Source organism: Phyllosticta citriasiana (assembly GCF_038021145.1).
Source record: "Phyllosticta citriasiana strain CBS 120426 chromosome Unknown IWZ02scaffold_1, whole genome shotgun sequence".
NCBI lineage: Eukaryota > Fungi > Ascomycota > Dothideomycetes > Botryosphaeriales > Phyllostictaceae > Phyllosticta > Phyllosticta citriasiana.
Genome location: NW_027117278.1, coordinates 406785 through 654281, shown reverse-complemented (window position 1 = coordinate 654281; position 247497 = coordinate 406785). Strand labels below are relative to the sequence as shown.

The 247497-nt window shown below is 54.9% G+C and overlaps 89 protein-coding genes and 2 non-coding genes across 91 annotated transcripts in view; 47 read left to right on the top strand and 44 right to left on the bottom strand.

The window, feature by feature from the left end:
- Window positions 1-2209, bottom strand: part of IWZ02DRAFT_7899 (uncharacterized protein) — a 3002-nt gene extending 793 nt beyond the window's left edge. The window contains exons 1-4 of the mRNA XM_066771221.1: window positions 1836-2209; window positions 1592-1724; window positions 400-1535; window positions 1-348 (exon numbers count right to left, since the gene is read on the bottom strand). The exon at window positions 1-348 is cut by the window's left edge and continues 793 nt beyond it. Of these exons, the coding sequence (XP_066626876.1) occupies window positions 1-348; window positions 400-1535; window positions 1592-1724; window positions 1836-1986 (1768 nt within the window). The 5' untranslated portion in view covers window positions 1987-2209. The remainder of the gene's footprint in view (window positions 349-399; window positions 1536-1591; window positions 1725-1835) is intronic.
- A 332-nt stretch (window positions 2210-2541) lies between these two features.
- Window positions 2542-3715, top strand: IWZ02DRAFT_7883 (uncharacterized protein). Its single transcript, XM_066771218.1, has 2 exons — window positions 2542-2893; window positions 2946-3715. Exon 2 carries the CDS (start codon window positions 2950-2952, stop codon window positions 3595-3597), a length of 648 nt encoding a protein of 215 aa, XP_066626875.1. The 5' UTR covers window positions 2542-2893; window positions 2946-2949; the 3' UTR covers window positions 3598-3715.
- A 5699-nt stretch (window positions 3716-9414) lies between these two features.
- On the bottom strand, window positions 9415-11169 carry IWZ02DRAFT_359470 (uncharacterized protein; the record flags this gene model as incomplete). The annotated part of the gene is made up of 2 exons (XM_066764327.1): window positions 9415-9632; window positions 10425-11169. Coding segments are annotated over 2 exons (963 nt in total), but the record flags the coding sequence as incomplete, so codon positions are not given.
- Window positions 11170-12660: 1491 nt separating this feature from the next.
- On the bottom strand, window positions 12661-14561 carry IWZ02DRAFT_466897 (intramembrane protease 2; the record flags this gene model as incomplete). The annotated part of the gene is made up of 2 exons (XM_066768527.1): window positions 12661-13624; window positions 13672-14561. 2 exons carry the CDS (start codon window positions 14559-14561, stop codon window positions 12661-12663), a joined length of 1854 nt encoding a protein of 617 aa, XP_066626873.1.
- Window positions 14562-14915: 354 nt separating this feature from the next.
- IWZ02DRAFT_369408 (uncharacterized protein) lies at window positions 14916-15215 on the top strand (the record flags this gene model as incomplete). Its single annotated transcript, XM_066764429.1, has 1 exon — window positions 14916-15215. One exon carries the CDS (start codon window positions 14916-14918, stop codon window positions 15213-15215), a length of 300 nt encoding a protein of 99 aa, XP_066626872.1.
- Window positions 15216-16100: 885 nt separating this feature from the next.
- On the bottom strand, window positions 16101-16574 carry IWZ02DRAFT_368634 (NADH-ubiquinone oxidoreductase 105 kDa subunit; the record flags this gene model as incomplete). The annotated part of the gene is made up of 4 exons (XM_066764387.1): window positions 16101-16156; window positions 16208-16240; window positions 16298-16404; window positions 16489-16574. The coding sequence occupies 4 exons, from the start codon at window positions 16572-16574 to the stop codon at window positions 16101-16103; spliced, it is 282 nt and encodes a 93-aa protein (XP_066626871.1).
- A 145-nt stretch (window positions 16575-16719) lies between these two features.
- On the top strand, window positions 16720-17767 carry IWZ02DRAFT_438657 (uncharacterized protein). Its single transcript, XM_066766739.1, has 4 exons — window positions 16720-16999; window positions 17093-17108; window positions 17229-17365; window positions 17448-17767. The coding sequence occupies exons 1-4, from the start codon at window positions 16830-16832 to the stop codon at window positions 17614-17616; spliced, it is 492 nt and encodes a 163-aa protein (XP_066626870.1). The 5' UTR covers window positions 16720-16829; the 3' UTR covers window positions 17617-17767.
- A 408-nt stretch (window positions 17768-18175) lies between these two features.
- IWZ02DRAFT_486417 (uncharacterized protein) lies at window positions 18176-18625 on the top strand (the record flags this gene model as incomplete). The annotated part of the gene is made up of 1 exon (XM_066769260.1): window positions 18176-18625. The coding sequence occupies one exon, from the start codon at window positions 18176-18178 to the stop codon at window positions 18623-18625; it is 450 nt and encodes a 149-aa protein (XP_066626869.1).
- Window positions 18626-20074: 1449 nt separating this feature from the next.
- On the top strand, window positions 20075-23734 carry IWZ02DRAFT_438647 (fungal-specific transcription factor domain-containing protein). The gene is made up of 4 exons (XM_066766738.1): window positions 20075-21047; window positions 21110-23132; window positions 23400-23512; window positions 23565-23734. Exons 1-3 carry the CDS (start codon window positions 20432-20434, stop codon window positions 23404-23406), a joined length of 2646 nt encoding a protein of 881 aa, XP_066626868.1. The 5' UTR covers window positions 20075-20431; the 3' UTR covers window positions 23407-23512; window positions 23565-23734.
- On the top strand, window positions 23735-24876 carry IWZ02DRAFT_438643 (40S ribosomal protein eS19). Its single transcript, XM_066766737.1, has 5 exons — window positions 23735-23909; window positions 23976-23983; window positions 24098-24120; window positions 24200-24313; window positions 24382-24876. Exons 1-5 carry the CDS (start codon window positions 23824-23826, stop codon window positions 24598-24600), a joined length of 450 nt encoding a protein of 149 aa, XP_066626867.1. The 5' UTR covers window positions 23735-23823; the 3' UTR covers window positions 24601-24876.
- Window positions 24877-26417: 1541 nt separating this feature from the next.
- On the bottom strand, window positions 26418-29092 carry IWZ02DRAFT_438633 (dihydroxy-acid dehydratase-like protein). The gene is made up of 4 exons (XM_066766736.1): window positions 28483-29092; window positions 28425-28432; window positions 28228-28335; window positions 26418-28173 (listed from the first exon to the last, which is right to left on the bottom strand). Exons 1-4 carry the CDS (start codon window positions 28902-28904, stop codon window positions 26729-26731), a joined length of 1983 nt encoding a protein of 660 aa, XP_066626866.1. The 5' UTR covers window positions 28905-29092; the 3' UTR covers window positions 26418-26728.
- Window positions 29093-29792: 700 nt separating this feature from the next.
- Window positions 29793-32738, top strand: IWZ02DRAFT_486413 (40S ribosomal eS21 domain-containing protein; the record flags this gene model as incomplete). Its single annotated transcript, XM_066769259.1, has 4 exons — window positions 29793-30096; window positions 30151-31966; window positions 32310-32405; window positions 32510-32738. 4 exons carry the CDS (start codon window positions 29793-29795, stop codon window positions 32736-32738), a joined length of 2445 nt encoding a protein of 814 aa, XP_066626865.1.
- Window positions 32739-33979: 1241 nt separating this feature from the next.
- On the bottom strand, window positions 33980-35866 carry IWZ02DRAFT_504089 (polygalacturonase precursor; the record flags this gene model as incomplete). Its single annotated transcript, XM_066770348.1, has 3 exons — window positions 33980-34506; window positions 34588-35144; window positions 35536-35866. The coding sequence occupies 3 exons, from the start codon at window positions 35864-35866 to the stop codon at window positions 34069-34071; spliced, it is 1326 nt and encodes a 441-aa protein (XP_066626864.1). The 3' UTR covers window positions 33980-34068.
- A 4388-nt stretch (window positions 35867-40254) lies between these two features.
- On the bottom strand, window positions 40255-42389 carry IWZ02DRAFT_7391 (uncharacterized protein). Its single transcript, XM_066771151.1, has 2 exons — window positions 41290-42389; window positions 40255-41236 (listed from the first exon to the last, which is right to left on the bottom strand). Exons 1-2 carry the CDS (start codon window positions 42109-42111, stop codon window positions 40508-40510), a joined length of 1551 nt encoding a protein of 516 aa, XP_066626863.1. The 5' UTR covers window positions 42112-42389; the 3' UTR covers window positions 40255-40507.
- An 836-nt stretch (window positions 42390-43225) lies between these two features.
- On the bottom strand, window positions 43226-45140 carry IWZ02DRAFT_7389 (mid region of cactin-domain-containing protein). Its single transcript, XM_066771148.1, has 5 exons — window positions 44668-45140; window positions 44152-44619; window positions 43490-44104; window positions 43394-43426; window positions 43226-43339 (listed from the first exon to the last, which is right to left on the bottom strand). Exons 1-5 carry the CDS (start codon window positions 45061-45063, stop codon window positions 43322-43324), a joined length of 1530 nt encoding a protein of 509 aa, XP_066626862.1. The 5' UTR covers window positions 45064-45140; the 3' UTR covers window positions 43226-43321.
- Window positions 45141-45318: 178 nt separating this feature from the next.
- IWZ02DRAFT_486409 (XRCC4-like factor-domain-containing protein) lies at window positions 45319-47053 on the top strand (the record flags this gene model as incomplete). The annotated part of the gene is made up of 2 exons (XM_066769258.1): window positions 45319-46191; window positions 46247-47053. The coding sequence occupies 2 exons, from the start codon at window positions 45319-45321 to the stop codon at window positions 47051-47053; spliced, it is 1680 nt and encodes a 559-aa protein (XP_066626861.1).
- A 296-nt stretch (window positions 47054-47349) lies between these two features.
- Window positions 47350-51666, top strand: IWZ02DRAFT_7295 (uncharacterized protein). The gene is made up of 4 exons (XM_066771129.1): window positions 47350-47518; window positions 47589-48038; window positions 48180-48563; window positions 48620-51666. Exons 2-4 carry the CDS (start codon window positions 47716-47718, stop codon window positions 51474-51476), a joined length of 3564 nt encoding a protein of 1187 aa, XP_066626860.1. The 5' UTR covers window positions 47350-47518; window positions 47589-47715; the 3' UTR covers window positions 51477-51666.
- Window positions 51667-54423: 2757 nt separating this feature from the next.
- Window positions 54424-56006, top strand: IWZ02DRAFT_466888 (cell wall glucanase; the record flags this gene model as incomplete). Its single annotated transcript, XM_066768526.1, has 3 exons — window positions 54424-54559; window positions 54695-55132; window positions 55210-56006. 3 exons carry the CDS (start codon window positions 54424-54426, stop codon window positions 56004-56006), a joined length of 1371 nt encoding a protein of 456 aa, XP_066626859.1.
- A 1155-nt stretch (window positions 56007-57161) lies between these two features.
- On the bottom strand, window positions 57162-62431 carry IWZ02DRAFT_7239 (uncharacterized protein). Its single transcript, XM_066771121.1, has 3 exons — window positions 62003-62431; window positions 59456-61877; window positions 57162-59346 (listed from the first exon to the last, which is right to left on the bottom strand). The coding sequence occupies exons 1-3, from the start codon at window positions 62251-62253 to the stop codon at window positions 57259-57261; spliced, it is 4761 nt and encodes a 1586-aa protein (XP_066626858.1). The 5' UTR covers window positions 62254-62431; the 3' UTR covers window positions 57162-57258.
- A 1079-nt stretch (window positions 62432-63510) lies between these two features.
- On the top strand, window positions 63511-66512 carry IWZ02DRAFT_369620 (heavy metal tolerance protein precursor; the record flags this gene model as incomplete). The annotated part of the gene is made up of 3 exons (XM_066764446.1): window positions 63511-63936; window positions 64001-65130; window positions 65180-66512. The coding sequence occupies 3 exons, from the start codon at window positions 63511-63513 to the stop codon at window positions 66510-66512; spliced, it is 2889 nt and encodes a 962-aa protein (XP_066626857.1).
- A 622-nt stretch (window positions 66513-67134) lies between these two features.
- On the top strand, window positions 67135-68043 carry IWZ02DRAFT_7170 (uncharacterized protein). Its single transcript, XM_066771118.1, has 2 exons — window positions 67135-67467; window positions 67535-68043. Exons 1-2 carry the CDS (start codon window positions 67252-67254, stop codon window positions 67802-67804), a joined length of 486 nt encoding a protein of 161 aa, XP_066626856.1. The 5' UTR covers window positions 67135-67251; the 3' UTR covers window positions 67805-68043.
- Window positions 68044-68058: 15 nt separating this feature from the next.
- Window positions 68059-68948, bottom strand: IWZ02DRAFT_438591 (uncharacterized protein). Its single transcript, XM_066766735.1, has one exon. The coding sequence runs from the start codon at window positions 68711-68713 to the stop codon at window positions 68099-68101; it is 615 nt and encodes a 204-aa protein (XP_066626855.1). The 5' UTR covers window positions 68714-68948; the 3' UTR covers window positions 68059-68098.
- A 245-nt stretch (window positions 68949-69193) lies between these two features.
- On the top strand, window positions 69194-70711 carry IWZ02DRAFT_7105 (uncharacterized protein). Its single transcript, XM_066771115.1, has 3 exons — window positions 69194-69827; window positions 69887-70125; window positions 70352-70711. The coding sequence occupies exons 1-3, from the start codon at window positions 69470-69472 to the stop codon at window positions 70403-70405; spliced, it is 651 nt and encodes a 216-aa protein (XP_066626854.1). The 5' UTR covers window positions 69194-69469; the 3' UTR covers window positions 70406-70711.
- A 374-nt stretch (window positions 70712-71085) lies between these two features.
- On the top strand, window positions 71086-72877 carry IWZ02DRAFT_466885 (S-adenosyl-L-methionine-dependent methyltransferase; the record flags this gene model as incomplete). Its single annotated transcript, XM_066768525.1, has 6 exons — window positions 71086-71170; window positions 71465-71525; window positions 71863-72005; window positions 72116-72636; window positions 72709-72791; window positions 72847-72877. The coding sequence occupies 6 exons, from the start codon at window positions 71086-71088 to the stop codon at window positions 72875-72877; spliced, it is 924 nt and encodes a 307-aa protein (XP_066626853.1).
- Window positions 72878-74004: 1127 nt separating this feature from the next.
- On the top strand, window positions 74005-75636 carry IWZ02DRAFT_428950 (uncharacterized protein; the record flags this gene model as incomplete). The annotated part of the gene is made up of 1 exon (XM_066765951.1): window positions 74005-75636. The coding sequence occupies one exon, from the start codon at window positions 74005-74007 to the stop codon at window positions 75634-75636; it is 1632 nt and encodes a 543-aa protein (XP_066626852.1).
- Window positions 75637-77532: 1896 nt separating this feature from the next.
- Window positions 77533-79011, bottom strand: IWZ02DRAFT_438572 (translation factor pelota). The gene has a single exon (XM_066766734.1). The coding sequence runs from the start codon at window positions 78918-78920 to the stop codon at window positions 77706-77708; it is 1215 nt and encodes a 404-aa protein (XP_066626851.1). The 5' UTR covers window positions 78921-79011; the 3' UTR covers window positions 77533-77705.
- Window positions 79012-79486: 475 nt separating this feature from the next.
- Window positions 79487-80735, top strand: IWZ02DRAFT_486401 (aspartic peptidase domain-containing protein; the record flags this gene model as incomplete). The annotated part of the gene is made up of 2 exons (XM_066769257.1): window positions 79487-80666; window positions 80713-80735. 2 exons carry the CDS (start codon window positions 79487-79489, stop codon window positions 80733-80735), a joined length of 1203 nt encoding a protein of 400 aa, XP_066626850.1.
- A 433-nt stretch (window positions 80736-81168) lies between these two features.
- On the top strand, window positions 81169-83041 carry IWZ02DRAFT_6910 (permease for cytosine/purines, uracil, thiamine, allantoin-domain-containing protein). Its single transcript, XM_066771082.1, has 2 exons — window positions 81169-81219; window positions 81438-83041. The coding sequence occupies exon 2, from the start codon at window positions 81444-81446 to the stop codon at window positions 83007-83009; it is 1566 nt and encodes a 521-aa protein (XP_066626849.1). The 5' UTR covers window positions 81169-81219; window positions 81438-81443; the 3' UTR covers window positions 83010-83041.
- Window positions 83042-83284: 243 nt separating this feature from the next.
- IWZ02DRAFT_368707 (concanavalin A-like lectin/glucanase domain-containing protein) lies at window positions 83285-84176 on the bottom strand (the record flags this gene model as incomplete). Its single annotated transcript, XM_066764394.1, has 2 exons — window positions 83285-83763; window positions 83804-84176. The coding sequence occupies 2 exons, from the start codon at window positions 84174-84176 to the stop codon at window positions 83285-83287; spliced, it is 852 nt and encodes a 283-aa protein (XP_066626848.1).
- A 792-nt stretch (window positions 84177-84968) lies between these two features.
- Window positions 84969-86131, top strand: IWZ02DRAFT_369080 (ER lumen protein retaining receptor-domain-containing protein; the record flags this gene model as incomplete). The annotated part of the gene is made up of 3 exons (XM_066764409.1): window positions 84969-85071; window positions 85127-85419; window positions 85475-86131. 3 exons carry the CDS (start codon window positions 84969-84971, stop codon window positions 86129-86131), a joined length of 1053 nt encoding a protein of 350 aa, XP_066626847.1.
- A 794-nt stretch (window positions 86132-86925) lies between these two features.
- IWZ02DRAFT_368452 (NADP-dependent oxidoreductase domain-containing protein) lies at window positions 86926-88058 on the top strand (the record flags this gene model as incomplete). The annotated part of the gene is made up of 5 exons (XM_066764379.1): window positions 86926-87017; window positions 87095-87551; window positions 87602-87673; window positions 87739-87852; window positions 87906-88058. 5 exons carry the CDS (start codon window positions 86926-86928, stop codon window positions 88056-88058), a joined length of 888 nt encoding a protein of 295 aa, XP_066626846.1.
- Window positions 88059-88236: 178 nt separating this feature from the next.
- On the top strand, window positions 88237-89188 carry IWZ02DRAFT_6833 (uncharacterized protein). The gene has a single exon (XM_066771066.1). It carries the CDS (start codon window positions 88480-88482, stop codon window positions 89077-89079), a length of 600 nt encoding a protein of 199 aa, XP_066626845.1. The 5' UTR covers window positions 88237-88479; the 3' UTR covers window positions 89080-89188.
- A 270-nt stretch (window positions 89189-89458) lies between these two features.
- Window positions 89459-90466, top strand: IWZ02DRAFT_486396 (LicD family-domain-containing protein; the record flags this gene model as incomplete). Its single annotated transcript, XM_066769256.1, has 3 exons — window positions 89459-89647; window positions 89703-90352; window positions 90403-90466. 3 exons carry the CDS (start codon window positions 89459-89461, stop codon window positions 90464-90466), a joined length of 903 nt encoding a protein of 300 aa, XP_066626844.1.
- Window positions 90467-91742: 1276 nt separating this feature from the next.
- IWZ02DRAFT_486395 (kinase-like domain-containing protein) lies at window positions 91743-92705 on the top strand (the record flags this gene model as incomplete). Its single annotated transcript, XM_066769255.1, has 2 exons — window positions 91743-91821; window positions 91921-92705. 2 exons carry the CDS (start codon window positions 91743-91745, stop codon window positions 92703-92705), a joined length of 864 nt encoding a protein of 287 aa, XP_066626843.1.
- A 30-nt stretch (window positions 92706-92735) lies between these two features.
- On the bottom strand, window positions 92736-93276 carry IWZ02DRAFT_6743 (uncharacterized protein). The gene has a single exon (XM_066771052.1). It carries the CDS (start codon window positions 93202-93204, stop codon window positions 92767-92769), a length of 438 nt encoding a protein of 145 aa, XP_066626842.1. The 5' UTR covers window positions 93205-93276; the 3' UTR covers window positions 92736-92766.
- A 966-nt stretch (window positions 93277-94242) lies between these two features.
- Window positions 94243-95109, bottom strand: IWZ02DRAFT_368435 (Isochorismatase-like protein; the record flags this gene model as incomplete). The annotated part of the gene is made up of 2 exons (XM_066764376.1): window positions 94243-94920; window positions 95032-95109. 2 exons carry the CDS (start codon window positions 95107-95109, stop codon window positions 94243-94245), a joined length of 756 nt encoding a protein of 251 aa, XP_066626841.1.
- Window positions 95110-97997: 2888 nt separating this feature from the next.
- Window positions 97998-99442, top strand: IWZ02DRAFT_6711 (uncharacterized protein). The gene is made up of 2 exons (XM_066771041.1): window positions 97998-98310; window positions 98438-99442. Exons 1-2 carry the CDS (start codon window positions 98134-98136, stop codon window positions 99221-99223), a joined length of 963 nt encoding a protein of 320 aa, XP_066626840.1. The 5' UTR covers window positions 97998-98133; the 3' UTR covers window positions 99224-99442.
- A 1729-nt stretch (window positions 99443-101171) lies between these two features.
- Window positions 101172-102422, bottom strand: IWZ02DRAFT_438533 (HAD-like domain-containing protein). Its single transcript, XM_066766733.1, has 4 exons — window positions 102354-102422; window positions 102261-102289; window positions 102042-102201; window positions 101172-101986 (listed from the first exon to the last, which is right to left on the bottom strand). Exons 2-4 carry the CDS (start codon window positions 102275-102277, stop codon window positions 101294-101296), a joined length of 870 nt encoding a protein of 289 aa, XP_066626839.1. The 5' UTR covers window positions 102278-102289; window positions 102354-102422; the 3' UTR covers window positions 101172-101293.
- Window positions 102423-102851: 429 nt separating this feature from the next.
- On the top strand, window positions 102852-103896 carry IWZ02DRAFT_438532 (tetratricopeptide repeat protein-like protein 1). The gene is made up of 2 exons (XM_066766732.1): window positions 102852-103084; window positions 103151-103896. Exons 1-2 carry the CDS (start codon window positions 102983-102985, stop codon window positions 103883-103885), a joined length of 837 nt encoding a protein of 278 aa, XP_066626838.1. The 5' UTR covers window positions 102852-102982; the 3' UTR covers window positions 103886-103896.
- Window position 103897: 1 nt separating this feature from the next.
- Window positions 103898-105418, bottom strand: IWZ02DRAFT_495641 (XAP5, circadian clock regulator-domain-containing protein). The gene is made up of 3 exons (XM_066770150.1): window positions 105100-105418; window positions 104502-105042; window positions 103898-104450 (listed from the first exon to the last, which is right to left on the bottom strand). Exons 1-3 carry the CDS (start codon window positions 105354-105356, stop codon window positions 104088-104090), a joined length of 1161 nt encoding a protein of 386 aa, XP_066626837.1. The 5' UTR covers window positions 105357-105418; the 3' UTR covers window positions 103898-104087.
- A 66-nt stretch (window positions 105419-105484) lies between these two features.
- Window positions 105485-107303, top strand: IWZ02DRAFT_438528 (cyclin). Its single transcript, XM_066766731.1, has 5 exons — window positions 105485-105866; window positions 105918-106154; window positions 106209-106330; window positions 106378-106758; window positions 106807-107303. The coding sequence occupies exons 1-5, from the start codon at window positions 105790-105792 to the stop codon at window positions 107097-107099; spliced, it is 1110 nt and encodes a 369-aa protein (XP_066626836.1). The 5' UTR covers window positions 105485-105789; the 3' UTR covers window positions 107100-107303.
- Window positions 107304-107543: 240 nt separating this feature from the next.
- IWZ02DRAFT_438524 (uncharacterized protein) lies at window positions 107544-110924 on the bottom strand. The gene is made up of 4 exons (XM_066766730.1): window positions 110115-110924; window positions 109822-110065; window positions 109013-109767; window positions 107544-108934 (listed from the first exon to the last, which is right to left on the bottom strand). Exons 1-4 carry the CDS (start codon window positions 110747-110749, stop codon window positions 107713-107715), a joined length of 2856 nt encoding a protein of 951 aa, XP_066626835.1. The 5' UTR covers window positions 110750-110924; the 3' UTR covers window positions 107544-107712.
- Window positions 110925-111927: 1003 nt separating this feature from the next.
- IWZ02DRAFT_6600 (P-loop containing nucleoside triphosphate hydrolase protein) lies at window positions 111928-113944 on the bottom strand. Its single transcript, XM_066771023.1, has 3 exons — window positions 113825-113944; window positions 112287-113775; window positions 111928-112234 (listed from the first exon to the last, which is right to left on the bottom strand). The coding sequence occupies exons 2-3, from the start codon at window positions 113721-113723 to the stop codon at window positions 112118-112120; spliced, it is 1554 nt and encodes a 517-aa protein (XP_066626834.1). The 5' UTR covers window positions 113724-113775; window positions 113825-113944; the 3' UTR covers window positions 111928-112117.
- An 863-nt stretch (window positions 113945-114807) lies between these two features.
- On the top strand, window positions 114808-117494 carry IWZ02DRAFT_368786 (arginine N-methyltransferase-like protein; the record flags this gene model as incomplete). The annotated part of the gene is made up of 4 exons (XM_066764398.1): window positions 114808-114894; window positions 114948-115554; window positions 115728-117265; window positions 117318-117494. The coding sequence occupies 4 exons, from the start codon at window positions 114808-114810 to the stop codon at window positions 117492-117494; spliced, it is 2409 nt and encodes an 802-aa protein (XP_066626833.1).
- Window positions 117495-117723: 229 nt separating this feature from the next.
- IWZ02DRAFT_6544 (uncharacterized protein) lies at window positions 117724-119467 on the bottom strand. Its single transcript, XM_066771018.1, has 2 exons — window positions 118646-119467; window positions 117724-118585 (listed from the first exon to the last, which is right to left on the bottom strand). The coding sequence occupies exons 1-2, from the start codon at window positions 119356-119358 to the stop codon at window positions 117787-117789; spliced, it is 1512 nt and encodes a 503-aa protein (XP_066626832.1). The 5' UTR covers window positions 119359-119467; the 3' UTR covers window positions 117724-117786.
- Window positions 119468-120595: 1128 nt separating this feature from the next.
- IWZ02DRAFT_6529 (aspartic peptidase domain-containing protein) lies at window positions 120596-123423 on the bottom strand. Its single transcript, XM_066771015.1, has 2 exons — window positions 122635-123423; window positions 120596-122586 (listed from the first exon to the last, which is right to left on the bottom strand). The coding sequence occupies exons 1-2, from the start codon at window positions 123224-123226 to the stop codon at window positions 120926-120928; spliced, it is 2253 nt and encodes a 750-aa protein (XP_066626831.1). The 5' UTR covers window positions 123227-123423; the 3' UTR covers window positions 120596-120925.
- Window positions 123424-125893: 2470 nt separating this feature from the next.
- Window positions 125894-127708, top strand: IWZ02DRAFT_486383 (Alpha/Beta hydrolase protein; the record flags this gene model as incomplete). The annotated part of the gene is made up of 4 exons (XM_066769254.1): window positions 125894-126232; window positions 126324-126461; window positions 126507-126641; window positions 126689-127708. The coding sequence occupies 4 exons, from the start codon at window positions 125894-125896 to the stop codon at window positions 127706-127708; spliced, it is 1632 nt and encodes a 543-aa protein (XP_066626830.1).
- A 1541-nt stretch (window positions 127709-129249) lies between these two features.
- On the top strand, window positions 129250-130048 carry IWZ02DRAFT_6405 (uncharacterized protein). Its single transcript, XM_066771002.1, has 3 exons — window positions 129250-129583; window positions 129651-129700; window positions 129762-130048. Exons 1-3 carry the CDS (start codon window positions 129424-129426, stop codon window positions 129963-129965), a joined length of 414 nt encoding a protein of 137 aa, XP_066626829.1. The 5' UTR covers window positions 129250-129423; the 3' UTR covers window positions 129966-130048.
- Window positions 130049-132172: 2124 nt separating this feature from the next.
- Window positions 132173-134166, top strand: IWZ02DRAFT_6386 (histidine phosphatase superfamily). Its single transcript, XM_066771001.1, has 3 exons — window positions 132173-133059; window positions 133116-133378; window positions 133439-134166. Exons 1-3 carry the CDS (start codon window positions 132527-132529, stop codon window positions 133903-133905), a joined length of 1263 nt encoding a protein of 420 aa, XP_066626828.1. The 5' UTR covers window positions 132173-132526; the 3' UTR covers window positions 133906-134166.
- A 1346-nt stretch (window positions 134167-135512) lies between these two features.
- On the bottom strand, window positions 135513-137315 carry IWZ02DRAFT_6335 (uncharacterized protein). The gene is made up of 5 exons (XM_066770990.1): window positions 137195-137315; window positions 137141-137146; window positions 137029-137091; window positions 136203-136973; window positions 135513-136145 (listed from the first exon to the last, which is right to left on the bottom strand). Exons 1-5 carry the CDS (start codon window positions 137195-137197, stop codon window positions 135621-135623), a joined length of 1368 nt encoding a protein of 455 aa, XP_066626827.1. The 5' UTR covers window positions 137198-137315; the 3' UTR covers window positions 135513-135620.
- A 233-nt stretch (window positions 137316-137548) lies between these two features.
- On the bottom strand, window positions 137549-139585 carry IWZ02DRAFT_6319 (TFIIF-interacting CTD phosphatase). Its single transcript, XM_066770987.1, has 2 exons — window positions 138513-139585; window positions 137549-138466 (listed from the first exon to the last, which is right to left on the bottom strand). The coding sequence occupies exons 1-2, from the start codon at window positions 139512-139514 to the stop codon at window positions 137867-137869; spliced, it is 1602 nt and encodes a 533-aa protein (XP_066626826.1). The 5' UTR covers window positions 139515-139585; the 3' UTR covers window positions 137549-137866.
- A 100-nt stretch (window positions 139586-139685) lies between these two features.
- On the top strand, window positions 139686-143497 carry IWZ02DRAFT_5968 (glycosyl hydrolase family 47-domain-containing protein). The gene is made up of 2 exons (XM_066770941.1): window positions 139686-139989; window positions 140040-143497. The coding sequence occupies exons 1-2, from the start codon at window positions 139826-139828 to the stop codon at window positions 143071-143073; spliced, it is 3198 nt and encodes a 1065-aa protein (XP_066626825.1). The 5' UTR covers window positions 139686-139825; the 3' UTR covers window positions 143074-143497.
- On the top strand, window positions 143498-145537 carry IWZ02DRAFT_5969 (Aldehyde/histidinol dehydrogenase). The gene is made up of 3 exons (XM_066770942.1): window positions 143498-144381; window positions 144471-145328; window positions 145384-145537. The coding sequence occupies exons 1-3, from the start codon at window positions 143921-143923 to the stop codon at window positions 145526-145528; spliced, it is 1464 nt and encodes a 487-aa protein (XP_066626824.1). The 5' UTR covers window positions 143498-143920; the 3' UTR covers window positions 145529-145537.
- A 1024-nt stretch (window positions 145538-146561) lies between these two features.
- On the top strand, window positions 146562-149489 carry IWZ02DRAFT_503965 (uncharacterized protein; the record flags this gene model as incomplete). Its single annotated transcript, XM_066770347.1, has 5 exons — window positions 146562-146678; window positions 146729-147086; window positions 147133-148638; window positions 148699-148955; window positions 149020-149489. 5 exons carry the CDS (start codon window positions 146562-146564, stop codon window positions 149293-149295), a joined length of 2514 nt encoding a protein of 837 aa, XP_066626823.1. The 3' UTR covers window positions 149296-149489.
- A 193-nt stretch (window positions 149490-149682) lies between these two features.
- On the bottom strand, window positions 149683-151300 carry IWZ02DRAFT_370049 (MFS monosaccharide transporter-like protein; the record flags this gene model as incomplete). Its single annotated transcript, XM_066764480.1, has 2 exons — window positions 149683-151143; window positions 151199-151300. The coding sequence occupies 2 exons, from the start codon at window positions 151298-151300 to the stop codon at window positions 149683-149685; spliced, it is 1563 nt and encodes a 520-aa protein (XP_066626822.1).
- Window positions 151301-152315: 1015 nt separating this feature from the next.
- IWZ02DRAFT_486375 (ER to Golgi transport protein Yif1) lies at window positions 152316-153529 on the bottom strand (the record flags this gene model as incomplete). The annotated part of the gene is made up of 5 exons (XM_066769253.1): window positions 152316-152507; window positions 152564-152889; window positions 152943-153126; window positions 153181-153437; window positions 153493-153529. The coding sequence occupies 5 exons, from the start codon at window positions 153527-153529 to the stop codon at window positions 152316-152318; spliced, it is 996 nt and encodes a 331-aa protein (XP_066626821.1).
- Window positions 153530-153609: 80 nt separating this feature from the next.
- On the top strand, window positions 153610-156002 carry IWZ02DRAFT_438483 (signal recognition particle, alpha subunit, N-terminal-domain-containing protein; the record flags this gene model as incomplete). The annotated part of the gene is made up of 4 exons (XM_066766729.1): window positions 153610-153635; window positions 153689-154021; window positions 154071-155031; window positions 155079-156002. Coding segments are annotated over exons 2-4 (1948 nt in total), but the record flags the coding sequence as incomplete, so codon positions are not given.
- On the bottom strand, window positions 156003-156981 carry IWZ02DRAFT_438481 (uncharacterized protein). Its single transcript, XM_066766728.1, has 2 exons — window positions 156276-156981; window positions 156003-156223 (listed from the first exon to the last, which is right to left on the bottom strand). Exons 1-2 carry the CDS (start codon window positions 156926-156928, stop codon window positions 156094-156096), a joined length of 783 nt encoding a protein of 260 aa, XP_066626819.1. The 5' UTR covers window positions 156929-156981; the 3' UTR covers window positions 156003-156093.
- A 506-nt stretch (window positions 156982-157487) lies between these two features.
- IWZ02DRAFT_6096 (uncharacterized protein) lies at window positions 157488-158406 on the bottom strand. Its single transcript, XM_066770959.1, has 2 exons — window positions 158106-158406; window positions 157488-158023 (listed from the first exon to the last, which is right to left on the bottom strand). The coding sequence occupies exons 1-2, from the start codon at window positions 158175-158177 to the stop codon at window positions 157580-157582; spliced, it is 516 nt and encodes a 171-aa protein (XP_066626818.1). The 5' UTR covers window positions 158178-158406; the 3' UTR covers window positions 157488-157579.
- A 565-nt stretch (window positions 158407-158971) lies between these two features.
- Window positions 158972-161544, bottom strand: IWZ02DRAFT_6021 (uncharacterized protein). The gene is made up of 2 exons (XM_066770944.1): window positions 161014-161544; window positions 158972-160962 (listed from the first exon to the last, which is right to left on the bottom strand). The coding sequence occupies exons 1-2, from the start codon at window positions 161447-161449 to the stop codon at window positions 159269-159271; spliced, it is 2130 nt and encodes a 709-aa protein (XP_066626817.1). The 5' UTR covers window positions 161450-161544; the 3' UTR covers window positions 158972-159268.
- A 1235-nt stretch (window positions 161545-162779) lies between these two features.
- IWZ02DRAFT_438476 (uncharacterized protein) lies at window positions 162780-163252 on the top strand. The gene has a single exon (XM_066766727.1). It carries the CDS (start codon window positions 162785-162787, stop codon window positions 163220-163222), a length of 438 nt encoding a protein of 145 aa, XP_066626816.1. The 5' UTR covers window positions 162780-162784; the 3' UTR covers window positions 163223-163252.
- Window positions 163253-164268: 1016 nt separating this feature from the next.
- Window positions 164269-165390, top strand: IWZ02DRAFT_428917 (uncharacterized protein; the record flags this gene model as incomplete). Its single annotated transcript, XM_066765950.1, has 1 exon — window positions 164269-165390. The coding sequence occupies one exon, from the start codon at window positions 164269-164271 to the stop codon at window positions 165388-165390; it is 1122 nt and encodes a 373-aa protein (XP_066626815.1).
- A 702-nt stretch (window positions 165391-166092) lies between these two features.
- IWZ02DRAFT_t2 lies at window positions 166093-166189 on the bottom strand. Its single transcript has one exon. It is a non-coding gene; the product is annotated as a tRNA-Lys (tRNA).
- Window positions 166190-170066: 3877 nt separating this feature from the next.
- Window positions 170067-171961, bottom strand: IWZ02DRAFT_438473 (uncharacterized protein). The gene has a single exon (XM_066766726.1). The coding sequence runs from the start codon at window positions 171163-171165 to the stop codon at window positions 170650-170652; it is 516 nt and encodes a 171-aa protein (XP_066626814.1). The 5' UTR covers window positions 171166-171961; the 3' UTR covers window positions 170067-170649.
- A 988-nt stretch (window positions 171962-172949) lies between these two features.
- On the top strand, window positions 172950-174618 carry IWZ02DRAFT_5935 (putative pathogen-related protein). Its single transcript, XM_066770938.1, has 2 exons — window positions 172950-173583; window positions 173631-174618. The coding sequence occupies exons 1-2, from the start codon at window positions 173210-173212 to the stop codon at window positions 174541-174543; spliced, it is 1287 nt and encodes a 428-aa protein (XP_066626813.1). The 5' UTR covers window positions 172950-173209; the 3' UTR covers window positions 174544-174618.
- Window positions 174619-175986: 1368 nt separating this feature from the next.
- Window positions 175987-176058, bottom strand: IWZ02DRAFT_t1. The gene has a single exon. It is a non-coding gene; the product is annotated as a tRNA-Met (tRNA).
- Window positions 176059-176518: 460 nt separating this feature from the next.
- On the bottom strand, window positions 176519-178889 carry IWZ02DRAFT_5915 (DNA photolyase, FAD-binding/Cryptochrome). Its single transcript, XM_066770934.1, has 2 exons — window positions 178187-178889; window positions 176519-178140 (listed from the first exon to the last, which is right to left on the bottom strand). The coding sequence occupies exons 1-2, from the start codon at window positions 178720-178722 to the stop codon at window positions 176709-176711; spliced, it is 1968 nt and encodes a 655-aa protein (XP_066626812.1). The 5' UTR covers window positions 178723-178889; the 3' UTR covers window positions 176519-176708.
- A 3671-nt stretch (window positions 178890-182560) lies between these two features.
- On the top strand, window positions 182561-186082 carry IWZ02DRAFT_438459 (putative DNA excision repair protein). The gene is made up of 4 exons (XM_066766724.1): window positions 182561-182773; window positions 182824-183513; window positions 183562-184248; window positions 184295-186082. The coding sequence occupies exons 1-4, from the start codon at window positions 182614-182616 to the stop codon at window positions 185866-185868; spliced, it is 3111 nt and encodes a 1036-aa protein (XP_066626811.1). The 5' UTR covers window positions 182561-182613; the 3' UTR covers window positions 185869-186082.
- A 350-nt stretch (window positions 186083-186432) lies between these two features.
- IWZ02DRAFT_5525 (putative oxysterol binding protein) lies at window positions 186433-188910 on the top strand. The gene is made up of 7 exons (XM_066770879.1): window positions 186433-186734; window positions 186787-186892; window positions 186963-187073; window positions 187168-187428; window positions 187481-187730; window positions 187795-188108; window positions 188247-188910. Exons 1-7 carry the CDS (start codon window positions 186611-186613, stop codon window positions 188551-188553), a joined length of 1473 nt encoding a protein of 490 aa, XP_066626810.1. The 5' UTR covers window positions 186433-186610; the 3' UTR covers window positions 188554-188910.
- Window positions 188911-189327: 417 nt separating this feature from the next.
- IWZ02DRAFT_486367 (putative phosphoglycerate mutase) lies at window positions 189328-190249 on the bottom strand (the record flags this gene model as incomplete). The annotated part of the gene is made up of 2 exons (XM_066769252.1): window positions 189328-190028; window positions 190201-190249. 2 exons carry the CDS (start codon window positions 190247-190249, stop codon window positions 189328-189330), a joined length of 750 nt encoding a protein of 249 aa, XP_066626809.1.
- A 519-nt stretch (window positions 190250-190768) lies between these two features.
- IWZ02DRAFT_370111 (beta-lactamase-like protein) lies at window positions 190769-191875 on the bottom strand (the record flags this gene model as incomplete). The annotated part of the gene is made up of 2 exons (XM_066764485.1): window positions 190769-191449; window positions 191501-191875. 2 exons carry the CDS (start codon window positions 191873-191875, stop codon window positions 190769-190771), a joined length of 1056 nt encoding a protein of 351 aa, XP_066626808.1.
- A 2047-nt stretch (window positions 191876-193922) lies between these two features.
- Window positions 193923-196688, top strand: IWZ02DRAFT_428910 (multicopper oxidase-domain-containing protein; the record flags this gene model as incomplete). The annotated part of the gene is made up of 13 exons (XM_066765949.1): window positions 193923-194196; window positions 194247-194281; window positions 194333-194359; window positions 194427-194560; window positions 194610-194630; window positions 194680-194811; window positions 194866-194961; window positions 195014-195357; window positions 195405-195851; window positions 195902-196023; window positions 196074-196234; window positions 196292-196317; window positions 196549-196688. 13 exons carry the CDS (start codon window positions 193923-193925, stop codon window positions 196686-196688), a joined length of 1959 nt encoding a protein of 652 aa, XP_066626807.1.
- A 1530-nt stretch (window positions 196689-198218) lies between these two features.
- Window positions 198219-199990, top strand: IWZ02DRAFT_466858 (putative flavin-containing polyamine oxidase; the record flags this gene model as incomplete). Its single annotated transcript, XM_066768524.1, has 3 exons — window positions 198219-198262; window positions 198329-198941; window positions 199028-199990. The coding sequence occupies 3 exons, from the start codon at window positions 198219-198221 to the stop codon at window positions 199988-199990; spliced, it is 1620 nt and encodes a 539-aa protein (XP_066626806.1).
- A 732-nt stretch (window positions 199991-200722) lies between these two features.
- Window positions 200723-202977, bottom strand: IWZ02DRAFT_438433 (uncharacterized protein). The gene is made up of 2 exons (XM_066766723.1): window positions 202621-202977; window positions 200723-202570 (listed from the first exon to the last, which is right to left on the bottom strand). The coding sequence occupies exons 1-2, from the start codon at window positions 202684-202686 to the stop codon at window positions 200906-200908; spliced, it is 1731 nt and encodes a 576-aa protein (XP_066626805.1). The 5' UTR covers window positions 202687-202977; the 3' UTR covers window positions 200723-200905.
- A 1547-nt stretch (window positions 202978-204524) lies between these two features.
- IWZ02DRAFT_5193 (uncharacterized protein) lies at window positions 204525-205798 on the bottom strand. Its single transcript, XM_066770735.1, has 3 exons — window positions 205431-205798; window positions 205085-205188; window positions 204525-204724 (listed from the first exon to the last, which is right to left on the bottom strand). Exons 1-3 carry the CDS (start codon window positions 205588-205590, stop codon window positions 204605-204607), a joined length of 384 nt encoding a protein of 127 aa, XP_066626804.1. The 5' UTR covers window positions 205591-205798; the 3' UTR covers window positions 204525-204604.
- A 1520-nt stretch (window positions 205799-207318) lies between these two features.
- Window positions 207319-208086, top strand: IWZ02DRAFT_5081 (uncharacterized protein). The gene has a single exon (XM_066770436.1). The coding sequence runs from the start codon at window positions 207448-207450 to the stop codon at window positions 207871-207873; it is 426 nt and encodes a 141-aa protein (XP_066626803.1). The 5' UTR covers window positions 207319-207447; the 3' UTR covers window positions 207874-208086.
- IWZ02DRAFT_5080 (protein arg-6, mitochondrial precursor) lies at window positions 208087-211469 on the bottom strand. The gene is made up of 3 exons (XM_066770433.1): window positions 211251-211469; window positions 208752-211192; window positions 208087-208596 (listed from the first exon to the last, which is right to left on the bottom strand). Exons 2-3 carry the CDS (start codon window positions 211119-211121, stop codon window positions 208300-208302), a joined length of 2667 nt encoding a protein of 888 aa, XP_066626802.1. The 5' UTR covers window positions 211122-211192; window positions 211251-211469; the 3' UTR covers window positions 208087-208299.
- Window positions 211470-212066: 597 nt separating this feature from the next.
- Window positions 212067-212816, bottom strand: IWZ02DRAFT_466856 (snare protein-like protein Snc2; the record flags this gene model as incomplete). The annotated part of the gene is made up of 3 exons (XM_066768523.1): window positions 212067-212089; window positions 212139-212370; window positions 212694-212816. 3 exons carry the CDS (start codon window positions 212814-212816, stop codon window positions 212067-212069), a joined length of 378 nt encoding a protein of 125 aa, XP_066626801.1.
- Window positions 212817-213754: 938 nt separating this feature from the next.
- IWZ02DRAFT_5091 (mannan endo-1,6-alpha-mannosidase DCW1 precursor) lies at window positions 213755-215836 on the top strand. Its single transcript, XM_066770463.1, has 3 exons — window positions 213755-214155; window positions 214205-214908; window positions 214965-215836. The coding sequence occupies exons 1-3, from the start codon at window positions 214071-214073 to the stop codon at window positions 215535-215537; spliced, it is 1362 nt and encodes a 453-aa protein (XP_066626800.1). The 5' UTR covers window positions 213755-214070; the 3' UTR covers window positions 215538-215836.
- Window positions 215837-216521: 685 nt separating this feature from the next.
- Window positions 216522-217859, bottom strand: IWZ02DRAFT_503901 (histidine phosphatase superfamily). Its single transcript, XM_066770346.1, has 3 exons — window positions 217481-217859; window positions 216806-217366; window positions 216522-216698 (listed from the first exon to the last, which is right to left on the bottom strand). The coding sequence occupies exons 1-3, from the start codon at window positions 217663-217665 to the stop codon at window positions 216620-216622; spliced, it is 825 nt and encodes a 274-aa protein (XP_066626799.1). The 5' UTR covers window positions 217666-217859; the 3' UTR covers window positions 216522-216619.
- Window positions 217782-218699, bottom strand: IWZ02DRAFT_5033 (uncharacterized protein). Its single transcript, XM_066770330.1, has one exon. It carries the CDS (start codon window positions 218537-218539, stop codon window positions 217898-217900), a length of 642 nt encoding a protein of 213 aa, XP_066626798.1. The 5' UTR covers window positions 218540-218699; the 3' UTR covers window positions 217782-217897.
- IWZ02DRAFT_503891 (uncharacterized protein) lies at window positions 218700-221440 on the bottom strand (the record flags this gene model as incomplete). The annotated part of the gene is given in 6 exon segments (XM_066770345.1): window positions 218700-220325; window positions 220479-220640; window positions 220689-220941; window positions 220989-221049; window positions 221069-221369; window positions 221433-221440. 6 exon segments carry the CDS (start codon window positions 221438-221440, stop codon window positions 218861-218863), a joined length of 2250 nt encoding a protein of 749 aa, XP_066626797.1. The 3' UTR covers window positions 218700-218860.
- Window positions 221441-223297: 1857 nt separating this feature from the next.
- IWZ02DRAFT_4393 (uncharacterized protein) lies at window positions 223298-224365 on the bottom strand. Its single transcript, XM_066766770.1, has one exon. The coding sequence runs from the start codon at window positions 224158-224160 to the stop codon at window positions 223516-223518; it is 645 nt and encodes a 214-aa protein (XP_066626796.1). The 5' UTR covers window positions 224161-224365; the 3' UTR covers window positions 223298-223515.
- IWZ02DRAFT_4536 (uncharacterized protein) lies at window positions 224366-228772 on the top strand. The gene is made up of 4 exons (XM_066767661.1): window positions 224366-227642; window positions 227690-227887; window positions 227940-228386; window positions 228438-228772. Exons 1-4 carry the CDS (start codon window positions 224570-224572, stop codon window positions 228512-228514), a joined length of 3795 nt encoding a protein of 1264 aa, XP_066626795.1. The 5' UTR covers window positions 224366-224569; the 3' UTR covers window positions 228515-228772.
- Window positions 228408-229534, top strand: IWZ02DRAFT_4613 (uncharacterized protein). The gene has a single exon (XM_066768206.1). The coding sequence runs from the start codon at window positions 228542-228544 to the stop codon at window positions 229118-229120; it is 579 nt and encodes a 192-aa protein (XP_066626794.1). The 5' UTR covers window positions 228408-228541; the 3' UTR covers window positions 229121-229534.
- Window positions 229535-230445: 911 nt separating this feature from the next.
- IWZ02DRAFT_486355 (uncharacterized protein) lies at window positions 230446-232300 on the bottom strand (the record flags this gene model as incomplete). The annotated part of the gene is made up of 5 exons (XM_066769251.1): window positions 230446-231822; window positions 231852-231954; window positions 232004-232054; window positions 232104-232164; window positions 232219-232300. 5 exons carry the CDS (start codon window positions 232298-232300, stop codon window positions 230446-230448), a joined length of 1674 nt encoding a protein of 557 aa, XP_066626793.1.
- A 991-nt stretch (window positions 232301-233291) lies between these two features.
- On the top strand, window positions 233292-234065 carry IWZ02DRAFT_428898 (peptidyl-prolyl cis-trans isomerase H; the record flags this gene model as incomplete). The annotated part of the gene is made up of 5 exons (XM_066765948.1): window positions 233292-233309; window positions 233362-233405; window positions 233433-233661; window positions 233713-233819; window positions 233873-234065. 5 exons carry the CDS (start codon window positions 233292-233294, stop codon window positions 234063-234065), a joined length of 591 nt encoding a protein of 196 aa, XP_066626792.1.
- Window positions 234066-234622: 557 nt separating this feature from the next.
- IWZ02DRAFT_428897 (pyridoxal phosphate-dependent transferase) lies at window positions 234623-235894 on the top strand (the record flags this gene model as incomplete). Its single annotated transcript, XM_066765947.1, has 1 exon — window positions 234623-235894. The coding sequence occupies one exon, from the start codon at window positions 234623-234625 to the stop codon at window positions 235892-235894; it is 1272 nt and encodes a 423-aa protein (XP_066626791.1).
- Window positions 235895-237078: 1184 nt separating this feature from the next.
- IWZ02DRAFT_369698 (acyl transferase/acyl hydrolase/lysophospholipase) lies at window positions 237079-238524 on the bottom strand (the record flags this gene model as incomplete). Its single annotated transcript, XM_066764453.1, has 2 exons — window positions 237079-238185; window positions 238336-238524. Coding segments are annotated over 2 exons (1296 nt in total), but the record flags the coding sequence as incomplete, so codon positions are not given.
- A 930-nt stretch (window positions 238525-239454) lies between these two features.
- On the top strand, window positions 239455-240548 carry IWZ02DRAFT_4579 (uncharacterized protein). Its single transcript, XM_066767966.1, has 3 exons — window positions 239455-239874; window positions 239943-240137; window positions 240188-240548. Exons 1-3 carry the CDS (start codon window positions 239647-239649, stop codon window positions 240260-240262), a joined length of 498 nt encoding a protein of 165 aa, XP_066626789.1. The 5' UTR covers window positions 239455-239646; the 3' UTR covers window positions 240263-240548.
- A 4666-nt stretch (window positions 240549-245214) lies between these two features.
- On the bottom strand, window positions 245215-246971 carry IWZ02DRAFT_4306 (C2H2 finger domain-containing protein). The gene is made up of 3 exons (XM_066766085.1): window positions 246663-246971; window positions 246209-246610; window positions 245215-246097 (listed from the first exon to the last, which is right to left on the bottom strand). The coding sequence occupies exons 1-3, from the start codon at window positions 246826-246828 to the stop codon at window positions 245322-245324; spliced, it is 1344 nt and encodes a 447-aa protein (XP_066626788.1). The 5' UTR covers window positions 246829-246971; the 3' UTR covers window positions 245215-245321.
- Between the last annotated feature and the right edge of the window lie 526 nt (window positions 246972-247497).

The following is a 247497-nucleotide window of genomic DNA, read 5'->3' as shown; positions in this document are numbered from 1 at the left end:
GCTTGATGATGCGCTCGACAAGCTCGACGATGACGCTGAAGTTGGTGTTGAGGTTGGCCGACCTCCAGTTGGAGTGCACCTTCATCAAGAAGACTGTCGAAAAGGTGATGGTGGTGGAAAGGTAGAGGGGCACGCCAACAATGGAGTTGCGAATGTCGGGTTCGTCAAGGACGAGCCTCAGGCAAGTGGTCGCATTGTCAATGGCCATGTTGATGAACTCGCGGCGCGGGTCATCAGCTGGCAGTCTCGTAAGGCCACGGAGGGCCAGTGAGTTGAGCTGCAGCTTTGCAAAAGATGCGTGCAGGGCGCAACCTTTGGCTGGGTAGGACTGAACATAGTGGTTTGGGTCTAAATATGTTAGTAGACAGCGCTGGTAGGCAGATGGGAACGAGTACGTACCAAGTTTGGGCTCCCACTTGTTGAGCCACATGTCCAAGTCGGCGCCAAACTGCCGAAGGACAGGCACGTCAGTCTCGGCGAGAGGTCGGTCACAGTCGTGACCAAACTTGGCAAATACACGACTCAGGATCGCAAACACATCGACCTGCGAGTGCAGACGAAGGTCCGCCATGGTAGTGCCCGGCAGAGACAAGAACTTGTCATTGTTCACGACGGACTCGTCTTCGTGAATGACCGGGGGCCGGTTGTAAGCCAAAGAAAAGTGGTGATCACACACGTAGAGTAGGTACCAGAGGCGTGTGCGCTCAATGGCTTCTGGCGAGCCCGAGAGTGCTTTGGAATAAGCAGTGTGGAGGTGCATCTCGGTAGCCATGCGCACGGCATGACCAGAAAGCTTCCAGCTGACCTCGGAAAGATAGAAAGCACCAATGCAAAGTCCGCGAATGTCGTCGAGGGACTGATCCCGGCCAAACATGGAATATGCCACGAGAGACAGGAACTCGTTGTAGCATACCTCCAGCACAGCTTCGGCTCCGGGGAGGTGCAGGGCGGCGACGGACAAGATGGCCGTCAGCAACAGTGAGGATGACTCGCGCACGGACTGCAGACTGTCATGGTTGAGAGACACTCCGCCCCAGAGGAAGTGGTTCAGCGAGTTGTTGAACTTGCGAAAAAGGGAATCTGCCTGGGTCTCGCTTATCTTGCCCTGTGCGATGAGATCGGAGAACATGGGGTTCTTCCGGGATGCATCTGGGCGATCAGCAACGTTGCTGCGGATGTTCCTGAGCCTGGTGACCTCAAATAGGGAAGCCATTGGCCCGGCACAGGGCGTCGACTCATCCTCGGCTTCATCCTTGGCCGCAGGTACGGGTGAGTTCTCACGGGTGCATTCGAGGCCAGTGCCCTTGCTACCCCGCGGGGACAGGTACTCAGATTGAGGAGGGGTGGGTCCGGAGACGGGTTGGGTGTTTGGATTTGACTGTTGCGGGAGGACCTTGGACATGGAGGGAGAGGCCGAATGGCTGCGTGTGCCGTGGCTGGACCAAGCTTCCAGGGCGGGCAAATTTGCCTGGTTGAGAAGCTCAGATACGGCACTGTGAAGCTGCTCGTACTTGAGATCCATGGACCTCTTCCATCTGGGCGGGGGGAGGTCAGTTGGATTCCAAGGCGTGCCGGGCAGCAAGCGACTTACTCGTTCTCATCGTCGAGCAGCGTTTGGAGGCTCTTGTTGATGACACACTTGAGGCCGAGACGACGGCAGCGGGCACATGTGTTGTTGCCCTCGGCGAGGTCACACTTGACCTTGCGGCTTTGACATTCCTTGCCTGGCAGGGCACACAGTCAGCAGACGAAGGGGGCAGATATGGGCGTGCTGGATCCACTGGGACGCGGGTCGATGGCCGAGCGGAGGGGACGCCAAGACATGGTGAACTTACAGGCGCGGATTTTCCTCGATATCTTTGGCGTGTAGTCATTGCTGGCGGAGGCCGAGGGGGTGGCGGAGTGGAACGCGTGCGGCGCGCCGGGATTTGGCCTCTCACCACCGGCAGCGGACACGTCGTCCATCTGGGAAAAGGAGCGCTTCATGATGGTGCGGGATGGTGTTTTGACAGCAGTGGAGTGGAGGTGGTGGGAGCGCGCTATGGTAGTGGGCGCGGAGCCTTGCTCCTCTCTCTCAGTGCGAGGCAGGCGGAGGGCGGACAGCAACAATTATCAACTGGGGGAAGTGGACGGGATCGGAGGGTAGCGGTAGAAGAGATGGAAGTGGAGAAGAGTGGAGACTGAGAAGGGGATTGAGAGCGACCATGACGCCCACGGCGTCTTCTTTAATAGGATGGGGGCCGAGCAGAGTGATGGGCCGACGGGCGGCCGAAGAGACGACGACGAGAACGACAACAAGCTCTTAACCGCCGTTCTCCTGTCAACTCCAGCTGGGTACCTGTTCGACCACCACCACCACCACCACCTTTTTGCGCCTCGTCACGACCTGTCCGCCCGACATAGCTCCGTCCACCCGACCCTTCACCTACTTTACTCCCAGCGGCCCGCACCAGACCAGGTTCCGCCACCAAGAGCGCCACGCCAACGCCTTGTCCCTTGAGCCTCCTCGCCTCGAGGCTCTTCCCGGGACTAGCCTCCAAGCACAAGTCGTCGGCCCTACCAATGTTTGTTTGACCAGAGGGTGCTCCCTCACCGCTTGCAATGGAGAGACTGTGGTGGTGGTGGTGGTCGTCGTCGTGCTGCTTCTTCCACCACCACCACCACCACCACCGTCACTTGACCACGACCAGACGACGACTACTACAAAATAAAACCACCGCGTCCCTGAAACATTTCCATCTCCATTGGGAAACCTGACCGACATCCTCCTCCCTGCCAGCCGTCTGCTGCAGCGGCAAGTGGAGCGACGACCCGACCATTTCGTCCTTCGTGTCGTGTTTGTCAGAAGTACGCAATCAAGAAGAAAAGGACTACTTCAGCCGGGCGTGCCAGCGTGGATAACATTATCCCTCCAGCAATTGTGAGCTGATTTTAGCTTCTTCCAGAAACATGTCACACCCGTCGCCCTCTTCCGCACGTGGCAGTCGTCGAGATGCTAGGCCAGAATCGGCTTCACGCTTGTGGCCGAGAAACGGCCGCCGCTGCTTCGACTTCTTCACGGCCTCCTGCGTTCCGCGCCCATGGTTAGGCTGTTTTGCCCCCATCGAATGTCCCGGCTCGCGTTCCAGACATGGTCGACACGTGGAGACGACGCAAAGTGACGCCAATCAAAGGCTTGGGCTGTTTTCCTCCATGCCCGCCTCTATTTTCCGCCCCAAGGTGGCAGGGCTGCCCCCGACCTCTCTTCCCCATCCGGCCTCGACTCCTCCCTCGTGGGAGTCAACACCATTCCCCGGAGGCGCTTCCGCTGGCTCGGGTGCCTCTGAACCTATTTCGCCCGCTTATACGTCGGCCTCGGACCAACAGCTCTGTGTGACGTTATGCCGCCCTTCAAACAGCGGTCACGGATACCGATTATTTTCGAATCCACCCCGTGACGAAGCGGGCAGATCTTTGTCCTCTTCCTCCCACGTCGCTTTCGCTTTTGAAACGGATTGGAGACAATCTTCTCCTATGACGTCGCCGCGCTCCTCTGCACGACTCGTCTATTTGAAGCCTCGCCCAGCACGACTCAGTCGCCAGACCCCCCAGACCTAGCACCTGCTCCTCGTGTCAGTTTTCTGCTGCGAACTGTCCCGCTGTCATGCCATTCCGACGGGAGCCTACGTCATCCCAAGAGCGACCTCCCAAGAGTTCATTCCGGCTGACCAGGGAGACTGCATCGTCATCCGCCCGACTTCCATTTCCTCACGACTTTCAGCTAGGGGATCTGCAATCGCGACAAAAATGTCCCCATCAAACAAAAATGACCTCCCGCCCAGGGCACCGCTTCCTAGACCCCTGGCCCGCTTGAAGCTTTTTGAGCCACTGGATTCCATATTCCGCCAGCTTCAAAACTGCAATCCATGATTGGCGCTCTGCACACGTCTCGGCGATCTCCTATCCAAGCCGATGCTGCTTGATTGAATTTTGCAAGAGTACCTACGAGACTCCCATTCAGTGTTCGGGGCATTGATGCGACGAAGTGACTTCACCGAAAGCTAAACATCCCACGTCTCTTCACAAGTTGCTCAATTGTTTGCAATACCCCACTACCAACTTGGACCCCACTCACGACTCGCTCACGGAGCTTCCCGGACCATGCCATTGGACCATAACAAATAGCACCAGACAACCACGCGCGGATGCAGATGAGGCCTGCGACGCCTCCTCCTTCCGTAACTCGGCGCTCCTTCCTTCCGAAAACTTGCACATATTGGGCCCTCAGGCAGTCTTTACCCTCGTCTTACCGCGGCCCGTACAACTTGATACTTGAGTGGGATGTCCTGGGGTTGAAATAGGGTTATACCCCGGAGAAGATTTGCTGTGCTCCCGGCTTGTGCGCAACGTGATTTTGCCGAAGATCACTTATTGATGCATGACATCATAGCATCTCTGATCAACCCTCACAGCAGAGCCGTTGCTGAAGGGTATTGCGTATGTGGCTCGGCACTCAGCCTGCAGTGAATGATGCGACTGAAAGTTTCACGATTGTCGTCATCGGGATAAGATCATTGAAGGTGGCGGTGTGACAGTTTGTCGCTTTTTTGCATTTCGCATCAGATGAACAATCGAGATGCCACACATGGAGCCTCGACACGGCTAACAAAACACCCCAGCTTTTGGCGTTATCCTAATTCATAGCCGTCATTGCCAGCTGTCTCCAGCAACGATCAGCACCAGCAAAAGAGGTTGCGCCGAATGCACGATCACACGATCGGCATGTTTGCCCGTCTCCGGGAGGGCACGGAACCATCGTTCCTCGCGCTTGTTGTCGTTTGGACCTTCTGCCAGTCTCTAGCCCTATGTTAATCACTTGTTGCAGGCATTTTGTCAATGTCGCAACGGCGTGTCTGACCGATTCTTTGCCACAAAACTCTGTACCGATTTGGATCCCAAAGACGCTGCGCATGGTGTTGAGCAAAGCAGCCGCAATTATTAGCCAGGCCCGCCGTCCCGCACCAAGTCAGCATTGTTCATTTCGCCTACAAACACCTGGCGCAGCCAAAAGCACGAGGTGATAAGCGTCCATGCTCACCTATTTCCGTCGTCGCCACAACCTTATATCCCGCAACATTTTTTGATCCCATCTTTTGTTCATGATTGCTTCAGCCAAGTCGCAGTTGATCTCTATTTTGGTTTTCCATGCGCCGTCATTCAGAAATGACTTGCACTTGCGCACCCGTGTCGAGCGTTCATGACATCCATCCCCCCAGCTGCCGTCTCTTGAGCACATGTGCAGGTCGAGCATTGCCATAAAGCGGCAGTTGCCCATTCCAAAACAACCTCAACCAGTCCGCAGCTGACGTCATGTGCGGGATGACGATATGGCATAAGCCAGACGTCGACAAACATCCGCAACCCTTATTCCACACGACCCACCTCCACCGCATCGCCCCCCACAATCCTCGGAGAGGATCGCCCACGGCGCCGACTCTTTCCCTGACAGTCGCGAACCAGGCAGCCAAGGGGCAACACCAACGCTCAACGGCTCTCGCCTGGTCCAGTCTCCCAAGCTTCTCCCAAGACTAACTCTTTAAACGGCGCGACTTCAGGCCGGCAGAGTGCGTGATCAGCACGCCGCATATCCACTTTGAGAAAGGCTCGCAAACTCTCACGCTGCGCGCGCCAGCCCTTCTCTTGCGATGACTGCCTCCTATACGTCGTCGCGTTGGCGGTGCCGTCATCCATCTGGCCCAGTCCAGCTCGCCTTGTCCTGGCACGGTGCTCGTGCCCACCTGCTGATCCTGTGGAGTCTCTCGGCTTGCCCTATCGGATTCTTCGTGTTGGCTGGGCTCCATCGTCGGTAGAAGTGTCTGTCTGTTTGGCTTTCTGGCCCAGTGGCGATCTCGACTCGAATCAACCCGACTCGTTGCGTTTTTTTTTTTTTTTTTTTGGCTCTGCTGCCCTGCTCTTCCCATCTCTTGTGTTTCTTGGATTCCGTCTGGCCGGGCAGGAGAGGGCGTGCGCGGTCTGTTAGGCGTCCCCCTCCCCTCCCCCCTTTTTCATGGATCCTCACTCTTGCTTGGGTGCTGATAGGGTTGATACCGAGGGAGGGGGAGATCGGGGATGGACATGTTCATCGTTCTGCTGGTGGTGCACTGTGACGTCGGCGGGGCGATACTTTGCGTCTAAGATGGGTGGCTCTGCTACGGCACGGCACAGTACGGCGACGAGGTGGTGATCACTTTGGGCGTGGTGAAGTTACGGACGAACGATGAGGCCAAGGGCCGCGGGGAGGCACGTTGATCGTTGAGATGGTGGACCTGAAAACGGCCTTTGGCTGCTCCCTCGCCGGCTGCCGCGTTGACCTCCATCTGCCCACGTTTCCCGATGGTGGTGGGTCAAGGTAGGAGACAGACGGACAAGAGGGGAGGAGACACGGTAGGTCTGGCGAAAGTCGTTTGGCGGATTGTAACCGTGACGTCGACGTGCATATGTCTCCGTCTTGTTCCTGAGTCGCCAGACTGCTGGTTTGATCTTGCTCCCAAGCTCCTTTCGCTTCGGAAGGTGGAGGTGCTGGCGCTCGAGCTTGATATTTCTGACGCTGCACGCCGTATCCGCCATTATCTCTGCGTTGGCTGGGCTTGACTAATCTTTTATTCCATCTGATTATCCGAGCGTCTTGGGAGTCGGAGGGTTCTGGATCGAGGTACGTCATAGGGGTCTCTCTGGTTTGCCCCCCATCGACTGCTCGTGACTAGTTAGGTAAATTCCCCCTCCTTTCAGATTGTCGATCGGCCCTTTTGCTGGCTTCGCTGCGCTTGGCTTCTTTGCTGAAGTCCACGAGCCCGTGCCTGAGGCCGTCGTGTTCGTCCAGGGCGCGTCCAGACGTCGTCCTTGTGCGTGTCGAGAGGTGTACGTCTGCGTCACTGCGTCCAAACACTTCAGTTTAGACGGAGACGAGATCCCTGTGCTCCACTATCAAATCCATCACGTTCCGTCGCCGTGTTCCTTTGCTGTCGTGGCATCGATCTCGGGTCTGGAGCTTTCCCGGTTGTTGCTCACATTGCATCTTGTCCGCCCTCACGTGCCGTGGAACAATGCATGTTTTTGCCTGTGCGAAGAAATGTCTGTTGCAGTAGGGCCGTCCATATGCTGAAACGGGGGAGGACAAAGAGGTGAAGGAGTCCAGCGAGGCCGCGAAGACTCTATCCACAAGTCGTCAGCCATCGATGCAAGAGAACGTCGTCGAATCGACCACACAGCACAAATCCAGCAGCCTCCCAAAAGAACATCCGACGATGGAGTGGACGGAGCGTATCCTCAGAGTTTGCGAGGGTTGGGGGGTGTAGCGAGCATATATGCTGTGGCGTTCATGCCGTCATCAGTTGAAGCGACGTTTAGATAAACTTTGGTCCCCCACGGACGGGCAGGTGGGCTTATACTCCTATTTCCCTTCCCCTAGCACACACCATCGCATTCAAATAGATGCGTGTCGCTGATAGCAGCCACTCAGAATGCGAATTGCTTGCCTGTTCGACCTGTCTTGGGCACCGCTTCTCTCGGATCGATCAGTTTGCCCTTCTTTCCTCTCCATCTTCTCTTCTCCATTTGTGCAGGCAGGATGGCTTGTTTACTTGTTGTCTTCGCTGTTCGTCGACTGCTGAGCTATATAAGCCTGCTTGATGGGCACCGGCTCGTCCACATCATCTGATACTACGCTACCTCCTTGCTCTCACTGATCTCGCTCCTCCCCATTTCGCCGCTTAACCACACCACACCATACCACCAACTGAACAAATGCCAGCCAGCCCCGCACCAACGCTAGACATGATGACGATCAGCACCAGCCAAGCAGCTCTAACACCGCATGCACTTACCCGCCCACCACACGGACGGGTAAACAAAGGAACTCAGTTGCTGGCGCTCAAGCTAAACCAGCCCGGGGGGCAGCGAGCGCTGATCAACACATGCCCCCCCGTCGTCCATCCCCCGCGCTGCTCCGCTCCGCTCCAACCAACCCGCACGTCCATCCGCTCTCCCTCTCCCTGGCTCTTTCGAGACCGACCGTCCGTCCGTCCGTCCGCGTGGCGCACTAGCAGCACGGACGGACGGTCGGTCGGTCGTCTGCGCGCTCGTATCGGAAGGAAGGGGTAGGTCCCCCCAACGGGTGAGGTGCAAAATGGGGCGGCGGCGGCGTGGCGTGGCATGCCATGGCGTGCCGGGATGGAGTTAGTTCTCCCGCTCGTTGCTCGTCGTCGCTCATTCAGGGGGCTCGTTAGGTGGTGGCTTCGGGACGCGCTGATCTGATGTGATCTGATCTGCGCGCACTGCGTGGTGCGGGAGTGCGGGAGGAGGGATTTCTGAAAGGCCCCTGCTGTGGGTGAGCCCCGAGGCTGGGGACGTATGTATGAAATATGGGGACTGTGGGGGGTGGGGCCGCGCTGCACTGCACTGCGCTGCGCTGTGCTGTGCTTGTGCCGGGGCTCTGGGTGGTGCGTTGAGTGAGTAGGCCGGTATTTCAAGGTGATTAGGGGCTGTCGTTGACCGTATTTTTGTAAGGAGTGAGTGAATGAGTGAGTGAGTGGCAAATAGAGCGCAGTTGTGCATAGGACTATGTTAATCGGCCGTCAGGCACACGATTTGGAGAGACGGAAAGCAGCACAATCGACTCGAATCCAGTCTGTTCCAGCGCAAACCAGGCACTCAGTCCACGGCTCGGTCCATTAATCGGTCGTTCGAGACAGCGGCGGGTGGGCAGGCGGATAATCAAACATTCGTTTTCTCTGTGCATCGTGGAACCATTACCGCTCAGCCGTCTGCGAAAGCGAAGACACAACCATCCGCTGAACCGATCCACTTCCTTCCTAACAAAAACAGACATGTCCCGCATACGACACCATTCCCGCTTCGCCTGCCCCCAAAACGCCTGAAATCTTCCAAAAACCGCTGACAAGCAAGTGCGGAAAACTTCTATCGCGGCAAAATATCCTCCAAAAAGCGCAATACTCAGTCCATCAAACACCAAACGCCTGCACGCAAGCAATCAAGTAAGCCGCAAACTGCGCGAAAAGACGTATTCTGAAATGAGAAAGGAGCTTCCACTCACCATCGACGTCTGTCAATCAGCAGTCTTCCCACCCGCGCGACCCTCTCCTGCCGCCCCTACATTCCCGTGGAAGAAGCAACCGCAGTAGAACCCTTCCCGCTACCCTGCTCATCTTTCCTCGCAGCAGCGGCCGCCGCTGCTTCTGCCGCCGCCGCTCGATTACGATTGTTAGGACCGTCGGGACCCTTGGACCAGCGCACTGCGGCACGCCGATCAGCTCCCCCTACACCACGCACATGAAAAACCGTGGCGAGAGCAACAAGGGAAAGGAGTGAGAGGGAGGGTAACACAAGAGAAGATGGCGACGATAAAATAGACTCACATCCACACGCATTGCACAGCGTCTTCGGACCCATGGGCCCACGGCGCCACTCAGGCGCCTGCGTCGTCCCGCACTCGACACACACGTAGCCCTTCCCTTGCGCCGAAGCGCCAGTCGCATTCTTCGGTCCCCTGGACACAGCGGCGGCGGCGGCGCCGCCTTTTGTTCCCGCTGCCGCCGCTCCTGGTGGTAGACCATTACCACCACCGGGCTGTGCGGCTTCCGGCCCCATGCCCACGCCGAGGTGATGTTGCTGCTGGTGTGGCGGCAGCATGACGAGGTCGAGCGGGATGCCGCCTGGTCCCGGGACGAAGCTGCTCGGTCCAGGGCCCGGCACGCCGCCCATGACGCTGCCGCCAGGGGTAACAAAGGGGGGTTGATGGGGTCCGGGTTGTATGGGCACGCCACTCTGCATTGGCACCGGTGGGAAGGGTGGAACTTGAAAGCCTGGAGGTGCGGCACTGGCCGTGGCAGTAGGAAAGGGTGGCGGGAACGGTGGTTGCTGTTGTGCCTGCGGTCCAGGAGGTCCGGCAGCCGTGAAAGGAAGTGGCCCCGGACGATCGAGTAGAGTGGTAGGAGGCATTTCAGTGGCGGTGGCGGCCGTAGCAGCGTCGGGTGAAAAGTAGCTACCGCCTGGGACAGAGACGCCGCCGGGCTGGGCAGGGGGCGCAGACGGGGCCGGAGGACCAAGGCCGAGCGGTGTGGCAGGCATCATGATCGGTGCGGCGTCTGGGCTAGTTTTGACGGATTTGAGCGTGTACATGATTCCCAGGTCCCCACTGACTACGGTTGGAGTGCGCGATGTGGGAGCAACATGGCACACTGGAGTAGCGGCAACGGCGAGAGGCGTAGGTGTCGACGGGAACGACGCCGAAGGGGTCGCAGTATCGGTGCTGGAGCCATGACGGAGAAGTGGCGGTGGCATGCCCGGCAGCAAAGGGTATGGCGAGGGCTGCGGAGGAAATCCTGAAGGGGGGCTGACCAGCGGTGACAGGGGTTGCGGTTGTTGACTGTTCAGAGGAGGTGAAATGAATGGTGACTCTAGTGTTGAGTGGTGCTCAGGACCGCTGAATTTTGAGTCCGGGGCATGGTCGAGTGGTGACCGAGATGCCCCCTGTTGCGATTGCGGGTTGATGAGGGCGTTCATTCCAGGAACAAGAAAGGGGGGGTTCTCCATAAATTGTACGTCAGGGGAGAGGTGAGACGGAGACAATGCCGTAGCCTCTTCCAAAATGACCTCCTCAGCTCTCAGCTGGGTAATGTGAGAGTTGAGCACCAGTTCCTCGAGTTTGAGGGCGAGGAAGCGGTCGATTTCGGCAGACTGTGACAGGGGATAGGGCCGCGCCATTACGCTGAAGAAACCTCCAGTGCCTCCGTCCGACTGGAAAATCGCATTCACAGCATTTTCTGCTGATGGCTCTGTTGCTTCAAAGTGTCCTTGGATTTCAAAGATTGCGTAATCCGGCATAGCAGCCACAACTCCTGGCGAAGGTGTTCCATCGTCGGACGCAGTCTGTGCTCGTCGGACACGACAATGGAATCGAAATGTCTTGCCCGTGGTTTGGCTCTCGAAAAGCTCGGATGCGAATGTTGGCAAGTCGTCTTCGTGGATATAGTCGGTAATCTTTTGTCGTATCAGCCGTTCTGGATCGTAACCCAACAAGCCCTTGCAGCTTGTCGAAAGATAAGTAATGGTCCCTCCCGATGAGAGAATTATTTGCATGTCTCTGATGGTACTTCTTATGGCGGCAAGCCATCCATCATTGAGATCCGAGACTTCATCATTCGGAGGAATGTCTTTGGTGGGGGTAACGTTACTCGAGCTGGCCTCGCCATCAATTCTTTGGGACGCCATTTGATGGGCAAGAATTCTGCGATGTACATTAGTGTTGAGTAAGATGCCAATGTGAACAATGTAAACAAGTGTTGGCAAGCCGTTGGGCACAAAGACGTGAAGAACAGAAGCCGAGCGATGAAACAAAAGTGTGACTTGGGTCAACAAGAGATGAAACAAGAAGACGCGATAAGACAGGAGAGTGAACTCGTCTGTAGCTACCTTCTTTTTTTGAACATCGCAATGTCAATCCGACCTAGGAAGTCCCTGAGGCGTTCGAGAAAGACCAGTTATCGCTGTGTGCGAGCCTTCAACATGCTATGTTTTCTCGGGTCTGGCTTCCGGCACTGTCGAGGTAACAATCGCGCCGTCGTCAGAGAACAACGCGTTACTTGCGCAGCTCCGGCTGGTGCCTCGCTTCTTATTTCTTTGTCCATGATACGCTTCTCGTGAAAAGGGAGATTCAAATTCTCTGATCTTGAGTAACGTGGTAAATGGCCTCACCATCGTGACCACGACAATCCTGGTCTGCAGGGTGGCGAGAGCGGCCTCGTCGAGAGATTCCTCGAATCAGAAGTTTTGCAAAGGCATAGATAATAGCGAGATAGTCCTGATCCAGACCTCTGGGGACCGCGGAAGAAGGCGTCGCGGAGCCGTGCACGAAGCAAGGTATGGCAGCAGGGAGCTAGCCGACTCGTCGGTGGCGAGGTGGCACAAGACGAGCTTTCCTGTCACAGGGCAGAGAAGCGACCCCGTAGACGTGGACACTGCAGAAAAACAGCATTTCAGAGGTCTAGATCCCCTTGTCTTGCGGCTGCGACGGGCGCTAACGAGCTGCGGAGCAAGGCTGACCAGGCGCGTGGTTGGCGCGACACCGCTCCGTTAGGTTGATAGGCCTGGCTAGGGCAAGCGAGCGCGTGGTAGCCCTTGGATCTGCATCTCTCCGCCCCGATGGATCCTGCTGCCGTTGAGGATCGTCAGCGCGTTTCCATTGTGAAGATATGTTGGTCCTTGGGGCTGGAATTTTACCAGATATCTTGTCATGGCCGACATGCTCCGACAGCACTTTGCCACGTGTTGGCCTCTTTCTCGCTTCGCTTCCGGCTGCGTTTCTGGACTAGAGTTTCAATACCGTGACCAGAGACATTGGTGGCGAATATACAAGGCTCCCGAAACTGGGCTGCAAGTGCCCAAATCGTCTTTGGTGATCCATGCTGTCAAGAAAGACGATGACTGGAAAATTGAATTGATTCCTAGCAAACCCTGCTCAACGCCTTTCCCAATGCTGTGGTCCGTACTGTCATGCTGTCACCGTCGTTGCAAGTCGTCGTTGTCGCAGAGAGCCGGATTCGAGAAAAAGTCCGACGCTTTGTAAACTCTCTCCACCAGGAAAAGTTCCGTCACCGGGAACTTCTAGCTCACCCTCCTCCGCTTCGCCGGAGAGCCGTCAATCGTGTCCAATCCAATCCCCGTGCTCCAATTCTTCTTCTCCTGGCCGACTTCGTCGCTGTCTGTGGAGACAGCTCCGCTTTGGTTTTCACCCTTTGACTTCTTGAGCGAATGAGGAGCAACGACAGAGAAGTGAAAAAGCTCGCGATCCCGCACCTTCTTCTTGCTTTTGGTAATGCGCTTCCGCCGATCGCCGTCGTTGTCGTCTGCTGTCAAATCGGCCTCGACGTACTTGCCCACAGCCTTCTCCAGGCGCTTCTCAAAACGTTCGGCCCTCTCCTTGGAGAGAATACTCTGATTGCCAATCTTCTTGGCCGTGTCGTTGTGCGTCTCATCTTCTTCCTCGTCTACCGCTTCGCTAAACTCCCACATTTCTTTCAGCTCTCCCCTGAATAATGCGGTTGCCCAGGCACTGATCAAGACACCTGGGACAAGGTAGAGCAAAGCAGGCTGAGGGTGATTGGCTATCTGCATGGCCGCCAGCGTGAACAGCATCCCCACGACATAGCCAGCCATGGTCGCTTTGAAGTAGGGTGTTGGAAAACCGAAGTCATGATATGCTTTGGCCGACCAGAGGTACTCTCCCCATCGGCCCGAGACTGAAGTGTAGGAGACTTTGCGGAGTTGGGCTTGCTGCGTCTCTGTAGCCTTATCTGAGCCTTTAGCAGCATCATCTGCAGTGGTCGACGTGGGCGTGGCGGAGGAAGGAGCAACGCCCGTGCGGTATTGTCGTCGCAAGTAAAACATGTACAGGTCGAAGCGAAGCGCTAGACCAATCATGATCCCTGGTAGAACAACATCACCGAGGCCTAGCATGGCATGTTGTTTAACCGGTGGCTTGTTCGGGTCCTCTGAGGGAACATCTGGACGTGGAAAGAGAAGCTTTATGGGTATGTCAAGGGACTTGGCTACTGTCACCATCATCGGACTTTGATTCATTAGCAGTTTCCAAACAGTGCGAGGGAATTTTCATACGTGAAGAACACCATGTAGATGTCATAGAAGAAGAGCGCCGAGAGGAGCAGAGTCCCGGTGCCAAACGTCGTAGGACTCATGATCTGGAGAGCACCGTAGGAGAATGCAAAGCCCATGAGATTTGTGAGGAACCAAGGCTTGTCAACGAAATTGAAATATAAGACAGCCACAAGGCCAAGGACAAAACCCGCGACGCCGAAAATGCCGATGCGCGCCTTTCCAGAGATGATGTTGCGGACAAACAGCTTTGCCGTGAGCTTCACCTTTGGAGTGTTGCGAATCCTCCAGAGCGCCGCTTCCACGGACGAGGGTAAAGGGATTCGCCCAAGGAGTCCTGGCAATGGAGAAGAAACAGTCTTTTCTCTCGACGACCCAAGAGGCGTTGCTACCTTTGCGCGAGTGTGGACATCGTAGACGGTTCTGCCAACGGAATAGCGGCGAGGGAAGACGATAACGTGAATGAGGTCCATGCCGTCAGTGAGGAAACGGCTCACGCTGAGCAATCCAAAGAGGGCAAAGTATCCGTTCAGAACTTTGTTCAGGATAGCTGGATCCTTGAGCCACTTGATGAGGAAGTACAGGCCTGCCAGCGTGACGCCGGCCATGAGCGGGAAAAGGAGGGCATCGCTTGGCGAAAGGCCTTCCATTTTCTGGACTTCATCTTCATCTTCTGGCTCCGAATCTTCCTCCTCAAGTTCAACTGTGACCTTCTTGGGCTTGTGCGGCTTGGCTGCGGACGTCGGACGAGAGAGTGAGGCGTGCGCGCCAGCGTAGATGGGAAACAATGCCGAGAGTATGAGATGTATGTAAGTGGGAATGAGCGGCTGGATCTCGGTGAAGGCATAGGCAATCTTGCCTAGCAGCTCGTAAAAGGGACCTGGGTCGTCCATGGTGTTGCCGTTGACGTATGCTGAATGAAAGACCTGTGGGTTGAAGATGAGATAAGGGCCAGAGAGGCCTTTGAGTCGCGTGGAGGTCCGGCCTAATGTGCGCGAGACATTGGAAGCTAGCAAGCGTTTGTGTTGGGGCGAGGGTGGATATGTCGCGACAGAGGCACCATGGATGGAAACCGCGTCCAAGCAGTTTGAGTTGACCGTCCCGTTGTGGCTGACGTGGCGGTGCGTCAGTCCGACAGCGGAACCAACCCAGCGGACCATTTCCGCGTATCATGACCAGCAGCACAGTATCTAAAAATGCCAAACCCTATTCTCCTTTCGCTTCTTAGAGACTCTTGTTTCTGCTGCATGATTGCATATGCTATATATGTTATCCCCGTTGCTCGGTGGTTTGCCTTTTTGGTCGCAGGGCTCGCCATTGATATTGGGCTCTCCATACCATCCATCAGTCTTTTGTACTCATCGCTAGACTCTTCCACATTGTCGAAGAACCAGAAAGTTGCGTACCGGAGCTTGCAGGGCATTGGAAGAGAAATCACTGCCCAAGTCAAGCCTCGGGCTGTGGTCACATTTTCGGCTCACTGGCAGGGACGTCATGATGGCGTCCTTGTCAACACCGCAGAAATTACTGATCTGATCTACGAGTAAGATGTTGAGGTCGCTGTGTTAGAGTGGAACTAATCGAAGTACAGCTTTTGCGGCTTTCAGGATTGGTACTACTAGCTCAAGTTTCCGCACATGGGAAGCCGTGACCTGGCCCAAAATGTCATGTCAAAGCTGGAACAGGCGGGTATTGGCTACACGCCAGTAGACAGGGGGCTGGACCACGGTGCTTGGGTGCCTCTCCGAATTGGTAAATCCCTGCAAGCTCAACCGCGGCATTGCTGATAGCTCCAAGCATTCGATTCTGAGAAGAGCCTGCTGCGGGTCCCCGTGGTGCAGGTCTCCATCTTTAAGAACGAGGGTCCCAATGAGCATTTCCGTTTGGGCCAAGCGGTAGCAAAGCTTCGGGAAGAGGGCGTCCTAATTCTCTGTAGTGGAATGGCAGTCCACAATTTGCGAGACATGTGGTTTGCTGCAGGTGAATCTCGGCCGCTGCCGTGAGTGTCCCCTTTGATGCTGAATTCATACTTAGCTAATGCCAGACAGCTAAGTCGGGAGCTTCGACAATGCGCTGAAGCAGGCTGCAACGGCGGAGCCGGGCAAGAGACCGCGTGAAATGTCTGCTCTGCTGAAGCGCGGGGACGCCCGTCAAGCTCATCCGAGCTTCGACCATCTCTTACCTTGTCATGTAGCCGCGTGTGCTGCTGAGAACGACGAGGGTTCCCAGCTTTTCACGATGTTGGATACGAGCATGAGCTGGGCCCAGTCTCGCTTTGGGGACTTGGGAGGCAATTTGACGACCATCTCCGCCAATCTGTAATGTATATGTAGCTTGATATGTGGTAATGGCTGCGGGCCGACCCCAATGAGACGTTGCATAGAGTCTATATGTTTGCGCCCCTCCGTGTATGATTTGTGCGGTCGCGCCGATTACGATGATTTAACGAGGTCCGTCACCTTGCTCTCAATGGTTGAATCGTCCAAGTCTGTAGGACAATCAGCATTCCCATTGCGAGTCCTCGAGGAGGCAGCCCCACCCTTCAATGACACCATCTTCTCCCGCCCGAACTCTGTTGTCCGCGTGTTAGCTCATCTGTCGTTCGATTCCCAAGCTCGCGCGAGCGCACCGTATCTGGCGTAGACCTTGGGGTCGACGTTCAATGCCTCTCTGATCATGATTGGGGTTTCCGGGTTGTGCTTCTTCATGGTGGGATAAGCACGGAGCAGGAATTTGCTAGAGTATCCACCCAATCAGCGCCGTGTCGATGCAATTTCCAAGCATTGTGGGGGAGCTCGGGGAAATAGGGCATCGCCATACCGTGTGGCAGCGCTGGCATCAGAGGACTGGCACAACGCAAAGCGCAACTCCTTGACGGCGCTGCTGAAGGCGTACTTGGTGGCCATGGCGGCGACGGGGTGAGGTTCGAGAGGTGGTGTGATGGCCCTGGGGATGACGGCGAGCGGAAGCTGGGGTCGGAACGGAGGGCGGCGGCCGCTGTGGACCAGGGGCGGAGAAATCGGGACTCCACCTTTTGATCAGCGCTCAACACCAACAGATACCGAAACCTGTCAGCGGCGCCGCGGTCCTGTCTTCACTCTCCACTCTCTCGACCAGCGCTTTTCTTGCCGTCGCCCTCATTCACCAGACAACCCGTCAAAATGTCGTTCCGTCCTACCACTCGCATTCTCAACTTCTCGCGCAACTTGCTTCGGCAAGCGCCGCGCCGCAGCGTCCAAACCGCCGCCGACACCAATGCGGGCGCCGCAAAGCAGAGCGGCTTCTCCAAGTTTTTGAACAGTCCGGTCGGTCCCAAGACTGTCCACTTCTGGTATGAAGACCTTGAAAATATCACTGCAAAATCCGTCTAGCCTAAACTAGCGGGCCGTTGACTCAACCAGTGCTGACAACAATGCGACGAAAGGGCCCCCGTAATGAAGGTATGACTTTTCCCTTCTTCGGCTTGTACCATCAACGATATCCTCGCGACCACCAATGTTCAAACATCTTTGCAACTAAAAGAGCCACAATGGAGCATGTCAAGCTGATGGACAAAACAGTGGGGCATCGTCCTCGCAGGTGTCGCCGACTTCTTCCGCCCCGCTGACAGTCTTTCCCTTTCGCAAAATATGGCCCTGACCGCTACTGGTATCATTTGGACTCGCTGGTGCCTCATTATTAGGCCCAAGAACATCTTGTACGTGGCCACAACATTCCGTGCCCAGGACCACGCTTGGGAGGGAGGAAAGATGGGATGAAAATATGCTGACAAATGTTAGCCTCGCTACGGTCAACTTTTTCCTTGGATGCGTCGGTCTCATCCAGACTTCCCGTATCCTGATCTACCAAAACTCCGTCAAGGGTGCTCTCAAGGGGGAGGGCGAGACGGCCAAGAAGGTCGTCGAGCACCCCGTAGAATCCGCCAAGGACGCCGGACTCAAGAACTGAACTCGCATCGGTTGATCTGAGGGAGAGGGGACCTGCCCGCGGCGCGACCTTGATAGAAACGCTGCCTGTCGCTGTAATCGACTTTAATAGAACGTTGATGGAGCTGGGTCAAAGCAAAATCCCAACTGCGTTGAAGCAGTTTTGGGCGCCTGTAAGATACCATCAAGTCGGGTTACTGAGGTGTCTGAGTTTTAGAGATATACTTAAAGCTAGTTCATAGTGCGTTTTCAAGGCATCGAATCTTCCAACAGACACCACGATATGACTTCATTGCACTAACAGCGGTCCAGATCAACGCAACACTTTTACCTGTTCTTTATCCCCCAAATGTTTGCACATGGCTGCTCCACATGATGCCTTGCCCCAATGGACAAAGACATCTCTTTCAGTCCTATTTTCTTCTTTATCCCATCTCCTTGTTCCCATTTATAGCACTCTGACCTGAACAGCGATTGTTCAAGCATAAATACCATCTGAACGCTCTCCCCAGCAAGCCTTTCTTGGCCAAGTCATTGGCTTATCCATCACACTCTTTCAGAGAAACCACACTGGTTCAAAAATGCACTTCACAACCTTCATTTTCGGCATTGTCTTCGCCATGATCGGCCTGGTCGCCGCAGCCCCGCTGGACAACAATCCACTGGCGGGCCCAGTCGACGACGTCCTCCCCGCCGACTTCAAATCGACATACCCCGACTACGTGGCGCAGCCCACGCTCGAGAAGCGCGGCTCGCGCCAAGTGGTCTTCTGCAAGGCGCCGAACCGCAGGAACTGCGTGTCGGCTCCCGTTCCGTCGAACAAGTGCTACGTCCTGACCCCGGCATGGAACAACAAGCTCAAGAGCATCTACCCCGGCGCAAATCACTGGTGCAAGCTGTTTTCGAACAATAGGTGCGGCGGGTTGTCGACTAGCGTCTATGGTGGCGTCAATATCAATTTGCCTGGCTTTCTGGGGCTGGCGAGCAGCTTGCAGTGCGTTGAGGTTGTTGGGTTGAACATGGGTAACTAGCGTCGGTGTGGGTGCAGTTCACTTGCAGGGAGCATTCTGTAAATCACTGTAGCCTAGAAAATTGTAGCTGCTCTTTTGGCTATCTTGAACTTACACCGTCTTGTGTCCCCTAACATGGACTCTCGTTTTCAATGTCTACATGATTTGTCAAGTCGGTCTTTGTTCAAGGACCGCTGGGCATATGTAGAGAAATAGTGCCACGAATCTACCACTTATCCCCGCTAAGTCCGACTTTTGGTGGCAAATATGGTGCTAGCGAACACATGAATGTTCCTGTCCCGCTCGCAAAGAGAGCTCTGGAGGTGGCTTGAATAGTCCCCAGTCATTTTTCTGTTGTCTTGTGGGTGCCCTTGCTTTGGTCACCAAGCCTTGAACGGTCATGACAGCAACAACCACATGAATACTCCCATCTTGCTTTAGCTCCTTTAAAATAGGATGCAAATTCTCCACTTGGCGCTAGATTTTTCTCTATTTGTACAGTACAAATTAGGTTCGGGTTCAAGCTTCCAAACCCAGATAGAGACCTATACTTTGTTGATGAATATCAAATGTAGATCATTCATCCCAGTCCCGCAGCCCCTGTCAAACAAGCCCTCTATGCCGCCACACCCACGCCTCAACTCTGCGACTGAGAACAAGGTCAAAAGGTCCTCAGGCTGCACAGGGGACGCGCCGTGTAGGAAACATCGTGGGAAGTTGACGACCAAGCTGTCTCCCTATAGTAGAATCTCGGAAAGTGGTGACACAGAAACTGCCAAACGCTTTCTTGCTCATCTGCATTTGAACTTTTGGCTTTTTCGCGCCAACACATGAGGTTAGAGGTGTCAGCATGTTACCAAGTTGTCCCCCGCAAGCAGCGAGGGTGAAATTTCTCATGACCCGTTTGCATGATTTGGGCGCGTAACAACGGCAGAGGCAGGCGAGCGAAAAGAAAATTCCACATCGCTGAAAGAGACCTCTGAGCGTGGGATTATCATGAGCACGTGGAGTGAGGTAATTAATCTCCTCAGCATCCGCAGAAGCTAGCTCTTTGCGGCCATCTGCACGGTCAAGAAGATGCCCAGGCGGGCCCACCCGAGAGGCCACGCTGGGTGTCCTTACGGGGCTGATCAAACGACGAGGTGAAACGAAAAGTTGGAACCAAACAGCGCGTTGAGAGAAAGATGTTACTGTAGGGCTGCGGGAGGCGACATAATCTATCGGGGGCTTGGGCCGGCAAAGTGAAGGCGTCGATGGGTTCTGAGTGCTCGGAACGAACCAATGCGAGACGGCTCGGCCGACGGTTGTCGCGGCGGGAGACACGGACGGGGACAGGGGCTATACCGCCCGTGTCCGACGAGCCCACCGCCTTGCTCGGCCCCGCCGCCGTGTCGTGATTGGCCGCATCTGGCATTGTGAGTAGCTTTGCGACAAGCCCAGGCTGCTTATGGCAGCACTCCGCTGCTGACCACTGTCCAGTCGTGTTCGCATTGGCGTCATGTCCTGTCCCCTAGCCCGTCTGGAAAGTTCCTATGTGCGGAGAACGTACCTGTGCTCTGCGCGGCCTACCTCGACTGGGTCTTCCTTTCAGCTTGCACCTGACTCTGCTAGTCTTCTCCGTCATCTTTCGACGCCTATCAACCTTCTTCTACCTGCCTCTGACTCCAAAATTGATCTCCTTTCAGCCGTCTTCCTGCTCTTGTCTTCACACATATCCATTTGCTTCTAGTTCCTATTGTACCACGCCCGCGTAGACTACCCGCCCGCTCTTGGACACGGCCTTCGAGTCAATTACCGGCGCTTGCGTGCCCTCGAGTCCCGTCCATCATGTCCGACTCGTCCTCGATTGACCAAATTCTCCGCACACATAGCAACAGTATCAGCGACCGAGTCTCGAAACCTTCGTCCCACTCTCCACCGTCACACACCCACAATGGAAGCATCGGTGGCGCCAGCGGCAGCTCCGGCCTGAATCCTCGCTCTTGCGTCACTTGTCGCCGGCGCAAAGTCAAGTGCGACAAGAAGCATCCGTGTACAAACTGCACAAAGGCCAGGATCGACTGTACATTCCCAGCTCCGGGACGCGCCCCGCGAAAGCCGCGCAAGCCCGCAGATGCAGAGCTGCTCGAGAGATTGAAGAAGCTCGAAGGCGTCGTCAAAACCTTGGGTGGTGTGCCGGCGATAAGCGAAGGCGAAGGACCGACTCAGGGGGCCGAGAAGGATGAATCGCAGCAAATGCAGGATCAAGAATCGCAGCCGGAGAATCAGGGAGTTGAAGATATATGCCAAAAGCTCAGTCAGAGAGAGCCCATCGCACCCGGGAGATATCCTCCACCGGAGAATGCGGCCGCAGCTGGGTTGGAGACGAGATTTGGCAGGCTGGTGGTTGACGAGGGAAAGAGCAGGTACATCAACAGTAGCTTTTGGGCAAATTTGGACAACGAGGTATGCGACCTTGGCTGCAGTGCAGTTTCGTCGGCTGAATGTTTAATCTCGGCATCAAACAGGTGGAAGACATCAAAGCCCTTCTGTCGCACTCTTCCGAAGACGAAGAGGATTTCCCTTCCCCAGACTCGTCCCCGTCAAATGACAACCAAAGCTACATTTTTGGTTACAGGTCGACAAATGTGGACCTGTCACCGATGCATCCACCCCCAGAAATCTTCGAGTTGATGTGGAGTTACTACAAAGAGAACGTGGATCCATTGCTGAAAATCTTCCACATTCCCACCACCGAGTCCAAGCTACTTGCCGCAAACAGGAATCGGGATCGCATTCCCAAAGGAATGGATTCCCTTCTCTTTGCCGTCTACTACGCCACTGTTACTGCAACTTCGTCCTCGGATGTCCTGGATAAGTTTGGCGAGGACAAGTCGACTTTACTCACGCGTTACCGCTTCGGCATCGAACAGGCCCTCGCTCGCGCCAACTTCCTCTTGTCTGATGAGATGGTTGTATTGCAAGCCTTTGTGATATTTCTCATGTGTTTGCGCCGGAACGAGGATGCGCGGATAATCTGGACCCTGACAGGGCTTGCAGTTCGCATGGCCCAGACGCTTGGCATCCACCGTGATGGCACCCACTTCCGTTTGTCGCCCTTTGACGTGGAAATGCGTCGGCGACTCTGGTGGCAAATCTGCGTACTAGACTCGAGAGCAAGCGAAGATCACGGCTGCGACCCAACCATCGTGGAGGCTTCGTTTGACACCAAGATCCCCCTCAACGTCAATGACAAAGACCTGTACCCAGGAATGACCGACTTTCCGGAGGAGCGCCAGGGATGCACCGAAATAACCTTTTGCTTGATCCGGTTCGAGGTTGCCAACGTTTACCGCCGCATCCAATACGTGCCTCCTGGACCTGAAAGATGCAACATGCGCCTTGCAAATGTTACACTGGAGCAAAAGGAGCAGTGGATCACTGACGTACACTCCAAGGTGGAGGAAAAGTATTTGAAGCACTGCGACATGACAGTTCCTCTATATTGGGTCGTTGCTACCGTCTCCCGTCTGATTGTGTCCAAGATGTGGCTCATGATCTACCATCCCTACCAGCGCCTGGACGGTGGCGCTTCGCTCCCACAGGAAACCAGAGACAAGCTCTTTGTCACGTCGCTCGAGAACGTTGAATGTGCCCTGCTTCTGCAATCCGAGGCCCGCACAGAAAAGTGGGGATGGCTGTTCAGGACCTACGTTCAGTGGCATGCCATAGCTTTTCTTCTCTCGGAACTCTGCATCCGGACCAAGGGCGACGTCGTAGATCGGGCATGGCGTGCTATCGAGGCAACAGCTGCCAGGCGCTGGCCAGATCTTACCCTTGATCAGAAGAAGGGTTGCATCTGGCGACCATTGAGAAAACTGGTCTCCAGAGCTCGCGCAGCCAGGGAGGCCGAGCTTCAGCGCGAGCGTGAGGAAATACTGCGTGCGCAGCTAAACAGCTACCCAAGCCTTGCATCTCAAGGCCCACTTGGGTTGGATCTTTTTGCTCAATATGCGCGGTCAAGAAGCAATGGCGTGCCCATGGCAAACGCGAACACGACTGGTCTTCAGAACGGCACTCCTACGCTGGATCAAATAGATCGTGGCAGAAAGATACCGGACTTGGTCAAACAGCACGCTCTACGGCAACCGGAAGAGCAGGAACAACAGGAACAAGGAGGACTTGATATGCTTTCGACCATGCCTCAAACAGGTCCAAACCTGCACCTCCAGGCTCAAGGCACGGACGTCAACATGGACCAGGCCGACTGGCTTTTCAAGGACCTTTTTGCCAACCCGCCCCCTTTTGATCCTCTGGGCAACTTCATCAGCGACAATACCTCCCCTGCCATCCCACCCTCGCACAACCCTTCTTTGGCCCGCACCGACTCCTCGAACCAAAACAACACAACGAGCTCTGCCACGTCTCCTACCCTAGGCGACGACCCCATGAATTGGGCCAGCTGGGACGATTTGGTCAACCAGTACGGCATGGACATTGACCCGGGACAGATGTCGCAAACGTTCAACCCGTCGAATACGCCGGGCGTCTTTCATTCATGGTATTAGCTTATGTCCATGTTCAAAGATCTGGGAAATGAGGGATTGGAAAAATAGAACGATGGTTATGGCCATTAGATTGAGGGAATGATTGTGGATTTGCTTTTCGGTTCACATTCTGGGCGTTCTTGGGGCATGTATACCCACTCGGTCACAGATACGGCTGCTATGATGTTAATGTGAAAGTGATGTGCTTTTGCATCCGACATGGGTGAGTCACCGTAGCCTTTGAATGAATGAGATGACTTGGAACATACTGCTTGAGTTTTTGGAGTCCATTCACACACAGTTGCCTGTGTCGAATGGTGTATGCCGTCTTTTTCGAATGCTTCAACATCCTTAGGCGATCGGAATCGAGAGTTGTTTGGTTCTGATAGCAATTAAAACACCGAATTCATCAGAACTGACCATGGCATTCTCACAAAATCCAAATGACTGGAGTTTCATCACTTCTCGACCATTTTTCGCCCTGGCCGGTAGAGGAAGGAGGTCTTGGCGGCGGGACCTCGGAGCGGAATTACCAAAGCTCCATTCGCTTGCGCTCGGACCAGGTCCACTGCGAAAACTCCAACCGAACGACACTCGACGGCCTGGATCTTCAGCCAGCGACGACAGCCATCTGCTCCCAACGACCTCCGCCGACCCTTCCGTCTTCTTGACTCCCCCAAAAAAATCGCAAAAATGCCTGGTGTTTCCGTTCGCGATGTCGAGGCCGGCAAGTTCATTGAGGCCTACGCTGCCTTTTTGAAGCGTCAGGGTCGTCTTCCGTAAGTCGCCTACCGCGTCGCGCATCTCTCCATGTCCAAGACTTTTGCATACTGACAGCGTCGCAGCATCCCAGGTTCGTGAAAAAACGCAAATCTTGCGCCCACCTGAATCCCGTGCGAACGGGGGATACAGAGGGGCGCCATTGGCTGAAGCTTGTGCTGACCATGGTGTTTTCTGTCATCTACAGCGTGGGTTGACACTGTCAAGACCGTAATGACCCCCGAGAATCCCCTCGACATCCCGCAATTGGGATGTCTGTGAAGAGATTTTGTGCTGATTGCATGTACAGTCCCACGCCAAGGAGCTCCCTCCCCAGAACATTGACTGGTACTACGTCCGCGCCGCTGCTGTCGCCCGTCACATCTACCTCCGCAAGACCGTCGGTGTCGGCCGTCTCCGCAAGGTACGACACGAATCGAAACCAGCACCACGATTGCAGAAGAATGTGGGATAGTCTAACACGCAAGACAGGTTCACGGTGGCCAGAAGAACCGCGGCTCGCGCCCCAGCCACCACGTCGATGCCTCCGGCTCCGTCGACCGCAAGGTCATGCAGTCGCTCGAGAAGATTGGCGTCCTCGAGCAGGACGAGGACAAGGGAGGCCGCCGCATCACCCAGTCCGGCCAGCGTGACTTGGACCGCATTGCCATGACCACCCTTGAGGCCGAGGAGGAGGAGGAGGAGGAGTAAACGCTTTTACTTCGTCTCAATCAAAAAAAAGAGTTTACGGGTCCCCCGCCATCGGTGGCTTTCGGTACGGCGTCTTTGATAATACCCTGAATGGCATTCACTGTGCGCGCGGGGTCTGGGTCGGCTGGATAGGTCTGTTCTGCGGAATCAAAATCAATGAGCGAGCAAGCGTAGATGCGCTCTGCTTGCTGCTGTCAACTTCATCAACCGCCCGAGAAAAGACTCAATTAGCCTCAATGCGACTTTCGGGCGTCTAAGCGCCGTGCCACTTCCAAACTGTGCCATTATCCTGGATCGACTCGGTCTGTTGGAACGCAAGCTTTGCAAGTGCAGAATCGATCGACGACGTGATTCGCAGCAATTCTGACTAACTGAAATTTGCCAACTCAACACCTAACACCTTGATGTCCCAGCCAGCCGTCCTCGAAACGCCACACACGGCGGAGCAGACCACCCGTCAAATTACACCAGCCGCCGCACATACGAGGGCCGTTGTTGAAATTTTGCCTAATCAGTTTCAAATCTCCACAGTGCGTGCGGACTTCCACCTTCTAACGTAGTGGCTGCATATAGCAGGCTGCCGCTAAGCACGGAATGTGAGCCCTGGGAGCTTCTTTTCATTTCATCCCGTAGCGAGAATAGTGCATGATTCATTGTTTTCTTCCTTTCTTCACCACTTCTACTTCCGCGTGCAAACGAATGAACTGAGTTCTCTCTCCCCTCCCTCTCCCTTGCCCCCCCTTCAATTCTTCCACTCCATTACATATCCGTCACCTATCTCCACTCTCCCCTCATCTCGCCTCGCCTCTCCATCCATTTTCCGAATCCCTACCACACCCTAGGAGCGTTGAGCAGCCGTGTTACAGCTTATCCGTTTACCCACTTACCCGCTTGTCTATGGCTAGCACATAGACTCTACTTCAATTGGCTCTTTAAACCCCACCAATTTTCCGACCATTGAGTTTGAGATGTCTTTCTTTAGCGACGAGATAGGGAAGCAGTAATCAGGGTAGTAATACACACACGTCACTCACACGGGTGTACGTATAGTAGTATAGCACCTACAGCACGGCATCCGCCCAGACGAAACACCTCCCATCGCCACCTAAAGACTCGTCCGACGCCCGACCAGCTCCATCACGCCATTGCCATACTCTTACTTACTCTCAGCGCTACCTGTCACCACAGAATCAAATCCCTCCCGTTTCCTGCCCCGCCCTACCCTTCCCTACCCCACAGCCACCTCCAGTCGCTTCTCCACTTCTACATCGCACATCGACCCATCTGCATCGGTCAAGTGGGCGCCGAGACCGAGGGTGTCTCGTTCCCTGGTTGCTTGGCAGCCGGCGTATAAGTGAGGGGGAGGAGATTTTCTCTCGATGAGCACACACGCACGCACGCACGCACGCACGCACGCATGCATGCATATCTGCGTGTGTGTTTAGAGTGTGCAAGGGGAATGAGTGGGATGCGTTATTTTTTAATTTAATATTTTTTTTTTTTTTCCCCTGGCTGGCTAAGTGATTTGGGGATGTGGGATGCGCATGTAGGTATGCTGCTCCGAACCGTTTGAGTGGTGGTGAGACGACGGGACGGGGAGCTTGGGTGGGTGTTTTATGCATATAATGCATGCATGCATGCATACAAACAAACATACATACATACATGGATTTCGACGTTTCTCGGACGTGCTTGGCCGAGAAATGGAAATCGGGAAGGATTTTCTGCGGCATGCGACGAGCAACACGCGACACAATCAATGGCAAGAAACAGGACGATGGTAGAAAGATGGTGGCATGTAGACAGCGAGCAATTGCGTCATTCTAATAGCTACATACATAGGTACTCAGTACCGTTAAACAACAGACTATCCGAGCCAGACAGTAGCAGCAGCAGCAGCAGTAGTAGTAGTAGTAGCGGTTCAAAAAGTGGTATATAGCAGCGGAGAATGAGCATCTCAGCAGATACATAGATGGGCAAATTAGTAGTAGCGCGCAGGCAGCAACGGACGGGAGACGCGGCAAAAACGGCAACGCCTCTACTTGAATCAGAGCTGGAGAGTTTTGAGCGAAAAGGCAGCAAGTGACGATCTGTATGGTCGACGCTCCACCAAACTTGCTCTCCAGAATCAGAAGAGATCGGTCATAGCGCCATGACTTGCGTCGCCGACCAAACGGGCGTACTTGGCCAGGACACCGCGCGTGACAGGGCGGCGCGGGGGACTCCACTCCTTGAGACGCGCCTGGATCTCGTCGTCGCTCAGGGCCACATCGAGGCGGTTGTTTTCGGCGTCGATGGTGATGACGTCGCCGGCGCGGACAATGGCAATGGGTCCGCCAACGGCCGCCTCTGGCACAATGTGGCCGACGATGAAGCCGTGCGAGGCGCCGCTGTAGCGGCCGTCTGTGATCAGGGCCACGTTGGTTAGTTTGGCGCCCATGAGCGCGGCCGAGGCTTTGAGTTGCTCGGGCATGCCAGGACCGCCCTTGGGGCCTTCGTAGCGCACGACGATGACGATGTTTTCGCCGTGCGGCACGCGCCCATTTGAGAGGGCGTCGTCGAGCTCGTGTTCCTTGTCAAACACCATGGCTTTGCCCGTGAACTTGGTGCCCTCCTTGCCGGTGATTTTTGCCACTGCGCCGCCGGGTGCAAGGTTGCCGCGGAGAACCTCCAGGTGACCACTTGCCTTGTACGGATTGCTGATTTCGCGAATGATTTCGTTTCCTTGGGGCAGAGATGGCCATGACTCGACGTTTTCGGCCAGCGTCTTGCCGGTGACGGTCATGGTGGAGCCGTCGAGGAGGCCGGACGCGATGAGCAGCTTTTGCACCGATGGGATTCCACCAATCTCGAACAGGTCGGCCATGTTGTACTTGCCGCTCGGCGCCAGATTGGCAATGTACGGAATCTTATCGCTGATGCGTTGGAAATCGTCCAGAGTTAGGGGCACGCCGGCTGTACCGGCCACCGCCAGCAGATGCAAAACACCATTGGTCGATCCTCCGAGCGCCATGATCATGACGATTGCATTCTCAAAAGCTTTTCTCGTCAATAAATACCGCGGACGAATGTTCCTCTCCATGCAAATCTTGATGCAGTCTGCAGCTTTGGCGCATTCTCGCATTTTTGTCGGAGCATCGGCTGGAGTCGAGGAGGAGCCCGTCACCGTCAGACCCAGAGTCTCGATGGCTGTTGCCATGGTGTTGGCAGTGTACATGCCTCCGCATGCTCCGGGACCGGGGCAGGCACTCTTTTCTAAATCGTCCATGATGTCTTCTGGCTTCAATGAAGGGTCATGCTCAGCCCGCAGGCTGTTGTAAATCATGGCTCCGTGGGCCTCGTAGCAACTGGAAATGTTGATGGGCTTGCGGAGGAGCTTGGAGTACCCAGGCTTGATGGTGCCGCCGTAGACGACCAAAGAAGGGCGGTTGTGTCGCGCCATGGCCATGACGCAACCAGGCATGTTCTTGTCGCAACCGGGGATGCAAATGTTGGCATCGTGCGACTGCGCGCAAGTGACGGTCTCGATGCTGTCGGCTATTATCTCGCGAGTTTGTAGGGAGAAGCGCATTCCTGTCGCAATCAGCCATTGGCTCAAGCAAAGATAGTGGGGTGCTAAAGATATACCCTCTGAGCCCTGCGTAATGCCATCGGAGACGCCGACGGTGTTAAATTGCCAGGCTAGCATGCCATGCTTTTGCAGCGCGCTCTTGACGGCCTTTCCCAAATCAAGCACTGCGTTGAACCTTGGGTCAGTGCTGGAGTTCTGTGCGCTTGATGCGCTCACGTCGCCGCGGATCAATTGGACGACGTATTTGGCTTACAGTGCATGCTGTAGCAGACTTAGCAAAGCATCCAGATGAGGCCAATTTCCACACTCACTTGCATGGATTTCCTTCCCACCACACCGACGCAATGCCAACCTGGGGGGCATTTTCCATGGTCTGCTTGTCTGGCACGCCAGCGGCGTAGAGCATGGCCTGGGCACCGGGAAAGTCATGGCCTCGGGTCATAAAGGTCGAGTACCTGTTCAAGACGGGTTTGCCATCTTTGGTGGTTCCGGCAGGCAATTCGGGGAACGAGAGGAAACGCGGCTCCTCAGGCTCGCGCTGCTTCTGGAGATTGGCAGGATCCATGATGTCGCAATTGGCATGGGGGGAAGGGGGAAGGAGGTGACGGCTGGGGTGAGGGGGAGGAAGGCGAGAGAAAAACAACATCCAATGGCAGAGGAAGCAAGTGTAGGACCGGGAGATAAGCAGGCCGGGTAGGGCGGAGGGGGAGCCCCGGCAACTAGTACCCCTCATCTATCGGTAATCCTATTGGGGATATTAGTCGCATGATGGTGGGCTGTGGGTGGGTAAACAAGATCCGGGGAAATCAACATGGCAGTAGAGCAGGGCAGGGCAGGGCAGAGCAGAGCAGAGCAGAGCAGAGCAGAGACGGAAAAGCGGCTGCTGGCGGGGATTTCGGAGCCACAGCAGGCCAGCAAACCACGAGGGGATGCAGCCCAGTCAACTTCCGTTCAGTCGGGCCGTGATTGGGCAATGACATTGTTGTTCAGGCACAAGAGGACGAGGACGAGGACGAGGACGACGACGACGAGGACGACGGCGGGAGACAAGGAACATTGATGTTCTTGGTGGTTCGGGGTGGCTCAGCTCAGCTTTTAATCGACACGGTCGAGCTGGCGCCGAGAACCCCGCGGCCCGTCGGTCGGTACGTCATTGCATTTTCCCGTCAACACCACTTGTTATCTACCAAACCCGCCGAGTCGAACCCATCCAGACCCATCACCGATACACCTCGCGCCCACGTGTTCTGCTCCTTACAACACTCAACAATCCCATCCGCCCTCGGTCGTCCGTCGCGTCCGTCGCGCCCGTCGCGCCCGTCGCTGCTCCCACAGAGGCCCTGGCCGTGACGGGCTGTCGGCTGGCCTCCGCACAGGTCCAACGTTGCGACTTGCGACGTACATGTCCTCGAGTCTCTATCTGCTGAGTGATTTTGTCTGCTACAGTACCTACCTACCTACCTACCCACCTACCTACCTACCTACCTATCTAACCCCCGCCGCGTGCCTTGTCCGCCCGGCCGTGCCAGTCATTCCCATCCAGACGTGCTGGCACGCGACGCCTTCATTGGCCCATGCCCTGGTCTGCTGCAACACCTAGGGCTTCCACCCATTATCCGTCATGGCAGGTCCCCAACGCGACCATGGCGTTTCCCAAGCCATCATCTCATTCTTGCTGTCCATCCCCTCTGCCTCCGCATCCATGCTGACCAACTCCTCAACCTCTCTTACGTCTTCTTCTGCTCCCGAAGACGCTTTTTCTCTCGTCTCCAAACTCTTCAATTTCCTCAGACTCGACTTTTCTCAATCCCTGACTTGGTCGGACATGGTCAAGCTAGCCGTCGCATGCGGACTTGTTCCCGGTTCCATTTACATAGGAAAGCGACTGGTCGATCCGCCCAGGCACGACGGCGACGCCGGTCAAGGTACGTCTGCGAGATTCATGTCATGATGGGGTCATGCGCTGATTGGCCTGCTAGATGCCGTCGCGACTGATCCGGGCCTGCTGAAGAAGCACTCGACCTTCAAGTCTTATACTGTCCCCGCTACGGGATTCACATATCCCTCGGTTAGGACCTTTTACCGCCCGCATCCTCAAGGTGACAAGCTGCCCAGCAAACCGGCCCCGCTGCCCCTTTTGGTCTTCGTCCACGGACTCGCTGGCTCCGCTGCTCAATTCCAGACTGTCCTCACCAGCCTGGTCAACATTGGACCATGTCTGGCCATTGACTTTCCAGGATGCGGACTGTCCAGACTTGCGCCCAAGGACTGGGCTGCTTATTCCACTGAGGCTCTCGTCCAATTGCTTGCTGTCATCGTCGACGAACACCGTGACAAGAAGTCCGGACAGGGCCTGATCTTCATTGCCCACAGCATAGGCTGCTCCCTTGCATGCGCGCTTGCGTCGTCCACATCCCCACACTCGGGAATACTCTCTGAACATGTCAAGGGACTCGTGGTCATTTGCCCAATGGCAGAGACCACTTGGAATGACCGGGAACTGAAAGGACTAGAGAGGGTCATCAGCATCCCGAACCCCATCTTCAATCTCTGGCGTCGTTGGGATCGACGGGGCGGCCTCAACAGCAACAGCGTCCTCCGATACACTGGTCCAGGAGCCGAGCAGGAGACTAAGAAGCTCCAGATCCGCTTCAATGAGCAAACCAAGACCTCTGTCTGGAAAAGATACGCATACGGTATGTTGCCGCGTGGGCCGACACATGCTTTCGACTCCCAAAAGCTCAATGGTCTGCCCGGACTTGACTTGTGGGCCGGTCTCGAGGTTCCCGTCTTTCTAGTGGCTGGAGAAGCCGACGTCCTGACTCCCGTGACCGAAGTCAAGAAGATTGCCGCTTCATTGGGCAAAGATGTTGCTATTTCCGGTGGCGACGGTTCCAAAGCGGGCCCCAGCAAGGGATTGGCATCGCCGGCCGACTCAAACGCCATTGCAGGCTCCCCGCAAACCTTTGCCACCGGATCGGACACTCTCGTCGACAGAGCCGATAACGACTCTCTCAGCGCTCTCGACGGCTCCATCACAACCGAAGGCGACGCATCGGTGGCCACCAAAAAGCAAAAGTGCCTCAAGACCATCATCCTTCCCGCCCCAGCCTCACACGCCTTGCTCTATGCGCCGTCGACGGCGAGGACCCTCTCGGGCTTGGTGCAGACGTTTCTGGCCGAGCGTGTTGACAAGCGACTCTCTCTCGGCTGGCAGTTGCAATACCTGACAACGGAGGGCAAATGGGACGTCAAGAATCTCAAAAAGTGGCAGGCCGTGAAGCCCGTGTCGGAGCCCGTCGCTGGCCTGTTTCGCGCCATGAAGACGTTGAGAGAAGTCGACCCAAGGCACTGCCCCAATGTCTTTGTCAAGGACTGGCAAAGCAAGATTCGAGCCGTCGTCGACATTAGCCACGAGTCTCCAGTCTACGATCCGCGAGGTCTCGAAAATGGCGGCATTGCCTACTACAAGTTTCCTACCGTCTCCAAGCTCCCACCCACTGTCGACGAGGTGAGGCAGTTCATCGCCCTCATTGACGACCTGCGTGGGGAGAATGCTAGTGTTCCCAGCGAGGAAAACTCACACAAGACGCCGCTCATTGGTGTCCACTGTCACTACGGCTTCAACCGCACTGGCTTTTTCATCGTTTCCTATTTGGTGGAGCGGTTAGGCTGGACCTTGCCAAACGCATTGCAGGAGTTTGCGGCCAAGAGGCCGCCGGGCATAAGGCATAATCACTTCGTTGACGCATTGTACGTCAGATATCATCCGGGCCTGAAGAGGACTCCCACATTGTAAGAGCGAGCGAGTGATTGGGACGGGCGAATTGGAATTGGAATTGGTTCTGGGCTGGGTTGGGTTTGGTTCCTTGTGGGGGTTAGAGAAGGATTGTCTGGCGCTTGCTTTTGCGGATACCATAACCATAACGGCTTTTGCATAACTCTCGATACCTATAGTATCACCAAGTCTCTATCATCACAAGCAATACAAGATTCTCAAGAAACATGTGTCCCGGTCAAGTGCGGTGCCGGGCGGTGGTCGAGAGGAGGTCACGTGAGACGCTAAGGAAGGCGCTCCTTAGCGAGCGCACCACCGCCGAAACCCAGATTTCGCAGACCCGACGACCCCGCCCGCCAGCGACGACAACCGCCAGACCGACAACCTCAGCCAACACTTCCCGACCCTCAGCTCAAACGCAAAAATGGAGAACGAACGTGGCGAGCTCGTGGACCTGTACGCCAAAAACTCCCGGGGCAGACGAGTTGCCTGACCAAAGCAACGCGAATCTGGCCCGCACTCCCAAACGAACGACACAAACTAACAACGGTGGTTCACAGCTACGTCCCCCGCAAGTGCTCTGCGACCAACCGCATCATCAAGGCCAAGGACCACGCCTCGGTCCAGCTCTCCATCGGCAAGGTCGACGAGAACGGCAGGTACACGGGCGAGAACCAGACCTACGCCCTCTGCGGCTTCGTCCGCGCCATGGGCGAGAGCGACGACTCCCTCAACCGCCTGGCGCAGCGCGACGGTTTCCTCAAGAACGTGTGGAGCGCCAGCCGGTAAATTTTGCCATCGGGAAAAAAAGATTCATAGAAAGGGTCACATTGTTGGGGAATGGTACGTTTTGAGCGCCGCCGAGCTTCGGGATGCGACGACGATGAGAATTGAGATGGGCGGTCTTGGCTGACTTGGAGCATCCAGGCAATGCTCTTCTTTTTTCGGTGCAAAACGGTACTCGGGACGGACTCAAAAGGAGCGCGCGGCTGTATGGGGCTGGAAAGCTTTAGTTCAGGACGGCGGCGGTCGACGCCGTGACGATTGACGAGCTCAGAAATCCAGCGGCGACTTCTTCCACACACAAACCCATGACCACTCGCTCCATCGATTTCAAAACGTGCTTTGAGCCGCAACAGTGACATGCTCTATGCGTCCCGAAAGCGTCCAAGTTCAATCGATTGCCAACATGAGCTATCGGGTGGAGATGGGAAGGGGCTTTGCTCGACCGACTTGGTGTGCAGTCCGACTACACATTCAGACCTCCCGCACAGCGGCTGTTGAGAAGAACAACCCTCCTTGTGTCTGGTCGCGGGAGTGAACAACAGCTTCCGAGGCGCCATTGTGACGGCAAAGGGTAATTTCATCTCCCTCCGCAGCAGTGAATGTCCCCTTGTCGCAGCCGCAGTGCTAGGACTCATGATTTCCCTCACCACCCGGCATCGTGATTAAGTCAACAGCCCAGGAACCTTCACAAATGACGGGGTCAGCGCACTCAACGCCGCATAACGATCATTTGACCTTTCTCGCAGAGCTGCAATTGGACGCTGATTTTCTCCCGCAAAGCACAAAGTCAGTTGGTATTTACTTTTCCGCAACTACAACATCACAACACCCCCATGCCCGCCTTCTCATCTACAGCAGCAGCCCGTGCAGCCGGCAAAGGCGTCTGCCCATTCCGCATCATCATCCCAATCGCTAGAATTCGGCTGTGCTTTTCTTCTGACGGCATCGTTCGCGTGTGAGCTTGGCGGCTGACAACAGGGCCACCATTTACCGATCAAGATGGCATAGTGCTTGTCTTGGAATTGGGTGTGCTGAGGGACTGAGGCTTGATGGTTAAAGTCGTGGCATCCACAGACGGCTTCTGTTGGGAGTGAGAAGCTTGTGGATGCTTCTCGTCCGGAAACCTTGCGGAATACATGAATGCTTCCCCCTGCGCTTCTTCTGGTCACCTACCTTTTTGTTGGGTGTGCCACGACTTTTGGCGCCGGACCGAGCCTTAAACTGAGCTAGATGCCAACTCGTGAAGAACAACCCAAGGTGTCTCAAAACTTCTTTTCAACCTCCATCGACAGCTAGTTCTACATGGCTATAGACCCCACCCACACCCATCCATCTATCCCCTCGTACAATTAACCGCCAAACTCGCCTCATCAACGTTCGTACACTCAAACTCATTCGTGCCACTCGGACTCCTCACATCCACCCCCTCCACCGTAATCCCACTACAAACCGTCTCGCTCGAACAGACCAACGTGCCCACAAGCGGATCATGCTTGTCACTCGTCGTGCCGGTAAAATTCTTAATCATGATGTTGGAGATGGTCAGGTTGGCCGGGAACTCGTGGCACAGGGTCAGATTCTTTTGCCCGTAGCACTGCGTGATTTCGATGGCGTAGTCGACGTTTGAGATGTGCATCGTATCGTAGGTGACGTTGTTGACGGCGCCGCTGCCGCCGCCGCCCTGGAGGTCGCCGGAGAGCGCGGACGGGCTGCCCGGCCACACTTTGATGCGTGCGCCGTCCGAAGCGTTGCTCATGGAGATGTTGTAGACCTACGGGTGTGGGGTTCTCAGAGTTAGCTGGGATGGTGTCGAAAACACCACCACCACCACCACCACGTTGGGTCTACTCACATAAACGTCCTCGACCAAATCCACCTCGCCGACATACTGTCCCAAACTCCCCACACTGATACCGTGGCTACCATTGCACACCAAACCCTGCACAACGACGCCCGTCGAGTTGGGCTTGAACGCAACGCAATCGTCGCCATTGTCAATCACACTATCCATAATGACAATGTTAGAGCTGCGATACGTATCCCAGCCATCCGTATTCTTCGCCTCATTCTCGCTCTGACTCGCACCCTCAATGCTAATCCCAGTGAAAACAACGTCGGTGGAGTTGGCCACGATGTTGTACCACTGCGGGCTGTTGCGCAGGTTAAGGTCGGCGATGGAGCCGCCGTGCAGACCGATGGTGCCGAAGAGGATGGGTCGGAGGATGTAGATGTCCGAGGCGTAGAGGTCCCACCATGCTTGGCCTTGCCCGTCTAGCGTGCCGCCGCCGTACACGTTGACGTCGCTTCCGCCGAGCTGGAAGAAGGTGGTTGCGTTTTGGAAGGTTTGGTTGAAGCCTGCTTTTTGCCAGTAGTCGGTGTCGTTGGTGAAGAGGACGGTGCCGCCGATCACTGGGGGTCAAGGTTAGTTGGGGGTGCTATAGTGAGGGAGAGAGAACGGCTGGAAATCTATTTTTCGTGGGGATGAGATGGAGTAGGGCGGAAGCAAGCTGAGTCCACGGCTTGTGTTTTCGGTCTTACGCGTAGTGCGTGGAAAATAAAAATGACTCAAGGTCGATCACTGACAGCTGATAGATGTCGATAGAGAAGAATGAAAATAGATTTGACTGAAGATGTTGTCTTTGAATAGACTTGTGATATTCGTCGGTGGTGGTAATTTCGCTCGCGGCTAAAGACGCGCATCCTCGTTTGCAGGAAAGACAAGGCAAAATGGCATGAGAAAAACGGCAACGATCCATGCACCCAAGGAACCAGCAGACAGGAAACGCAAATATAAGCTTACCCCAATCGACGTGTTCGAGAAACGTCAAATCCAGGGCGGTTCCAATGGTGTAAGTCGTGTTTTCAGAGAGGACCACGGCGCCACCATTGTTGCAGCTCTTGAAGGCATCAAGAATGGCCGGTGCGTCGTCAGTCCCGTTGCCAGTTGCTGAAACGACGCAGGTTCTGTTTCTCGGCGGCGACGTTGGCAGCGGCCTGTACGGAGGAATGGGACCAACAGAGATGGAGGGGCGTTCAGGAATAAGCTCAGCGGGGGGAGCAACAAGAGACGTGGCGGTGGCGGCCAAGGAAGCGCCGCAAACCCACGCAGCGAAAACAGCAGCGCCGTACATGCTTGGCTGCCAGTCTCGACGACGACACTAACGAACGCGACGAGGAGCAAAAGATGGAAGATTCAACAACGGACGAACGACGCCGTCGTCATGGACGAGATCTATTATAGGTGCATGTCGTCTGTCAGGCGGCCCATGATTCTCCTACAATTATCCGCATCCGCACCCGCATCCGAGTCCGACGACTACCTGCATGCTGTGGAGTCGTCCCGGGGCGTGAACATGTACATCTACGCCCAGCTAGCCTGCTCGCGGCTAGTCGTGGAAGGGTTCGCCCGTGGGAAACCTGGGGTAGCCCAACTTCTCCGCATCTTGGTATCGAGACCGATCTTCAACTCCATGGCGCCATTGGTGGACAATTGTGTGCTCCGCGCTCGTCAACGCCGTCAGCCGTCGTTGATGGCCTTGGGGAGCTGCTGCCCAAATTGTCCGCGTTGCTGGCTGCTTTTCCACGCCTGTCGGTTGGTTGCAAAGGCGCCCTGATTTTCTTCTGTTCGCATCCTGGGACGCATGGGTCGAGGGCTCGTTAACCGAGATGGCACGTTTCGCCTTACAGCTACCCTTGTTGCTTAGCTCAGCGTTCAACTCTGTCGTTGGTGCTTTTCAGGCCAACCTGCGTCCAGGAAAGAAGCGCCTGTTGGCATCCGCGCCTCTTCTCCGACATTGGGTTCAATTTGGGCGGCGTGTCCGTGGAGCGGGAAGATTAGAGTGAGTTGGTTGGCCGGTAAGTGGAACTGTCTTCTGCTGCAAGAGCTAACGACTCGAAGACGCGATTCATTGTTATTTTGCCCTAGAAAGGTGCTCTCCAGTTCAGGACCGTCGATTGAATTTCCTTTTACGAGTGGAGAGCCGTATTGTTGAGCGACTCGTTGCGGCTATCGGCTGTACTCCAGGGCTCCTTCCTTTTCGGGAAGTCGTCGTTGATTCATGACATTCCTCTGATGTCAACTCCATGGAAGAAGATCAAATCGACAAAGATATGTGTGCTTCGAAGTGGGAGCCATGCCAAGGTACAAGAGATGGATTACGGAATGTTTCTTTCGAATCGCACCTCTTCGAAGGCTGACGAGCCGAGGCCTACGTGCCTTCGCTCCTTGGCTTTTCGACGCTGTCATCAAGACTTTTGCAACATGTTCGAGTGTGCTGGAGAAATCGTGATGCTCGCGAGCGAGATGGAGACTTTCGGGGGAGGTGAGGTCAATGTCTTGTCCAGTCTTCCGTATGTGTGAAAATTGACTTCGCCAGTAAACTCGGTACAAGTCGGATTCTCTCCTTCTCCTCGGCTCAAGGAGTTTGCAGAGGAAGTTCAGTGTCAATGCGAGACCATGTGAAGTGCGCGTGGTGGGTGATGCATGAGTTAAGATGTTGAGTGTTGGAGGCACGAGACCTGCCAAATCTTTGTCTGATTGCGAGGTAAGCAGTGCATGTGGCTCAAGCACCTAGCGGAGGCGGCTCTGCCCAGGGCCAACTGGCGAACACTTCTCGTTGCTGGCGTCATGATCATCTCTCAACTGTGCACTGACTCAGAAGCTCATTGTGACGTCCTTTCACCACCAACATCGCTGAATATTATAGCTCGCGCGACTGGTCAGAAGAGACTCAGAGTTGAGCATACTTTATCCTCTCCTCGGCCAAACCGTTGCGCCTATTCGGTGGTGCACTCGCGACGCTTCAAGGGTGGACGACCGGGTTGGTCGGGATCAAAACTCTCTCGTCGGAAATGGCTCCTTACAAGACCATTTTCAATGACCACAACGCGGCAGTCGCGTCTCGAAACTGCAGCTCTCCATCACATTGCATGGAGACAGGCATTCCGCCAAATTCCATGGTGACGACTTTGTGCTTCTGCGCGCACAAAAATTGCTAGGTCACAATGACCGGGGTCAGATCCACACAAAGTCTATATGATGCACATGTGCGATGTATGGATTTAGGAGGAACGACCCTTAAAATCCGCACCAAAGCAATTCAAAGCCACGAGAGAACGTCACAAGCGCCGCACTGCGAAGTAAGTCTCGAACGGCCGCCGGGGAGGTGAAAGATCTACACTGCTATTGGCCACCCACAGGCCACCTGCTTTTTCAATTGTCTCTCGCTAGGCGCTTGGGAAACTTGCCACGCTCTTCCTCGAGTCGAAGATCAGAGGATCTTCTTGTCCCCCTGAATCGTTCGCAGAGGACGAATGATCTCTCGGAAGACGACACATAAGCATGACTTGTCATTAAAAAGCCTCGATGAGACATGGGATAGGGGTTGAAAGGTTGGTGCATGGAGGATGCAGGACTTCTCCTTGCGTCGGACCGCTGAATCCAAGCCGCCTGTTTGGAGTGAAGGCGTTCGCTCGTTGTCAAAGGCCATCAACCCGTGTCAGCCCTGGCGCTCACGCAATCTCTTCAGTTTGGGGTTCTTGGCTTCTTTTCACAGCACATGACGCCAACCAGGGTATTCGCCAACCTTCAACCACCTAGCGACTCGCCTACGCCCTGGTCCTTGATGGATGTGGTACGGACCACCTAACGTGATGCTCCTCCAAGCCTGTCACTCTATGGTTGTCGTATCCCTACCATCACTTCTGGCTCTGCTCCAGGCCAGTGGCAAGTCCTTCATTGCAATGACCTCGGGGGATGGCTTTGCGCAGGAAAATTTGACGCCGGCAACTTTGACACGCGATGATCTACAAAACAACTCATCCGGCTTGCACTAACCTGGAAGCATTTGCGCCGTCAATATCCCGTGTGCGCCGAAAAAAATCATGAATCCGAAGCAGAGGCTACCAAGCTTCGAAGCAAGGCATCTGGTCCCTGACGTGGATGTCAAGGCACGGATGATGAGCATCGGATGTGATCGCTCAGTGCCGCCGCGACAAGCTCCCGCTGCACAAACATCCTTCATGTCTCTCCGCTAGTCAGAACAATACGCCACACACAGAAATTTTAAGGTCCGGGATCGGCAGCGCTGCCCACGTCGCCGGAATGGCTTTGAAAGTCTTGATGGAGCTGTAGGCACCTCGTACGTGGCAGATGTGGATACGATGGTGCCAGCTGCACGTATTGCGGAGAGACTGACTTTGACATCGAATCTCGAATTGCTTTTGACATGATCTAAGTAGGCTTTTGCACAGTCGGAAAATCCGGTCTCCGTGTGATATTTGGGATCTCCAGCCACTGTGATGATAGGCGCCTTCGGACATGGAGTCATCAAGCACGTCGACATCTGAGTTTCATGGCATCGAGAATCGCAATTTACTTCTCCCAAGTTTCAACGCCGCACACATGCACCAGTACTGTACACCTCAACAATCATTCTTTTGTCTGCCGTACCGGACATGAGGTGACAACGGGAAACACCATCCTCCGCTTCGCGCGTCAACCATTTCTGCACCTGCGTGTCTCTTGATCTGATTATGAGACGGAGCTGTCCGCACCGAGCCGCTTGTTGCACGCGATGCAGCCCGGCAGCCCACCAAAAAGTCTCCATGCTGCTGGAAAAGCTGTACTGAAAGACTCTCCTTGCTTCAACATGGCCCGACAACGACCATCCAGTCTGAAATGGGACGTCAGGAACCAGTGCTCCGCGCCACAGAAGCACCTATCCGGCACACATAAGTAGGTCCACCCCAGCCTCCGCTTCGTCTCCCACTCGTCCGCTGCCACCACCCGCCCAGGATCGACCGCCTTCCAGGGGCCCTTCCCCATCCATCCTTAGAACTCGAATTCGCATCTCTGCGGCCGGGACCGAGGACCCTTGATGTTCCGCATGAATCGTACAACGGCTAGATACGAAGACCCTCAACTTTGCGGCCAAGCGCACACTCGACGACGCACCAAGGGTCGAAGACAGAGAGAGCGCATGAAGCTAGTGGAGAAGGAAAACGCCACGACCCATGCGAGCGACCGGGCAACGAAACTCGCGCGAAGAAACCTTCGTGAAGAAGTCGCGGCTGCTGCGGAAACGCGGCGACGGGAAGGAAACGGACGGACTCGGACAGCCGTGAAGATACGACGCTGAAGAATGTCGAGACAACGCTGCTGGAAAGGAAAACACACCACACACGCCGGCGGACAGAGTCTCGACGCATACTCGACGCTGCCTTTTTCCTGTCAAGTGAGGGCCATACGGCTAACCTTGTGTCCATTGACGACGTACACAGAGGCAAAAGAAACGCACAACAGGGGGGAGGGGCCGGCCAACGCGGCAGAAGATGCGAAAGTGACACAAATGCAGGGGGAGACTGCGGACCAAGGAGCAGGCGTCTTAACGACTTCGCTGGAGATTAGACGCGGCTGTCTATCCAGGCAGCCAAAGCAGGACTCGAAAGGCTGCTGGTGGACAAAGCAAGCAAGGACTGTTGTATGTAGGCGAACGTGATCGCGTTGTTGAATTGTGGGTATGCGCAAAGGACAACATGCAAAAACACGTACAGTAGCGCTTGCCAAAAGCGGACAGAGCAGGGGGGATGGGAAACATGAAGGGGGGAAAATACAGAAACCACCAGCATTCAATTCCGACCAATGACGCAAAAAACGCAGTCCGGTGGATCACCGCGACGGTGCGGTAAGCGCGCTCTCCACTACGAGACAAATTTTTTTTTTTTTTTCCGCATAAATCTCCGCCGCAAGGAGACGTGATCTTTCTCCACCTTCAAATTGTCGTACCCGGTCCCGCATCGAAGAAGCGGTGGGTCCCCGTGTCATCCATCTCAGGACCGGCTGGGATCGGTGTCTGAGGCTCCGAAATATCTGATGCGGCGCTGGCGTACTCCGGTGATCCGGCCATCATGTCGAATCCGTAATCGGTCCCGTTGGACGCTGAGAATATGTCTTGCGCTGCGTTTGGTATCTGGTGTACGTATGAGAGATTGGGGCTGGCGGCGTAGAAGGCTTGCTGCTGGTGGAAGCTAGGGGGAAACGGATTCATCGGCGAGGGACTGAGCGGCTGCCGCATTGTAAAGTTGCAAGTTGGCGCTTCTGTTGATCCTGGCTCTCGGCAAGGGTTGTGTGCGGATTCGAATCCGTACCATTGCCGTTGGTCCAGGCCGCTGTTGGTCAGATTTCTGAAGCCTTCAGGAACCAGGTCTGAGATATTGGACAAGGATCGTGACATGGAAAGGTCTTGCATGTACTGGGTGCAGTCGTCGACTTCTGGAAACCGATGCTGCCTGCTGTGCCGGGCTGCCAGGCCACCCTTTTTGCCTGCGTCGGCGCGTTGTGATGATGAGTCTGAACAAGAGGCTTTTGATCGATGTGACTTGTTGTTCAATCGGTATCGAGTAGTGCTCTTGACTCCATCACGGACGGCTTCAGGTGTGAGTCGCCACATGTTGCCCTTTTTCTGGTCGCCTCCAGCAGGAACTTCAACCTTTTGGAAGGCCTATCCTTGTTAGCCATCTTGGACTTGCAAAAAGAAGGATGAAATTAACCTACCCCATTCATGGATAGGTTGTGGCGGATACTGTTTTGCCATCCTTTGGTCCGTTTGTCTGCAGCCTTGTTGGTGTTGCTCTTAAACCAATTGTAAATGTCGCGGAGGACCATCTCTTTGTTTGGAGCTTGCATGAGACATCGGTGAATGAGCTTTGCGTATGGTTCTGTCTTGTCGGCGCTGGGGTCGCACATTCCTCCCTCACCTGGTCGAGGATGCCTGAAACTTTCTCTTTCCACAAGTGTACTTGGACAATGTAAAGTCAACGACCAGTCAGGGTAACCAGAATCGTGCAAGGAAGAAAAAGGTGTCATCAGTGGAGTTGGGTCGGACAAATCGGGAGGCTGGTAACCAGGCGGAAAGTTGACATCGAGCCATGATGGGGAGGAGATTGAACGTGGGATGCTGGGATCTAGTCCGCCAAAAGAGCTCGAATTGCTGTAAAGGGCTGATGCGGGACCAGCTGGAGGTGATGAGGGTATCACGTCTCGATTCTCTCCAAAGTTGATTGCCGATGGCGTCTCAAACGGATCCGGGGGACAAGCGGCTGTGTAGTTCGAATAACTCTGAGGATATCTTGATGGGCTGTATGTCATGTACCAGTCTTGCGTTTCAGAAGTGTCGTTGCTGCCGGATGAAGGACCACCTCTAACTTCTTGCTCTGGAAATGTGGACTGCTCTGGTCCGGAGACAAGTAAGGCTGACGAGGTCATGGCTGATGTTGAATTTTGAGAGGCGGACAGAGGCGAGAAAAAAGGTACTCCAGGCGTATCACGTCTATGAAATTCTTCCGCTAGAGCTTGGACAGGTTCCGAGGCGGTCATTGCCTTTGTGAATGGTACTGTGGAAGGCGAAAGTTGGAGAAGTTGGGAGAAGACTCAGAGTAGGATATTCGCAAATACCCAGCAGTATCCGTCCCACTGCGCTTGTATTGCCGGTCAAAGGTTATGTAGGGCGACATTCGTGGGACCGTTCAAGTGACGTTATATGGCGGAAACTCCCAGCAGCGTCCGCGGGAGCCGCCATCCGATGCGGTTGCCAGCGCGATGAGCAAAGCACCTGCAGACAAACAGCCCAGCACCCGTTGTCGAACAATTGTCTTTGTCTGCTTGAGTCTGCAAAGCACTGGTACATCTGGCGAGCCGAGACGACCACCAGACCGGCAAAGATCACAGAAACAAGCCCATTGGCTCAAGAAAGCCGGGGTTTCTGTCGATAGCCGTAGCACCAAAACTCATTGTCCAAGCCCAGAGCTCGAAGATGAGTTCTGTTTGGAGACAAGGCCGGAAAGCTGCATATGTCGCACAAAGACAGGTCTTGCATCCATGGGCCGGCCGACCGAGAGAAGTCAATGCCCGTCGGAGCTCCTATCTCTTCTTTCTAGAAGGCGGCCTTGTAGACCCTGCAGCCCAACGGCGCCCATCCACGCATGCCAGTGCCACGCCGAAGATTTGTGATATCATCACACAAGAAGGAAAAAAGGCCCGCTCCCAACAAGGGTACGGTACCTTCCGCTTCGCCTCGCGCGTCGTGAGAGATCATGACAACTGGGACACGTGCTGGAGAGCGTTGAATTTGGAGCTGATTGGGTTGGTTGAAGGCACACAGTAGTACAAGAATGTCCCGTGATACACCTGGTCTGGGGGAAGTTTGAGGCTGTGTGCTCAGCCAGTTGTTATTGTTGTCGTTCGTGGCTTGGATAGCCCAACTGCTTGGATTGATATGATTGTATGTACAGCGGACGAAGAGAAGCGATCCAGAGGTGTGAAGAGGGCTTGTGCCGATTAATCTTTGATGTTTGAGAAAGCTGCTAGATAGAGAAGCTAGAAGCTGCGTGCCCATTCCCAAACACGCCAAAGATTGATTCGCGTACAAACCGGCGATCGGAACGGATCCAGGCTACTTTCCACCCCGCGTTGACATCCGTTGAGGCACCATGGCACAACTGGAGCCACACGGGGAAACGGCTTTCCGTGGGGCCTAGTAACAGTAGCCGGCAAGGCCGTTGTCTACTGGCAGGATTCGCGGTTCAAGTTACTTCCGGTAGTAGATCTGGCACCAGTCAGTCTCTTGATTTCGCCCAGGGGAGTATGATTGGCTTCTTACCTTCTTGAATTGGAAGTGAAGTTGCAGGATTCCCTGAGACGTCAAATCAGCACACTCATCACTGAAGCTCTGTCTGGTGATGGGCTCTCATCCTACCTTGTCAAAACTGCTTTTGAAGCCACGCTCCCGCTTTGCACTATAATCCCATTCCTTGTCTACAATTCGAAAAGCAATATCCTCGTAGGGCGGGCCAGCCATGAAGCGTATCAAACAAGTGTCTTCCTCCCCAGCGGGTGCAAATGACTGGCCACGCTTCCGTCCGTTCTCCCGCTCGATCCGATAGGTTGGCGCTTTAGTCTTGTCGATCAAATCAGGGTAGAATATGTTGAATTTGTAACCCTGGACAACCTTGGGTGGCGGGTTGTCGTGGTCGTAGTGAGTCTGATTGTACTTGTTCCACTCGTAGCCCATTTGGACGCGATTGAAGTACCTGGGCTTGCGTGGCCTATGCTTGTCCATCCACTGAGACTTGTTGGCGGTGACAACCTCTTCTTCGCCTGCAAAAATCTCTTCGTTTTCATTCACACCCCTGGCAACTTCACGTTCATAAAGAGCCTTTGTGGCTTGTGAAAAGTCGTCATTCCGTGCTGGGAACCGCGATGTGCTAGAGGCCAATGTGTTGTCTGCGATTTTGCTTGGGGCAACAGAGCCACTGCCAGCTTGTTTGATGGGAACATAGCCCAGCTTCAGAACTTTACGACGAGCCTCATCCTAATGTCATTAGCATGTGGCTGACTTTTGGGGCTGGAATGGCTTACTACTGAGTCGAGGAAGGACTTCTCTTCTTTGAGCTGCAAAGTCCTGTCCTCGGGACGCAATTTGAGCAAAGGATCCGGATCTATAGATGGCGAATGGTTTGGCGGATTGGAGCCTTTTCTGTCTCCCAAAAGAACCGATAATTTCTCGCGAACGTTGGAAGCCTCCTGTTCTTGCTGCTTTCGCAGATGTTGCAAGCGGCTGTCAACAATCGTCTGAGACAGTCGCCTTAGCCTTGCCTTTGCTTTCCACACCAGAAGGCTCTTCAACAAGTGTTCCCAGTAGTCCACGTCTATCGATTCATCGGAGTCGAGCTTTCTTCGAATTTGTTTCTCCAAGGTCTCCAATTCTTCGAGGGACTTTGGGCTGAGGAGTCGGTCGACGTCGGCAGAAACCGAGCTGACCCCACGAGCTTCTCTGCTTCCTGGGTTCGCCTTATGTCGCTTATCCTTGCATATTACTTTGAGGGTCTACTTCAATTTAGCAAGCTGAAATGGACCAGTAGCATTCATCCTCACATTCCAAAACTCCCTGTTCTTCCTATCTATCTCCAGGGCGAGGTATGTGTCAATGTCTTTCTCGAGCTCTTCAATCTGGCCAGCATCGAGTGATTCCAAGACTCCCTCTGGATCCACAATCTCAAGCTCAATTTCGTCTTCGTCTTCGGTTGGGTCTTTCGTGCCGTCGATGACGCGGAGGGTGACCGCAAGCCAGTCTATTGGCTTTGCTCGGCCGTTCCTGACCCGGATGGCGGCTTTTTTTTTCGCTTGTTGGAGGACAAATCGATCCTCGTCTGCCACCCAGGCCTCCTCCTGGGTGTCTGCCGCGCGTTTTCGAGGAATGGTAGAATTGGTGGGGCGATTCACGCCAGCTGAAGGGCGGGAGCGCCAAGGCGGCTGGTTGTTGGCGCTCATGTCGAAGCTTCGGGTGCGTCTTGGAGGTTTGTACAGTAGGTCGAGAAGACTGCGATTTCGGAATGACGGCGACAGGCTTGGACGCGACAACAGGCGCACGGACGGATCCAGTCTGTGGCTGATCCTCGAAGGCGGTGAAGCGGCCAAGTGCACGGACCAAACTCAGGTACGCGTGCCGCCCCACGTCGCCCTGGCCTAGCAACAACATCTCCTCTCCTGCTACCTGATGCCATTCAAGCATCATCACGGGCGGAAATGGTTGTTCCGTGGACTCGTCTGAAGTCCGATTCTCTGGACTCCGACATCCGCCTCTACGTCAAACCTCAGTTCTTTCCCAGCAGCTACACCGTCTTGATAAGTGATTTGTGTCACATCTGGGAAGAAAGCCTTGACAGGAAGCAGATATTGCGCAGAGCACTTGAGCTCGATACAAGCATTGATCCTACCGAAGACTCTGATCAGCTTCATTTACTCCTAGAGAAAATCAATGCAGCCTTCCATGGCTCCACGGGCACATCGGTGCAGCTGGCCCATCGTGGCCCAGATCTTGCTCTTCAAATTCGCCTCATAACGCCCTTGCCAGCTCCGCTTGAAGATTTGAAGTGGGAAATGGTCATGGCACCGTCCCCAGAAGTGTCTGTGAAAGAGCACCTGACTTTGCCTTTAATAGCCAAGGCCCAAGAGCAGCGTTCACAAATTGACGACTTGATCGGTCATTTGAGTGCGAAGGACCACGTTATTACAAAGCTGCTCGATAAACTCGAAGGGACCGGATTTGATCTGTCAAGTGTTTTCCCGGGCATTGCGGGTACAAGAGGGTCGAAGCATTCGACACCAAGGGAGCAAGTTGCACTTCAAGTCCATGGAGTAGGCGCTTTTGACGCGGAAAAATGGCGCAGTGCCCGTAAATTCACATCATCAACTGACGACAGTCTCATATTGTCTGAAATTGGCAGCATGCAGTCACTTGGAGAGGACGAAAATCGCCTCAATGATGTGTGGCTTTCAAAATTGCCTGTAGAATTCGAGCAAGCCAGGCGCGAACCACCAGTCAAGCGAAGTATTGAGAGCCAAGCCGACAACATTGTGTGCGGTGACTCAAGGGCGCAAGACGAAGAATTCTTCGAGGTTTGTTGGACTACCTTCTGTAGAGGTGGCCACATTGCTCACCTCAGGTGTTTAGAGACAAGAGACTCCTCCTCACTTGCGCAAGACCAAGCCAAACCCTACTCTGCTTGATGGTCAGCCTGCCATCGATTCAAATCAAACGAACACCAACAGCACCGAAGATGATACTACGGACGACGATGACCTCGACGGTCCACCGAAAAAGGCCTCGCAAAGCCGTCCTAAAACACAATCATCATTGGACGCCGAACAACAAGAGAGTCAAACCGGTCCAAGAAGACTAGGGAAACTTGAGGGTGCTCGGAAGACTTCATCATCACCCGAAATTACTCAACGCTCCTCACAAGCTATAGACAGGCCCAAAATTGCGACTTCGAGGAAGCTAGGAAAGCTGGGGGGTCCCTGGAAGACACCGTCAGCCGAAGTTCCGGCCCAAGAGGACAAAATTGTCACTCAAAAGGACAATCAAGAATCCGAGACGGAGACGGAAGATGAGGCCGATCTAGATCCGCCCAAGGCACTGGAATCTAATGAACACGAACGACCTGCTGCTGCTGCGCTCACAAGGCCGCCGCCAAAGAGGGAAAAGCTGGGAAAGATTGGTGGAGGAAAGAAGACTGCAGCAAGTCCAGATGCCTCGGCACTAAGACCGGATATCTTGTCTGGCAGTCATATGGAGGTCGATGGCGTTGAGAGTGCAAGGACTGGGGAAAGAGGCTCATTGTCACGTCTTGCCCGATCAACGCCGTCCGCTGACGAGCCACACGAGTCGGAAGCGCAACGAGCCAACCGCAAGCGCGAAGAGCTGAAACTTACTCTGGAATTCAAGCCACCACCAGCAAAGAAGAAGCGGAGATTCTGAACTTGATGGAATTGCCAGCAGTGGTGGATACCTCTTCTCCCTCAACAATTTTCATGTCATCCAGCGGGCAAGATCAGTCCTTTGAATCAGTGGTCAGCCGCGCATGCACTCGAAGTTTGGTGAGCTTGAGTGAGTCAGCTTTCATCAGATATTTCTAGATTTTGACTTGGTCAAAGTCGATGTGATATGTTGAGGGCAAACGTCAAGGTTTAGGTTTTGCTTCGTTCAAGGGGCCTCTGTGAAAGTGAGCGGGCGGAAATTGTTCAAACGTTGCGAACACAGCCGTTTGACTTTCCCCACTTGCAAGCTAGTTGTCGTTTGGAACAAAATTAGGTAGACTTTTGCACCTCGACAGTTGTTTGGGCTGATGCGCCTGATTTCTCGCCCCTCATATTCTCAGTGGGCCAGGCATTCACCTGTCAGCGCGTGCAGATCAGACATAGACGGGGGTGTTGAAATCTCGCGGTAAGTTAAAGCTACCTTGTATGAGCCTAGATGGAGGAATTAACAGTCATCTTTCTGACTACTAACAAAGCCGAGTCGAGGCCGATGTCTGTTTGAGTGTCGGTCTACTCTGACTTCATCCAACGTGCAGCGCTCGCACGACTTTTCAACCTCATCCAGCCATCTTCACCAACCACATCCATTCTCTTGTCAACTTAATGTGCCGTTACAGGTACATGTATTACTCTGGCTGCTGCCATGCCAAGCTCACTCTTTACGACTATTGCGACGACGCGTACGACGCCGCTTTACTGCCAACCACGCCTCAAGGCGACTGCGGCGAAGCCGACAAGGATGCCCTCAACCACAACTCAGAACAGGTAGAGTCGCATACATCGCCTCACTTGACCGAATTTCCGCCTCTCGCAAATCACTCGCAACATCAACGCGCCGTGGACGACGTCCTGGTTGATGATGCGGATCGCAGGCATGGTACACAACGCCGTCAGACATACGCGTCTATTGCCCGATCTTCAACACAGTACGCATCTCCCACACGATCCCAGCGCCAGAAATCGGTGACTTTGTCTTCTGAATCCCCGACCAAGTCCCCAGCGCAAAAGCTGGCATCGCGATTTGAGCAGGCGTCGAAGACAACGGGCCAACCACTTACCCTTGACAGGAAGACTGAGCCTGCGCCTGGCCTTAACGCAGACTCACGATCCAAGCGCACGAACGAGTCGATAGCGCTGGGCACGAGGGCAAGCCGGGAGCGGGCAGATCGCGGAGCTAGGTCCGCTGGAGGAAGGCGTTTTGCGAAGAGCACAACCGTTTGGGGAGGCAACATCATTCTTCGCCGTGATGACGGGACTGAGTCGAACCTTCCAAGGCAGGCGACTGGGGCTTGCGCATTAGATCTGAATCTTGACTCGCCCAACGACTTCCCCGATTTGCGCTCGCAAGCACAAGCCGGTCCGTCTTCATCATCGTTCGTCTCCGAGCCCAGAAGTCGCTCGGATTCCACAGCATCTTGGGCGCAGGTCGCAAGGCTTACCAGCGCAGTTCGGTAGGTCCACGTTATTGTATTCTTGAGCTTCAGAAACTCCTGGCTGACTATGGCAGGCCAACGTACGGTTCCACGTCGGGGAACACCGTTGCCGACTCTGACACTGGCACAGCATCCGCTACATCCTTCTCATCCTTTCAGCCAGAAGATTTCGACGGCAGTATTACCATGACGAACATGGCACCTACTGGGAAAGAGGCGGTCCCGATCTTGAGAGGCAAGACGTTGCCGCCGCTCACAACGACTGGTCTCAGCAGTATTCCGCAAATCAACAGAAAGACGTTGCCTTCAGAGTGGCTCGCAACGAGTCCAAATGGCAGTTCCGGGGATGTATCAAGGCGAAAGTCTGTTCCTTCGCTGAAGACTGCCGCAACTGCCAACAAGACAGCCTCGTCGCCAACCAAATCCTCATCGAGCTACTCCCCTGGGAAGAGTCCAAACAAGCCATCCACAAAGTCCCCGACAAAGACAGTACCCTTTCAGCTTGAGACCGCCCGTCGTGCAGCAGAGAGGGAGGTCAAGGAGAAGTCGAGCGCAGAGCTACTCAAAGGCAAGACCAAAAAGGCGGCGAGAGACTCTACCGATGATCCCTTTTCTCCAGGTGGCTTGCCGGGCTCCAACACTGTATCTGCCAAACTTACTCCCCACTCCGCACACACGACTCATGGTCACAATGCCTTTAGCACCGAGGAGCATTCTTGGACGCCGGCTTCACCCTCACACTCGCGAATTCCACGTCTGTGCAACAAGTTTCGAGCCCATGAAGGTCTTCTCAGCACTCATTCGGAATTGAATGCCGCCATTGAGCACGGCGGCGAGAATGCACAAGCGCATCCGTCGCGACTGGAGACTTTTGCCAACCCAGAACGCAACACTCTTACACATTGTCATACAAACATGGAAAGGCGTCCGTCACCCACCATTCAGCACATTGAGGACGTTTCACTGCCGCCTGGTGGCCTGCAGTCTAGTGGTTCCGTCAAAATTGGCACAGCCCGAAACGAAATGAGGAGGTCCAACGAGGCGATTAGTCACGCCGACGCTGCTGTTGGAGAATTGAAAAGGAGAATGGTTTCCGATGGCAGTCTGGCCGACTATTCTGAAGACTCCACGGTCATCCTCGTCGAGGCAGATGCGGAATCTGTCAAGTTTCGCTCGTCAGCGCCTAGAACAAGACAAGGCACATACCCCGGCGCAACGCAGCCTCTTAAGAAGACCCAACAAGAGGCGTCGGCCCGTGAGACGCCTATTGACCATGAAGATGACAGAAGGAGAACATCGTTACAGTCTCAAGATTCCTATTTGGTTGCTCAACTGCGTGTGGCTTCCAACACCGGCACCGACACGGTTGTGACGTCCAATGAGCCGTACGACGTCGTCTCACCCAGCCAGGGCGCACACTGGTCGACACATTATGCCCAAGACTTGGGTCGTACTGCGCCACCACCTCGAACGACAACGCGTTCGCTGCACCGACGAATCATGTCAGCCCCACGCGTGATGCACCCAAATCCTGTAGTGCTACGGGTGGGCCCTGACGTGGCCAAGATGTCAACGCCTGCAGTACAGCTTCTCCGGATGCTCAAGAGCGGGTCTGAGAACAAAGGGGTCTCAGCACCGCGAAGCCCACAGCTACAGCCACAGGTCAAGACGGTGACGGCGACGACGTTGAATGCGCAGGCCAAGGAATTTGTACCCCAGGCGCTGGCGCAGACGCACCACACGTCGGGACCCTTTGTCATCACGCCCAATCCTAGCTCTAGCTTCCCTCGTCCGCAGATTCCAACCGAGTGGGCCAATGCCTCATGGGTAAATGCCATTCCTGCCCATCAAACTGACGACGGCGGGAACGCAAAGACAAGGCTGACGTCCAATCGGGACGAGCAGCATCCGCAAGAGACTTCAGCAGTATCAGCGGACATGGGCGGCGCAGAGACAGCATTATCAGGCCCGACGGGCAAGAAAGGCAAATCCAAGAACCGGATGGGCAGGATGTTGAAGCGAAAGGGGGTGACGCAAGAGGCGAACACAGCAACGAGGGGCAGTGCTGTCGACACCAACACCAACGACAGCATCGAACAAGCGCGGCGCACCGCTTCGGCGCACCAATCATCTGGGACGGATAGCAGCACGCGCGCCTCAACTCCGCGCCCTCATATGTCTAACGGGTACACAACACCGTCTGGCAGCGGCATCAGCAACGCGGCGACCACCGGCGGCTCTGAGAAAAAACCGGCAGTGACTCCAGCCGGACCCTACGCTTTTGGCTGGGACAGCACCATGCGCCCATCCGTCTTTAACCTTACCACCTTTCACTCAGACGACCACCACCGACACTCTTACCCCAGCAATACTCACGTTGGAGCTCCATCGTCGTCACCAAGCATTTTGTCCAACACTTCGCGCCACTCCAACAGAACGGAGCCGTCTTCTTCGAAATTCTGGGCCCAGCAATGCCCTTATTCGCCGGCCTCGCCTTCGCCATTTTACGAGTGCACGGGTGGCTGGCGCAGTGACGGCGGCGGCCCGCTGCGCTTCGAGTCATTTGCAGACATGCGTGCCTCGGTGCTGGGGGTGACGGGGTCGCAGACATGGCGGCCGACTTATGCGCACAACACCAACCAGAGCAATGGCAAGAGTGGCTACTTGGGTTACGGTATCAATGTTTCCAACCCCAACAACAAAAATGCCAACAAGACGTGGGGCGGAAGGGGCAGCAGAATGGATGTTCTTGCAGCCAAGACGGCAAGCATGATGGCCTCGAAAAGGACAACGGCAGCGGCCACGCCCCTGGTGGATTACTCCGCTCTCGCACCTTGTGGGAATGCGCAGGTTTCCCAGGCGTACGAGGTGCTGCCGCACTGTCCGGTGCCTGTGTGTCCGGAGTGTTTACCGGATCAGAGAGGTCCGTAGGTGGTTGGGTCAATCGTACAGTCGGGGTATCAGAGCTGTGAGAAGGTGGCGGTGGTTACCTGGGTCAGCGTGGTGGACGGAGGATGAATGCTCCCGAGGAGGGTACCACGCGTTTTAAGTGTGGGCTTGCTGCTTTCATTGGGTGACGATGGGGGCTTTCCAGTGGCTCACTTCCGAGGTGAAAGCCGTTTTTTAAGTGGGGTTTGCGGATGCGGTGGTGGTGGCGGATGGCTTTTTGTTGTCTAGAACGTTGATTGGTTCATCTGTTATTTTCCTTTTTCTCTGCATCTCCCCTCTTCTCCGCCGCCGCTTCTTCCTTCTCTTCTCTTCCTCTCTTTCTCTTGGGTTCCAACTGCTGTGCTTTGGCCGTCGGTCTAACATGTCGTCGTTGGTTGGTTTTCGACGCCTCCTCGTCTACACACGAATCGGCAGCCGAACGAACCAACGACGGTGCGGGACACGGAAACTCGGCGACGCGATTGCAGATGGGCAAGTAGGCGGCCAGTCGGCTGGGCGGGCGGGCGGATGGACGGATGGACGGACGGACGGACTGACGGCACGCAGCGAGGCAGGCGATTGGAGGAGGAGGAGGAGGCGTGGGTGGTCATGTCGGGACGGGTTGCACACACTCACACGCACACGTATACCCGCCTGCCTACCTACATACCCAGGTAATAAGGCGGTCGGTCGGTCAGTCTCTCATCATCAATTTCACGTCTTAGTCTCGCGCGGACTACCCAAGAAAGGACTGGCTTGTTGATGGGGTGAGATGAGAGATGAGAAATGATTAAACGGAGCGGAGTAGTGTTGGGTGAGCGGCGCATTTTACCTGGGTGTATGGTGGCTAGGCTAGGAGTTGGATTTTTGTTTATTCGAGAACGTGAGGAGAGAGAGAGTAGAAGAGAGAGAATGAGATAGGATGTAATGAGGTGTTTGGTTGGTGCTATTAGTGATGGAGAGGGAGAGAGAGAGAGAGGGTACGTGTGTGTTATGTGTATAAATAGAAACAAAAACGGATGCAGAATCGCAGACGGAGGAAATGTTGGGTGTCAACAACCAACCAAATCAAGTTAGTTGATTGCTGCGGTCGTGGTGATCTACATGATGATGGCTCGCGATCGCATTTGTTGGAAAAGTATGATAGCTGATGGTGACAGATGGATCGTTTGCAGTAATAGATCGCAAGATGCAATTGTTTTGGAGGCGAGCATGGCGCGACGGATCAAGTTTCACGCGACGGGAGCCGCGCACCCACGCACGCGCGCGACGGATGGATGGATGGCAATGGCGGACGGACCGAGGTTTGGTAGTGGAAGTCAAGGCGTGCACAGAAAAAATGAGCGTGCAAAATTAGAGGGGGCATTCGTGTACCTGGACTGGTTGTTCATGATGAGAAGCATTCGAGCTACCTCCCATCTCTTCAAGGCCACGATTTGGGAGCATTCAAGCGTCTGTCTACACAGGATAGTAGCAGGGACTATTCAGGACCCAGTTCGCGGAAACCCGTACTTGTGTGTGGCACGACTTTTGTTACCAAACTGCGGACGGACGGGCTGCCGCAGATAGAAAGGAAACGTGACTGACGACAGATGTTTGAGGATGGACGTCAGGAGGGCAAGTAATTGTTGGCATTGCTGCCGTTGCTGTTCTTGGTACAATTTGCTGTTTTCGGCGGCGGATGGTGGGGGAGATTGCTGTGCGGCTATGGTAATGACGGTAGGTGGTAGCTAAGAGCGGACAGCTAGAGCGCAGTGACGTCAAAACGTCAAAACGTCAACAAACAATGGTCGTTCTGTCGTGGAAAAGCCCCTATCTTTTGCTCTCAGCATGCCAGACATGAAATGCGGCGATGAATGATGGATGGGCCCGGCAGGGCGCCGACGGAAGCGGCAGGTGGATTGTTGGTGTTGGATTAAGCATCTTTTTTCGCTCGGCGGCGATCCGCTCTGGCCGCGTGGCGCGTGCAGGTCGCAAGCAGGGAGTTGCCAGTAAAGAAAGCCGCATGCCATCGACCCCTTGATTGAAACTTCTTCAGGTACACATACCACATCGCATCGCATCACGTCCATGTCATGGTCGACCAGACCAGTTGCACGCTTGCCTGCGCGTACTCCGAGGTTGCAGTCGGCGGCGCGAACGAGTAGGATGCGGGCCCAGGGCCAGGCTCGGCTGCGCCGATTCGGCGGTGGGTGCTAAAGCGGGAGGGCCCATGGATCATCGGCTGGCCGTGGGCGTTGGTTGTTGCAGCTTGATCGCCGGTGGCCACGACGGAGCCGACCGAGGGCGACGAAGAAGAAGAAGAAGACGGAGAAGAAGAAGACGGAGAAGAGGCAAGGCGGCTGCAAGGCGGGCCGCGTGAAGAGTGAGAGGAGGACAGACAGACACACAAAGGACAAAGAAGTCGGCTGACAGGCGTCAATCTGCTGTCAAGTGCCTGTCAAAACTATTGGCACCCTACTGGCCGGCCCGCGACTAGGCTCCTTCCAGCCTAGCCCGTCGGTCGCGCTCCAGGGAGCCCCAAGATCCCCCACAAGGAGCTCCTTGCCTATCATCTCATCTCACTCTTGTGTTCTCCGTCACTCTCTCACTCAGCACAGCACAGCACAGCCCTTATTTGCATTCCTTCCTGTCCCCTATCATTCCTCTTTTCTTCACTGTCAATATCCAACATCCTTCGCTTGAGCTTTTGCTCCTTTTCCCTCTCCTCTCCTCTCCCCTCCCTCTCGCTACTTTTCTCCCCTCCGTCTGTCCGTCACCACTGTCGCTTCGGTTCCTCTTCCTCACCAAAAGCCTGCATCAGTCCGTCTGTCGTGTGCGCAGAACCTGCAACTACACCAGCCCGGTTTCTTTGGTACCACGGCCCACTCTGCATTCATTCGTCCAACATCCGCCCACGTAGGCCTGTACCTACACCCTCCAACACCACGACCGTTACTCCCGTCGAGCCATGGTCCGCTCGCTCGCCTCTGCTGCTGCTGCTGCTTCGCTGGCAGCCGCCGCCCTGTTCCTCACCACTGCCTCCGCCTCGGCTCCCACTTGCGGCCCCAACAACCCATGTCCGGCTGACTCGCCCTGCTGCTCCCGTACGCCTTTCCTTCCCATCCCCCTCGTCTCGTACCACCCCGAATCCCAAATCACTCCCTGCTCGTGCCGCGGCCAACACGTGAGGCCCGCCGTGTGACGCTGCGCTAACCATGTATCTTTTTTTCGTCGCGCAGAATACGGACAGTGCGGCGTCGGCGCATACTGCCTCGGCGGCTGCGACCCGCTCTTCTCGCACCAGCTCGACAGCTGCGTGCCCGCGCCCGTCTGCGACGCGTCAAAGTTCAAGATTGACAACCTCAACGGCGTGACCGACATTGCAAAGTACCTGGGCGACGCGAGCACGGCCAATTGGGTGTCGTCGGGCAGCCCGCTCGAGTACAATGGCGGCGTGCTGCTGACGCTGGCGCAGGGCAGCGTCGGCACCCTGCTCGCCAGCACCCACTACGTCTGGTACGGCAAGATTTCGGCCAAGCTGCGCACCAGCCAGGGGGCCGGCGTCGTGACGGCCTTCATCCTTATGAGCGACGTCAAGGATGAGATTGACTTTGAGTTTATCGGGACGACACTGAACCAGGCCCAGAGCAATTACTACTGGCAGGGAGTCTTGGATTGTGCGTACCCACCCACCCCTTGAGAGGACCCCCCTGGTTGGAAACACCCCCTGACTGACTGACTTGGGCGCACGCAGACGAAAACGGCGGCAAACACGACACGTCCAATACCTTTGACAACGAACACGAATACGAAATCGACTGGCAGCCAGACACGCTGACGTGGTCCATCGACGGCAAAGTGGTGCGCACGCTCAAGAAATCCGACACCTGGAACGCGACATCGGGCAGCTTCTCGTACCCACAGACGCCGTCGCGCGTGCAGCTCTCGCTATGGCCGGCAGGCCTCTCATCCAACGGCAAAGGCACCATCGAATGGGCGGGCGGCCTCATCAACTGGAGCGCCGGCTCGCCCGCCATGCAAAACGGCTACTACTACGCCTCCGTCTCGTCCGTCGACGTAACATGCTACGACCCGCCGTCCGGCGCCAACAAAACGGGCGACAAAACGTACGTCTACAACGCGCTGGCCGGCACGAACCAGAGCATCGCCATCACAGACACCAGCGTCGTTCTCGGCTCGCTGCAAGGCACAGGCGAAGACCCGGACAAGGGCAAATCCAAAGCCTCCGGCACCGCCTCGTCACCCTCATCGTCTGCGACCAGCGTCCCCGAGTCCGTCCCCGGCGTCTCGGGCGGCGGCAACAGCGACCCCAATGCCTCGGGCTCGTCGGACCAGGGCGCCGCCGGCGCCGGCAACAGCAGTAATGGTGGCTCCGGCGGCAGCGGCAGCAGTGGGAACGGTTTCTCGCAGGGCGGCGGCGCTAGTGCGTCGGGGAATAATAGTGGTGCGGCGGTTGCAAGACCGGAGGGTTTTGTGGGCGGAAGTGGTTTTGCGCTCGTTGCGTGCGTGGGCGCCATGTTGGTGTTGTGAGGGGAGCGAGCCAGAGTAAGACAGAGCGAGAGCGAAAGCGAGTGTGGGTTTTGTTTTGGATACGCTCATGTCTGTCCGTTTGTTTTGGAGGGTTCTTGGAAAGTAAAGGAAAGGAAAGGAAGGGAGGGAGGGAGGCTGGCATGTCATTCATCATCACTATCATTACGGCCCACCTTTGGATCATCACTGACTTGGCGCCCCCCTTTTCATATCATCATCATCACCACCCTTTCTTCTACATCGTGGGATATTTAATGTTTGGTTTGGATTGGATTGGAGCAGGTTGGGCGGTTTGTTGCTTTGGGACGAGCGAGCGAACGAGCGAGCGCTCTTTCTTCGAGGTCGACCTACGAAGTATATGGAAGATTATCAGCAGGAAGTACGAAAGATTATATATCTATGGATGTACGAGCAGTAGTAGCAACTCTACGACCTCACGACTACCCCGTGCCTCTACTCCTAATTCACTTCAACTCCTATTCATTCCGGTCAAAGTATTTATTTCCCTCCCTTCCCCTCCCTTCCATCCATCTATCTATCTTCAATCAGAAAAGCCATCCTCCTTTTCTCCCTTCTCATCCATCTCCATTTTCCTTATTTCTCGTCCAGTCCATTCCACTCCACTCCACTCCATCTCTCTTCTCTCTCTCTCTTTCTCTCTCTCTCCCATAAACCCCGAGCCAACACCGCGGCCTGAAAAGGGGAGGGTTCGTTCACTGTTACTACCGCTACCACCGCTACTACTGCTGTCACTCACTTCTACTCCTCCTCAATCTAGAAACATACTCACTCGTGCTTCATTGCTAACTGCTACGACGTTTTGCCACTCACCTCACCTACTTCATTTATCCTCCTTATCCTGATCCTCCTCCTCCTCCTCTCTTCTTTGTCGAAAAGGAGGGGATGGGTATAGGGATGGATGATGAGTTCACGTTTGTTGTGTGTGGGGGGACATGTGTGTGTGTGTGTGTAGAACATCACCGTGTTCTCTCCTCTTCGTCTTTTCCACCTTCCCATTTCATGTCTATTCTTCACTTCATTCTCTGCCTGCTGTCGTGATGCTGAGAATGATGTATTTATTCCATGCCATGCCATGCCATGCCATGTCGCGCTGTGCTGTGCTCAACAGCAAACCCTTATTGCTGCTGATTGAATGGGTAGTCTACCAAGTGGTTACATCGACCCACCATCCAAGAACCTATCCAAACCCTAAACCCTCAAACCCCCAAGTAAACCCCCTCATCAATCCATTCTACGTACTCCTCCCCGTAGGTTCTATAACGCGAACCCTCCTCCCACTCTGCCCATCACTGCCGCCACTCCTTGTTTGTCCCTGCTGCTGCTCACCACTCCCTACCCCTGCCGCTGCAACCATGCTGCCTCCACGCCCGCGGCCAAAAAAGCTGACGCCGTGCCTCTCCCTATCCCGCTCACCCTCACGAATGGCGCTGTCATCTCGGCTCTGTCCACGCACCAGCGCCGCCGCAGCCGTCATGCCACCCGCTGCAACCAAGCCTCTCAGACTGCCGCCACGCCGCAGCCCCGACATGGTGGCAGACGGCGGCGGCGGCGCCGCCGCTCCCGATTCAGCAGCAGCAGGAGAGTTAGCCCCACCACCGCCGCCGACAATTGACCCAGCAAACGCCGTAGCCGGCCTTTCGCGCTCGCGCTCGCGCCCGCGCCGCCCGCCCACGATGACGTCCGGAAGGCCACCGCCACCAGGAACAACACCACGCAACGCCGCGCTGCTGCCGCTGCCAACGAGACCGGCAGCGCGGCGCACGGCGTCGCTCTCGCGGACACGCCGGCCGTCGTCGCGTACGCGTCCGCGGTCGGCTTCGGCGCGGCGCTGCTGCAGCGAGGCGACGCGGGATCGGCGTAGGGGCCCGTCGATGCAGTCGCAGAGGCAGCCCGGGGTGGGGCACGTGCCGCCGCCGGAGGAGGAGAGCGAGATGGCAAGGGGTGAGGCGAAGGGAGAGGAGGATGGGGTGGTGGCGCTGGGTTTGGAAGATGCAGGGGTGGTGGGGTTGTTGGATGGTGAGGGGTTAGGAGTGGACGACGAGTCGAGCTCGGCGTGCCATGCACGGAGGCAGGTGGTGTGGGTCGTGTGGCCACATAGCGAACAGGAGGTGTACAGTGTGGGCTGGGGAGAAAGAGGTGACGGGACTGTTGGAGAAGGGAGATGCGCCATGGAAGGGGTGGACACGGGGTCGAGCTGCAGGCCTGGAGCGGCCGAATTCTTCGCGCTGCGCGGAATACTGACGCTCCCTATGCTGTCTTTGCCGCGTTGGTGGCCTTTGCTCTTGCTGCTGCCCCTCTTTCCTTTCTTTTTCTGCTGCGCCAGCGGAACGCCTACTCCTTCCGGCGGCACCGTGCTCCAGCATACTGGGCACGGCGCCTGTCTTCTCTTGCAATTCTCGCAGAGCATCTTATCTGCGGAGTTGTTGATGGGATTCTTGCACTGTTGGCAACGCAGCCCAATTTGGGTATCCTGCAGCGCCTGCTCGTACACGGCAGGATACGTTGGATAAGCCACGCGTCGGAGCCACGCTGATGCATTGAACAGACCCAGTGACAGCAGTTGAGAGTGGTACGTCTGTAGGATGGACTCTGCTTGCAGAGGGTTGATGCCGGACTTGGCCAGTGGAGTCAGCTTGCGGTCGAGGATGACGCGAATGTTGGCCGGAGACATGCTGATGGAGGCCAAGTAGTTGCCATAGTCATTAAGAATTGTGGACGTCAAAGTTTCAGGAAGCGGGTGAGTGTGGGGAAGGAATTCCGTAATCATGAAGAGCATGTGCGAGATGGTCTGCGCGTCGGAGAGAGTGCTGCTGTGGAACTCGACGAGCCAATTGAGCATGTCTATGAGGGTCAGAGGTGCACCGATTTCACTGTCCATGTCTTCATGCTTGACGCAATAGTCGGAGAGCGTAAGCTCATGACTGCCCTCGTCGTCCACGGCAGGAATGGTGATGATTTCTGGCAGACCAGGGGGCTGTAGGAGAAGCTTGGGAGAGGCAACCCCAGCTGGTCCTTCTGGCACAATTGTGCCGCTCGCTTCCATCATGTCAACGTTGCTTACGGAAGTTTCAGAGAAGCTTCCTTGTATGCTGGTAAAGGCATCCGATTCGGAGCTCGAGTGACGCATGAGCTGCTGATTCTGCCTGCGAAGAGTCTCCATGTCGAGAATGACCCTGGTTTGCTCTGAGCCCGAGCCTGTTGCAACGGTACCGGCGGTCGAGGTGGCCGAGGCCAAGGTCGGGCGAGCCCCGGCTCCCGATTCGTATGGCGCGGGACTGACCCCGTTTGCCGGAGCCGAGCCGTCGACAGTACGAGGTCCCTGAAATGTGAAGTCAGCGGTTGGAACGGGCCGCGTGCATGGAGAACATCAGGCCACTGCATGAGGCCTCTATGCGTGAGTGTGACTGGAATCCATGGTCGATACGCACCGTCTGCACGTCAGCGCCAATGGAACTTGAAGACCCCATGTATCCGCCTTGCCCATCGGCGGACGTGGCATTGGCGCCAAAGCTGGACAGGGCTGGGCCGACGCTCTGCTGCTCCCAACGCTCCTGCAAAGATTCTGCATTCTGCGCACGCGACTGGGATCTGATGCTGGCATAAGAGCCTGGAACCGATGGACCACGAGAATCGGTCGACGTAGAGAACATGGCAAAGCTCTCGCCAGAATCATGTCGGTTGAAATCTGGACGCGTGTTCGGCGTCTGCGGACCCATGAGCTCTAGGCTCAGCGGGGTGCGTGGCGGAGCCCTGTAGCCGCCTATCATGGCCGCTCTGTCCTCGAGATCGTTTGTTGCAAAGGACCATGTTTGGAACGACACGCTCCGACGCCGTGCAGGTGCAGCTGTAGCCGATTGTGGCTGATCGTGGCCGCGCTGCTGAGGCGGTGGAGCATCCACCAGAGAAGGCGGCAAAGCCAGAGACTCGCCATGTTCTGGATCTGGCAGGAGGTTAGCATCGCCAGAAGCTGATGATCGAGGTTGAGTGACCGGCCGGGCGATCGGCGTGGGCAGCTGTGAAGAGCTATCATTGTTTTGCGCAACTGTCTCAGTTCCTTGGATGGTCCGCACTGCAGGGTGAAGTAATTGCTCTTGCTCGTCCGTCTTAGCCTTGGATCCGGTGTCATCCGCTACTGGCGGCGGCGGCGGCGGCAGCTTGGGCTGTGTTGCAGGAATGTTCTCTAGTCTGCGCCTGCGATTCGCTTCTGCCCGTTGTTGCACTGCGTCAGATACGATCTGACCAACCATTCTCCATGAGCTCGCCAATCGGTGACTGCCAGCTTTTTGGGCGTATTTTGCGTTGGCCTCGAACGCCTGCTGGAGCTCAGCAAAGCCTTGAATGGTTGGTGGATCATCAATTGCAGCTCGCTTATACTTTTGCGCCATGTACGTGTATAAGGGCACGTTGATTGATCCAGGAGCCACGCCGCGGAGAGCGGCTTGATTAGGAGTCCATGAATACTTTTCATGTCCCGCTAGAGACTCGCTCAGATACATCATCCTGCCTGCATGGTCAGAAGAGGGCGGGGTAGTGCTGATTGACTTTGTAGACCGATTACTGGCTGTGCGGCCGTGGTGTCGCCTGAGTGAGGAACTGAGAAATGAATCGTCGACGCTGTCGTCAGCCGAGTTTCTGAGAAGGCTGTTGTCTGAAAAGTCTTTTCTGCCCTTGTCGTCCACGGTAAAACCTTGAGGCGAATCATAAGCAGCTCCGGAGGTGCGATGGCGGGCTCTCCGCTGTGAAAAGGCGCTGAGATCACCGGTGGACGACAAGGCAAAAGCAGACATGTTTCGCCTGTCAACCACCTTCGGAGCATATCGCACGTCCGACTGGGTAAAGATGCCCTCCCTTCCGACAGTCCAAAGCAGGTCACGAGTGCGCCACAGCAGGTCGGTGGGTGCGGTTTGATAGAGGGATAGTTCTCTGAATGGTAGTGAGGGCCGTCGAAAGTCCCATACGTGGACTACGGGATGATCGCGGTCGTACGCGGTAACCAGGTGGGTGCACTGAAATACTTCTTGGTCTTGGAAAGGCAGTCTCCACCGCGCATGAAAGACGGGATGTGGTGTACGGATCGTCCAGACAGGCTTCTGTCGACGCTGCTCGGAGGAAAAATCCCAAATCCTTACCGTCTTGTCCGCGCCTGCACTGGCCAGGTGCTTGCCATCGGGATGCCAGTCAATCGAGTAGCACGTCTTGTCGTGGGCATTGAGCTTCAATTTGGGTGCACGATTCATGCGCGTGTCCCACCGCTGTATCACTCCATTTTCAGTGCCAAATGCAAACTCGACGCCATCGGTGGGCGACCAGGAGACGTCACGAATGCCCTCGCTCTGTCCGGAGTATCTATCCCGACTGGGACAGGACATTATTTCTTTTTTCATATCACGCAGGTCCCACAGCCGGACGGTCGAGTCTCGGCTGCCAGACAGAAGCAAGTATCCCTGATGGGGATTGAAGGCAAGCTTGTGGACTTGACGGTGGTGCTCGTGCAATTGGGCTAGCTCGACGCCGGTCCGATTGAGGTCGTACAAGACGACCTTGCCGCTGGCGGCGGCCGTTGCAATGTGGGAGCTGTAGTTGCCATGGGACCACTTCACGTCATGGATTTCAAGCGTGTCGCGGTGCCTGGTTGGCGCAGTGGAGCCGGCCGACGTGTGATGCGAGGCGTAGTTGATGATGGCGGCGCGGAGATTGGTCTCTTCGGCGCATTTGGTGTCAGTGATGCGAATTGTCTTGAGAATTTCCTTGCCAGCGAGGACAGCATGTGTCCGGTCGTGATTGATGTGCACTGCAGAAATTTCGAGCCCCGTCTTGTGGCTTGCATCTTGAGACGAGAGGGTGGATAATCTGGCGAAGCGCGGCGAAAAGTCAGCGGGCGCAACAATGGTCATTCCTTGAGGGATAAAAAAAACATGAGGCTGAAGCGGCGCGCAAAGGTAGAAGCAGCCGAATGGAAGCATCACACGACTCACCCGGGAATCCTAGGAGCCAGAGGATTTGCTATTCTAGCGGCATCGGGGCGGCTGGCTTGGGCGCTGGGAGGGCGCGAACCGTAAGAAGTGAAGGATTGGGCGACGAATCTGGTAAAGGCATTTCTGGCAGCAGACCTCTGGGGCGGGAGTGGAGGCGCGGGGGGAGGAGGGGCAGGCACTATTGAGGATGATGATGGATGAGTGCTGCTTGGGGTGTTTGCAGGTGGACGTCGGGGATTGTCGGCCGCCATAGCGGGGAAGGGTCGGAGAGTTCGCGGGCAGGTTAGGTGCCTGCATGGACGGAGCGAGAGTGGTTGAGGATGAGCAACAGCGTGGCCGCATCACGGCGATTGAGAGAGATGGTGGAGCTCAAGTTGGTGATGCTGGTGGCACGAGGCGGTGAGAACAGAAGGGACGCGATGGGAGAGAACAGGAACAGTAAGGCACTCACTGTAGGCGCGTCGCGAGGCCGACAATACGTCACTGTCACTGTCACTGCCGCCAACTGGGAGCAGATGACGGGAACGTGGACGGCTTGGCACGGCACACGGGAAAAAGACTGCGGACTTAAGAGTTGGTGTTGATGTGTGCCAGTCATTGAGCACGGGCAAAGAAGTCAAGGAATTCCCGTCGGAATGGGTATTGCAAAAGGCAGTGGTGTAGCAGCAGTGACCTAAGGCCGGGGAGGTGGGTAATGTTCAGTGTTTACTTAGTCAGCGGGGTGTTTTCTACCAGTAAGGGACCAGTGCAGTGGCGCGGGAGCAACTGGACTGCAGCAGGTGGGACCCACGATGATGCTGCAGCGCAGCGCAGGGGCGACCAGGCACCTCAGGGCATCAGAAGTTGGCTCAGGGCACCTCACTCATGTACACAAAAGCCAGAAACCCAAGGGAAAATATTTAAAACAGAAAAAAAAAAAGAAAGAAAGAAAGAAAGTCAGGACCGCGGGCCGCCCATGCAAGCTGCTAAGGCCTGATGCCGGTGCCAGGGCTCCGGCTGGCGTGGCAATTGACTGACAGAAGTCAAGAAGCCTGAGCCTGAGCCTGAGCCTGAGCCTGACCGACAAACAGTGATGGAGTGGATACGATGCCGCCGCTAAAAATATGACTGGTACTAATTCCTGGGCTGGATTGGGATGGGACATGGAGCTTGTGACAGATGTCTGGAGAACAGAGCAGACGAACAAATGGTCTGGCCTTGTGATATGCATGCGTCCGTCGTGGTGGTGCTGCGCCCGAGTGGGCCCGCCTCTCTAGCCCGACACATCCATGTGCGAGAGCCATTGTCTGTTCGCCCTACTAACCAAACGCCACCCACCGCAACCCACGCTCCACGACCCTCCCCCCAAAAGCACACGACCTTCCCCCCCCCCCCCCCCCCCCCCCCTCCCCCTCCCCCTCCGAATCGCGCTGTTATGCCTGTCTGACCACACCTATTCTTCTTTCTTCGCCATCCCTCCCCTCTTTCTTCCCTTCTCTACCTCCAAACCCGCAATCCTCCCCGCCGAAATGCCGCTACGACCGCCCGATCTCGTCCTCGACTCCCAATCCGACGACTCTTTCTTCAACTATAATATCGCTCGCTCTGCCCTGCTCTACCTCCACTACGCATATCCCATCGTCCTGCTCTTCTTCTTCCTGCTCGTCTTTTGCCTCCGCAGCGTGGCTACATCCTCGAGGCCCGAGCCCTCCAAAGAATCCTCCGACTCGCACATAATAATAACCGGTCCCGGAGGCAAGCCGCTGCCCAAACGGGATGCTCCAAAGAATAAACAAAAGCGGGATCCCAACCAGGACACTCCGCGCGCCCAAAAGCTTCTCTTCGAGTGGCTTTCTGTCCTGGTGGCCGGAACCTTTGCTGCCAATGCAGTCACGGTCATTTTCCACGCCTTGTACAGCCGCAAGGAACATTGGTGGTGCGGCCAGTCTGTCGTGGTACGCAGCATCTCTTCCTCGACTTTTGGCTCCCCTCGGCAATCGACTGACCTGACCTCGCCAGATATATCTCGTCGGCGCATTCTTCGTTTACATACTCCTCCTAATCTCCATCATCGATACCAAACCCGCTCCAAATGAGTCCCACCTCGCCACATGGATCTTTGCCTTGATCCTCGAGGTCGCCATCTGGGGCGCCTCGCTCTCGCTCTACACACATGCACACCGCGAACCCCGCGCCGGTAATGACGGCCGCCGTGGAAGCATGCGCTACAACATGACCGAGTGGGAGGTTGTCGAGGTCGTCCTAGACGTGGCGCGCATTTTGCTGATTGGTGCCTTGATCGGCTTCTACGTCGTCTTCGTAACCTTTCGTCATAGGGGAGCTACCGAAAACGGCACCGTCACTGAATCTGCGCCTCTTTTGGCTGGAAACAATGCTGAGAATGGCAGCGCGAATGGGACCACCCACTACGGATCCATGCCAACCGGTGGCAAGCACAAGCACACTGAAGGCGCACCCGCTGGTTGGAGTAGGCCGGAAAACATCCCATCGAGAAGTTGGTGGGAGTACTTGAGAGGTTACTCGGTTTTCTTCCCCTACCTGTGGCCGTCCAAGGACCGGACCCTGCAAGTCGTGGTCGTGGCCTGCTTTGTGATTGTGGTGCTGCAGCGCGCCGTCAACGTCTTGGTGCCATTGCTCGTGGGTTGGATCACCAACGTGCTCTCGGGCGAAGATGGTCCAGTGCGCATGCCCTGGGCCTACATCATCTTCTATATTCTCTGCCGCATCCTGCAGGGCAGCAATGGCCTCCTCGGCGCCGTTAGATCGACGTTGTGGATCCCCGTCAGCCAATACTCCTACCGAGAGCTTTCTGTCGCCGCCTTTGAGCATGTTCATGGCCTGAGCTTGGATTTCCACCTCGGCAAGAAGACCGGCGAAGTACTCTCGGCTCTTGGCAAGGGTAGCTCGATTAATACGTTTTTGGAGCAGGTGACGTTCCAGGTCGTTCCAATGTTGGTCGATCTTTGCGTGGCCATTGCTTATTTCTTGATCCAATTCGACGCGTATTACGCGCTCGTCGTGGCTGTGGTCACGTTCTGGTATGTCTACCTAACTATACGCATGGCCCAGTGGCGGGCCGAAATCAGGCGCCAGATGGTCAACGCCGATAGAGAGGAAGATGCTGTCAAGTAAGTGCTGTCGTTCGTTCCTCTCCGGACTTCGACTAACGCCAAGAAGGAATGATTCCATGGTTTCGTACGAAACAGTCAAGTATTTCAACGCCGAAGCCTATGAATTCAATCGCTACAGGTCGGCCGTGGACAAGTTTCAAAAGGCCGAGTACAAGGTGCTGTTCTCATTGAACCTCATGAACATTACGCAAAACTTGGTCTTCATGCTCGGTCTCATGGTTGCCTGCTTCCTCGCCGCATACGAAGTGACGACGGGCCAAAGTCAGGTAGGTCACTTCGTATCGCTGCTCACGTACATGGCCCAGCTTCAGCAGCCTCTCAACTTCTTCGGCACGTTCTACCGCATGATTCAATCTGCAATGATCAACTCGGAGCGCATGTTGGAGCTTTTCAAGGAGCAGCCAACTGTGGTTGACAAGCCAGGCGTCAAAGCACTTTCCAGCTGCGAAGGAGACATTCGATTCAAGGATGTGCACTTTTCGTACGACGAACGCAAGCCCGCTCTCCAGGGTCTCGATTTCCACTGCGAACCAGGAACAACCACGGCCTTTGTTGGCGAGTCTGGCGGCGGCAAATCTACCGTATTCCGCCTACTGTTCCGATTTTACAACGTCCAGAGCGGCCGCATCGAAGTGGATGGGCACGACGTCGAGGACGTGAGCATTGATTCGCTGCGGCGGCACATTGGCGTCGTGCCACAAGACACGGTTCTGTTCAACGAGACATTAATGTATAACCTCAAATACGCCAATCCGGACGCGACAGACGAGGACGTTTACGAAGCCTGCCGTGCGGCTAGCATTCATGACAAGATTCTAACTTTTCCCGACGGCTACCAGACCAAGGTCGGCGAGCGCGGCTTGCGTCTGTCTGGCGGTGAGAAGCAGCGCGTCGCCATTGCCCGCACCATCCTGAAAAACCCCCGGATCATCATGCTTGACGAAGCTACCGCAGCCCTGGACACCGAGACTGAGGAGCACATTCAAGATGCGTTGACTACGCTGGGTCAAGGACGAACCATGCTCGTGATTGCGCACCGTCTCAGCACCATCACCCGCGCCGACCAAATTCTAGTGCTGCACGAAGGCCGAGTGGCAGAGCGAGGAACGCACGAGGAGCTGCTAGCGAACAGGGGCCGGTACGCAGGCATGTGGAAGAAGCAAGTGCGGGCGCAACGAGCGGCAGAGGAAGCGCGGGTCCTAAAGGACAAGGCTGAAAGATTGCGGAGAGAATCCAAGGATGGCATGGTGACGGAGGGAGAAGGCAGCGCGAGCCAGAGCGAAGACGAAAAGGAAAAGGCGGCGCGGGCGAATGGGAGCAGAGAGCCGTATCAACCACCGGCGGACGACAAAGGTGAGGGACGGGACGGCGGCAATTAAGGTTGATCCTTCCCCCTCACCGACACACGACTTTATTGATGGCGCGCATCCACATCGACATACCACCACCACGCTTCATGCTAAGAAGATCACGTAAGTAGAGATCCGGCCTGGGAACTGGAGTTATTACTACAAGGGAACTGCGGGGTTTACTGGCGTCTCAACGGTGTCGGCTACGGTCCTCTAATATCGATTTTATCACGAAGGACGAAGCGATGATGGTTGTTCTTGTTTTCTGTCATTGCAGTTCCCTTGTCTCTTTTGGTTGATTCTTTTTTCTTTCTGCGTTCTTGTTGCGGCTGCTGTAATTTTTCCGCTTTTCATTTTTGTCGACATTTTTTCCGGCGAGCTCCTTTTCCGTCCAGGAGTCTGCATTTCCTCGACGTGACTGAAAGCGATTTTGTTGCAAACAAATGAGCGAGTGAGCGCACGAGCGATGGAGCAAGTATGAGCAAGCGATGCACAAGTGCTTGGGAAATGAAGGTGGGGCTGGCAGACGAGACATCTGGAGTCTGCGTACTTGCTGGTCGGACTAAGCTTTCCTTACCAGCTGTGCAGCGAGCGACGGGAGAACGGCGAGCCATTGCGGTTCGATTTCGCCTTTCATTTTTCTCTATTAGTCATCATTGCCCGATCTCTGGAATCCGCCGCTGTAATTGCTGGTATCGAAAGCGTTCTGTACATATAGAGTGGCTATGAGACCATGGCGCGTCACAACACGCGTGAGTAGGACCAAGGGATGGACAAGGGTTTCTTCTTTTTTTCCCTTTTTTTTTTTTTCCTCCCCTTTTCTTCCTTCTTTTCACACTGGCAAAAAAAAAGGGGGGAGCTGGCGTTTTCTGGAATATTCGTCCCTCTCTCACTCTCTCAACGACTACATTTCACAAGTCTCTTCTATTCTCTGTGTCCTTGGTGTAATATGTCAACATCCTGTCAGGGGTGTTCTGGTCGCGTTGTACGTGTCCATCTATTCGCTTGCCTTCGCTTTCTTCCTTGGCTGAAGACTCTTTCCTAAATCACAGCAAACATCTCACATTTCCGGACCACACCAAAACGAAAAGGACTCAAGATCGACGGGAGAAGGGCTAATAAAACGTCTGTGGTACTTTTCCTCTATTCCATTGGCCTCCACCAAATTCGCCCGCGGGCTGGACGGTCGGGACCGCAGCAAATGCAGCGGCAGAAATACATCAGGACTTTCAGTTGCATACATGCTTTTCGGCTGGGAAAATTCAAGGGCCTGCCCGCCCCTGCATCTACAGTGCCGTGTGCGTTCTCAATTGGGTGCGTAGCCGCCGCCGCTCTCTCGATCCCCTTTAGGCGCGCTGGTCGTCAGCAATGATTTCTACCGCCACCCTTTCTTCATTCGTCGCCGTTTGGGAAGCGACGAGGCGATGCGCTGCGTGCTGCAGTCATGGCACACACGGACAGCGCGTGGCGTAGTGCATCATCGAACCAGCCAGGCGCCTTTCCCCGGCTCGGGTACGTACGTGCCTGGCTGGCTGGCCGGCCCCATCCTTCCTTCCCCTCCCTCCGCCCTCCCTCCCTTCCTTCCATCTCGTCTCCCCGAAGCCAAGGCCTGCGTGCTACTGCTGCTTCTGCTGCTGCGTCCTGTGCACACGACGCATGTAGGCATGCTGTGGCCAACCCAAAAACAGAGAAAATGGGTGGTGGTGGTGGTGGTGGTTGGGAGAGTTGTTTGATTGACTGACTAACGGACTGACAGAGTGAGTGTTGTCATCGGATACATTGATGCCTTGTGTCACGTCGCGCGCGCGTGTATGCGCGGCTGGTTGGCTGGTGTGCACGCAGATGGAAAAGGGCAGATGATGATGGACACGTACCGTACTGTACATCTCGACGGGGACGCACGCACGCACGCTGGTCATCTGCGCGCGCGCGCGAATGGGGGCATCTGCCGCCGGTGGTGGTGGTGGTGGTGGTGATAAGGGTGGGCACAAGCCTGATGGCGCGGGGACACGGGATCGAATGGCCAAATACATGTAGGTCGAGAGGTAGGTCGGTCTGATGTGACGCCAGCCGACAACCAGCAGCGAGCACAGACAAGACGGCGGCAGCGGCAACGGCACTGCATGCATGCATGCATGCATGCTTTGATGAGAATCGAGAAAGAGATCAAAACGCGGTGTGGCAGCCGGGGCGCGTGGTGGTGTGTACATGATACAAAACAGCATGTACATTGTATGTATTTACGGCGGTATGCTCCATGTGTGTACCAGAGTACAGAGAGCAAGCGAAGGTGCATGAGCTGGGGGAGGGTCAGCCAAGGTTAAGCCTTGGTGCAGGTCGCCGCGGTGGTGGAAGATGCCGGGTGCCCGGGAAGAGAGGAGGGAGCAGCAGGGCAGCGAGGGAGGGGCAGCGAACAAACCTGCATAGCACGTTGTAGCTCGGAGAATAGTTCAAATGCATCACTTCCGTCATGATTTAAAAAACCAAGAGTCAGCGACAAAGGAAAAAAATAAAGTTGCCAGAACCAATGACATGCATAATGGCAAAACAGAGACAAGAGGCCGATGGTCGTCTTGTTCCCCTCGGCTGGATCGGCCTGAGGTAACCGGGGGCGAGGGCCAGACTCGAACCGAAAGGAAGGCAGAGAGAATGGACACGCTGCTGTCCCGGCGATGCGGTTCGGCTTGCTGGACGGCTCCGACGATCGTCGACCAGTGGCTTGACTCTATATCGAGTTCTTTTGCTGCTGCTTCTTCTTCACCTCCTCCTCCTATGTTCTTCATTCTTGATGTGACATGTCACCGCTCACGGCCTCCGTTGATGGCCATGGTGCGCCGTCGCGCAGGCAATGCCGGTTCTTTTCCTTGCAACGCCGATGGCGGTCCACAGAGCACCGACAGTTGCTGTTGCGGCATGATGCAGCAGCAGCAGCAGCAGCAGCAGAAGCAGAAGCAGGTAGCCAGTGAAACCCTGGCCTGGATGGATGGATGGATGGATGGATGGATGGAGATCGACCTGCACTGATGCTGACCGACTCTCTCACTCTCCATCATTTCAGGCACGTCTGTGCCGGAGGGGGAACAGCCTCCCCGTCTTCCGTCCCGCCGCTCTGCGACACTCTACTTGTCTGCTCCGTTACTCGACTGCGCGTTGACGTTTGCCCGTCACCGCCACTCCACTCACTCCCCGACAAACACCATCGGGAGAAGCAGCACTGCCAACTTGGTTCCTCACACCGTGTCGTCCTCTCTCCTACGTACACCTCCAAGTTGCCGTCTGCCTGCCCCTTCGCTGTGCTGTCCGTCGGAACGCTCCAGCAACATGGACCATGCCAGCGACGAATCGGTGAGGCCCCCGTTTCTTTCCATCGTATGAGACGAAAAAAAATTCACGAGTCCTTTCTTGGCCGTTCCCTGTCTGCTGCACTTCACTGCAGCCAATACTCTCTCGGTTGCGTCGACCCCTACATCCATCATCCCATCTACGCCGCACCCACTGTAACCCCATCCACAACCTACCATGCTTTAGCGAGCTCGACATGGAACGACGTTGCGCCAGTCAGCTGCGACGCAGGCAGGTTGGATTTGACCGACTTTGGATTCGTCGAGGTCGTCACTTGTGTTTTGGTGTGGTAGCTGTTCAGGTGCATCCCCACTGCTGTCCTCCAGTCTGCCATCAATTCCTCCCTGTGGGTGAGCGAAGCAGCGCATCGATCACATCGTCAGCCGCTCCTGCTCACATACCACAACCACCAACCCCACGTTACCTCATCATCGCAAACCATCATCATCTTTCGCAACAAACTGCCTGCCTGAAACCACCCACCAACTACCAACTCTTGATACTAAGACAAACCCCTTCTCAAACAGGTTGCCGACGATCACCACCATGATCATGAGGACAATCGGACTTTTACCTCGTGAGCACATTCCCTTCTCTGTCCTTCTCTTGGGGTTTTCGTTTGGCACACGCGACAACGGTCTTCTTCCCCTTGCATTTCCTTGCTCCTTCCCTCCGTCCATCCATCCATCCCTCCCTCGTTCTCTTGTTTTCTCCACACTGCTTCCCTGTTCCCCGCTTCCCCGCCGCTAGCCTGGTCCCCGTTTGCACGTCACGCTGCACCCTCGAAGTTGGGCATCCCGTACCTTTTTCTCGTTTTTTTTAAGTCTCTGACAAATTCTTTTACTTTATTTCCTCTTGCTATGCACGCCGTATTTCTGTACATGCTGCTGTGCGAAGGTGGGAGAACCTCTTCGCTGGGCATGGCATGGCTCTGGGCAGCAGCCAGCCGACTTGATTGAAAAAAGACCCAATGACGCGCATCATGGCGCAGCAGCCGTTGCAGCAGAGCCGCCGCTTTGGCTGAACTAGGTCTACCTGTCTTCGATTCCTTTTACTTTTCTTTTCTTTTTATTTATACGAGAAAAAAAAAACCAGAAAAAAAGAAAAAACGAAAGTACAAAGGACAGACCGACCTGTCTTCTCCAACTGGAGAATTTCATTGCTCTAGAGTAGTAGGGTTAGACAGGACCGAATGCGAGGGCGGGCAAAGAAAAAGAAAAAAAAGAAAAAAAAAAAAAAAACGACCGGATCCAACCGACTAATGCCGCCAGAGGGTAGGGTCCGCACCGTAGCTTCGAGTATTACGACGTATCGCTATGAGAACGGACGGCGCTATTATGCTTATCGTGAGTAATTTCTTCTCTCTCTGTTTCTCCCTACAACCCTTTCAACATCGTCGTCATCAAGTTCGGCGATGCCGTCCGTCCGTCGACCACGAAGAGCAACACTATCGAAGTCTCGGCCCCACCGTGCTCGGCACCGCGGCGGCGGGGACAAGTGCACGCCCGCGTATGCGTATGCCTCTTTACGACCACGCGTGTCCGCATTCGTAACGACTCGAACGATCGCCTTGCCTATCTTGGAACGTGTGCGTGTGATGATGAGCTGACGAGCGGCGCTGTTGCGGAGCTATCATGTAGGAGACGGAGCTTCCTACTACCAGCCCAACGACGAGCGGCAGGCAGAGGCCGGCAGTATTGAGTAAGTCTTGCCATCTTTTCCTTTCCTCTTCTCGCGACCCCTTCCCTGCTTATCCCCTGTTTGTCTGCCGCTGCACGCGTCGTCGTCGTTGCGGTAGATGGATGGATGGATGGATGGGTGCGTGCGTGCGTGGTCTTGGTCTTTGTATGTGTGTAGCTATATTCGGACCACCCGCCGGCTTCCGCAGCCTGCGAGGGTGCTGTGGCTGTGCATATTGGCGGGTCGATGCGGTGGCGGTAGAGAAGTTCGCTCGCTCGCGACTTACCTACCTTACTAAGCATGCCCGTATGCATGTTGGACTGACTGCCTGGATTCTTTTTCGCTCACGACTCAACAGAAATCACCTGTGGCTGCTGACGCTCAATGATGCCCTGTTCCTGGCGCCGCTGGCCGATCCCCAGCGCGTGCTCGATGTGGGTACGGGCACCGGCCTGTGGGCCATTGACATGGCGGATCGGTATCCAGCGTGCGAAGTCCTCGGTTCGTAAACATTACCTACCTACCTTACCACCTTACCTACCCTCCTCCCTTCCTCTCCGTATTCCCATTACACGCCAATCCACAATACTTACAAAGCCATGCGTAACCAGGAACCGATCTCTCGCCGCCCCCACAAATCCCCTTTGCGCCACCAAACGTGCGCTTCGAAACGGACGACTGCAACTCAGAGTGGACGCACCCAGAAGCCAGCTTCGACCTAATCCACGTGCGAGCGCTGCTAGGCAGCGTGGCCGACTGGCCGCGCTTCTACCGCGAGTGCCGGCGGCACCTACGCCCCCGCGGCGGCTTCATCGAGCAGCTCGAGTTCGGCGTGCACGTCTGCTGCGCCTCGCCGACGGCCGACGCCGAGGTGCTGGACTTGCTGGCCCTGTTCCACCGATGCGTAGCTGAGGCTGGCGAGCGGATGGGGAAGACGATGAGGATTGGGGAGACGATGGTGGGGCTGGTTCGAGAGGCGGGTTTCGTGGATGTGGTGGAGCGCCGATTTCGGTGGCCGATTGGTGCGTGGGGGGAGGATGAGCGGGATAGGGAGATTGGTCGTTGGAATTTGCGCAATTGGGAGGCGGGGATGGAGGGGTGGGTCATGGCGTTGTTGACGCGGGATCTGGGGGTGAGTCTCTGGAGGATGATGGTGATTCACTGTGACCTATTTGTGTGCTAACTGGCCTTTTGCTGTCATCAGTGGTCGTACCAGGAGGTCCAGGATTTCAAGGCCAAGCTGCTGCATGCGTTCAAGTACAAGGATATCAAGGCGTATCATCATGTGTGAGTTTTCCGGCCGAGACTGTTTGATGATGGCTTGCGCTGACGCGACGTTTAGTCATGCTGTGTATGGCCGGAGACCGGATTAAACAGGATGGTATATGTTTCCATGATGGCGTTTGATTACGATAGACTGCGATACCACGGTATTGGGCGTTGGAAATAAATGATCTCTTGTGGTTCCAGCTGCAGGTGTGGGCGACTGCTCCCTCGGCGCAGCTGTGACGGCGGATGACCGCTCCCAGAGAAGGTCTCAAATCTTTCTTTTCTGCACACATTGTGCCACTGATCTTGCCCCATTTAGAATCCGAATACTTCAGTGCTGCAGAAGTGTGTTGCTGTATTGCCGTTCAGATCAGCCTAGTACCACAAAATCTCTAGAACCCTAGACAAAATGAGCATGTTGCCATCACGGCTATTGTCGAGCAAGATTGGCGCGTGAAGTTTGTACCTGACTTTCTGTACCTGAAGCCATGAGTTTCAGCAAGCCAGTATGCTGTACGAAACTTCCACATTCAGCACTTCGGAAGAGCCTCAGAATCAATAAAGCTTCCAAGCTTCCGTCTGACTCGGTAGACCAAAAAAGTCACTCCCCTCCCGCCCAGATCGATTCATGACGGCGTCCCGAGTCAAGCAGTCGTACACGATGCTTGGGTCTCCGATGATGCTTCTTCGCGCCGCCGACAAAGTCTCCCCGGCTGGCGTCGTGACTGATGGCTTTGGTGGCTTTAATTGGCACTCGAGTCTTGTGAGCTGTGTCCACTGCACGCCTATGCGCATGATGGAGCAGAGAGATCGAGATCATGCGGCTCATCCTGGACACGCGGGATGAAGGTCGTAAGAGCGAGGTGGATGGTGGGAGCGAGGGAGCGAATTGGTGGTGTGTGGTCAGGGTACTGTAGCCGGGCGTAGTGGCACAGCTTTTCGGGGAAATTCCCGCCGAGGGTTTCCCGAAGCACGTGCTGACGCGTCTGTTTCCTGGCGCGACTTGTTCTGAGCCGTTAGTTGCCACGCCACCGGGACAATACAACTCAAACACGACTGTTGCAGCCCCAAACCAAACAATTTGTTCGACAGTCTTTCGATCCCGGCAGCACATCGTCCATCGACCTCGCGGAACGGGCTGCTATGGGCATTGCGTCAGGATGAAAGACGCTGACGCCAGCCCGCTACACCCTCGCTCACGTCACCCGCCACCGGCGCGACGGCCGTCGTCATGCCATCCTCCACCAAACAGACCCTGAAGCAAGCCAAAGCCAACTACAAGAAGTACGGACCGCGCGTGTCGGAAAAGGAGCAGCGCCAGCTAGAGCGCGGCATCGAGCTCGAACGCCGCGCAGAGGAGATCAAGGAGCGCGAGCGACGGCGCAAAGATGCGGCAAAGAAGAGGCGCGAGAAGGAGGAGCGGGACAAGGAGACGCGTAGTCGCATGGGCGTAGGGCTTGCAACTCAGCTCGCGGGCTTCAATCACACTCAGAAGCAACTCAAGGGCGCTATGGAGAATTTCCTTGGGCTGGGCAAGAAGCAACAAGCACAACCCGTGTGCGACAGCAATGCCGCGGATGCACCGGCCGAAGCTATGCTCGAGTATGATGGAGTGCTCGACGGCGACGAGGACTACTGGAAATCAAGCCCTCTGGATGCCTCGGTTCACAGTCAGGATGCTCATGGTGGTGGAGAGGATTGTGCTGATCCCTCGCCGCATTCTCCTGACAAGAGCCTGGGAAACCTTGTTCCTCACAGCCCACAGACACGGGCCGGAGAAGCCTCAACGACCATGCAAGGTGTCGCAAACCCAGTGCAGCAGCTGCAAGAAACCCCTTCCAACACACCCCGCGGGCATCAAGATGGTATACAAGGAAACGCTCCCGGAACGAACAGCAGCCAATCAGACATGTGGGATGATTTTCTCGATGATGCGACCATCCTAAGTGCGCTGAAAGGCAGAACACCAACTTCTCAAGCAGCTCGGCGATGCTCACAAGTACCGACGCCAATGCTCCGCGACCCAGCTAGCCCATGTGAACGGGTGCGGTCTGAGTCGGAGCCAGCTCACCTGGATTTCGAGAGAACGGAGCAACACAATGGAAAAATCCACAGCTTGACCAAGGTCGAAGACGATCCATTGGCTGCCATTGACATTGACTGTTTAGACGATCTGTTTCCTAGCAACAGCCAAATTCAGCGCGAACTTACGCCTCCCAGACCGCTCCAATCTGAAAAGCCAGATGACAACTTTATTGAAGATGACTTTGCGGCGGAAGAGCGGCGCGAGATTGAGTTAAGCTCACGAGTTGCCCAGCCAGCCCTGGTTCCCGCGAGCCGCTTTTGTCCGCAACAACAGTCTGGACGTCCCCACGGCGCCCCTCCTTTCCATGTGAAATCGTTGTCGGACACTCGGAGCTTTGACAATGCCAAGCAACTACATCCCACGTCCAAACCAGCTCCACACCCAAGCACACGTACGATGACTCCACGGAGCCGGCCGTCGCCATTAGCAACGTCCAAGAGCGCTGCCAATATTCACAAGACTCCAACCTACAGTCTTGATAACACAATCACCTCTCTTCAGCAAGGAGTACCAAATATATCAGCCACCTTTCCCAACGAGAGAGCCTCGTCGCCGCTCCCACCGGTCAAGAAGCGCTCGGCGCAGCCAGGCGAATCACGGCCGTCGCCCAGCTTAAAGTCGCCTACAGTTGCGACCGCGAGTAAGTCGTGGACGCGTCTAGACCGCGGATCGGCGACGACAACGACGTCGTCGACACCTTCGCGCTTCAGGGATTTTGGCCTCTCGACTCAGATCATTAGTGATGCGCTCGATGACGATGAAGGCCTGTCTCCTTGAGCTCAATTGATCCTTGCACGCTCGCGTATCGCGTGAGCTTGCGCCGCTGGCCACTTTGGCAGAACAACATGGATACGCAGTACTTACCATACATTTTGTACAGTGTATAGCATAGAAGCTATCCATGCTCCCACCACCACGTCTGATAATGCCATGGCCACGAGGAGCATTCGATATGCGATCGTCTACGCCGGCTGCCCCGGGACCGCCCAAATACTACATCACCGAAAAGACATCGCCATCCAAGCCTTCTTGACCACTGCCGTCTTAGTGGAAGTGGTTGTTGGTGTCAAGTACCCATCCACCTCTCCACCGTCTCCATCTTATCCGCCTCGACGCAGCACCGTCGGCGGCGGCGGCGGCGGCGGCGGCTGTCAGCGGACACCCACGCGCAGAAGACTTCCCCACTCCTCTCCGCACACCACTCCAGATACCGTGTGCGATGTCCTCATTTTTCGTCCAGCCCAGTCAATCCCTTTATCCGTCCGTCCGGCACATGCCGTGCACGCGTCGTGTCATGTTGTGTCGTAGCGCAGCGCAGTCTGTCTTGAGCCGGTTGCGTCAATCGCGCCAACCACAAACGCTCGGCGGCTCGTGGACCCAGCGACCTGGAATCTGCTCATTTTCTGCGGAGGGAGATTGGTTGTTGCTGTTGTTGATGGTGGCGGCAGAGTTGTTGGTGTCTTTTTGGCTTGCTGAGGTGGGTGGAGTGTTGAGCGATGGTGGATTGGTTGGGTCGGAGAGGGGCGTTGAGTTGGATGGTAGGTGGAGATGAGCGCGCTTCTTTGCTTGGTTGAAGGCTGTTGCTTTTCTTTCCTGCTTTGTGTTTGTTCGTTTTGGTTTGGAGAGCGTTCATCAGTTTTGGCGTGGCGTTGTGCAGATTTCGATTCTGGGCGATGGGAGAACTGGGAGCACGTCACTACCTACTTACTGCCTCGTCTGGAGTTGTCTTTTCGTGATGACCTCACGAATAATTATTTATTAAAAGGTGCACTATGTTGATGTCGCTACTCACTAGCATTGCTTATTCTGGCAGATCATGAGAGGGAGCATTCGTTCACTGATAAGAATGCCAGGAAACATTCGCTTCATGTCACAGATGAATCTAAGATAGAGAGCATTCATAAACCGCCATAGATGCCGCTAGACAGAGAATTGTCCTTCACCGTCGCAGAAAAACTCGGGAAACACCTCTTGCCTTTGATGCCAACCAACGCAGACCACCACCTAGCCACCGCCCGTCACCAATTAAAAAACGAGAAAAACCACAACCACATTTCTCTCCTCTTCAGCATGGCATGGCGGCCGTCACAGCCGCCTTCGATACTCTAGACTCTAAACGCTCACGCGCCCAACCGACCGCCAAAAATCATTAAAAAGTCAAGCCAACAAGCCAATATTTGTTCCCAGTGCAACTCAATTCCTACGCATAGACTTCGATTGTCTCACTCACTCGAAACCTTGCATACAGGTGCTCAGACAAGCTTGGCGCTGCTGCTGCTGCTGTTGCATTGTCGGAGTTTAGATGTCAGATGTCAGATGTCAGATGCCAGATGCTGCTGGGTAGGTGATGTTTTATGTGCTTGAGCGAGGCGGGTAAGTTTGCGGTTTGGAATATTGCTTGTGTTTCGTGTCGGAGTGAGTGAGTGAGTGAGTGATGTGGCTGCTTGGTTGAAGAGTAATAGGAAACGGGGGAAGGAAGGAAGGAAAGGGCATGATGATCATGATGATCATGATGGTTGAGAGAGGGGCGCGAGCGGTTGAGGTGCTGAGTTGGGAGGCTGTCGAGTTCTTGGTGTGAGAGTTGGGGAGGAAGGGAGGATGAGGGATGTTGCAAAGCGGATGTAAAAGCAGTGGCGCACGCGGGTGGTTGGAGACTGGAGATGAGAAAGAAGCCGCGTCCTTGGCTGTTGGGGTAATGTGTAGGTGTTGTTGGTCGTGCATTTGGCCAAAATAGAAAAGTTTGCGCGTGGCGTGGAATTAGCACTGAACTTCTAAGCCAGCCAGTTCCAGGCACGCTCCTTGGGAGAGAGGATGCGAAAATGCTTTGGGTATATGTCTAAGATCTTTCATAATTGCTGTTGAGCGTCAGCTTTTGCACTCTCTTCGTCGACCTCTTCGTCCAAGTCCTCGAGAGGATAGGTCAGGATGGCTGCAATGTTTCCCAGTCCTTCCAGCCTCTTGCCGCTCTCGTGTGCCGAGCTCAGTACTCTCACTTCGCCACCTTCTTGCTCTCTGACCTTGTCCACCAGAGAGACCCATCTTCGTCTCGTTGCTACATCTTCACTTCGGAAAAGCGCGTTGGAGATGAGCAACACGCCTCCGCCACGGCCAACGGCGCCCTTTTCCACGGCCTTCTCTACTTCCCTCGGTCCGTACCAGGCCCTTCCGTCGTCCTTGCGCATCAGTTCGAAGAATTTGTCCATGAGGGCCGTCTCTCGCGCGTATTTTGTGTTGCTGAGCTTTTCTTGAATGACCTTGCTCTTCAGAACCTCGTTCAAGGCGTGGACTTGGCCACTTGAACTATGCGTGACAATAATGCTCGGCAGCCAGTTTTTTAGCGCTTTGTCCCCCGTCGTCACCGCGTGCTGCTTGATGTACTGCTGGAAGCTCTGCGCAGTAAAGCCGGGCGATGCCAGAAGCAGAGGTCGCGGGTTGTTCAATTCCACTTGTCGCAATAGCGTCGACAGCACAAGCCCGTAGAATTTCTCCATGCCCTTGTCATGGGCGCCGGCACCGCTCTTGCCCTTGGTCGGTATGGGGGTCTGGACGCGCTGCCGTAGGATCGTCTGGTGCTCGGTGATGAGGCAAATGTTGGCTAGGCCCTCTTGCATGACAACTGCCCAAATTTCAGCGCGTTGGCGCGGATCCGTGGCCTCTTGCAGCGCCGCAAGCGCAATGCTGTCCCATCCATCTGCCTTTTCCAGCTTGAATTGTCGGTGAAGTTCGAGGTCAAGAGTATGGCTTTGGCCCAGGCCAACGTATTCGTTCTCTTCGGAAACGACGCCGGCGACGTGCAGCTGCGATGCGCCCGGGTCGAAGTCGGTTTTGGTGACTTGGATCGTCAGGCGCGTGTGGACGCGCTTGGTAGTTGTCGCCCCTTTTCCTTTCATCGCGTCCATGCCACCGGTTGTTTTTGCTACTTTGCGCACTGCTTCTGCGTAGAGCTTATCGCCAGGCCGGATCAGGTTGAAGGCGTGCCACATGTCTTCAGGTTCTTCTGGGAGGAGCGTGGCAGAGCCGGCCCCGGTTCGGCGGTCAATGGTGTTCTTGAGGAGACGCATGGCGGGCGCTGTGGATTGCGAGGAGTGGGAGCCTGAGAGGCGTGACGTGGATGCGCAGACCAAAGTGCAGAAAATGTGTGGGAAACTGCACAATACCTAACAGATGCAATAAGTGACGTTGTTGAGCTTATCGATAGCTTAGCGCCCGACTTGGGGTGCTTAGCTCAGCTTTGGCTCTGCAACCGACGGCACTTCGAACTACAACAACCCAAGGAAGTGCTGACGGATAGACCGTGGGCCAATCCTGAGCCGTGCACCCTCGAATCAAAACACAATGAAGAATATTCACATTCAGTCCCTGCTCCAAGACCATGTGTTTCCCACGATTTGGCAGTGTGCCAGCCCTCTGGCCCCTATTCCAAAGCAGAGGCAGTATTCGGTGCACAGTCGTGCCCGTAGTCCGGAGGATCGTAAAAGATGACCCGTAAGCATGGCCCACAGACGCAGTGGCGGCTCTTGGCCTCAAACGGCTCGTCGCTTCTTGTTACGTGCTCAAAAACAATAAGATAACACCAGCGCCCTCATGTCTTTCCTCCTCTCGTCACATCCTCTTCGTCTTGAATGCCATGCTCAAATTCTTCCACCTTTCTCTGCTGCTCTCATTAGGCGTCCACGCCGCCGTTTTGAGGATACCGACCGAATGGCTCCATGATTCACCGTCTCTAGAAAATTCCCAGAGACCACAACAGCCATGGCTTCAAAATCCATTAAATGCTGGACGCCGGGCGATAGGAAGGCCACATTCCCAGGACTCATTACTAACGCTCGAGCTCAGCATTGGCACTCCCGCGCAGAAAATCCGCATGGTACCCGATCTGACCTCCAACATTTTCATCGTTCCGACGGCCTCGTGTCACGCAAAACCTCGATCAAGGGATCGGAACTGTAAAGACTCGGAAGTTTTTGAAAGCAGCCAGTCTTCAACCTACCTGGGAGGACCCACCATTCCGGAGATACCTTGGAGAGAGACGGCGTACCGAGGACACTTGGCTCGCGATGTCATTAGCTTTGGACCAAATGGCGGCACTTGGAACAAGTCCTTCACTGAAGCCACCCAGGTCCATACAAGGAGCCACTCAACCTCTGCCGGATCTCTTGGTGTGTTTGGTTTAAAGCCTGGTGGCTCATTTGCAGATTCGGTGTCCCTCTTCCAAGGCATGTTGGATGCAGGTCATCTTGACGACAAGATATTTGGCATCGAACTGCCGCAAGGTCACCGATCAGGACAGCTAACGCTTGGCGGGCTGGACCACGGGCTCACATTAGAAGACGTGGATATGATGCCCGCGATTTCATCGAAAACCCTCGGCTGGGCTGTCGAGGCCAAGTATCTCGGACATACTGACTCCGGATTCTCTTTGGTTGTGCAGCTCGAGAACTGCACTGCCGAGCTGGACTTCAACTTCCCAGGCTTTGCTTTCCCTCGACCGTTTTTGCAGAACATTCTCAACGCGCTTGACTCACCTCCGGAACCTGGGTTCACGGCAGACGCGATTACTTTTCCCTGCGAACACAGACAACAACTGCCGACCATCACCATTGGACTGGCTCAGAACGAGTACAAGCTGACCGCATTTGAATATGCTTACGAAATTGAAAATGAAAAGAACGGGCTCAAAATGTGTGCCGTAAGGATCCACTCGGCATCCGCCCCGCCAGCCCGACGAGGCAGCTGTATGATACTGGGACGGCAATTCCTTTCGACGTTCTACAGTGTTTTCGATGTGGAAAACATGAAGGTTGGCTGTAGGTGTCGCGCTCCCGTATTCAGAAACATGCTGACGGTTGGCAGTCATCAAACAAAGCGATTTTTAAGTGTATCGGGCGTTTCAAGGAACTTGGCTGACCGTTGGCCGACAGTGGCGCATGTGAACGGTGTTTAGTGGGTTGGTGGCCCAACAAAGGATCCAAACAGTCGTCGGATTTGCATCTAGAGCGCATTCGGTACACACCTTTTGGTGTGTTGTTGTATCGTTGCAGGGCATCTCGGAGATCGCTTGATCGACGGAGATCTCTTATGCACAGATAGCTCTATGCCTAGTGCCGGGCCGGTACCGGAGAATTTCTCTGTTTCGTCTCCCATGACAAGACCTTCCCGTCTGATTCATGTCACTGCAAGCCGTACAGCTGTCAGCCGACGAGAAAAGCTTGTGGCCTTTACATCGCCTGCGGCGCATTCTTCCAGAAAATATTTCTGTATTTTGCCGACGGAGTTGCTCCTCTCGATTTGACTACAACCCAAAGTACGACCTAGAAGGCAGGATGCAGACCAATCGCCCTATGAAGCTTTCGGATCAAGGTATCTAAAGGTAGCATCAGCATGAGACCGGTGTTCGATGGCTCTGCCGCGTGTTACACTCTCTCCAGCGCTCTCTCAGCTGTAGGAGTCGTGGCTCGGGTACAGAACCGTCGTTCTGAGAGATACGGTTGAACTTGATCTAGACAATTCTAGCGAAAGGACGCATGCTGCGCGCTTCCCCACTGCCATTTTGAGTCCTACAAGCTGACTGTTTCCAGGGTGCAATGAGCAGCCTTCGCGTACCCGGGGCGCCGGATGCTGAAAAAGGTGTCTTGCCTTGTCTGCCTATGCCGGACAAGACGCCCTCAGCGACCGACTACAAAGACGCCTCGCCCCCAGCTACCGCTGAGAAGGGCAAGAGCTGGATCACGACTGTCGAGGCCACCTTGACGGAATACAACTTCGAAACCCGCGGAATCCAGCGCGTCGAGGAGCACGAACGACATGACTTGCGAACTCTGGGATATTCGCATGTTGCCATCCTGTGGTTTGCAATCAACCTCGCGGCCAATAACATTACGCTTGGTATGCTCGGTCCAGCAGTATACTCTCTCGGCTTCAAGGACAGCTGCCTCTGTGCAGTTTTCGGAATGATGGTCGGCTGCTTGGCCACCTCTTACACTGCCATCTTTGGTCCCCGTTCCGGCAACAGGACCATGATATTCTCACGATACACGATGGGATGGTTCCCGTCCAGAGTTGTCGTTGTGCTCAACATAATCGTATTGCTCGGCTATTCTCTTATCGACTGCGTGGTAGCAGGCCAGGTCCTCTCTCACGTCTCATCTTCAAACATGTCCATCGTCGTAGGCATCGTAATTGTGGCCATCGTGACTTGGTTCGTCACGACGTTTGGCTATTCCGTCTTTCACCACTACGAGAGGTACGCGTGGTTTCCGCAACTCGTGGTGCTCAGCATCCTGGCAGGTGTCGCGGGGCCCAAATTCGACATCTCCACGCCGTCTTCGGCTCCCGACACGCGCACTCTGATCGGGAACCGCATCTCGTTTTTCTCACTCTGCCTCTCTGCAGCGGTGACCTACTCGGGCGAAGCAGGCGACTACCTCGTCTACTATCCTTCCAACACGCCGGGCTGGAAAGTCTTTGCCGTGACCTTTACAGGCCTTACATCCAGCTTCACCATGGTTTACATCCTCGGCATCGGTCTCGCGAGCGGCATCAAGAACCATCAGGAATGGGGTGCCGCCTACGAGACGTCGCAAGGAGCTTTGATCGTCGAAGCCTTTGCGCCCCTCGGCGGCTTTGGCAAATTCTGCGGCGTCGTCATCGCGCTCGGTCTCATCTCCAACCTCATTCCGCCCACGTACAGCGCCGGCGTGGACGTGCAAATCCTGGGATCGTGGGCCGAGCGCGTGCCTCGGGCGCTGTGGAACACGGCTGGCGTCATCATCTACACCGTTTGCGCCGCCGTCGGTCGCGCCCATCTCTCTGACATTTTTACGAATTTCCTTGCCCTCATGGGCTACTGGGTCAGCATCTGGATTGCTCTGACGTTGGAAGAGCATGTTCTGTTTCGATGGAAGAACGGCTTTGACTGGACAGCGTGGAACAAGAAGGATAGGCTGCCGAATGGATACGCCGCTTTCACCGCGTTTGTTGTCGGTTGGGTCGGCGCAATCATGTGCATGGCTCAGGCGTGGTACATTGGGCCCATCGCACGACAGATTGGTCAGGATGGAGGAGACTTGGGGAATTACGTCGGCTTTGGCTTCGCAGCCGCAGTGTATCCACCGCTCAGGTGGTTGGAGATTAAGAAATTTGAGAGGTGATTGAAACAAAGTTGGATCTGAGCGTTGGAGTTAGCTATCGTAAACTGCCAGTTTGGGAAACAAGTCAATTAAAGGTTGTCATGCGGCCGCTACGGACGATGGTTCCCGACAACCTCGTCAATATGCTTATTCCATGAGGGTTGAAAGTGTTTCTTTGAGCAAGGAGATAATTACGTATATGAAAAGGGGAACCATTCAGCGCGCTCAGCAAGCCGACGCATATTTGACCGCTCGGCTTGAGAAACGTTAAATGTAGAAGACTTGGCACCGTCGCTCTACGGACTTCCATGGCCTCTCATTCCCCCGTGTCCTTCTCGCGATCCTCCTACGCGCTTCTTATTAGTTTTCGGGGCACCCGTTACAACCTTCATGTCGATTGTCGCATCAGTGGTGACGGTACCCCAGAAGGGCTCGACTCCGCCATTGACCACATTCAACCAGGTCGTATCTGGCGGGAAAAGCTTGGCCTGAGCAGCCAACGCCAACAACCAGTGCTTTGTATTTCCTGAGAAGCTGTCGCTGTATTGCTTCTCTGCCAACAGGCTGGTGACAGTGATGCCAGTGTCTGTGTTAACACCTTGATACATGTTCCAAGAGCGTTCAAAAACATTGATCTTTTGTCGCACGCCATGTTCGAAGCCGATCGGGACCTGGTCGTTCTTCCAGGTCAACCAGAGCATGAGTTCCTGCGCTTGGCCTGGGGTCTTGGAGTCGCCCTTCTTCGGACCGACCATGTAGTCCAAGACAACGTTGCCTTCAAAATGTCAGCACTGGTCGAGCAGTGGGAGGGTGACACTTGCCCTTGAAGTCTTCGGTCGAAAAACTCCATTTGTAGCTGACAGGAATATGGGTGATTTCGCTCAACTGACGTTCGCTTCCTTCAATAGTAAGGCCAACGAAAGAGTACCCCTTGACGGTATCCGGATTATGTGGTGGGTTGGCCAGATTCCATTTGCTGTACCAGTTGATGGCACTGCCGGCCAGGCTCTTGTACACAGTACACACGCTCCCAACCTTGATGTCCTGCTTGTTGTACATCATGTTGAAGACGACGTACTCTGTGTCTGGAATGACCTCGAAGTCATTTTTGTGCTTGTCACTGCAGTGCCGCTTCTTGCCGGGATTATTCTGACGGGGCTCGAGGGATCTCTCATTCGATCTGCGCATCAAAGAAACCGGAGACGCAGCAGAGGATGCCACGAAAAGCAGCAAATGAATGACTAGAAGTTTGAAAGAACGCATGATGGGGTAACGAGTGGTCATAGGGTCGGCGATTATTTAGTTGACCTTGAGAAAGACCGCTTCTAATAGCTGAGCACCGAACTATCCTGGTACTTTTGCTTAAATCATTCAGATCAGGCTCCTGACCCTCTAGCCTGGTTGACATAAATGAAGCATCTAGGGTCGCGTGACACTACTGGGAAATGTCGGTCAAACGTTCGACCTTGATTGGCGGCCTGAGACCAGTGAAACGGTCGTGGCGCTCGTTCTCGGGTTCCATAAATCGTCACTTTAGAGCAATTTAGCATCAAGGTTTTTCAAATGGTAAAAACAGGTGTTCCGGACATCTGCGGCAAAACAGCTCTCGCAGGGCACGCCGGATGTAGGCGCGAGGCACGTAGAAATGTAGAAGGAGCTTGATTTTGGTCATTATATGGCGACTGGGCGATCTGGCTGAATGAGTCGCAGGTTGATGACGAGAGGGACGCTTGTCTGCGGACGAGCGTGTAGTGGAGCAGTGACAACCCTGAGGCACACAAGGGGCAGCCCTGTGGGGCTTGGCGTCGAAGGGCTGACTAACGGCGCACGTTCCCATTCCCGGTCGGGGGTTGCACTGTGCTGCTAGCTGTCTGCATGACCTCAGAGCCGGCCGGCCAAACAACACCACCTCGCAAGGGAGCTCCGTGCTGTTGAGCTCTGCTCTAGCTCCCCGCTGCACCCCACGCCTCGACCGTCGCCATGGCTTTCAACTTCAACATCTTTCGCATCCTGGGCGATCTGTCCCATGCCATCTCGCATATGATACTCATCGCCGTGATACATTCCAACCGCAGCGCAGAGGGTATGTCGACGCGCGCCCGCCGTATGCTCGAGCTAACGCGCTTCTTTCCCCCCAGGCGTCTCCCTACTTACGCAGATACTCTACGTCGTCGTCTTCTGCACTCGCTATGTCGACCTCTTCTACACCCCCATCTTCAACGACTGGCATCGCTGGTGGAACTTTGTCCTCAAAATATACTTCATCGTAACCTCGTCCTACACCGTCTTCATCATGATGCGGGTATTCGCCAGAACGCGAGAGAGAGAAAAGGCCGTGAAGCTGGGCATGTCCGCGCTTGGCGGAAGTCTTATCCTGACGCCCCTCACAACCTTGATCTTTCGGAAGTGGCACCCTTTCACTTTCGCGGAGGTTAGTACTCACATGCAACGGACATCTCCGGATCGCTCTAAAATTGCCTGACTAGAACCTCTGGGTTTTTTCAATCATCCTGGAATCCGTCTGCGTCCTGCCGCAGCTCATGCTTCTCCGCCAAACCACTGTGCCGACCGTCATCGACTCGTTCTATCTCGTGACCCTTGGATCTTACCGCGGGTTCTATATCCTGAACTGGCTAGTCCGAGGCTTTGGGCCAGAGCACAATTTCGATCCTGTACGGACCATCTACGGCATCGTTCAGACGGCGCTCTACATTGACTTTGCTTGGGTGTACTGGACGAGACAGCGGGTAAAGCTTCGGGGTGGTGGCGTTGTCGACAGCGACGACTTGTCGCGCGGTTGGCTGGTGGGACGTTTCTTGGGACGCAAGAGCACCGACGCCGACCGCCACGATGACTACGAGTACGACGCCGAGGCTGGCGGCGAGAATGCCCCGGCGCGATCGCGCAACTCCAAGTGGGGAGCAAGGGGCATCTCAGTATCGGCTGACGACACTTTGGACCCCAACGGAGAAGCTTCGCAGCCCCTTGCAGATCCGGCAGCTTTTGAAGACGAAGATAGCGAAGACGAGGGCGACGTGACCAACAAGAAGAACCAGACGCGTGCGTCAGGGGAACGCGAGCGCGATCACGAGCACGAAAGCGGAGTCAGCAACGGTGTGGAGTGGAGGGAGGAGCGTGACTAAGTTGATTTTGGAAAGGTGTGGTGTTTTAATCCTGAGATTTGGGCTGGAGTTTGGATGGGTATATTGGGTATCCTTCCTCACGACTGAACCATGTATGAGCTGGAGTTGACGAAACGGGATAGATGGACTACCTACAATACGACCACCACTTGGTTGTCCCTTGGCATATTCATCTTGACTAAAATCTGGGCAACCTACAGCAAAGCATGTTCGACCTGCTGCGGCGCGGACTTGCGTGCTATCCGGGACCATTGCTTAATATTGAATGCACCATGTGAGATGACTCGAAGTCCATTTCATTTGGACTTAGTATGCTCTTCGTACATGCAGGGGACTGCTACTTTGCAACCTAACCGCGGAGAAGACCCACAGAATAGAGCTTTAGCCAGGCAAAAGTAGCGGAGTTATTGAACCTTGAGATACTCGCCGTTGATCCTCGCCCGCTTACGTCACCACAACCACCACCACTTTCGACATTCCGATCGCAACCACACCGCTCCGCGCGATGCATCGCAAAAGTCGGCGCAAACCTACCTACTTTACATTACCTACGTCCCGCCTCTGTCTGCATCTCGGCCTTCCTGCACGCCTGCTGCTGCCGCCGCGGCTGCATGTATCACACCGCCGCCACAAACGCATCTGCGCGCTCGCTCTCGGGCCCCGCCTGCATCGGCAGACTTTCTACAATCCGACCGCGACCTCCTGCAGCGCCTCTCGCCCACGGGCCCAACATCGCAAAGAGCAAGTCGATTACGCGCGGGGTCACTGCGAGGAGGAGTAGCACAGTCGCTGGAATGGCGAACAAGGCGCCATTGGGCATCGGATCGACGTACCGGTTGAAGTCGGGATTCGATATTCCTGTTCTGGGGTTTGGCGTGTATCAGACGTGCGTATAGTACCAACAGGGCAACACACATGATCAATCTTATCCCATACCGAACGCTCATGCTGGTATTGATGCAGGCCAGCCGCCGACTGCGAAGACCTCGTTCAGCACGCCATCAGCGTCGGCTACCGGCACGTCGACAGCGCGCGCGCATACCGCAACGAGGAAGGCTGCGCGCGCAGCCTCGTCTCTGGCGACGCTGCCAAACGCATCCCGCGCTCTGAGCTTTTCTTCACCACCAAGGTGCATCCGCGCGCCATGTCGTATGCGTCGGCGCGGGCCGATGTCGAGGCGACGCTGGCGGGGTGTTCGGAGCTCGAAGGGTACGTCGACTTGTATCTGCTGCATGCTCCGTATGGCGGGATAAAGGCGCGACTGGGGGCGTGGCAGGCGCTGGTCGAGGCAGTAGGGGAGGGCAAGGTGAGAAGCATTGGCGTGAGTAATTATGGTGTGCATCATTTGGAGGAGCTGGAGGCGTACATGCATGGGCGGAAGGAGAGGGGAGAAGAGAGCGGGGTCCTGAGCGTCAATCAGGTGCGTGCTTCTGAGTCTGGGGAAGATGGACGGCGGCTGATCAGGGACAGGTCGAGTTGCATCCGTGGCTCGCGCGCGACGACGTTGTGCGCTGGTGTAGGGATAGGGGGGTCCTGCTCGAGGTAAGTCGGCTTGGGGCTGCGTCATTGGATCGGCCGCGCTTATACGTGAGTGGTGCTGCGGATAGGCCTATTCGCCGCTGGTCAGGGCGACCAGGAACGACGAACCGATTTTGACCAAGTTGGCGAAGAAGCACGAAAAGACGACGGCGCAGATCTTGCTGCGGTGGAGCTTGCAAAAGGTGCCCGTAATCTCTCCTCCGCACCGAACACGGCTAAAGAAAAACAACGGCAGGGTTTCGTGCCGTTGCCGAAAACGGTGAGCAAGGCGCGCATTGAGGAAAACGCCGCCTTGTTTGATTTCGAGCTCGACAAAGACGACATGGCCAAACTTGATACGGGGTCGTACGAGCCGTGTACGTGGGACCCGACGGTCAGTAGGGACTGATGGGCGAAAGGGGAGGGGCGTTGGGGGCTGAAGCTTGAGTGTGCGCCACGAGTCTTTCTAAAGGCGCGGGCCGCGAGGCTGTGCTGCGCCTGGGGTGGTGTTTGTGGTTGTCTTGACGGGTGTTCGGCATGTTAGCTCAAGGTGGTCACCGCTGGGTGGGTAGCAGTAGAAGATGTTTTGAACGGTAGGTCTTGCGAGGGATGGAACCGAGACATGGTGTCAACTGATGGAGCGGTGGCGACAAGTACAGCGGATGGTACTCTAGAGAGGGACGAGGTGACGTGGGAAGATGGGACTGACGTCTCTCAAATCGAGGGCGACAAGGAGCCGGATTCGGAGGATGGTCGACGGAAGAATCCAGGGCCTAGCTGCAAAGGGCTTCGGGTGAGGGCAATAGGCTGGTGATGGTGCCGCGTCAGCGATGACAGTCGGGCTGGCGGGCGAGACGCCGGAAGGGATGACGAGGGATTGGATGACAGAGCAGAGGTGCGACGGAGCGAGGGATGTCGGCAAAGCGAGACAGATTGTCGGAGAGCCGTTTTGCTCGACGGTTTGCCTCCCGTTGCAGGGCAGCAAGCAGACGGGGGAGAACCTGGGAGAAGCATTTGGTTTGGATTGGATTCCGGGTCACCGTCGCCGTCGCCGTCGCCGTCGCCGTCAGTCTCCTCGCGGCGCGACCCCCAAAAGCTTGGTAAAAGCTTGGCCCTGGAGCCGCGCGGCCACGAAAAAAACATGGCGACGACCGCGTCCGCCCAGAACGCCCAGCTGCCGTTCCCTGCTCTCAAAAACGCCGAGCAACTATTTCAGTCGCTCTGCTTGCATTGCGTGCCTGACGAGACGCACCAAGCGAAAGTGCATCCCCCAGTTTTGCTGTGGGTACGTCCCGGTCTTCAGACGCCGATGCACCGCGACCGCAGGCGCTGATGCCATCTCGGCCTCGGGCATCCATCGTGCCGTCGCGCAAGCTTTTTGCCGTCAGGAGGAGTCGGCTTGGATCATACATGCAGACAGAGATGGCTAGTGCTAGCAGTAATGTAATTTGCGTTGGATTGCAGCTCTGGTGGCTGCGGTGCAGACCTAAGGCGCCGAGCCAACGGGTCCCCTGGCTGTGACGATTGGGTCGACGCACCGCGCACAGAAGCCTCGACCACCCATCCACTTCTACCAGTCCACTGACTGCCGACGGCCCACGCACGCTCCGCATTGCCAACTTAAGACTGCACCTGCAGCCTCGTCTCGCTCCGGCAACCTCTCACACGACCGACCTTTCTACTCCGTACCCTACATCCCCTCCCTCCCTCCCTCTTGCTCTTCTCTTTCCATACCATGCTGTTGGCCCGATAGCCGCTGCTCCATCGTTGCCATCATCACCACCACCACCACCACCACCATCTCCAGCCATGTTTACCCGCCTCTCGCTGTTGCTTGCGCTGCTCGCCGCCTGCATCGCCTTCGTCCACGCTGCTCCCACAACCATCCCTAGGCTCCAGAAGCGCGACGCAGACTTTCTCAGCGTCAAGACCAAGAATCGCAAGGACCATTCGGGCAAAAAGGGCGATCCCGCCGACAAGTACTTTCACGAATCAACGGTACGGTTACCAGTCCCTCTCCGCCCCAACAGACCCTGACCGCGCCGTGATACAGTTCCACCCGCATTATGACGGCCGCTTTGCAGAGACGACCCTGTCTTATGATGACCGCCTCTCCAACCTGACCGCCCTCGTCCAGACCTACCTCTCGACCATGCACGACATTGGCGCCGAAACGTGGATCATGCACGGCTCTCTGCTGGGCTGGTGGTGGAATCGCAAGATCATGCCCTGGGACACGGATATCGACGTCCAAATCTCGGAGCAAAGCATGCACTACCTGGCCTCGTACTACAACATGAGCGTCCACCACTTCAACATCCCCGGCACCGACAAGAGCCGCGACTACATGATTGAGGTCAACCCCCACTACACGAACGGCTCGACCAAGGACTGGCTCAACGTCATCGACGCCCGCTGGATCGACACCGACACGGGTCTCTTCATCGACATTACAACGGTCCGCCACGACAAGGAGCGCGAGGAAAACGGCCAGGCGGGCTGGATGTACTGCAAGGACAAGCACCACTTCCGCTTCGACGACATTTTTCCGCTGCGCGACAGCACGTTTGAAAACATGCCCGTCAAGATTCCGTTTGCGTACCAGGCGCTGCTGCAAGAAGAGTACGGCTCCAGGAGCTTGACCAACACGCGCTACGAGGGGCATCGCTTCGACCAAACCGAGATGAAGTGGATACCGCTCAAGTAAGCTTCAGTCCCTGATCCGGCGCATTCTTGCCGCTAACATTCGACAGCTCTTACTGCTCCACGCACAAGAATGAGTGTCGTTCCGGAACCCACCAAGGCGGCGGCGACTGATGAACACGCGGCCCTTCATTCCACTATAAATCCTGGATTTGTGGAGCCCTCCTGCCCCGTCATTCCAACGGCCAGGGATTCCGCAGTCGAACGATGCGCCCGGCACACTCGCCGTTCCCATCCTCGGACTTGAGTGCGGACCCGAGTTTGTCGATGGTTGGCCTCACAGTGACCCACCACCACCGCCTTGGACGAAAACATCACCACCACGAATAATCACCGCTTCGACCGCAGCCCAGCGCGTTCCTGATCCCTGTACATACCACGACGTTTTCGACACAACTTTTTCTCTCCCCGGCGTACAGCAGCAGCAGCAGCAGCAGCACAAGTTTAGACTGACGGCATTGCACGGCGTTTCCTTTGCGGAGTTTTGTCACTGGAATTTTTGCGTCTGGCGACGGCGAATAAACGAGCATAGCATTTTCCGCTTTTGGCAGATGGCGAATTCCTCTGCCGCAGATGAGACACGGCCAGAAAGAGAGGACGAGTAACAATATAAAAGAGAGAGAGAAGAGAGATTGAGAAACGGCGCAGCGACTTGGACGGCGCGACCGAAGGCCTGCAAACATGCACCACGCACGGTTCGTTCTGGCACGCGAGCTATGGGGCATCTTTCTTTGCTCCCGTCGCCTCTCGCGCGGGCTCTGCGCTCGCTCGTTCAACCAACTAACCAAAACTTCTTGGATATATCACAGCTATAGCGCGCGTACAAAAGCGAGATAGATACCCGCCCCACCACCTAAACTCCAACATGTGGTGTGGCCGAAGTAATATATAAATGTAAAATTAAAAATGGGCCAACCTACCTACTTACTGTCTACCTACCTCTTCCACTGATCTACTGTACTGAGTTGTTTGTGCGAGATGTGATAGGATGCGACTGGGCGCCCGCGAAAAAACAAACAAACGCATAAGCATGAAGCTTTAAGCATAATGTTTTTCACTTGCCGTCCGGCCGGCCGGCCGGCCGATCGGCTGCTAGTGTTTTCATTTTCCGTTTTTTGTTTCCTCAAAAGGTCGTTGGAGAGGAGAAACGCATTGGAAACGTGAATCCTGTTGACGCACCAGGCAGGTGGGAAGCGGCGGCGGGAGATAGACGCGCGCTAAGAGGGGCCCCGATAAGGTTAGCTTGGCCATGTAAGCGCCGCCGCAGCTTCATGTTGGACGTCAACTCCAACCTCACCTGCGACTCACTCGCTTCATGTGCACCTCGACACTCTGCTCATAGTTACAAAGCTCTCCGTTTCAACTTGTCTACGTCCCATCATTATCCATCATGGGAACTCCCGACCCAGAAGGGCAGCAACCGGCAGCAGCAGCATCATCATCATCATCATCATCACAAGATGCCTCAGGTACGTATCCGATGGCGCATAAAAACGTAGCAAAGAACGAGTCCCTCCTCGTTCACCTCGCCTTCCCCGACCACACTCATCTAACACGCACGCGCCCAGAAACTCGCATCTTCCTCGAAGGCCACGGCTGCCGCGTCGAGCGACGGCCCGGCAATCTCGTCGTCAAGTACGGCAGGAGCGTGACCAACGCCGAGCGCTTCGCCCTCGCCCACGCCAACACGCTCAACATCCCCGTCCCGCGGCTGCATGACGACCTGCCAGCGCCCGCCACGGACAACAACGGGCAGCCCACCATTCTAGGCAGCGACGGCGTCGCCATCTGGATGGACTACGTGCCAGGCGACTTGCTGGAAGACGTGTGGCCCACGATGACGGACGCGCAAAAGATGGACATTGCGATGCAGCTGCGCGCCATCTTGGACGAGATGCGGCGGCAGACGAGCCCGACGGGCGTCATTGCGGCGTGCGACGGCGGCAAGCTGACGGATCGCCGCACGTACATCCCGGAAGAGGGCGGGCCGTTCGCGGACGAGGCCGCCTTCAACGATTTCCAGCTCGACGGCCTGTTCAAACCGACGCCTCACGTCATGCGGGATGCGCTGACCCAAGTAGTGCAGTCGCGTTGGAAGAACCATAGGGTCGTCTTCTCACATTGCGATTTGACAAAGCACAACATCATTATCGACAAGGAAAGCAATCGCATTCGGGGACTGATCGACTGGGAATATGCTGGCTGGTTTCCTGAGCATTGGGAGTACCTCAAGTTCATCGACATGAGTGCGCAAAACAGGGATTGGAGAGACTATGCGCCGTACATTTTCTCTGAGCAGTATCTCGACGAGCTCATTGTCTTTCAGGCTCTCAAGCGCTGGCAAAGACCATGAGTTGCTTTGTCTTGAGGGCTCTCCATTTACCCATAGTGTCAGCCCTATCGATAGGCTTGTTTCAACGCTCAGACTCATGCTCTGCCTCCATCGTGGCATCAATCATTCCGTCCACGCCCTTCGTATATTCGCCTTCTGACAATTGGTTCGCCCCTTTCAGTCTTTGCAGTGCATTTTCCACCCACACTTGGCAGTTGAATTCTGGATCCGAATTGTTGATGGGCGTCTCGGAGATCAATTCAACAAGCCGAGGCTTCGTCATGGGAAATCGAATTTGACCAACGTCTACTTCCTTGGCAAAGCTGCGGCTGAGCCTAGGATCGCGATTGCTCATAGTCTCCAAGCGGAACGCGTACCGAGACCCGGTGGCGTGAATCATGATAGACTGGGTTTTGTCTGCAAAAGTGAACAACAGAGCTGTGTGGCGATATTTCTGCCAGTCGAGGGGTTCGCCCCTGAAAATGATGATGCTGACGTGGACGGTGGTTTCGGTGGCCATGGTATCTGAAGAGCATTATTAGCTTTCTGACCAGCTTTTTTTTTTTTTTTTTCCTTCCAAAAGTCGAGGAGAACTACCTTTGTTCGATTCTGAAGAGAGTGGTTGTCTACTGGCACACTGAGGGCCAGCCAGCTCACATAAATACCAGAGTGGCCGCTTCTGTGCCGCACAACGCATGAGGTGGCAATATTGATAATCATGCATGCCGGCGCTTACGCTTGCGCAGTTGTGCTGTTTCTCGACATGTCCCCGAGGCGAAGGCCAATGACGAGGCTCGAAGGAGGCCCAAGTCGGAACCAAAGCGGATTCCTTCGCCAAGTGTAGCGGCAGCAGGCTGCTGGTGGTGAGCACTCCTCTGAGACGAGCGGCTACGTGAATCCCATTCGCAGCATCGTCTTTTCATATGTCAAGCAGACGGCGTTGGCGTCGGCGTTGGCGTTGGTGTAAAACAAGCAGGCTAGGGGCCAGATGCATCAGCCAACAGATCTCTCGCTGGGCCTCGTTATAAGTCGTTTCGATTGGAGACAGGATTCAAGCCCAGAATCTGCGAAGCCTGACCGGTTTTGTTTTCGTTGGTCTGCTTGCCAACGCTAAGGGGGCAAATCTCCTTCCGCAATATGTTGGCGTGTACAGCTGTGCAAGGTGCACGTCAAATTATTAGTTGCTTCGCTATCTGGGAGGAAGACATCAAAGCACCAGTCGATGCCAGTCTCTCAGTGAAGGATGTAGAAGCGACCATGCTGATGTTGACGAGTGAGGGTGACAACAGTTCCGATCACGAGGGATGAGCGAGCTGTCTGATAGTGAAACGGAAGTGGGATGGAGAACGTAGAGCTGTGTCGTGAGTAAGTGTCGTAGGGCAGGCGGGAAGTTTCCAAGGCCAAGAGGTTGGCGGAGGGGCGGGACGGAGGTGTGGAGCGGGAGCGTCTTGGGAGCGGACGGGTAAAAAGGGCGTCGTGCCGGGGAATCAGTAAACAGACAGTGAGGTTGGATGGGCTGAATGGCATTATCCGTCTCTTCATTCTCACCTCAAGGGTATCATAGTTCCGCTCGAGAAATTCTCTCATGCAGTCTTGTCTTGTCCTTGCCAGTCAGTGCCTTGACCCTGCCCACCTCTTCTCCGTCAACGCTCGCGAATTGCACTCCCTTGGCTTCCATCTCTTGCTTCACTTGGTCCCACTTGTCTGGGTCAACCGCTTTGGTTGCTTCCTCAAGGACCCACGTCCGCCATCCGCGCTCTGCAGCATCCTCAGCCGTGTATCTGACGCAATAGTCCATGGCCAGGCCAGTCACAAACACGTCTGTGATGCCATGCTCCTTCAACCGCTCCTCCAACCCGCTCTTCGCGACGCACGGTGCGCGAAAGGGATCTGCGAATGCACTGTACATCTCGACGCGGTCATCCTGGCCCTTTTCGACGACAGCGTCGAGCGCAGCGGCATCGAGCTCAGGGAGCAACTCCGCACCGGGCGTCCCCTGCACACAATGCGGGGGCCACAGGCGCGAGGAATAGGTCTCGGAGGCATTGAGCGGGTTGACGATGGTGACGGAGCTGGCAAAGGGGACGTTGTTGGGCGGGGCGTGGTTCGATGCAAACGAGATGTGCGAGGGCGGGTGGAAGTCTTTGGTCGCGACCTTTAGCGCAAAGGGCAGGCGGAGAAGCGCGTTGATGGGCGTGACGACGCGGTGGCTGTTGGGCACGGCGAGGGCGCCGTTCTTTGTGGGTGCATTGTCAGCGATGGACGTTGGTGGTGGTGGCGGGCGATGACGGGGTGGAGGGGACGGGAGTGCGGGGGTGATGTGAGGGGCGCGCGCCGGCCGACTTACGGGCGGACAAAAGTCTTCCTGCACGTCGACGACGAGGAGGGCGGGCACGAAGCTGGTGTCGCGTGAGCCGTTGGCCATGTTGCAGGGCGACCTCGGCGGTGAATTGTAGCAGCGGCGGCGGCGGCGGCGGTGGTGGTGAGGCAGTGGTGGTGTTGAGGCGGCGAGCGGTCCAGGCCAGGCCCGGGCGCAGGGCGGACTAGGCGCCACGCGATCGGTGGTGGTTCTCTACACTGCACACGAGATGGAGCACCAAACGGCAGTGTCAGATGGTCTTTTTTGCACCGTGGACCCCTCGACGGGAAGACAGGGCCAAGCGCACACCAAGAAAGTCAGTCTTTCTATTGTGAAATAATTCCGTCAAGGTCCGCCTGGGACCGAGCTGCTGGCGCCGACGCGGCGTCAGACTAGCAATCCATCATCTCCATCATCTTCCTTCAGCGTCATTGACTGGCACCTAGCACGTCGGCTGTCGTCAGTCGCGGTGCTCATTTGAACACTGCAGCAGCACTGGAGCGCGCGGGCCACAAACCCGTCCGTGGCCTCTGGCGATTGTCGAGCCAAGAACTGGGGCATTTGTGTATCGTCACGACCTGCACCCGAATTATATTGCTGCGGCCGATTTGGGAAAGGATGGCAAGTCGCATTGTCTGGGGGGGGGGGGGGGGGGGGGGCCCTTGACTAACCCCAGTGCGGCCCAAGCCTGAACCTTGCCTCCCGGCGATAAGTCCCCCTAGCAAACTTTCGGTCTCGCACGGCGTTAAGCACTAACACGGACGCCTCTTCCACCGAAATGCACACGCTGCCATTATAAAGAGAACCGCTGACCCACTTCATTGTCCATCCCCACAGTCGACCAAGTTCTCTCCAACAACAAGAAACGATATCAAACCACAATCATCATGTCTCAAACACAAACAGTTGCCCCGCAGACTATCAAGGTGGCTGCCTCCAGCCCCCTCCCTTGTGCAACCCTCTCTGCCAAATCAGAGCAATCTGACAACCAATACGTCTTCATCCCCAACCTCCACGGCTGCCAAGCAGTCAAGATCCGGCTCGACATTTTCCTCTTGGCCGCCGAGGAGGACGAGGAGGAAGAGGAGCGCATCTACGCCGCCCACAACCACTCGCGGCACCTCTCGACTTGCTCCTCCATGTCCGACTTTTCCATCACATCGGCCAACGAGCTGCCCCTCATCAACCATGAGTGAGCTGCTTCGCAGCCGTCGTCATTGCATTGGCGACCTCGTTCGCTGAAAAGCCCGGGGCCCCCTTCGACGACACATCACTGTTGTACAAACCTTGTACCTCACACTTCCCTCGCTGAGGGAATTTCGAGTCCGGGTCAATCGGTCAGGAGTCATGGGATTTTGATACCAATCGGACAGACGACAGACCTCGGGAATCGCTCTCCTTTCCGAACGGCTTCTGTCGTTGTCAGCGAACATTGAATCGCCGCCAAGTTATCACCACATTTTATGCTCTGGAAACTAAAAACCAAGACGGATGAGCTTTGAAGACACGAGTCGCGAGTGGCTTGGAACACAGCTACTCGGGAAGAAGAACCAAAGGCATCGGGTAATTATGACGCTGGTCGATCTGGGGCAAGAGTGTTTGATGAACAACCCGTTGCTCATTGCATAGATCGAACGGGATTTTTGCCTCAGGCGGAGGCAAGGGTGAAAGAAAGATTTGAGTTGAGCCAAAGCAAGATCTATGGCTCACGACAAGCAGCCAGCAGCGGCGCTGTCTTCGGCGTGTTGGGGAAGGAAAAGCATCCCGTCTCACACCGCTCCAACTAAAAACTCTCACTGTAATGTCTAAAGCAAACAGACTTCTGTCGTCTTCTCTGTCGGAAAACTTTGTAATTCAACAACTTCAACCATTCTTACTCGAACAATGACCTGAGTCTTATCTTGCTGAACCGTGAATCTTGCACGTGTTGCACTTGGGCTCTCCAAAGGCATCTTCCACAGTGAATCAAGATCTATCATCACATGTCAGTTTCTCCTCTTTTGGATTTGCATAGGCAGTTGACCGCTACCTACATACTTATCCCTTGGCCGCTAAAAGACAGTAACTACAGTCCCTGATCTTCAGCGCGGCGCCAGCTCACCCGCCCGCTCTCAGCCGCACCCTTTCTCCAGTGCGCCCGCCCACACGCATCCTGGTTTGACATACTTCCCGCTCTCTCCGCCGCGCATCTCAACCATGTGGTCCATGGTACCTGCCAATCACTTCTTCATCAAAGTAAGTACAATACAGTAAGTACCCCATCGCCCCTCTGGCAGGATGAGTTGAGACCAGAAATGACCCTGATATTAATGCTGCGAACATAGGAGCGTGCAGCAGCATAACTTATCTTTCGTAATCGAGTGCTTGATCTTGTCGGTCGGGGAGCGCGACTCTTAGTCACTTCTACCATGAACGACTTACTTGGCTGTTACAAGTCGTCTGTCTGTCTATCCGCGTGCGCAGCTAGCTTAGTTGCAAAACCTTGGACAACCTTACCGGTTAGTCAATCAACCAGTCCCTCACTTGCTCACTCGATATCCTTTGTTCGTCCGTCCGTCCGACTGTCCAAACGTACAGTGCAGGCGCGCAGCATACCACCACAGTCGACTAGTCACCGCGCCCTCACTTTTCCAGGAAATCTCAGCCCACACACGCAAACGGCGACGCCACACGCGCGTATACTTACTCCACTCCTGCCATAACCTCTCGTGTATGCGTGCGTGCGTGCGTGCGTGCCTGTCTTGCCTTATTTGCGGAGAGCCTGAGCGGGCGCACGCGTGGCTGGCTGGCAGGCTCGCTGATCGCAGGGCAAGGCAGGGTATCGACCGGGTAGGGCGGGTGGGCTGGGCTGGGCTGGGCTGGCTAGGGCAGAGATGATGTGGGAGGTAAGGCAGGGAAAAACGCTGTTTGGTGGGAGGGATGAGGCGCGATGGGCGGTAAGGTGAGGTGGTGGAGGGAGGGGATGTGCGCATGGATTTATTGGTTGTTTGGGGGTTTGGGTGGTAAGGAATAGGAGAGAGAGGAGGGAGGGAAACATGCGCGTGGAGATTGAACATCTGTCTGGTGGTCGAGTTGAGATGGGATGATGGGATGGCTGGTCTTGTCGCCTCGGTGGTCGTCGCTATTTGCTTTCCGTATGCTGCAGTAGCTCTCCCGTCATTCAAACAGAGCAACGACTGCGACTCACTCGCATGCGCTCATCTCAAGTCCCAAGAAACAAACTTGCTTTCTCTCACTCTCGGCAATAAAGCAAACTCAGCACCTACCGTAAGTACCACACGCGCGGAACCCCACACCCTTCAAGTAAAAGGCAACAACGGCCTCTCACTCTCAAATATAGTACCACCTAGATACGTAGTCGGCGACCTCACAGAAACAAACGCGCGCTCCCTAGTCGTCCCCACCTTCCCATCCAGGAACCATCCACTTCTCTTCTCTCAACACACAACCTACAATCAAAAGCAGGTTGGCTGGTCATGGCGTAGGTACTTGCACCCGCGCCTACCGTACGCCTACAGTACTCCTATCCTGCACGCTTCTTCTCCCACTCGGGTCAGCGAACAAGGTTCCGACGCACCCTCTGTTCCTGAATCCAAACAAGAGCGGCGGACAGGGACAGGGACAGGGACAGGGGCTTCCCTCTCCAACCTTGTGCAATCTTCAGAGGCGGGCGCAGCGTAGCGGGTGGAGGCTGAACCTGAGGCTGAGGCCGAGGAGGGAAAACAAAAAAAAAACCCCAAAAAAAACAAAGGTGAGGAATAAAGCCTTGGTCGATCGATCGACAGACAAACAGCCAGACAGACAGACAGCAGAGAACATGCGTGCAGGCGTGCGCCGCACCTGTTTTCCTGGCAACGATCACGTCAATGGTTTTGCTTTTCCGACGCAGTGGAAGCAGCGCAGTCAAGCGGAAAGCGAAATTGCGAGGGGCGGAGGCAGGTGGGCAAGACTTTGTCGCAATCTTTTTGTACATCGTGATGCGCAGGTTTTGGTCAAGCATCCATCACCAAACTCTCCATCGCGCCGAGTGTGGAGGTGTAGCCGCTCAAGCGGCATGTGTGATGTTGGTGTCGTGTGCGGTCAAGGCGAGGAGCGGAAATTGCCCATATGCTTGTTTGCGCGAGACGCGGCGGTGCGTTTGTTTAGGAGCGGGGGGCCAATCAGAGGATTTGGTGGGTGAGAGAGGTAGTAGGTGCATGGGTTCTGGAGGGAGGAGGAGATGGAGAAGAGCAGAGGAAGACGTCGGTTCTGGAAAGTGAGTAGTCAGAAAGAGAAGTTTAAGTGATTGCTTTTGGGAATAAGTGAAGGGGTTTTCCAAGGAGTAGAGAAAGCGATGGCAGCTATGCGACTATCTTCTCTGAAATCTGCCAATCGATGATTATCAGTTCAAGAACCAGGAAAAAAAAAAAAGAGTCGTAGCTCGTGCCACAGAAGCTACCTTTCGTATCTTAACCCGCTTGATGGCAAGCTTTCCCAAATTGATCAAATCCGACCGCATCCAGTTGGACATCCTACTATTCTCTTTGAGTTAAAACCTCCGTTAAGTTTCAGTTGACCGGTTTGCTTGGCTGTATTGCGCACGTACTCGGAACCATTTGAGAGGCTCTCGAGCTTAGTCGAGTGGATAAGCATTTCGTACTCCCATCTTTCGACAAGGCTTGAATGCCTCCTGTGCCCCTTTATTCAGGTCCTCGCGTGATTTCATCAGATGACATTCGTTCCATTGTTCCAGATCAGTCTCTTTAAATGGAGCCTTGTTCAAACTGACAGCAGGATTGCGTACAAGTCTGGAGTTGCTCGTGTCGTTGTCCCGCGCAGAATATCCGACCCTCGTGGCTTGGAAGCGCACACACTTTCCAGTCCATCTTCGGCTCCGTCCGTCCCTTTGCGCGTGGCGGCCAAGGTGCTTTTCTCCGGATATCCTCGAGGCCGACCTCGATGATTGCATTTCCGAAAACTCCTCACTCGGCGTTGACGTCGGCCATAAAGTCGGAGCGCAAAAGCAGCTGAAAAAGCCGCGCCGTGGCGCGGATAAGGCTGTTACGCGCAGGCGAGTCTCTGATCCAATGTGTGTATGTACCTCTTGGGTTATGTGCCTGGCGCCTTGCAATTTCTGGCATACACAGCTTGGACGTGCAAGATGCGCTCCGGCTGAGGGTCTTTGTCGAATGATGTAGCCGTGATCGGATGAGGGAGCTTTAACAATCCGACGGTTTTGCCTGGTCTAGGCGAAGGTAATCGTGATCATTTTCATTCATTCCCCCCTCGTCTCGCTCAATATAGAGGGTGTACTGAATGGTATCGTGTGTTTTCCCATTCTTGGATTGATTGAAAAAAGTGCATCGGCCATGTCGACAAAGTCTTTGGGCAAGACTGCCGCTGATGTTGAGCCTTCCGCATCTGTACGTGTGTTAGTTGAGCGATCGCGCAGGACAATAAGCCGGTAGACTTACTCTCTCTGCATGGGCGTAGAAAAAACCTGCTTCCTGCACAGCCGCCCGTACGACTCTTTTCAACTCAAGATCTGTCGTACAGAGGGCGGTTGTAATGCCCTCGATGCCATCACACAGACGGGAGGGTACGCAAAGTCGTATGTGGGATAGATGCGTCATTTGGTCCCCGTGCGGTAATGAGTTGCATCGGCTCAGGAGAGGTCCCTATAGGCCTTCTGTGGACCCGTCGAGATTCCTGTAGAAATCCGGTCTGAATGGACGTATTCCAAAACATGCCTGGATGGTGTCAAGTGTAGATCACAATTGTGATGTTGCAAAGGTCAAACAGATCAACTGTATCGATAATGAATTGAAAGGCAACGGGGAACATAGAACAGTGAGGAAAAGCCCAGCTTCAAGTACGCCCTGTGACTCAAAGATGATGTCTGGGAAGAAAAAGTTAATCTGAGAAATCATGGCAACGAGATCTTGTCGAGTGCTGTTGGCACGTGACGAAGTTACAAAAAACAATCAATATTCTAGAGATATCTCGTAGCGAGGGAAGCTTGAGTCCCTAGTTGTTGAGGCTATGGTAAGAGAGATTTACCAAATCCGGTCAGTGAATCTTATTCACCACCCGATTTCTGCCCTGCAAGAACACCCATGTTAGCGTCGTGGGAAGCGTTCGACAGAGTGTTGGGGGAATAGTCATGCTCATGTAATGCATTATCTTCTCGTCTATGAGCCTGCTCCTGTCAGGAGGGCATCCAGAAAGCTACACCTCTATTCCCAAATATCGCAGAAGAAGTCTGGCGCATCTAGTTCTTGACGTGGATCCCGTAGTCTGAATAAGGAAAGCTCTCCAAAGTCGTGAAGAGTCTCGCCCAGCCATCGCCAATCTCGCCCGGTGCGCCCTTTCTCCTGGCATTGCCAGCGCCTGCCTCGCCGTCCCTTTGAGCCAGCTCTTCCTCGCTCTCAACGTGCGCGCCCGTCAGACCAGCCAGGACTTCTTGCTCCCGACCCGTGTATTCCTTCAGCAGTCCAGGGTGCGGGCACCACACAACTTGCATGCCCGCCCGACGGCCTGCCTCAACACCCGGCACACTGTCCTCAAACACCAGGCACTCCTCCGGCGTAACCTCTTTCTCTCCCTTGGCGCGCAGCTTCGAGTTGATCGTCTCGAGGGCCAACAGGTAAATGTCTGGAGCAGGCTTTCCACGGCCGGGCGCGATGCGCTTGTCGTCCCCAAGGACGCGATGCTCTGGGGAAAAGGCCGCGAACAAGTCCTGAAGGTGGGTCGTCTTGAGCTTGAAGTTCCCGACGTGGGACGACGTGGCGAGCGCAATGTGGACAGGCGGGTCTGTACGAGAGGATAGGGTGCTCAGGAGGTCTGGCACGCCTGGCAGGGGTTGTGTTCGCGGGAAATATTTGCGCTGGAGAGCCGTTTGCTTCTCGAGGAATTCGGCCGGGGTGATGGGGAGCTTGGCCCATTCGTGGAAGATGCGCTGAGCCTGTTGGAATTAGCATTGTCTCTTCAATTTGAGGATTTTAAAGAGCTGCGCGTACATCAGGCCCTGGTCTGCCCTGCAGCAGAGCCTTGATACTCCACGGCAAGTCCGGCTTGCCAAACTCCCTCAACACGTCGTTCGTGCAAATGGTGTACAGGTCCTCGGTATCGATCAGAAGCCCGTCCATGTCGAACAGGAGGGCCTTGATGGCTGGTAGTCTTGGGCGAGAGCGGCATGTTAGGTTGGCGGCTACGGGAAATGACGCAGACGAACGTACTTGGTCTGCGGGGCCATCTTGGATTGGATCTGTTGGCGGATGATTAGTTTCGAGCTCTGACTGTTGGGCGCAAAAAAGGCGGCCTCTACGTACCGATTGTACTTCCAAAAGGTTAGCCAGAAAAGTGGTTGAGAAAGTGTTAACAGATCGCAAAGTGAGATTTGCAGGGACGTGGGGGGATGCGGGGGCCAGCACACCCGGGGTTAAGGGGGTTACCGATCATCGGATTGTTTTAGTGAGTGGCAGTCGATGCTGTTTCAGGAGGGAATTTAGACAAGTACTCTGTGAATAGATTTTTCACGAATTGGAAGAGAGCTTTGGTGTTTGCCTTTATATAAATTGAAGTTTTGGTCGCCTTTTGCGGATAAGCTTTGGAAGCAACCAAAAAAATTTAGGACGCAGATTCGAACTTACCAACATATTTCAACAGTCAGCAGAGAGAAACAGGACCATTTGGATACAGGGCAAACAAAGATAGGGAGATTGACCCTACGACCAATTGTGGAAATACTGCTTCACATTGACAAGGTGAACAGCGTCGGATGAAAAACCGCCGAAGCGGGCCAGTTCCGCTCATGACGCAAGTGGATCCGTCCCCACCGCCTGGCAGAAAGCGTGTCCTCCACAGGAACTGAACCATCTCGCATCATGCCCTGCCCGCTCACAGCCCTCCACCTCCGCAGTTCAACCTCTACACTGCAGCCCAAACCGCCGCGGCCACAATGTCAGCGTCTAGAAATACCTCCGCCGCGGCCGCCGTCCCATCCAACGAATCTCTCGATGTAGCGGACACACCCCTCCGCTTCTCGCCCGAAGAAGAAGCCGTAAGCTCCATCCACGTAGCTGCGCTCCCTCTTCGCTTCAAGAAAACTGATGTTCACCTTTTATAGGCCCTTCTAAGCGAATCCACCGCACAGAAAACCCAAGGCAACACCTTCTTCACCAGCGCCGCGTACTCAGACGCCATCAGCGCCTACAGCCGCGCGCTGGCCAAGTGTCCCAATTATCTCGACTACGACGTCGCTGTACTGCGCGCCAATGTTGCCGCGTGCCATCTGAAGCTGAGCGAGTGGAAGGAGGCAGTCGATGCGGCGACGGGAGCCCTGGAGTGTCTTGATCGTGTAGATCCGCCTGTGGGCGCAAAGAAGGAGAAAGAAGGGGAAGACAAGAGGGATCAAAAGAACAAGGGGGATCGGGAGGGTGCGGATGCAGATGCGAAGGTTGAAGAGGTGGACGACGACACAGCGGACAGGATCGAGGCGCTGCAGCGCAGCGGACGCAGCAGAGACGACGTGCAGAAGCTGCGCATCAAGGCGTTGCTGCGGCGCGCAAAGGCGCGGTCAGAAGTCGGCGGATGGGCATCGCTACAGGGCGCAGACGAGGACTACAGAGCGCTGGCGAGCATGCCGAACCTGGCGCCGTTGGACAGAAAGGCCGTCGAGGCGGCGTTGCGGGTCCTTCCGCGCAGGCTGGAAGAGGCGAAGCAGAAGGAGATGGGCGAGATGATGGGCAAGTTGAAAGATTTGGGGAATGGCATTCTCAGGCCGTTTGGGCTGAGCACGGATCATTTTCAGTTCGTCAAGGATGAGAAGTCGGGGAATTATAGCATACAGATGAACAAATAGCTGTCAGGAGATTTAAAATATGAATGCTCATGTCGAGGCTTGCAATTTCGTGAGACTCTCTACAACTATTGCGCCCGGGAACCAAAGCACAATCTGAAAAGGGAATCTCCGACACCATTCCGTGCTACAATTTTGGATGTAATTATCCGATTAGAGCCTTTTTCCAAGGACAAATTCACCAGGGAGGTTCTCAACCCTGCTTTCAAGAAAAGAAAAAGGAGTTGCCCTCCTGATCTTTGCGGACGCTGTTGGAATAGTCCTTTTTCGGGTGATACTCCTCCCAGATACTGGCAGGGTAAATGTGCTTGTTGCGCTCATACCAACGTCTGTCGACGACTTTCGTCAATGTGGGATCATCATCAAAGCCTTCCAGAGACGCGTCTTCTGCCGTTACGCCTTTGTCCTTCTTCTTTTCTTTTTGGGCAAGCGGATCGTAGGTAGAAGGGTCAACACCTTCATCCTTCGCTGGCAATGGGGTGGCGGCCGTGGGCTCAGCGGAATGGTTGAATATGGGCCCATCAAAACCCTTGGTCTTGTTGACCATGAAGTAGTAGAATTCGTAGTGCTGTCGTCATTGTTAGAGAATCGCCGACCTCGTGGCGAAGGATTGACTTACCGGAGGAATGATCATTTCTCCTCTCACAAGCATCAAGTCGTCCACTCCTACTCTGGCCCATTCTCTCCGGCTTTTGTCTCCGCCAACGCCCAGCTCTGCGCCAACCTTTCGTGCCTTATCGAGGAACAGCCAAACATGGTCGCCCTTCTTCATCTTGCACTTGCCTCCAGGTGTATTCGAGCCGTCGTAAAAGACAAAAGGAATCACAAAGTCGGTGGCTTTGACCGATTCTTGCATGACCAAGAAATCCTTGCGCAGCTGCTCGCGCTGTTGGGCTTCTCTCAGCAAGGCGTTCTTGGTCATGACCTTTGGCGTGAATGCCACATTGCTGTTGGGCCCTAGCTTCCTCTTTGGCACGACAACCTCCTTGTCGTCTTCCTTTTCGGATCCGCTCTTTGCGCCCTTTTCAACAGGTGTGGATAATCGTGGTGTGGCTACGGGAGACGGGGCCGTCTCATCATTCTCTTCGTCTAGCCCAAACGACAGCTTTCCTTTGGCGACTTTTCTTTTCTTCTTCTTTGCAGGTCGAGGCGCAGGTTCACTGTACTTTTACAATCAGCTTAGGGACTGCAGCTGAATCGATCGACCAGAAACTTACCCTTCGGCAGGCGTGCTGACACCAGATGCAGGGGTGGAACCAGGCCTTCCAAGAGCCTGCTCTTGTCTCTCCCGATCCTTCAAATCGAGAGCCTCGGCGCGGCGCTTGCGAAAGTCTGACAGCTGAACGAGACCAACAGTCTGGGTTTTGAGGAGGTCTTCGGCGGTGGAAGATTGGGCGGTGAAGCGGGAGCCAGCAGCGGCATTGGGAGTGGAGCTCCGCGATACATTGGCGGAGGAGGAATTGGATTGATCCATGCGACCGTTGTAAGATTATTGGTAGGCTCGTGGGAGACGTGTTGGTGGTTGGTGGATCGGGTCAAGGTCAGAAACGGGAGCTGGTAGGGCTGAGATCGGCGACTAGGAACACTGCCGAAAACTAGTGTGTCTGCCAATTTGGACGTCTCGAGGTCACAACACCACCAAAACAGTGGGAATTCGTGAAGATGCTCGTGAATTCGCCTCGCTACACTTGCGGTGGACTTCTTGTGGCCCAGTCTTCCAGATAATCCCCCATGGTGGTAACTGACAGACGCTGCCAACACGCAGCTTCTCCATGGCCCAGTTCCTTCCCATTTGGGCTTCAGCAAAAGCGGGCCGCTCGAATACTCCTTGATGACCTCCAAGACCTCGCCAGAGAATAACTCTTCCGCCTATATCAGCCTTGCGCCATTTCGCCATCTCTCGCCCGATGGATTTCAGCCTCCGTTGCAACTCCTTGAAATGCCGCACCCAACTGAATGAACGAGCAGTTGTCACCACATGCAGGTCCGCGTCATTCATGTGGCTTTCCAAGCTGTCACCCTAACCCTGCGACAGTCACATTTTCTGCATCGCTTGCTCCAATGACCTCGGCCTTTCGAGGCCTGACGGGCAGATACGGGTTTGCCCTGCTTGCGATACCCACCTTCCAAACCCTGATGATGCCGTGGAAACTCGCCTCGACCCGTCCGAAGACTACAAAACAAGCGTTCTCAGTGGCTTGAGCCCAACAATTATCATGGAATGTGCTGGACGGGGCCTCGCGTTCTACACCTATCAAACAACACAGGAGATGTCAGACCTTAAATGTTCGAGACTGAAAGCAGGCTGAGCTTACACTCATTGCAGAATGTACAATGAGTTTCTCGCAAAAAGCCTGACAGAGAAGTACTCGGACCTCAACGCGCAAATGGACAAAGTTGTCCACGATGCGAATGCCGAGATTGGTAGCCTTCGCGACAAAATGCAAGGTAATCGGCACTCTCGTCTCGCTTTTCCGGCGCTCACCAAAAACTAGTCGTGTACCAGGAAAAGAAGAGGCTCGAGGAGGAGAATCTCAAGATGGCGGATGCTTATCGCGAGAAGGCCAAGAGCCAGGCGAACCTACAAAAGCTCTACAATCAGCTCAAAGCGCAGGTCTTGACCGGTCAAGTCGCAACGGCAGCATCTGAAGATGCCGAGGCGACTCTGCAGTCTATCACAGCAGAAAGATTTGTCGACAAGGTCGGAGGCCGCTCTGGTCCACCGGGACTGTACCCGACACATGAAGCTAGTGGCGGAATGCATAGTCGACAGCGAAGCAATGTGTACAGCGGAAACGGCCAGACCTGGAGACCCAACCAAGGAGCAAATACATGGACGAGCCAGGGCCAAGGCCACGCCGGGCGTGCTCTTAGGCGTATGTTTCAATGTGTAAGGCAAGGTTTCGTATGCTGACTTTGATAAGAAACCGCTTCGGTCACTGCAACTCCATCTCAACATCGTACTCGCCTCGGAGATCCGAATTTCCAGCACCCAAGTCCTGTATTCAGGGGTGGCGGCTTCGGTAACTCTCAACCCACTCCAATGGGAAGACAACCGTTGGCTGCGATCAATCTAAATTCCGTCCCGGGTCCTGGCACGGGCGGATACGGCATGAATGCTGGCATGCGTGCAGGAAAGCAGGTCAACCTTGGAGATGCCCGAGGCTCGTGGAGTAATCGTGTCCCCGGAAGTCGGCAGAATATGGGCATGCATTGAACGAGGACGACGCATGATCTTTCTGCCACATTGGTGACATCCATGCCATCGTACACGGGGATCGAGGGTGGCAGCAATGTACTTAGTTGGGAAGTTGATCCAACTAGCAGAACAATACCCCATCCACCTACCCCTAATCCTATCCACTTACGCCAATATCACCTGCCCCCTTTCTTCAGGGTGGTCTGCAATGCAATGTAACGCAATGTCCTTCATCCATCGCAATGACTGTACAGTGCAATGAACAGTAGCCAATGCATTGCGCAACAGACAGTCCACATTACATCGCATTGCCATTATTAATTGTAAAAGAACCTACACCGCCTAGTAGAATTAACCTAAGGACTCCATAAAAAAAGGCACATGCGTAAGTAAGATATTTACCTCCTCGGGAGCGCGCGCCTATATTATGGGCATAAGTAAATAGGATAGTTGTAAGGAGGTGTTCATTCACGTGTAGAGGAGTGTTATATTAGTCCTACTGTATTACCTAGATATTTCCTCTTTTACAACGCAATGTAAGGCAATATGAGCATCTACATCAATCATATTGCATAAGTAAGAGGGTCTCCATCAATCGCATCGCATTGCGCTCGGCAGTGCGACAATGCAATTATTGCAAAGCCATCGCTTTGCGGACCGCCCTGGCTTTCTTCTGCTCCATCACCCTCTTCATCACCTTCGACACTCTCCACTCCTCTTCATTAGGCCACTCAACGTCCCTGGCCGTCGTGAAGCAAAAACGACCCGAGCTGCTTCCTTTAATCTTCCCTCTTCTCTTGCATCCGGCTGCTTCTGCTCCCACCTCCACATCGCTGTCGCCGCCATCATCACGAACAAATCCCCACGTCAGAGGCAAGAGGTGTGCATGCACGTCGTCTACGTGGCGGTGGCAGGCGGCGCTGATAGCGGCGCTACACGTTGAGGCGAGAGGCATGGGGTATGTGCTTTTTCGGATTTTGGGTAGGCCATAAGGCGTGCGTGGTCTGGAAGAGGAGGTGGTGGTGACGGCGGTGTCAGAGAGGAGCCTGGCAGTACTGTCTCCGGCGTCGAGGTCTGCGTCTGCGTCTGCGTGGCCAGTGGCAGCAGTCTGGTCGACATGAATTGACAACGAGGACGCGCTACCGGCACGTGTACGGGCGATGGGAGCCTTCTTGTCGACTTCTTCCTCTCCCTCTCCCTCATTGCTCGTCTGGACTCCATCATCCTCTCCTTCGTCTCCGTCGACTGACGCCGGCGCCTTCAACCGCCACCACCACGCCAACGGCATCGGGACCAAAAACAGCACCGCACCAACGGCAATCACCAAAATAATGGCAATAGTCGAGAAACCAATGATAAACGAATCGTTGCTATGATCGCGCTCCAAATGCGGCGTCACGTACTCGACGGAGGCGACGACGAAGAAGCACTGTGAGACGAGCCAGTGCAGCAGAGTGTTGAGGATGGTGAGGGGGACGCTGTATTTGAAAGGGAGGGAGAGGAAGTAGGAGGAGCGTTGGAGGCTGCGCGGCGTGCTGACACGCAGCGATTTACGCGAGGACAGGAAACGGTTCCATTCGTCGGCCAGAAGGAGTGAGGTTATGAGGCTGTTGTAGACCAGGTAGAGGAAGCTGAGAAGGACTTGGAAGATGTTGGCCATCAGTGTGGACACGAAGTATTGGCCTAGTGGCGGTAGGCGCATGATTACTTGCGGGATTGCGTATGCGAAGGGGTTGAAGGAGCCGAGGCCTTGGTGCCACAGTGACGCGAGGTCTATCGGTATGCCTGCGCGGGCGAGGTTGAAGAGCGTGAGGCCAAGGAGTGGCCCGGTGATGATGGCGAACAGTGAGATGCTGGAAGCTATCAGGCACTGCAGAAACGTTCAAATGTTCCAAGGAAGCCAGTGAAGACACCAGAGAATCGGTACTTACAGACTGTATGACAGATACCACGTCTTGCGACTCGCAGACTGCAACAATCTTGTCTCCTTGGGAAATTGGAACTCGTGGTTCTTGTCTGGCCACTGCTTGATGAAGTCTGCCATAGAAGCCATTTCCATATCCTGCGTATGTTCGTCCTTGTGTTCAAGGAAACTGGCAATGGCGTCGCCAACTGTGACGAGTGATAGCTTCTCCCAGTCTTCGCGGAGGTCGTTCTTCATATCCGCAAGACCATCCAACCACGTCTTCAGCCTTTCCGGAATGATGCGGTCTAGCCAGCTCGGCCTCTTAGACCCCTGAACCCGACGCTTGTCGGCGGGTGTCAATATCACTGTGCTCTGCCATTGAATGTGCGCCGTGTAAGCAATACACAGGCACTTTATCAAATTCAAAACACAGACCACAATCAGCACTATGGAGCTAAACTGCAGTTCGCACTGCTGTTCCATCTCCTTCGAATTATCGCCGTCACTAAGGCAGTAGTCGATTTTATAGTACCAAGAGTATAGATACTCCTTCTGGGCCGTTGTCGAATACTGATCTGCCTTCCACGTCCACTCGTCCAGCCGTGGTTCGAGAAAGTCGCGCGTGCACCAGTATTCTGGTAATCCAGTGCCCGGTACCCACCATCTGCTGCACATCCAGAAGTTATATAGGATCCAGTTGCTGCCGCGCTGCGATGTGGACGCGTCGAGGAGTGATGTGCTTGCGTTGGAGATGACGGATTGGTTATCGGCCATGGTGACCTAGCGAACAGTCAGCGCGCCCTGAAGTTTTTCTCACGGTCGACATTTTCCTACGTTGGAGGTGACAACGATCAAGTCTCCCATGCCCACCGACCCTCCAATGTACCGATCAAAGCACTGCGTCTTATCCAGGCGATCGAGACCGCTGATGTTGTACCGCATCTCCTCAAAGTGAGGCGTGATATTTCCATTGATCCAGACATCTTCCTGGGGACTCGGGCCAGTCTCAAAATCGCTCGTCACTATCGCGATGTGGTAATAGCTGACTGGCGTAGCTGAGAAGACAGCCGAGTTCCACCTTACAACCGTATGAGCTCGGAAACAAATGCAGGACAGCAAACACTTACACCAGATGCAGCAGCCCTGACGAAACCATCAAGATGGTACAGACAACGCGTCTCTTGAGCGCAATGCGCTTCCAATTCCTCAGACTTTGCACGCCAATGTCGAACCAGTCTTTTTTCGCATGTTTGCGATCGACCTCCTCTCTCGTCGGCGCCATCAGAATCTGCGAGCAGTAGTTACTCGACAGCAGCAGCAGTGAAGACAGCGCGTTGATGCCGAGGTGGATCCATCTATTGGCCACCTTGACGCTCGAACAGTTGCCCGCAAAGTATTGCCCCGTGTACGAGTCCATTTGGAAGTTGTAGATGGATGTAGCCGCGAACCCAATGTTCATGAGGAGGACCCCTGTTGCGAGGCACATGTGGATACAGAGAAGTATTGCTCGTTGGTTGGTCCATTTGGCTGGCTTGGATGCGTCTGGTATCCATGTTGCCAGGTCTTCGACGTGTGCGAAGCGTCTGCGTTTGCTCCGATCGACTTCCGAGGGATTTGACAATTCGGACGCGGATTTTTCTGCTTTTGCGGCAGCAATATCTCGTGCCAAATCAAAATTTCTCAACCTAGAATTCTCATGCTCTGCATGAGGTCGAAGTGGACTCGTCTCCTCTAGCTCATATCCTGATTGTGAGTCGTCCATGCGGAACGTCCAAGAATCGAAGGAATTGGCTGGCGAACGTCTCTTTCTGTTGTTGATTTGATTTAAAACGCGAGGAATGATGGGGTGATGCGACCGTCAATTCTCCGCATGTAAAACTAGAGAGTTCCTCTGTAGGTCTGAATCATGGAAAGCATCTTTGTGGATTTGGCCGCTGACAAAATCCATCTTGATTTGCTCACAACCAAACCCTTTATCCGTTAATAGCAGAGCCAGTTCGCTTGCGAGCGCCGAGTCAAGTAAACGATCTTCACCGCACGGTGAAACCGTCAACTTTCGGGAGATCTTCATGTAGACTTCGGCGTTGAGGGCAGGTGTCAGGGTTGATTGCTTACAGAATGGGGGCCAAATGCGGCCCATATGCCTAATGAAGCCAGAAAGGCCTGTCCGAGCAAATTAGTGCAGAGCACTATAGGCCTGGGTCAATCGGCAATAGCCGACATCACGTTCTGTCTATTGCAGTTGTCTTTCCCTGTCACTGCGCATTTAAGCAAGACTCAACCATTCTCTGGATCCCACATTTCCAACTGCAAGTAAAGCGCGCGGGGATCCTTCGTATTCCTCAATAGGAAACAAGCACATACTGATTCGGGGTCCAGAGCAACCCCAATGTAATGTTGTCGCCCCCAAGTCCCGCCGCAACGCTGGAGCATTGGATTAGCGATTCTTGTTAATTGCACGCATGATCTGGCGCGCGGCTCTTGGCGCCATTTCTAAGTCTTGGCTCCAAGCCAATTCTTGCGGAGAATGCTCTTTTTACAGCTCTTTGGTCCACAAAGTGCCACGAGCAGAAAAGCGAATGAGGCGCTGTAGTCAGTGTCTTGGAAAACTGTCGACATCATTGGAAAGCAGGCTGCAAGAATTGAAGCGTGAAGGAAAATACTAGGATCATGCGGTGTCGATGGTGTGGTGATGTATTGAGGATCTGAGGGTTGCCGACACCCCGGATGTTTTCGTGTTGGAAGACTCATGTATCCCGAAGGACTCACTAAAGGATTGCAATAACGCTTTCTTCGAAAATGACAGACACATATACTGAAATAGAGATTTTGAATCACTCAGTGAAAGACTGCACAGACGCACGTGGCGCCTGAGTGATGCTCTTCGACGCGAAAAAAAGGAAAAGACTTTAGAATCTTTGCTCCAAACACCTTTTCTATGTCTCGAATCCGTATTTTTGAGTCCATGAGAAACTCCCTGTAGAGCTTTAGTGAAAGCAAGAGTGTAACCGTGAGTGTCTACCACCAACCCACTGAGCGCCATTGAAGGAAACAAACATCGACCAAGATTAGCTATATTCACAGCTCCTGGGATAAAATGAACTACTCCTGTGCCCTGTGCGTTAGACTTTTACCGGTTGCCCTTGATGGCTTGTCTCCGCCTCATCTTGTCGGCAGCACGTTGGAGAGCAACCCTGATGTCGCCCTTCTTGAAAGTGCTGAGGTCGTAGTATGTAGGTGCAATTTCCTAAATAGAGTCAGCTCCGGATTAATAAAACAGGATTCAGACGACGACCTACCAACAACCATTCCGGCTTGACGGCTGTCACCGTACGCAGGTAGTTTTTGGTCGTCAGAGCGAATTCGTTGTAGATGACCCAATCGGCCTCATGACCAAGCACAGTCGATGGGTGCAAAAGAGCACTCTGGTCATCCTTTACCGTGATGTACATCTTGCCCGAGCCATCCTTCTTGGCAGCCTGCATAAAGAAGCCGCTGACGAGAGCACGACGAATGTTCTCGTAATACTTCTTGTCCTCGAATGGCGTGGAGATGAGCTCAATCTCGTTCCGCTCCATGATGCGGCGCAACTGGAGGCGCACATTGTCGGCCTGTTGGAGAGATCGGTACGACAAATAGTGTTGCTTGCACCACTGTTGAGGGTTTCCCTGGGCGTCGTCGCCTTTGAATGCGTGGTAGACGTTGAGCATCGTGAGATGGTCACCATCTGGGTGCGCAAAGAGATCCTTCATCCTGTCGGCCTGGTATCTCGACTCTCTACCTGATGGCCGGAAGAAAATTTGGGGAACGGAGAGGAGTGCCACAATGGACAAGGTTTCGTTGGAGCAGTAGAATTCGGGGGAAGAGATGAGCATGACTGCAAGGGCAGGGTCCAGAGGGAATTCCGAGGCAAGGCGGCCAAGTGCAGTCAGCTCTCCCTCGTCGTCAAGACAAGCGAGGTAGTTGAGCTCTTCCAGCGCACGCATCAACGTTTCAGGCGCCGGAGGGTCCATGAGATCAAAGTGAACGAGGTCGTCCACACCGAGCTTCTTCAGCTCAAGCACTGTTGAAGACAAGTTGGATCGCAGGATCTCGGGATATGTCTGGTCGATGAGTTCCTTGTTGAACGCCTCTTCTGTATAAAGACGAAAGCATTTTCCGGGCTTGGTACGACCAGCACGACCAGCGCGCTGCTGAGCAGAAGCTTTCGAAACAGGGGAAACAAGCAGAGACTCGACGCGGATCCTGGGGTTGTAGACCTTTTGTTTGCTGAAACCGGGATCTACGACGTAGACAATACCGTCAATCGTGAGAGACGTTTCGGCAATGTTAGTCGAGATGATGCACTTGCGCACGTTTGATTTCTCAAATACTCGTTGCTGCTGGTGCGGCGGAAGACTTCCGTAAAGTGGGTAAACTGCGAGGGAGCCATCGTTGACCTTTTCGCGGAGAATCGAGGCTGCATTTTCAATCTCCTCTTCACCCGTGAGGAACAGCAGAATGTCTCCCTCGGCCTCCTCGTAGTGAATCTTCAGCACGGTGTTCCATGCCTCGACGAAGTAGTCCATTGGGGCTTCCTGTGCGTACCAAATTTCGACAGGGTGGGTGCGACCAGGCACGGCCATCAAAGGCGCGTTGTTGAAATACTTTTGAAATTTTGCGGCGTCGAGGGTGGCGGACATGATAATGAGCTTCAAGTCCGGCCTCCGCGCAACCACCTCCTTCAGCAAGCCCATCAAAATATCCGTCGCAAGTGTGCGTTCGTGCGCTTCATCGAGGATGATGGTGCTGTAACGAGTGAGGTTATGATCGGCCATGGCCTCGCGCAGAAGCATACCGTCCGTCATGTACTTGAGGATGGTGCCCGACGACGTCTTGTCCTCAAAACGGATACTGTAACCAACTTCCTCGCCGAGTGTGACATCCATTTCATCTGCGACACGCTGGGCGACGGACATGGCGGCGACACGACGAGGCTGAGTACAGGCGACCATCTTGCCTTCGGTTTGTGGGAGATCATCGAAGAGCACGAACTGCGGAATCTGAGTCGTCTTTCCCGAACCAGTCTCACCGACGAAGACGAGAATCTGGCTGTTTTGGTACATATCAAGAAATTCATCTCTACTCGAGGTCAGCGCAAATGGGCTTGGGCAAGAAGAGTAGATGTCTTACCTCTGAGCATGGACTGGAAGATCGCGCCGAACCTTCAAGATGTTGAAGTACTTTTGCGACAGCGGCCTTCCAGTGAACGAGTTATTAGGCCCATCTTCGGCTTCCTTGGCCAGAGCAGCGGTGGTGCTATGACGCTTGAACTTTGCGAGGGAAGTGTTCTTCTTTGCACTGGCGCCGTTGTCTTCGTACATGTGGGCGAGGTACGGATTTGCCCTGGGGTCCATGTCGGCGGAGGTTTTCTGACGCTTGAAGCGGGACTCTTCACCTTCAGGCCTGCGGTCAGCCATGGGAGCGGTCGATGAGGAAAGGTTTGTTTTGGATAGTTGCAGGATGCAGCAAGAACAAGTGAAGCTGGAGCTGGTCTTGGTCTTGGCGCGCCGCTGATGGGAAAATGTTGTCGCCGCCCCCGAGACGCCGAACCGCCGAACCGCCGAACCGCCGATCGCCGACATCTCTTGGCCCGTGCTTGCCTTCCTCGCACTCGGACCCCCGCGTTCGCGCCGCGAGCCCGCGCTTGCTCCTCTTCTACTCCACAAAATTCCTTACTTCTTTGCCCTGGTTTTTCCTCTCTCACCACAACCAACCACTGGCCACAAGCTTCGCGTCCTGTCGGGCATGGATACCGAAAGCTTAATTAGTATGGATGACATGCCCATTTTCTTCGTGGGCCACCACGAATCAAAGCGCAGCCATCCGGTTACCGAGCAGCTGCTTCACCATGCGCAGGACCTCAATGTCAGTCACACCTTCACCTCAACCACCTCACGCATACTGACAGCTACCCGCAGTACGACATGCTGACCACTCCAATCACCAATGCTCATTTTCAGGCTCGTGTTTTGACCGACTTGTCCACCTATTTTACGGAGCTGCAGGCCTCGCCGACGAAAGAGCTTGCTCTGCCGCTGATCACGCCGCTTAGCCCTGCAGACACTCTCCATGCGCCAAATGACAGCATATCCCAGCTTCTGGCCTTGACGAGCCCGTGGATAGACCTCGCCTCGCCTGATCCCGTTATAGCACACATCTCGCGCCAGGTTTTTACTCTGGAGATAGCTTTTGCCGCTTTCTGCGGCTTTGGCAACGTCATTGTCCAAGGTCCAAAGTTGCATCATGGTGACCTGCACGGCCACGGCGTTGCGCAGTACGCCCGAGCAATCCAAGAGGCTCTTGCCATAGGGCAGTACATCAACATACAAATCATGCTCCCAATGACTGATAACCCCAATGACGAATCTCATGATGATGTTGGCAACTTGTCACGATTCGTCCGTGATGAATACCTCGCGACATCAGAGGCAAGGGGAAAGAGTGAAGAAGTCGACAATTTCGGAACTTGGGATGCTTGGAACGTCATTCGGACTGTTTGTAAATACAATCAAAGGGTTTCTGTAGGTAAGAAGACAGATTATTTACTACGTGTTTTGCTGCATCTTTCTCCTCATGTTACACATTTTATTTCCTTGCACCCACGCCTGCATTTCACAAAGTCCCAGTGATATTTCAGGTACTGTACCTCCCTTTGGTGGTAGTTCAGATTTGTATGATTGCTAATAGTCTGTTTCCAGCTTTGACTCTGCCGCGCAACCTGCCACATGCGACAATCCAAAGGCGTTGGTTTTCGGAGCCCCTGCGTTTGATTTCAATCCCTGGGACAACTTTTGTCAAGAACAAAAAAGGCTATTGGGTCCTTCCTATTGCTCACCAAATGCTCCTCTTCCGATACATGCGTCTCCGGACCGTGCCCTGGATACTTCTCACCGATGCCGGCCCCATTCCCGGTGTGGACGATCCGGAAATGATCATGACCTCAGGGACCGGCTTCCTTCCCCAAGACGCAGTAACGGTTCCTACACAGGAGCCCACGACAGTGGAAGCGGCCAAATCACCGCCTCAGAAGAAGCCATCAGACCCAACCCCACACCTTAGCTACATGCGCCATCTCCAGCGTAACCAGCCTCCAAAGACTCAAATCGAGCGGTTCGGCTCGGGCTACCAGGACTATTTGCAAGCACCCCTTCAGCCTCTAACGGACAATCTTGAAAGCATCACTTATGAAGTTTTTGAGAAGGATCCCGTCAAGTATGAGTGGTACGAGCGGGCAATTGAAGCTGCTTTGAGGGATTGGGCCTCGCTGAAAAAGCCGGCATCTTCCCCTGACGGCGCTGTTGTGGTCGCAGTCGTCGGGGCCGGCCGTGGTCCACTCGTCGCTCGCGCATTACAAGCTTCCAAGAACTCCGGAGTGCGCATTCAAGCATGGGCAGTCGAAAAGAACCCAAATGCCTACGTCCTGCTCCAGCGACACAACCGCGACTCTTGGAATGGAGCCGTCACTGTGGTCAAATCCGACATGCGGTACTGGCGAGGCCCGCACCGAGAAGATGGAACGCACGGTCATGTCGACATTATGGTCTCTGAGCTCCTCGGAAGCTTTGCCGACAATGAGCTGTCGCCCGAATGTCTGGATGGCGTTCAACACGTACTCAACCCTACACATGGCATATCAATCCCGCAAAGCTACACGGCACACCTTACGCCTGCCTCTGCACCAAAGTTGCACGCGGACGTCACTACTCGATCTTTCACCGATCCAACGGCCCCCGAGACACCACACGTCGTCATGCTCCACGCAATCGACTACCTCTCGACAATTCTTCCTACGAATTCTAACAATCACAATCATGTTGCTTCTCCGACGGGCGGGTCTTACGCAGCAGCTGTACGGACTGGCACGACCAGCATGCCCTCAGACTCTTCAATGCTTGTCCCTCATGTCCAGCAAGCCTGGGAATTTGTCCACCCAGTCCATTCCAGCATTTTGACACAATCAAGCTTACGTCGTGGGGGCTCTGCTGCTGGAGGCGTAGGCGGCGCGACTGGCGGCGATGGCGCCAATGAGCACAATGCACGCAGCTCACGGACTGCGTTCAAATGCAAAAACAGAGGCGTGTGTCATGGCATTGCAGGCTACTTTGAGAGCGTCCTCTACGCCAAAGAAGGCAAAGACGCCAATGGCGAAAGAGTGGAACTGAGCACCAATCCCATCACCATGGACGCGAAGAGCAGGGACATGATTAGCTGGTTTCCCATTTGGTTTCCGCTCAAGGTGAGTTCACCCTATGATTCCTAGGTGATGTCTTCTGACTGTTGTTATGCAGAACCCCATGTATGTTCCGGATGACTCTGAGATTGTCATCAGCATGTGGCGCCAGACCGACGACCGCAAGGTCTGGTACGAGTGGATGATTGAGTCGTTCGTCGAGGTTGGTGGGCGCAAGCTCAGAGTTGCCGTGTCGGAAGTCCACTCGAGCCGGAAAGCTGGCTGTCTCATGTGAGATGCAAAATCAAGAAACAGAGTTTGGGAATGGCAATATGAAGAAATCTTTTGAGAAATATCAGGGGTTTGGTCGCGAGAAAGATGTTCTCCAGTGCAGTTTGGCGACTGGGAGGAAAAGTTTGAATTTTCGGAATGACCGTTCCGTATTTCAGAGGTCAATATGAATAGTGTCTATTTCGCTCAAGCACGGCACTGGGGGACATCCGGCTATCACGGAGGCTGACAGTTGCAGTGCACCACGGCGCAAAATCTCTGTACAAGGTAAATTACACATTCTTCGTGGTATCATCCTAATAGCCCGTCTCATTGCCCTTTTGCACGTCCACAGTCACTGCTGACGCATACTCGACACCATTGGAGTATTCTCCCTGCAAATCCGGCAGCGGCGTCTGCTCCCAAATCTTCTGAATGCGACGCGCTGAAGCCAGAAAATTGGCCTCGACAACCGTCCTGTTCTGCGCCAGCACCAACTGGCCATCTCTCTTGCGCCACTGTCCATCGACCAAGACATGCCTGATATCGCCGACATGCGAGTGCAGAATGAGGGCGGCCACGGGATCGACCCATCCCAGCATGTTGGGGGAGTCGCCGTCAAAGACGACAACGTCCGCCTTGGCGCCGACCTGCAGGACGCCAATGTCCGGGCGATGCAGCGCGAGCCCGCCGGCGCGCGTGGCGAGCAGAAAAGCCTGGTTCACGGACATGGGGTTGTTGCGGGGTATGCGCCAGTCCTTCATGGTCCGGGCGAAGAACTTGAGGCGGGTCGACTGCAGCCAGATGCGGGCCTGGGTGATGATGTCGGCCGAGAAGGTGAAGTGCGTGTCGATGCCAAGCGCGGCCTGGTCCTGGATCAAGGCGCTGTACTCGTGGGTGTGGCCGTAGTGCATCTCAGACTCGGGAGTCGTTGAGATGTAGTGGTTGTATTTGCGCAGCAGCACGGCGTCGTCGGGCGTGATGTAGCTGGCGTGCGAGAAGACGATGGGCATGCTCGTGTTCAGGAAGGACAAGTCGTTTAGACGGGTCGGACTGTTGGTGTTGAACCATGGCCCGCCCAGGTAATGCGTCGTGAGCGCGGCGGCATTGGAGCTTCTGATTGTCGTCAACACTGCTCGCTGACGGTCTGCACAGTCTTCTCAGGGAACTACTCACTTGGCCAAATCCAAGACCGAACGGATCTCCTCGTCGCTGGCAGTGGCAAAAGTATCATACGCCAGCCCCATCTTGACCAGGCTATCCGGCAACCTCTCATCCTGCACGAGATCCCTATAGTTCGCCATCTGCTCCTCAATCGAGAAGCCATTCGTCAACGTGTGCAGCCCGTAGCAGAACCACGTGCGCACGCCGCCATCAATCGACGCATCCAAGTACGCGGCCGCAGTGGCATTCGAAAACGTCGCGTGCGCATGATCCAAGATGGTCGTGACGCCCGAGTTCAGCGCCTCGTAGATGCCCACCAGCTGCGCGTAGTAGACGTCGTCGGCCCCGAAGACGGTACCCGCCTGCGTATACTCGCCGTACCGCTCAAAGTACTCGGCCAGCGTCGTGTTGGAGCCGAGCGTCTTGAAGGCCGTTTGCCAGCCGTGGCGGTGCGTGTCGACGAAGCCGGGGGAGAGGATTTTGCCGTGGGCAGAGATTCTCTCCGTTCCGGCCGGTATCGTGATGTTGGCGGATGAGTCGAATATGGCGGCGATAGTGTCGTTGCTCGTGAGGAGAGACGCATCTCTCAATATTTCGAGGGATTGCGTCGCGTTGTTGAAGGAAATGATGGTGCCGCCCTCAAAGAGAACGGAGCCAGCAAATGCAGGCACAGCAAACGAACATGCTGCAAGAAAAGCCTGCGCCAGACGAGAAGGTGCCATCATGAACGAAGAGAGAATGAACGTTTATGAGTGAAGATACGGACAACAGTTGTTAGCCATCTGCACTTCTCATTAAATATCAGCACCCAGCCGTTGGTACGGATCTTTCTGCACACAATTCCATGGCCACAGCCCCGTAGCGAGTGAGTGGGCATCACGCCTGGATCATCAGAGGGGCACCAGCTCTCGATGGATGGCGGGTCCACATGATGGCGGGTCCACATGATCGCGGTGCCTCCTCACCGTCAGTTTTCCTATTCCGTCGACGGTGAGGACCAACTTTTCGATATACGAGCCTCGAGCATCAGAATCCCGAGAGGCAGCTCAGCTCCCACAGCATCATCAATCACATCAAATCCGCCAAGAAGCAACAAATAGAACCCCCCCCCCCCCCCCCCCCCCCCCCCGCCCCCCCCCCCCCCTCCGATTCGCAAGGAAGGCATACGGAAAAAGGGCGTAGTAGGCGGGGTGGAGGGACCACGCGCAACGCCAAAGGCCGGCCTGCCAGCCCAAAGCACTGTACGCATGCCGTCAGCAGACCCAGTTTTTCCAACAGCTACATACATAGTTCCGGTCAACCGCTCAACCCCTCTTCGACTTCCCTTCGAAATGCTTCTTTCGTCTTTCTCGTCCGCCGCGGAACGCCGCGTCGGATTTGTGCGCGTGGGTCAAATCCGATCGAGCCAGGCGCCCCAAATCCGATGCTCCGCCCGCCGGGTCGGTCACATGGAGGGAGGGGGTGCCGCTTGTGGCAAGTGGATCGGCTGCGGGCTTGTCTTGTGAGGTCATCAAGGGATGGAACGGATTGCTCTTTGCGCTTTGATTGCGGGGTGTTGCCGTTCGTGTGCGTAGTGCTATGGAATTGGCCGAGAGACTGACATTTTCGCCACTACGTAAGTAGATTCTAGATGTGATCTAGTCTGGGCTGGTTTGTCGATGTATTTTGCTTGGTTTTTTCTCGAAATCTTCTGGTCGTCCTTTGATGCTATGGCAGGTTTTGTCGCGGCAGTGCAACAGAGCTGTTGGCGAATTTGAGAGAGAGTTGAAGAACTCTCTCCGAGTCGCCTTCTGAAAATGATGGAACACCTCAGAATGAGGTGAATGTTAAGCTAATAGATAGGTGAAAGTGCCCTTGAAAAACATTTTTCATTTCGGAGAAGGTTGGGCAGCGGAAGAAATCAAGGGGTCAGGGGGTCAGGGGATCAGGGGTATATAGAGAAAATGACCTTGCAGTCAAGCATTTGTATGATACAATGCAGCTGAATCAACCTGATTTGATCATTGTTGAATATAAACAGGTGAAGCCAAACAACTTTGACTGGCTTGCCGGCAGCCAGCAGTGATGCCTGAGCCAAAAAGCTGTACAGGGAGCTGGGTGCTGCATTTCGATTCGTTGAGTATCGATGTCTGTCAGTAGCCTCGTTCGGTACCCTTTGCAACGGACCGTCGCGACCAGACAGAGATTCGAAACGTGACTAGCGCCGCCTCTTCGAAAGTATTACGCCGCCTTTTTCATGTTCAATTCATAAGAACCCGCACTATTCACAATCAGCTTGCAGTCGCAGCCTTCTCAGAGTCGTCCAGGGTACAACAGCTCCTCGCGCCCTCCAGCTTTCCTGCCAATACGTCCACCCCACGGATCCAACTCTTCGCCACCAGGCTTATCTCTCGTGGAACGCCTGCTGTCCGCAGCCGTCGCGCCGACAGTCGCTCGCTGCGCTTTCCGTCGCTCGCGTGACCTAGAGTCTCGTCTTGGACGCTCCCTCGACTTGGATTGCGAGCGCGATTTGGACTGCTCCCTCGATTTGGATTGCTCTCGCGACTTGGACTGCTCGCGGGATTTGGACGCCTCGCGCGACTTTGCAGACTTCGACGCCGGTGTTTGCGGCGGCTGCGGCTCTTCGGCGCGCGATTGGATCGTCGACATTGACTCTTCTTTTCGCCGTCTTTGAGACTCCTGTCGCCGCCGGTGCTGCGCTTGCCACCGTTGCTGCATGCCCGCCGCCACCTCCGCAACGCCGGAATCATTCGCCCGCATGTTCGTCCTTGAGCTCAACGATTGCTGTGATGGGGCCTGTTGGATTACCGGCGGCATCGAAGCGTTGAGGGGAGGAGGTGCGGGCTGCTGGTCTGCAGGAACGGGTGGAGGTGGCACGGGAGGCGGTGGTGCAGGTGGCGGCAGCATGTCTTCGAGACTTGTCTTTCTAGGAATGGTACCTCCCTTTTGGTTTCGCTCCGCCGCAGCGACCATGGTGCCCGTCGTGGTTGTCGTGCCCGTGGTAGTGGTGCCCGTCGTCGCCAGCTCAGACAGCTCATTTCCGTTTGATTCGACCGGCCGTTGAAGCACTTCCATATAGCTCTTGTCCCAGTTGGCCGACGGCACTTCCGAGTCGACGCGGCGCCGCACTCCTGTACCATCTTGCCTGCCTCGACGTCTTCTCCGCCACCACAGCCAGAGTAGCACCAAGATGATGACTGCGCCAGCAGCTGCGCCGACGGCGACGCCTATCTTGGCCGGGTTTTTGGCCAGCGGTGAGGAGGTTGGCTGTGCCGAGTCAGGAGTCCCATCGTCGCCTGACGGTGCGTGAATAGCTATGATATCGGGATTGGGTAGAGGATTGGAAAACTTGGCTTGTGATAGTGAAAAGTTGCGCCGCTCTGCATCGACAATCAGGTACGATTCCTGCAAGAGAGTACGGCCAAGCGTGTATTGCGAGTCGTTTGCGGCGCGTCGGATTGGAAAATAGTACGTCGGGTTTTCATAGTATGGCCAAGAGGCCTGAAGATCGAATGCAGCAAAAGGAAGCTGTATGCTGGTTGTGGTTGATGAGCCGTCTTCATTGGTGGGCCCGGCTGGGTCAGCGAGCGCAATGGTGATGGTGGGATTGAGAGTCTTGAGTTTGGTGCGAGTCGTTTCGTTGATGGTGAAGAGGTCTGTCGTTGCGTCATAAGTGATGCCAAAGACGGATTCGAATTTGGAGCAGATATCAGTCGGGAGCCAGAGTTGTGCAACCGTGGTGTCAATGATCGAGACGTGTGACGAGGCGGTCAATTTCTCCCGGCTCCCTGAGAGCGTGGTCGAGACTTCTATTGATTCGACAGAAACACTCAGGCTCTTGCTATAATCATTCTCGTCATCCGTCGAGGTAAAGGTAAAGTTGAATTTTGTAGGTTCAAGACGCGTTTGATCGTAGCCTCCCAGTATCAGGCTTCCAGGGACTTTGTTAGTTTCTGAAAATATTGTCAGCATCAGTACAAAGTGATCCTGCACTGCCTTACGATAAGACGCCCCGGCCGTATAGCCATACGACAAACTTGGTATAATGTTCTCGTCCTTGAGGTTCTCGAATAAACTCGACACGGACTTGCCGGAAAACTTAGATGACGTCCTGCTAAGGCCGAGCACTCCCAGGAAGTAGTCTTTATCCTTCAACACAGCCACTATTTGTCGATCCAGACTGATCGTATCCGTCACTTGGCTTGCGCCAAGGTATACCGTATCGTATCCATACTGTCCCTGTCCACCGTAGCCCAGGCTGGTTTCGAGGTCGAGATCTTGCTCTCCAATGGCTTCCCACGTTGAGCTCTGGTTGCTCTGGAATCCAACGCTGGACGCGGTTCTGAAGTGTTCCGAGCCCCGCAAAGATGCGCAATTGCTAAGGTCGTCGGATTTGGTGCAGCCGTCGGCGTGCGGCACCCACGTTTGGTAGCCCTTGGTCGAAACAAAGACCCGGAAGTCTTCCGGCGGTGTACCCACACCGATGCGAAAGGTGGACCATGATCCATCGTTGCCATCCCATTCATTGGTGGTGGGGACAACATACGGCATGGGAGCTTTGGCAGTGGCCCCGCCGCGGCGCTTCAAGGCCATTGTGGATACAAATCAGTCCGTCTGGAGTTCAAGGACTGGGTTCCACTTGTAGAGGCGCAAAAAGCGACATGCCGTTATTGTCGAAGACGTTTTGGTGAGGAGTGGTGAAGCTCGTGACGTTGAAACAAAACCATGGAGAAGGGCACACGGCTTAATTGTAATAGTGTCGACATCGATGAGCCTGCACTGGGACCTTGCCTCCGATCCAGATGAGAAGCGGCACGGGCTCAGCTCAGGTAGGTGAAGGCAGCTCAGCGGTTCAGCTCCCCTGTTGAGATCTTCCCTTCCTTGCTCGCTGCGATGTCCTTGCAAGTTGATCCTTGCCAGCCGTCCGTTCCTGAAGAGAAGGGGGGTGGACACCAACGACGACTTCGATTTTGCCGCAAGATCAACTAATGTGGGAGGGGCTATTCGTCGATACTTTGTTCAAAGGCCCTCCAGACTTTGGTCAGACTTCTCTTCTCCCACTCTACTCCCGCGAGCGGCTAAAGGGATTGGCCATGCTTTGTCGTTACCAGATTGGGATATGCGGGAGGTTAGGCCGCAATGAATCGCTTAGGTCCGGTTCTTGGCTTACACTCCCGGAGCACGTTGCTTTCAGAGAATCTGGAATTGAGTCGAGAAAGGCTGCATTTGTAACGAATGACTAAATAGAACGATAGACGACAACAGGCGAAATTGCGATTACCCGGTTCGTGGAAGAGTTTACCACTTTCGAGTGGCTTGCAGTGCAGGTCAAGGGCATCTTGCAGCAGTTTCTTCCATGCATTTGGATCGACTAGGAAGCCCCTTGCCCTGACCGACAAGGGACTGGGCAATCACGCCTCATGCGCCAGGTGGCAGTTCTACATGTTGGTTCGCCCCCAAGGTACGATAAGCTCGCTGGCTGTGTTGAGTCCAGGCATTGGGCTGCTCCAACCAAGATGGCGCAACATAACGTCTTTCGCGAGTGTTGGCTACTGATAGGCGAGAGTTTCAAAGCCTTTCTCTATGCGGATGGTCCGAAAGTAGGTTGTGAAGATCCCCCAGAATAAGCATCTTTAGTCCCTTGGCAGCGATTCCTCGCAGGTGTCTGTTGGAGCTCGGTACCTGGTTTAGTGCGAGTTTTGACAAGGATTGTGGAGAGGGCTGGGCCATTGACACAAGTGCTCGTTTGGTAACAACTCGAGTGACATGTCCTGTTGCCCTCGGCGGCGTCGGCCTACGTGTAAGAGCGGCATGACAAAACACAACTGGAGAGGACCACGAGAGGCTCGCAGATGACAAAAAATTAGAGGTTGGGTGGGAGAAACTAGCTAGGTGACCTGCGAATCATGGTCCTTTCTCTAGCAGGTTTTCGTGTAGCTCATACATGGAAGGGGTCCTGGACTAGGGCTCTAATAAGACGCTCTCGCGTGAAATCTTCCAGAGGTCCCTGGAACAATGGAAACGACTTCATCATACCTCGAGTCAGTCAAGGTCTAGAACCCCGCCGGCAGACCAGACAAGGTTGACGGATTCCTGGTTGGTTTACTGCGATCACAGAGCCAGCAAACATGGTCAAACACGCCGATAGCAGCGAGAGAGTGCTCGATGGACAGATTTCGGATTGTGGTGACGCAATGGATCGCGCTCTGAACATGATGGACGCGTAGTGGAGAAGGGCGTGAGTGGTGTGGAAGAGCAGACGTCTGGGTTGGTGTCGGTGGAAGGTGATCAGAGCGGGGGCATCCAGCGGCTCGAGCGTCGCTTATTTAACCGCCGCCCGCCACGGTCCGCCCGAAAGCGTGCCGTCTGCTTGTCACCCTCTTTCCACCACCGTCTTCATCTCTCACACCACACTCAAACAGTGATTGCCCGCGATGAGAGTTGCTTACCCTTCCATATACTGCCATTGGACACGACCAGTAACGAAGCTTTTGCTCGAATGTTACCTTCATTCATCTTTGCAGCGCTCACCATCGGTCTAAACGGTGATGGACACCGCCTCTGCTGCGAAAGCTCAGATGAGATCGCTACTTCACCTTCCGCCGGTGAGGAACCATGACATCCTCACTTTTGGCTTCTACCAATTTCCTGGCCAGCACGACACCCATCTTGCGACAAGAGCACGGAAATGCGCAGCTCTGGCTGCCTCCAATTCATCCAAGGCAACCACTCGATTCCCTAGGCGCTACTGTGATTGTGGAAGGCTGCTTCTGCTGCGCAACCAAGGAAGGTGCTGAATGACGGATCCGTGAGCGTTGCTGTGGTGGTGAATGAGAGCTCCCGAAGTCTGGACATGGTGCTCCGGTTAGAAAACTCCTTCGGCCCAACCACGGCTCTCGGAGTCGCCATTTTTTTAGATGCCACTAAGGATTGGTACGTCACTTCGAGATCCGATCAATTGGGCTGGGAAACCAACTGAGGTTTGCTGCCGGATTCTGGTCAGTCTCTTTGACAAAGCTCATGTCCGTTTCTCAAGTTGCACGAAGGCGTGGTCTTATCTCGTACTACAGCACAGCAGCCGATCTCACGCTTCCCCGCCAAATCCAAATCCGATCGCGACATGGAGTCATCCCACTCTTGTTCCTGAGCAGCACCCTTGAAAGCCGTTGGTTTGCCTTGACGGTGTCGCAGGAACAGTCACCTTACGCAAGCACTTGAAAACCTCGGCAAGCCTGCAGCCACCTCAAGCATTGGTCCATGATGCATGCACCTAGGATAGCAGCTATAGTTGCCCTGCTGGTGACTGCCACTGTCTCCGCGGATCCCATCGTCACCGTCAAAAATGGGAGCTACTCCGGTCTCTACCTCCCGCAGTTTGGACAAGACCTTTTTCTTGGCATCCCTTATGCTCAGGACACTGGATTACAGAATCGCTTCAGAGTACCTCAGAGCCTGATAGAAACATGGAACGGCACACGAGCAGCAAAACATTATAGCAATGCCTGTCTAGACGCGAACCCAGACTCGGATGTAATCTACGGCATGAGCGAGAATCATCTTTTAATCAACATCGTCAGACCCGCTGGGACTAATATGACTGTAAAACTTCCCATCATGCTTTAGATTCACGGCGGAAGGCAAGTGTCCAGAACGAGACATGCGGCCCAACTGACATTGTCTTAGTTATCAGGTGGGAACGAGCGGTCTCTCAAACTATAACCTCACATGTATTGTGGAGAAATCTGTGAAAATCGGAAAACCTATCATTGGTGCTAGTATCAACTACCGCAAAAGCTCGTGGGGAAACATGTACTCTATTGAACTTCAGGTATGACAGATTCGTGCATGGAGGTCCGTTCTAAACTTTTCTCAGGGCAGTGGCAACACCAATCTTGCGCTGAGAGACATGCGGAAAGGTCTTGCTTGGATTCAAGAGAATGTCGAGGCTTTTGGAGGAGATCCAGGCTCGGTGACCATTTGGGGGGAATCTTCGGGTTCATTCGCAGTAGTAAGTCGGCAGTCTTCAAACTGGACGGATATTCTGACTTTGCTCAGGGTCAACTGGTACTTAGCTATGGTGCTCGTACGGATGATCTCTTTCATCGCTCCATCCAAGAAAGTGGCAGCGCTGCAACTGCGTGGTACAATGGCACGGAGTGGTACCAGCCCATCTTCGACAACATTGTGGATAGCGTCAACTGCAGCTCTGCAGCAGATAAGGTGGAATGTCTAAGAACGATCCCCTACTCGCAACTCTACCCATTCATGAACGCCTCCACGCACCCTGGCCCAGGTTTCTATCCCACCGTGGACGGCGATATTGTTCCAAACTATCTGACTGAGTTGATACGGGCCGGTAAATTTGCGCACATACCTCATCTTTATGGGACCAACTCCGATGAGGGCACCGACAACGCGCCAGTCGGGATCATCAACACGGACGATGATCTTCGAAGTTTTCTCTTGAACGACACGGGCTTCGACTTCCCCGCGTCCACCGTGGATCGGATCATGGAGCTCTATCCGGACGATCCAGCCGCTGGAATTCCGCTCAACACTGGCAACGAGCGCTTCGCCGATCACGGCTGGCAATTCAAACGCGCGGCCGCCATCATGGGAGACGTCTTATATCACGCGCCAAGGCTGGATGACGCTCGACACTATGCCGATCACGCACCTACATTTGTCTACCGCTTCAACACGCGGCCCTTTGAGAACGCCACGAATGCTACCTACACAGACTACGTTGGAGAACTGGCGCCCGCGTACAAGGGCGTCGAACACTTCAGCGAGGTGGCTTTTGTTTTCAATAATCCAAGCACTGTGGGGCCGTGGGTGGGGTACGAGATGCTGAGTGGACTTATGAGCAGCCTTTGGATTCGATTCGCCCATGATGGAGACCCGAATGGAGAAGGTCTGCCTTATTGGCCGAGATACAACTCTGGTGGAAATGCCACAGGACTGAACTTGGTGCTGCAAACCGACCAACAAGGCGGGTGCTATGTTGAACAAGACACCTATAGGCTGGAGGGCAGGGAATTCTTGACCAAGTGGGCGCGTCGGAGGCACGTCTGATGAGTAAATGAGCGGACTTCAGAGGGACGGCGGAAGGTGACGGTGATGGGGCCAGCACGAGGAGTGAAGGGCACACAAATATCAGCCAATCCTACAACAAGTGCGATCGCAGTATAGTCTCCTGCGTCTCTTGTGGCTAGCTGCAATAATCCTGGGGGTCATCTCGGCCATCTTATCCAGTTTGGATGTGCGCCGGTCCTCTGCCCTTTCCTCCAGATACTGGTTTCATCGAGGCACGATCGCGAAGGATCTGGCTACTGGCTTGGTTCTGCGGAATGGAACCGCCCTTGCTTACGAAGTACTTGTCTCGCAGAAAGTGCCGTCTGCTTCTGGCGCCTGCAGGGGCTCACGCGCTCGGTAGCTGAAGTGGGCACAACATCCGGCATCCATCAGCCAAGATCATTTGGCAACGCGCCCGGAAACCCGTCAGACAATGCAAAGTGGTTGGCGACAACGTCGGTGGGCGAGTGAGATCCGGGAAATTCAAGCAGTGCTACGTCTGGTCGATGCCCTTTATGCGACCGAAATTGCGCAATGCCTTGCTCGTCCTCCCCGAGACACTACTCGCCAGGACACAACATGGCGCCAACTTTTTTGTTCTTCCACGCCGTCCCAGACCGCAATCAACAAGCCAGTCAAGCAGAATAAACTTTCAAGCAATTCGGTCAGCGAATTGAGGTCTACTTTCCAGATCAAGGCATCCCGCCGCGTAACCGCCATCCTGCTATGGTAGTTATGACTGGCTCAGGGGACGAGACCGAGGAACAGCTATGGCTCTGTTCGAAAGTCAGTCGGACCTCTGTCGGACCCTCTCACACTACTTCCCCTCAGCAGTCTTCAGCCCGGCGGCAGAAATGGTCGTTTTTGAAAGATTCAATCGAGCCTACATCATGGACCTTCTCCACTCGGTCTGATCATGTCACCAAGCAGGTTGGTCGCCAGTTGGTCAGCATTATCAACCCACCGCTCTCCTGCACCACGGCTGGAAGATGCACTTATCCGTAGATCTTGGACGAGCACCGCAGCCCATGCCTCCAGTTGGCCTAATATGCCGCGCCGTTGAAATGGTTTCCTGCCCGCATCACCACGAGGTAGGTACGTCGACCGGTCTCAGTAGGCCTGTAGGCCCAGACCAAAAGAACCGCAGGGCTTGGTTGGGATGCCCGTCAAAGCGCCAGCCACCACGCATAGGCGGACCGCTCGCCAACGCCCGCTGCAGCCAGCGTCATACGTCAAATCAAAAGTTGCCCGCTGCGCTACGAGAGCAACCACTTTGTCCCAAGTGCCACGACTCCTCTGTGGCGGCTCTCATATTTCACATTTTCGATCCATGGACCAACGGCGAGTCCCGACGTACAGGACCATAGCACACCTGCTCTGTTTGGCCACTGGATGATGGTTCCATGAGGCGCTGCGCTGTAGCGCGATTGGGGCATGCTTCCTCCCGGACACACCGTCACGTTTGGACTGACCTGACTCGCAAAGCCCACAGGGCAACGCTTCCGGTCCGACGTGATAGGTACTCCGGCTGAGACACTTCTATCACGGCATGTGGTGCTATTATATAAAGGTAGGCCAAGTTGAACACTCATTTATCCAGGCACAACAAATTTTGGAGGTTCCCTACCCTTTGATTCACAGATCAAATATTTTTCAATCTCGACATCTTCAAATACTCTAAATACATCCACCACTCTTCCATCTCGTCTTCCGAAATGGTCAATATTATCTCCATCTCCATGGCCCCGTTGGCCCTCGCTCTTCCGGCTGTTGCACTTCCTGCTTCGTTGGAACCCAGAGCCTCCTCTGGATGCACCGTCAACCTTGCCAGCACCATGACTACTCCCTCAGCTCCGGGTGAAATCATCACTATGAGTTAGTTCGCTTAATTCTTGCAGCTTGTTGTATTTTCAAAAGCAAACGCATCTGACAAAAACCACAGAGACCATGATCAAGTGGACAGACTGGACAGACATGTCTTCATTTGACTCTGTACGTGTTACACCCCAGTGTTAGTTCTTTGCTCCGGTGTCTAAATCTAACAACGTGATAGTCTTACTGCGACTGGTCCCACACCGCCAAAGCCCCTTACTCTGTTTTCTTCAAGGCCGACACAATCCCCGGCTACGAGACACTCGACGAGCTCTCTACAGTTCTCCAGCCTTGGGTTGACTCGTGGCTGATTGCTGGAAAATCCGGCGAGCCTAACTCTGGTGTAACTGGTGACTATAACATTACCGGCGTCACTTGTGCATGAGGTCCTGCGAGCCATGCATCAAAAGTGAAAAGGAAAAAGAAAAAGGAGCATTGATGGTGCCGTTTTACCTTCTTACACCCCCTGTTTGCCTATCTTGTCTGCATTTGCATCCGCACTTTTTTGATTTTGCCTATGTTCTTCACGACCTCATGTCCGCATCCTACATATGCTTCTCATCTTCTACCCGCAAAGCTGGCTGGCTGGTCTTTCTGCGCACCTCTTCGTTCCGTTCGCTGTTAAGTACCCACTTTCCTGGTTATCGTTCCATCTGCCCAAAACAGCCTTCTTCATTGCATGCACGCATGCTTCAATGCCAATTTCGTTTACTCCTCTTCAGCGCGTCTCTTCACCATGCCATTTAAAATCGCTTGCCGGGCTGTTTCCGACCCAAAGCGGCCCCGCACACGCGTCATCAATCTCTAGGCTCCCTGAACAGCAAGCAAGCGTCCAGCCTCCACCGACAACCCTTGTCTATCAGGCCCATGCCCGGCCAGCCCTACGACCCAGTTCCGTAGGCGAGGCGCCGCAAAGGCAGTCAGCCGTGGTAGTCCGATCCACTTGATCTCCCTGTCCTTCACAACGCATCACATCGTCGGGCGACACCATGCGGCGTCTCGGGTCAGGTCTTGTCTCGGCTCTTGCGCCTGCAGCGCAGACAACCCCCCGGGAGCAACCGCCAAGCGAAAGCGATTAAACGGCACGTCCGCGCGCGCATCGTGATGGTTGTGGTGGTTGTGGGGGCCGGGCCTGGACCTGCACGCGCGTCCACCCTTCTCTAGCGATATCGTTACGCGTCGGCGACTTTGACGACGGAAAATTCCGCGTTATTGATAATTTTGGTGAGTATGATGCTGAGAAATTGACTTGTCAGCATGGTAAGGCCAGCCACAATAGTGGTCGCTCCGCAGGTGCGATTTTGAGGCGATGGAAAAGAGTGTTGTACCTAGGCATAGTGTCTATTTACACCACAATCGACGGATGCAAGTTCTTGTAGAAGCTCGCTTCCATTATTTCTTTCCTCTTTCCCCAATTTTCCTGGCACCACCCAAGCGCTTCCGTCTGGCGACAAACCAGGAACATTGTCCAGTTTTGCCTTTTGGCCCTCCGGCCGCGGGGCAGCACAACTGCATCCTCCGTCCTCTGAATTCCTTAAAGACTCTTTGATCCCCATTCGCCAGCAAGACCGACAGCCCGAGGTCGCATCTCGGAACGTTTCCTCCATCCATACAGCCGCCGCGCCCCCATATCCATCCACCCATTTTTTCTTCAGTGCTGCTCCTCAGGCCTGAAGAAGTCGGCAAGACCACCGTCGTGCATTCGCAACTCGGCAGCTTGGCAAGGAGGTGGCCGCGCGGTCCAAATGGTCTGGAACACAGGAGGGATGCGCTCGGTGTGTCGGTGTGTGGACCCTTTGCGTGTGGCCTGTGATGTTTGCGGGGAGAGATGGGGGGGGGGGGGGGGGGGGGGGGGGGGGGGGGGGGCGCCTCTTAGGAGGAGAAGGTATAAGAGGGGTTGCCGGGGGACTTCAGGGGCGACTCCCTTTTTCATATAGGACGCAGCGAGAGAGCCCGGAAATTGCATGGAGATATGGGAAACGCCATCGTTTTCTCCTCAAGTCTCTCCTCTCTTTTTCGTCCCTTCCTCCTCTTTCGAAGTGTGTTGACTTTGCTAGCAGTGCTCCAAAGATAAATGGCTGTATCGCCTCTCCTTGTCAATGACCGGCCCAAGAGACATGATGTTCACCCACAAAACCAAGAGACTTTCTGAAAATGAAATTCTACCAAAGAAAAGCAATGGCGATTGCTGCGTTCGCTGTCAAAACAAGACTTCCGAGCCGCTCGCAACAACCTGGTGTAGCATCAACTTAAAATGCTGCTCAGAGACTGACTCGCTTTTGCCGTTCTTTCGCACGCACTGTAATGGCCTGAGGATGCTTAGGACGATCCCCATCTCGTAAATCGTTGCGACAGAAGGATAGCATGCACTGCTGCGTCGATTTCTTTGCGGCCGGTGTTGGCGCAAGTTTAGGGGAGGCCCACATGGCAAAATCCATATTGACTGACCAATGACACAGCAATGTGATGGGAAGTTGAGCTGATGGTCGAAGCTTGCAGTGGAAAGAGAGCGGGATGACGTGGGGTGAGGGAGGCGGGGCCAAAAGGCTGAAGTAGTGAACTTGACAGGCGTGTTTCTCTCTTGCTCAGGAACCCTACCACTTGACTCGTTCCATCTGCACCACCTGGCGGCCATCACGGAAATCGGATGCTTAGATCAATTCCTTCAACTCCATCTCGCTGTTCTTCTCGGCCCACGTGCCAGGCACTGCCTTCATCTCGTTGAGCTCCTCCACTCCCCGCTGCACCTCGACTCGTACCCGTACCCTGCTGGACGTGCTTTTCTTTCGCATATACATGCAGTGCAATCGCTGGATTGGCAATGGACTTCTGCTTCCAAGGCCTCATCTCCGACGGTGCCCTCGGTGTTAAGACTCCCAAGCGCTGTCTGCCGGAAAATGCTCATCAGGAGCGCCCTCATTGGCGCAGCGGCTGGCTTCTACGCCGATGCTGCCAACGTCGCGACGCCTTCCTCGACCGAAGTGCCTCAATACTTCCAAACAAGCCCGGAGCTCTTCGCAGGTCAAATGTCCGGTGCTTACAGCAATCGAGCCATCCATTGATCCATCTAATGCAGGCCCAACCAAGACTGAAGATGCACCATTCCTGGCGCAGACCAACATTGCACCCTTCTCGGGCGTCTCATACATTCCCGTCCAGCCAATCGAGACGCAGGTCCCCATCGCCGGCAACATGGACAATGCCAACATCTTTCAGCTCATGGGCCAGTTGAGCCACTATTTCCCAAACCCGGACGGCTTCGGAGTGGACGAATACGCGCTGCCCCCTGGAACCAACATCAGCCTATTGCACATGGTGCACCGGCATGGCAGCAGGTATCCGGAGAGCTACTCTGCGACTCTTGGCCAAAAGATAGGAAACAGGACCGGAACCTTCAACGCCACGGGCGACTTGGCTTTCCTTAATGACTACAATCAAAAGCTGGGATACGGATTGCTGGTGCCCCTCGGGCATCAAGAGTACGTTGATTAACACCACCCAGGCATATTGATGACACCAGACTGATCAATCTCAGACTGTTTGACTCGGGCGTGCTGCACTACTGCCAGTATAGCCACTTGTATCCGAACAATGGGTCCAAGATCCTCGTGCGGTCTGCGACTGAAGACCGCAGGACGCAGTCGGCAGAGTATTTCCTAGTTGGCTTCTTTGGTCTCGGGTGGACGCAGAACGCCACGTTGGAGCTGATCGTCGAAGAAGACGGTTACAACAACAGTTTGGCGGGATACGACAACTGCCCCAACTCGAACCTGGAAGTCAGCTACGGTGGCACCAATGGTTGGCTCTCCAGTTTCCCTCTTTTCCCCCTTGATGGCGTACTGACTTGAACGCTTCAAGCTACTGAGCAGTGGGCGAGTATCTACCTCGCCAACGCAACAGAGCGCCTCCGCAAGCAAATCTCAGGCTGGGACTGGACCGTCGACGATACATATGCAGCACAAACACTGTGCGCATACGAGCTCGTCGGGCTGGGCCTCTCCCACTTCTGCAGCCTCTTCACGTACGAAGAATGGGTCGGATACGAACACAGCATCGACATCGACTTCGCGGGCAACAACGCCTTCCAAAGCCCGACCGGACGCGCTGTCGGCATCCCATGGGTCGTCGAACTGCTGGCGCGACTCAACCACCACCTCATCGACACACCGACCGCCCAAGTCAACGTGACGCTGGACAAAAACACGGCCACGTTCCCGCTCGACCAGGCCCTCAACCTCGACTTCAGCCACGACACCGACATCATGTCGTTCCTGACGGCCCTCGGCTTCACGCAATCCGCGCCCTTCCTGCCCGCCTCGCACTAAACGGCCAACCGCTCGCTCGTCGCCAGCCACATGGCGCCGTTCGCGGCGCGTCTGGATATCAAAATCATCGACGCCCCGCAGCCCGTGCTGCCCCGTCGCCCCTCTTCTCCTGGCGCGGCTTTCTACAACCCCACGGCTGGTGGCCCGACGAAGTACTTCCATTTTATCCTTAACCAGCGCACGCACCCTGCCGCTGCACCGCAGCTTCCCTACCTGAGAGGTCCGCGATGATGGGTGGTGCGAGTTGGAGACATGGATGAGGACGCAGAAGAGCAAGTTGAGCGAGGCGCAGTATGAGTGGAGTTGCTTTTGGCGATTATCCGGCGACGTCGTATGGCGTTGTGTGGAATGGTGTGCCGGTGGGTAATTCGAGTGCCAAGGCGTGAGTAAGGGGAGATGGTGGGTTGGATGGATGTATGAAAATATGAGGAGATCAGTAGACGGATAGATGCATAGATGACAAGGAATTGTAGAATTAGTGTGTGAGTGTTGGTATCGACCTCGCGGTCTGATCAACCTATCTACCTCTCAACCGCCAGTCTCCAAGACTTGGTGACAAAAGTGGCACCATTCATAAAGACGCATACCACAGGTGAGAGCCTACAAACGCCCCTCATCCAGCGCCCAACGGCGCATGAATGCTCCATGTTCTTTGGTATTATATAACCAAAATGCTCTACAAATTAGTAGTTTTTGTGTACGGACGGACGGACGGATGCGCCCTGTCTGCGCTCTGACGACTTTCGCTACCTACCAGGCCTAGGTGCTCCGTTTCTTCCCTACGTGTGATTCGACATGATCTAGCCTGACCTGGGCATGGATGATCTAGATTCGCAGATGAGGACAACAAAGACGAAAGCAACGATTGACGGCCAAGTGGACAATACCAAAGGCACGTCATTGCAGCAGCTGTAGCAGCAGCAGTACGCGAGTAGTAGATAGTAAATGAACCATTTTTGAGTATGCCTGATAGAGCATCATGGCCACTGCAAGTATCCAGATATCCTCGTTACCCTATCGTATCGTATCCTATCATATCCGTTACCGTCCATCGCCTGTCAATCAAAAACCCTTGACTAACCCAGTCGACCACCCATCGACGTGTGGAGAGGAGAAATGAAAGGAGACAGAAAGGTGAGAGTAAATGAAAACAACACCACACACCACACCGCGGAAAAGGAGTACTCCAGGGCTTCGACGTCCACTGTCACCGTTTTTATCGCCATCGACGCTTGAGAATTATGAGGAGAGGAAAAAAAGAAAGACCCTTAAGATGCATGACCGCAAACTGCCCGGACAGGAGAGGAAAGAGGTAACGGCTGGCAGCCCAGCCGATGTGAAGAAGAACTCTGACGGCTGAGAAAACGGCCAGAGGGAAGGAAAAGGAAACGTGTGATTGGGGAAGTCTCGGAAGTGTGCGTGCCCCGACTTGATCGACGTAGTAGGCGGCGCGAGAGGGACAGAGTGGGGATGACCAGTAAGGACAACGGAAGCCCCATGTGCGACAAACGGCAAGAAGTAAATGGCAAGACCACACGTTTTCAGATCTCCTCAATGGTTGAGGCTTCGTCGTCTGCGGTACTGTTGCCGCCGTCGTCTTCGACCGCCGCCGGAGTGCCATTATCAACAGTGCCGCTGTGGTCTCCTGTCATTCGATCGCATCCGTCAGCCAGACCAGAGCCGCTCCTTGCTGCAAACAAAAATCCCACTTCGGCTCAGACTTCATCAGACGGCGTACCGTTGGCTGCGGCTTCGATGCCATTCAAGGCGCCGCCAAACGAGTTGCCAGAGTCGCGCGACGGCGTCTCCGTGCCGCCCATGCTGTTGCCGAGATGTCCGCTCCCTATATTCACGCCTGGGGCAGAGTTGAGATTATGCGTCTGATGCGTGTGCGCGGCAGCGCTGGCCGAATGCGTGTGATGGGCCCCGTGGGCAGTCAGACGGGCCGTCTCGTCTTCTTCGCCCATGCCGTCGACGTCGGGCCAAAAGCGCTCTTCGAGCCAGCACACTTGCTCGAAAAGCTGCTCACATCGCTGCATCTCCTCCTTGCCATTGGGCGACGTCGTCGTATTGGCGAGCTCGTCAACGAGAAGACGGCAGGCATCAACGAATTTGGAAAAGGGCGCGGACGTCCAGTTCGGGATGAGCTGCTGGTGAAGGGCGACAATATGAGGGTCGGTAGACGGCATGGAGAGAGTAGGCGTGAATGAGGCGGCGTAGGTCCAGGCGGTTCGATAGCACTAGATGGGTATTAGCTTCTTCAAATGACTTGATGGTGAGAAGTCTGGGTTACTCACATGCTCTGTTGCCCACAATACCACCATGCCTTCCAGCAGACTTGCTCCCGTGCTGGTTGAACTGACAAACAAGTCGAGATATGCGCGGGTGATGTGGTTCGGTGGCTCGTCCGTCATCTGCAAGCCGAACTTGGTTGCAGTGATTTCGAAAAACGTCATTTCGCGCCGGATATTATTCAAGGCGCTGATGAGCAGGTCCATGACGCGATAAGTTTGGTTGAATTGGCTGTTGGCAACGACAGGCAGTCGAATTTTGGCCAACATGTTGCCAATGAACCTGATGTATCCCCGAGCATAGTGCGCATCTTGGACAAGCCATTGGCACAGCGCTGGCGCAGACAACGTTCCACAACCGGCATGCGAGAGGAATGGTTGTTGTGTTGCGGCCGTGAATGAAGCCTGGTACTTGTTCAAGAGATGGGCTACAAGCGAAGGATGTTGTTGAGGCGGCGGCGGCGGCGGCGGGGCTGGGTGCGGTGCAATCGGCTGACCTTCACGCGATCGTTTGTTCGTGTTGGGTCCTCGACGGTGAACTTGGAGGTTTGGGTTTGGATGCGTTCCATTCAGGATGCTACGGTTTGGAGTGCTCTCTTGTGTCATGTTGGGGTCGATTGACCCACTGGCACCGGTGCTGTCCCTGTTGGTGCTCTGAATGTACGGCATGGCGTCGGGGGAGTTCAAATACGCCTGGCATGACTGAAGGTGCTCAATCTGCCTGGTCGTGTTCTTTGCGCGAGTAAAACCGCAGTGGAGACATCGGACTTTCGCACACTGGGCGGGTTGTCAGTCGACGCGCGACCGACGCGAGTGAGCGACGTGGGCTCACCTTTGACGGACTTGTCGCGTCCGTATATTCTTGGAACGCATTTTTGATCAGGTCGTTTGCATGCTAAGACGTTAGCCAGGACTGCACAGGGAGACGAAGCATGGCTGTATACCCTTCCCTGGCGACTGTTAGTGAGGTGGCATCAAAAGCTGGAGATGGATCCTACCATTGCGTGCCGTTTGCCTATGGATGACAGCGGTTGTGAGCGGCGGATTTACAAGACTGTTACGATACAGTACGGTTCGGTGGGAGGGGAGAAGACGGAAATCAGGTAAGGCGTCGCTGACCTTCAGACGAAATAAGTCTCTGCCGCGGTCCCGCCGCCAGCCCGCACCAGAAGCGGCAAGGTGTTCCGATGCCGTGACGCTCTCTTACTAAGTGGCCCCGATCGCTTTTGGAAAGATGCTAGCCGTAACCAGTCGACCATGCGCCGCTCGGAAATCAAATTAGCCGACGCCTCGATGCGTCAAGAAACACTCGGGATGTCAGCAGTGCCAAACCCGGCCACATGTGGAACTGACGGAAATCGGGACAATGGGCAAGAATGCTGTTTCCAGTCCGAGGCTTGCAATTCAGTTGGCGCTTTGAGCCTTGGTTTGCGCTCTGCTTCAAGCCCACATTCATCGACGCCCCAGATCAGGAGTATAGATTTTGACGCTGTGAGGTCGTCTGTCATTTCGCCCTCTTGCTATGGTACAAGGGATGCATCTCGTATCATGGACTTGGCCCTAAAAACCCCCACGCCTTTCAGACTCGCACAATCGAGAGTTCCCTAGAGATCTGATCAACTCCCCAAATGATAACGCTGCGCATGTACAAATAGAGCGAACCTGCCCACTCATTTTGACTCCGAGTTCCCGCCGCCAAATACTCCAAACACGGCGCTCTTCATGCCCTTGGTCATTTCCTCTTGAGCCTTCTTCTCTTCCTCTGCCATCTCCTTGAGCCACTTTTCGCCATTTTCGCGGATTTCCTTCTCCATCATCTCGTATTGCTTCTGCCCACGCTCGCGGATCTGGTCTGAAAGCATCTTGCCCTTTGCAAACCCTTCTGCGGCGGTTTCCTCTCCAACAACAAGGCCACCTTGGGCCTTCATGCCTAGGGCTCCTGCAAGCTTTCCAAAGCCACCCCGTCTGGAACTCGAATTTTTGTTTTCGCCAAGCTGCTTCTGGAAGGCTTCGCGCGCCTTGGCCTCTCGGAGGGCAAACTCCGTTGCAATGTCCTTGCCCTCGAATGATTGAATGGCTTTCCGAACATCAGTGATGCCCATAGTCGCAATGTATTCCAGAAACGGGATCAGGGCAACGAGCCCCTTGTCACCCTTCTCGCCATTCCACGGAGGTAGGACAATGGCGTTCTCGGGCTGCTTCTTGACGTGCTCGGCCTTGGTGTCAATGATAATAGTTTTGCTAAGATCGCGGTTCAGGTAGGAGAGATCCTGGCAGAGTCAGCGTGAGAAGTCATTCGCACATGCAAGAGCTTACCTTGATATATTCACCCTTCTCATAGCGCGTCGCCTCCCGGAAGAGTGGCCACATGACAATGCGGAATGGATCAAGCTTCCTAATGACAGGGTCTGCGGCTTGAGAAGGCAGGCTCGTGAAGATGACGAGCTCGTAGTATTGGCAGAGGTAGCGGAGGAAATAGTCGACACCAGGTCGCTTGGCAAATCTCCAGCCATGCTCGCGGGACCACTCACTGTGGATAAGGAGATCTTCCAGACTCAGCACAAGCGTGTATGGAGGCGCGGGGTCGACCTGAGGCAACAGCTTAGGGAAGACGGGTTCAGTGTAGTATCCGAGCGAACCAGACAGTCTCGCCTTAGCACGAGCATAAATAGCCGAAGGTGACCATCCATCCTCGATATCGGGGTATAATCTGGCCTCCTCCTCGGATTCCCATGGCCTTGCCAGATACAATCCACCCGAAGCCAGGAATAGTAATGATGCGATTCCGGTCAGTTTTGCGTAGCGGTCCCGTCGCCTGTCTGTCGACGTTTCGTACGCGGATTTGGGAAGCTCGCCGCCTTCACCGCCGCCACGGCCGCCGGCCTCTGCCTCTGCATTCGGGTCCTCTGTGATGTTGAGAGATGGCTCTGGCGCCTTTTCCTTGGACTCGGACGTCGACTTGAGGAATTCGGCTTCGAATGTAGATGGGATGCCCTGCGTCAAGTCTGGCAGTGGCTGCCTCGGCTGCTGTGGCTGGCGTTCTGTGCCATCTTTGGCGGGTGCGCCAGGGCCCGGTTGTGACTGCGGCGCAGTATTCTTTTCCGCAGATGCATTGGGGTTGAATTCTGCAGCCTGCTCGGCAGAGTCGGACTGCGAGCGAGAGTCTCTTCGCGGCGAGTTGGTATCGGGTCTAGACGGGTTGGAGTTGGGCGCGCGATTCTTCGCGTAGCTTCTTGACCACAGAGCCGGCGATGCTCTGGGAGCTGCCGAGAGCAGCGGCCGGGCGGCAGCGAGGCGGAGAGCTGCGCGCGGGAGCATCACTGGGGCGATTGGGTTTGCACGACGGGCGGAGACGAAGAGGTAATGAAATGAGTGTTGTGAAGTGGAGGCGGAATCGGATGACGATGCGGTGCGGTGCTCTCAGAATTTCAGAGCACGGGCCATGCGCGGACCCGCAGCTTGAGGCTACGTCAAAGTAAACCCGGTCCAAGCATGCCTGGGATTTCTATCTGTCCTCTTCCCAACCTTTCTCCTTCTTGATTCACAGGTGGAGCTTGGAGATAACCTTCGTCTCTCCAGTCGCACTGCCTCTCCCATGCCGTCTCTACGGGCTACCTTATCACTTGGGTATGCTGTCATTTTGGCCGGTGCTGAGCAGGGCCGCACCTAATCCTCGCGCCAGCAATTCCGCACCGCGTTGGGGGGGGCGTCTTAGGTGGACAGCCCTTTTCTGGCTACTCGAATGCGTGGCACTGTCAACATGCATGACTGATGAGCTACTCCGAAACTTAAAGTACAATTTCCGCGCCGTCGCCAGTTATTTTCGAAGCTCACTGTTCGCAGGCAAGAAACGACGGACATCTTTTACCATGGCTATGATAATTACATGAGATATGCGTTTCCTGAAGATGAACTTCGCCCTCTATCCTGCTCATCCCTCACGCGGGACCGCGCAAACCCAGCACACATCGAGGTCAACGATGTCTTGGGCAACTACTCCCTGACCTTGATTGACAGTCTCTCTACTCTCGCCATTCTTGCATCCTCACCAGCTACAAGTAGTGGTAGGGACCCTCTCGGCGACTTCCAGAACGGCGTACAGCTATTTGTCGAACACTATGGCGATGGATCCGAGGGACCTGCTGGTCAAGGAAGTCGGTCAAAAGGCTTCGACTTGGACAGCAAGGTCCAGGTATTCGAGACGGTCATTCGAGGGCTGGGTGGCCTGCTGAGCGCCCATCTCTTTGCGATAGGAGAATTGCCCATTCGGGGATACGAGGCCAAGACTGTCAAGAGTGACGATGGTGAAAGCGGCATTGAGTGGCCAGGCGGCTTCATCTACAACGGTCAACTGCTGCGGCTCGCGCAAGATCTGGGCAAACGAATACTTCCAGCTTTCCATACGCCGACGGGAATCCCATATCCACGGGTCAATTTGCGTACTGGAATTCCGTTCTACGCCAACTCGCCGCTAAACACGGACGCGGAACATGGCCAGTGTAAAGCAGCTTCCAACGAGTCGCCCGAAATTACGGAAACGTGCAGTGCCGGCGCTGGCAGTCTCGTGCTCGAGTTTTCCACCCTAAGCAGACTCACTGGAGATCCTACTTTTGAAAAACTTGGAAAGGCGGCGTTTTGGGCAATCTGGTCGAGAAGAAGCAGCTCCGGTCTGATCGGCTCCGGAATAGACGCAGAAACAGGTCAATGGGTCAGCCCATACACTGGCATTGGAGCTGGCATTGACAGCTTCTTTGAATACGCTTTCAAGTCCCACATCCTCCTCTCAGGCCTCCCTTCCGATCCGATAGACGACCGCGACTCTCCTGAAGCTTTCCTGCGAGTGTGGCATGAATCCCACGCCGGCATCAAGCGACACATTTACCGCGGCCCTATGCACCAACATCCCCACTACATCCAAGTTGATCTTTACACGGGAGCAATGCGAGCATTCTGGTTTGACAGTCTGAGTGCGTACTACCCGGGCTTGCTCACTTTTGCCGGAGAATTGGATGAAGCCATCGAGACACATCTCTTGTATACGGCACTATGGACACGTTACTCTGCCCTTCCAGAACGTTGGTCCACTGCAACAGGAAACATAGAGATGGGACTTCGCTGGTGGGGCGGTCGACCAGAGTTCATTGAGTCTACCTGGTATCTTTACCGGGCTACTCGAGATCCTTGGTATCTCCATGTGGGCGAAATGGCGCTGAGAGATATCAAGCGCCGCTGCTGGACTAGCTGTGGATGGGCTGGCTTGCAGGATGTAAGATCAGGTGAAAAGAGCGATCGGATGGAGAGCTTCTTCTTGGGTGAAACCGCCAAGTACCTCTTCCTTTTATTTGACAATGATCACCCTCTGAACCAAGTCGACGCACCATGGGTGTTCACCACCGAAGGCCACCCTCTGATCATGCCTAAACACCTCCGTCAAAACGCCACCTCCCGGACCTCAAGTTCGGGGAGGCACCAATCAGGAGATTCCACGCCGCAATGTCCTCTGCCTCCCGCACAAGTCCCCTTGACCATGTCGGCCACTGCCGCACGCGATGATGTTTTCCACGCCGCGAGCTTGGCTCGTCTCCATTTGATGCCAAGTCGAGCAACATCGGAGTCTCCTCTCATCGAGTTTACGACTGACCATCCGAGCATCTCGTTGTCGGATCTCCACTCGCCATCCAACTATACGTATTTCCCTTGGACCTTGCCTCCTCAGCTCGTGCCGCACAACGCAACAAGCTCTCGGATGGTGGCTCGGACGACGTTCGATTTGTCGTTTCCGAATTTGCCAAATGCCATGCTCAATACTCTGTCCCTTCAGCGGATCGGAGGAGGCATCATGGTGAATTCGATGAGTGGCCTCCGTCTGGGTATGGTCAGAGAATCCGAAAAGCTGGGACCACAGGCTGGCGAGTCGTCCAACGACATGTTTAGGATTTATGCCGTCTCAAATGTGGCATTGGGAAGAGACGAAAAGGTTTACATGTCAAGAGACCTCATGTCGAGCTTCAACCCAGCTGACCCCTATTTCACGAGAACCAGAGACTTGACGACCCTGGACCTGTTCATTGACGCCCCAGAGGTCACAACTCAGAAAAGTGCAGCTGCATTGGCAGCGGAAAGACTTGGACTGAAGGGGGTCGAGGTGGACACGAATTCCTCGGACGGATTTCTTTCACTGCCTGACGGGGTTCATTTGGAGTCTGTGAACCCATCGCTCTTCTCCAACTTGCTCCAAAATTTCCAGAGCATCCTAACAGAAGGCCTCGAACCTTTGACAAGACCCTCAACTCCGCAGAAGCACTTGCTGGACAAGGGGCGATCGTCCAAGCAAAAGCAAGGCGGAAAAGGCCGCCGCGTGCACCGGATTCAGTACTCTGCCACCCTGTCAACCGGACCGGGAGCCGTGCCCCCACCGTCGGGAAAAGGGGGCGATGAACTGGCGACGAACGACAAGAAGCTACCTTGGCAGAAGATTTTTGTTGGCGACGACAACTGCGACGGCCGTCTGGCACCAGGAATACCAAAGGATTACCAGATCATCGTGTTGAAACGCGGCGGTTGCTCCTTTTCCGAAAAGCTGGCCAATATTCCAGCTTATCCTCCGTCTCCGCAATCCCTTCAGCTCGTCATCATGGTTAGCTACCCCGAGCAAGACAAGGACGAAGACCCAGACGCCGATCTCGTGCAACCTTTTCTTCACGAGGAGCAAAAGCTACCTGGCGGTATCAAGAGACCGCATCCGATCCCCTTGGTCATGGTGGGAGGCGGCGAACAGACATACGAAACATTGAGTAGAGCCATAGGAGTAGGGGTGCGGAGGCGGTGGTGGTACGAAAGCCAAGGGTTGAGGATTGGCAACTTGATTGTGGTGTAAGCATGGGAGAACTGGTGTGGATAGCAGGGCATTCGTAAGATGGACGAGAGTATAGACGTGTTTGGCTTGGTCATGAGGAGGCATGAGCATCTGCTGGTCTAGAGATATCCCACGGCACTTTGCGTTGATGGTTGTTTTTAGTAGGTTGTAGTACTAGATACATGTAGCTGATTCTGGCTTGAGTGAGTTGACACTGGATATGGTGCGCAGTCGTAGCTTCTCGGCTTTTGCGGCAACAGTCAAACTCGGTAGACTACAGACGACGGAGGATTTCCGTCCCTGTTGATAACTGCAGCTGACAAATAACCGGTGGAGACAGGCTAGAAGTCTGGGCATCAAAAGTTCCTAGTGGGGTTGGACACATGGACCAACAACGGTTCAATCATGTTCGAAAGCAACAGCGACATTGCCTCAGACTAATGTTTTGCATGGACGGCTGTCCGAGAATCTGGTCAAAAACGGACAATGTGCAAATGAGTCTCGGGATGTGGGGTACTATAGCAGCCATGACACAGCCAGAGCCACAGAATTCCCTCCGAGATCAACACACCAATCAGCCAGAGGCCCATGTGGCGCTCCCCACCCACCATCGACCATCACCTTTGCCAACGACAAAAGTCTCGCCGTCGTTGGCCAGCCGGCGGCATGTTGTCGACCTCGCTGCTCGGCTGCCCTTTTCGGACCCCACATCCCATCATCACTAGCTCCAACAGGCATCCGATGTCCGGGAGCGCAAGCCCTGGCGGCCGCCCGCCAATGTCTCTCATAAATAAGTCGTCTGCTGCGAAAAGATGACGCGGCCTGTTTCCAGCTTGTGGCGACCTAGCACTCGCAACATCCTCTCACCATGCTCGTGGAGAATGGTACACGATACACCGTCCCGCTGTTGATCAATGGCGAAGAAGTCATTTCGACCACGACCTTCGACGTCACTTCGCCCGCGTCCCACCAGTTCCTCTGGAAGAGTTCCTCTGCCACAAGTGCACATGTCGACTCCGCACTTGCCACTGCCGCTGCGGCGTTTCCTGCGTGGTCCAAGAGCAAGCCTGCTCAGCGACGAACGATTTTCATGAAGGCCGCCGATTTGCTTCAACAACGCGAGGATGAGCTCAAGAGATACATGACAGACGAGACGGGAGGGATAGATCCATTTACTGGTTTCAACATCTTTACCGCGGCAGAGTTGATGAGGGATGTGGCGGGCAGATCCAGCAATATCATGGGTCACGTCCCAATGTGTCAAGATGAGGGAACCGGTGCGCTGGTTTTGAAAGAGCCATATGGAGTCATTTTGGGCATTGCACCTTGGTGAGTGGATCTCACGCGACTTGTCTGGACATTCAAGACAACTCGTTTGTGCTGTCCTTGTGCTTTTGAGGAGGCTAACAATTTTGCAGGAATGCTCCCTACATCCTCGGTTTACGCGCAGTCATCTACGCAATTGCTGCTGGTAACACTTGCATCCTGAAAGGTTCAGAGCTATGTCCCCGCGCTTTTTACTCCATCGGACGTGTGCTTGCCGACGCTGGTCTGCCAGCTGGTGTACTGAATGTCATCTACACGACCCGGGACGAGTCGCCCGCGGCTACCACCCAGCTCATCAACTCCCCAGCCATCAAGAAGATCAACTTTACCGGCAGCACGGCAATCGGTTCGATAATCGCCTCCATGGCTGGCAAGGCGCTGAAGCCATGTCTTATGGAGCTCGGCGGCAAGGCGTCGTCCATCGTCCTTGACGATGCAGACGTAGAACTCGCAGCCTTTCAATGTGCTCTTGGAGCCTTCTTGCACGGTGGCCAAGTGTGCATGGCTACGGAGCGCATCCTCGTCCACAAGGACATCCTTCCCGCCTTTAAGCCCGCCTTCCAAACTGCTCTTGCGAAAGTCTTTCCCGATCATGCACCGGCACCAGTTCTTGTGCAGAGTCCAACAGTCGAGAAGAACAAGCGCCTGGTTGGCGACGCTATAGCTGGCGGCGCGAGTATTTTATATGGCGATCACCAGAAGCATGAGACGCACCCCGAGACTGGCGCTTTCTCGCACACACGCATGCGCCCGATAGTCGTCGAAGGCGTGAAACCTGAGATGGACCTGTATCACGAAGAGAGCTTCGGACCAACCGTCAGTCTCATTGAGGTTCACAGCGAAGAGGATGCGCTAGTCATTGCAAATGACACGGCGTACGGCCTTACGTCCGCGGTCTTTAGCAAGGATCTGGCAAGGGCTTTGAGAATCGCGAAGAGAATTGAGTCGGGGTAAGCAAAATTGTCTTCTGGGTGCGGGTGTGGCGCTAACTTGTTCTTTCTGCAGGGCCGTTCATATCAACAGCATGTCCATCCATGACGAGGCAACTCTGCCGCACGGAGGCGCGAAGAGCAGCGGTTGGGGCCGCTTCAACGGTCAATGGGGCGTTGATGAGTTTTTGAGGTTGAAGACAATTACGTACAAGGAGTGATCAAGATATCCACCACGTTAAGATGCCCCTATGTGCTGTCTGGGAGTACAGAACAAATCCTCAATCAACATAAGAAACCGACCAGACTTCTGGATATGAGCTCCCAACAAGTCCTCTTTGGCCGATCGTCTCCCCCGCATCCGTCCTCTTTGTGGTACTGCTGTGCTATTCGACGTCATGGGGTCTTTGTCCGGGACAAATGAGATACCAACGACCAGCTTTTGTCCAGGACACTGGTCCTTGTCAACAACGCGCCGATAGCTCGGGTCGCGATTCCTGCATGTCATTGATATGCTGAGATTGATGGTATTTCGCTGAACAAGAGTCTCGATTGCTGCTGCTGCTGCTGCTGCCGGGGGTATGGCAAGGACGAGGAGCGCCCAAGTGCACACATCTTTCTCCTTTGTTGACTTCTTGCCCGCGTTTCGACTGACAAAGACTAGAGCTGTACTATTGCACCTATACAACTACAATTTTCTCAACCTGACCCTGACGGTCCGTCTGTCGCTCGTCTGCTGGACATTCTGTTGAAGATCAACTGCCACACCGTCCATCCACAGATTGTCAATCTTCCATATCCAGAAAATTGAAGAGAATCGGAATACAATCTTACAAGGCATCGCATCGAACCGTCATGCCTGCCGCTTATTCCTGCCGTCGAGTCTCTATTGTTTGCTTTGACTGCCTTCACAGCATTCCCCGCATCCCAACACCTCATTCAGCGCTCAGGACCGGCCCCAAACCCCGATTCTTGAATACCGCAAACGGGAACAGTCAATCTACCAGTCTGTAGATCATCGCCACGGCCTTTGCTAACAGGACAATCACTCAGCATCGACTATAGCCTTCAGAGCACCACCAACCATGAGCATGACGCCGGTATGCTGGATGTGGCTTTTACCTATGCCTTTGGGTTGTTAATAAATGAGATGAGTTCAAATAAAAAGCACGCTCTAGGTTTTCGTCCTTCAATTCTTCCTCTGTCTCTTGCACCGTGTTTTGGGTCGGCTCAGGAGCCAACTTCTCTTTCGCCATGTTCTCGAAGAAATCGGTTCTCAGTTTTGCCGTAGTCGCGCTGCAGGCAACTGCGGTGTCGGCTCAGGCATGCGTCAATTTCGCTTTTGCACCTGGAGGCGGCATTTGCAACTCTGTAGGTCTAGTTTCTCGACAGGACTTTTGAAAAATTCTGACCTTTGACAGGATCCATTCGCCGCGGAAAGACTTTTAGCAAACTTGGTCGCAGACGGCTCTCGCCCCGGTTGTGAAGCTGCTGGCATTTATACCGTCCAAGCCACCTATGTGGACACGGCGGGCTCGACACGCTTCGTGTCCGCCATGAATCCTGCCACCATTGAGCGAGGGTTTACCGGCACGGTGCCCTTTAGCTTCAGGATTGCCCAAAGCACGATTGCGGCTGGTCCAGTCACTCTTCGACTTTTCGGAACAAACGAGGGCGGTCGTTTTACGACTCAAGTCTCTTACACCCATGTGCACACGCGGACTCTGCAGTACACGACTGTTACTTCGACCACGACCAGATGGGTCTCGTCGACTTCAAGTAAGCCCTGGCTGCTCCTGGAGCAGACTATACTGACTCGAAGCAGCTGAGACTACCGTCATCGATTTCACTGGTAAAACGACTGTTACGCCGACTAGCCAGCCAACGATCACTCGCGTTGGGCTTACGACTACCATTATCCCCAGCCCGGCTGTGACTGTGTCGTCCTTCTTGGTCAATGACGACAAGACTGTCACCGTACGATCTACTTCTACTTCTACCGTCCGTTCAGACTGCATTTCACCACGGCTCATGCTCCAGCCAACGGGTGGTGCTGCCGCTGCGGAGCCAGCAGTGACAGCCCCGCCCAGCAAGCGGGATGAATTGGAAAGACGCCAGGCCGTGACCGTCTGGTCTATTCCGTACTGCGGTACTGTATTCTCGACGTCTATCATTCCTCGTGGAACGACCTATGTTCAGGCGTTGTCAACGATGGTCGACACCATCACTTCCTTGTCAAGGAACACCATTTGGACCACCGTCACAGCCGCCAATCCTACCATTTTCTTGAATGTCACATCTACGGTCACTCGTATGGGCACACAGCCTGCACTGACCAAGACAGCTGTTGTGAACGTTGCGCGCGCGACTGTGAGCGAGACCATCATCGACACACTCTTCAGGACTGTCTACCCGCCCAGTAGCCCAATCTGTGGCGCCACATTGTTCGATCCCTCGTCTGTCTCGATTTTCCGGTCGTTCACGGGCTTCAACCCAACCTTTGCGAACCTCATTACCGCCACGACGGCCAACTACTTTGCCGGCAATCAACTTACCTTGTCACCCCTGCCGACTAATCCGTCGCTTCCCAGCGGATTCCCGACTCTTGCGCCCTCTTCGGTATCAGTCTCGCCCTTTGCTACGACTGTCACACCTGTCGTCTCGGTCCCGAGCCTTTCCGTGCCTTCGGTCTCGATCCCGGGTGTCTCTCCCGTGCATTCTGCGAGCAGCTCTCCTTCTGTTCCCACTTTTCCGGCTCCAAGTGTCTCGATTCCTGCCATTTCGATCCCAAGCGCTTCCACTGGGAGCAGTTCGAGTCTCAGCGTCTCGGTTCCGACTCTTTCAGTGCCGTCAATCCCAGTCCCAGCTCCTTCGGCTCCTGCGAGCAGCTCCTCTCTTGGTCTCCCCTCTGCAAGCATCTCGATTATCAATGTTTCTGGTACCGGACAAAGCTCTTTCATCAGCGTTTCTGTTCCGTCAATCAGCGTCGGCCCGAGCCCATCGAGTCTGTCACTTCCGACTGCACTTAGCAGCAGCAGCTCTAGCTCGGCTACACCAACGACGGTGTCGTCGTCTGCGACAACAAGCAGCAGCACTTCAGCTTCCTACTCGTCCACAGCGGCGCCTACCGTGCTCTGCCCCAACGGCAACGGCACGATAGTCACGACTTTGGATGGATCGACCTGGGCCGTTGAGTGTACTTGGGACCGCATTGGCGGCGACCTGGGCAGCAAGATCGCCTACTCGCTCAACCAGTGCATCCAATACTGCTCCGAGACAGCCAACTGCATCCAGATCAGCTTTGTCATGCCCAACCCGCCAGGAGACCCGAGTACGTCTTCGCCCTCTTGACTTACCTTCGTTACAAATCTTTGCTGATACTGTGTTGTAGGCCCTTGCTACATGAAGAACACCCTCATGGCACCGAACGTGAACCAGAACATCTGGGGCGCGCGCAAACTGACCAGCGGCTCCGGATCACCCAGCACCAGCAGCAGCTCGTCCAGCACCAGCACGAACGCCATTGCGGCAGCGACGTCCTACCTGGCCGCTCCCGACGGCCCAACCTGTCCCTCAGCCAACAACACGGTCTACACAGTCCCCGCCACCGGCGGCAGATACTTAATCCAGTGCGGCCTCGACGCGGCGGTGCGTCAAGCTCCTTCTCTCCCAATTCAATCGCACCCAGACATGACTGACACTCTCTACGCAGGGCAACGACATGGCGGCGAACCCCAGATGGGCGTCTGTCGACCGCAGCCAGTGGAACGCCAACCTGATGGCGCAGTGCGACGCGACGCCCAACTGCGCGTGGATCAGCGGCAGCGGCAACGCCGGATACTTCAAGTCCAGCATCAATTATCTGTGGAGCCAGCCCGATATTACTGGTATGCGCAAGTTGAGCGGCGGCGGCGCGAGGGTTAAGCGCAACTTTTGGGATAGGGATTGGGGATTCGGCACGTGGGGCATGCGTGGTGTGCACGTGTAAAGCGCTGGTGAGTAATACTGCTGCTTTGTTTTGGAGGATGTGTTAAGGATTGAAGGGGAAAGGGGAGGTTAGGGGGCGCGTTGTGGTAATTGTGGGGGAGAGAAAAGCTCACTGAGCTTTCATTCGTTTGACAGACCTGAGAAGCATAATAAAAGTCCAATCATCTTTGTAATCCTTGACGCATATTGAAGAAGAGATGCTCCGTAAATGACGGCTAAATAGCCTTCAATCGGACGTTTGCCACGCGCGTCTGCCATCGTGAGGTAGGAAGAATTTCAGGCCATCAGCCAGATCTCGAATCTAGATTCACGCAAAGCCCAGAAGAGACACAACCCGCCGTATCGAGGAACACCAAAGTCGTAGACTCACCCTTTACAAGCCACGCCTCTACAACTGATCCCTCACCCTACTCAACAGCGGCTCCCTCTCTCCAACATCCTCCTCACTATTCGGATAAGGCATGCGCAGATACGCGCCCTCATCCACCTTACCGACGCGCCATGTCCCCTCCTTCGCCGCGTCCTCAAAGAAGCGCTGATTCTCCTCAAAGCTGCGCCCACCCGTCTCAGGCAGGAAAGTCCAAGTCCACAAGCCAGCAGCAGCATTGGTAGCCGCAAACACCAAAAAGATCCAATACTTGAGATTGTTGAACATGAGCGGGGTGAGCAGGGTGATGGCGAAGTTGGCAAGGCCCCAGGTGACGACCGAGATGGCGGCCATCTGGGCGCGGGCCGTCGTGGGGACGATTTCGGTCGGCGCCAGCCACACGGTGGCCAGCCAGCCGATGCCGAAGGCGCCCGTGGCCGTGAAGAGCGCGACGATGCCCGGCACCGCGACGGCCGGGTTGGCGATGTGCAGCTGGGACGCGTGCATCGAGAGGCCGCCGAACAGCGCCAGCAGCAGGAAGCAGCTCGTCAGCACGCTCGAGCCCCACAGCATCAGCGCGCGCCGGCCCACCGCGTCGATGAGCAGCCATGCCGCTGTCATGAGGATTAAATATGAGATGTAGTTGCCCATGGTAAGGTACTCGGCTGGCCGCGTCGCGAAGCCTAGCAGCTCGAAGATTTGTGGTCCGTAGACGGATACGGCACCATATCCAGTTAAGGCCTGGCAGATTTGCACCATGACAGTGATCACGGTTGGATGGAACTGCGGGTGCCCTGGCGTGAGCATGTTGACGTACGACACCGACTTGTCCGACTCCTGCTCGTGGCTCTTCTTCAGCTCTTCGAGATGCTTTTCGCCTTCGCCAGGGGTAATATCTTCGCACGCCTCTCGGGCGTCGTCGTCCATGCCGTGGTAGATGAACCAGCGCGGGCTCTCGGGGAGCCGCTCGATGAAGGCGAGCAGCAGGACGGGATACGCCTGCATGACGATGATGGGGATGCGCCAGGCCCACTGGCTGGACTTGCCGAGTACGATCGTCACGCCCAGGTTGATGCCAAAGGCCATGTTGAGGCCGAAGATGTTGGACTGGAACTCTTGCGCCAGCGCCTTGCCTCGCGCCTTGCTCTCTGACAGCTCCGAACTGTACACGGGTATCACGGCGTCGATGCCGCCCACGCCGAGTCCCATGACTACCCGCCCGGCCATCATCACCGCGAGTGCGCCCCGCGTGTAGCCCAGGCCTGAGATGAACATGATGAAATTGCCCAAGCTGGCCGTTGCCAGGCAGAAAAAGATGCCCTTTTTGCGGCCGAATCGGTCTGCAAACCACGAGAAGAAGACTGCACCTACAGTGCAGCCGAGATAGTAGATGGCCACAATGACGCCAACAAGCGGGGACGAAGCAGATATCTTCATGCGCGACAGGTAGTCGTGGTTGGTGTTGATCAAGGACATCATACCCTGAAGCAGTCAGCCATACCAAGCCAGATGACGGGATTTGAACAATTCAATGTACTTGATCGTAACCGTAAAGCGCAATTGCAGTACTGGAAAAGAGCACGACCTGCGTCTTTTTGTCATTGCAAAGAGACTGGAATTTTTCTGAAAAGTACCCCATCGTGAGCGACAGATCTCAATGCGCTGTGGACGACAAGGAGCATTCAAGGGACAGCGGAGAGTAACGACAGACGCCAGGCGAGATCAGATCCCCGCGCCAGGAAATGATGAAATGAGACAAACAGCGCCCTGGCCTTGTGACAGCTGAGGGCGTCGGTGATGTTTATACAAGCAGCCGTATGGCGGCGTATGGGATCATCGAATTCTGCGAGTAGACTAGGGTTGTGGTAGGGTATGACGACGGGGATGCAGCGCGACTGGTGGATGGGGCCTGCAAATCGATCTCATTTGTTGTGGTGACGTCGGTAGAGACGCCTAGCGCTCGGCCCTACATGTCAGCCGACAGATGCCCTGTCTCTCTGTCCATTTTTAAAACTCTTCTTCAGACCTTGTTTGCCTTTTTGTCGTCACAAAAAGCGGTGTAGTCGTTCGTATTCATCGTTGAAACAGCTGTCCAGAATTGATCCAAGTTTCCACTGCCAACACCGATAAATGCAATCCCGATACTGCGCTAGAGGCTAAAGTCCTAGTGTACATTAGTTTCCAAGCCATTGCTTATCCCCTCCTTTTCCCGTTCATAGGTCAAGCTATCCATCTGGCGTTCTCAGTCTTGCTTTTTGTTGTGACAGCTCGATATCATCCGACCGCAACGGATGTTGACAGATGGCAGCTCCGGATCTGTAGCTGTTTGGCGAACGACAGCTCCATGGTCGCGGCTTCGGTGGTGGACGAACGTTCTATAGCCGGTGCTGTTGTATTGAACGACAGCTCCCCAGGTCTGGCCGCCGTGGTGGACGCAAGATCTTTGGGTCCACTTTGACATCCACTGTGCGACCATTCCACGTGCGGTACTTCGGATCTGGCGAAGTTATCCGTGTCTCTATTGCATATCTCTCTACTAATCCTCTTGTAAAGCCGAACGCCACATGGTGCGCCCGCCCAGCTGCTGGAGCCTCTTTGCCGACCAACGTCTTCCAGGATGGAGCTTCCTTGCTCACCCCATATGACTTGGCCCGCTAGGAATTGGCCGGCTGGCTGCCCGAGCTCTGGCTGGAGAGCCACAACATGAAGAGTCCTTGGACAATGTACGAGTAGAAGAAGAGGAACTGAGTGCGAGCATAACGCTGGTTGCGGGCAATGGTGTAGCCAGCTTGACCGCTAGCGTTTGGAGCCGTGTCCGGAAGCAAAACGTACTTCAATGATCGAAGCTAGACCAATGTCAGTCTTCCACTCGAGTGACCGCTCCAATGATATCTGTACTCACCAAGAAGAATGCGAGGGCCATAAAAGTGTAGAAAAAGACCACCCAACCGACCCAGCCCCCTGAGCCCTGACCCTTGTTGAACACCTCGGCGACAATGAGCGTAACGATGATGCCGACAAACTTGTAGCCAGAGTATGCCACCAAGTCAAGCAGCTGAGAGTCGTTGCTGATGCTCAGAAAATAGCAGCCAAGCTTCAAACCCAGGATTTCGAACAACACTACCGCAAAGCCCTTGGTTGCTGTGATTCCCAAAAGCTCAGGATGGAAGGCGCCGCGAATACCGGCAAGGAGGGTCGAGAGGAGAATGTAGGTCACAAAGGCCATGACTGGAGGCGATTGTGTCAGAATCACACATGGTTGCTTTCTCAATAAGCCTTACCTGGAATATACATGTCCGGGCTGTTGATGTCTTCTCTAGGGGGAAGGAAGAAGCCGTCGTAGTTTTGTCGTACCCATGGCCGATGCCGCCACGGGAAAAGAACGAGAAAGAGTTTGTTGACCACGTACGAGTTGGTCACGTTGAAATAATGCTTGAGCGCATTCACATTGACGTAGCGGTTGAACTGCGCACCCTGTCAGCTGTCGTCCTTGAGCCCAGCGACACTGTGGGGGCTGACATTTTGCTCCATGTACTCTTGACCGGCCCTTGCAGCATTTTGGCCGATCGAGAAGCCCATTTGCGCAGTTGGATCATTCAGAAAGCCTCCAAACCCCGGCTGCTGCATGAAGCCGCCGCCTTGCTGTGGGTTCTGTTGTGGATTTTGTTGTGGATAGCCATAGCTGTTTGCTTGTGCCTGGGGCTGAGGTTGAGGAGGCGGAGGACTACGTAGGTTGGGAACCTGGGATATGTGCTGAGGGACCGGGTGGTGGAGCGCTTGTATACGGTCAACAATTGGAGCAGTCGAGGTCGCGAGGGGAGGTAAACTTACGCGGAGACTGCGCGGGCCCGAAAGTCTGCCGCTGCATCTCGAAATGACCGTTTCTGTGGCTTTGAAGCTGTGGCGACAAATAGTGGACCGAGGAGACGGGGCTGCACGCAAGGTTTTTGGATGCGTGGGTTGTTGGGTTGCAGCTGGAGGAGATGGATGAGAGAGGTGGCTCGTTCGGAGAAGCTGCATCACTCACTGAGGTGAGCCTCTGTCCCGGTCAGAAGCAAGCAAGCGGCGGCAGCGGCGACGCGTTGCGGAGATTCCCCGAACACTTTCACGTCACCCAACACCAAACATCCCCGCCATGCTCGACTCGTTCGAGATTATTTCAACCACTGGCGTTGTCCTCTGGTCCAAGAAGTACGCAAATGTCAGCGCAAAGGCCATCGATTCGCTGATCCGCGAGGTCTTTATCGAGGAGCGCAATGTGGCTTCCGACGACCCTCTTGCAGCGCAGAAGCCAGCTTACAGAAAGGACGGCTACACGCTGAAATGGACCACGGCAAAAGACTTTGGCCTCATCTTTGTCGTATGTACCGAGAACACCTTTTGCGCACATCCAGGCTAATACAGGGCAGGCCGTCTACCAGTCGCTCGTCCATCTTACCTGGATAGATAAGCTGCTGGACAATGTGCGCACCCTCTTCACCGAGCTGTACAAAGACGAGCTGAAGAAGCGCAATACCTGCGTCATCAATTGTCCATTTGACGACTACTTTGATCGCCAAGTACAAGAACTGGAAGCCCTTGGGGAAAGCGCCGCGCCGCCCATCCGCGAATCTGCGCCGACCGTCGAACTCACGCCACCTTCGAGCTCAGGGACAGACCATGCCCACGAAGCACCGCCCATGCCCGGCTTGAGAAAGCCACTCCCCAAACCAGCGCAGAATGGGACCTCGAACGATGCGACGCCTACGTCGACGCCCGACACGTCGCGGCCGAATTCTCCAGCGGTCAACAATCACCTTCTCGCAGCCAAGGGTGGACCTGGGGGGAGGCAGTCGCGCCGCGCGAAGAAAAAGGCAAATCTCACGTCTGCGCCCATGTCATCGGGTGACGAGTCTCCGGCGCGGCGGACAACAAAGGGAAAAAAGGGGAGGAAATGGGATGATTTTGGTGCTGCGGATGAGGAGGATGACACCGTGCTGGATTATTCGACACCTTCGCTCAATACAGAGGCCCAGGAAACGTCGGTGGAGCAAGTCGAGTCATCGTCGTGGGGCAAAAGAACAGGCAAAGGCGAATTCGTGTTGAAGGATCTCGACGAGGAGATGGACGAAATCCTGGCCGCGGCCAATGCCAAAAGGGGAGACGGTAAAGATTCGGGTTCTGGCTTTGTGGGATCAAGCCTGGGTGCAATTGGAGGCTTGTTCAGGAATGTTGTGGGCGGAAAGACGTTGACCAAAGAGGACTTGGCCAAGCCGCTGAAAGGCATGGAGGAGCACTTATTGCGCAAAAACGTTGCTCGCGAGGCGGCGCTTCGCCTTTGCGAGAGCGTTGAGCAGGACCTGGTGGGCGTCAAGACTGGGAGCTTTACAAGTATGTCAGATCCATACATGCGCTGGGATTTTGCTAACATGTCCCAGGTGTCGAGGCCACTATCCACAATGCCATGGAACGGGCATTGGCGAAAATTTTGACACCGACTACTTCCCTGGACCTCCTCCGCTCCATCCAAAACGTGAACAATCCACCGGCGCTCTCTCTTCAAAAACCCCGACCCTACGTCATTTCCATTGTCGGAGTGAACGGCGTTGGCAAATCCACAAACCTTTCCAAAATCGCCTTCTTTCTCCTCCAAAACAAATTCCGCTTGCTCATTGCGGCGGCGGACACGTTTCGCTCTGGCGCCGTCGAGCAGCTGCGCGTACACGTGCGCAACCTACAGGAACTCTCCAAACGCGAGGGCGGCAGCGTCGACATTTTCGAGCGAGGCTACGGCAAGGACGCGGCCAACATTGCCGCCGACGCCGTCAAGCATGCGTCGGCCAACGGGTACGACGTAGTCCTCATCGACACGGCGGGACGGCGGCACAACGACCAGCGGCTCATGTCGTCGCTGGAAAAGTTCGCCAAACTGGCGCAGCCGGACAAGATCCTCATGGTCGGCGAGGCGCTCGTGGGGACGGACTCGGTGGCGCAGGCGCGCAACTTCAACGCCAGCTTCGGAAGCGGGCGCAAGCTGGACGGCTTCATTATTAGCAAATGCGACACCGTCGGCGACATGGTGGGCACGTTGGTCAGCATGGTGCATGCGACGGGGATCCCCGTCGTCTTTTTGGGCACCGGCCAGCACTACAGCGACTTGCGCACGCTGAACGTCTCGTGGGCTACCAAGCTGCTTATGAGTTAATGAGGGATGGTTGGGAAAAAATTGGGTTGGTATGGATGCGGCAGGACGGGAGGACACAGAACGTGTCTCCTGTCGATGAGTTATGTGCATAGGCGTCGGACATGTCGAGATTTTCTCACGGACAGTTTTTTAATCCCAGCAATCTTTTTCTTCGCGCTTGTTTTTCCAACAACCCAGTTCGGAATCTTCGGTCGTGCAGCGGTATTGCCCAGAACGCCCTTCGCCTCCTCCACCCACTCACAACCAACCTATTCAGCTACAGTGATCCAACACAATACGAGCGCGCCCAGCGACAGCGCAATAATAGGAAGGTCATCCGGACCGGCGTCCGCCGCCGCCGCAGGCGACCACCAACCAACTGCACCAGGCAGCACGCGACTAACCAACCAAACCTCAGCCCAAGCCAACAAGAAGCGAGCTTACCATGTACCTCGCCAAGTGCGTTCCTGTTCCTGGCTCCATGTAGGTAAGCAGGTATCTAATAGCCCCGTTTTCCATCGTCTCGTCTCGTCTCATGACGTCGCGCACTTCGCGTCGCGTCCGGTGGGTGCTCGCTCGTTCGTTCGCGCCGCGCCATCCGCCCGAGCCTGCCTGCCTGCCTGCCTGCCTGCCTGCCTGACTTCCGCTATCCGACGGAGGCGAGGCGAGGCGCGGACGGCGGGAGGCGACTGGAGGCGAGAATTTGAATGTGTGTGTGGTTTGGGCTGTTGGCTTGGTGTGCATGCAGTGGCGGACGAAAAGAGAGCGAGTGGGTGAATGATGGGTGCGGGCGGATGGATAGATGGATGGATGGATGTGCATGTGGTACCTGCCGTTTTGGGCCGTTGGATGGGATTGGGTTGGTGGGGAAGTGTCGGGCCGTCGCTGTCGCTGGTTTGGGGGGTTTGGTTTGATCCGTGGGATGAGTTGGAGTTGGAGAGGCGGTTGTGTGCATTTGGGGGGTTTCTTTAGAGTGCGTGGGGTGATGGGATGGATGAGGATGGGTGGGTGGAGGTCGAGGCACATAGGTTGTATGTGTCTTGGGGAGAACGGAAGAGACGAGATGCTGGAACTGACTGTAGCAGCAACACCATCACACCTCATTCATTTTCCCAAAGCAGCAACAGGAAGTTCCATCCGTCATTCTTTCTTCACCTGCCTCCTCCTCCTCCTCCTCCTACTCCTCCTCCTCCTCCTCCTCGATTCTCCTACTTACCCTACTCTGCCTCCCGTCACCTCTTCACCACCCAAAGTCCACTGCAGTCCAGTCCAGTCATAATAACTACCTATGACAAAGAACAACTCATCTACTCCCTCCCACACTTCCCCCTCGCCACCACTCACACCAGCGCGACTGACTGCCGTGCTCCACCAACGCCGCGCCGTGCCTTGCCTTGTCTTGCCACGCCTCGCCACGCCACGCCACGCGGCACTACACTGGTAGGTAGCTATGACTCACCGTCCACTCATGACATTTTTTTTCCCAGCCACCTACCTACCTACCTACCCACGGATGCATCCTCAACCACTCACTCACTCCCCACCGAGGACAGACGAGTGGATAGTAGGTAGACACATGTTGATGCACAGCTGGCTGGCTGGCTAGTTGGCGCTGGCTCCGCCGAGCTGATCCGAGCTGTCTGTCCATCCGTAGCGTATGTGTATATCGTTTGACGTACTCCTCGCTCGGTGTATATGACTGTGCGATTACCGCGCCGCGCGGCTGGTTAGTTCACCGACGCGACACCAACCAGCTCAGCCCATCTCAGCGCAACCAGCCAGCCAGCCAGCCAGCCAGCCAGCCAGACAGCCAACGCACGGCAACGGTACAGTACAGTCATTCAGGGTGTCATCCGGATCGTCACGACGATGATGACTATGTGACTGAGAGAGAGTTCGTGGCGATGGGATGACGGTGCTCGGGTGTCTGGAGTAGTCTCTTTGTTTTTGTGTCGTGGAAGATGGACCTGCTTGGGCCGTTGCTCTTGATCCTACTCTTGCTCTTACCCTCCTTTGTGGCGGCGTCAAATGGAAACGAGATGGGAAATGAATGAGTAGGAAAAGACAGAAAGATAGAAGGAGGGGCGAGATACTTAGCAAGAGAAAGAGACGCAGACAGACAGACAGACAGACAGACAGACAGACAGGTACAGATAGCGAAAAGATCATGAAGACACAGTAAGAAGATGCAGAGACAGACTAACAGACAGAATTACACTCAAGCAGTCAGTCAGTCAGTCAGTCAGTCAATGTATCCTCCATCGCTCTATCGCTTACCTACCGTACACACCAAACCACACCTACCGTCTACCAACCTACCACCCATCTTCCTACCATCCAGCCAGCCAGCCATCGCAGGCAACAAGGCACATCAAAGTCAAGGGCAAAAAACAATGGAAACCAACACTTCCTCACAAGCCGAGAGTACGAGAAACCGAAAGGGAACCGACGGACCGAACCGCCAAAAGGCCAAGAGCGAAATCTGTAGTACTCATTAGGCAGCAGCATGAGCTTTGGCTGTGTGTTGGTACTTTTGCACATGGCGCACCCACCATGCCCACCCCTTGGCCCCACCACCACTTCCGCCGCCCCCCCCCCCCCCGACAAGGCCCCGGGGCCAGTTTGCTATGACGGATGGGATTTGTGATGCAGTGAGATGAGAGAGGATGATGGTAGACAGAGTATAGCAATGACAGAGGAGTTAATGGGTAGACACCACAAATATTGTTGGCATGGGAAGAAGAAAATCATGTGTGGAAAAATAGATGATAGGCAGATGGATAAGGTAGCCACGCACCTCTGTCTGTGTGATCCCATCAACCATGCATCCACGCTTCCGTTCATTGCCATTTGCAATCGACTGCTACACACTGCTACCACTAGCTAGCTAGCCAAAGTAAGATAAAGCAAGGTGATTGATGTGAGCGTGTTCAGTCCATCCCCTCGATCACGAGTACAAAAACAGGAACACGCTCCGCAAACCACTCCCTTGCTCAAAGGCAACAACAAACCCCCACTCCGATCGCATAATGTCCTGGGCAACAGTTCCTTCCGCCGCCCACTAATCGCCCGATACACCCTAGCCGACCGACCATTCATCTTTACGAAAAAGTGATAGAAACGAGGAAAAAAACAAGAAAGCCAAACAGGCAGCGACAGCAGTCGCAGTGGAGGGGGAAAAAGCGGTGTGGACCGTGACTGACGGAAGAAGTTCCTCCGTTCGCTCAGCAAAGGTCAAGGCACCAGTAGCAGCTGCAAAGTCGTGTGGTTAAAAGTATTTCTCGAAGACAAAAAATTGAGAAGAAACATTTCAGGAGGTAAAAAGGCACGAGCGGCCGCAAAGAAGCAAGCAAGCCAAGGCAGGTAGGCAAGGTAGATGATGGTTATATGTGGTAGAGCAAGTGGTTCGGTGAAAATGTACAAATCGATAGGTGTAAGGGAGGCTCAAATGATGCCATCCCACATGCCAGGACCAGACCGCTGCTGAAGCAACTGCGACACCTCGCTCGCGCAGCACGCCCGTTTCCTGCCCAGGTCCTTCTGAATGGGACGACGCGCCTCCGGCACCGTCGCAAACGGGGACTGCAGCCCCTTGTTGCTGAGCGCCGAAGACATCGTCGTGTCGCTGTAATGATCGTTGTTGAGCAAAAAAGTGGTGGCGATGCAGGCATCGTTGGCCACTGAGGGCTGCGTGAATCCACCTTGGCGATCCATGTCCATTGCAAGCAACGTCTCGGCAGCCAATTGGTCCTGACTCAGAAGAGCGCGAACGTTTTGCTGCAGCGACGTATCCGTCGTGGATGATCGGCATCGCTTACGTCCCTTGGCTCCATCCTCGCAGGCGGATTGGGGCGGAAACTCGACGCGCTGGAATGGCACAGGAGTCGGCTCCGACGCGTCGTTGATGTGAAAGCCCTCGAGATCGGGGGACGACAAGGGTTCGCTCGGAAGAATCGATGGTACGTACTCGGCGTTTTCCTTTTCCCTTTGTTGCACTTGGTAGGGCAGCCCCGCATTGCGGCACGTCGCCAACTTTGCCAATCTGGCAGTGTCAGGCGCCCATGCCGCGGACGAGATGGAGGAAATGGAGGACGCGCGAGAGGACCGAGAAGAACTATCCGAGATCATGGACTCTGGCGAAGAAGACGAAGAAGTCGTCGAAGTCGCAAGAGAGGGTCGTCGCCCGCAAACTTGATAAGCTTCCAGACCGTGGTAACGCGGGGCCGGGGTGACCTGGTCAAGAGCACTCCGTGACATTGCGTTTTGGTGGTAGGCCATGGCTGTGCACATCGAAGGGCGCCTGGCTCCCATGGCTGCAACACTCGCTGCAGGAATGTTTGAAGCCGCCGACTGAGGCGTCATTTGTGGCGTTGGAAGAGGTCCGAGTCTTGACAACAGAGGCGCAGGTGGAGTCATGTCCACGGTAGGCTCCAACACGAATGGCGTTCCCTTTTGGCGAGGAGCCAACGAGGGATCCATCTGCCACGAGTCGCCGCGCATGAAGGCTGGCGCAAACGGAGCCGCAGGAGGGCTCAGCTGCCTCGGAATCTGCATGCCAGTCGGAGCTTTACGAATGAGATCAAAGTTGTCCAGCTCAGGAGTGAGAACAGGAATGAGTGCTCTCCAGTCGTTGAAGCCGCACGGCAGTTGCGGGGCTCCAGGAGATGGTGGAGGGTGAGAAGGCGAAGCTCTCAGCACAATTGCCTGCCATCTTTCAAAGATTGGATCTGTGATGTGCAACTTCCAGTTGACGGCCTTGAGAAACGCCATTTCGTTGGTGTTGATCTCGTGGACCTTGAGGCCGGAAATCTTGCTCCAAGCCCGAGCAGAGTAATTTCTGTCCTGGAGGTACTTGGAAGCCAAAATCAGGGCGGCCAAGAACATGCGGCGACCGCATTGCAAAGCTCGCAGAGATTGGTCTTCGGGTTGCTCCATGGTGAAGTCGATCTTGGGGACGTGCGCCTTGATCAGGATGAGATAGTAGAGTGCGACTTGAAGGGTCGAGTAACTGGTCCGGGATCGGCGAAGCGTCTCTTGAATAAAGGTTCGAAGAGGGAGCACACCGCGGCCGGAAGCCTGATTGCGAAAAGTAGGCACAGAGAGGGGCCAAATTATCTCGACCATCTGAGTCGCAGAGTCTTATACTTGCTTAGCAACGGATTCGGAGAGGTGGAGAAGTAAATGCTTACCGACAAGACTATCAACAAATTTGACAGTGCGCTCGCTCTGGCGAACCAAAGTGGGTGGGGCACGCGTGTTGATAGAGGCGCATCTGCGCGGGTTGCGCCGAGACTCTGCAGCAAGGGCAGCGTCAACGGCAGATTGCAGAGGAGGCAATACGCCCTGATTTTGGCACGACACATTGTTCCGCTTGATGTGGCCGCTTGTTGCAAAAGACTCGCCAGCGCGCGTGCAGACAGTGTCTTGAAAGAATGGTTGTGGGCGGCTCCATGAGTCGCTCGAGTCCCAGCTGCCATGGATCGAGGTGGCAGCCGAAGAAATGGAAGAAGAGGAGGAAGCGGTGTCAAAGGATAATACGGAAGAAGTCGAAGAGGAGGCTGAAGAAGAAACGGAGGACCCGTAGGGATGGGAGACGTCTTGGCCGAAGGGAAAGTCGCAACCCATGATGTAACTGGAGAACGCCTGGGTATACTAACCAAAATCCAGCAAGCAGATGAAGAGTGAGTGGAGAGGTTGCTTTTAAGCACCTAGTGTCCCTTTTGGGCCAGAAAGTCGAAACTTTTGGATGGTCGTGGGGTGACCGAGAGAGGAATCCGGTAAGAAGTGCCAGTAATCACCCGCTCAGTGGTCTGACAATGCAGCACCTGACTGGATGTCGAGTGAAGCTTCCTCTTTCTGGAATTTGTGTATTTTGGCGTTTGGAAGGTCGCCAAATGCTCGTGATGGTGCACGCGGAACCAGAGGCGCCGTTGTACGCTTTCAGTCCTTGCCAGGAATTAAGAACAAATCCAGAATGAGTAGAATGTCGAAAACCGCCGTGAGTCGGGGAGTTTTTTTTTTTTTTTTGCTAAGCGTTTGACGATTCGGCCTCGTAGAGCAGGTGTGTCGATGCTTTCACCAACGAGCGCCTGCTTAACTTGAGCCGCAGAAGCGTCCAGTCGCCGTCACAACAGAGATATTCAGAATGAGACCTTGTCCGACACGGAATCCAGACCTCTCGAGTGTTTAGCACCACGGGGATTTATGCCGACGGAGCCAAAGACGCAAAGGAGGAGCGGAAACTAGTAACGAACAGCGCGTTCGAGGACGATGATGGTCTTGGAATCCGAACCGATGGAGATCTCTGGGCGACTGATGACGACTGGCGCTTTGTATGACTTGGGGTACATTGTGACTTGTGTGGTGGAGCTTGTAAGAGGTTAGGCGGTGACGGGCGTCACCATGCGCAAGGTAGCCGAGAGCAACCAAGCGCGTGCCAGAGCGTACGGAGAGGTATTAATGGCGCGTCAGAGCCGTGTGAAGAGGGTTCGTCGTCGAGGTGAATAGACGTGGAGTGTTGCGGAGCAGCGGTCGCGATCGAGTGAACGAGGCAAGGGCCGTCGGCAAGCGGAAGGGGGTTAGGCGAGGTGAAGATGGAGTAATCGGAGAGGAGAGTGATTATAAGGAGCAAGGAGGGATAGGCAGTCGGGCAGGAGTGAGTCGTTGGAGAAGGCGGCAGCGCAGCGGTAAGAGAGTCGGTGCGTTATGAGACAAGGCTGCTGACTGGGTGTAAACGGGCAAGGCCGGACGGGAGGCAAACAAGTGGCCAGAAGGTTGCAGTGGCAGACAAGCTGGAGGGGAGAGGAGAGGAGAGGAGTGGAGTGGAGAATAGTTGGAAGAGGACAAGTCCAGTCTAGACGACGGGGGAGGATTTGACAAAGGCCATGATGTGTGTGTGACTCTGGTCTTGGGGGGGGGAAGAGCGACTACACGGCGCGGGTGGCGGGCTTTTTGATATGGATGGCAAGCCCAGCGATGACTGGAGTCCCCGTCCGTCGACCCTGCCACTCATCTAGTGCACGGGCCACCATGGGCTCCGCGACGCCGACGGCGCTCCCAGGTCCCAGCCGGAGCGGAGGGAGTGCGAGGCGAGTGGGTGGGAGTGAGGGACAGGAAAGACTGCTGGTGCGAAGACTGGCCCAGCCAGCTGCTACCTATCTAACTACCTACCTACGATACAATTATCGGTCGTTTGCCATCATGGCCTTCATCGTTTTCACCGTGGTCGGAAGACGACGACCTGAGTGCCGGCGTGCTAAGCCCGTCAGTAGGCCTGGGATCGGCTTTGTTGGATGGGACGTTTTCAGCAGGTGTATGATATTCCTGAAATTAGCCACCTTTTTGGCCTCTTTTCTTCTGTTCACCTGTTACGTTACGCTTGCGGTCACTGGCCGGTGAGGCGGGCAGTCAGTAGGTCAGGCACAGCACTTGGTTGACGGTAAAGGGGAAGGCTGAGTCGGTCAAAGGCCGTCAATTGCCACCCACTGGGCCCGAGAATAACCCGCTTTCTTGTTGGCTGTCTTGGCTGACTCACCCACCTGTGTTGTGCTCGCTCACGGCAGGTCTCGCCACGGCCAGGCCACCTCTTTGTCCCACGCCGCCCGTTTGCCCTCGACCGTGGCCACTGCAAGGTAACACGTCCGCCAGTCACGCGTACCACTATTACCATTACGAAGAAAAGCGGTCAACAACGCTACGCTGCTCGTGACTGTCATGACGCTTCTTCAGCCTGCCTGCCTGCCTGTCTGCCTGCCTGCATTCCAAAGGATCCAAGACGCGCCGCCGTCAGCCTCGACTTCTTGGGCAGCTCTTCCGAAGAAACCGACTCTGCCAACATCGGCCGAATTCTCCCAATGCTCGGCAACCAAGAGAATCCTTTGCCGTCGCGACATGTGGCAACCAACCTAATCGCTCCTCCTCTCGAGCGGGGAAAGCCTGCTCTGTTACTTTGCTCATGGCACCACCTTTGGCGACGCTGCAACCCTCAGCCTGCCCTCGACTCCGCAAATCTCCTGAGATTCCGGCCACGAGCGTGCCTTCATATTACTTGCTAGTTGCAGGCCAAGCATGCTCAAGGTTTCTAGAACGACACTCGGAAGCGCGGCTGGGGGCTTGGTGAACAAGTTGCGTACCATGTACGTCTGCCGATGCGATGAGAAATTTTCTCTTCTCGGATACCGTAGAATCAGTTCCCAGCTGTATGAGATGCAGAGCAATTATTTTTGCTGGACTCAAGGTAAGGACATCCCTTGCGCACGTCCTGGCTGCCATTATGACCAAGCCTCGAAACACGGTGCCTTCGCAGCTAAGCAGGCTTCGGCTTGATGCCTGAGCTGTCGGGGCATCACAGGTAGGTCAACCCCGCATCTGCCGCACCTCTGCTGCACCACTTACGACCACTATCCCTTCTGAAGCAAAGAAACAAATTCTAAACTGCCTACCAAATGGCTTGGGTCCTCACAGGACAGGGCCGCCGATTGCGCCCCAAGGCCGGCCCGATCATCATGATGCATGCCTCGACAAGCCTCACACGCGCCCCAACTCCGCCTCGCCTTTGCCCAAGAAGCATTCGACCATCTCATCAACGATATTCAACCAGGCCGTCGCCGCTCCTGCAAAAACGTGACGGCACTGCGCCTCCCCCTGGCTCGTGGGATGCACACATGCACCTCATCGACCCGGCCGCATTTCCACTTTCTCCCAACGCCATTTACACTCCGCCCGCCCACACGCTGCCGCAAGCTTTGTCCTTTTACTCTTCGCACCCGCTCCTTGCGCCTCTCGCCAACCTAGTCATTGTGCAGCCGTCCATCTACGGCGCCGACAACAGCTGCACGCTGGCGGCGCTGTGCGCGCTGGGCCCGGATCGCGCGCGCGCCGTCGTCACGCTGCCGCCCGACGCGGGGCCCGAGATGCTGTTTGCCTGGCACGCGCTCGGCGTGCGCGGCGTGCGGCTCAACTTCAAGAGCGTGGGACGCGCTGTGACGGCCGGCGAGCTGGGCAGAGAGCTGCGCGCGGCGGCCGACGCGGTGCGCGGCTTCGGCTGGGCCGTGCAGGTGTACTTGGGATTGGAGAGCGTGCCGTTGCTCGAAAACGTCGTGCGTCAGGACCCGCCGCTCGGTGTGCGCGTCGTTATTGACCATCTGGGACATCCGACGCTGCCAGAGGCGATTTCCGGCGGGAGCGCGGATCAGGGGACCAAGGTGGCCGCAACCGCACCCCATGACCCCTACGCCCTCCCCGGCTTCGCCAACCTCGTCCGCCTGCTAAGCGGTGATGGCGACAGCGCCAGCTGCCGCAAGAGCAGCACGTGGGTCAAGCTGTCGGGCGCGTACCGCATCGAATCCGACCCAGCGCTGCCGTGGACGAGCGCCATGGCGCGCGAACTTCTCCGTGTTGCGCCCGAGCGCGTCGTCTTCGCGACCGACTGGCCGCACACGCGGTTCGAGGGGTACGACGTCGTCCCGTTTGTGGAGCGCTGCTTGGAGTGGTGTGCAGGCGATGAGCGCGTGGTGGAGAGGGTGTTTCGGCAGAATGCAGAGGAGCTGTTCGATGTGCGGAGATAGGTAGGTGGGTAAGATGGGTTGAGATGGAGTTAGGGGTGGATGGGGGTGGAAAAGACGGGGATGAGGGCCGCGAGGGGCACTCGAGCTCCTGTCAGCAGTCTCATTTCCTTGGGTAACAGCATTCACAGTGAGCGGAGCGTTTGAATGCTCCCGATCTTCCCTCTACTCTGCCCGCGATCACCATTACCTTACCCTTTTTCCCACGGTGTTGGCGCTCGTAGACTTGATCAGGCAGACAAGAGCCAAAAATCGTCTTTATTCACTTTCCATAAAGCGTCAGAAAGATGATGTGTGCGGTCAGAACGAAGATACTCTATTGAGACTGCAGCGCTGCTATAGTGATGGGGAAGTGGAGAGGGTGAATCAGCGGGTGAATGAACACAACATCCAAAGAAATTCCGGGCACGAAGGGAGAAAGAGAGAAAAAATGAGAAGAATAGAAAAAATATATAGGCGAATGTAAAAGTGACAAGACAGAGGAAGAAGAGAAGGAGTTAGTTAACTTGCATCGTTTAGACTTACTCCCTCCTCACAAGTGTGTTGTCACCCCCTGCTTCTTCCTTCCAGTCCATCCCCACCCACACACAAAGCCGAAAAAAATAGAAAATAAGAAAATAAATAAAGATAACCCTAAAACGGCTCTCTTCACTCATCCATCCTCCATCACCAACAAAAAGTCAAAAAAGGATAATGTGGGATTAGAGCCCAACGCGGGGGTCGAACCCGCAGCCTTGAGATGTCACATTTCGCTCGTAGCTGGTGTAAGAGTCTCACGCTCTACCGATTGAGCTAGCCGGGCGGCTATCGTAACTACAGAAGCAACTAAACAAAAATATATACACATAATCTTTAGGGCATAAAGAAAATTGATTGATTGATTGATTAATTTTTTTTTTTCTTTTTATTTAATTTTACGTCCTAGTAGAGCCGATTAGCTATTTAGGACGGGGCTACCCTATATATAAATAGCTAAGAGACCGTATAAGGAGTATCTAGACTATCTAATTAATTAATTAATTTAATTTTACGTCCTAGTAGAGCTAATTAATTAATTAATTAATTAATTATTTTATATCTTACTAGAGCTATAGGCTATCTAAGATAGAGCTATCTATAGGGGATACTATATATATTTATAAGGTAAGTAGGGATGCCTAGCTAAAGAGTCTTATATAATGAAGTATAATTCTTAGTATAGTATTAGTATAGGGTTATTATAGATAGATAGTTTATCTAGGCTCTTTTTAGGTAAGGGGGGGCTAAGAACTAGCCTTCCTACTATTATCTAAGTAGATAGGTAGTATAAAGTAAGAGTAATAAAAGGAAGGAGGGTAGGAAGAAGGCGTATATAGAAAAGTAAATATAGTATAGAGTAGTAGGTAAGGTAGATTATATATACGCTCTACTATAGCGTTCTAGTACTATCCCTAATAGCATAATTTTAGGGTAACCTAATATTTATGCTAGGGGGATAGCTTTATTAGATAATAGAGATAGTTTAGGTCCTAGGAGTAATAAGTACCGTTATAGTTACTATACTTTAATACTATATAGGCATATTTTATGCCTCTCTTTATATAGTAGTTATAGTTATGCTTTTCTATAGTATAGGGGCTAGTATATAGTAAGTATTTAGTCCTATTATAATACCTAGAGGAGCTATAGCTAAATTCTTAATACTTTATATACTATAAGTCTAGAGTAATCCTAAGGAGTTTTATAACCCTTATACTTACTCCTATAAGATAGAATAGCTTTAAGATAGCTATCTCTACCTCTTTTACTATATAGAAGGCTATAATAACTAACCCTACTTTTTAGGTAGCCCTCCTTTTAGCTAAAGTAAGCTAGTATAGAGTTCTAATAATAGAAAGGCTAGGATTAAAGGTATAGACCTCTTCTATAATAAATTATCTAATATTAAGTAAGCATAGGTCTTTAAGAGGGATGCTATAGGTAATAACCTTATACTAGGTTTAGTTCTCCTAGACTATAGTATCTAGGAAAAGGTAAGTAAAGAGGTCCTTATAGGAGGTAAGGAATTTAGAGTTATACTAGGGTAAGCTAGTAAGTAGGATGTTACCCTTCTCTATATATATTACTATTAACATAATAGGGCTAGATATACCTATATTCTTAAAGGCGTTATTAATATTATTTTATATAGAGAGAGGGTTAAAGTCTAGGAAGGGACTTTACTACTAGATAATAACCTATATATCCTATAGGGTCTTTAGGGGAGTAGTAGTTAGCTTTATAGTTATCTTTAGGTAAGGAGTTATTATATATAGTTTTCTAGTAGTAGTTACTTTCTAGGCTTAGGTTATATATAATAGTTTAGCTAGGTTTATAGGAAGGATAACCGGCTTTTATAGCTAGTAAACCTTTACTCCTAGTATATAAGTAGTATTTTTAAGGGAGTAAACTTATATAGTAAGAACTAATAATATATTACCTATATAACCTATCTTAGTATAATCCCATAGAATGTTACTAAGGTTATAGAGTCTTTACTTTTTACTTATATTATACGTAAGGTTTATTACGTATAGGATATAAGAGAGTACTATATTAATTACCTCCTAGGTAGTATTAAAGTTTAGACGAAATCTAAACCTAGTCCTTTTTTCTTAGTAGGTAGGGTTAGGTTTAGAGGTATCTACTAGGATAGTTCTCTTTAGTATAGTATACTATTTCTTAATTAGGCCTAGTACGATAAGTAGTAGGGATAATAGGGGGAGAGGGCTTATAGGGAAATCCTAGTCTATTTCCTTAGGTTTATTAGCTAGTTAAGTAGGTAGTAGGCCGGGCGGTATAGGGGTATCTTAGTCTATTTTCTTAGGTTTATAGTTATAGCCGTCTAGTAGAACTAGGTTAGGTAGGGCCTCCCCCTAGGAGGTAGGTACGGGTATACTTATAGTATAATACTTTAGAGGGTAGGTTTTTACTTTCTAACTTTAGTTATATACGTATAAGCCCGCGCTATAGAGTTATAGTAGATATAGTAATTTTTAATTTTTTAAAAATTTTATATGTAGTAATAACTTATTAACGTATAGGCTTTTTTTAAGAAGTAGTAGCTAAACTAAAGAAGAGTATTAGTATAATACTATACTAAATATATTATTATTATTCACCCTTAATTCGACTCCCTATAGTGCTAAATCTTATATTAGGTAAGGAGTTATTATATATAGTTTTCTAGTAGTAGTTACTTTCTAGGCTTAGGTTACGTACGATAGTTTAGCTAGGTTTATAGGAAGGATAACTAGCTTTTATAGCTAGTAAACCTTTACTCCTAGTATATAAGTAGTATTTTTAAGGGAGTAAACTTAAGTAGTAAGAACTAATAATATATTACCTACGCGACCTATCTTAGTATAATCCTATAGGATGTTACTAAGGTTATAGAGTCTTTACTTTTTACCTATATTATATATAAGGTTTATTATATATAGGATGTAAGAGAGAGCTATATTAATTACCTTCTAGGTAGTATTAAAGTTTAGATAAAATCTAAACCTAGTCCTTTTTCCTTAGTAGGTAGGGTTAGGTTTAGAAGTATCTACTAGGATAGTTCTCTTTAGTATAGTATACTATTTCTTAATTAGGCCTAGTATAATAATTAGTAGGGATAATAGGGGGATAGGGCTTATAAGTAGAGGAAAGATAAAGTTAAGTAAAGTCTTATTAATTATTATAAATATAGAAGATACTATATACTCTACTATCTTCTATATATATTTATATAAGAAGTAAAATAAAATCTAAACGATTAAAATAAGAACTAAACTCTCTTCTTACTACGTAAATTACTACTTTAGTTATATTATTATAATAGATAAAAGAATTAATCTTTTTATTATTCGCGTAAATTTCTATTAGTTACTAAGTAGGCTATATAGCCTTAGTAGTATTATTATTTATCGGTATAGCCGGCTTACTTAGCTTAGCTAGTTTACGCGGCTTAGTTATAATTAGCTTCGGCTTATTAAGTAATTATATAGTAGTATACTCGTATTACTAGCGTCGTCTAGCTTATTAGCTATCGCGATAATCTTCTAGAAGTATAATAGTTACTCTTCTAGCTTTATCTAAGTTAGTAAAATAGATAAGGTTAGTCTTATCTCTATTAAAGTTAATATTATACTAGGCCCTAAGTAAGAATAGCCTATTAGCTTTTCTTTAAAGAATATAGGCATTCTTCTTCTAACTTATAGAGAAGACTAGAAGTAAAATATTATTAATATATAATTAAAACCTTACTAATTAAGAGGTAAATAATTTTTATATATTAATTAGGAAGAGTATTAGTAAGGCTAGGCTCTCTTAGGGAATTTCTAATACTATTAGATAGAGGTCTTCTCTCTAGCTATTAAAGGAGATCTAGAGTTATCTACTATTAGTAAATATATAAACCTATATAAGGAGGGATGTTAGTAGACTAATCTTCCCTATTACTTATAAGCTATATAGTTAAAAGTACTATATATATTAAGGAAAAGGGTTAAGGTCTTACGCTCTACCCTCCTTTCATCCTATATAATATATATAAGAACTATTACGGTATCTATTATAGATTTCTTAAGTTATCTACTAATCTAGGATTAGTATAATAGATAGGCAACCTCTACTAGTACCCCTAGCCTTTTACCCTACGCTTACTAGGTACTTTAGGGAGGATGAGAAGTATAGAAAGGCTAGGTAACGTGTAGGTGCTAAATTAAAGAGTAGTGGAATTTCTTATCCTCGGTTTTTTTCTCGATTGACTTTTTGTCTACTGGAGGGGGGAAATGCGTGGTGGGTCCTTCGTCTAGTGTTTTTATGTCGGATTGTTTAGCTTCCTGTTGAGGACTGCTTGCGGGATGGGGAGCTGTCATGGCTTAGGAAAGGATTGATACTGTTTTTGTGTTGAAAAGATCTATTTGTTTAATACGCATGGTGCTGAATTTTGCAACCGTCTGGGAAGAGGCAGTAGCTATCTTTATTGGAATACTCCTGACAACAGAAGGTACAGAAGGTATGTGCGGATTTTTGTCGAAATCGCTCGTGTCGAAGAGTCCTGCAAGAGAGGAATATTGTCCGTTGTTTTCATTTAGAGACGACGTCGTTGTGCGTCGGACCGACCTCTCGCACCCCATCATTGAGATGTTTTTGACTTTCTTCTCACCAGCGGTGCGTCACATCCAGCACTCACCTGAAGAGGCCGTGACACAATCGAAGCTCTTGCAAGACCCGCACTGATTGGCCCAAGATACTTCACCCCTCGTATCCCGCGCAGACGCAGATAAAAAGAAGAGACACTGTGCTCCTACCGTGTACATCACTGGACAATTCATGCTGCTGCTGCTGCTGCTGCTTCCGCCGGCGCCGCGCGTGGCACGGCATTTCGTCCAATCTTTCGATCTCTTCCCAGTTGCGCCAAGCTGGGACGGAGACAGCACCGGTCGAGGCTTCTTGCACAACGCGAGAACGACTCTGGCCGGTGGCTTCTTGACGAATGCTTCTTCTTCCCCGTTTTTCATCGTCATCACCATCACCAATGTACATATGTACACATGCATCCAAACCTGCTGAAAATGCTACATACGACGTACCTTCACACCTGCCTGCCAGCCCCCTACTTTTTGTAGCGTGTGCCACGACTTGGTTGGTCCGCCCCGAATGATGGAGATCGGAGCAGAATAATCGAGCCGCCAAAGAGGCAAGCCAGCTGAAGGGAATGCGCAAAAAATTTGTTGAGACGTGGTACAACCAAAGCAACATCATCGTCATCAACGCACCGCGTCTAATTGGCCTGCCGGGGCACGGCTTGTTCCGCCTCCGAGGTCCCCTTTTTTGTGATAACGGACGGGTGAGCAAACACGCGAGCGGAGGCGCCACCGCTGCCGCCGCCGTACAAATCGATTGGGGAGGGAGCGGCTCTCAGCCCCAGGCCGATGGATTGCCACGCGGGAACCGCCTTGAGACTGGGGTAAAGGCGAGCAGGTGACCAGGTAGACGGATTGGGCTCAGAAATAGCGGTGTGCAGTTTCAAAAAAGACTGTTTTTCAATTTGGGCCGTGAAGATGAACAGTCAGTCGCGTAACCTCAAGACGGCGCCAGCTCGCAATCAAAGCGACAAGTCGCATGCATCCACAGGCTGGCGACAGATTGCTGTTCCTGGCTCTTGCAGAGGAAGTAATTAAAAGAAGCCCTGGAGAGACGGCGGGGAGGACGGCCGGCCAACGTTGCTGTCCAGGGTCGTTGAGAGGTGCAGCAGGCGGCTCGAGAGGCTGCTGGTTTCGCTTGCAACGGCCATGATGAGAAGAAGCCACTACTGAAAGTGCACGCCGCAGATGGACAAATCGGGAAGTGGGGACGTAGTGACACTCTGCCTCTTCCTGTATCCGTCAAGAGTCGTGATTGTCAACAGCGTCAGTGTGCGTCGAAAAGTTCAACCGGGGGGCACAGGCACGCATCGTGATGGTTCGCGGGCGTCATTGAGGTCGAGTCGGAAAATAGCAGCAGGCCACGCCGCATTGGACGTATGGCGCGCGAGGGCACAAGCGCGGAGGTGCTGAAAGGGGGTTGATGAGGTTGTACAGACAGCGGCAGCGTGCGTCGAAAGAGATGGCTGCAGAGGCGCACGGCCGCTCGCGTCAGGACCCTTGCAGCCTCAACCTCCTGCTTTCCTTGCTCCACCGTCCATCTCCTTCTCCTCCACCTCCTCAGTCCCGCTCGACTGTGCCGCCCTCAGGTCGTCTGAGCTCGCATTATCGCTCGCGATTCCGTCCTCTGCTCGCCGCACCCATCTCGCTTTCGCAAAGTAATGACAGCTGCAAAAGCAATCGCCATGCCGCCAAAAGCAAAAACACGCCCGTCAGGAACTCATCATCAGCCATTACGCCCTCAGTCACCGGCGCGGAGCCTGTTCCAGCATGAATGAGATGAATTAGATGCGTTTGAGACGTCCTGCCGGCATTGACCCGCCAGATCATGGCATAAGATTTTCCGTTACCCAGCCGCAGCATGCAATCTCTCCCTGTAGGTATTCTTGCAGTGAGCTGCAGAGGTCATCAAGTTGCACAAGAAAACGAACCCTGGATGGGCGTTTTTCAAGGGCCCCCGACATTGCTTGGAGAGGGCCGCGCCCCCCGGAGGGCCTCCTATCAGATTCGAGACTGACCAATGTCGCCTCTCTGGATGTAGCCAACGCGTCTCCGAGCAGAAACGGATTGCTCCCCACCATTCAAAGCTCTGCAATCCGGCGCCCCCCCAGGACCGTGGGCTCCTCCAGGATTCACATTTGCATATGAAACGGACGTATTTAGGGCCCTTCTCCAGCCTCCCGTCCCCCCAAACCTCTTCTGAACTCTTTCTAAACTCTCGAGGCCTGCACGTCGTTCGTTACTTTTTCATACATAACTCTGCTATTTCTTCACCATTTGGCCTCTTCAATTGAGCGTCCGGGTCCATGTACCACGTCATGGCTGCTGCAGCTCAACCCAAGGCTTCCTCTGGGTTGCCTGATTACCTGACCGACCCCGATGCCGTGCTAAAAGACCAGGGTGCCAAGTGGAGATATGGCCGCCCGCCAGATTACAGCAAGACTCGCAAGGTGTATGCAGAGAGTGAGTGAAATTTCTCGTTCGTCTCCATTCGGACAAGCAGAATTTGGAGCTGCACGTGAGGGATGCTGTGTTGCACGAAGGACTCTCCGAAACCAAAAGACCCTGGGATTTACTCCATTTTTTGGTTGATGCACGCCATTGGATTCGCTCTTGCATACACCACCAATCTGGTAGATCGTCACTAATCGAGCGGGTTAGCCAAGAAAATGTCTCATGCTGCTGGCAGTCTTCACCAGCTGGTCGAGAATCTAGTCAAGAATTGGGAGGTTGAGGCTTCTTTCAAGACCGACCTGGCAGACTGGAGGACAATTGACCGCCCGAACTACACGTTTGCCATCAATGGCGGGCCCCCGCAAAGCGGAGAGCACATGCTCAATGTTGGAACTTACAACGCCATCATCTCGCCCAACGAGTACTACAGCCCGGAAAACTCCGACTTTGCCTCTAGCCACAAGACGTTCAAGAGAATGATGCCCACATTTGCCTGGGAGGTGCTCGAAGTTTACAGCGGACCGCCTCAAGTTGCCTTTCGATGGCGACACTGGGGAGTCATGAAGAACGATTATGTTGGCTTCAACGAGTAAGTTGGCTTTGCCAGCTCATCCCATCAATTTTAACGTCCAGCAGCAAAGGCGAAAAAGTCTCCGCCAAAGCCCACGGCGGCTCCATCGACATCCAAGGCGTCACAGTCGCCAAGGTCGACGACAAAGTGCGGCTGCAAAGAGTCGAAACCTGGTTTGACCCGCTGGACATGTTCCGGCAAATCGCACCAGAGGGCATCGTCAACAAAGAGTCCGTTCCAAGGAAGGTCAGCAGCCGGTCACCAACGCCACTGCAGCAAACAGCATCGTCTAAAGCTACCCCGACGCAGGAAGTGCCAACGCAGAGCCCGGCGCTGCAAGCCGCCGACGGGCAACAGCTCTCGCTCCGTCCCAAGTGCGAACGCTCCAGGTCGAGCGAGTCGGATACGGGCAAGCAGCCAGATGTAGCCGAGCACTTTCGTTCCATCTTCACCGGTCCGCAAGGCCGGACCGGCTGCCCCTTCATCTCGCGCCAAATGTCGGATCCCAGCGTGCCCACCATCGTCAAGCCGGGCGATGAGCCAGACGCCGCCGAGGAGCAGTGGCACGATGCGCTGGACACGGGGTGCGGCGCTGGCGCGGACGGGAAGCCGCTCGACAACATTGCTGCCGTTCCTGCCTCTTCTGTTATTGCTCCTTCTTCTGCCGCTCTGGATACCACCTCTGCTGGCGTCGACGTCGCGCCCTCGGATAGCTCCGAGGCCAGCGGCAGCAGCTGGACGGCCGACACGCCGCCTGAATCTGGCTCATCGCCCTGCCCGTCTGTGGGAGGTGGCCAAAACGACGACGCGGCCGCGTCCTCCGTTCACCCGCACCCCTCAGATATGGAGAAATCGGTGTGCCCGCTGCCGGGCGAGGGCGTTGCCGCGCCCCCTGGCAGCGACGAGGTCAAGAAGACGCACGAAGAGATGAGCCGCATTGCGCCGGGCGAGTGTCCGCATCTCATGAACCGTGAATGAGAGGGAATGGGAAGATTTGGACAGGATAGGAAGAGGGCGTTGCTTTGGGGTTTAGTTGGTCAGTCGATTGATTGGCTGCAACTTTCTGCGTTGGCTACCAAACATTAACTTAGCGAGCGGGGCTTTGTTGGTAGATGAATTAGTTGTTCCTAGGAGTACAGTGCAGTATTTGACATAGTGCTGCTGGTTTGAATCTGCGAGTACCTAGTTTGGCATTGATGACTTGTTTGTGACTGGCTTGCATGCTTCAACCAAAGGCATCTGCTTTTACAACAATGGCTGGATCGAGACGACTCGCTACGTGCGTCTTGATGTGATTCGCTGGTGTTGTTGATGCCCGCGGCGCGAGGCTCTGTGGGGCATGTCACATTGTCTCCAAGTGAAGTTATTTCCGCCGTCAGAACCAGAGTCCGCCCGGACGTTGAACATGGTGTCTCTTTGAGGACAGCTGGTGCAATTTCTCAACGCCTCTCCGCGCGAAGACTTGGTCGTCTGTATCGCCGATGCAAGGAAAGCAGTGAGGCGACTCGGGAGAGTTGGAGGTCGTTTTGCTTGATCTACCTTAACACTTTTTGAGAAAATACATTCTGTTTTTAGACGTCCGATAGGCCTGTCAGCGAAGTGAGCAAAGGAACGGTGAAGCCGGTAGCAATGTAGAGTGCAGAAGACTATTGTAAGGTGAAGGAGCACGTCAGCCATCAACCGTTCCAAAGCAGTCAATTGATCGAATACCTCTCTCTCTCGCACTTTGAGACTTGGTTCGATTTTTCATGGGTAAACCATGTTGCGTCCGAGGAATAAGAGCGAGCACCAGAAGGAGCGAATTTGGAGCTCCGACTCTTGTCCACTCTGATTTTCTTCATTCTATAGGTCTAATTTAGTAGAGGAGTCGACGCACATGTCTACAACAAAGATAGCGAATGCGAGGGGGATGGAGCAACCTCTATAGTTTCATGTACTTGCTCTGCCTCTACTTCGACATCTCCTTACTATCGAGTAAATATCTATGGAAAAAGAAGTTTTTTCTTTCTTTCCTTCTTTCCTTCCTTCCCTCCTCTAGTTCCAAAAGAAGGCCCTAGAATATCCTCCGCCTTCTTTTCATCTTTATCACGATTCCACAAAACCTGGCACCATTAATTCATCACTTGGTCTAGGTTCTGGGTTTAGGTTCAAGTTTACCCATCAAGACCTCAACACCCACAACCTTAACTCCCCGTCTCGCTTACCCTCAACCCACGCAAAAAAAAAAAAAAAAAAGAACCACCTAAAACCATCCACCTCCGCGTCTCTAACCCACCCCCGACCCCTCCACACCTCCCTCACTCAAGGCAAAACCTCGGACCATCCACCGCACATCACGACCCACAATGGTGAGTCACACGAAAAAAAAAGAAAAAAAGAAAGAAAATACGTGCAAAGGAGTAAAAAAGGATGGGTCGACTCTAGCTGCGAGTGGTTTCGATCCACTGTCCTCCGGGTTATGAGCCCGGCGCGCTTCCGCTGCGCCACGCAGCTTATTTTTTGGGGCGTATGTTGAAAAGGGAGGTTGCGGAGTGTATTTATATCGGGGAATGGGTGGGCCTGAGTGCTGTTTGATTGATTGATTGATTGATTGATTGATTGTTTTACGTCTCGCTGGAGCTGATTGGCTATCCAAGACGGAGCTATCTACAGGGGATACCGCGTACGTCTATGTTTGTGGGAGTGCTGTTTGTTTGGAGCTTGTTGGATTTGTTGGTGGGGATGGGTTGGCGTTTGGACGTTGCTTGGTTAAGTTTTGTGGTGGTGGTGTGTTCAATGGTGTTTGGCTGGCTGGCTGGCTGGCCGGCCGGCTGGTGGATGTGTTGTGGGTTGTTTGAAGCCAAAGACGGGGACGACGGCGAAAGGGGAAATCGAGGGACATCATGCGTGCCATGTCTTTTGTTGCAACCACGTTCCAGACGTCAAGAAGACAAGACACATAGAGCAAAGAATAGAGCAAATAGGGAACAGTCATACGCTTCGACGGGCTATAAACAGGAAGCATTGAGGCGCCGGAAGGGATATTAAAGCTCGACCTCGCGAAACCGCAGACAGGAGTGCCACGAACGACCTGTAGCATGGAGCTTCGCACAAACGTCTCCAAAAGACAAGAATACTCGTACAAAGAAATCGCTCAACAACGATCAAGGTTCTCCTACGCCCGTCGCCGGACCGCCAAATTGGTATTGGCCAGCCATGGCCCTGTCCATCTCGCCCATTCTTCTGCCACGTCCACCACGACTACCGCCTCGTCCTCGGAAGCCTCCTCGCCCTCTTGGTCCTCCACCACCTCTTCTGTGCTCTGGTCCGCCGCCGCCGCCGCCTGATCCTCCCTTGGCACCTACGGCAAACGGGATTCGCACCAAGGGCTTCTCGACCCATTCGATGCCTTTCAGGTTTAGCCGCTCCTTTTCCCTCTCTGGCAGTCTCCATGCTTGGAACAAGCCCATAAGCATCTCTTCTCCGCGCCGACCGCCGCTTTGGGCGCCGTCCACTTCGACGTCGCGCAGCTCTTGCACCCATGTCTTGATGTACTCGCCGCCCTTGTCATAGTCGAGCGCCTGCTTGACCGGATTGAACTTGCGACCCTGTCGAGGGTCATTCCCTACGCCTGCAACATACTGCCAGTTCCCATAATTGTTACTGAGATCGTAGTCGACGAGAGCGCACTCATACCACTCGGCGCCGACGCGCCAGTCGATGCCGAGGTGGCCCGAGAGGAAGGACGCCACATTTTGTCTTGCGCGGTTCGATGTATAGCCTGTGAGGAACATTTCACGCTGGCTAGCGTCGATCAGTCCAATGCCGGTGCGTCCGCTGCGGAAGCGCTCTACCGCTGCGCGCGTCTTGGCCGGGTCGTCGCCTGGACCGTTACTACGATCCAGGTAGCGCCAGGTCTTCTTCGCGGGACCGCCTTCTGACGACGCGTCGGCCACTTCGTTGCGAAAGCCGTCGGGGTGGAAAAGCCGGGCGCCAAACTTGCGGGTGCAGAGGCGCATGTAGTCGCGCCAGAGGAGCTCGAAACGGACAGCTGCTGTTCCAGTATTCTCACCCTTGCCGTAACCTGGTGCGCTCCTCCAACTCTCCTGGACCTGAGCAGCCTTGCCATCTTCAAACGCGAGTAGAGCGGCGTGGACCTGTCGTGCTGTGATGCAGCCAAGCGCTAGCCAAGCAGACAGTTTGGTGCTAAAGTCGGGACCAAGGAGACCGTTGCGTGTGTCCTTGTACGAGGTCATGGACCCTGACGCTATGAGATGTGAGACTCGGTCTTCGGCTGCTTTTTCGCCGCCCTTGAATGGATGCGCCGACTCTGCGCCTGCTGGCAATTGGGGAGGATATTCCAGGTCTAGCGAGGGGCTGAGCGGCTTGTGAAGGCCTTCGACCATGCCTGATAGAGACTCGGGTGGGACGAATGGCTCGTTTTGCGGCGCAATCTTTTCCGATGGTGGTAGAGGTAACAAGGTCGAAGGAACACCAACGGGTTCGCGCGGTCGTGATCGGAGAGGCTCGACAGACTTGCGAAAAGTAGTGTAGATATCAGGAAGGTCTTTGATGTGGGTAAAGGGTAAATCGCGACTGCAAGGGTCAGTGAGAGAAGAGAAAAACTTTCCAAGATACCTACTCATCCACAAAGTATTTTTCGTCAGTCCACAGCTTGAATTCAGCTCCCGCACTCTTGGCTATGTTGCGCGCATCGCGTTCTTCGCGTTTTTCTTCAACACCTTCCTCCGAGGTCATCCAGATGGCTTCAATGGTTCCTCTTTGGTCTCCAGCCTCAGATTCCATGTACCAAGCCACGAGTTCTCGCAGGACATCGCCAACCATGCCCACACGGATAATGAGATCACTGTCCAGCTTGTTCAAATTGTCCTTGACATTCCAGACACTCTCGGCAAGGAATTTGGCCCGGTGATGACCACAGCGCCAGAATCCAGCTACCTGACTTCGCGCTTCCGGATAAGGACTCTTGGTGTCTGGCTTCAGGAATCCCGAGACCTCGACTTGATTGGCGGGTAGGATGTACAGCGGAAGGAGATGTGTAAAGGGTAGAGACTTGGCGTTGGCATGTTGCGCTATGTGATGAAAAATTGGGTTGTCTGAAATGCGCAAGTCCCGCCGCAACAGGTAGACAAGAATCCGCGGCGCTTGGGAGGCCATAGTGAGAGGGACGCGCAAAGCAAGGCCACGACCAAGAGCGAAACGGAGCGAATTAAAGGAAACCGGCGGACGTCGAATTTGAACAAGTGGACTCGCCTAACGTAAAGGCTGAAGAGTGGACGCTCCAGTCTTGGCGCAACGGATGGGGTCGAGGGGGAAAGATTTCTGACAAAACGACATGAGCCGAAGATTTTGCCTTTTAAGGGTCGCGCAGGATGGGGGAAGAGTAGGCAGGTAAGGATCAGACACAAGTAGATTTTAGTGCAGTGGAAGGTGGGCCACAGGCGGTGCTGAGTGGCGCCTAGGACGACTTTCCAAGTCCATGCCGTGCGTCATCAGGGTTCCCGGTATGCCTGAGCTAGTGTGCGCTGGGTATCCAAATGGGCCATGCCAAACGCGTTGTTGGAGCTCGGGCTAAACACGAGCCAGGATGACGGCTGCATAGGGCGTTCGGTTATGCTGGGGCCGACGCGTCCTTGGAAGGGCTGGCTGCCAGGAACGGCCGCAGAGGAAGCTTGTACAGTAGACGGGGCAGTCGGAGTGTAGGTAGACGATGATTCGATGATGGGCTGCATCGAAGCGACGAAGCGTTGATCGGGGATGGGCAGAGGTCGACGAGGGTGAGGTCTTCCAATCGCTGCGTCGATCGACGCCGACTCTCGCTAATCTGGCCTGGAAGTCGTGGCCCACAGGCACATAACACACCACACCACAACACAACACCACACCACACCACACCACGCTGCGAGCACAGGACGAGCGGAGCGAGCATGCGACTGGAACTTTGAGTAACCATGAGCGGTCCAGCCCCGATGCCACGACTTTCTGACACCAAGCCGCGTTCAATCTTTGCTTCTGCCCGGCCCATTGCACCACCCAACATTCGATGACACGCACATCTGAACTGACACTGTTCATTACTTGTCAAGCCCGCCACGCCATCTCTCTGCTTTTCTTTCTACTGTACAGCCACATCTCTTTCCTTTCCCAGGTACCATGGATCAAGTACGACCATGTACGAGGCAATCCAATCCCTCCAACGGCCCCCCGCAACCTGATCTCGGACGTCACCTTTTCCGCCTCCCACGTGCCTACCAATATCTCGCTCCTCTCCTTGAGCCAAAACCATCGCCAGGCCACCCTCAAGGGCGTCTTGGCCTGGGTTGCTTCCACCAATCCAACGCCCTGCATCGTAATGCCACACCTAGCGGTAGATTGCATGTGGCGCTCCACGCGAGCGCCTCTCCTGGATCCCTTTGCTTTTCTTTCTGGCCGCACTCAACGTTAAACGACCCGAAGACGAATTCCGACCAATCAGATCCACAACACTGTCATTTTTACTGCCTCTATATCCAATCAGCAAAGGGCGTCATTGGGCATCGATTTACTTTCGGATTCCCTCATCCTGCCGTCCGCTCGTCCTGGTTCGCATAATTCAAACAATGCGCAACGACGCAAAGCATACCGCATCCAGCCTTGACCTGAAGCCTGTCCTTTTGAAGCCACTTGGCTGACACCTGGGGCTGTTTACTCCTCACGGATGGTGTTGCAATTTTCTTGTTTGGCAATGTAACCCGCAAGTCCGGTGCTTTTGCCTACATCTCCTCTCCCTCCGCTGGTCGAGACATCGTGCACCGGCCTCGCGAGCAGTTTGAAAGCATGGCCGAGCTGTGCGCTTCCACTTCGTGCGACTCTCCCCGAATCCGTGAGACCTTGCCGACCTCGTGGGTGTCGCCTGCATGCGCTTGATCTGCAAAGAAATCTTGTGTTGCAACCTGGCCGAGACACGGAGCCCAACTATCAGCACCACTGTCTCAATGTCTCGGACGGAAACCCTCTACCGGCATCCCGGCCCGGGCCGACAATGTCGCATTGATTGAATCGACGGATGCGATTTTCTCGGCGTGTGCAAGCTGTTGCCCAAAAGCAAACCTGCGCCATTTTCTTCACGCAAATTATGACAGGCATTGCAGTCGATCTCCCTTTAAAGAAAAGTCCCCATCAGCCGCTGACAGATTATCTAGACTCCGAAGTGCTTGCACGATGAGCACTAGCTTTGGAAATACGGCAGTTGAAACCAGCTCCTACATGTAACGACCACGACTTCCCGAGTCTACGGACAAGCCTGGGAGTAGAAGGTTCAAATTGAAGCCTTCAGCTGTCCACGCAGGAATCAGACGCTTCATTATCCGAAACAAGGCGGCTTCCAATTCCTTCACTCGTACCGCCAAACCCTGACAATCTCAGCTCAACTTTACCTCGCAAAGCGGAATCAATGCAGTTAGCACGAGCGTTAAATCTTGGCAGTCGCAACGAGAACCCGACGACGGCAATACAGTGCTAGTATCAGCATGAGAGCCAGGCAAAACTGCAATACTTAACCGTTTCAGTCTTCTAGATTACGGTTTGGCAGAAATCTTCGAACGTGTCGTATTCGGGTCACCACAACAATCCATAGAGACCAACACGATCCGAACAATCAGACAGCGGGACTCTGCAGCCTTGGGAGCGGGAGGAAGTAACCCTGGCAGGATGGCTAACAATTAGCTAGAACACTTGTCTGACGCGCTACATACTCCTCCCACACCTTCCCAAGTCTTCACACGAACTAAGACACGGATAAGGCAAAAGTCACCGTGCAAGAACCACAGTCTGCTGAAAATAAGGCTGCGAGACCGACGCCGAACACTTGCGCAGGCTGCGAGTTTTGAACGTTGTCGTGGCTGTTTTAGTTGACCGCATCACAATGCGTCCGTCAATGGCAAGCAATGGCGTCTCGGTCCTCGCGGTTTTGTAATCACTCGAGCTCCTGGTCGGAAAAGTCTCCGATTAGGAGCACTCGAAGGACTCTTCCTACGCTCCATCATTCCACCAGACCCTCGAGCTGTCGAACTTCAAACGCGGGAAGCTCTGGCCAGGTCACCTTAGAGTGTAGCAGCGGATGATCTATCACCCTCGAACAATCCAAGGCTTGATAGCTAGTTTTGTGGCACACAAAATTATCGTTTTCAAAGGTTGCGTTTGAAAGCTCCCTGTTACCATCCTTCACAGACACCTGAAGACTCCCGAGCCTCTGGCAAAACGCAGCTGTGCTTGCATAATAATTGTGAACTTGCTAATCCAAGAGTGCTTCCCACCACCTCTAACTTTTCATTGCATGTGCCAGAACCTTTGGCACCAGGACTTGGTCTGAGCTCTGTCGTGAAGACGTAGGGGAGCCGAATTCTGAACTCCTAGGACCAAGAGGTGCTGCTACATCCGCGACGAGAAGAGGTGTCTCTGGAAAAGAGTGCTTATGCTAATACATGCGAAATTCTAGCCGTCTTTTGACATCAAGGAGTCGACTTTTCCTTCACAACTTTCCTAACTGCTCATGGCTCTATCCTTTCGTAGACTCCCTTCCAGGTCCTAAATAAGTCCTTGGATCACATGCTGTGATACTGAAACTTTTATCCAGGCAGTTTGCCACGTGCTGCACGGGCGACTTGTTTTATCGATTTATCTTTAATCACCGTTAGCTTCATAATCCAAATAGAGAGGGCTCATTGGCAAACAAAGCGTGATGTAAACAAGATAGGGACTATGGGAATGAGAAGAATCGCCCTGCAAATGAGAGCGGGCTGGACGGATTCCCATGTACATATGAGCCCAGAGCAGGCAGCATTCTTATCAGCACTAAACTGACAGGGAGAATTCAAGCCGTGTAGAAAGATGAGGTGTTGCAAGCCTGGAGCTAGAAAAGGCAGGTGGGATGGGTGTCGTCATTGGCGGGGTGCCTGTGGACCCTTGCAGCAGCGCGACTTCAATCCATGTCACGTCGCGCTCAGTCCCCGCGCGTCTCCACCCAACTCCACCAAATTCTCCCCGATCACCTTTACGACATGAGACTTCATGGCCACTTTTGCATCCAGTTCGTCGCGAACGACGACTCGCCGTCGAACGGCCGCCGAGACAATCGACATGATGGAGGATGAGAACTCTGGCGACAGCGACTCAGACACCAGACATGATGAGCGCAGAGACGCTGTAGACGTTGACGAATACATTAATGGTATGTTCCCCTCTTACGATCCTACGAGGTGAGACTAATCAGCAATCCAGGCGTCGTTGCTAACGATCGAGACGACTCGGAAACCGCAAGCGACGATGACGAACAACCCCATTCGCGGCGAGGAAAGCAAAAGGCGGAGCCTCGAAAGGTTGAGTGGTCTGATGATGAGGATGCCGAAGCAACATACAAGGCTTTCAAGGAGCGAAAAACTCTCAAGAGGAAACGCGCGGCCGCAGTGTCGCGCCAGGTCAGGGCAAAATCCAAGGCGAAATCAAGCAGTATGGTTGGCCGCAAAAGCCGCCCGAAGACTGTGTTTGACCATGAGAAGGAGGACAAGAAAGCGAGGAGACAGAAGCGCGCCTATGGATCCGACAGCGACAACAACGAAGACCTACAGGGGCTTGGTGACGAGCAGCTCCCGGACTATGTGAAGGATCGCAAAGCACAATTCGAAGAGAACCGCGAGAAAATGGGAGCCAGTGGCCTCATGATACCTCCAGGATACGAGGATATTGAATTTTCCGATGACGAGAGGCTCGAGTATCTCCAGGAGAGGCCTGCATTCCCGGATCGCAAGCCAACGCGGGACTATGAGGATGTCGTTTTGGAGACTTCTGCTGGCATAATTCCTGCTCCGCTAGCACAATGGCTGCGGGACTATCAGATCAAAGGTGCCGAGTTTCTGCACGAGAAATACGTCTACCAAAAAGGGGGAATTTTGGGGGACGACATGGGTTTAGATAAGTGACAATCTTCCGCTCATTCTTCCATCACTGACCTTGCTTCACGCAAGACCATCCAAGTGATCGCTTTCCTCACTGCTGCCTTTGGCAAGACAGGGGATGAACGTGACGCCAAACGCATGAGGAAAATGCGTCGTCACGGTCAAGACTACCCCAGAGTACTCATCGTCTGCCCAGGGGGCCTCATGAATAATTGGGAGTCTGAACTGAATACTTGGGGCTGGTGGCACGTCTATGTCTGTCATGGAACTCCCGCCGCGAAGGAAGCAGCTCTGCGTGCAGTCCGCCATGGGAGCACCGAGATTGTGTTGACGACATACTCGACCTATCGACTGAACAAGAGCGCCATCAACACCATCGATTGGGATTGTGTCATTGCAGATGAATGCCATATCATCAAGTCCAACAGCTCAGAGGTCACACAAGCAATGAATGAGATCAACGCCCTTTGCAGAATCGGTCTTACGGGAACTGCAATTCAAAACAATTATTCGGAGCTGTGGACACTGCTCAACTGGACCAACCCAGGGAGATTTGGAGGCATTGCCACGTGGAAGCATTGCATCAGTGATCCCCTCAAAATGGGCCAGGCTCACGACGCTACCTACCACCAACTGGCCAAGGCGCGAAAGACGGCCAATTCACTCGTAAAGAACCTGTTGCCCCAATTCTTTCTACGGCGTATGAAGACTTTGATCGCCCACGAACTGCCAAAGAAGAGTGACCGAGTTGGTGAGACTTCTCTTAAGCTGTGGTAGACGTCGACTAACTTGTCAAGTTTTTTGTCCCCTGACCGACACGCAAGCTGACGCATACGAAAATTTTGTTAATGGCGAAGTGGTCGACCACATCCGTCGGTCGACCGAGGACTGCGACTGTGGATCGCGCAAGAAACGTGGATGGTGCTGCTATGTTCAGATCCCCGGCCGAGGAAAATGGCAAAACTACGTCTTTCCGGCCATTGTCACTCTGCAGAAGCTTACGAACCACGTTGCTCAGCTGATTCCGTCAAACACCGACTCAGAAGAGAAGCAATCCAAGGACTTGAGTGATCTGCAGCTTGCCATGCCGACCCAATGGAAGGATTTGTATCACCAACGGAACAACATCCTGACCTTTGCAAACCAGGAGTTCTGTGGCAAGTGGAAGATTCTGCGGAAGCTTCTTCAATTCTGGTATGCCAATGGCGACAAGGTTCTTGTGTTTAGCCACAGCGTACGGCTCCTTCAAATGCTGAAGATGCTCTTCAATACTACAACCACGTACAACGTGAGCTACCTGGATGGCGCCATGACATACGAGCAGAGGGCTCAGGAGGTGTCTGATTTCAATGCCGATCCGCAGCAGTTTGTGTTCCTCATCAGCACAAGAGCCGGAGGCGTGGGCTTGAACATTACTTCTGCCAACAAAGTTGTCATCTTTGATCCAAATTGGAACCCGGCGTACGATCTCCAGGCTCAGGATCGGGCATACCGCATAGGACAAACTCGAGATGTTGAAGTCTTCCGCCTGGTTTCGGCAGGGACCATCGAAGAGATCATTTACGCTCGTCAGATTTACAAGCAACAGCAAGCAAACATTGGCTATAATGCATCGAACGAGCGCCGATATTTCCGCGGCGTGCAAGACAAGGCGGAGAAGAAGGGCGAAATATTTGGCCTTGCCAATCTCTTCTCCTACCAAGGCGACAGTGTTGTTCTCCGAGACATTGTCAACAAGACCAACGTCGCCGAGTCCAGAGCTGGCGTCAAGGTCATGGGCATCGACGGTGTGGGCGAGGATGAGGAAGAGAATGCCTTGCTTGGAGACGATGAAGACGCGCTCATGAGCCAGATTTCCGACTTGATCAAGGAAGGAGACGTCGACGAAATGACCAAAAATCTCAAGCTGGCACCTAAGAAGAAGGACGCGGTGCAGGCGATTCTCTCAAGCATCGGAGTGCAGTACACGCATGAAAACCAGGAGGTCATTGGGACATCAAAGATTGAGGACCGTCTCAGCAAAAGGGCCGCAGCGAACGATAACGACGTCGACTTCATCCAAAAGCACGTGTTTGCGCCGAGCCAGGACAATGGTCACCAGGGCGACGAGGAGGAGTTTGACAGCGGCGACGAGATGCAGGGGACGAGATTTAAACACAACCCTCCTGAAGATGTGCGCCTGAGGCAGGTTTGCACTATGGCGAAGACGTTTGGGTTTGACGACGTCACCGAGTTTGCGCTGATAGCTGAGGGCTGGACGCAGGAGCAGCGGAGGAACTGCCTCGACGAGTTCTATCGGCGCAGGAGGCAGAGGTTGCTACGGGAGCAGGCAGAAAAGGACGAGGAAAAGGATGACGAATTCGAGCTTTGAGAGTGTTTACTCATTAAACGGAGCCAGGCGCACGGACTCAAGGAACCCACATGCTGTGATGGGAAGCCCTGGTGTCTTTTTCGGGTAGATCTTTTGGGAAGCGAGGGTAGACCCGGACATGGGCAGCTAGGGTCGTGGGAACGCGGGGTTGAGCATCAAGCAGTGTGTACATAAACAGCAGTAGCAGCAAACGAAATGTCAATGTACAACAAAGCAGCGGGCGTGGTTGAATACGAATAATCTGGGATTGGATGGAGTCGTAACGGGCGGAAAGCGGAAGCAGACGGCATCCGGAGGCAACACGCAAAGAAGTGCCCGTGTCTTGAAGATCGTACGCCCCCTGTCGGCATGCGTGGATGAGGGCATGGGCGTGGCATGTGTTGGCCGGGCGGGCGGGCGACGGCAGGGCGACGAGATGGAGGAGGTGGTGGTGGTGGTGGTGGTGGTGTTGTTTTTGTTATTGCTGATGAAACATGACGTCTTGAGCGTGTTTCTTTGACCTACCTACGTATGGACCTTGTGCAGGTGGCAGCTTGGCCATCTGTCAGTCGCCGACAAAAAAAGTAGTACCCCGCTAGCCTGACGAGAGAGCCCACCCAACCCACCCGCGTCATCCACGGCGGCTGCTCCAGCAAAGTCCTTCTTCCTTGCCCTGATGCCCGTCGCACCGCCCCATATCCTCCACGACACCTCGACCTGTACCGCGCCCGAACCCAACCTCGCCCTCTAGATCCCAGAAACCATGGTGCTCGGCCACGCCAGACGCCACTCGCTGTCGAGCAACCGCTCTTCCACCGAAGACGCCCGCGACAACTCAACCGTCACCCCCGAAGACGAGACCGTCGTCGACTCGGAGCAGAGCAATGGTGACCTCCAGCCTGCCCTGTCCGACATCTACCCAAGCTGACGCAAACAAAGTCCTCTCCCACATCATCTCGCAGCTGCGCCCAGGCGCCGACCTCAGCAGAATCACCCTCCCGACCTTCATCCTGGAGCCTCGCTCGATGCTGGAGAGGATAACCAAGTGCGTGCAGCCTGCCCGCCTCCGTACCGCTGTGGAATAGGGAAGGAGAAACTGATGCAGGTCCGTCCAGCTTCATGGCACACCCGGAGACGCTGCTCCCCATGCCTACCATCCAAGACCCGACCGAGCGCTTTCTCTCCGTCGTAAAGTTTTACCTCAGTGGCTGGCACATCAAACCGCCGTACGTATACTCTGCGCGCACCGGCAGTGACCACAGGGAAAAAAGAAAAAAAGAAAAAAAAAAAAATTAAAATTTACTGACCTTCTCCGGGCAGAGGCGTCAAAAAGCCCCTAAACCCCATCCTCGGAGAGACCTTCACCTGCTACTGGGACTATCCGGACAACACGAGAGGATACTACGTTTCCGAACAAACCAGCCATCACCCCCCCAAGTCGAGCTACTTCTTCATGGCCCCCGAGCATCACATCCGCATCGACGGCACTCTCAAGCCGCGGAGCAAGTTTTTGGGCAACTCTGCCGCCAGCATGATGGAAGGCCTTGCCGTCATGAGATTCCTGAATCATAACGAGAGATAGTATGTCGCGTCGAAAGGTTGTTGGGCGTCTTTTTGCTGATTTAGGCAACAGCTTTATTACACAGCCAAACATGTATGCACGGGGGATCCTGTTTGGCAAGATGAAGTACGAGCTGGGTGACCACAGCTTTGTACGGTGTCCGGAGCTGGGATTGGAGGCAGACATTGAGTTCAAGACAAAGGGTTGGGTGAGCGGCACATATAACGCCATTGGCGGATACATTAGAGACGCAAAAACGGGCCACAACCTCTACGAGCTGTCGGGGCTGTGGACAGGAGAGATGTGGGCAAAGAACGTTCAGGTATGTCGAGAGCTGCCGCGAGCTCGGCACTTGCAGCCTGTTTTGCTGACGTACCGCCTCCCAGACGGGCAAGAAACAACTCTTGTTTGACGCAGCCCACGCGCGCGAGACGCCGCCCCGCGTGCGCTCCCTCGAGGAGCAGGACGAGCGCGAGTCGCAACGGCTGTGGCAAAAGGTCACGACGGCCATCAAGCAGCGCGACCAACTGACGGCGACGGACGAAAAGACCAAGATCGAAGATCGGCAGCGCGAGGAGGCGGCAAGGCGCGCAGACGAAGGGCTCGACTGGACTCCTCGGTTATTCAGACGAGTGCAAGGCGGGCCGGGTGGTCCGGAGGAGGGCGAGGAGGACTTGGACTTCATCATTCGGGCTACCATGTGAGTTGTCGGCCCATTTCTGCGCAATTTTGCGAGGGGTTGCGTTGGAGGAAGAAGAGGAGCACGTTGTATTCGGCATGCATACATGCATGCGTGCATCCAGAAAGTGAGGCTGACAGCGCAACCTGTGACAAGCAGCGACGGCACAACGCCCGAGGAGCAGACCAAACAGATTCTAAACATTGCGCCCATCCTGCCGGGCCAAAAACCGCCGCAACGGCGCTTCTCGATACCCGAGCACAACAGCAACAACAGCAACAACAACAAGTCAGAGCAGCAGAGAAACTCGACGGTGACGGTGCCGTCGGCGGCTGCACATGACGACCTCATTGATCTTGGCCAACACGACGCCGCTGCCAATAAGAATGGCCGCCCGCATGGCACGGTAGTGCGGAAGGACTCGGATGCCGGGTCGATGGAGGAGTTTGTGGATGCAGAGTCGTGAGGTGTGTTGGAGAGGATAGATGTTTTGAGGTAGTGGGCAAGCAAACTGCATGCCAGCTTGGTGTGTAGATGACATACCGTCAGACAGACAGGCCGGTTGGTTGTTTGGCTGGCTGGCTGGCTACCTACCTACCGTGGTGGAGAAGAGGGAAGAAGGAAAGGGAAGAGAGGAGACAGGAGTGGGGGCATTTTGTCCATGGTTTGGAGTACTTTTGTCCATGAATCAAAGTCTGATATCCTCGTCGTTGTAGTTTGTCGTCAGGTGGTTTTTCCTCGCTCTCACCCCTTCCTTCTGTTTCTTTTTCCTTCCAATCGAGAGCGCTGCAGTTGACTGCTCCCTCTCCTCTCATAACCCTGCGTACCTACGACGTCTCGGTTCTTCCTCTTCCTCTTCTTCTTCATACACCATCCATGCATACACAAAACAACCCGCATCACTCGCGCCTCATGGCCTTTCCTTCACCTCACTTGCGTTTCTGGGTGCCGTTTGGTGAATGCCGTCTTCATTACGTTTGCCTTTGGAGAAAAGAGTGAAATCAGCGATTCTTTGTTGTACGGGGTAATGAATGGGGAGTGGCGTTGGGTGCGCGAGGGAGGGAGTAAGGAGACGAGACCTAGGGAGTGAATTCAACGCTGGTGGAAGAAGAGCCAGGGGTCTTGTATCCATTCTATTTCTGTGTATTGCTGCCGTCTTCTGCTGTATCTATTCCGGTCAATGTCTTCTATAATTCAACCTCGCCGGCCCATCTACATGACCCATGTGCCTGCCCATCATCTAATTCTTCACCTCTTCCTCCACCACCTCCTCCTCCCCCTCCTTCGCCAACGGCAAAGGCAACGCCAACCCGAGCAAAAACGCCGGCTCCTCCACACTATGATGCTGATAACTCAACACACCCACACCGCCCGGCTCCATCATCATGCTCAGCGGCGTGTCCATGCTATACCCGAGCCACCTCTTAGCAAACGCGCGCAGCAAGTGTCCATGCGCAACCAACACCACATCGACCGCCTTCTCGCCATGCATATACGGTCCCTGCATGGCCCTAATCTCACGAATCAAATCGTCCAGCCGCGCCGTAACCTGCGCCGGGCCCTCGCCGCCCTCGCACCCATCGCGCCAAATATCCCACGGGCGGTCGGCGTCCAGACCGGCGGCGGCGCGGCGCGCGCGGATCTCCTTGGTCAAGAGGCCCTCGTAGGCGCCGTAGTCCCACTCGGCGAGGCGCGACGTCGTGTGCACCTTGGCGGCAGAGGCGAGGGCGGTTTTGGCGGGCGCCGAGAAGAGCAGGTCGTAGGTTTGCCGGGCGCGCAGGCGCGGCGAGATGTAGACGGCGGCGAGGCGCGAGGGGTTGATGAGTCTGTTGGCGCCGACGAGGGCGCGGCCGCTGCCGAGGACTTGTCGTTCGCCGTTGGGCGTGAGCGGGAGTTCGGTCACGCCTGTGTAGCGCCCGTTGATGGTCCATTCGGTTTCGCCTGTGTAGGAGGGAGGGGGTTAGTGCTGGTGGAATTTCGGAGATACCACCACCATCGCCGCCGCATGTCGTGGACCCTGTTTGAGGTTGAGAAGAAGAGGGGACAAAGGGGGAGGGAGGGACGGGACAGCGGCAGGGGCGCTTGCTCAGGTGGTGCAGTGTACGTCACGAACCATGTCTAGCGAGGTAGACTCGCGGTGTTCCAGCGTCTTTGTCGGACATGTTTTTGTTGGTTGCGTCTCGATTTGTCGGGCGTGGGTTGCCAGGTGCTGCAAGCGCCGCGTGTGTGGATGCGACGCGGCGGCGGCGGTGGCGGCGGCGCTTGGGATTTCTTTTTTTCCCTTTTTTTCCTTTTTTTCCCTTTTTTTTCCTTTTTTTTTTCCTTTTTTTCTTTGCACCGTTTGCCCTGCGCGGGGCTGGATGCGCGCGCGGTCTGGAGAGCGCCCACATGGCGCGGAGCTTTTCCACGACTACGGCTCTGATTCCGCCGCGCTGCTTGCCCCTGACTCGGCTGCGCTTCACCTATCATGATGCCATGGCGTTGGAGAGCCACTGGAGCCACGGCAACCTCCAGCTCCAGTATGTTCCCTTGGTCCGTTGGTCATAGAAGCTCGGCTCCGGCCGTCTGCAATGTGCCGTGTGGTATCTCATTGTTGCCAGTGTGCTCTGCCGTCTACCCTAGTCCGAGTTTTGGTGAAAGAAGAAGAGAAAAATTGGTCGTCGTCGGCCATCACTCCTCCATTACCGCATGATGCTCTGCAACACAGCCCTGTCTCCAAACTGCTTCCTTGCTTCCTCCACCATCCGCCTTGGAGCCACAATCGAGTACTTGACGTCATCGCCCTCCTCCATCCACGTAATGTACTCGTCGCCACGGTAAAACGTCGTCTCCGTCACGGGCACCTTGTCGGCAAAGAGCTTGTCGAAGAGGGCAATGACGGCCACGAGGCTGCTCTCGGCGTCCGCGGCCATCGTACTGCGCCCGCAGCTTGCCGTCACTCTCTTGGCCGCCCCGTAGCCCTCGTGGTCGTACTCGTTGAGCCCCTCTGCTATCGCGTACTCGTTTTGCAGCCGCACGAAGTTGAGCAGCTTGCGCAGAGTCGACATGTAGTCGACCAGGTCGCCCTCGCGCGCAAACACGATGGCCATGTCGTCCTCGCCCCGCTCGTAAAATGTGTCGCCCACATACAGCCAGCGCTCTTGGTGATCGTACCAAGCCATCTCGTCCGGGAGGTGGCCGGGGGCGTGGATGGTTGTAATGTCGAGCTTCTGCCCGTCGTGGCACAGGTGCTCGCCATCCTTGGCCCACTTGGACGGTCTGTAATCGGGTGCCGGCCGCCGGAGGAGATTGCATAAACTGTGCTCGGGAAGGTTCCCGGTGATGAAGGATGGCGCGTTGCCCGACGCTACCACGGTCGAGTACTTGGAGCCCTTGGAGGCTGTTATGGCATATTTTGATCTTGTTATGGCGACGCCCGACGACGTTGCGCTGGTTGATGGAGGCGTCGGGAACTGCTCCACTGCGCCAATGCGGTCATAATGGCAATGGTTGATGATGACATAGTAATGTCGTTCTGGAAAGCCGTTGCTTTGGCGTGGATTCAGTGGCTTGCCGCCATTGTCGGGGATGGGGTATTCTTCGAGAAACTGTCGAATCTTGTAAACCTCGACCGACGAGTCGCGAGGGACGCCGGCGCCCGTGTTTGCGAGAATCAGGACTGGGAGCTGCGGGTGCAGCTTTGCGTATATCAGAGGATGGGCGCAGAAGCGGTCATCTTCGGCAATCACAAAGGTCGACCGGTTCAGGCGACGGGCGGAGAAGGACGAGGATGCGGATGACTGCAACATCAGAGGAGGCGCGAGAGGAAAAAGGGAACTCTTCGAATGCCCCGTCTGCCAGACCGCCTTAATGCGGCAAGGTAGGCAAGTATACTTACATCAAACGTCATACTCTCATCTCCGGCACGTCCCAACGGGATTCCTCATTGCTCTGGAGCCTCCTTACTAAAAAGCTAAGCGACAATGCGGATACCCACGTGGAGATCGAAAGGATCCTGATGCTCCCCGCCCGCCAACAACCACCGCATCGACTTTGACCTTCAGTCCGACGCCCGGATTCGCCGGATCATGACTGCGCTCCAGGTTCGCCATGCGGGCAAGGCCTCTCCCGCACGGCAAGGTGCGATCCGCCATTCGCCAGACGACGTGGTCAGCGCCATCGTACATCTACCGCTTCCGCTTCCGCTTCCGCTTCCGCGCGGCCAGCCCAAACGAGCTCTGCGCATGGTCGACCATGCCGGGAATAGGACGAACTGAACCCACAAATGCACCTACGCACTTTCGAACTGTGCCGCAATGGTCCATACGGCAATTGCCCAGCGTTTCTGCGCTTCTTCGATTGCTGAGCATCGGTCCGAGGCCTGTTGAGAGAAGCCGTAGCGCACACGGTCACGGCCGGGGGCTTCTGTGAATTGGATGCTCGAATGCTCCCGACTCTTTGGATCAAGGGAGCTTGAATGCTTCGGTCAGCCGTCTGTTGAAGCATACGAACGCTCATCATCTGCTTCTTACTTCTGTCCTGTGTGCAACGGCTTCAGCCATCAGCCTCGGTCCTTTTGAGCGGCTGCGAACGACGAGCACTTTATGGTGATCGGCCGCACCCTGCTCCATCCCCCCGAAAGCTTTACCTGATAAGTGCAACATCGACTGGACGGCTCTCAAAACTTTCCGCGAAACTCGGAGTATGCGTGGCGTTTGCTCACCTCAGCCCTGAAGCTCCAGCCCGAACGATTCTGTGGCCCCATTACCCATTGTGGCAACAATTGTCGAACAACCACGCCAAGCTTATATGTTTGAGGCACGTAAGCGCGCTCAATGACCCTTTTGCTGCTTTGGCCGTCAATCTCTTGTGAAAGCCATCTGGTTAGCAGCATTTTCCAGTCACTGCATCTATCCATCGGGCCACTCACGATTTACGCAGGAGCTCTTACCTCGGCTGCATCACGTCCAAACAGTAGGCAACAAGTCAATGCCAAGTGTAGCACCGAGGGTACATATCCTGCCATTGATACCTATTTGACTGTTTCTTCAGTCGGAATGTTGGCTTGGCTGTCTCACAAGGCTGGCCCCGCATACACCTAAAAAGCAAAAGTTCCAGCGCCATTCTGCGGTATTCCCCGACCACCATCAATTTTCCCACTCGGCTCTGCCCGCCTCCCTACGCGTGCGTGAGAATCTGGCTTCAAGTCACCGCCAATGAGCTTGCAGGGCGGCATCTTGGGGTGCGCTTATCTCAACAACGTCAGCCTGCGCTTATACGAGCACACCAGCTTTCCCGTCCTAGCAAATGGACAAATGTCTGTCCGAAGCTCCGGAGATTGCTCAGTGGTCGTCTGAATGGTCACTGGATGCTCGCAACAGACCAAAAAGATGATCAATCTTCCGCATCGTGACCATGGCCTTCTTGGTCATGGTCGACTTCCACCCTTCCGGCCTCCCCCCTGCCAGTGGTTTTTTTTGCCTTTGCGGCTATGCAATATTCTGACTGAGATGCTCCCAGCATGCCGTCATGCGTACACCGCACGAGATATGATCTTGTGGCGTTTAGCTGGCGCTCGGAGCTCGAGGTAAATGGATGGCCTGCCTAGATGATCTGAGGCTGAGTGATGATATGAGCCCTCTATTGGTGACCGTCACGTACGTACATCATGTCTGGACATGGTATGGAGGACGCAACCCTCCATTATCGGATGAACCGGTGGTCAGCATTTGTCTCAGCTGAAGCTTGAGAAACGGTTGCTGCCGCGGCCATATTTGTACGCGGAATGACGCTGCTCATTGGCAAAAAACCCCCTCGTCTGAAATCTTCTCAATTCTTCTCAAATCCCCCACCGCCATGGGGTTCTTCAACACGTGTTGGGATCTGCTCCTGCATCTGCCCTTCTTTGAGCCACTGGGAGGCCTAGACCATGGCCATGGCGGCCAACAGCCTCTCTCGCTTCATAATGATTTGACTTGGCATCCGCACGATGCTTCCAACGGCTTTACCTGCACTTATCCGGACATGAAGGGCTACAAGAATTGCAATGGCCCGGACGATCGGAGCTGTTGGCTGAAGGACACTTCGTCCAGACAGCCCCTTTTCTCGCAGTATGACATTCACACGGACTGTATGCCAAGCTTGAGGACTGCTCATCTGCAACTGCTTACACGGCGACAGACGAAAACAACTGGCCACAAGGTGTTATTCGTGAAGTGCGTACTGGAGACTCTCCCAACGAAACACCGAGCTGACGGACCTTGCAGTACTGGATCGAGGTCGGTGAACAGATTGTAAGCGAGCGCTTGATTCATTCGTCCGGAAGTTGTATGCAAGCGGGACGGCTAATTGTGCTCAAAGCTTGTCAACGACGGCTACTCCAAACCACATGGCAAGGTGATCAACGGCACCTACCCTGGTCCTATGATCGAAGCGTGCTGGGGAGACGAGATTGTCGTGCACGTCAAGAATTGGGTAGCAACAAATGGCACAACGTAAGCTCTGCGGCCACCGAAACGTCCCTGTGTTACTGACGTGCGTTAGGATCCACTGGCATGGCATTCGGTAAGCTTTGCGGCCACCAAAAAGCTTGTCTGCGACTAACTCGATGTAGTATGCTGGGCTCGAATGAAATGGACGGTGTGAATGGAGTGACGCAGTGTCCGATTGCGTATGGTGAAGAATTCACTTATAAATTCAAGGCGACTCAATACGGCAATTCCTGGTACCATTCACACTATTCGAGGTCAGGGTCCATCTCCTCCTTTGTAACTCGCTGAGGTAGCTTACTCCCTATCAGTCAGTACTCAGATGGCGTTGCAGGCCCCCTGAGAATCCACGGTCCCGATTCTGCGAATTGGGACAAGGAGTGGAAGCCCCTCATAATGACCGACTGGTAAAGTACCGAATACTCTTTCGCCTGTCTTTTTGGTACTGACTGGCTCCAGGTTCCACAAGAGCTCGTTTGAATTGTTCACTCAAGAGATGACTTCGACCGAGCCACAAACCAATGCAAACTCTACTAGTCCACCGAAGGGCGACAGCATATTGCTTGATGGACACGGCCATTATGACTGCAAGCTCTCGAATGACACGAAGATGTGTGCACCGGGATGGGAGTCCTACTACGAGAACACTTTTGAGCCCGGCAAGCGTTACCTGATCAATTTGATCAACGGTGGCACAAGCGCTGCCTTCATCTTCAGTATTGACGAGCACAAGATGAAAGTTATTGCGGCTGATTTTGTGCCAATCGAACCATACGAGACCAATGCAGTCCTTCTCAATCCCGGTAAGTCAACGTGTCCACAAACACACAACCCGTACTAAGTGACGCAGGTCAACGCTACTCCGTTATCATCGAGGCCAATGCAAAGCCAGGCAACTACTGGATCCGCACCAATATCCCCAAACCCAGCAACGCTGGTGGCGAAAATGAGTTTGGCTGCGGAAATGTGACCGATAGACACAACGGTCTGACAGGCATTGTACGCTACGATGCCCGCAGCACCGAATTGCCCACGTCGACCGCGAACGAATTCCCAAACAACTGCCACGATGAGCCGTGGGAACTGCTGCACCCCATCTACAAGTGGCAAGTTGACCAGCACCCGCAAAACGACGTCCTCGTCAACACGTACACGATTGGCATTGAGACAGAGGAGCGCTCGCACAATGCGTTCCGCTGGGAACTCACAAACATCCCGCTATGGCTCGACTTTGACAACCCGACCATTCTGAACGTTGAGAACAAGACGTGGAATCCAGAGTACAATATTGTAGACTGTATGGCTTCTGCCTTCCTGCATCATCCCCAAACACTGACAGAGATACAGACAACTTCAACAGCGGCTTCGTCTACCTGATCATCTCAGCCGACGTAGACCGCCTCGTCGGCGCAGACAAGAGAGAAGTCCCAGCCGGTCATCCAATCCATCTCCACGGCCACGACTTTGCTGTAAGCTCCCGACCTCGCGTTCATCGACCAGAAACTAAACAAATTCAAAGATCCTCGCGCAGAGCAGCGACCCGTACAATCCAAACCAAGACCCGCTCACGAAGTTCGCCCTCGCTAACCCACCGCGCCGCGATACGGTCTTCGTGCCGAGCAACGGCTACGTCGCGTTGGCGTTCAAGCCAGACAACCCAGGCGCTTGGGCGGTGCATTGGTAAGTGGAAGCAGTTGGAAAGACTGTGTGATCGTGCCTTGCTGACGGAGCTTTTAGTCACTTGAACTTTCACGCTAGCTCTGGTAAGTTCCTACGCGCTCATTGCTGTTTGCCCGATGGACGGCGGCTTTGGTGGAATTTGATGGAGTTGGCTGAAGGATTGCTTCTTCGGGCTAGCGAAGCACCCGGCTCATGCCTTTTTGGTCTACTTCAACTGCCCCCTATCCTCCTCAACCACATCGCACTGCCCTCTGCCACCATATCTCACCCTTTCTCATGACAAGAAGCAATTCGCTAACACTACACACCATCAGGCCTCGCGATGCAGATCCTCGAACGGCAAGGAGAAATCCTCACAACCAACGGCAACCTCGAGGAGACGTACGAGACTTGCGCTAGCTGGAAGAAGTACGATGCGGCGCACCCGGTCCACCAGGAGGACTCTGGCATCTGATGGACTACACTTGCTTGCTGGACTTGAGGAAAAAAAAAAAAAAAAAACAAGAGGCAAGAAAAGGAGAGGAACGACGGCTGAGGAATGCTCTGGATCCATATCTTTTGCGTCACAGGACTGATTGGCTGCTTGACCGATTGACCATTTGGATGCTACACCATCTCCATATCTCGATGTATGTCTACACTAATGAATTTGTGTCTTACCTTGCTCCGATGGTGGCTGGCAAGAGGGCAGTCACGGGGAAAGGAAGACTGAGCTCGGCGACGTTTTGGAGATGCTCAGCTTCGGCATCAGTGACTTTCTGTATTCGCGGTTGCGCGTCTCCGTCACTTGCCAGGAGACAGCATCAAAACCAGCCCACTTGACGCCTTCGATAAGACTTGCGGATGCACTTCTCCTCTCGGGAGTCTCCCGTAATGAGAGCCTACAGGTCCATAACTTTCCCGTTGCGCGTTGGAGACGCGTGAACCTGGAGAGCATCATTGCGATGACCGGTGGAAGATGCACCCTGAGGACCAAAGAGGGCCCGAGCAGGAAAGCCAAGCTTATCCACAAAGCAATAAGAGGCTAAAGTTTAATTGTTAGGCATGACCTTGGGACGGGCGAGGCGGACCAGCACGTCTTCTCGAATCATATGGCGCAGGGTTGATGCATGCTCGGGCCGAAGGACGATCACCGCCGTCCGTTATCACCCACTACCCACCCATCCATCACCTACCTCAGCCACCCAGCCGGACGCCAGCCAGCCAGCAAGCACAACTTACAGTGCATGGACCTAAAGCCAACGCATCGCCGAGTGCGCCAAAGTCGCACAGTTTATCAGGCAGCTTGTGACGGAGGCAGCAACGCCTAAAGACTCGGCAATGAGATGACGCCAAAGTGGCACGCATACATTGCTTTTGCAATTCGGTTCGGCATTGAGGCGACAAGATGCACGACATGTCGGCAACAAAAAGCAGCGTACCGTACCGTTGTAACCCCCGCGTACCTACATTTTTTCTTTTTTTCTTTTTTTCTTTTTTTCTTTTTTTCTCTTTTTTTTCCCTCCCCCCGTCCGCCTCGTTCGCTCGCTCGCTCGCATCCAACTTCCTGTCTGTGCCCGCCTTATCTGGACCCCAACCCGCTGAGATCATCTGCCAGGCACACGACACGCACGCACACGCCCGCCCTGTGACCTGACACGCTCCCCGCCCTCGACTGCGTGCGACTGCCCCCTTTTTCTTAGTGGAACGCGTGGGCGCAAGTCTTCGCGGAGCAAAAGCCCTTGTTCAACAATGAATGCCGTTGGCCTTTTTTGTCCGAAGACAGGCAGGCAGCTTTGTGTGTGGCCGGCCTATCATTGCTGTTGATGTCTTTTGCCAAAGGCACGCGGCATCATTGTGCCGTTGCTCCGTATAAAAGAATCAACTGTGGGAGCTGCGGGGTGATTTTCATTTGTGCTGAAGTTTTGTCCTTTTTAATTTCTGTTTCCGTTACTCTTTGTTTTTGGTACGGGTGCCTTCGAGGAGCATTCGTTTGCCGTCCAATATGCGGTTCCAAGCAAGAGCTTTGCAGGCTTCTTTGATCTTGACGTCTGCCTTTTCCGTCTGCGCGCGCGTGGTGGTCAGCAACAACAGCAACAACAACAACAACAACAGGCCGAGGAGCAACGACGAGCAGCAGCAGCAGCAGCAATGCCGGCAAACAACGGTCGCCATCCTCGGCGCCGGAGTCGCGGGCATCACGGCCGCGCAAGCACTGGCAAACGCGTCAATCTCCGACTTTGTCATTGTCGAAACCAACGACCACATCGGCGGGCGGGCGTACCACACGACGTTTGGACAGAAAGAAGACGGCTCGCCGTACGTCATCGAGCTGGGCGCAAACTGGGTCCAAGGCCTAGGATCCGAAGGCGGACCAGAAAACCCCGTGTGGACCCTTGCGAAGAAGTACAATATCACCAACCAGTACTCGAACTACAGCTCGATTCTCACGTACAATGAGACGGGCTTTGCCGACTATGCGGACCTCCTTGACCAGGCCGACGCCGCGTCGTCGACGGTGGCGCAGTACGCTGGGTACATTTTGACCGAGAATCTGCAAGATGTTTCTGCCCGAGCGGGTTTCTCGCTCGCGGGGTGGAAGCCGAAGAAGAATCCCGCGGCCCAGGCGGCGGAGTGGTGGACGTGGGATTTCGAGTCTGCGTACTCGCCGGATCAGAGCGGGCTGCTGTACGGCGTGGCCAACAGCAACGCAACGTGGAACCAATTCGTAAGTCGTTGCTTGGGGCGACAAGGTCCTTCTTCGATTCGAGAACACGAAACGACGTAGACAAGACTGATGTGGGGCTGCTGCAGAGCGACGAGGACAACTTCGTCCTCGACCAGCGCGGCTTCAACGCGTGGATCATCGGCGAAGCATCGACTTTCCTGACGGCCAACGACTCGCGGCTGCTGCTCAACACGACGGTCAAAGAGATCGCGTACGGTGTCGACGGCGTGACCGTGACCAACGACGACGGCAGCTGCATCAAGGCCTCGTACGCCATCACGACCTTCTCACTCGGCGTCCTCCAAAACGACGTCATCACCTTCACCCCCGAATTGCCCGACTGGAAAAAGCTCGCCATCTCAACCTTCGACATGGGCACCTACACCAAAATCTTCTTCCAATTCAACACGACCTTCTGGCCAACCGACACGCAATACTTCCTCTACGCCGACCCCTCGCGCCGCGGCTACTACCCCATCTGGCAATCGCTCTCAACGCCGGGCTTCCTGCCAGACTCGCACATCATCTTCGCGACCGTCGTAGGCGACGAATCGTACCGCGTCGAGGCGCAGAGCGACGCGCAGACGCAGGCCGAGGCCCTCGCCGTCCTGCGCGAAATGTTCCCGCACGCCGACGTGCCCGAGCCCTCCGCCTTCACGTATCCGCGCTGGAGCCTCGAGCCGTGGACGCACGGCTCATACTCGAATTGGCCCGTCGGCGTGTCGCTCGAGATGCATCAGAATCTGCGCGCCAACGTCGACCGCCTGTGGTTTGCGGGCGAGGCCAATTCGGCCGAGTACTTTGGCTTTTTGCACGGCGCGTGGTTTGAGGGGCGCGATGTGGGCGAGCGCGTTGCCGGGCTGGTTCAGAGTGGTGGTGGTGGTGGTGGTGGTGATGGTGGCTGTGTTAATACTGAAGCGGACGGAAACAAGACGGGTGCTTGTGGCGAGATGCGCAGGTACGAGGTCCTCAGGGGCACGACGCCGGATGAGGCGTACGATATTGCGAATGGGTGGATGGCTAGCTCGTTCTTGACGTATGGCTTGTAGCCGCGAGACACCAGCTACAGCCCGCTGTAGTTGTAGTTGTTGTTGTTGTTGTTGTTGGATTCTGTAATGAATTGGAGTTCCTTTTTTTTTTTTTTTTTTCTTTCTTTTCTTATCTGTCAGCTTTATACTATACCCACGTGGGCCTTTGAGTCGTGGCTGTACTGTACATACCCCCCCCCCCCCCCCCCCCCGTGTGGGATATCTCTTCATGCAGCCTGCAGCCAACTAACTACTCCATAGGTAGCGTGGTGGCTGCCGCGTGCGCTCTTCTAGACGCACCCTCCCGCCAAAAAAAATTATCTCAGTAATTTGACTTTTCTATTTTTGCCAGGTGCACCTACCGACATGCCTACCTTCGATTGTGGCGCTGTAGCGCTTGAGGTCTTGCTTGATGCACATGTAGGAGCAGCGGCGGCGGCAGTTGGATTACTGGAAAAGGATTGGGAGCGGGAGAAAGGAACAGTGGGTGGTGCGTGCTCCTCCAGTCTACATGCCTGCCTACCTGGTACTTAACATACACATTCAGAACCTGACTAGCCACTCACTCACTGAGCTCACTCACTCACTCACTCCATCCTCAGTAGGCAGATAGGTAGGTAGGTAGGCTCAGCTCCTCCTACCTACATGCATACAAGATAGGTAGGTCAAGAAGGGAAGGGGTTCAACTAAAAATGTATGTAACAACGGACAAGACCCGCAAACGCCACGAATGATTGATGGGGAATGATGACGATGACGACGATGATGAATGCGGAGAAAAGAAAAGAGAAAGAGAACGAGATGAGTGTGGCGTGGAGGAGGAGAAGAAAAAGAAGAGAAGAGGAAAAGAGAAGAAGAAAAAACGCCACTACGCACGCACACCTCCCAAGACTGTCCCATCCGTCCGTCCTTCTCTTTCTTTGCACCGAAGCTATCTCAACCATCCCCTCCACCCCCCGCCGTCACACTCTTCCCTCCTCTCCCGGCACCAGCACCAGCCAAGCGCATCTTCTTCTTCAACGGCGCGCCATCATCATCATCATCATCATCGTCATCGTCATCGTCCTCCTCGTCATCGTCATCGCTGCTCTCCACTCTCCTCCCTCCGCCTCCACTCTCATCACTACCGCTTTCCTTGCTGTTCTCCTTCTTGAGTGGTAGTTGCTCGCGCTGCTTGCTGCGCTGCTGCTGCGCCACCGCTTTATCCCTTTCACGCTCCCTTTTATTGTTAGCGTTGAGCAGCGACGACGACGAGGAGGAGGACGTCGCCGCTGCTACTGTGCCGCTGGTGGCAGTGGTGCTGCTGCCACCGGGCGCTGCTGCCGGCGTTGATTGTCTGTCTTTATCCTTCTCCTTATCCTTGTCTTTACTCGAACTTGACGACGCCTTACTGCTCTTCTCCTTGCCATCATCCTTCGGCGGCGGTCTTTTTGAACCCCCCGCCGCAGCCGCCGCCGCAGCAGCAGCTGCCGCACTCGGCGCTTTGAGCTTCAGAATTTTGGTTCCGGGACGGTGGTGCTGCTGCTGCGGGGTACCATCCTTATCCTTCTCCTTCGACGCATTGAGATTTGACGACGAAGACGGCGTATTTGATTTGGGCGAGTCATTTGCGCCGGCTGCTGCAGCTGCGGCAGCCGCCGCCGCTTTCTCGCGATCCGCCTTTTTCACGTAGCTGCTCTTCTTCTTGACTTTTTTGGGCGTCGTGTCGACAGTAGCGGGTGCTGCGTCGTCGTTTTCCGCGTCATTGTCATCGTTGTTTGTGGTATGATTGGCGTTATTGGCGCCCTTTTTGACGGGCGAGATTTTGCCTCCCGCTGCGCCATGACTGCTCGTGCCACCAGGGACAGGCGTGCCGACGCGGCTGCCCAGCGGCGTATTTGCGCTGCCGGTGCCGTGATTGTTGAGTTTGGCCATGGCGTTTCTACTGCTCTGGCGGCCCGAGATGCCCAGACACTTTTCGGCGTGCTGCGCGAAGCGCGTGATGAGCAGGCTGCGCTTACAGTTGGGGCACGTGTGCCAGGGGATGTAAGAGGCGGGCTTGCCACCAGCCGCCAGTTTGGAGAGCTGGCTGTTCGTCGCGCCTTCGGCCCCCGTGCCCCCCTCCGTGTCCTGGCTGCCCGGCGTGTTGTCCTTTTCTTGTCGCTTGATCAGCTCGCGCTCCTTCTTCGTCTTGGCCATGTCCGTTGGGAACGGGTTGTTGTAAATGTCGTGCCCCGGCCGCGAGACGAAAGGGTGCCGGTTGCAGTAGTTTTTGGACAGGTCCGGCATCTGCGCGCCGGCGCCGGCAATGGGATACATGAGGCGCGGCAGCTTGCAGCAGGGGCAGATGATTTCGGGCGTCGTCTTGAGCGGGTTGCCGCGCAGCGTGACGCGACCATTGTCATAGACGGCGGCGGGCGTGTCAATCTTGACCGACGGCGGCTGCGCGGCGCTGCTGCTGGCGCCCTTGGTCTTTTCGGCGTTGTCCTGGTGCTCCTGTATCGCGGCCTGCTCGGCGACGGTGGCCGCCGACTGCATGCGCTGCAGCTTCTCGTCGCGGTGCGTCGACAGGATGATTTCGTGGATGATGTTGCGCAGGCACTCGTCGACTATGCCTGTGGCCTGCCATACGCTCTTAGCCTCTCCCTCGCTCCCAGATGTGCGAGACTTACCACGTCCGCAAAGCTCGGCGCAGCGCCCTGGCCTTTGCCGCTCCCGCTCGCTTTATCCTCCGACATGGCCGCCTTTTTGCAAGGTGCCCAATCTATAGTCTGTACAGAGCGAAAGATGCGTGAAACGACGCTACTCAAGTCGGCAACAAGCGCAAGTACATGGGCAGCCCGAGTGATTGCTGAGCCGGGGGCCGGGTGGGTTCTCGGCGCGAAGCCGAAGTTGTAGAGCCGCGGCGGACGGACGGACAGAGGTGGTGGTGGTGATGTAGTATCGGACAAGGGTAGATCGCGCACAGCGCCCAGCGCCGACTTGGATCGAGGTCGCGTCAAGTCTCGTCTCCGAGGAGCGCAGCCGGTGGGGGGGGGGGGGGGGGGGGGGGGGGGGAGAAGAATGTCTCCCGGTCTGGTTCGGTTGGAGGTAGGTGCTTGAACTGGGCTCGACGGCCCGTCACGAGCCCAGCAGTCGCGTTATGCGAGGCGGCGTCTGTCGATCATGCCTTGGATGCTTCGAGACCGGGGAGGCGCAAGACGTGGGAGCCCGCTCTTTCGCAAAAGTAGGTGACGACTGACGGACGAGGCACAATTGTTGGAGGTTGGATGTCTGGGTAAGACCCAAGGGTCGCTCACAGATGGAGCCGCACTCGCATTAGCGCGCATCAGCCACACTGACGCCACCGTCGGCGGGCATGCAGTGCCACATCCAATCTCCTGTCAAAAGTCATGGCAGCTTTTGTTCATGCAAGAGGCCAATCATGATATAGCATGAATGGCAAGCCTATCAACCGTCATGATGACAGAATATCACAGGCAAGGTGTAATGATCATTGGTTGATGCAATAAGAGTTACTGTGGCTCCCTATTCTACCAACTTTTCATTCAACCCTTTCCCGCACTTCCATGCAGTCGCGAGTTGGCTGGAGTTCGCCTACTCAAATCAGATCTGGTTCGGTTCAGTCGATTCAAAACCTCATCCACATCTGCCGACACAAGGCATGCCAGCGCTCCTAGCCTCGTGCTCCATCCCCACAAGTCCGAGGACTCCCACCATCTCCTTGCTCATACTCGTCGAGATATACCAATCCATGCGAATGTCGATGCCCATGCCCATATCCATGAAACTGAATGCTCCAAGTGCGACCAAAAATGCGCGCAAGCTAGCTGACCAATGCAGCTAATGATAGAGCTCGCATGCAAAGAGTGATGATAGCAATGATGGAGATGCGTCCCAGCGTACCAAACCAGCCAAAAAAGAACAAGTAGAATTCCCATAGGAAATAGAGGAATAAGAGAAGGTGGACATAAGGGAAAGAATACGTCATCAAGGCGTGCAAGAGAAAGCAGAAGAGGTGTGGCGCACGAGGTGATTACGTCCCACGCAACCAGCCAGACAAACCGTGTCAACGTTCAAAATCATATCCCGGAATCAAATCGTAAGAGAAGGAGAAGTAGAGAAAACAAAACGAGGTTGTAAGGAGAGAAGAGGAAGAAAAGACGACCTCCCAACCCTGGGACGACCATCGCGAGCGCAAGCCACGGAGCGGTAGCGGCAAAAGTACAGACCCAACCATGCAGTAAAGCAGCGGTGCTGTGCTGGTACTAGCTAATGCAACGCAGCATCATGCAACGCAACGAAGCTGGCCAGCGGCGGCAGCAGCGGACGAGCCAATGCGGCGAGTGCGCCATTTTCCATAACCTATCGTGCCAAACTCGTAAATCGTGACAAAAGGCCAATGCAAGGCAAGAGCCGGCCGAGAACATTGGCGAGGATGTCATATCCCATGCCGAAAAGCCAGATGGTGGCGCTAGGTCCGTACAGAGAGGCATCTAGTTGGGCGAAGTGGGACTGCGCTCTCCGTCGACGGTCGAAATTGTTGACGTAGGACTGCGCATGGTTGACGACGAGGCATTCGAGTCGCGACGCGCCTTCATCTTGGAGCGCATGGTGAGGATTGGAGACTGGAAGAAGACGTGGTAAGTGCTTGGTTCATGATTGGCTGGAGTTGCCGGGGCAAGGATTCTGGGGAAAAGTGGTTCGATGAGGGTCGCTTACAAGGAGAAGGAAGGGATTGAGGCGGCGCTTCTTCTTGGTGTCGCCGGTCGAAGCCTGCGTGGGAGTGGTTAGCGAGCTGGATACGATGATAGAGTGGACAGACGGCAGAAGTGGGAGAGGGATGACATGACGTGAGATCCATGTGTCAAACACCACCCACGTCCCCAAGACGAGAGAACCATTTCTCAGCCATTTGTTGCATCTGAGGTAGCTCGTCGTCCCGTGGGCGGGGAATGTTGGACAAGTGAGGGGAGCAGGCGAGACAATGGAAGCAAGGGACGAGACGCAGCCCTGGCAGCGCACGCGACGGACAAAATGACAGGAATGCGACAGCAGCCCAAGAAAAATCTCCGAGACAAAGCGGCCAAAGCAGCAAAATGACAACAAAAACAAGCGGCGCTCATGGCAACGTACCTTGTCGTCGTCGGCGCCGAGGATCTCTGAGAAGTCGGTGGCAGGAGCCTTGCCGGAGCTGAAGGTGGGAGACGTCTTGAGGAGTCGGCCACCGTCCCAACCAACTGTTTTGAGGTAGCGTTTGGTTAGCCAGTAGTCTAAAGTAGTAGCGCAACGGGAATGGTGTTTTGCGGCAGTGGCGATAAGCTAGCAACGGCAGCCGAGCCGGCCAGTGGCTGCATGCAAACGGCCTCCAGAAAGTTGAGCTGAAGGTGCGTCGCGAGGTTGTGGAGTAGAGGAGGGCACAAGAGAGTCGGGTGATTGTGACAAGAGCGCAAATAGAGCAAGTGTAATGAACAAGACTTACTGCGCTCAAGCTTGCCGTAGGCCTCGCCGCTGCGACTGGCCCACTCGTTGCCGCTGCGGTCTCTGAAGATGTACTTTTGCTCGTCGGCATCGTAGCCAACGCGCGTCATGCCTTCGGGCAGACGGTAGGCATCCTCGTCGTATCGCGAATAGCGGTTCATGGTTGTGTGTATTTTGATACGCAGGTAACAAACGTGGCAGACGCGATGAGTCGGCGACAAAGTTTTTAGAGTATCGGCGCAGATGGAGCAGGTGGTGCAGTTTTTGTAAGGTAGGCGTTGGCGTGTTGGGGGAAGTCGGGGCTCCTGGGAACCAAGGTGGGCAAAAGGTAAATAATGTGGAGCCGACCAGACGTCAACGACGACGACGAGACAATGACGGCGGCGCGCCAACCGTCCGTCTCTGCCGAGCGAGTCAAAAAGTGTCTTTCGTCTCTTGGAGCGTTTGCAGGAAAGTTGCGGGCGTGAGGAACGGAGGAATCGAGGGACGGCAGAGAGAAGAGACAGAGGGTGGTCAGAGGGAGATACGGGGTGGTGATAAGCTCGGAGGCCCGCGCAGTAGGAGAGATGGGCACAAGACTAGTCCCAATCTAAAAAGATAAGAAAGTGCCGAAGGAAGAAAGCTTGAGCTTTTGACTGAGCGTGGCAATAACGATCGGGGAATATGTTGTCGAGGTGCAGTTTGCATGCAAAGGAACTAGGAGCAGGTGTGAGTATAGGGAAGGGCAGGAATATATGCATGGCCATTGGTCCGTGGTTCAACAACGGGAATGTATATATGCATGCAGGGTACATGTATGTGGCTCTGGTGGTGGTGCTGAGTGTTCGCATCGTCATACCACGACGACCTATGTATGTAGGTCCATGTCTCGAATGATCGCCCAGTCTAACCCCACACGGTAATGCGGCACGCCTCAGGTTTGAGTTAGTGGTGCTGTACATACAATACAGTACGGGAACTGTACCTTGCAGCGCTGCCCTCCCGTCTGCCGTCCGTCCGTCCGTCTGTGGCAAATGGGCTTGAAAACAAAACGGCAGACGAGAAAAGAAGCACCTGTGCCTGTGACCCTTTGCCTCTGAGCCTCGTGGCGGCGTCGACGATACACAGTGCGCAGCTCCACTTGGCCCGTCGTTCGTTGTCAGTGCTATGGCGCCGCCACGCCACAAGGCGCTTTGATGCCTGCCTCGTTCGTTCACTTTCCCGTCTGCTGCATCGCGTCGCTTGCTTGCGGTGCAGATACGCAGTGCAGAGGGTGGGGATGGATGGAGAGCATACATAGCATAGCGTCTGTGCTGGCTTGCTGTGGACACGGCGTCCCCGCCTCCTCTCTTCTTTCTGCTCGTCGACTCGAAATCCCCCCCCCCCCCCCCCCCCCCCCCCCCATCTCCACATGTGCTACTGTGCTGCCATATGTAGCTCCTCCATCTCATCACCACCACCACCACCTCCTCCTCCTCCTCTACCTGATCGTCTTCTCCCAAGATGTATCGGCTGGGTACATAGGCGCTCGCCCATCATCGCCTCGCCTCGCCTTGCCTTGCCCACCTCGCCTACATCGTACACACGGTACCCACGACAACACACATCACCTATGTAGACGCCGCATCCAACGCCCGTCCATCCCACACATCCCACACATCCTCCGCCCCCAATCTGTCCGCCCACCGGGGGAAAAAAAAAAAAAACCCCCCCCCAGCCTCCCCTCCCAGTCGCGCAACAAGACCGCCCAGGTAACACAACGACAGTCGCCACGGCGCGCATCGGTCAACGGCTGAAACACGTCTCTGCTCGTCCGTCCGTCCATTCGTCCCACAAGGTCGGTCATCCATTCATCCACTGATTTGCGGCAGAGGTTGAGCGAGTGCGCACTGGCGGACGGCTGTACCCGCCGCCCGTTGGTCGCCCGTCGCACCAGCAGGGCAGGGCAGGGCAGGGCTGGTAAGGTAGGTAAGGTAGGTAAGGTAGTCTGGTCTGGTCAGACAGACAGCGACACACAACCCAGCCTCCCGCTCCGTTTTATGCCTGTCTGCCTGCCTGCCTGCCTGCCTGTCTTTCTGCTTGTCTATCTGTCTACATGTCTCTGTACGATGACGACGACGACGACGACGACGATGATGATGATGCGTGTAAGGCTGAAAAATGTCATCTCGTCTGAGCTCATCTCATCTTTCGATTTATTTGTGCTAGAGATGCGGGTGGATGGATATAGATTTATTTGTGCTCTGCCTCTGCCTCTGCCCCCCTCTCTCTCTCTCTTTCACTTACTGCACTGCTTGGCTTTGCCTGCCCGTATGCAAATCGGCAGCTTTCTGCCTATCTGTGTGTTCTCTTCGGCCTATTTTCACACCTCGTCCTGTACATCACTCAATTCACAGCCTACAGCACCTCACACAGCGCATGACATGTTAAACAGGGTCCACAGACGAAATGCAGGCAGTAAATAAGTAAAAGGAGTCTTGCTTTTTTATGATGGTGGTCGTTGTTGAAGATAGTCCTGTAGTAGATGTAGATGTAGATGTAGATAGATGAGCCGACAATAGGTCAGCCATAGGAGCAAGCAACTGAAACAATAAGGGAAGAAAGGGAGAAGACAAGGAAAGAAAAGAGCACGAGCATCCACCTCTTTTTGCGCAAGCAAATAGAAGAAAACTTTCAGGCAGCTCGATCGATCAGATGCGAGCTTGAAAGGCCCCGAAAGGAGAAAAAGTGGCCAAAGTTCACAACCACCTGCTAGCCATGCCACAACGCTCGACGCACAGCTGCTCCCTCTGCGCACACGCACGCAAGCACGCTATTTTCGCTCGACAAGACTCAAGACGGCCTCAGTAAGAAAACCCCAACCCGTCCACTCCTTTTTTCGCCTCCCCTCCTTACTCGAGCGGAATACCATCATACTCGCCATAGCCTAGGGCCAAGTTCATGTTCTGCAGACACTGGGTAGCAGCGCCCTTGAGCAGGTTGTCGATCGTGGCGTTGACGACGACGCGCTTGCCCGACGAGTGCACAGCGAACCCGCCGACCTCGACGCCGTGCTTGCCGGCAATGTTCTTGACGACTGGCGACTCGCCGACGACCTTGATCAGTTTTTCGCCCGCGTACCTGTCTTGATAGATTTGTCTCACGTCGCGTGCGGCGAGCGTTTGGTTGAGGGGGATGGAGATGGTTTGCTATTAGGAAAAGATTTAGTGAATGTAACGGAGAGAGTGGCAAAGAGGTGAGTGAATGGATGGATGGGGAGCGAGAGCTTGTTTAAACAATGTGGGATGTGTTATGGCGGATTAGGGTTCAAATGGGTGAGATGACGACTGATAAAAGAACTTACGTGAATGCCCTGGAACCACACGGCCACGTGCGGGATAAAGGCGACCTCGGTGCCCAGCTGCGTCGAGACCTCGCGCTCGTGGATGTGGTCCGTCAGGCTGTAGGGGATTAGGTTGTTGGTCAGGTTGTTGACGTCGTTCTTGGGGCTCGGCTTAGTGCCCGCACCCGAGTATCCAGACACGCCAAACACGGTCGGCGTCGCGCCCAGGTACTCCTTGAGCGGCGCGATGCCCACCTGCGCTGCCGTCGCGTAGCACCCCGGGTTGGCGATGCGCGTCGCGTTGGCAATCTTGGACCGGTCCACCAGCTCCGGCAGTCCGTACGTCCAGTTCGAGTCGAAGCGGTAGTCGGCAGAAAGATCGACAATGACCGTCTCGGGCTTGCCGGCAGAGTCGACGGCGTCGACGAACGGCTTACAGACGCCGTTGGGCAGAGCCATGACCCAGCAGTCGATGGAGCCCTCCTCGGCCATGCGGCGGACGTCGTCGGGAGAGAGGTTCTCGTAGGTAATGTCGCGCTTAGTGTAGCCCTGGAGCTTCTTGCCAGCGAGCTCACGCGACGAGACGTGGCGCAGGTCCATGTGGGGATGGTTGTTGATCAGGTCAATTAAAGCCTGGCCAGTGTATCCACGAGCGCCGATGAGGGCAACCTTGGAGGGCCAGTCCTTGCTCTTGAACTTGATGCCATATGGAGGGTTGGGGTTGGTGCCAGTGGCGTAGCCCCGGGAGTTGGGGGTCTGGCGGATGATGGGAACCCTGCGAGAAGTCAAGGGGGAGGAGTTTTGGGACAAGGTACGGGTAGTGGAGTAGGCACGGGTCTGTTGCTGGGAAGCGCCTTGCCTCAGGCTCTGAGCATACTGGGCGGCGCGGTGCAGCTGGGATTCGAGGTTGATGTCACCAAACATGGAGCGGCCGTGCTGCTTGAACTCGAGCATCAGCTGACGGACCTCGTCCAAGTCGGTGATGCCGTGCCAGAAGAGAATCTCCTCGCCGTGGCGCAGCGAGCCATCGGCACGCTCAGCAAACCAGGTCAAGTTCTCGTCGTGCGTGTCGACGGTCCACATGATTCTGGGAAACTCCTTTTGCAGACGAGCAAAGATGTTGCCGGCCAGGTTGGTCAACCAGCCCTGCTTGGTAATGGTAAAGGTGGCGAGGTGGGCAGTCTTGGACTTCTCATCGGGGGGCAGGACAATGGCCAGAGCCTCCATCTTGTCGTCAAAGTACGCCTTGAAGGGGCGCTGGGACAGGCTCTTAACGTAGCGCTCAACGACGGCCTCGGCGTCGAGACCCTTGCGGTCCCTGATGAGGACCTCCTTGAGCTTCTCCAGGTCCTCAAAGTCGGAAATCTTCTCGGCCGTCTTGACCTTGTCACCGCGCCTGATCAGAGTACCTGCGCCCGAGTCGGTAAAGAGCTCCTTCTCGAGGTAAGAGGGGTGGATGATGGCAACGCTCGACGACTTGGGCAGGTCATCAAGCAGAGACTTCATCTCCTTAATCTTCAACCTGGTGCCGTGCTTGACCCAGGGCTGGGCCATGAGCTGGTCATACTCCTCGTCCAAGTTGATGGTGGAAATCATCTCGTTGGTGTTGGCGTTCCACAGGCCACCCTTCTCCGAGAGGTAGACAATCTTCAGGGGCTCAAGAGCACGAGCGAGCTCACCGGCAGCAACGTCGGCATTGACGTTGAGGACCTGGCCCTCTTCCGTCTCAGCCATGGAGGTGAGAATGGGGAGCTCCTTGGCCTCAATGGCAGCCTCAATGGGCTTCTTGTTGACAGCGGTGATTTGGCCCACGAGCTGCCACTTTTCCTTGTCCAGGTAGTCTGCGGTCAGGACACCGGCAGTAATGGGGCGAGCGCGCACACCCTCGGCCCATAGAGCCGAAACCAGCTTCATGTTTTCCTCAAGGAACAGCTTGCGAGCGATTCCCAAAGTCTTGGGGTCCGTCACACGAATGCCCTCCTCGAATTGAGGCTCGACACCTGCATCCTCAATGATTTTGTTCAGCTGCGGACCAGCACCGTGCACAATGACCGGGTACAGGCCCATGGTGGTCAGGTTGCGCAGAGCAGTGCAGAGAGCATCCAAGTGGTCGGTCAGAATGGCGCCACCGACCTTGATGACGGCAAACTGCTGCGACTGAACCGAGGTGAATTGTGCCAGGTATTGCTGAATCTCCCTCTTAGACCCCACGTCCTTGAGAATTTTCATGATTGCGGTGCGAGCGCCTTCCTGGCGACCCTCATTCGAGGTGGTGTAGCGGCGGACGGCGCATGACTGTAGGGCCACTGGGGCGGCGCGCAGCGAAGAGGACGTGCCTCTGCGTGAGGCGCGGGACGCAGCGGCGGCTGCGCGCGAGCGGAGGGACAGCATTTTGAGTGGAGAGGAAAGTATGGGTGTTGTCGAAGCTGTGCCTCTCGGATGACTGGGGTTGTTCCTGAGAGCTAGACTTTATCAGATCTGACGTGGAAGAGTTGAGAGCGCCCGAGACGCCGTACGAACCCTGCGGTCAAACGACAATTATCTCTCTCCGGGGAGAATGCGAGGCTTGCCAGCAGCCCAGAGGAGCATCGACTGGGAGAGGACAAGCAGGGACGAGAATTGCGCGGGCGCAGGAGGGAGAGGAGGAAGAGGACACGGGGGAATGAGTTGGACTTATGATTCGACGTTTTTTCACGCGGGTGGGTTTTTACGATGCTCGTCACAGCGTTATCGGGCTAGGTAGCTCCCCACATTGGCATGTCCTGTCGACATGCTCCCCATCTCTCGGCACACGCTGCTTGCTGAAACCTGCAACTAGTGCTCGGTCTTAAGACGAAGGATCTCGCTTTCCCTGGCCGGTTTTTGGTCCAAATTTGCCCGGGACTGTATCTCCGCTGCTGCGCTCAAAGGCGCTCGGGCTCCGATATAGGACTGGCTACTCATTTGCGCAGTCGGGCTACATTTTGGTCGTGTAATGGGAGTTTCGTATAGTCGTCTAACAGCCAATCGTTGCGGCATCGGTCGACGACGTCATCCATCACGCTGTTGGGGCCCATGTTTGTGTGCATCTTGTTGCTGCCATGGTCACTGCCAGAGGACCAGCTCCCACCATCCTACAAGACACATAGAGAGAGAGCCATCAATTATTATAAGTCAGAACTGCATGCAGCAAAAAAGAACCCATTCGCTCCATATTCGCCAAATACGTAAGACTACACTCGTCGAGGTGGGTGAGTGCCTCGAAGAGCTCATTCCGTCCGTCATCACACATGCCTTCTTCCGATGAACCGAGGGGGTAGCGTATCCGTGTTTCCGTGTCTGTCGTCGTTTCGTGACCTATTTCTTATTCGTAGCAACGACTGCGGCACAGTCAGCAGCGGGTTCGAGAAGCGTCGCCGGCTCACTTACCAGAAGGAACGATGATGATGACGAGCAGAAGAATAATGCCAATGACCAGGCACATGCGCATCTTCATGTCCTTCCACCACATTTGCTTGCGCACACGGTTGGCACCGCGGCGGAATCCTTGGGCAGACACAGCGAGGTTGTCGGTCTTGTCCTGGAGCGAGTCTAGCCTGGCACCGCGCTCAGACACCTTGTTGATGTTGTCGCGCATGATGCCGACGGTGCTGTCGATTTCCTGTAACAGTCATTAGCACGCGGTTCCTTGTGCGACGCGTTGTTGCTGTCCAGGGCGGCAGCGAGTAGCAAATCTAGGCAGAACCGTTGGTCAGAGGAGGCCGTCGGGTTCGGAGGCGGGCGCTTCGCGATGCACAGCCATATTTGGCGAAAGAATGGCTGCTGCCGGCGAAACCGACTTAGCAGACGCATTGCAAGGAGTCGAGCGAGCTGTGGATACGGGCTCTTAGGCTGCACCGATATTTCGGATCAAGCTGCTCGCTGCCGCGGTCCTGGGACGAGCGAGGGCGGCGCGAAAGCGCAGAATGGACGAGGAAGACCTACAGCCTGCAGAGCAGCGGTGCGGTGGTTGCCGCCATTTTGAGCGTTGTTGTTGTTGTTGCTGTTGTTGGCGGCGTTGCCGTCGGTGGGAATGTAGGGGTCGTAGGGCGGTTCGCGGTCGGCCATTTTGAGTTCGTCGGATTAAGCGGAGATGGAGTTGTAGTTGTGTCGTCGTTGGGACGGGGTATCTCTTGTGTGGTGGTTGTGGTGTGGAAGACGGAGGAGAATGGAAGGGTGGAGGGCTGGCGGTCGGCAGAAGTGATGTGACCTAATGGCTTGGTCTGGCTTTGGGGCTAGGAGAGAGGCTGAGCGGACGGCAGGCTGAAAGGCCGTGCGAACAGCGTCTCGTGTTTTGTCGCGGAGTCGGTCGCAGCGATGCAAAAGGGCGGTCGAGGGCAGAATTATGTATGTGATTGAGCAGATGAAAGGGGCGCGGGCTAGGAGCGGGAGGATAGAGTTTCAAGGGCGAAGAGAGTGAGGAGCAGGCGTTGTGGTTTATTCGTTCATTCCGGTCCAACTGGATTACAGCCACCACCACCACCACCACCACCAGCCAGCGGGTGGCAACGGAATGGCGGTGGCAGAAAGTGAATGGCTGACTCAGCGACAAGACCTTGCTGAGAGTGGAGAGGGATCTGGTGAGGCCGAGCAGTCGACACGTGACTGCCATTGGCTTGGACCGGAGAACCGGAGGACGGAGGACGGAGGACGGAGGACGGAGGACGGATGAAAGACCTGCACCACCCATTTTGGGCAATGCACGCCACAGGAACGGAGACGTATGTAGAAAAATGTCAGGTCAACGTCCAACGGCACAGCAGCAGAGCATGACGCGCCGGCAATAAATGCGACGGCGGCAGAGACGCAAAAAGCCACAGATGCGACACGACGCGACCCGACACGACACGACCCGACACGACACGACACTCATGGCATGCAATCCTCGCTGCCCAGCCCGCCAAGGCACCCCAAGCAACTGCGAGCAGACTGAGCCTGAGTCTGCAACCTCCTAGCCCCTGCCCGCCTTGCTACCTGTACTTCTCTCCATCAACGCCGTCAGAAACACCTCGCAAACACTCGTTACCACTTCGCCGTTTGTCCCGCTGTCATCATCACCACCACCGCTTCTCCACACGACCCAACTACCTAGGCCCGTCAGCCTACCCGGCCCGCGCGTCACCCCCGGATTTGCGCACCCGCCATCCCCACCCACCCAGCCCAGCCCACTCGACCCTCGACTCCTACCGCCATCATCCTCCCGTTATCCTGCGCGCTAGCCAATTTTTCCTATCTTGCTGCGCCGACGTGCGCAGTCCCTCCTTGCTCGCCATATTGGTCGTCCGGAATTGATCGTCGCGAAGACGTTACATAAACACTGCTATGAAGCTGTCCACACTCGCTGGGTCCGCGCTGATCGGCGCCTCGACCGTCAATGCTGCAATCACCATCAACTGGCAAGATGACAGTATGGCCCCTCATGTTCTTCTTCGTCACATTCGACTGACCATTTTCAGCCTCGATCAAACAGGGCATGCAGACGGCCGCCAAAGGCATGACCAAATATTACACGGGTTACAGACCAGGAGATGTGCCCGGTAACCTGCCAAGTCCATACTACTGGTGGGAGGCCGGAGCCATGTTTGGCGCTCTGATTGACTATTTCCTCTACACCGAAGACGACCAGTTCAACGATATTACCGTGCAAGGCATGATGCACCAGGTCGGTCCCGACAATGACTTTATGCCACCCAACCAGACAAAGACGCTGGGCAATGATGATCAGGCCTTTTGGGGCATTGCCGCCCTGGCCGCCGCAGAAAACAAGTACCCCGATCCGCCGTCGGGTCAACCGTCTTGGCTCGCCCTCGCCCAGGCTGTCTTCAACACCCAGGTCGCGCGTTGGGACATGGCGACTTGCGGAGGTGGTCTCAAGTGGCAGATTTTCACCTTCAACAACGGATACAATTACAAAAACACCATCTCGACTGGCTGCTTTTTCAACATTGCTGCCCGCCTCGAAAAGTATACGGGAAACACGACCTATGGAGAGTGGGCCGCCAAGTCTTGGGACTGGACGCACGCTATTGGGCTGATGAGCGACGACTACCACTTTTTCGACGGAACCGACGACACGACCAACTGCTCCGGCATTAACCACATTCAGTGGACATACAATGCCGGTGTCATGTTGGCGGGTGCTGCCGCCATGTGGAACGTGGTAAGAAACACTTGTCGTTGGCGTTTCAAAACGTCCAAGAGCTGACACTGTGACAGACTGCCGAAAAGGGTGACACGAACAACATCTGGCGAGAGCGCGTCGATGGCATCATTGCTGGCTGCAGCGTCTTTACTCCCGAAGGCAAAAACATCCTGTCTGAAGTAGCATGCGAGCCCAACAACAAATGCAATGTCGACCAGCGCTCCTTCAAGGCCTACATCTCGCGCTGGATGGCCTACACGACCAAGGTCGCCCCTTGGACCACGCCCAAGCTCGAGCCCATCCTGAAAGCCTCCCGCGAGGCGGCTGTCAAGACTTGCACCGGCGGCGACGATGGAAACCAGTGCGGTCTCCGCTGGACGACGGGCTCCTTTGACGGCAGCACGGGCGTCGGCGAGCAAATGGCGGCCCTCGAAGTGTTTGGCACGGCGCTCATCGCCAAGGTGTCTGGCCCCGTCACCAACTCGACGGGCGGCACGTCCAAGGGCGACCCCAACGCCGGCTCCAACAGCGCCAAGGACCCAACGTCCATCGAAACGATTACCGGCGGCGACAGGGCCGGCGCTTCGTTCCTTACCATTATCATTCTGGGTGGGATTGTTGGGGGCGCCTGGTGGTTAATAGCATAGTGTGGCGATGGCGATGGCTATGGCGCTTGCGGAAGAAGAGGAGAAGAGGGAGATGCTTTTTTCCCTTTTGATTTTTTCTTTTTCTTTGCTTGCTTGTATTCACTGCCACCGTTGCAGTTGCGTTGTTTGGTTAGGCCCTCGTGGTGCACCTCCTCACACGACACCCACCTCATTTTTCACTTTTTCCCCCCTTTTTTCACAGCTCCCCTTTAGTCATACTCCGGAAATACATAATGTCAACCCGGCGTTGCCTGCAAGCTGCATCAAACTCCCTTTTTCTCTGCGATATACAACATCACACACTTGCACATATGAATACCCCAGTCCTTCCCCGTCGTCCTCTCTCTCTCTCTCTCTCTCTCTCTCTCTCCCTCTCTCGGTTCAGCACTGACTGCCGGCCTGGCCGCTTCCCTTACATTGTCGTTGTCCTATGGGACACCTGGTGACTGGCAGGAGAACAATAGGATCACATGGAATGTTTTGCAACCTTTCACTTTCCCTTTTCGTGCATGTAGTAAATTTAATCTTTTTGAGCTAGCTAGCTTGTGAGTAAGTTAGTAGTAAGTAGTAGCTGGCTAAATGAGCAAGTAATATATGCATGTATAAACATGAATTACCTGTTATTCGTCCATCCCTCTTACATACACGCTCTCTTTCTCCTTCTCTTTGCTACCACCCGCCCCTTCTTTCCCTCCTTTCTCCCATTCCTCTGCATGCATGCATACATCCCCTCTTTTGGATGTCTTGCGCAAGTGCTGATCGCTCGTATTGCGGGCGGGACATGCGGCTCGGCGCGGCGCGGCGCCAAGGATGGAAGTCTAGCTGGCTGGGAGAGCGAGGAGGGGAGGAGAAGGGGGATACGTATGTCGGTGGTGGTAGTGGTTGATTAAGTTGGTGTATGTATAGTCTTATAGGTAGGTAATGACAAGATTGCTTTATTAACATCATGCTCTAGGCGTAATTCATCTCTCTTTCCCTCTCTTACATTCCTCTTCTCTTCTCCTTTCGCGCCCCCATCGACGCACGATTAAAAGGGGAGGTATAGACGGAAAGGAATGAAGGAAGATGGAGTGGTTTGCTGTTTACTTCTCAGGCTCGGGCTCGACGACAAAAGCGCCGCCTAGCAAGATGGCCGGTTCGTCGAGGGAGTGGTGTTCGTAGCTACAGCGAGGACGGCATCATCAGCAACAAAATCACCAACGTCAAACCTCGCTCCCTCGCTCCACACTTTCCTGCCGGAACAAGGAGAATGATGGCATCAAACTCACCTCAAAGTCCCCACACCCCCCGCCTCCAAAATAAGCGCCGGGTTCTCATACACCTGGCGACCAACCCAGCGCGCCGCAAAAGCGCGCAAAACGTGTCCATGCGCCACGATGAGCACATCGCCCCTTCCCACTTTCCCCTCCCCCTCGCCTTTCCCACCCTCCTCGCCCCCCGACAAAAACGGCGCATGCCACCTTCCCCGAATCTCGTCGATCAACTCATCCAATCGCGTCGTAATCGCCTCGGGGCTCTCGCCCCCGGGACACCCATCGCGCCAAATGTCCCAGGGTGCCTGGCCGGCGGCGGCGCGCTGGTCGCGGATCTGAGCCGATGTGAGACCTTCGTAGTCGCCGTAGTCCCATTCGCGGATGAGCGGTGTGACGGTGATGTGGGCGTTGGTTTCGCGAGGAGGGTCATAATCGTCGTTGTGTTCGGTGGTGGAGGAGGAGGAGGGGTTGGGGGCGTTGGACGAGGGTAGATGCGGGGACCACGGCAGCGGCGCGCCGCAGTTGAAGTTGAGCAGCTCGAAGGTGCGTTGAGCGCGGTGGCGGGGGGAGACGTAGCTGTGCATCGTGTTGTCAGTATTAATATGTTCGGCACATCACACCTCCATATCACCCCCCCCCCTTTTTTTTTTCCCCCTTCTGTAAACCCCCTTGGTTTGATGTAAAACTCACATGTGCGCCAGATTCTTGGGCACAATCAGTCGGTCATCGCCCACGAGCGCGCGCCCCGTCGCTCGCACGCGCTTCTCGCCATTCGCCGTCAGCGGCAGCTCCGTCGAGCCCGTGTGCCGCCCGTTGAGACTCCATTCGGTTTCGCCGTGCCTCACGATGAAGATGCGCGGGGTGGGCGGAGGCATTGGTTCGGTTGTATTCCTTTTTGGATTTTGCGAGCCAAGAAGGTTGGAACAAGATATCAATTGGACTGGACTGGACTAGACTGGAAGGATTCGACGACGTGGGAAGTGAGGGTGATTGACAGGAGAGAGGTGGGAAGAGAGAGGAGTTGTAGATGAGATCAAATCAGGAGTGGTGGGAAGGAACCAGGGATAGAGAGAACCAGCCAGCTCCGATGACAGCACCTCAAACAACTCAATGAACAAGGCACTGGAAAGCCCTCCTCCCGTCGGCGCTACCCGTTCGTCTCCTCGGTCCATGCCTAGCTCTTTTTTCTCTCCGTCGGATCGTTCTGCGCTTTTCTGTCGCTGTTATGATGATGATGATGATGATGAAGCTGCTGACAAGTGAACAAGTTCGCCAGTGGCAACGCCGGATGCTTCGGTTTCGTTCCTGGGAGAGATTGCTGCTGGCTGGCTGGCTGGCTGGCTGGCTGGTTGGTTGGTTGCTCGCTCGCTCGTCACCGTTGGCTCGTGCAGTGTGGAGAGGACCTGAACGGGATGGACCTGGGTGGACGCCCGGGGAGCTCGGGACGGTGGAGGGTGGAGAGCTTATGATGTCAGTCCTCGACCCCGCGCGCGCTGTCCACCCAGTCTGCCCCACCCACACCAGGGCAGACACTTTTCGCTCGTGGCTGCTGTATGGCTCCATCAATCTCTCAGTTTCTTCATCTGTAAAGCTGGTGCCCTGTTTCCAGTCGTTGATCTCTGCTCTGCTTTCTCCCGAATCAATTGTTCGTCCGGGGGAAAGAATTCGAGCGTTGGGTTCCAGCATGATATGCGCCTTTTGCGGCTTTGCCTCGGCATCGACGGGCCTTTGCGATTGCGAAGACGCCATGGCGAGATGACCAGTGGCGAGTATGCTTTCTCTACCACCTCTGTAACTCCGCCATCTCGCTCAACGCATGCCCAGTTTCCTCTTCGGCATAATCTTGCTGGACTGGCAAGAATCGAATGTCTCAGTCACGGACAGAGATGCTGTCATGTGCAATTCAGTGAGCAGGCCAAGTGACAACAGAAACCCCAATATATTTGTCGCTACAAAGGCCGTCGACTTGTCTTCAATGAAATTTGTACTAATACAAGTCCTTTCAATCTCAACATGCCAGTTACCGAACGCATCATCGCCTCGACTACGAAAACTTGCCCAAAAAGCGGCTCAGGCGGCGTTTGTGCAGCGCGTTGTTGTCTGTGCAACGTCAGTATCATCACTCCAGTAGCAAGGAAAGGTGAGGCATTGAGAGAAAGGAAGAGGAGCGAACATACGAGTGGTCGTCGTGTCCTGCGGCGTCTCTTGGTTCTCAGTGTCCAACAACTCCGCATTCGCAGGCTTCTTGACGTTGCCCTGGTTCCCGGCGCCCTCGATCTTGACGTCTGGCGACATCTCCGTCTTGGGATTGGTGTCTGCGTTTGTTGTACCACCTGCTTCGTTTGGCGAACTGACGCACGCAAAGCTGAGCTGTTGAGTCCCTGGAGTGCCGCTTACATCAATTTTCTGAAGCTGGACACCTCCGCCGCCCTTCCCGCTGCCTTTACCGCCGCCGTTCAAGGGCGGAGTGCCGTTTTCATCGAAACTCTGAAGCCTGACACCTCCGCCGCCCTGGCCACCCGCTTTTTGAGGCGGAGGGCCGTTGTTGTGAGTTTCGGGCGTCTTCTCGTTGGTGGGGATTAATTGACGACGGAAGAGACGGCCGAACCGGGTGGTACCACCGGTTTGAGTTTTAGTTGCCGGATTGTCCTTGACCTCTGTCGTCTTGCTGTCGGCGAGGATGGTCTGCTGGTCCATGCCGCTCTTGTCGTACTTGGTCGAATAGTCCCACTTCATATCAACGTACGGGAAGCAAATCGAGCCCGAGGGCAGCAAGACGAGGTCGCCGCCGACAGTGATCTCAGTGCTCTTGAACGGCTTGCCAACAACCTTGGCCGTCGTGTCGACTTGGGCAAAGTATGTTCCAGCAAAGGTGCCCATACACCCGGCGGCCTTGACGCACTTTGGGCCTGTAATCTCCTCGTACGTCGAGAGAATGGTTTCTGAATCAAACGCCTGAACGTGGACGTTGAAATGGTCGGCTGGACCTTTAGAGATGATGTTCTTGGTGGCAACAGTGTATTTGTCTTTGAGGATGGCAATGGCGATGTTGCGTGGTGGAGCAACACCACCTTCTCCGCCTTCCCCACCTGCATTGCCACCTCCTGTACCTCCACCACCAGTAGTGTGGGTGGTCTCGGTCAACTCTTGCGGTGCAACACCTCCGCCTTCACCACCAGTAGTATAGGTGGTATGGGCAGTCTTTTGCGGTGTTTCGGTGGTCCCTTGCGGGGTTTCGGGAGGCACTTTTGGGTTTTTGATCGTCTTCTTCGTTGTCTGACGCCTAACGAAGCGGAGCCTTGCAGTATTCTTCTCCGTTTGCTGATCCGTGGTCTGCTGCAGGCGGGTACCCTTAGGATTCACAGCATTTGGATCAATATTCGTCTCGGTACTCGTTTTAGTAGTAGGCTGCTTCTTACTCGGCGACGGGTTTCCAGGCTCTGTCTCGCCGCCGCTCTCACTTTTAGGCAACTGGGTGTTGCGCGTGAGCCAGGTAATGGCGTACTGTTGCGTATCGGCGAGACGGCCAAGGACCCTCTATGAGCCACCCATTCCGTTAAAAGGCTCGCCACTCATGCCACTGATGAAAGGCTCCTTAGAAAGGAGGGGAGACGGAGGCCCGGCTTGCTGGGTCTTGGTATTGAGCCAGACACCACCCTGTTGGTCCTCTGAACAGGCCGAGCAATACGGTGCGTCGTCGGCCGAAGCAAAGGCAATCCCCGTATTGTGGCTGCAGCCGCCTCCGCTAGTAGCGCCTTCGATGATTTTGATCTTGCCTTGCGGGTCAACGTATTGGATTGAGTCTGCGAAGTGGCCGGCCTGCTTGCCAGTGTAATAACTTATGACGAAGCTGCTACGGTCAGAATCTACTCATGTGGCGGCGCCAATGCGATCTTACTATGCAGCGAAGAGCTTCTTCACAGGAGACCAAGTCAAATCCCCATTCATGTCCAAGGCCTGTCCCAGACCTTCTTCCGGGTGGATACCAGGGGCTGCGAGGTATGTTTTCCAGGAGAGCTTGCCCCCTTCTACTCTGTACAAGACAGGAATAGGAGTGCCATCCTTGGGGGCGTCGGCAGTATCTGGAGACAGAGCTTCGTTTGTTAAGAGAGCGAAGTCATCTTCGTCTTCCGGAACAACGAGACCACCAGCTGCTCACTGTTAGCGCTTGGTAGATCCAGAAACGTGACCCTCATACCTTCTCCCCCATCCGGTACGGTGAAGGCTTTTCCGATGGCTTTGAAAGATTGCAAGTCAACCTGTTGCACGTGGACGGACCCCTTTTCCGCTTGCGTCTAGGTACGCAACAAATCCAATTGTGCCACTGGGTGATGCCGCAAAACAGACGCGTCGATCAGTCTTCATTCCCGTCCAGTAGAGGTCCTTGACGCCATTGAAAGGGTGTTCCAATGCAAATGGATTGGGAAAAGCCTTTAGATTTGCCTCTGTGAAGGCAGCATAGGCAGCTTGGAGTGCCCAAATCAACACACAAAGAGTGATGTAAATCCGCCTGATGAATTTATTGCTTAAGATATGAATGTAAAGTCCAGGATAGTGGGGGACCGTTGTGTGAAACGTCCTAAGCTAAGAAGGCGCAGGTAATATAGACCTAGAGGCTCTGCTATAGCATTTGGCAAAATACCAAGACATTTTTAGTGGTAACGCCACTACGGTATCTTCGATTTCAGGTGCGTAAAAATTCTGCTGTCACGTTCATCTCCGCGCGTCAGTGAGTCGCTTTCTATTCAATGATTTTGGGCAAAGACGTGTTTAAGTTGTGCACAATTCAGCCCTTCCATCATTGCATCCATTCTAATATTCGGCATCTTGACCCTCATCGCTGCCTTCGAGGACGTTGTCTGTACGAACCTGAGCTGAAGTTGATGCTCTCGGCAGCTGAGCTAGGAGTCGCATTAATCTAAGGTGCGATGATGTATGTTAAAGTTTATACCCTAGTTCCCTAAAAGAATGAGTTTTTCTAATACTAGCTAACTACTATAGGTAACTAGCTTCTCATAGGTTTCTAGGAAGACGGGAATAATGGCTTAAAAGATGTCCATTTAGCTTTTCTACCCTTACTTCCGACTATCGCTAACATTAAATGTACATAACTATAAGAGGTTATGCCTTAGTAACTAGTGTAGTAAGAGAATCTTGGCTACTTTATTAGCTAGGGCTAGTAAGAAGGCTAAAAGTAATATAATCTCATGTCATTATCCGGTCCTGCTCTTGTTTTTATATGAAAGTTATTAACGGTAAACACCGGCCTAAGAGGATTCTGCTTTAATCTATATAGTCCTCTTCTTTTCTAAATTATAGTTAGGCCATTGATGTAGCAGGCTAATCGAGTAGTTTAAATTTGATTAGAGGACTCAAAATGATCAACAAGGCAAAATGGAGGCTAGAAAGATGCTTAAGACCGGGAGCTGAGCTTGAAAAACGAGAAGCTTGTTGTAAAGCATTGCACGATACTTGATGTATGTGGCGAAATGTGACGGCGGAATATTTCGTTGAGCAACGATTTATAGATTACAAAAGAATCTTGTCGAAGTCCGGTACATCGAGAGAAACGGGATCCAGCGCTGTCAAGTCGAATCTTCGCGGTCGTGGAATGCATCAACATGGCCAAGACGGACGGAACGGCACGGCAGTACCTTGCAGCCGTGGCCGATATGCGGGTTCTACATGCAGACCATTGGGCCGATCCTGGTCCAATTCACAAGGATGTCGACTTTTGGTTGCTAGGCTGGTTCACTGGTTAGCAATAACAAAGCGAAGAAACAGCAGAGAAAGTAGCGGAGGAACGCTCCTGTGATGCAGTCTAGCCGTCTGCAGGATGACATCCACACCGGAGGGTCACTAGTGCTAGCTGTGTGGCATAGTACACAAAGCAAGTTGGCCGACCATGTCTCTCAGGCAGCGACGGCAGTACTGGTGCATGACGTGATAACACTACATGGCGCTAGGTGTTGAGAGACAGCTCGCATACCGGTGCAAGCTAGCGTTTTCTCCAAGAGGTAGTGATGTTTCGCTGGTGCTATCCCGACACTACACCGAAAAGGGTAACCGAATTGCTCGTTGCAATTTCATAGGTCGTTGGGTTCCTCGGAGAAGATGCTGCGTCCGACCGATTATAATAAGCATTAAGGCTGCTTGTTTGGACGAGAGACAAGTATGGCTTCGAGGCCGTATCCGTATGCTGCAGGGAATAAAAGGTTTGGTCTTGAGATACGGCGACAGAATTGTTCTGGGGTCGGCTTGTCCGTATTAGGCGTTCCGGCGTGGTCATAGCAAAAGGGTCGAGGCGTCGACCGATGATAAGCACCCGTGCGTCGAACGAATGCTGGTCAGGGCTTCTGCTCTGCCGCCGTCCTCATAGGCTGGCAAAGGTGTCGAGAGGGCAACATTGGGCGAATGCCCCCCTGGCAACGGCGTGGCAGTATTGCATCACATGTGGTTCGTTTTTTTTTTTTCTATTTTTTTCTTGGCTCCCAAACGACTCCTGACTATCGTAGATTTCAGGATTTTTCGAGGCCTCAATGACTCGGCGTGTGGGGACGCGCGGAAATGGGTCGAGAGCGACTGCGAAATTGGCGTCTGCAGTAGATAGAGAGCAAACACGTCAGTTTTTGGGGCTTGGCAAGGTGAAATTCCTTCTCTTCTGGCGGAACATGGGCCGACAGATATGACATGGTGATGGTTTGCCAGTGGTGTTGGAAAGGCAGTCAGCGGTGCAGACAGGGACAGGGGGTCCTGGCAGGTGTGGCTTGACGCCCACACCAGATCTTTGCTGAAACGCTGCGGGAAGACCCTTTCGACCCTCGACTGGTTTGGGGCCCGTCTCCGTCGCAATCCACGGTTGGCGTCGTAGCTGGATAAGAGCAAGGCCAGCACTCAGCTCGTAAAGCTGGCTCTGGCAACGCGAGAAAAGGGCCGTCTCTCTGAACTTTCTCGAACTGTCCCTCGTGTAGGGCTGCGACAGTGTCAAGCTTAGACGCCTGCAGGTGGCTTGTCTTGCGAGCGGAGCTGCAGGCCGGGACACGGCGCACAGCCACAGAAACAACATGGCGGTGGGAAGATGTACAGGTGAAGGTTTGCCGGAACACAAGCCACGAGAGGTCCAAAATTAGAGTGACGACAGGCGGAGGAGAGGTTGCGGTGGGAGTAACCAGTAACCGCGCGGCTGGTGGGTGGATGTGTCGTGGTTGTGGACGTGTGGAGACGGTCAACTTGGTTGAAACCAGCACTTCAGGAGACGAAACCACCACACATGCCGTGCCCACCGGCACCTGCACTGGACCAGGGCAGCTGTTTGCACTCGATGACCTCGTTGGAGCCGCACGGCAGCCATTCTCGAGAAACATCATCATCACCGTTCTCCTCGTCGTTTAGCTTTCGCTTGTTGCTGCTTCGCCGCTGTCAAGTAAGTGCGCTACGGCCCGCCCGCCTTGTAGTGGAGACCCTGGCCAACTGCACTGCCAGCCCACCTCACCTAGCAAGCCTCAGGTCCCGCCCCGCCCCGACTGACTGCCTGTGCGATAACCACCACGCATCTCTGCGCCATTCGCAGCCTCTTTTCTTCCCCGACCCAACCTTCTCTCGCTCACGCCCTCTCCTCCGCGTCCTTGGCCAGCTTCCCGCTCCGCTTCCAGTCCACCGCAATCTCCTCTGCCTTGTCGCGTGGCCCAATCTCGCTCTCTCACCCTCACCCTCACCCTCACCCTCACCGCGAATCCGCCGACCTCCCCCTCTGCCGAGGACACGACCAAACACTTCACCATGTCTTCCAAGAGCAAATGGAGGGGCAAAATATTCCAGACCGACGAACATGTCGCCGAAAAAGCCCAGCGCAAGCAGGCAATGGAGCAAGATGTCCTCGACTTCCTCAAGCCCTCGACCGACAAGGCCGCTCCCAAGGCACCTCGTATAGATGTAGCCGCTGCTCAGCGATGGCCAGCCGCCGCTTCGTTGCTCTCCAAGGCAAATACGTCCCAGAACCACCTTTCCACGTCCCTACCATCCTCGATGCGCGGATCGGACCGCCCGTCGCGGCCCAGGGCCAAGACCCTGACTGTGGGATTTCTCAACAAGGAGCCCGAGGTTATAGGCGAGGGAGGTGACGAGTCTGATACTCCTCCAATTGAAATCTCGCGGAGGCGCGTCGTTGCAGCAAGGGCCGCCAAGGAAGGCCGCAAGCTGGACGAGGCCGAGCTGGGCCGTTCCCTTACCGTTTCACACAAGATGGACCGGCCAGACATCAAGAGGGGGCATGCGTCGTGGGGAGAGCTCTCGCCCGGTCTGGAAAAGCGCTTCAGCCGCCCCAAGTCTCCGCCGCCTCAAGCCCCACCAGAGCCCGAGGCTGACGACGACCCGGCCAAGCTCCAACACCGGAGCCAAGACTCGATATCGCAAACGCTCGACGAGCCAGATTTCCGCCCAGGACCGCTGAAGCGCACCCAGACCGGAATGTCGGAAATGATGCCTGAATCTCCGGATGACCTAGACATGCCTCGACTCCCAGAGCTTGAAAAGGTCGCCTCGGCCGACTCTTATTCAAACTTGCACGACGAGCTGCAAAACTACCTGTCCTCGGAGCCTGACGTTGCAGACTCTCTATCCGCCCGGGTCCAACACCAGATGCGCGTCGACGAGGGCCAGGCACTCCGCAGGGGATCCGTCCATCAAGCAGAAGCACCGGCCGAAGACGCCAGATTGGAATCAGGGTCCAGTTCGAGCACACTTGAAATGGGATCGCCGCACTCAATGTCGTCTAACTCTTACGGAAGACCCTCTTACGATCAGGGCGCCCATTTGGCCAAAGCACCCCGCCTGCCCAACCCCTTTGACGACCCCACCGCCCGGAGACCCTCGTCGTCTTCATCTACTGCTTTACACTCGCGGTCCGCCTCCAATACCACAAGCCCTACCATTCCTGTTTCAAGCTCGCAGCGCGACTTTGGCCCCAGCCCGGTTTCCTCGCCCCCCTCCCATCAACAACCAGGCCTGGCGCCTCGTCCTCCCCCTCACGGCTACTTCGATTCCACCGTCCCAACGCCCACTCAACGCGACTTTGATAGTAGCGTCAAGTACAATCCGGAGGAGCCATTTGTCCTGGGAGAAGAATTGCCCGACATGAGATCGCCGGCCCTAAACGTCGAAATTCCCAAGCAGCCTCCGCGTGCACAGCACCTCGTGGAGCGCACTCCTTGGAGCTCGACATCGTCCGGCCATCGATCCGACTTGGTTGCCGCTGGTGATGCCGCCTTTGAAGACTTTGGAGACCGCGTGGCCCATATGAAAGGTGTCTTTCGCCTATCGGCCGAAGTCAAAAAGCCCACGACACAATACACGCCGCTGCAGTGGATTCGCGCCGCCAACTGGTGGTTCCTCAGAGGCCGCGCAGGTCTGGAAGTCATGATCAGAAACCGGCCGAGGGGCCAGCCGCCGAATCAAGAAGACCAGCTCCTCACGCAAGCCCACGTCGACCTGGCGAAGGCGTGGTGGATCTTGACAGAGGTCATTGACACGCATCCGGGCGTCAGGGCGTATGGAAGCACGCCGAGCAAGGCCGAGGCTGCCAGGGCTGCCGGTGATGCAGAGATGGGCGATGTTTTTGAAAACCAGGAAGCTGCTCTTGGCAGTCTCAAGGGCCTCTTGGTTTCGGTTGCCCGCAATGGCGTCATGCCTCCGACCAACGCGCTCATTCAGGGCCAGGACCAGTCGATTTGGGTCGACTACCCCACGTTCGCGCCAGATGCCGAAACGGTCCTTTCGGGACAAGCCAGATCGATTGTCATGGACTCCTCAAGACGCTCAATCAACCCGCGAACCGTCATGCCAATCAGCGACACCAAGGAAGACTTTTGCTACGGGCGAATCTTTGCGCAAGTAGGTGTCATGATTGAGGACCAGGGTGATGACAAGATCTCTGTGCCTTGCGTTCTTACAATCATGCGCCCACCCAACGACTGGCAAGTCAAGGTTGGCATCTGTAGTCAGACGGAGCTCCTAACAGTATGCATCCAAAGTGACCCCAAAAAGGGCATCACCTGGGACAACGTCAAGTGGAAGACTCGCGAGCGCGGTCTTTTTGTTCGCCTCCCTCGTGGTTTCACGTTGAGCTTAGACCTGAACGAAAAGGACTACAGGATGCTTTGGGGAATCTGGGACTACACTCGCACAGTAGCGGCCAGTCTCAAGCCTCGTCACGACGAAGAGCTAATCCATGACGTCACTCTCAGAGACTTGCAGTACAAGGATCCAGAGAATGCCGCTGCTTTCCCACCTGAGAGAGTCAAGCGCTCCATGGTGCGTGTCTTTGAAAAGTTCTTGACCCTCAACGAAGGTACCGGAGAGCGCAAACTGCACCGCGGTTACCGTCTCCTGATGGTTACGAGCCCGCGGAACAAGACTCTAAGCAGCGTCAGTCATGAGTTCAATGGCACGCGACCACTTGTCTTTGAGTTCCGCGCCGACCCCGCAGACCAGAATGTGCCCCTCATGGTTTTGAGGATCAAGGAAGACAAGCGAAAGACTTGCACAGCGTCGCTCGCATTCCACGAGATTAAAGAGCGAGTCCAGCTTTTCCAGGTTCTCAACGGTCTCCGCGTCGGTCCCGATGAGGTTTGCGCTGCGCAAGTTCCGATGACGGCGTTCAACATTGAGCAGCTGGGCATGAAGGAGGTTTATAGCCAAGGGCATGACATTGTCAAGAAGCTCCAATGGCAAGATGCCAAGGTGATGGATTGCGAACCAGAGGAAGAAGAGACGGAACAGTTCAAGATACTATCCGAACAGCTGCGCATCATCATAAGGCACACGTGCGGATCAATCACGGATCGACTGAACCTTGGTAGGATCGCCCCGTTTGCTGTGGTCTGCTTTCGCTGATGGATGTAGGCCCGGGTGAGCTGCTCATCAGACTGGACAACAGCGGAGGCCCACACATGCACATGCTACGCCTCCCTCAGGATGATGCGAATGCTGCCATTGATTGCAAGCGATCTGAACCAAACGTACCCGAGGCCATTGCCGAATTCTTGAGGACGCTGAAATCCTCGGCCACGATTCGTACTTATAGTTTCCCCAACCTCGAGGGTAAGTTGCTCCTCGTGCTGCTTCTCGATCAATGTGCTAACTTTTGCTGCAGCCCTCCACAAATTCCAGCTCGCCGTTACGGGCTTCCAGGTCAAATACGACGGTGTTGCCTCAACTCTTGCCATTTCCCGTCGCCGCATGGTCGTTCCCATTTACAAGCGCTGGGAGGCCTTGACAGTCCGCATTCAAATCATCCAGCAAGCCAATGTCACCCAGCTCCTTGCCTTTATGGAGGACTTCAGCCATGCCGATGCAATGAACTTTCAACTCAAGTCCATGGATGTGTTTGAGACGGTCGAGCTGAAGGGAAGCAAGGGTGAAAAGGGTCGTTTTGGTCTCAGGCTTGTCGACGCCAAATTCTACTTGCCCAAGGAGCGTAAGAAGGACGACGCGCCGGTCAGCGACGTGGACGCTGCAAAGAGACGGTTTGCGTGTCTGGATATGCCCGAGTACCCGGGCGAGCACGACGACATTACTCTGGGCTTCGAGACCGAGGCGGGTAAGTTTTGCCAGACGACCTCGAACTTGACCAATTACTGACACGGAGCAGAGCGAGACAGATTCGCCAGTGCCCTACCGGCAGCGACCCAACTAGCACGCCTGATTTCCTTCAAACGAAAGATTTGAGTGCCCCAAATATCCATCCATGGCACCATGGTTCGACCATTGAATGTCTTTGCCTGTTTCATCTGCCGCGGCTTCTTTTCTTTGGCGACAAAAGTTTTGTCCTTGCACACTTTTCGGAATCATGACGTTCATGGGAGGACGTCTCTCTTCTGTCATTCACCATCCGCGCACGAATCTTTTCCACCGCAGGAAATCCGGTCAGCGTTGTTTTCACATGGTGTGCCCGAGCCGACGCAGGCTGCTGCGACGCAGCTTTCCTCTCACTGCAGCAAAGACGAGGACTGGCCGCGAACTATCATCCATGCACGCGCCTATCCATTCGATAAAAAGCACGACACGATGACGAGTCCTTCTGTTCGTTCTTCACCTTCTCGCTTCAACTCCATTGACTCTCCTATTCACTTTATCATCTCGTTCAGGCAGGCAACTCATCTTTCTCTTTTCTTTCTTCAACCAGGCGTTAGGAGTGAGGCAGGGTTAGCAGAGCGCTCCATCCGGCGCAAACTTTCCCCTTGTTTATTCTGCACTTTTTTCCTTTCCATTTTCTTTTCTTTTCGGCTTGACGGAGCGACAGAGCGACAGGGGATGAGGAAAGGAGAATGGTAAAAGGAGGGAAGGACCGAGTGAGTGTGAGAATGGGAGCAACGTCGCGGCCCACAACAGAATCCCTGGACCAGAATTATACGTACCGACATTGATGCGCGCCACACTGCTTGCGCGGCGTGTCGTCGACGGCATCACAGGAGGACGAATTCAGGAAGGTAAGCAGGGCGCAGTCAACTCGTCCATGATTGACGATGCACTGCCTCTCCATGCATGTAGGTAGTTAGTCATGCGTACTACGTACTTCGGAGCATAGCAGAGCAGAGCAGAGAACAGAACAGGCGGTGGTTCATATGCATGCATGCACGGGTCATCAGCATTTCATACGTGCGTCCCATCAAGGAAGGCACGATGGAGAATTGAGTTGAGTTGAATCAAATCGAGTGAATGGAGCCTTGAATGCAGAAGAACTCTTTCTGATTGCTGGAAACGTGGGGCTTGCTTGTGTCATGCTTGTTGATATTGCAGCCAGCGTCCTGCTTCTTGGGTGGTACTGCTGATACTGTGCACACCTACGACAGACAGTGGTGTACGAACGCACTAGTACCTCTCGCTCTTCTTTACCTGACAGACAGACATAAACAGATAGCTCGCTCAAGAGGAGCATTCACTCGAACTGCGCAACCTTAATACTCAAATCCTCAACCGTACCTACGATGGCACACACCAAGCATTCAAGTCCCAGTCAGTTCAGTCAGCCAGCCAGCCATCCCCACTCATTGCCAGGTAGCGTACGCACTGATAGGCTGACTGAATACATGGACAAATGAATGAGTGAAAGGTTCGCACGTTCACACGCACTCCATCTCCATCGTTAATCTGTCTTCTTTCACTACCGCACGCACGCACGCATGTCGGGTATAGCATACACGGAAGAGAGGACAAGTAAAGGATGAGGGGGAGTGGTCGTGGTAGTAGCAGTGGTAGAAGAGAAACGTATTTTTAAAATCCGAGAAAAGTAAAAGTAAATAAGTAGATAGGTAAAATGTAAGTAGGATAAGAGGGGTCTGAAGGTGTAAGTAAGTAAGCGTGCATGGCGTCCCATCCCGTACGTATCCATCTCGTAGTGTCCGTCAGTCGGTCAGTAAGTCAGTCCATCCATCCATAGCTATCCGTCAAGCCGTATCCGTCCGTCTGTCTGCTGTATCCCATTGACCATGCCTGTTGCCGACTTGGCACCAACTGCGCAGTCCGTCCGTCTACAAAGCGGCCGGGCCAAGTCTACCCCAATACGTCGAGTCTGTTTTGCTGTTGTTCGTACAGGACATGGTTCCAAAGTCATCTCATCTTCTTTCTAATCGTCCTCCGTTCCTCCAAACACGCATCATCTACCCCAACAAGTCATCCATCCCACTGCTCCCCGTCGACGCCTTGGCGCCGCCCGCACCGCCCGCAACAGCACCAGCACCACCAGCAGGAGGCGTGCCCGCCGAAGCGGGGGCGCCCCACAGCCCAGTGCTCGTCTTTTGCTTTGCCAAATCGGCCATGGTCGTCTTCTGGCCCTGCGCCGCGGGCTTCTTGGGCCCAATGCCCGAGAGCAAGTCGCTGAACGCGTCGCCACTGGCCGGCTTCTTAGCCCCGCCGGTCGCGTTGCTGCCGATGCTGCCGGTTGGAGACATGACGGAAGCTCCGCCGCCCGGCGTCGAGGGGCCCGTCGAGTTGGTCTGCAGGGCCGGGACGCTGGTAAAGTAGTTGGGGCCCGATGGGGCGTAGCCGCTGGGTTTAGGCGGTTGGAATTGTTGCGGTTGTTGCTGTTGCGGCGGTGGGGAAAAGGCCGAGGATGTGTTGGTGGCAGTGCTGAGAGCTGGCGTGACGCGCGCCGTGCTCGAAGCAGAGGTGGTGGGCGAGTTGATGCTGGAGAAGAGGTCGTTGATGCTGGACGACTGTGTGCCTGAGCGCGGCTGTGGAGACGCGATGTGCGGCGTCGTCGAGGTGGGCGGAGGCAGCACAAACGGACTGCTGCCAGCAGGCTTTGGAGCTGCGCTGCTCGGAGCCGGCGCGGGAGTTGCGGATTGAAAGTCGTCAAAGTCGTCGTCGTCGGCTCCGCCAGACTGCATGCCTCCAAAATCGTTTGCTCCCATGGACGCGGGAGCCTTGCCGTTGGAGCTTTGTTGTTCTGGTTCGTCAAAGGAAAACAGGTCGACTTCGGGTTGTTTGGGTTTTGGCGGCTCCTCCTTCTTGACGGGGGTCCCGCCAGCTTCTCTCCTTGTGCCGGCCCGCTGCGTGTCTGCTTGTCTCCGGCCTGGCGCGGCGACTGCGCCCTCATCGTACTCGTCGTACTCTTCGAAGCGATCCCGTCTGCTGCTCGAGCCGTGGTAGCCGCTGTCCATTTCACCGCCAAAGCCCCCACCGTCGCCGTAGACACCACCGCTGTATGCTCCATAGCCGCTGCGCTCCTCGCTGCCAAAGCCGCCATACCGGCTGCCGCCCGAGAAGCCGCCTCCCAAGCCCACACCGCCTTCAACACCGACGTACTTGTTTCGCGTGGCCCGTGCCTTTTTGCGCTCTGATCTGATGCGGTCGACGTCGCTAAGCAGCTCCGCCAGCTCCTTGGCGCGATTCCGCACATTGATACCCTGGTCCTTGCCGTTTTGGTCGATGAAGTGGAACTGGCGCAGCATTTTGAGGAGCGAGAGGTGGGAGCGAGCATCGTCAATGACGCGTTCGGAGCCGTTCTTGACGAGGAATTCGAGCAGTTGCAGGGCCTGGTGTTGGGTCAGCTCAGCGGCTCCACGGACAATGGCAGGATGCTTGCCTTGTAGATTTGGCGCCACTCCTCGGCAGACTTTTCGGTGAAGCGCTTGTAGATCATGGGCATGATTTCGTTGAGGAGTTGACTGCACGACTTTAGCACTTGCGGCCGGGGGCTGCGAGGCAGAGACTGACTAGTTGTAAGTGCCGTTGGCGATCTCCTGCATGAGCGACGACGAGGCGCCCCTGTAGACGGTTAGCCTTGCGGAGAGGAGAACTCGAGCGAGAAACCGACCATGGCTCATTGTTAGTAGCCTCGCGCACCTTGGCCTCCATCTCGGTGTAGTTCATGACGGCTGCATGGCATCAGACGGGGTGGCTCCGGTTGTGGAACTGGGCAGTGGACGCACCATTTTGGACCTTGCGCACACCGGCCTTGAGGTCGTAGACAGTGAGGTTGCTCACTTTGTCCCTGAGGCTGTCGAAATCCATGGTAGAGGTATGCGCAGACCGGCGGAATGGAGAGGTTGTGGGCAAGATGGAGGTTGAGGACAGCGAATTGGTTGCGAGCAGTGGTTCCAGGTGTTGGCAGCGGTAGAGTGTCCTTGTTCCCTGCCGCGGTGCCCGATCCCTGCCGGCCTCCAACCCATCCACGTGCTGCAACTCTCCAGGGGCACATTTGCGCGCCAGACAAGTCCATGGCTCGATTGGTGTGAACGGCGCCGTTCCTGCATTTCTACTAGGCTTTTTATCGTCGCCTTGGGTTTGCACTGCACGCCTCCCCGGACACGATGGAACGCAGCGCAGCGCAGCGCAGCGCAGCAGAGGCCAGGGCAGGGCAGGGCAGGGCAGGGCTGCTAGTATGAGATCACGTGATCTGGCCAGTGCTTCCGCTTTTCGTTGCTCCATCATTCAGGAATTCCATCTCCAGTTGTCCTCCAATTGCTCCCGCTTGCTACACTCTAGCTCCCTCCAGCTCTCGTCTTGCATCTCGAGCCATTCGGCAAAGATCTTTTCCAGGTATGGACACGGCGTTTCCCGCCCAACGGAGCTCCAGCTCGTCTCCTCCAGCTCCATCGAGTTGCAACCTGGCTTTGCCTTTGCCATGGCTGAGCAGAGCAGAGCAGAGCAGTGCAGTGCAGAGCAGTGCGGTGGTGCGGCAGCTGTCAGCAGCATGAACCAAGGCCGGCGTCGGTGGTGACGTCTGACAGACGTCTTGATGCATTTGATGACAGCAGCTCTCCGCAGCTTTTTCCAGCGCCAGCCTGAACTTCTCTGCACCGCCCCGGAGCTCACCCCCATCACGTGCAGACGCTAACCGCGAAGCGCCTAGTGCCGGCCCGTCATGAGTTTCTTACGCGGGGGTCCACGTCTTTTCTGCCCCTCCATCTGCCCCTCGTCCCGCCTCCTCTTCCAAACAACACAACACTCCTTCCGTCCATCCATCTCTTCCATCAGAAACTTTTCCTCTACCTCGAACAAAATGGTTGTCAAGGTTTTCGTACGTCGCCAATCCCTCTGCCGTGTCAATCTCAAGCTAATAAGCCCTCTAGTTCGACTGCGAGTGGGAGTATGGTGCTACCGCCCCTGCCTGCCAGTCACTCTACTGACTTCATCTCCACAGGGGCCCTGAGGTCCAGGTCGACTCCAAGGGCAAAGTCACTAGCCAGGGCGCCGTCAAGGAGCAGTCCGGCCGCATCAACTTTGACCTCTACGACGACGTCGTCCCCAAGACTGCCGAGAACTTCCGTGCTCTTGCGACCGGCGAGAAGGGCTTCGGCTACAAGGGCTCCAAGTTCCACCGTGTGATCCCCGACTTCATGCTCCAGGGTGGTGACTTCACCCGTGGCAACGTACGTCAACCACCTACACCCGTACAGATGATTGTATTGACGGACTTGTAGGGCACCGGTGGTCGTTCCATCTACGGCGAGAAGTTTGCCGACGAGAACTTCCAGCGCCGCCACGACAAGCCCTTCCTCCTGTCCATGGCCAACGCCGGCCCCAACACGTAAGAGACAGCTGCTTTGTACACACGAGACATGGCTAACCCCATCCCCACAGTAACGGATCCCAGTTCTTCGTGACTACCGTCGTCACCTCTTGGCTCGACGGCAAGCACGTCGTCTTCGGCGCCGTCCCCGATGGCGACGTCGACTCGTACCGCACCATCAAGGCCATTGAGGCCTGCGGTTCCGGCTCGGGTGCCATCAAGTACAAGAAGGCGCCTACGATTGTCAACTCTGGCCAGTTGTAAATGCCTCTGATGACGGGATGATGCCACGAGTTGCTGGTGCGATGGTCATTTGAGGGGTTAGCCTCAAGTGAGGGGCAGCTGGCGGGGCTGCGGGGTAGCAAAAAGGAAGCGTAGACTGGCACTTGGTAGTCTTGCCCAATCCAACTTGACCCCGCCATGAATTGTTTTTCTGCACTGTCTGTGATTGTGAGGTGCAATTGGCCGTTTGTCAACATGCCTCGCCCTCTGCTGGTGGCTGGCAGCCAGCTTTTCCGTGGTGTTGGAGGGTCAACTGGGAACGCCGGCCCCATGTCACGTCACACCGATGACGGCCGGTCAGTCAGGTCCGGGTGGCAGCCCAAGTCGGCGCGAATATCTCCGACCGAGTCACAGGAATTCTGGGTCGACGTGGGGCTCGGGCTGCTCCCATCATGGAGGGTCCGGTCTCTCATGAGTCGACTCACTTTCAACTGCACGGCGCTCGGCTTTCTTTGAAGACAGTCTGTAGTTTTCTCAGCGTGTCTGCCGCCCATCAATTCCTTCCTCCCATTCCTTTCCAGCTCTCCACTGTCCCCGCAATGGCTCCCTCGATCACGACGTCCAATGGCGCTCCACCCGCGTACAAGCCCGCCACCGTCTCCATCCACGGCGACGACTGGCTCAACACCAAAAACACCGACGTCGCGCCTGCGCTGCACGTCTCGACGACCTTCCGCTACCCGTCCGCGCCCGACCAGCTGCAGCCCGCCCTCGACGGCGAAATCGAAGCCGAAACGACCGACTTCCCGCCCGTCTACTCGCGGCTGTCGGCGCCAAACACGACGCGTCTGGAAGCGCTGCTGTCCAAGCTGCTCCACGGCCGCGCCATAACGTACACGTCGGGCTTGTCGGCGTTCCACGCGCTGCTCGTCTTCTTCCGACCCAACGTCATTGCCATCGGACGGGACAAGCTGGCGGGTTATCATGGCTGCCACGGCGTCATCGGCCTGCACAACAAGATGCACGGGCTGAGGATGGTGGATCTGCATGACGAGAAGAGCTGGGACGACGCTGGTTTGGGCAAGGGCGACATCGTGCACGTCGAGACGCCGCTGAACCCTGTAGGCACGGCATACGACATCGCAGCGTTCGCGGCGAAGGCGCACGCCAGAGGTGCGTATCTGTCCGTCGACAGCACCTTTGGGCCACCTGGCCTGCAAGACCCGTTTGCCCACGGCGCCGACGTCGTCATGCATAGCGGCACCAAGTACATCGGCGGCCACAGCGACATGCTGTGCGGCGTGCTCGCCGTGCCAGAGCAGCGCGCAGACTGGTTCTGGGGCCTCTGGAACGAGCGCTTCTTACTAGGCAGCGTGATGGGGAGCCTGGAGGGCTGGCTCGGCGTGCGCAGCTTGCGCACGCTCGAACTGCGTGTCCGCGCGCAGAGCCGCAATGCCGAGCGCCTCGTTGCGTGGCTGCATGCGCTGCTGTCTGCGCCGGAGAACACGCTGGATGAGGATGCGAAGCTGGTTCGCAGCGTCGTGGCGCAGGTCAAGCACGCGTCGCTGCAGACGGCCGACTTCGACTGGCTGAAGAGGCAGATGCCGAATGGGTTTGGCCCCGTCTTTTCGCTGTGGACGCGTGATGTGACGGATGCGAAGGCCCTGCCGAGTAAACTGCACCTGTTCCACCATGCGACGAGTCTCGGGGGTGTGGAGAGCTTGATTGAGTGGCGTCGGATGAGCGATAAGTTTGTCGATGAGACGATGCTGCGTGTGTCGGTTGGAGCCGAGGATTGGGAGGATTTGAGGGACGATTTGTTGCAGGGGCTGAGGGCGCTGGCGGAGGAGAAGAAGAAGAAGAGCTCTTAGTTTTTTGATTGGGCAAAAGATGAGACTATAATAATAGACGGGGATTTCTTTTCATTTCAAGAGTTTTTTTTTTTTGAATGTAACCTGCAGCTCCTCCTCTCCCTTGTCGACGCTATATGTATCGTACCCCTGACTCCCAGACTCCGCCCATTCTATGCTCCAGTGTACCTGGACAATGACTAGACAATAGACATATCGATGCTGATGCTTATGCTCCTCTAGTGACCACTCAGCCAATCAGCAATCAAAGACCATCCAGCGTCCATCAACGCCAAACCTATCTATATACCCATCCATCTGAAGCCCCCACGCAATACTACTAAAAAGAGAAGACCAAACAGAGACACATACCTCAACACTTTCCATCACCCTCCATCAGCAGAACCCAGCTCAGAATGCTGCTGCTGCTGCTGCTGCCGCTGCCGCCGCCGCTTTCGCCGACTCTCAAGCAGCGCCCTCCACACGCGCAGCTGCAGTTTCTTGACGACCGCGTCCCTATCCCTGTCCCAATCCCCATTCCGACTATCGTTCTTCAACCTCTCCACGTCAGCCTCGGAAAACCCATCACCATCAGCAGTTGTAGTGACGGTGCTTCCGGCGCCCGACCCCTCCTCGGCAACATCCTTCTTCATCTCCCTCTCGAGTCCCTGACGTAGTGACTGCGCGACGGAATGCTCCTCGTCCTCGTCACTTCCCACGGTTCCGCTGCGCTGCAGCTTCCGCCACGCCGTCCGGCGCTCGATGCGTCCGCTATCCAGCCACGCCTCGGCCGCGCGGCGCGTGCCGAATTTGGTCCAGTCGACGATGCGGTGTTCCCGCTCGAGGTGCAGACGGTATGCCGCTTCGTCCGTGAAAGTGCGGGGGCCGCCTCTGTGTCGGATCCCCTGAGCCCCCTGGTCTCCCCTGGCGCTTCCATCATCCTCCTCCTCCTCCTCCTCCTCCTCCTCCTCGTCATCATCGTCCCAGCATCCCTCCTCGCCGCAAGCCCATCCGCGTCCCGCAACGCACACGGCAGCTCCTCTGACGCCGCCCGTGCCGCCGCCGCCGCCGCCGCGGACCCAAAAGCCATGGCGCTCGTGCGCGTGGGCTCGCAGCTCCGCACGACTCTCGAATCCGCGGCCCTGCGCCGGACAGCCGGGCTCGGGACAGTAATAAGCGAAACGGGCGGCGAAGCGCTCCCAGCGCTCCGTCGCGGCTCTCCTGCGACGCAGACGCACGAGGAGCTGCGCCGTGTCGCGCAGCGCGGCGTCCGGGCCGGGACGCGACAGGTAGGCCATGGTCGCCGCGAGCATGGCGGCTTTTGTCTGCGCGCCGGACGACGCGGGACGCCAGGAGTCGAGAGGAATCACGCGGCCGATGCCCGACGACACGTTGAGGCGGTGGTAGACGGTTGGGATGGCGTGGGGGAAGGCGGCGGCTTCGTCTTCGAACCGGTTTTGCATGTGCTCGTGCACTTGTTCGGTTTCAGTGACGAGGTTTTGCATATACTTGATGACGGCGAGGTTCTCGAAGAGGGGTTCGAGGAACGAGGGGATCTTGGGACCGCCGGGGACTGCGGCCGTGTCGGACGTGCTGTCTTCGTCGTCATTTACCGTCGCCCGTCCGGTCCCGATGGAGAGGAGCAGGAGAGGCTTTTGCTCGTGCAGTTGCGTCACCTCTTGTAGCGCCACGCTGGCTGGATTGTTAGTCCCCAGCCCGCCGTCCTTGAACATGAAGCCTTCGGCCTTGAGCGGCTCAAAGTACGTCGGTGCCGCCGACGTCGCGCGAGCCACCTGCCAGATGGGCATGCGGTGGGCATGGCCAGGATTGAGGTGCTGGTTATTGCGCGCTGGGGAAGCAAAAGGCGCAGGCGGGAGGTGGTCAAACGTCCTGAAGAGGTACGGCCGCCATGTAACGCCCGTCTTGCGAGCTAGGTTCTTGCCGCGGGCGACGACCATGGTGCGCGAGCGCTCGGCGTCGCTCTGGAAGGGAATCGTCTTCTCGCTCGTGCCCCACTGCTGCATCTCGTCGTGCAGCGCCGCCTTGGTCACGTCCTGCAGCGCCTTTTCCATCCGCCACGACGCGTACTTGGGCTGCACGAGCGACGACGCGGAGACAATCTTGGGTGCCAGGCGAGGGTGGCCAAAGACTTGGTTGCCGACGACGTCGTACTGCTTCAGCGCCGTCTCGACATCCATTTCCATGCGTCCCAGCATGATGGCGCCCAGCCCGCCCGTCGAGGTGCCGACGCAGTAGTCGAAATAGTGGTGCGGTTTGAAGTCGGTTGCTTCATAGTCTCCTGAAAAAGTCCTCTTGACGCTCTCGTCCAGGTTGTCCGTCGGCTCCAAAGCTCTTGCTTGCCTCTCACTCAGGGGCCTGAGTGGTCTTGGGTTCCACCTGTAGTACTCGCTGCTGTCATTGGGGGCATAATACTGCGGCCTCTTGGGGTCGGGATCAGACACATCGTGGCCGGGGACGAAGCCTCTTTCGATCTGTTCGGCTTTGTACATGAGGCGCTTCTCGATGAGTAGCTGCGAGTAACCCTTGATGCCTCCCCCATCAAGCGCCAAAATGGTCTTGCGAGCCCATGGGCTCCTTTCGTCCGAGTCTGATACATCAGCCTGCTTGTGCAGCGGTAGCGGTCGAGTCATTTTGGGAGGTGGCCGGCGACCAGCCGGCATATGAGAGGTCGGTCCAGTAGCCTGGGAATCCTTTGATCGAGACGGTCGGGGTTGAGTGGAAAGCAGCGTGGCGAGAGGTGAGCAGACCGAACCAAATACGCAGAGAGGGCGACTCGGGCGGTCTTTTAAGTGGCCAAGGTGGTATAGAGGCCGTCAGTAGGCAAGCGTAGGCACGGGGCGACAGCAGCCACTTTTTGGACCCCAGACGATGCCGTATTCTGGTCTGCTTGCAGGGGTGCTGAATGCCTACTTGAACTCGGTCTGAGCCTCTTTCTATGTGCAAGGCATAAAAGCAGTCGTGTAATGAGGATTGCTTCGAGGCTGATTTAGAGGTTCAGAGGTGAGGATGACGCATGCGAGTGGGCGACTTGACATCAAAACACCAACGGCGGCCATGGTGCGGTCCGTGTAGAGTCATGAGGCACAACCGTTGCCTCGTTGCCTTGAGGTCAGAATGTTTCGGAGAGCCGCGTCGAAAAGGCGCAGGTGACGGAGTGAGGATTGATTGACTGTCCAGATGGTCGGCCGCAAGATGTGTGAGTGGTCGATGATCGCAGGGGTCAAGTCAGCCAGCCTACTTGACCCGCCGTCTGCCTTGCCGTCTGCTGTCAGCCTCGAGCCGCCCCTGTTAACGCCACGACGATTAACGGCCGTCATGCACAAATGTCCGAAGAAAAATCCCTCCAGGCATTGCATCTGTACGTACATAGTCGCTCCATCAGTTGCGCATTGGGAGCAGTCGTCCGCATACACACCTATGTTTGGGAACTGTCAGTCATTTACTGCAGCTTGACCAGAGGGAAATTATTTCGTCGACACCCACTATGATGATGCTGTCACCGGGGGGCTCAGCACGCCGTCCCCAGGGCGCAGATCCCAGCCAGTCACACAAGCATGACACCTTGCCAGCCTTTCGATCAACTTCGCTCGCCGCATGACTGAACCCACGGTCAGTATAAGTCGCCGGCCTCTGCCCCATCAGTCGTTACCTGCTTCACCGTATCCCCGTCCACGTGACCATTTCCTTTCGTTCCTCTCCCTTTCTCTCTCACCGGTGCCGGTATCGTTGAACCTCGTCGAAAATCATGGACGATGCTTCCTTGCAGACGCACTCGCCCGACGAGTACAGCCACCATAGTAATGCTTTCCGAAACGAGTCTCCCAAGACACCCTCGCAGTCTTCGAGCTGGCTGCATCCTTTCCGCCGCAACAGCGGCACCTCGACTGCCAGCCAGCGCAGCAAGAAGGACGAGGTCGTCGTCTTTATACGCTCCACTGACGAAGTCTGTCTTAAAGACCGCGCTGAGGTCCAGGTCCAAGGCTAGTCTCCTCTTCCCCGACTCACTTTCTCACGTAGTTTTCTTCCTCATGCTAACGCATCAATGCAGCCGAAAAGACGCCTCCCCTCAGCACGGCCAACCTTCCGCGGTATCCTTGGACTGGCGAAAAAGAAGTTTACGTGCCGACGGCGTTTGGCGGCCAGAAGCACGACGCCAGCTCCAAGCGCTGCTCTTGCTGTGAGTGGGCCGCCACCATCGAGCTCGACAGCATCAGTCCGGGATTTCGCTTCCGCCGCGTCGCCGGTAATGTGAAGCAGCTGTTTGTCTTTGATAAGCCGATTGATGGATAGGAGTTTCCCCTTTTGCCCCGCTGGCCGCGGCTCCGTCGTCTGTCTTTGTATGATATTCTTGCTGGAAGCGTCGATTAGGAAGATAGTCGTGGGTTCGCCTGGCGTCAGAGGTTCAAAATGCTGGGGCGGTGTCAACAGAGAAGACGTCAGCCGTGGATAATTTCAGGCCAGACCAGCACGACAAAAGGGCCGAGCAGTTATGGGAAAGAGTAATGCTAAAAGGTTTTCTTCCAATCGATCTGAAGTAAGCAGAAATTAGAGAGACGCAGAAGGACTGTTGATCCCGTCAGAGTGGGTGTGATAACGTGAACCAGCATACCTACCTCACGAACACTGGAATCACAAGGCGGGAATAGAAGGACGCAGAAGGACTGTGGGACCCGTCAGTGTGGGCGTGTTAATGTGAACCAGTATGCCTACCTGACGAGCACCGGAATCAAAGGGCGGGAACCTCCAAACCAACACTTCCCTATATGGCCGTCGACTAAGCAGCACGACGCCGACAGTCCACACACAGAACAAAAATCAACGTACCTTTCCCTCCTCTGGTCTCATCTGGACCCTTCCATCGTCAACCTCTTCCTCCAGCGTCCACCACCGCCATCTTGACAGCTCCATCAATCAGTCAAGCCGCGATCTGGACAGCACCATGTCAGCCAGTCCAAGCCCCCCCGGCTCCATATTCTACGAGCACTTTCTCCAGTCACCTCGATCCACCTCAAGATCAAGTAGCATGACGGAGTTCTTCCCCATCCTGGACATCTGCGACGAGCTGGACAGCTGCGCCGAGCTGAACTGCTGCTCCTGCTGCTTCGAGCCGGACAGCTGTGACGAGCCGGACTGCTGCACCGAGTCGGACAGTCGCGGTGAGCCAGACAGATCCTCCGAGCCAGACTGCTGCACCGAGTCAGACTCCGAATACGAATTCAGCATTTCCGAGTTACCGCTCAGCCCGCGAGCCTGGGGCGTTGTGCTCCCCCATCCGCCGCCGGATCCTCCGTTGGACTTTTCGGGCACCACTCGTGTCAATTTTTGCGAATTTGTTGACTTCAAGAGTTTGGTTGGTGAAGATGGTGATGATGAGACCATGGGAGAGGGTGGTGAGGGAGAGGGTGAGGGTGAGGATGTGATCATGGGCGAAGGAGGAGAAGAAGGAGAAGACGATGATGACGAGGTGAGGAGCATCATCATGTCGACTCCGTCGGAGAAGAACGCGACACCGAGCACGACCAGGGGCACGACCACGCCCGGACAAGCAGCCGCCCCCGTCAATCCTCTGACCAGTCACTACGACGTCCTCGAGTTCCATGACGCTTATCTCTCACCATGTGTCGATCCGAAAGCCGTCAGGCTAGTGTACAAGAATCCAAGCTCTTACGCGACGAACGACGACAATGTCAATCAACTGACTGAGGAAGAAAGGGGAGGACTAAGAGAGAGACAGAGAGCGTGGTTCATGGAAACAAGGCGCCGACTCGACATAGCGCCGCAGGTGCCCGGGCCATGGCATGCGGTAAGCCACCAGCGCACCCCCGGGGAGTGGCTGCGCGAATGGGTGGAGAGAGGAAGAAAGCAGGCGCATCTACGCCTGATCCAGCAGCGCACGAACGAGGCGGAATGGCGCGAGCGGATGCGTTTGCAGACGGAGAAGCAGCGGCGAGAAATGGCATGGCTGCAGCAGGAGAGGGAGAGGAGAGGCCAGCAGCAGCAGCTGCTGCAGCCCCAGACGCCGCAAGCAATGTTGCTTCACCGCCATCGCCGCCATCACTCGGACCAGCCGTGGACGACGCCGTCTGCCCAACGTGAAGGCCGAAAGATGCAACTCGACGCAGGCGAAAAGCAGACGCCGAAGACACCGCACCGTAGCCACCACCGCACGCGATCGGACCAGCAATGGGCGACGCCGCAGACTCAGCAGCAGCAGAGCGCAAACCAGTCGACGCCCTTTCGCACCCCGCGAGTGACACACCACCATCGCCAGCGCTCCGATCAGCAATGGGCGACGCCGCGGCAGACCTCGGCCGGCGCAATCAAGGAAAACGACCAGGAAGAAGAGGTTGAGATAGGAACGGAGGCGCATACGCCATTGCAGCAGACGCCGTGGTCAACGCAGCTCCACCATCGTCGTCAGCGCTCCGATCAACAGTGGGCGACGCCGCGGCAGACGTTGGCCGGCATTACAGACGACGAATTAGCGACTCCAACAAGAAGGCTTCTGAACCGAGGCGGCGGCGGCGGCCAGCACGAGGAGATGGAAATGGAGATAGATGCGGGAGTTGAGACGGCGAACCAGTCGACGCCATTGCAGCAGACGCCTTTGTTGACGCAGCACCACCATCGCCGTCAGCGCTCCGATCAGCAGTGGGAGACGCCGCAAACGCCGCAACAAGTGCAGCAGCAGCTTCAGCAGCAGCAGCAGCAGCAGCAGCAGAGCGCAAACCAATCGACGCCCTTTTGCACCCCGCGAGTGACGAATCACCGTCGCCAGCCCTCCGATCTGCAGTGGGAGACGCCGCGGCAGACGTTGCCCGACAACGAGAACCCAACCCTGACTCCGAGGCTTAACGGAATCCAGGAACAGGGAGAGCAGATGGAGATGGATGCGAGCGTTAGAACGGCGACGTTGGAGGTGCAGGAACAGAGACAGAGACAGAGGCAGAGGCAGCCGAACTCGAACTCGGACGCGAACCATTCGACGCCATTGCAGCAGCCACCGCGGTCGACGCAGCAGCAGCGGCCGGTCCTAGTGTACGAGCGGACAACGACGACGCTGGCGTGGCGGGAGAGGGGTCAAGTTGCCGGTACGTTTGTTGTCCTTTTTCACCACTCCCCCCCCCAACCTCCCAACCCTCCTCTTCAACGAAAGATTTTTGTGGAAACGAATAAGACTGACTGACTCCGGTCACAGCCGCCCTCCCAAACACCATGCACGTCATCCCGATCCCATTCCTCTGCCTCGGCAACCCCGCCAACCACGCCATCGCTCCTCTCTTCGCCCCCTCGCCGCACATCTCAACGCTCCTCATCTACATCCGCCTCACGCCGCGCCACACGCACACGTACAGCAACACGCGCGGCCCGTACCGCAGCTGTGAACACTGTACGGCCGCCGGATGGCGCGAGGCGCGTCGCGTCGCCGACATGCTGCGCGAGAGCGGCGTCTTGTTGGTGGCGGATGTGGAGTGGGCTGCGGCGGGCAGGATGGGGGCGCGCGAGCTGTGGTGTCTGGATCCGTCGGTCGATGAGGGAGAGTGAGGTGGGGGAGTGTGATGAATGAGGAGAAGAGTTGACGAAGTAAAAGAGCCGAGGAGATATAAGAGAGAGAGAGAGAGAGAGAGAGGATGAGAGACAGCTGCTAGCTAGCCAGCTTTGACAGAGTTACGGAGAAAGACGGCAACAACAGCGAGAGAGAAAAGAAAAGAAAAAACAAAACCAAAAAGAAAAACGGCAAGAGGGGGGGAAGAGACCAGACAAAAGCGATCGTGATCAAAAGCCGACAAAGCATGAAGAAGGGTTTGGGGGCTTTGACACGCTTCGACGACGGACAGACCAAGTCTACTTTGGCAAGCTACGTGCAACCCTTGCTTGCTGTTTGGCTGGTTGGGATGATGTGCAATTAAAAAGGACGAAATAAGGAAATTGAGGGCGAAACCGGCTTCGATCAAGGAGAAACTTTGGTGGGGCTTGCCAAACCATCGACAAGGAAAGAAGTATCGTGAATGATTGGAGAGACAGACAGACAGACAGAAAGTCTTTCAAAAAGATACCTACCTAAACTAAACCGCGAGTGTGATAAGTCCCGAACGAGTGAGTCAGTCAGTCCACTTCGGCGGTCCAAGGCTCGGTCGGTGCCAAAAGACGAGCGGCTCACGCACACACAAGTATGTATGGGTTCCTGAGAACTGCTGGGCCTTGCTTGGATGCTCCTCCTTGTTGCTGTCTGTCCATCCGCCACGATAGATCTGTTCCGCCTGTGCGAATGCTCCCAGTCTGCGCTCTGCCGCCCGCGCAGTGTGATGTGTGCCACGACTCTTGTCACCAAGCCTTGGTCGGTCCCTTACTGGGCCAAGTGCTTAGGTAGCTAGCGCTGCGAAGCGAGCGCAGCGCTGTGATAGATGGATGACGGGTGGGCAGAGGCGAAGAAACGACGACAACGACGTGCTTAATAGAAAAGAGGGGCTGACACTCGCGGGCTTACTCGAAGTGGACTTTACGTGCCATGGATGGGCCCATCTTCTTGTAGAAAGATAATCAACCACGGCGGCGTCATCGGCAAGCCTTTCGAAGCGCCATGAGCTTCGTTGGCATCGACGACGATAACGGCCGATGCTAGCACAACGGCTGCCGCGAGCCGCCTGCTTGCCTGCCTACCTGCTTTAAGTAACAGTTGAGCATCACTTACATTCAAAGCAGCGTAATCACGAAGGCCAGCCAAGCAAAGTCGAATCAAATGTTGAGATTCCCCAAAAAGAGTTGTGCGCCCCCTCCGGAAAACAAAAAGGGACCCCCCCCCCCCCCCCCCCCCCCCCCAAAAAAAAAAAGGAAGCAAAGATGCGACTATGGAAAAAAAGACCAACCGTTGATAGGACTTACATGCTGGGGAGAGTGAGTGAGTGAGTGAATGGAGAAGAGGAGAGGAAGGAGATGAAAAAAAGTGGGATTGTGACAGCCACCTTTTTGTGTGAGCACGCCGCAGCTGTGGTGAGCGTAGTAGTCCGCGGCCTTTTTGTCGTCTCCTCAGCGCCGATCATCATCAGTCTTCCAGCCCGACACGAAGCTGCCAGGAACGTGACTAACCGACTGGATGAAATCGTCGTCCCTTTTTACCCAAAAAACATTCAGGCCCGCGTCGTCGTTGCTGTAATGCTGCTGCTCCACGGACGCCGCAACTGGTCGAATAAGATATCCTCGGCCGTATGTTAGAACAGCGTGTCGAATCTCATCAGTACCAGCAAACTTAGCTGTTCTCAGCTGCTCCTTGTCCTTGTCCTGAGCCATGTTCGTGTTCGCTCGATGCAGGGACCTTGCGGCGTCGATAAAATGCATCCGGCTCCAGATCGATCTTCGTAAAAGACGTAGCCCGGGAGCAGACGCAGAGAGCGCGTGAGCTCAGGTTGGCCAGCCCGGAACGTGATACCTATCCCGTTGAATCCACGACGTCATCTTGCCCAACCACAACGCCAGTCACAGGGGGCTCGAGCGTGCCAATCACCGTCTCACCCTCTCTGCGAACTTCGGGGTTGAATGCATACCTGGGCAGCCGGGCCATCTTCTCTTCCGGGCTGAATTCGTTGTCAGAGTACACCAATTTTGTCGGCACCTTGTCCTTTTTCTTTTTGCCCGTCTCTGGCTCCTTCTTCTCCGCATCGTTGGCTGCTGGGGTGGCGCTCTCTGCTTGCCTACCTGCGCTCGAAATGAGCTCATCCACAGAAGCCTCGAGCCCCGGAATGGACGATGCAGGTTGGCCATTCTGACCCGATGGGCGCGCGCCCGGAGCGGTGGGAACGTGGCCCTGATGCATCTGCTGCATTTGGAACTGATTGACTTGCGGTGCTCCAAAGCTTGGACGCTGCGGGAGGCTGGGAGCAGCAGGCAGGCTGCCCTGTCGCGCCGGCTGCGGCGGGTTGGTCGGAGGGGTGCGATTCGGCGGCTGGTGGGCACCGTAGGGAAAGTTTGCAGGTGGCGATCCCGAGCCCTGGGCGCGAGGCGGACCGGCCTGGTACGGCGCCTGATAAGGCTGGCCGGGTGCTTGCGGGAATTGCTGTCCTGGAAATGGGGAAGCGCCTGGAGTTGGAAAGGCTGGAGTGCCATATCCAGGCTGGGAGGGAAAGGCCGAAGGAGGCTGCTGAGGGTACTGAGCATTGTGCGGCGGGAACCCAGTCTGTGGATATGGCTGCACGTAGGCTGGTTGTCCTGGACTACCCTGTTGAGCCGAGTAAGGCATCTGCTGCTGTGGGTACGTTGGCGAACCTGCCTGCTGCTCGTCTGTCAATTGCTGTCAGACAAAGGTCTCATGGATACGACTTACGAAAGTTGCTGGGCTTTGAACAGGCGCCGGGCTCTGACCACCATGCGCACCAGTAATGGGCGTCACGTCGCCGCTGCTCCCTCCAGCTTCCGCCACCTTCTTGGCCTTGTGCGCAGCCAGCCGTGCCTTCAAGTCACCCTTCGACTCGAGCTTGGGTTTCTTTGGAGCCCCAGAGCCAGTGCTATTACTGCCCGGAGGAGGGTTGCCAGTGGCGGCGTGGTGTTCTGCCTGCTGTTCGTAGTACTGCTGCACAACGCGTTGGTTGTGCGACTGAACCACGTCCTCGGGGACGCCTTCCATTCCGAAAATCTCATATTCTAGACCTGCGCGACTCGGGATGGCATTCTCGACCTGGGTGAGGGATTCCTTGTGGACCTGTGTCATATGCACGTTCAAACCTGGCTGTTATCAGTATCAATGCCGGCAAGCTGTTGAGCTGGAAGCACTCACCACCTGCGGTATTCAGCCGCCTGCCACATCTCTCGCACTTGAAGTGCTTTGCCTTTTGGTGATTGATGAGAATTTTCAAATCATCAAAGTCGCGCTCACAGTAGTAGCACCAAGGACGCGAAAGAATCTCCTCAACGTCAGGGTGGTGCCTCTTCTTCTTGCCCATGTTGACGGATGAACGGTGTTGTTGGGTGAGGGTTTCAGAGGCGCAGGGGTTGAGCGGGTGAGGTTGGCGATGGAGATGGACGCAATGGGTGACGCAGTCGAGGGAGGAGGTCTGCAGTGGCTAAGTCAAGCTCGCGGCCATGTCAAGGCGCAACGAGAAACGCCGGTGGTGACGACGGAGCCGGCTTAGTCAGAACGCTAGCGTCGGTCGGACCGGAAAAACCTCACTGCAACCAGATTTTCAGTCAATTTCGACTTTCGCCATCCGACATCCACATTTCAGCAGGCCGTGCCATGAGAATGCGGTCATGGGAGTGCCTTCAATGACAAGGCTCAACTCTTTCGAAAAGCTTCAAATGTAGCCAGTCCTTCACGCAACAGTATACCGGCTACTTGCTCCATCTGGAGAACCCTTTCAAGTCCTCTTCACGGGGAACAGCATGTCTTCGCTGCGTCTTGTGGCGAGGCAGCGCTGTGGGCTGGAATTATACAGGAGCTCTGCCCATTTCCCTTGCGGGAAAGACGCAGGGCGTCCAAAAGTTGCCAACGCAATCCAAGGACCTTCATAGTTCTCACTTCTTGCTCTGTTTTGAAGAGAAATCTCACAGCAAGTGGGACTCCTTGCGTACCTACATGATATATTAAAATAGCTGCTTGTTCAGTGAAGATG

Bases quoted from the DNA above. Each gene is read 5' to 3' on its own strand.
- IWZ02DRAFT_7883 (XM_066771218.1), top strand. From the start codon at position 2,950: ATGTCACACCCGTCGCCCTCTTCCGCACGTGGCAGTCGTCGAGATGCT.
- IWZ02DRAFT_438657 (XM_066766739.1), top strand. From the start codon at position 16,830: ATGTCGTTCCGTCCTACCACTCGCATTCTCAACTTCTCGCGCAACTTG. The intron at 17,366-17,447 runs GTACGTGGCCAC...GACAAATGTTAG, and splicing joins ATTAGGCCCAAGAACATCTT to CCTCGCTACGGTCAACTTTT.
- IWZ02DRAFT_438647 (XM_066766738.1), top strand. From the start codon at position 20,432: ATGTCCGACTCGTCCTCGATTGACCAAATTCTCCGCACACATAGCAAC. The intron at 21,048-21,109 runs AGGTATGCGACC...TCGGCATCAAAC, and splicing joins TTGGGCAAATTTGGACAACG to AGGTGGAAGACATCAAAGCC.
- IWZ02DRAFT_438643 (XM_066766737.1), top strand. From the start codon at position 23,824: ATGCCTGGTGTTTCCGTTCGCGATGTCGAGGCCGGCAAGTTCATTGAG. The intron at 24,121-24,199 runs GTAATGACCCCC...TTGCATGTACAG, and splicing joins GGGTTGACACTGTCAAGACC to TCCCACGCCAAGGAGCTCCC. The intron at 24,314-24,381 runs GTACGACACGAA...CACGCAAGACAG, and splicing joins GTGTCGGCCGTCTCCGCAAG to GTTCACGGTGGCCAGAAGAA.
- IWZ02DRAFT_438633 (XM_066766736.1), bottom strand. From the start codon at position 28,904: ATGAGGGGTACTAGTTGCCGGGGCTCCCCCTCCGCCCTACCCGGCCTG. The intron at 28,174-28,227 runs GTATATCTTTAG...TGATTGCGACAG, and splicing joins CATTACGCAGGGCTCAGAGG to GAATGCGCTTCTCCCTACAA.
- IWZ02DRAFT_7391 (XM_066771151.1), bottom strand. From the start codon at position 42,111: ATGACCGCCTCGGAACCTGTCCAAGCTCTAGCGGAAGAATTTCATAGA. The intron at 41,237-41,289 runs GTAGGTTAATTT...TAACAAGGATAG, and splicing joins ACAACCTATCCATGAATGGG to GCCTTCCAAAAGGTTGAAGT.
- IWZ02DRAFT_7389 (XM_066771148.1), bottom strand. From the start codon at position 45,063: ATGAGCGCCAACAACCAGCCGCCTTGGCGCTCCCGCCCTTCAGCTGGC. The intron at 44,105-44,151 runs GTAAGCCATTCC...TAATGACATTAG, and splicing joins AGTCCTTCCTCGACTCAGTA to GATGAGGCTCGTCGTAAAGT. The intron at 43,427-43,489 runs GTAGGATGAGAG...TTGACGTCTCAG, and splicing joins TCAAAAGCAGTTTTGACAAG to GGAATCCTGCAACTTCACTT.
- IWZ02DRAFT_7295 (XM_066771129.1), top strand. From the start codon at position 47,716: ATGTGCCGTTACAGGTACATGTATTACTCTGGCTGCTGCCATGCCAAG. The intron at 48,039-48,179 runs GTACGCATCTCC...TACCCTTGACAG, and splicing joins ATTGCCCGATCTTCAACACA to GAAGACTGAGCCTGCGCCTG. The intron at 48,564-48,619 runs GTAGGTCCACGT...TGACTATGGCAG, and splicing joins AGGCTTACCAGCGCAGTTCG to GCCAACGTACGGTTCCACGT.
- IWZ02DRAFT_7239 (XM_066771121.1), bottom strand. From the start codon at position 62,253: ATGGCGGCCGACAATCCCCGACGTCCACCTGCAAACACCCCAAGCAGC. The intron at 61,878-62,002 runs GTGAGTCGTGTG...GCGCTTCGCCAG, and splicing joins CTGGCTCCTAGGATTCCCGG to ATTATCCACCCTCTCGTCTC. The intron at 59,347-59,455 runs GTGCGTATCGAC...TTCACATTTCAG, and splicing joins TTGGCGCTGACGTGCAGACG to GGACCTCGTACTGTCGACGG.
- IWZ02DRAFT_7170 (XM_066771118.1), top strand. From the start codon at position 67,252: ATGGACAAGGGTTTCTTCTTTTTTTCCCTTTTTTTTTTTTTCCTCCCC. The intron at 67,468-67,534 runs GTACGTGTCCAT...CCTAAATCACAG, and splicing joins AGGGGTGTTCTGGTCGCGTT to CAAACATCTCACATTTCCGG.
- IWZ02DRAFT_438591 (XM_066766735.1), bottom strand. From the start codon at position 68,713: ATGTACATGCTGTTTTGTATCATGTACACACCACCACGCGCCCCGGCT.
- IWZ02DRAFT_7105 (XM_066771115.1), top strand. From the start codon at position 69,470: ATGGATGGATGGATGGATGGAGATCGACCTGCACTGATGCTGACCGAC. The intron at 69,828-69,886 runs GTGAGGCCCCCG...GAGTCCTTTCTT, and splicing joins ACCATGCCAGCGACGAATCG to GGCCGTTCCCTGTCTGCTGC. The intron at 70,126-70,351 runs GTGCATCCCCAC...CTTCTCAAACAG, and splicing joins TTGGTGTGGTAGCTGTTCAG to GTTGCCGACGATCACCACCA.
- IWZ02DRAFT_438572 (XM_066766734.1), bottom strand. From the start codon at position 78,920: ATGCGTCTCCTCAAGAACACCATTGACCGCCGAACCGGGGCCGGCTCT.
- IWZ02DRAFT_6910 (XM_066771082.1), top strand. From the start codon at position 81,444: ATGAGCAGCCTTCGCGTACCCGGGGCGCCGGATGCTGAAAAAGGTGTC.
- IWZ02DRAFT_6833 (XM_066771066.1), top strand. From the start codon at position 88,480: ATGACAGTCGGGCTGGCGGGCGAGACGCCGGAAGGGATGACGAGGGAT.
- IWZ02DRAFT_6743 (XM_066771052.1), bottom strand. From the start codon at position 93,204: ATGGCCACCGAAACCACCGTCCACGTCAGCATCATCATTTTCAGGGGC.
- IWZ02DRAFT_6711 (XM_066771041.1), top strand. From the start codon at position 98,134: ATGGCTGGTCTTGTCGCCTCGGTGGTCGTCGCTATTTGCTTTCCGTAT. The intron at 98,311-98,437 runs GTAAGTACCACA...CGCGCTCCCTAG, and splicing joins AAGCAAACTCAGCACCTACC to TCGTCCCCACCTTCCCATCC.
- IWZ02DRAFT_438533 (XM_066766733.1), bottom strand. The intron at 101,987-102,041 runs GTACGCGCAGCT...TAATTCCAACAG, and splicing joins AGGGCAGACCAGGGCCTGAT to GCTCAGCGCATCTTCCACGA.
- IWZ02DRAFT_438532 (XM_066766732.1), top strand. From the start codon at position 102,983: ATGTCAGCGTCTAGAAATACCTCCGCCGCGGCCGCCGTCCCATCCAAC. The intron at 103,085-103,150 runs GTAAGCTCCATC...CACCTTTTATAG, and splicing joins TCTCGCCCGAAGAAGAAGCC to GCCCTTCTAAGCGAATCCAC.
- IWZ02DRAFT_495641 (XM_066770150.1), bottom strand. From the start codon at position 105,356: ATGGATCAATCCAATTCCTCCTCCGCCAATGTATCGCGGAGCTCCACT. The intron at 105,043-105,099 runs GTAAGTTTCTGG...GTAAAAGTACAG, and splicing joins GTCAGCACGCCTGCCGAAGG to TGAACCTGCGCCTCGACCTG. The intron at 104,451-104,501 runs GTAAGTCAATCC...CAATGACGACAG, and splicing joins GAGAAATGATCATTCCTCCG to CACTACGAATTCTACTACTT.
- IWZ02DRAFT_438528 (XM_066766731.1), top strand. From the start codon at position 105,790: ATGGATTTCAGCCTCCGTTGCAACTCCTTGAAATGCCGCACCCAACTG. The intron at 105,867-105,917 runs GTCCGCGTCATT...ACCCTGCGACAG, and splicing joins GCAGTTGTCACCACATGCAG to TCACATTTTCTGCATCGCTT. The intron at 106,331-106,377 runs GTAATCGGCACT...ACCAAAAACTAG, and splicing joins CCTTCGCGACAAAATGCAAG to TCGTGTACCAGGAAAAGAAG.
- IWZ02DRAFT_438524 (XM_066766730.1), bottom strand. From the start codon at position 110,749: ATGGACGACTCACAATCAGGATATGAGCTAGAGGAGACGAGTCCACTT. The intron at 109,768-109,821 runs GTAGGAAAATGT...ACTGTTCGCTAG, and splicing joins TGATCGTTGTCACCTCCAAC to GTCACCATGGCCGATAACCA. The intron at 108,935-109,012 runs GTAAGTACCGAT...GATAGCTTCCAG, and splicing joins TGGTATCTGTCATACAGTCT to CATCTCACTGTTCGCCATCA.
- IWZ02DRAFT_6600 (XM_066771023.1), bottom strand. From the start codon at position 113,723: ATGGGCTTGCTGAAGGAGGTGGTTGCGCGGAGGCCGGACTTGAAGCTC. The intron at 112,235-112,286 runs GTAGGTCGTCGT...GACTCTATTTAG, and splicing joins TCAAGCCGGAATGGTTGTTG to GAAATTGCACCTACATACTA.
- IWZ02DRAFT_6544 (XM_066771018.1), bottom strand. From the start codon at position 119,358: ATGATGGCACCTTCTCGTCTGGCGCAGGCTTTTCTTGCAGCATGTTCG. The intron at 118,586-118,645 runs GTGAGTAGTTCC...GACGACAATCAG, and splicing joins TCGGTCTTGGATTTGGCCAA to AAGCTCCAATGCCGCCGCGC.
- IWZ02DRAFT_6529 (XM_066771015.1), bottom strand. From the start codon at position 123,226: ATGGCCTTGAAGCGCCGCGGCGGGGCCACTGCCAAAGCTCCCATGCCG. The intron at 122,587-122,634 runs GTAAGGCAGTGC...CAATATTTTCAG, and splicing joins TACGGCCGGGGCGTCTTATC to AAACTAACAAAGTCCCTGGA.
- IWZ02DRAFT_6405 (XM_066771002.1), top strand. From the start codon at position 129,424: ATGGTCAATATTATCTCCATCTCCATGGCCCCGTTGGCCCTCGCTCTT. The intron at 129,584-129,650 runs GTTAGTTCGCTT...CAAAAACCACAG, and splicing joins GGGTGAAATCATCACTATGA to AGACCATGATCAAGTGGACA. The intron at 129,701-129,761 runs GTACGTGTTACA...ACAACGTGATAG, and splicing joins ACATGTCTTCATTTGACTCT to TCTTACTGCGACTGGTCCCA.
- IWZ02DRAFT_6386 (XM_066771001.1), top strand. From the start codon at position 132,527: ATGCTGCCAACGTCGCGACGCCTTCCTCGACCGAAGTGCCTCAATACT. The intron at 133,060-133,115 runs GTACGTTGATTA...GATCAATCTCAG, and splicing joins GTGCCCCTCGGGCATCAAGA to ACTGTTTGACTCGGGCGTGC. The intron at 133,379-133,438 runs GTTGGCTCTCCA...GAACGCTTCAAG, and splicing joins CAGCTACGGTGGCACCAATG to CTACTGAGCAGTGGGCGAGT.
- IWZ02DRAFT_6335 (XM_066770990.1), bottom strand. The intron at 136,974-137,028 runs GTGAGCCCACGT...CAACCCGCCCAG, and splicing joins ACGCGACAAGTCCGTCAAAG to TGTGCGAAAGTCCGATGTCT. The intron at 136,146-136,202 runs GTGAGTAACCCA...ATACCCATCTAG, and splicing joins TATTGTGGGCAACAGAGCAT to TGCTATCGAACCGCCTGGAC.
- IWZ02DRAFT_6319 (XM_066770987.1), bottom strand. From the start codon at position 139,514: ATGCTCCCGCGCGCAGCTCTCCGCCTCGCTGCCGCCCGGCCGCTGCTC. The intron at 138,467-138,512 runs GTAAGCTCTTGC...TGACTCTGCCAG, and splicing joins AGAAGGGTGAATATATCAAG to GATCTCTCCTACCTGAACCG.
- IWZ02DRAFT_5968 (XM_066770941.1), top strand. From the start codon at position 139,826: ATGCTGTCATTTTGGCCGGTGCTGAGCAGGGCCGCACCTAATCCTCGC. The intron at 139,990-140,039 runs GTACAATTTCCG...CACTGTTCGCAG, and splicing joins GAGCTACTCCGAAACTTAAA to GCAAGAAACGACGGACATCT.
- IWZ02DRAFT_5969 (XM_066770942.1), top strand. From the start codon at position 143,921: ATGCTCGTGGAGAATGGTACACGATACACCGTCCCGCTGTTGATCAAT. The intron at 144,382-144,470 runs GTGAGTGGATCT...ACAATTTTGCAG, and splicing joins ATTTTGGGCATTGCACCTTG to GAATGCTCCCTACATCCTCG. The intron at 145,329-145,383 runs GTAAGCAAAATT...TTCTTTCTGCAG, and splicing joins GCGAAGAGAATTGAGTCGGG to GGCCGTTCATATCAACAGCA.
- IWZ02DRAFT_438481 (XM_066766728.1), bottom strand. From the start codon at position 156,928: ATGAGGTGTGATGGTGTTGCTGCTACAGTCAGTTCCAGCATCTCGTCT. The intron at 156,224-156,275 runs GTACATGGTAAG...TTGGTTGGTTAG, and splicing joins ACAGGAACGCACTTGGCGAG to TCGCGTGCTGCCTGGTGCAG.
- IWZ02DRAFT_6096 (XM_066770959.1), bottom strand. From the start codon at position 158,177: ATGGCTGGCTGGCTGGATGGTAGGAAGATGGGTGGTAGGTTGGTAGAC. The intron at 158,024-158,105 runs GTAGGTAAGCGA...TCTGTCTGTTAG, and splicing joins GGTGTGGTTTGGTGTGTACG to TCTGTCTCTGCATCTTCTTA.
- IWZ02DRAFT_6021 (XM_066770944.1), bottom strand. From the start codon at position 161,449: ATGGGTTGCGACTTTCCCTTCGGCCAAGACGTCTCCCATCCCTACGGG. The intron at 160,963-161,013 runs GTAAGCATTTAC...AGCAAGTATAAG, and splicing joins ATTTGTTGATAGTCTTGTCG to ACTCTGCGACTCAGATGGTC.
- IWZ02DRAFT_438476 (XM_066766727.1), top strand. From the start codon at position 162,785: ATGGCAAGCCCAGCGATGACTGGAGTCCCCGTCCGTCGACCCTGCCAC.
- IWZ02DRAFT_438473 (XM_066766726.1), bottom strand. From the start codon at position 171,165: ATGACGATGATGTTGCTTTGGTTGTACCACGTCTCAACAAATTTTTTG.
- IWZ02DRAFT_5935 (XM_066770938.1), top strand. From the start codon at position 173,210: ATGTCTCATGCTGCTGGCAGTCTTCACCAGCTGGTCGAGAATCTAGTC. The intron at 173,584-173,630 runs GTAAGTTGGCTT...AACGTCCAGCAG, and splicing joins GATTATGTTGGCTTCAACGA to CAAAGGCGAAAAAGTCTCCG.
- IWZ02DRAFT_5915 (XM_066770934.1), bottom strand. From the start codon at position 178,722: ATGGCCTCCCAAGCGCCGCGGATTCTTGTCTACCTGTTGCGGCGGGAC. The intron at 178,141-178,186 runs GTAGGTATCTTG...TGACCCTTGCAG, and splicing joins GAAAAATACTTTGTGGATGA to TCGCGATTTACCCTTTACCC.
- IWZ02DRAFT_438459 (XM_066766724.1), top strand. From the start codon at position 182,614: ATGGCCACTTTTGCATCCAGTTCGTCGCGAACGACGACTCGCCGTCGA. The intron at 182,774-182,823 runs GTATGTTCCCCT...TCAGCAATCCAG, and splicing joins CGTTGACGAATACATTAATG to GCGTCGTTGCTAACGATCGA. The intron at 184,249-184,294 runs GTGAGACTTCTC...TAACTTGTCAAG, and splicing joins AAAGAAGAGTGACCGAGTTG to TTTTTTGTCCCCTGACCGAC.
- IWZ02DRAFT_5525 (XM_066770879.1), top strand. From the start codon at position 186,611: ATGGTGCTCGGCCACGCCAGACGCCACTCGCTGTCGAGCAACCGCTCT. The intron at 186,893-186,962 runs GTGCGTGCAGCC...AGGTCCGTCCAG, and splicing joins ATGCTGGAGAGGATAACCAA to CTTCATGGCACACCCGGAGA. The intron at 187,429-187,480 runs GTATGTCGCGTC...TTTAGGCAACAG, and splicing joins CTGAATCATAACGAGAGATA to CTTTATTACACAGCCAAACA.
- IWZ02DRAFT_438433 (XM_066766723.1), bottom strand. From the start codon at position 202,686: ATGTCGGAGGATAAAGCGAGCGGGAGCGGCAAAGGCCAGGGCGCTGCG. The intron at 202,571-202,620 runs GTAAGTCTCGCA...AGCGTATGGCAG, and splicing joins CGCCGAGCTTTGCGGACGTG to GCCACAGGCATAGTCGACGA.
- IWZ02DRAFT_5193 (XM_066770735.1), bottom strand. From the start codon at position 205,590: ATGAACCGCTATTCGCGATACGACGAGGATGCCTACCGTCTGCCCGAA. The intron at 205,189-205,430 runs GTAAGTCTTGTT...ACCTCAAAACAG, and splicing joins CTACGGCAAGCTTGAGCGCA to TTGGTTGGGACGGTGGCCGA. The intron at 204,725-205,084 runs GTACGTTGCCAT...ACTCCCACGCAG, and splicing joins TCGGCGCCGACGACGACAAG to GCTTCGACCGGCGACACCAA.
- IWZ02DRAFT_5081 (XM_066770436.1), top strand. From the start codon at position 207,448: ATGCCTGTCTGCCTGCCTGCCTGCCTGCCTGTCTTTCTGCTTGTCTAT.
- IWZ02DRAFT_5080 (XM_066770433.1), bottom strand. From the start codon at position 211,121: ATGCTGTCCCTCCGCTCGCGCGCAGCCGCCGCTGCGTCCCGCGCCTCA. The intron at 208,597-208,751 runs GTAAGTTCTTTT...TTTTCCTAATAG, and splicing joins TGTGGTTCCAGGGCATTCAC to CAAACCATCTCCATCCCCCT.
- IWZ02DRAFT_5091 (XM_066770463.1), top strand. From the start codon at position 214,071: ATGAAGCTGTCCACACTCGCTGGGTCCGCGCTGATCGGCGCCTCGACC. The intron at 214,156-214,204 runs GTATGGCCCCTC...GACCATTTTCAG, and splicing joins CATCAACTGGCAAGATGACA to CCTCGATCAAACAGGGCATG. The intron at 214,909-214,964 runs GTAAGAAACACT...ACACTGTGACAG, and splicing joins CTGCCGCCATGTGGAACGTG to ACTGCCGAAAAGGGTGACAC.
- IWZ02DRAFT_503901 (XM_066770346.1), bottom strand. From the start codon at position 217,665: ATGCCTCCGCCCACCCCGCGCATCTTCATCGTGAGGCACGGCGAAACC. The intron at 217,367-217,480 runs GTGAGTTTTACA...CACGATGCACAG, and splicing joins CCCAAGAATCTGGCGCACAT to CTACGTCTCCCCCCGCCACC. The intron at 216,699-216,805 runs GTGAGTTTGATG...TCCTCGCTGTAG, and splicing joins GGGGGTGTGGGGACTTTGAG to CTACGAACACCACTCCCTCG.
- IWZ02DRAFT_5033 (XM_066770330.1), bottom strand. From the start codon at position 218,539: ATGGCGTCTTCGCAATCGCAAAGGCCCGTCGATGCCGAGGCAAAGCCG.
- IWZ02DRAFT_4393 (XM_066766770.1), bottom strand. From the start codon at position 224,160: ATGATGATGTTTCTCGAGAATGGCTGCCGTGCGGCTCCAACGAGGTCA.
- IWZ02DRAFT_4536 (XM_066767661.1), top strand. From the start codon at position 224,570: ATGTCTTCCAAGAGCAAATGGAGGGGCAAAATATTCCAGACCGACGAA. The intron at 227,643-227,689 runs GTAGGATCGCCC...TGATGGATGTAG, and splicing joins CACGGATCGACTGAACCTTG to GCCCGGGTGAGCTGCTCATC. The intron at 228,387-228,437 runs GTAAGTTTTGCC...GACACGGAGCAG, and splicing joins GGGCTTCGAGACCGAGGCGG to AGCGAGACAGATTCGCCAGT.
- IWZ02DRAFT_4613 (XM_066768206.1), top strand. From the start codon at position 228,542: ATGGTTCGACCATTGAATGTCTTTGCCTGTTTCATCTGCCGCGGCTTC.
- IWZ02DRAFT_4579 (XM_066767966.1), top strand. From the start codon at position 239,647: ATGCTTCCTTGCAGACGCACTCGCCCGACGAGTACAGCCACCATAGTA. The intron at 239,875-239,942 runs GCTAGTCTCCTC...GCATCAATGCAG, and splicing joins CGCTGAGGTCCAGGTCCAAG to CCGAAAAGACGCCTCCCCTC. The intron at 240,138-240,187 runs GTAATGTGAAGC...GATGGATAGGAG, and splicing joins TCGCTTCCGCCGCGTCGCCG to TTTCCCCTTTTGCCCCGCTG.
- IWZ02DRAFT_4306 (XM_066766085.1), bottom strand. From the start codon at position 246,828: ATGGGCAAGAAGAAGAGGCACCACCCTGACGTTGAGGAGATTCTTTCG. The intron at 246,611-246,662 runs GTGAGTGCTTCC...GATAACAGCCAG, and splicing joins GCGGCTGAATACCGCAGGTG to GTTTGAACGTGCATATGACA. The intron at 246,098-246,208 runs GTCGTATCCATG...AGGGTAGTCCAG, and splicing joins AAGCCCAGCAACTTTCGTAA to GACAACCAGCCTACGTGCAG.